The sequence below is a fragment of the Lissotriton vulgaris genome, chromosome 7 (genome assembly GCF_964263255.1).
Source record: "Lissotriton vulgaris chromosome 7, aLisVul1.2, whole genome shotgun sequence".
Classification (NCBI taxonomy): domain Eukaryota; kingdom Metazoa; phylum Chordata; class Amphibia; order Caudata; family Salamandridae; genus Lissotriton; species Lissotriton vulgaris.
The window spans coordinates 248,064,284-248,352,641 of record NC_141695.1 but is presented as its reverse complement, the minus strand read 5'-3'; the positions used below and the strand labels follow the sequence as shown (position 1 = coordinate 248,352,641).

Here is a 288,358-nt window from a genome sequence, read left to right as displayed (position 1 = left end):
GAACGACCGTACCATCCAGGAATTAGCTCCAATAAAAACAGAGTCTGTCTGGGTAGAGTACCTCTCCGCCCATTTTAGCAACAAGGAAGGGAATCTAAATAACGGTGTATGCACCGCGGTACCTGACACTGAACCTCCCAACAAGGGAAATGCGATACAAAACCGTACCACCAAAGCTCACTTGGTCAGCAGCAATAGCATCCATGCACAACAGGGGTCCATGTCGGCTGGTGACTTAGACTCTACAGACTCCGCTGACGAGGAAGGATATGCTCCTACAGAAAAACAGATAAAAGGCTTAATAGCCAAGGGTAGAGACACGGGAGCGACCAGTCCAAAAGGGATTCCACTAACACTGTATAAACACGACACCGTCTTTTGGAGCAAGGCACTATTACCAGTTTTCAAAGGCTTAAACACCATAGCCACCATTCCGGAATCATGGAAAGGATTAATTATTAGCCCAATTTATAAACAAGGCAAAAGAAATGACCCGAATAACTACCGACTAATTGCCCTTCTTGATATAGATGCCAAATACTATGCCGGAACACTCTTGGAGGAGCTATCATCCTGGGCTTCAGATAACTTCATTATCCCCACTAATCAAACTGGGTTATATAGTGGCCAAGAAACTACAACTAATATACTGGCTCTCACGTTATTAATGGATGCAGTCAAAGTATCAAAAATGCCTCTCTTCCTGTGTTTCATTGACTACACAGCCGCGTTCGACCACGTTGATCGTTCCAAACTTTGGGAAAACTGGAAAAGTGGGGTATACCAAACACACTTTTGGAACGGCTAAAACAGCTGCACTCAGACACATGGATCAGGGTCAAACTAGGTGCACGGCCGCACATCTCCAAACTAATCATGACCTCGAAAGGCCTCAAGCAGGGGTGTGTCCTTGCCACGATCCTTTTCAATCTCTTCTTAGCCGATCTATCTGGAGAGCTGGACTGTTGTGCATCCCACGCACCAAAACTGGGAAACAAGTTAATGTCAAACTTGTTATACGCTGATGACTTGGTTCTAATTAGATAGACACCAATTGGTCTTCAGCACCTACTAAACACAACAAGCAGTTTTTCTAACCAGAACTTTCTTAAAATAAACCTCAAGAAGACCAAAATTATGGCAGTAAATTACCATAAAAGAAGACCAATTGCTGGTTCCTTGACGGCCAACGTCTGGATCAAGTACAAAGCTATAAATACCTGGGAATATTAATGGATGACAAATGCTCCTTCAAACCTCAGTTAGGGGCCATGTGAAGAAAAGGGACCACAACATGCTTATTATTAAAGTAACTTAAGAGACTGCTACCCGACCTTACGCTTGATCCCTTCTTACAGGTCTTGAGGGCTAAATTGCTGCCGACATTGACATACGGGAGTGAGGCCCTAAAAGGTAAAGATGCATGAGTTTTAGTTGTCATAATAGCCAACTCATATAGAGCTATTTTTCATCTCCCTAAATATGTCTCCCCGGCTAGAATTCAGGACTCAAAGACAAGTGGTGGAAAGAAGGAGCCCTTACGTTAAATGTTGGCATACAATCCGAAATGCTGAGGCAGGATCTTTAAATTCCCATCTTTGGAAAGCCCTGCACAATCAAGAAAAATGTCCAGCAAGGGATTATTTGTTTGAATTGATTGAGCTACTGGGCCTGTAAAAACTCTGGGCCGTTCCAACGGATCATCTAACCTTTAAAACAGCAATGAGAAAAACAACATCTATGCTATCAGTTCTAGAAGACAAAGCAAGTCTTACTAAAAAGGCACCCAACTGGTTAGTGCTCAGTGACTATGTAAGCCCAAAACCCCAAGCCTACTTGAGTGCTGGAATTAAGATAAGTAGAAAGGAAAACTTTCTAAGGATGCGCTTGGGGGTATTGCAATCAAACCCCATCTTCCACCATCGAACAGGAAAGGAGGCACTCAGACTTGTTGGCTGTGTGGAGGTGGGAAGGAAGACAACATCCATGTCATCTGCAACTGCCCCAACTTAAAGGACATAAGATGACCTTGTTACGTTCTTTCTTTAAGTATTACGGTATCCGGACATGTAGGCAGGCAGTGAAGCTTTGCTCTAACCCCACTTGACGTCCAGCTCAACTGTCGGCTAACAACATTTTTTGAGATGGCAACAGAGAGACTTAAAACCCTGTTGTTACCCGAAACACGCTAATATGCTTTTTAAATGTAATATTAACTCTCCATCTTGTTTTAGTTGTACCTGCACTCTAATCATGAAACCTCTAACTTGGACAATGGATTTGGTTAAGCTGTGCCGTTTGCCCTGAGAAGTTGTGGCAGTTATTGTCAGTATTATTTAAGATGTAAGAGTCTACGAGAATCTTCTTTAAAAGCAGCTAAATTGTATAAATTAGGAGTATGCATTTGACAACCTTCTTTTATATTATGTGGTTTTTATTTGCTTTTAACTGTATTTACCTGTGGACAATTTGGAATTTTTTTGTTATGTATCAGCAAAGATTTCAATTAATCAAGCAAAATAAAATTTCTATCTATCTTCTGCTCTCTGAAAAGTCCACATATGCCCCCAATACGTGTTTCTAAAATGGAAACACAAGTCTCTCTCACTTCTTCCTTTGTTAAGCTAGCTCAGTTCATGTAACATTAACCTTGCAAAACACATCTGAGCTAGGTCTCACATTCCAAACAGCAACTCCTCCCCTGTGTGGCAAATAAGAGCATGGGTGCGACACAGGATCCCTAGCATCTGCACAGTAGATGGGCCCACTACACTTCTGTGCACTCATTGTCTACTCGGCTTACCACACGTAGCAGAGGGCAATACAATAGAGATAACAGCACTCCTAGTTCAGCTTTGTATGATCTGGGACACCATCAAGCATAGCTCAAAAGTACTCCATTGTCATTCATGCACAAATGACAACATACTTAAAATCATATGCTCAACTACAAATGATGTGTAGTTTAAAATGTAAAATCCAAGCTTGGACAGACATAACAATTGTCTGATGAAGATAGTGCAAAATACATAATCACAAATCTTCACACTCTGCACTCACCTCTGTTGAGCATTGCCCAAATTGCTACAATTACATTATGCATTCCAGACTTTAGTTATGGGGGCGTAACATGGGATTTACTGATGTCCTTCCAGGCAGGGGTAGGTTGCAGTCACATCCATAGCACTCACAAGTGTTGCTGTGTGTCAAGTGTGGCATGAAAGTGAAACACAGTTTCAAAAATACAACATTCCAGGCCATTAACGGAAGGTGTGTTTGTGCCAAACACATGGACATCTCAGCACATTCCTAAGTGTATCTAAGTGAGGGCTGTCATGTGTCGATTCTGCATCACCCTGATTTGCTATGAATGCAAAACCAAGGGAGGGGTCTGGCCACCTGTAGCTCATAACATTGACTGCACACTAAAGGCAGTGCTCTGTTGCTGGGCTCTGTAGTCATTAGCATTTATGAGACCCTGTGCAGCTGACCAAAGGCAGCGTCAGCTAGGACTGGCACACAGCATCCACCCTCAACTAACCCCTCTACACCACTCCTGTTAGCAACAACTGAGGTTAAGACTACTTGTATGAACTGAGCCAAGAAGGAGATTGTTGCTGTGCATTGTCATGCTAAATTGGTATACCTACAGCTGTGTCACATAAGGGGGCTAGAGGGGACATTGGATGACCAAGCACAGACAAATTGTGTTCATGCAGAATGTACTGACAGGACTGTGACATAGCCTATCATCACCAAAAGGTGAATTTGATGTGCAAAAATAATCCCCTTTGAAATGAATAGAGTTTGCCTAAATGTCTGAAACATTAATGACATACAAAGACCAGGCAGTACCCAGCATTGTCCCTGAACAAGTAGACAAAATATCTTGGACACAACAAGCACAATCCACTTCTGACAGTATTGTGACAACTCCTAATCCATATGTAGCTAGGTCACATGTGTGTCACCTAACTGATATTAGTATCACAGAATTTGGAAAATACAAACTGTCTGCCATCATAGGTACAATGTTAGGTGTGTCATATCCCATCTCTGAATCATTTGCCTAAAACAACAACATTTCAACTTGTGCACATACATGAAATGCAAAGGCAAGTTGCTCAGTTAGGTGGACACATAAACAAACCCTTGACAAACCAGGATACACAGTAGGTTTCATTGAATCAACAACATAGTGTAGCCTAATGCAAAAACAAAGTTGAACAAACAACAAAACCACAAGCCTAAAGTACATACATGTTGTCTTGGTTAGAGTTTGTCTGTCACGCATCCTCTCTGGCCATGTAGACACACTCAAAGTCACTTATCACACAGATACTCATTGTAAATCTTGGGCAACACATTGCAACTAACATCAGCCTGGGATAGACAATACATCCCCATCCTGCTGCTTACAATACTCTGGTCTGGTACATCATTTTCTGGTTGCAAACGCACAGCCATGTGTACAGCAAAACAGAATCAAATTGAATATCACATGAGCATGATGTGGCCTATGTCCAATTACAGAATTATAAAATTCGAAGACTCTCACACTATAACTGTGGCATACTGCCAGAATGAGCTGTACATTACAAGGCAAGCTACTGGACAACTTTGCAACCACAGCATGTCATCACTATAATTCCAATTGTGTGACAAATATTCATATACCATACTCTGTCTACACATTCAACTAACACATACAACAACTATGTCCCTGTAAAGACAGTAAAACACTAACTTTTTTCCAGAACACACACACTGTCCACATGATGTACCCAAATAAAATCAGGATGTAATGACTGACATCTAAATTTAAAGAGACTGGACAATAAAGACCACCTACACCTTGCCTAACAAGAATATCTGCTGAAAGTGGCGTCCTTGGAGGCAATAGGGTTGGAACACTGTCAGAATAATGCTAACCTCACACTCACCATGGGCACAGGAAATGTATCAGATAAGTACACTATCTTGAAGGATAATGGCCTACAGGTGCATATCATCTGTGGCAAGGTTGTCATTGACACTAGTCTGCCAGATCAATAGAAGACACAGATATTGGTCCACCACTATCAAGTCACATAAAAGATGTGTACCAATACTTTTTGTACATGGGTGAGTCCAAAGTCACTACAATGTAGTCAGACTCCATACCTATAGAGGTGTATTGATGAGACGGTGGTCTTCCTACACATTACAAACATATCTAGTATGCTTCACCTAAACTGTTATACTTTGAGACACTTGCAGTATGTTGACATATGAAAGCATGAGCTATGTGGAAGTGTGATTTAAAAATGAAAAGGTTTGTGACAATGTCACACACAAAGCCAAATCTAATGTTGACATTGACACCCAGTAAATGTAGACACCAAAATCTTGACTACATCACTTTTCCTCCCTTTATAAGGTTGTGGAACTAACCCCTGACACAGGCCAGGACGCAGTGTTGCTAAATTTAGATACATCTAGAACCCTGGTTGTAACCCTTCCTGAAGTTATTGCGAGCTTGAAGGCGACTAAGGGGGGTAAGGCGGCTGGACCAGACGGCACACCAGCTGACCTCTATAAGGCTAACATCGAACTATGGGGGCCACTGCTAGTTCAGCTCTTCAATGCCGCCTTGGCAAATAGTCCAATTCCTACTTGGTTCACATCGGTAATAGTCCCAATTTTTAAGAAAGGGGATAGGCTAAGTTGTACTTGCTATAGGCCAATTTCCTTATTGGACTCTTCCATAAAAATTTTGGGGAGAGTGATTTTAGCTAAATTGCAAAGCTGGGCTGAGGATAATGGGGTGTTAAGCGATTTTCAATTTGGGTTCCAAAAGGGTCTAGGGACCATAGAGCAAGGATTGAATCTTTTCACCTTGCAACAGAAGTATATAAAGGTCAAAAAACAACGTCTATACCTCACATTTGTTGATTTATCATCAGCTATTGACTGTGTGTCACACATTAAATTATGGTCAATCATGGCCGAATTGGGGGTAGACAATGCCATTATATGCTTTCTGAGAGATCTATATTCCAGGGCCACCGCAAGTGTCAGATATGGGAAAAATGGTGAATGTAGCAGACAATTCGGGATTGGTCGGGGCGTGCGCCAAGGGTGCGTTCTAGCCCCCTTTTTATTTTTGTTATATATAAATGGAATGGAGAAGCACCTCGTGCAGGAGGGCAGGGACATGCCTATGGTGGGAGGTAGGCCTGTCCCTGCCCTGATGTACGCTGATGATGCTGTTTTGATGGCACGCACCCCAATGGCTTTACAAACTTTGGTCACATCCTTTAACAGTTTCATGCTTGGTTTAGATCTGAAAATCAATTGTTTTAAAACTTTGTCCATGTACTGTGGGTCAAGAACAAGCAAGCATCTGAAGCCAATTTTTATAAATTCCAATCCCTTAGAAAGGACCCCCACCTTCCCATATCTGGGGATATTGTTTCATGAAAGTGGCTCATGGACTACTGCAATCCATGCTAGATCTTTGTTATTTTCTAAAACTATTATGGCCCTAAAATGCTTTATGAAAAAACTAGGGAAAAAACCCATAAAGGAGATTTTAACTGTTTATAATGCGACTTGTATATCTGTAGTCACCTACGGTGCAGGATTATGGGGTTACTCAAATATTAGCTCAATTCAAACCATGGAAAATAAGTTTTTATGCGACATTCTGTCCGTGCCCGAAAGTACTGCAACGATGATATGCCATGCTGAATTGGGAATACCTTACGTTACTGATACTATTAAAATTCAGCCAATCCTCCTTTGGCATAGGGTTTGGACAAATGATGAATGTGTTGTTAACCGGGCTATTTTAAAGGATATTTTAGCATTGGACAATATCAATGACTTTAAATGGATATGCTACGTCAGAAACTTTCTTGAAAAATTAAGTTGCCCCCAATACTTTGAGGACCCACAATCAATGGAATACATATCTAGAAGAGATCTGAAAAATCTGTGTATGGCGTACCTCAGGGAAAAAAGACATATAGAGGAGGCGAGAAAAAAGACTGTTTCTGCCCACCAGGACATTTTATGTGGAGAGAAATTGCAGCCATATTTATCATTGTACATGTCCAATCATGAACGCTTCCTTTTGACCCAATTTAGATTTAATATTGTTTTTAGGACATTATCGTTCCCCGTGATGAACTGTTGGTTGAAGGATTTATGTCTTTGTCCATGTGATGATGTATCCCAACAATCCGATATACATATATTATTTTTCTGTAAATGTTATACTTTCTTCCGAAGGAAACTTATCATCCCTATTCTCAAAGATTTAAATGTATATAGATGTCGCCTAGCGTTTTTAGAGTGCCGGAAAATGGAAACTGTTTTTATGGTAGCCTCAATTGCTGAATTTTTAAAATCAGTTTTTAAGTGTCGTAAATCAATTCAAATGGATTAATTTTCTATATTGTACACATGAATTTAATTTTGTTGTTTTCTTTTTTTTTGTGATTTTTAAAAATGTTTACTTGACCCCTTGTAAATTGTACCTTTTCATGCTACTTTTATGGTTATTTTGCTTTTATAACCGAATAAAGTACTTTTGAATCTTGACTACATACTGTCAAAGTACTCATACTCCATTGACCATATGCAATCCATGCAATACTAACATCAATGTATACTTACACTACTAATTGTGCTTCATTTAAAGTTAACTAAAAAACTATTTTTGGGATCAGAAATCTGAAAACGAACATTTGAACATGCTTTATTCAGCATATTAAGTAAGTTAAATAAATAGCAACAGGGCAATCGACAGTCCAACAATGTTCAAAGGGTTAATGGGTCAAAACATCATGTCCATCTACTCACTCCTGCTAAATTTCCGCTAAGGGCTTCTAGGAGGCATGCCAGGCATCAAAGGTACAAAACTAGGGATAACTGTGGTGAGGTTGGGGAGGGATATAACCAGGAAGGGGTGGGTCCTACTGCAGTGGTATGTTATAATTGAGAGGGGAGTTGGGTTACCGCAGTAGTAGGGTCAAATTAAGTTGGCTGTTGGTCAACTGCAGTTTTAGATACTAATTGATGGGGGTGAGACAACTGCAGTGGGATGGGCTGGGCTTGACAATTTGGGGAAGGGTATCATTTTAAATGGTGTGAACAGGAATAGGGAGGGTATGTGGCTTTTTGGGATGGGTTGTTGTGGATATGAAGGTACTGGGCTCGGATCGACAAGTTTGGGTTCCTAGAGGGGCTTTTGACTTTGGAGACCGGGGGAACTTTCTTCAGGGGTGATTCAGGACTTTTTTTGTCAAAGTGGGCGGTGTGGCGGAGCAGATGGAGATGGCTGGGCCAGGGGGGGTGGATATTTTCTTATTCTTGGGAAGGGGTTGGTAAGTTTGGATATGGAGTCTAAGAGGAATGAGTTTGAGTGCCTGGGCTGAGGGGGGCACAGGAGAGGCAAGGGTAGGTGTTGTGGAGGCAGAGGATACTGAGGTGTGCGGTGTGTCAGTGGATGGATATGGTGGTATGTCTGTGGGGGTGGGGGTGCCGTCTGTCTTCTGGGTTTACCTGCAGATTTTTCCTTGTGTCTTTGTTTTTGTGTGCTGCTTATGGATGTTGGGGTGGGTGCATGCCTTACTTTGCAAGTACTTGGGTCAGGGAGGGTAATTGGGACTGTGAATGGGGAAGAGGTAGGAGTGGGTGGGACAGCTGGAGCATGGACACTGCTGCCATCAGTGTGGATGCCAGAGCCATATTGGATCTCTGTAGGGCATATATGTCAGAGTTAATGGTCTCCAGGAATTATACCATTTGAGTTAGATGCACCTGGAGGACATTCAGCACTGCTACCTGCCCCACAGAGGTCTGCCTCAGGATATCAATGGCTTCCACACTCAGGGCAGCAGGGGAGACAAGGGAGGGGGTGAGGTGCCTAGCCCGAGGGAGGTGGGTCCCCTTCTAGGGGAACAGCCACAGACAGTGGGATGGGGAGCAGCTGGGAGGGTGGAAATGTTAGTGGATGTAGATGATTCTGTTCCTGGCTCATCCCCGACCATGGGGTCCTCACTGGGGCTTGAGATGTTTGCTGATGTAACGTCAGACATGTCCTCAGTGAGGCTGAACTCACCCTCCGTGCCACTGGTTCACTCCTGCTCTGACTCGCTGTGAACAAGAAGGAAAAATAATCGCTTGAGTCACCCAAATGTACTTGACACATAGATATCATCACAAATCTTCACAGATCAACCAAATGCATTGTTTTGTCTTGTGATAATACATTAGTCCCTCACACATGATATTATCTGCAACATTTGGGTGTATCAATATCAAGAATCACAACAACGTCAACTACTTCACTATGTAGCAGGTGATGTATTATCTTTTGCTCCAGACGGTCTTTGTGTCATGACATGCCTGTCTCATCTAATGCAAGGGAGTTTAGACCTCACAATGAAAAAAAGGATTCACACAATTGAATTGAGACATGGTATTCATTCTGCCTTCCCTAGGCATCAAAATGGGAAGCATTGGCTCTAATGTTACAGGTCATATAACTTTCTTGTCATACATCAAGCTGGCATAGACATTGCATAAGTCGTATCACATTGATAACAGTGATTGTGCTCATTTGTCCTGTAACTTAAGTTCTTTCCTTTCAGGTCACACATCTAACTCTTATTTTGGAGACACTGTTGTAGTTGCCATAGCTAGGGTGAGAGCCATGTGGCCCACAGTCTTGTGTCATCTATGCACAGTGTTAGGAAGATGACTCAGAATGTTGTGCGCATTGGAAACATCTCACCAGTTTCAGATGTGAACAATGCTGAACAGACTTCCAAGTCCAATGACTGCACCTTCACAATGCCTCAAGTGCACCACAATGCCACTTGGCCGTCTGGGTGCATTGTCTGTACAGACTATTAGCAATGAACTTCTATTCTTTAAGAGTTAATCAAAACTGTGTACCAATCCTGTCTAGACTGCTGAAGTTCCTATTTGTAGAAGCCAAGTCTGAATGTCCCTCACTTCCTTTAGACATAGTGCACACTTTGTACAGCTTAAGTTGCTCTTGTTCACCATCTCATTATGTTAACGTACTCCAAAATGATGCACATTTGACATCTCTGAATCTGACAGTGATGCACTGAAAACATGGTTGAAAAAGGCATCAAGTATGAATAGTCAAGAGCATTTACATGTGAACCATTGTGAATGTGTATCTAACATCATACCTTGCAATTGCAGCCATATTTCCACCAGTTACCACATATGTTTGGCACTGGATGGCATGTGTTGTTACCGTTACAGTGTCAGACATATGGATTCGCTCTTTTCAATGGAGAGAATGGAATCTTACAGCCAATCATGTGAAAGGCCAGTGTGACAGCTGACCTGAGTTAGGAAACCTGTAATTAGCCCATGGGATACATTGGAATACACTGAGCACCAGGGCTGGGACCTAACATTGGCACACTGACCAATCAATACTCACCAATGCCTCAACATACACATCACGTGCTACCGGGATGTATAGTATGGGCTTTTTAGACTAGAGTGCTCCAACAACAATATACTTCACAGATTTGGTGCGACCACACTGAGAACAGGTCAGACATTAGTCAACTCCCTGACACATTTCGAGCAATCGCATTACTGCTGAAGGTTATTTCTATGCGCATGTTGTTGTATTTTGTGCAGATCACATGAGTATGGCACTACTGTCTTCACCCTGAACATATTTTCCTCACATGTTCCAGATGAAAGGGGCATAACCAGGCATCTAATAATCCATGTGCATATGCATCTTTTAACACTGAAGAGTGGTTTTGGGTGTCTTAAATTCTGAAAAAGGGCCAGATGTAAGACCCTTACATTTTACGACAAATTGAGTTGGTTTGCAACTCGCAACTTGCAAAATGCAATTTACAACAGTGTCTCAGACACTGTTAGCAATTCCTAACGGGGTCGCAAATTGCCTGCCTCATTATTATTTATCAGGCAAGTGCTATTTGCAACCTCATTAGGAATGGCCAGCACTCACAGGGATGGTGGCCTGCTGGGGTCAGCTAACCACCATGTCTGTGATTGCTTTTTTAATGAAGCAGTTTTTTTGAGATGCCGCCCGTTTCCCTAAAGGCAAACGGTATGCATTAAAGAAACAAAAATGGAACGTTTCTGTTTCCCTATGTCGAGCCTGAGTCAGCGCCCATGCACTGCTCTGGTGATCTGCTGGAGTAGAGTATGGAAAAGAAGCCTCGCCCACATTTTTCATTGGCTTCTGTGTTTGTTCTTCATTAATGCAGGCTTCTGATTCAGTAATCGGTTTGTTAATCCCTCCTTTTCTTAATTTGTCACCTCCCATGGCTACTGGCCCTTTTACTTCGCTTGTTACACAGTAGGTGTTATTTAGCTTGAAAGCACTATTTTCTTTAATGAGATTCTGGCTGCAGGCCAGACATGTGTTGCTACATCTGGTTTCACATTGTGCTAGATGACCCCATTGTTACGCCTCCTGTCCTGGTGCTGATACAGCCCGGTGCATCGGTTGGGTGACAAGAACTATAGGATGGTTTGGAGGGGGCCGGCGCCCACTTTCCTCATTATTTTGACATTTCTGCAGGGGCAACATGCTCTGTATTAGGACAGCGCCCACTTTTCTACTTTTTTTTCACATTGGAAACATATTTTGTCACTTCATTTGTGCCGACATACACGTGTTTAATATGCACGGCGCCTGCAAATGAAAAGAAACTTAGAGGGTGTGACAGGAGGAGGTGTTTCTAACGTCTACTGCCAATGGCCTTGTTGGAGAATGACGACAGAGAGTGAGTTTTAAGCCAGTAGAGTGATCCGCTGGGTGGGGCATTACAGTAGCAGTGGTAACTGTAAAAATGAAAATGACATAGAGCTTTGTATAATGGCGTGGTATTTGTTGTGCTCTCCTTGCCTCCCCTGTTAAGTACTAACCTTGTCCTGTTCTTATACAGCCCTGCTATAATGGGCAAGGACTGATGGAATACACTTTTTTTTAACGTGTATTAAATTAATAATTAACTGTTACTGTAGACATCTCTAAATGAGTCGGACAGCGCCACCTTGTGGCAGATTGTCACAAGCACTGCAGTTCACAATTTTTTTTTTAAGTTTGAGTTTATTGAAGTATAATGAGTCAAAGACAGAAAATGAACAATTAATCAAAAGTTAAACACAAGAATCATCTCTTTTAAAAAAATATGCATAGTACATAATAATAATATTAAGCAGCTAGGGTAAAATACAAGGTAATGTCAGATAGTTAAGTAATAAAGAGTAAACCATATAACCAGCACCAAAAGTAATAAAAAACATTGGGAAGACTTATGGTGGTTTTTGAACTTCATCAGTTCGAACTTGGAAAACGGGTGGTAGGGAAGCAACCAATGACAGATAATTGGTAAGGGGGAGCCATAAAAGATCTCGTTTGATTGCTAGGGAAATGGGGGAGACAAAATTGGTATCAAGACGGTGGTTAAAACAGACCGCATTCCACCATGCACGGAAAGAGACTTCGGTTGCTTGTTTCCAATTAGAGGTAATGTGATGGAGAGCAATAGCTATTAAAAGGTCAATCAGTTTATATTGTTGTGGCGAATTGGCAAAAATAGGGGAGAGAGAGCCTAGAAAAATATTGTCAATGGAAAAAGGAGCCTGAAATTTGAAAATCTTCTGGAATTGGGACCAAGCCAGTTGCCAAAACTGGGAAATGGGCGGGCAATCAAACAGCATATGTTTTAAGTCAGCAGAAGGGCATGGACAGGACAAACAAGTAGGAGGAGTGTCTGAGGAGAAGGATGATAAAACTAGTGGAGTAAATAAGATACGATCATAAATGAAACATAAGGTTTGAGTGGTCTTAGCAGCTCTAGAGGTACTGTGGATTTTTGACCAAATTTTATCCCATAAAGGGATTGACCAATTCTTAGATAGATCCCTCTCCCAGGCCAACTCAACTTTGGATTTAACTCTGTCTATTGTGAATTGAATAGATTTATAGAGAAAAGAGGCTGAGTGTGAGTGTTCTAGCGCATTAGATATAAGATGAAGCGGATTAGGGATATTATTGGTATTAGGAAGTGAATGTAGATATTGATTAAGAATAGGGTGAAGTGAGTTATATTGTGTACGAGAAGAGGAAGGAAGGGAGAATTGCAAATGAAGGTCTTTGAAGGAGAGAGGTTGATTACATGAAACAAGTTGAGAAATCCACTTTAGGCAATGAGAGTGCCAGGATTTCCAAAATAAGGAACGATTACGAATTTTAAGGTGCTTATTATGCCAAATAGGTTGTAAGTGAATGGAAGAAATAGAAGGGTAGGAAGAGGACAAATATGGGATAAGAAGATTATGAGAATGAGAAATGATGGGAGTACGAAGGGAAGCCACGTTAGAAGTAAAAGAGAGTATCTCATGAAAATCAAATGGAGTGAGGAAGGAAGTTTCTAATTTAAGCCTGAGGGGAGGGTAAAAGGGGAGATCAGATGAAAGCCAGCGCATAGCTTGTTTCAGTGAAAACGCTTTGTGGTAAGTCTTGAATTCAGGGAATTGAATCCCTCCGTTTGATTTATCCTTCTTCAAAACAGCAATAGCGATCCGGGATCTTTTACACTTCCACAAAAATTTGAGTAAAATATAGTCTATTGTTTTGAAATAATAAACGGGGATGTGAATAAGGATCATGGAGATGGTGTATAGCACAAGGGGAGCCAACATCATTTTAATAGAGTCAAGGCGCCACCACCAAGAAAGAAAAAGAGGGTTCCAACGGACATTTTTTAGAAATATAATCGAAATTAAGTTTAAGAGTATCCGATAAACGAGGAGCAAACCAAACCCCCAAGTACTTAGGAGGTCATTAGGATTGCGGACGGACTTGAGTCCATCCACGACCCCAGAGTATGAGGGAACGTCCGCATGGGCAGCGGCGTTCCCTCTGTGCTGATTAGGATGTGACCACCAGGGTGGCGGTCACATCCTATATCTTTAACATTGCGGCGGGTGCAGTTTCAAGCTGCACCCGCCGCAATGTTAAAAATGCATACAATGCATTTGTATGCAGAAAGCGGCAGGCACCGCGCGGTGCCTGCCGATTTCTGTACACAAATGCAGGAGGGTACCATAGGTACCCCCCATGTGCACCCCCCACCCCATCTTCACCTAGGGGGCCCGCAACGGGCCCCCGCAGTGAAGATCCACATACTTTTCCACGGCGGAAAACCCGCCGCAGAAAAGCATCTTTGGCAGCCCTTCCTAATATGGCCGACGGTGTCTGAGAGACACCGTCACCATATTAGAGCTTTTCAGCTGCGGTTGTAAGCCAACCGCGGCGGAAAAGCTGCGGACGGAAACCAGGACCCACCAGCCATCCTAATGTGGCGGTGGGTCTTTGGTGGGTCCACTGCGGTTTTTCCGCATCCTCTGGGCCGGCGGTGGCTTCCGCCGGCCCGGAGGATGCGGAAATTCCGCAATCATAATAGGCACCTTAATCTTTAATGGTTGCCAAGAGAAACCGGAACACTCAAAGAGATCTTTCTGACAAAGAGGATTCAAGGGCAAAATTTTACATTTATCAATAGTAACACGATAACCAGAGACTTTAGAAAAGGAGGAGACTTGGTTCAAAAAAGAAAGGAAGAGAAGATTGTGGGTCAGAACAGTACAATAGAATGTCATCAGCATAGACTGATAATTTAACTTGTTGAGAGTCAAAATGAAAACCAGAAATATTATCATCAAGTCTAATTTTTGTCATAAAGGGTTCTAAAGCTAAAACAAATATTAAAGGGGATAAAGGGCAACCCTTGTAATGGGAAATAATCTGACACCATACCGTTTGTGAAAATTGATGCATGAGGACTCGAGTAAAGTAAAGAGATAAGTGAAATAAATTTAGAGGAAAAGCCCACCCATCTAAGAGCTTGAAACATAAAATCCCATCCTATCCTGTCAAAAGCTTTCTCAGCGTCAAGGGAAATGGCGGCCAAAGGATAAGAAAGTGAGTGAGCCCTACTTAAAATATTAAAAAAGACACGAGAATTATCCGCTGAAAGTCGACCTTTAACGAAACCTGACTGTTCTGGACCAATTAAATCAGGTAAAAGAGCTAAAATGTTGGCGAATATTTTATAGTCCGTATTTACTAATGAAATAGGGCGATAATTCTTTCACAAAGTGTGATCTTTATCTTCCTTAGGAATTAAGCAAATTAAAGCTTTCTGAAAGGTCCCACAAGAAGAGCCGGAATCAGAAAACGATTGGAACAACAGAAGTAGCTTTGGTAGGAGAAGTGAAGAAAAATGATTGTAAAACTCAATAGTGAAACTGTCCGGGCCAGGCGCCTTGCCATGACGTAAAACTGAGACGGCATGTGAAATTTCTGTAATGGAAACATCTGAATCAAGTGAGTGAAAATCTACATGAGAAGAGGAAGGAGGTGGAATATTTTGGAAATAAGAGAGAAGATCAGCCGAGTCAGGACAAGTTTCAGGAGTGTACAAAGTTTTATAAAAATAGACAAATTCATTTAGTATATCTTTATCTTTAAACAAGGACACACCAGCAGGGCCTTGAATAGAGTCAATGTTTGTCCTTTCCTTCCGTATCTTGAGATAATTAGAGAATAACTTTCCCATTTTATTTTGACCACCATAATAACGAGAATTACATTTCAGTAAAGAGTCCGAGGCAGCTGTTGTGGTGAATTTATTAAAAGTAAACTTAGCGTGAATAAGTTCTCGAAGAGAGGATTCAGAACCAGAATTATAGTAAGTGTATTCGAGTTTTTTAATTTTACTTAAAAGTTGAGTTGATTGGGTTATTAATTGTTTTTTCTTTTGGGAAACAAAATCAATGATAAAGCCTCTAGCAGCTGGTTTAAAAGAATCCCACACCATCACAAAGGGAGAATCTGGAGTCTGATTAAGTGCAAAAAATTCAGCAGCAAAAACATTACATTTAGTGCAAAAAACAGGGTCAAGGAGTAAGGAATTATTAAATCTCCAACGTCCAGGATGAGGGGAGAAGGGAATGAGGTCAATGTCAACAAAAACAGGTGCGTGATCTGAAATTAAAATGGACCCGATGTCCGAATTAAGGGCAAGTTGAGCTAAGGGTTTACTAGGGAAAAAGTAGTCAATGCGGGACTGGGAGTGATGAGATGGGGAGTAGAAAGTATATTCTCTGAGATCGGGATTGCAGAGTCTCCAAATATCAACTAATACATTATTATGAATAGAAGCAGTAAACTCGGAATGCATTTGGGAAGTGGTAAATTTGACTTTAGAATTTCTGTATAGGATAGGGTCAAAAACTTGATTGCTATCACCACCAAAAATAACATTTTCCTCATCAAGTGTAACCAACCTATCTGAGATAGTAGGCCAAAACAATTTGTCAACACCAGTAGGAGCATAAACATTAAAAATAACTACAGGTATTTTGTCTATATTCAATTTAAAAAGAACCCAACGCCCCTCAACATCACATTCTTGAGATACAATAGAAACATTTAACTTTTTGTGGCATAATATAACAGCCCCATTTTTCTTACCCATAGCAGGGGAATGGAAAACATGAACCACCCAGCAACGTTTTAGCTTCAAGGCCTCAGCGTCTTAAAGGTGAGATTCTTGGAGAAGGGCTACATCAGTTTTGAGCCTAGCAAGATGCGTTAAAACTTGTTGCCTTTTAACAGGATTGTTTAAACCCTTAACGTTCCAAGTAACAACCTGGAATTTAAACTAAGAAAGTAATGATAAGAAAAATTAGTGCAGGTAGAAAGAAAAGAAAGTGAAAAGAAATAGGAACGAGAAAGATAAAAGTACATATGCAAAAAAAGGGATGAAATTCAGAGAATAAGATAAAGTCCAAAGAAGAGATAAAAAGAAGAAGAGGAAAAGTGGTAGAAGAGAAGTAGAAGAGTAAGAGATAGTGGACAGATTAGATCAAAAGAAGACGACCAAAAAACCTACCAACAGATGCAGAACGGAGAACGGGGGTGAAGACGCAAGAAGATGACGACATCAACAACGAAACAGACGTCACTGAACATCCGAAAAATCCAGCTGGTAACAAAATGTATGGATAACACCGGGATGAAAAGGGGGAAGAGCATATCTGTAGAGAAAATGAGAAAAAACAAAGGATTAATAGAGAAACAAAACATAATAATGCAGAACAATATCAGAGAGTAAAAAGAATACAAAAAGGTGACATGATGGGAATGGCAAGAGACAAAAGAATGAACAAAAGTTCAAATTAGGCACTTAAACAGCTCTTGCAATGTCCATGACATCAGCTCCCTGTTGACGAAGAAATTCTTGTAGAGCAAGTGGATCTTCAAATGCTGTGGTTTTGTCCTTGTAGGTCACCTTGAAGAGGCACGGGTGAAGTAAACCAAACATGGCATTCAGAGCCCGCAACTGCGTTCGCATATCTAAAAGCTGTTTCCAACGGTCTGCTGTTGCTTTAGCCACATCTTGGGAAAGGTATAGGTGATGTCCTTCCCAAACAATATGCTTCTTAGACTTGGTGGCCGATAGTACCTGGAGAAGGTCGGTATATTGCAGGAACCGCATGATGACGCCGCAAGGTTTGGCAGAAACATTTGGACCCAGTCTATGCACTCGTTGAATGTTGAAGGTAGAGGAAGGAGGAAGAATGCAGTAGGATTGGATACCTCATTATGTTCAGGAAGTCCATAAATTCTGAGATTATTTCTGCGATTTCGGTTTTCCAAATCCTCCGTCTGTCTCCTCAGAAGTGATATGTTCTTTTCGAGAACGGAGATCTGAGAGCATGAAGTCTGAAGGGATTCCGTTGACTGCTCTACCAGAAGAACACGAGATTCCAAAGAGAACCACTTATCATGAAGGAATTGTAAAGTCTTTGTGGTTTCAGCCATGAAGGGTTTCAGCGCACGGATTTCTTCAAGGATAAGATCCATTGAGGCAGAATGTGAGGAAGTACCTGTGGAGGGGGGATCTTTCTTTAGGCGTTTTGTTGACGCAGATTGTGGAAGCTTGCTTGAGGAAATCGTTTTCGGAATCTCCCCAGGAGTCAAGTCAGATTTTTGAGAAGCATGTTCCTCCATGTCTGAAAGTACAGAATCGGAGTCTGAGGAAGTACGTGGTTTGACAGAGGTTGAAAGCTTAAGGTTACGCAATTTCCCCATATAGAAAGCGTAAAGCCAGTGACAAAGCTACAGACCTCTCAAGAAGTCCTGAAAAGAAGCGACCAAATAAACACTTAGGAAGTCCAAAAATTATTGTAGACGTAGAAATGTGGCCAAAAATCCAAAATTGAGTCAAATAGTCATTCAAAAATGTAGGAATTCCTTTCCTCACAAACGACAAAATGGCGGCCATTAGAAAACATGAAGCGAGGAAAAAATCAAAATGTTGACTGGAAATTCACCATGTAGGAACCTTGTCATGATAGAAGAAGAAGGCAGATCCCATGCGGCATTAGCGCAAATTGAGGAGAAAAAACAAAAAACAAAATGGCGGTTGTGATGAAAACGGCCCGTTTCGAGGTAAAATTCACAGCATAGCCGCGATTTAAAAGGGCTAAGAGCAGAGCGTCTGGCTCCCCTCATGCTCCCCCAAATGGTGCTGGGCTCAAAATCAGGTTATCACCGGTGTTAACGGGTGAAAATTGCCAGTTCCTGTGCTTGGAAAACGGAGCTCCGCCGCTAAGCCGCCATCTTGTGCGGCGTTTAAGCCACGCCCCTGCAGTTCACAATTAACTGCTTGTGTAGGCACAGGAAACAATCATCTCGACTTAAGGATAACTGTCCACACATTTCAACTGAGTAGTCCCAGCCTCATGTTTCAAGCTTTCGTGGCGCATCTGTAGATCTAACGCTTTGAAACTGGGAGTGGCAGAGAATGTGTAGGCTTAGGCTGACGGGTCATTTGAGAGAGTCCCCTCTCTCACCCAGCTAGCCTGGACATCTGAAGGTCCTCTAGGGTTTATAGGCCAGGGAGTAAATAGGGGAGCAACATATATTGTTCAGAAAGGTTGTAGTGACTTCAGTCTCATGGTTGTTGAAAGTCAGTCCTACGCTACAAGACCCCCTTCTCACAATAATTCAATGAAGGTACCCTTTCCTCTCCTGCACATGGACAGGTTGTGTGAGTAGCTGAAGAGCTTGTGTAAAGAGGGAGTGTTAGATTTGGGGGTCTTCGTTAGCATAGGTAGGTACCTGTGACAAATAGGGACCCTTGCTTCTAGTCAGGGTAAGGAGGTACACTCCTATAATAACCCCTGCTCACCCACTTGGTAGCTTGGCACAAGAAGACAGGCTTATCTCAGAGGCAGTTTGTAAAGCATTTGTGAACACTTACAGTAACCAAGTGACAACACTACAGATGGACACCACACAAGTTGTATATTATATAGATTTAACACAAGACCACAAACAACAAAAATCCACAATACTGTACATAAAATGGTAGAATTAGCTAAGTTCTCTCTTGGATGTAAAATGCGACACTTTGAGTCAATGTACCTGAAAATGCGGAACGCAATACAACTAAAGTGTTGCAGTGAAGGTGAGGAATCGGTTTCTTACATGCATGAAAGGTGATGCGCTGGTCCCTACAGCTGCGTAGGGGATGGTGATGCGTCGGTTCTTCTCTGCGAGGGGAGGTGATGCGTCGGATTCTTACTGCGCTTCCATGGCGATGCAGCGAGCCACGCCGTGATGCGATGAAGATTTGGTGCAAAGAAATAAAAACGTTGTCTTCTCCTTGGTGTGATACGATGTGTACCACGACAGGCCGTGCAACATGCTTCCCGGTGATGCGGCACCGTCTGCTGAGACATCGATCATCTTCTCCGGCGATGCGTGGTACTTCTACAAAGATGCAAGTTGCAACAGGCTCTGCGACGTGCTTCCCGGTGATGGGGCGTCGTCTGCTGCAACGTTGATCCTCTTCTCCGGCGATGTGAAGCTCTTCAGGGACCCTGCGATGACTCAGCGGTTCTTGGGGGCTCCGACAGGCCCTGCGACGCGCTTCCCATTGATGAGGCGGCATCTGCTGCGACGCCGATCCTCTTATCTGGCGATGCGAGGTGCTCTTGTGTTGTGAAGCGAAGGCGGCAGTTCAGTGTCACGCTTCTTGCTCATGAGTTGCGCTTCCAGCTCCTTGTGATACGCAGTTTCTCAGAAAGTCCAACACAACAGCAGGCACTTCTGAAGAACTCTCGGGAAGCTGGTGGGTGAAGTTTGTTGTCCCTGAGACTTCAGCAGGAGGCAAGCTCTTTTCTCAAGCCCTTGGAGATCCGTACATATTACTTATGGTTACTTTATTATTATTTTTCACGTTATAGCAGAGTGACAAATTGTTGGTCCTGACGAATGCCACAAACTTTTTAGTCATCAAGGCAGAAACATGTTGACCTGACATATAGGGAACATCCATACCCCTATTTTTCACACTGTTTTTAGTTTTTTGGGTCTATCTGCCTAGGACAACCATTAAAGTTGTGTGTCCTTGATGGAGATAGTTTTAATTCACTGTTTTCTTTGCATTTTTGCACTCTGCCCCTCACTCATCATAACATTGGAGTTAATTAAAACACCTCACTCTCCTCTCCGGAGGGAGAGTTGTAGCCCTCACTGTGTACCTTTCGTTCACAGTGTGCAAGAGGGAACCCAATGATGAAGCATGTCACCTTCGGGTGAGTGAGGGTTCTCGTCTTTAAGACAATAATTGTCCTTTTAGACATGATTTTCCTCATTCCTTGTCCATATTATTACGTTTTTAGTAACCATCCAGGTATTTTTGATAGTCTTTAATTACCAGTTGATAGCATGCCAAATTGCGTCACCTATATTCACTCGCAGTAACACTGGTTGGTTTGCAGATTTCTACTGAGCAACTGAACATACAAGGACACAAATTGTCTAATGATCTTATAACTCTTTAAACTGTAGACATGCAGGGGCTTATTTACAAGCCCCTATCAACACCAGAACGTCACTTATTTGGCGTTGTATTCGCAATATGGGCTTCACCTTATTTACAGGGAAGCGTTAAGCCACTTAGCGTGGCTGAACGCTGCCTTGTAATTAAAGCACCTATTCATATTATACCGAGCATGAAAGTGGTGGACAATGGGTGTTGCAGTGGGTTTTCTGCCGCAACACCCATTTAATTTGACACTACCCTATATTTCCAAGAGTGGCATAAACATGGAGCAGAGCCAAAATTAAGAACAGGGAAAACCTGGTCTTAACAGAATGCAAAGAGGAGAAAAGCTTTTTTTCTCCTTGTTTTTGCTGTTTTTATGTGTGTTGCATTGCGCAGCACACGAAAAACCTGCAAAACGCCATGCATGATTGTTACTGTACAGGAAGGTGTCCCTTCCTGGACATAAATGACGTGTTGCAACTTCTATGTAAGCTGCACAAAGCAGCACACATAGAAGTTACAAATTGCCCTTTAAGATTGTTTATGTGCAGGAAGGGACACCTACCTGCACATAAACAATCATTGCCCCCAATGCATGCATCGTTGCACTATGGTGCACGGGTGCCCACAGATGTGCTAGGCAGCTGAAATTAGCGCCAGCGCAAGGGGAAATGCAGGGCTACACCATATTTTTGTAAATATGGTGCAGCCCTGCATTTCAGTAGTGGAGGAGTGTGGCGATATGCCCAGAAGTCCAATGCTGCGCTCCGCCACTTCTTTGTAAATATGCCCCACAGTTTTTTTCTTTCATAGTAAAGTTCTTTATGAAAAATGTTTATAAACTTACAAGGTTCACAGAACCACAGTTTTGTTGGAAAGTTGTGCACTGTTTATGTGCATACTGCATAGCATCACATATCTCTTTATATTCAGACAGCATATGTCCAACAATATTTTCAGCACTGTGTTCATGTATGAGAAAATCAAGTGCCTGCAGGGATTAAAATAATAATGTGACAAGAAGGGTGTGATACTTCTGCGTTCCATTTTAACCAAATGGGACAAGTCATCCAGTAAAAGCAGCAACTTGAAAATCACCGGCTCTCTGCACTGTGCGTTCAGGCTATAATAGTATAGTTTGCAAAATATTCAGAAATTATTCTGTGGTTGCGTACGTTCTTTTTTGGAGAAGGGACCTTACTTAGTACTTCAGGATGGACCGTTTTAATGAGAGATAGTGTCACTAGGGATTTTCAAAAGGAGTGACTATCTAGAGACACGCAGCTTGTGGAAACCAATGGATTGGAATGCTACCCAGAAGAATTGCCAGTAGTTAGACTATTTGAAAGCATTCCTCCCATCAGTTTTTAGGTGATGGATATAAGGCTGTAGATGGCCACAGGTATGGACAGTCGTACGTACCTTTCTCACAACCACATGATCAAAGCTATACCTCACTGATGAGGCCTAATAGAACCAGAACTGGTGTTTGGTTGTTTATGTTCCCTTCTGGTGGAACCTTCACCTAGTAGTTCTGGATGGACTGTTTTCATGAGGAGCAGAGTCAATTATTAAGCAAGGCAAGCTTAGTCTAGAGTGGCATAGTGGGTGTAATAAATGGGTTGGAATGATTTCCACTAGTTGGACTATTTCCAAGCATTCCTCCAGTCAGCTTTGGTATGTTTGATGGATAAGGGAATGTCCAGACGTTAGATAAGGGTATGCCCAGACGTAGGTATCTTGCTTGATATCCCACTGGATCCAAGCTGCATCTTGCTGATAAGGCCTTATAATGCAGAAACTGCACTGTGATTTCTTATGTTCCCGTCTGGTGATAACCTCAACGAGCAGTTTTGAATAGATTGTTTTGATGAGGAGCAGGACCAGTACTGATATGCATAAGAAGGACCTCCAACACAGTGGGCGAAAGATTGTGAATTGGAATGCTACCCAGAACCACTGCCTGTGGTTAACCTATTTGTAAGCATTACCTTTTCTGTGTTTGATTGTAGATTGTGTGATGCCAAAATCCCTCTGAAAGGGAAATCTTCTATTTTTTAAGGGTAAGGGTTTTGCTGCTATCAGGCTGGTGTTGTGTTTACAGGGAGTGCCTTTAAGGCAATTACGAGCAGTCTTTTTTACTTGCTTGAGACTTCTAGACATTCCATTTTGGGTTCTGGCTGTGCTCTAGTCATTCGACATGAGGCTGCAGATGGGAAGCCTGACACCTGAGGCCGAGCATGGAGGGCGAGCTACTGGCACACTGAAGGTGCTCCTATAGCAAGTCCGTCTACACCCTCCCTTCGGCTAGCATCAGCCATGCCGCCAACACTTCCTCTGACTATTTCGGACACATCTGCTATTTCAGCAGAGAGATGAGAGCTTTATGCCCACGGTCTAGTTGCCCTAAGCTGTTGAGCCTAAAGCACTTCCCTGGACATGTATCCTGTCAAGATGTTCTTTTGTTCCCTCCGTAGACTCCCCAACACCTGCCTCCCCTTAAGGATAAGGAAGGGTTTCAGAACATTATTGTGCAAGGGGACGATTTTGTTGATAAATTATCGGCCCTTCTTATTAATGTTCATTCCATGCATAAAATACCCACCTCATTTTAAACCTACTACGTAGTGGCAGGCTAGACGTACGCTTAATGATGGAAAAATAGATGAATGAGTCCTCTGCGCCTAACATTTCTTATGCTATCCCATATGGCTACTCTCTGGTCTACTGCCATAGAAGTCTTAGATAGAGGATGGGGGGTGTATCGATGAATATAAAGAGTCTCTGTCCTGCACCACTTTTAAGTGGCTAATCTCTAAGCTACAACGAGCCTGGGTTCCCACCTTGTGTTGTCAGCTCATACCTCTTTTTTAGCTTTTCTAATTTATCGCCCCATGGTCCTGCCAGGGACTTCATTGGATCCATGGAAGCTACTTTGGCTCCCGCACCTTCTGCAATGGGCCAATTTCAGTGTGCTAGGGGATTTTCACTTGCATGCCAATGATCCGCAGGACCTATTGGCACCTATACTTTTCAAACATATGCTCTTCCTGAACCTGCCTCAGCTGGTTCTGGCCCCCATCCACTCAGCAGGTCACACTCTTGATTTGATATTTTCTATTTTTTTGTCTTCAAGCTGTACCCCCTGCCGTTAACATTGCCCACCTATTTCCTGATTCCTTTTATTTGAAATGTGGTCATACAATGCTTGCTAGACAAGAGGCCAGACTATGTAGGTTTTCTTCAAATTGTTTTTTAATCAATTTTTTTCATCAAAAAAGAGCCAATGCGTTTCGTTCCAAAATCACAGTTTGTGGAACTTCATCAGGGCTTTTAGGACAAATATAGTGAGGACTGGATCCACCTATCAAGGTGGCAAGTCTTTACCTTGGTGTCCCTTTGGGATTTCATTGGTTATCCTCTACTCATCCTTAATGGCTCATCACAATATTTGTCCTAAAAGCCCTGATGAAGTTCCACAAACAGTGATTTGGGAATGAAACGAATTGGCTGTTTTTTAATTAAAAAAAATTGAATAAAAAAAGAATTTGATGAAAACATAAAAAGACTGAATTGTTTTTTTCGGTGCACCTTCATATGTTTAAAATTGCTGTATAAACTGTAAAACAGTGACACCGAAGGGTGACAGGTGTCAAAGTGTGCAAAATAATCAACAAACAAAAAATATAGGGGCAATGATACAGTGAGGTGCTATTCTCAGGGTCCGTCATCCTGTTTGCTTCGGTTTCCTGATAAGAGGGCAGACTATGTCCTTTGGGCATGGACGAAGGATAGTACATAGCGGGTACACGTTCTCAACAGTACCGGCTCCTACCTGACCAAAGAGGTTGAGTCTGATGTGGGGGCGGTCAACTCATGGGGGAAGATTTACAAGAAACGGACTCATCTCTGCGTAAGAGCAGAGATTAATCAGTTTCCTTGCACCTGGCAAATAAACCCTTGCCCCACCATGGATGAGTGGTATTTACAATACTACTCAACATGGCACAAGAAGTGACAGATGCGTCAGAAATTCTGACCCATCTGTTGGCGCAAAAGTGACTCATTCTTGGAGTTGAGTCGCAAGCACAACGCAACCCAAGCAATGCATGGGGAGGCCTATACCTAATACACTGCATCACTTCTACGAGGCTTTCCTGCGTGGGAACGCCCACCCTGCATACAGTACACCTGACGCAGGTATAATGTGGTGCAGGACTTTAAAATGAGACAATTCTCCCAGCGATAGCTTGACTTTAGTGGCATAGAGACCACGAGTCCCAGATCTGGGCATACCTGTCCCACTCTGGGTGACAAATGCACAAAGAACAATAGATGGGCAGAATGCAGAACAATGGCATACATTCACCCCAGTACCGAGATCTGGGCCTAAATGCATATTTTGTTTGCTCACCATGCCATTCCAGTTTTGACCGAGCCATATGCAAATTAGTCTTGACCCTGCGCCCCTTAGGAATAGTCCAGCCGGAACTGCCAGGCGCTGGTCCTCCCTGGACTGTAAACAAGCATGCTAGGACCGGTTTTGGTCTTTCAGCCATCATCAGCTAGGATAGCTTGACTCCAGTGGCATGGAGAGCATGGGACTCACGACTGGGCATACCCGTCCCACTCGTGGTGAAAATGCAAAAAGAACAATTGATGGACAGAATGCAGAACAATGTCATACATTCACCCCAGTATGGAGATCTGGTCCTAAATCTACCGTTGTTTTGCTCACCATGCCATTCCAGTTTGGACCGAGCCATATGGAAATCAGTCTTGATTCTGCACCCAATGGGAACAGTCCAGCCCAAATTGCCAGGCAAGGTCCTCCTGGACTGGAAACAAGCATCCTAGGACCAGTTTCAGGCTTTCAGCCCTCATCCGCCAGGATAGCTTGACTCCAGTGGCATAGAATGCACGGGACCAACATCTGGGCATACCCTTGCCACTGGGGTGACAAATACAAAAAGAACAATTGATGGACAGAATGCAGAACAATGTCTTACATTCACTCCGGTTCAGAGATCTGGGCCTAAATCCATTGTTTTTTGCTCACCATGCCATTCACTTTGGACTGAGCCATATGCAAATCAGTTTTGACCCAGCGCCCAATGGGAACAGTCCGGCCCAAACTGCCAGGCCAGGTCCTCCCTGGACTGGAGACAGGCATCCTAGGACAGGTTTCGGAGTTTTCAGCCCTCATCAGCCAGGATAGCTTGACTGCAGTGGAATAGAGAGCACAGGACCCACATCTGGGCATACCCTTCCCACTCGGGGTGACATATGCAAATCAGTCTTGACCCTGCGCCCAGTGGGAACAGTCCAACTGGGGGTGAATATATGATTTACTCAGCATTCCATCCATCATTTGTTTGCGTAGCACTTTTTACCCTATGTGGGATGGGTATGCCCAGACGTGGGTCCCTTGCTCACTGTGCCACTGGATTCAAGCTAGCCTGGCTAATGAGGGGTAATACCCAGAAACCGGTCCCAGGATTATGTTACTGGTCCAGGTAGGACCTGGCTTGGCAGTTCGGTCTGGACTGTTCCCATAAGGCACAAGTTCCTGACTGATGTGCATATGGCTGGGTCTAAACTGGGGTGGCATGGTGAGCAAAAGAACAATGGATTTAACTAATATTTATTGACTGGGGGTGAATTTATTATTCACTCAGCATTTGGTCCATCATTTGTTTGCGTAGTACCATGGTTAGTAGGGGCAGCAGATGGGCTGGCCCCTCTACAAGGGTGGAAGAAGAAACAGGGTAGGCTGTTGGCCACTTGGTTTATGACTCTTTGGCCAAGGAACGCAAATTCGAAAACACTCAAACACACATGGTGGTGTGGTATTGGGTTCTCCAGACCTACATACTCCGCAGAATACCCTCTACACCATAAAAGATGTTGGCACGGAAACTAGAAAATGCAAAAGACAAGTTTATTAAGACCCCATGGGGTGGTGGTACATTCCTACAGCACTCTTCGGTAATGCAAGAAGTATCACACCGAACATCGGTGCAAATCCTTCTTTTATACAGTTTTACAGTAATAAAATGTAGGCGGAATACAATTACAGAGTTTTAGGTACATATATGGTCATTTTTGGAACACAGCCAACTCATGGGAGGAGCTATAACACCACTGGTCAGTTCTGGCGAAACATTCCTGAGTGATGACTGTTCAGACTAAACTGCGCATGTGTGAGCTTGACCAATACTAAAAATAGCCTGTTGCTGGGCAAACTCGAGTGGTCAGTGGTACAGAGGAAGGACAAAAGGGCATGCTAAGCACGAGGCAACCCATTCAACTAAAATGGCCGCCGATACATACAAAATGGCTTCCGACAACCATAGTCAAGATAAGGGAAATGTGTGTAGCAAAGCTTAACGCTAACCTGATCACCGTCAAATTACCACAGACGACCCTTTTAGCGTTTAGCTGAAGCTACCTCATAGTGAACGTAATCAGGGTACTCATCTTCAATATCGATAGACATAATTTGTGCTACTTCTTTATGAATCATCTGTTCATTTTTAGCAAATGCTCGTTGGGATGGAATACAAGCAGAAAGACACATAGAACATAGTACAGGGCCACACTGAATACAAAGGCATAAAAAGAATAATATCCCAATTATTACACATAGAATCGTCAGCAACGTCCAACCCCAAGTACTAAGTAATGACCAAAACCACCTCAAAAATGTCCATGTACCATTATCAGGATGTATCTCAGCAGCAATTTTATGTAATTTAGATATTGCATCATACACAGAAGGTGAATTATCTGGCACGTATACACAACAACTACTTCTGATAATGCGGCATGCTCCTCCACGATCAGCTAATACTACGTCTAATACCATACGGTTTTGGAGCGTTACAATTCTGGTAATCTGGAGTTCCTCTGTTAAGTTTCCTAAAGCAAAAGCTGTCTCATTAGCAACAGCTTCTACAACACGTGTCAACCGTCTTATTTTCCGACTGTTCAAAGCAGCTCCAACAAATGAAAAGAGGCCTAAATTAAAATCAACATATTGTTGTAACGCAGTGTCAGTCTGATCAATATCTTCAAGAACTAATCCTCTCTTCGCCCTATTCAATATAAAATCATGATACAGAATATAGTTATTATGATACATAGGTGGGGCAATAAACACTGGGGGTAATACAAAAGATATATAACATGTTCCTAACCATCCTATAGGAAGACGGTGATAGCCTTTATTTCCACATATGAAATACGTATTTCGGGAGGCCACGAATGTAATGTCATTTGGAGTGTCAAAGGTAAGAGTGGTGTTGCATTCACTTCTTCCCACTGGGATTGTACCTTTATTATGAATACAAAGATCCGCTTTTGTATCGATGACAGTAATCACATGTGAGCTGGACATATTTACATTCCTTTGATTACTATAAATTCGTGGTGCTGACACGTTGTCGGGGCGGTACTCCTCCCATTCAAACTTAGTTCCTTCAGCTTGTGGATAGCCATCTCGATCATTGAAGCAGATTTTGTTGAGTCGAAAAAGCAGCCCACCTTTCGTTGGCCATCGTAGAGTCAATAAAAGTGTGTACCAGGCATTACAAGAGCCATTATGGGAGAAAGGGAGTGGGATAAGTGGTGTGCCCCCTTTCTTTTGATGTCCAGGCAACATCCCACATACCCAACAGTTCGAAGTATTAGTCATATTGTGGGTGTGATGCAGAATCTGAATAAAGCTATTGTTCAAATAAGTCTGTCTGTGTCGTTCTTCATGATAAGGCAGAGTAAAATGGAAATGTTCAGATGGAATCGGGGTAGTTGGCAATAAATGTTCTCTTACTGGCACCAAAAGTTCTACTACCCAAGCTATCACAGCTATCACAACAATTGTCAAAACAAATAGTACTGCACCAAAAATTCTCTTGTTTCGCACTGCAGAAGATACCATAGTTCAAAGTTCAAAATGTCTCAAAAAACACTAAAAAACAAAAATATGAGTGCTGAGCTCCGAGGTAGCCGTTGTTTTCTTCTCCGAGATTCAAGACGGGTGTCGCTACACTTGGCAGAACAGATTCCCCCCCCCTTGATATTCCCGGCTTCCGTTTCACAAACCCCAGAGCGGTAACTGAACCAGTCTCGCACAAAAAAAAAACAACTGCTTATCGTGGTCGTAGATTATATCTCTCTCTTCCAGAAACACTGTAGTCCGGGAAGGCTCCCTCCGATTCAGTAGACGTTACATCTGGGCTCTTCTCCTCGTCCAAGATGTCTCGATAATCAGACAGCACAGTTGGGTTCACCAGATCCGGAGAGACACGGCGGCAGTGAGTGGAGTGCACCCACCGCTTCCTGTTGGTGACTCGCACAGCCGTACGAGTTGCAAGAAGCACTTGCTCGGGGCCACGCCACCTCGGCTCCAAGCTGCTTGTTCTCTCGAAGGACCTGACCATCATGTGGTCACCAGGACGAAGATTGTGAGCCTCTCCAATGGAGATGTCGGGGAGCGCTTCTCGAACCTGTTGATGAATAGAAAGTAAATCATTTGTTAATCGTGCCAAATAATCGTTCATCATTGTACAAGGCACATCGTGTAACAATCAAGGCTTAGGAACTCCCCATATATTCATAGGCCTTCCAAACACCACTTCATAGGGTGTGAGGCCAGTTCGGGAATGGGGCACTGATCTAATAGATAGTAATGCCAGAGGCAGAGCATCCGGCCATTTCAAAGACGTAGATGCCACAATCTTTGCTAGCTTTAATTTCAGAGTAGCGTTGTATCTTTCAACAAGACCTGCTGACTGTGGATGAAATACAGCATGACATTTCTGCTGAATTCCCAATCCCTTCATCACATATTCTACAATTTTCCCAACAAAATGAGGACCATATCGCTCCACAAAAATTTACAAACACCGTAGCGAGGGAAGTACTCTTTGAGCAAAACCTTAGCTGTTGTCAATGCTGTATTATCCTTCGTGGGGAAGGCCTCAATCCATTTACTGAAAGCGCACACCACCACTAAGACATACTTAAGGTTATTGCAACGCTCAAGCTGGATGTAATCCATTTGCAGTACTTCAAATGGTGCAGTAGGTGGAACAAACCCTCCTTTCAGAGTATGCGTCCCTTTCGCAGGATTGTGCTGTAAACATATCAAACAGGTCTGTACTACTCTTTTGGCCGTATTGGCAATCTCAGGATGCTCCCAAACTCGCGTTAGCAATCGAGTAATTGCAAGAGCTCCAACATGTGCCAATCCATGTGTCATTTGAACCATTGCTGGCAAGTAAGCTGCAGGCAATTTCCATCTTTCCATATCTTTGCTTCGCCAGCAACCCTCATCATCCAGCACTCCCTCTGCTGCCCAGATTGCAAGTTCTGCCTCAGACGCTGATTTCTGAATGTCTAGTATCTCCTCTCTAGCATCGTGCCATCGCTCAGCCTGTGATTTCACTACATACATTGGCGAGGCATTTCTTGACATAGCCGATTCTCTTGGTATGCTATCTGCAAAAGCGTTACCTTGTCCCACTTTGTCAGTGACCTTTTTATGTGCACTGCATTTTATTATCGCCACTTTCTTTGGACAAAGTAACGCATTCAAAAGATCACGCACTAGTTCTCCGTTCATGATGTGTACTCCATGCGAAGTCAAAAACCCACGCTCTCTCCAGAGTAGTCCAAAATCATGCGCTACTCCGAAGGCGTACCGGCTGTCTCTGTAGATATTCACACATAAGCCAGCACTCAATTTGCAGGCTCTCGTCAGAGCTATTAGTTCCGCTACTTGGGCCTATTTCTGTGGTATTCGTGCTGCTTCTACCACTGTCTTAAGTGTTGTGATCGCATATGCTGCAGAAGTTGTGCCATCTGGCAGCCTTAAACACGATCCATCAACCCACAGTTCCCCATCCACATCTGGAAGTGGCGTATCCTGTAAGTCAACACGACCCTTTGTTTGTTCTTCGGTCAGGAAAGCACAATCATGGTGTTCTTCCTCCTGACCCTCAGCAACTGGATACGGCAATAAAGTAGCAGGGTTCAGAGTAGCACATCTCTTTAGCGTGATGTGGGGCACCAACAGTGTGAGCTCATATCCTGTTAAACGTGCGCTCGTGAGATACTGAGTCTTTGTTTGGTTTAGTAGAGCATCTACCGCATGGGGAACTAACACCAGCAATTTGTGTGACAAAACTATTCCCTCACTCTGACGTATGGCCACTGCTGTTGCTGCAACTGCTCTGAAACACCCAGGTAATCCTCGCGCTACGGGTTCAAGTATTGCGGAAAAATATGCACAAGGCCTCTGCTTATCTCCGTGAGTCTGCACCAAAACTGACAATGCACACCCATCTTTCTCGTGTACGTACAACGTGAAAATCTTTGTGTAGTCTGGTGTGCCTAACACTGGTGTAGAGCAAAGAGCTTGTCTCAATTGTTCAAAAGCATTCTGGCATTCATCTGTCCATTCAAGGGGCATTGGTGTAGTTTTGGACAATAACACTAACAAAGGTTTTATAATATGCGAAAACCCCATTATCCACTGTCTACAAAAGGACGTTAAACCTATGAAGGCACGCACATCTACGGGGGACTGGTGTATCTAAAATTGCTTGAATTCGATCAGATGTTAATGCACGTCCCTCCTTAGACAAAAGATGACCGAGGTAGGTCACCTTTGGTCTACAGTATTGTAGTTTTTTTCTAGACACTTTGTGGTTATTCTGAGCAAGAAAAGAAAGCAAAGCAAGAGTACTCTCCTCACACTGTGCATACAACATACTGGATGAGAGCTACTCCGGACTGCAAACCAGAAGAATCAAGCAGTCTTTTTAAAACCTGGCTATAAATGCTAGGACTTTCCGTATAGCCCTGAGGAACTCGACAAAATCTTTAAGATTTATTATTTAATGTGAAGCCAAATAGATATCTGCTATCAGGATGGATGGGAATGGAAAAGAAGGTGTTCTTGAGATCTATTACAGAAAACGTGGTAGCAGTGGGTGGAATCAAAGTAAGCAAGGTGGTGATATCAGACACCACCGGGTACTGGGGCACTACAATTTTATTAATTTCCCTCAAATCAATAATAAATCGATAGACTTTGTCATCAGTATCTTTCTTTAAGATCGGAAGAATCGGACTGTTACAGACATTGTAGGGAACCTCCTCCACTACTCCTGCAATAATCAAATCCTGAACAATGTGCGTCAAGGCAGTTTCACCTTCCCTAGAGATTTTGTATTGTGGTACACGTGGCTGAGACACACCCTCCTTAACAGTTATTCGAATAGGTGGAATGAGCATCTGTCCCACATCCGTGTCCGAAGTAGCCCATAACGTTTGTGGGAGAGAGGCTAACGCTCAATTTCTTGCATTGTACACAGTCTCTCTACATCTGAGTAATTATCGTTCAAGATAACCCGCACTCCTTCAGGGGCACAACGTATCGTTGCTCAGAAGTATTTAAGCAAATCTATACCCATAATATTGTCTGGAGTATTCGGTGACAATAAAAACGGGCATGGACCAAAGAATCTGTCAATATAAAATGTAAGGGGTTGTGACAATGGGCTAAGAGAGGGTGTTCCATCAAACCCTATAGATGTAATCGTTTCGCCAGACAGGGGATCCCTTGGAACCAGGTTTTTAGACATAGCACTACGAGTAGCTCCTGTATCCACTAGGAACTGATCGGTAGAACCCAAAACGCCCGCTGATACATATGGACCTCTTTGATCTACTGGTATTTCAACCGATTCCACACCCCATCCTACGCACTCCTATGCATGAACATAATCCTGAGATTCCACATTCTCACCCTCAGATATCTGGTACTGATTACGTCGGTCAAAAGTATTACGATCATCCTGACCACGACCCCTCTCCTCAAACCTACCACGATCACTTGCTCCACCCCTCGCTCCCGAAAACCTATTCCGTGTCCTTCCACCTCCTCGACCACGCTGATTACTTTGCTCACGAAGCACCGGACAATCTTCAGCCCAATGCCCAAACTCTTTACAGTATGCACATTGATCCTCAGCAATGTCGGTACGACCATAAGACGTACCATACCCTCCTCGCCTGCCTCTATCGTTCCCTCTCGGCTGTGTCGCACGAACCTGAGCCAACATCACTTTCGTCTTTAACTCCTTCGCCTTCTTATCAGTACTTTCTTTAGCCTCTAATTCCTGTCGCTCGTAATACTGAGCCATAATCAACAAGGAGGCAGGGGTCGCCGTGGTCCAGGAACTTTCACTAGTTTTCAAACGTTTTGCAATCTCCGGCAGGAGATTAGCCACATACTTATCAACAAACAAATGCCTACCCGTATCATCCGTTAATAATTGCCCACTGTAATCATGAAATGCTTCCTCGAAACGTGAAAAGAAGTCAGACACCGACTCATCCTGTTTCTGTTTGCAAGATGCTAACATAGTCCAATCAATATTTTTAGGAGGAACAAGCGTTTTTAATTTATTCAAAATAGCTGTCGGAAGATCTAGAATTAATTGGCAAGGCTTACATGCAGGCTCCCTGTCTAAATCAGCTTGGGCTATAACTTTCCAATCCGCTCCCAAAATCGCTTGGTCATCAAACTTACGGATCGCTCTCCACATATCAGGGGGCAATATTAACCCAAAGAGAAGATCAATATCAACTAGTGTCATAACACATGAAGAAATAGCCCCCTCCACTCCTTCATAGAAAGCTGCCGGATTTTTACGGGGATCGGGTAAAGCATTTTTCAATGCCATAACATCTGCTCTATTCCAAGGCGTACATACCCAATAATATACAAAATAACCCTTTGCATCCCCAGACAATTTATCATCACTTGTACCTTGCCCTTTGGGGGGAACATACAAAGGTGCGGCTTCACACATAGGCATAACATGAACTGTAGAATGCTTATCTGTTCCAAACATAGAACACTGTTTGGATTGCTCCGTCGAGTCCGGCGCAGGCACGTCTGATGCTTTTCGTGCTTCCCGCAATCTGAACGCCTCATCCCGTAGCTGGACCAACCGTCGGAATAATTCATCCGCATCTGCAATAACAAATAAACCTTTACTCATATTCTCATGATGAACTGATATATCCTTAGGCTCTAGATCAGGCGAATATTTCCTAAATCGTTCTACAACTTCATCTCCGAACTGGCTCAAAAAATACAATCGTTCTCGTTCGGACCACTTACTCATTTCATCATTGATCTCTGACATAGTTATTTTGCTCAAAGTCAACTTGCGAGCGAAACTGCGCAACTCCGCAGTTACACTGGCACTTAACCTCATAATCTTACTCCAGTGATCATCATTGTCCGAGTCCTCGTCCGGGGCCGTAGGTGAAACGTACGGAGACGGGCACCGATCTAGTAATGAAAAATCATCAACTTCATTAGTAAGGACAGGATAAAGCGGACGCCGAATAGGAAATTGACAACTCATTTGCAAATTACGTTCCCGTGCCTCCCTCTCTTTCTTCTCCTGCAACTCCTTCTCCTCCAGCTGTAAAGCCTTATCTCGAGCAGCCTTACGCTGCTCTTTTTCCACCAAGGCTATTTCACGCTTCATTCGTTCACGCACTGCTTTCTCCCACATTCGTACACAATCAAACATATCCTGTCTAGCCCTGCGCTGAAACAAACATTGCTCCACAAACTGAACCTTTCGTAAATCAAACGACCCATGTAGTGGCCATTGCAACTCGGGATCAGATCTGGTGTACTTATTCCATAATTTACTGTATAATATAGGGGGAAGGCCGAATTTCACATACATCTCCCAATTGGGAGTCCCCTCTGGGGGAACCGGCTGAGATTCATTTAATCGATAAGTGGTACCATTTCCAAGACAGCACATTCCTCGAAGTGTGCTTAAAACAGGCATGTTCAAAAAGTATCACGGAAACGTGATACCACAAATATGGCACTTAATATACTTCACACAAACGTGCCGTTCGAACACCAACAAATTTGAGAGAAATATCTCTACATGCCCGCCTATGTGAAGTGCACTGCACATATAGTTCAAATCATAGGATCAAATGTTAGCTAACTCAAAACATATTCAAAGAGCCACAGTAAGCGTCCGTAGACTACCTTACCAATCACAAGCTTACCAAATTCTCAGATATCCAGGTTCCAACTGCCAAGGTCTTTGATCAAATCAGCCAAACCCGCACTGCACGACAACTCGAACGAACAGGATCTCAGTCGAGGACCGGCGCCACCTGGAAGGTCAGATCAGAAGGAAAGGAAGAAAACACCGTGGGTGCCAAGACTCGGGTCACTCAATGGCAGCGTACGCGTCCATGGCGAGTTTCCAATCCTTCGTCACAACCTCTCCTTCGGGCATCCGAGTCGCCGATGAGTCCCTTCGTGGTCGCCAATTTGTGGTATTGGGTTCTCCAGTCCTACATACTCCGCAGAATACCCTCTACACCATAAAAGATGTTGGCACGGAAACTAGAAAATGCAAAAGACAAGTTTATTAAGACCCCATGGGGTGGTGGTACATTCCTACAGCACCCTTCAGTAATGCAAGAAGTATCACACCGAACATCGGTGCAAATCCTTCTTTTATACAGTTTTACAGTAATAAAATGTAGGCGGAATACAATTACAGAGTTTTAGGTACATATATGGTCATTTTTGGAACACAGCCAACTCATGGGAGGAGCTATAACACCACTGGTCAGTTCTGGTGAAACATTCCTGAGTGATGACTGTTCAGACTAAACTGCGCATGTGTGAGCTTGACCAATACTAAAAATAGCCTGTTGCTGGGCAAACTCGAGTAGTCAGTGGTACAGAGGAAGGACAAAAGGGCATGCTAAGCACGAGGCAACCCATTCAACTAAAATGGCCGCCGATACATACAAAATGGCTTCCGACAACCATAGTCAAGATAAGGGAAATGTGTGTAGCAAAGCTTAACGCTAACCCGATCACCGTCAAATTACGACAGTGGAAGAGGTATTGCTCTAAGAGAAAAGGGAATTATAAATCCATTCTTAGAGCTTACAACGTGTCCCTTAAACAAGTTCAAAGTGTGACAAAATTAACATTTCCCAGAGCAATTTTAAAGATCATGAAACCCTTTCTCTCCCCACAGCCCTGTTACAGGGCAACTGTCCCATCTCAAGAGTTGTGTAATGTCGAGCTAACTTCTTCGACATAGCTCTTTGCCTGCTCTCCAGGAGAACTGTCCTCCTGTTGGTGTCTTTGCCCTGACAGCCATAAGAGCAGGCTTACCCAGTTTAAGTCCATCTCCTTAGAAAAGTTGAGAGAAGCAATTCTAAAATGTAAATTGTGCTCCCCATTGGATTCTTGCCATTCTTCAATGCTAGCCGTAGTGGTAGATGTCATCCACCACTGATCAACTGTCTGCTACTCAGTGGCGTATCAACAATTTCCCCCCCCCAGGGCAGACCCTCAGTTTGCCGCCTAGTGACAGCCAGTGCAGGTAAGAGAGGGGGGAGAGTTGACGGACGAATAACAAATTACCTTCCGCTCGCCGCCACCAACAACAGTGCTGCCTGGGACAGGCTGCCCCCCCACACCCAAGCTAACCGACTGCTACTGCTTGGAAACTGGCCAAAGTGGTCCCACTGCTTAAAAAGCTATTCTTAGATCCTAACATCTTCTGTAACTACAAGCAAATATCATTTCTCTAAGCCTTCACTAAAATGTTGGAAACAGTGGTCTACTTGTAGCTCTAGGTATGTAAGCTGCTTCATCCTAGTCAATCTGGCTTCCCTTCATGTCATAGTACGGTGTCGGCTGTTCTGGAGATATCTGACCATATTAAAAGGTAAATGGATGGGGAAAAAATGGGGTTCTTATCCTTTTTGTTTGGTCTGCTGCCTTTGACACCATTCCACACTCTATCCTCCTGTACCGATTGTCTGCAATAGGTGTGAGGGGCAATGTATGGGACTGGTTTAAGTCCTTTTTGGACTCAAGAGGCCAGTCAGTTTGGCTTGCTAATTTTTCTTCTGAAGGTAAGGCAGTCAAGGAAGGGGTCTTTGCACAGCCCCACACTTTTTAATATCTTCATGTCCTCTTGACCACTACAGTAAAGCGGTTTGGAAGTCAAATCATCTCATATGCTGATGATACCCAATTGCTTTTTGCATTTGATGGCTCACACGCATTGAGTGCAACCTCCTTAAATGCAACTCAGAGAAGACAGAAATTATTCCATTTTGCTCTCATCTGTCAAACTGGTGAGAAGATCTTTGGCCCACCCACACTGCTGGACTCTTCCTCAAACTGCTGTGGTTTAAAAAAAATGAGAGGTGAAGTTTGACACTGCTCTTGCTATCAGGCCGCAGATCTCTGCAGTGGTGGGTCAATGCCTTGGCATGCTCCGCTCTCTGAAAAGATTGCTTTCCCTCCTCCCTTTGGAAGCAAGGAGAATGGTGGTTTATGCGTTGATCACTTCACGTCTTGATTAGCACAACCTACTCTGTTTAGGAACAATGGAGGCATCGGTGAACAGGTTGTCCAAAATGACGTGGCCTAGGATTTGTCCATCTCATCAGTTCTAAGGGTTGTTTGCTGGCTGCCTATCAGGAAATGGATATTATTCAATCCCCTGATCCTGGTGCATAGGGAGAGGTATCTGGCTAGTTCGGATAATCTGGTGAGAACATTTCCTGCCAGAATGCTGTGCTCTTCTTCTGTCTCTCTTCTATTGATTTCTTGTTTTCCATTGCGTAGAAAACTGAAATCCTGACTTTTCTCACTGAGGAAATTAGGTGTGTGTTAGTAGCTATGTACGCAAGGGATGTTCCGTCCTCTCTAGCAGCTCAGCGCTCCTCTGAGTAGTTGAGACCTATACATTCCTTCATTCATTCATTTGATTGTATTACACTGCAGAGTAAGTCAGATTTTGCAATGTCAATGGTCAACATGTGTACAATATTGTATTGAGTTTGAAGGCTTAGCAAGTTCTGAGAATACGTTAGCTCAGTACAGGTGCATCAAATGCAGTAAGTCAAGCCTCATAGTGGCTAAGCTATACTACAGCCCCTTGAACATGCAATGATCAACATCATGGAAGGTCTTGCCCAGGTACACAAACAATATGAACCCAAAAACCAGACCATTCATTAGCATTGGGTTTATGTATTTAAATAGCCTTCAGGGCATGCAGAAAAAGAAACAGAGCTCCCAACAGTGGCCTATCTATTTATCTCTGGTGAGTTGTTGTTGGGAGGCGGTAAGAGAGTAAATTGTAAATTGATACTTGTATAGCGCACTACTCACCCGCAAGGGTCTCAAGGTGCTTGTACGAATACTGCTGTGGAACCCATCCTGGCTTTCCCTGTGAGGCATCCACTCCTGGGCACGGCCAGGCATCCTTAGCGTTGTGGGGGCCGTTGTGGAGATTAAGCAAGCTATTGCCCAGAGTTGCAGAGTGGGACTCCATGATTGGAATAGGCACCGAGGCGAGAATTATCAGGTCCATGGAATTTTGAGCCCAAGACCCGCCGAGGTGGGGAATTGAACCCTGGTCCCGGGCTAGACCTCTGCATCAGGGTCTGCCGCTCTAACCATTGGGCCACACTTCAGAGACAGGGTCACTTTAAAGTTTTTACCACAACACCAACTCTTACATCTTTTTGTGAAAACCAAGATGACCACTAGCTTTCATGAGAGAGCACCACAGAAATGCATGTTCCACCAACAATGGTAGGCAAAAATTGTATGGGAGCAGGAGGAACCAGGGTGGGAGCGGGAGTAACCAACAATGAGGAAACTAGATGCCAGCTGTAACATATGATTAAGACAATTCATATTATTGTATTCTTCAGCATCAAGAGGGTTTATATACGTCTGTTTTGTCATTAAAATTATTTTACAGACACGTACATGACTGTAGTAAGCTATGCATCTATTGTGAATTGATGGCACTTGACACAAATCTTACATTTTCTAATCAGATCAACAAACTTTCATCCTCTTGTTTTTGCATCTTAAGAATGTTGAGAAAGATTCTTATTTTTATCTCTTTTGACCTTCAGAAAACAGTGAACATGGTACTGGTACTTTCCAGGGTCGATAATTCTCATGCTCTCGATCTGGGCATTCATCAATGCTCCATGAACAAACTTCAAATATTACAGAATCCTGCTGCTGGTCTTCTTAAGAGAATACCTACATTTAAATCAGTTTTTTGCACGTTAGTGGAGCTCCACTAGCTTCAGATCAAAAAGCGAGTTGCTTAAAAGGTACTCTATATGGCCCACACATTTTTCCACAATACAAGCCCCGAGTATATGTGGAAGACCTCATGCAACACACCTAGGATAGCTGTTCGATCTGCTGCATCCAAAACTGTGACTATCCCCAAATGTACAAAGTTTTCTGGGGGGCAAATGTTTTTCTTTCACAATATGCAAACTCTGGAATAAATTGCCTATCCAGTTACAAAAATCTGTCCAATCGGACTTGTTTTAGGAGAGAACTAAAATCCCTATTAGTTTTACTAATCACTTACATTTCTGGTTTTCAGATTTTCTTTGTCGGTTTTCCTTTGTCGCTAACCTTGCATACCCTAGCACCAAGGCACCCTTGGGCATTTACATCCTCTATAAATAATATCAATATTATTATCAGGAGTGAATGAAGAGGTGGATGGACAGATGTGGATATCCTGTCCTTGGTAGTACAAGTGAATAAACAACAAATATGGCCAGATCACTTAATTCATTGAATCAATCTATTGACACCACACCTAGTTAATTATCCGAAGCGGGCAACATTTTCATTGTGATCATTTTACTTATTTGCGTGTATTTTTTACAATTCAACATGTGCGAAAACAAGACACTGTCATCAAAAATACTTTTTTTACACCATTAATACATACACATATTACAACCAAATGAAAATGAAAAAACATTTATAAAGACACCATATAAACAAAGGGAATGGGGGATGCCTCCAAGTATTGGATTCATGGGGCACCAGTCCTAATATTTCATATATACAAAAACAGGAGGCCAAACAATACTGTCTTAAAGCCTGCCTATCGAATACACTGGAAACTATCCTTTTTTGGGGGTCTAGATGCAGGGAAAATTTATTTTAACTGTATTCCTGCAATGCCCATTATAATTCTGGTTCCAGCGTAGAGTCAATGCGTTTCGAACCCTTCGATTATTTAGGGGTTCTCCTCAGGACATGGACTGGAGGTGGCATACAAAAATAAAAGATTGGTGTAAGAAGGGATCTCTTTTTATTAAACTCTCAATGGGTCAGACTACACCTGTAACACCTAGTAATACCTGTGTGTCTTTTTCTTCTCTGTGCACTGCATATAAAATTTAAAAGAACATCAGTCTCAGTGAATTTGGACATTACTATGTGTGCCTCTATTTAGAAATAAAAGCAGGTGTGTACCTTGAACCTTTCTTTCTGGAACATGGTCCCTTGTTCTATCAGCGAGTCGCGTTGAGGTAGACTCCTAATGGCACTGCGCTGTAAATGGTAATAGCATGCTTGGAAGTTCAGCTTCACTCTATATTGGAAATTCTTCACACGTAGTTAGCCAAATGCTATACCTCTGAACTTCCTGTGCTTACGAGTTCAAATGCAACGTGGCTGCCTCATTGTATGGTGTGCAGGTCGTGCTCTTGATTTAATCTGTAAATACAGACAGAACGGACTCTAAGTTTTTTGAAGTTTTTATTGTATTACAAGTTTTAGGACTTCACGGGTGAATAATTGTACCTCTAAACTTTGTGTCGCTTGGAGTTCAGATGCGGCGTGGCTGCCTTGGGTTTTAGCTGGTGGATCGTGTGCTTAATTCGTTCTGTCAAAGCAAATGGAACGGGCTGTAAATTTACGGAGATTATTCACTTGATTGAAACATAAATCAACCACAACGGGATCTTACTGCAGACCGGCAATCTGAGCTCCGACTTCAGGGTCCGCTGCTCGATTCAGACGTTGGCGCGCGAGTCACATGATTACAACTTGTGCGTAATTCAATCAACAAGAGAGTAAGGGTTATAAGAAGAACACTCTCATCCCCCTATGTATCCATAACTCAAACAACAAGAGAGTGTTAGTATCCACAACAGACAAACTCTACTAGCCAGAATTAGTTCTGTATACCACTAAGTTAATAGACAAGGCTGTTATTGTCAGTTGGAGAAAATAGAGTGCACGTGTTCAAAGAACTAGCTAAAAGGACCCTCAGGCCCCAGTGGAACACTGGTAGCCAGTTGTCTTCATTGGGTCCCTTTTGTCGCTAGAAAGGTGAAAGTGAATCTAAAAAGAGTATGCGCTACTCCTCAAAATTATTTACTAAGAGGGTAGCTCTAACTCTATTAAAAACAGTGATCGAAAAACATAGTTGGTTTTTCTGGACTACTCAGGGTTGTGCAAATTTGAACCAGATAGTCCCATTAGTGAAGTGAAAAGGAAATATTTAAAACACGGTCAACATGTTTCTGCCATTTGAGTTCAATTTGCTCGGCATTCGTCAGGACCAGGAAGAAGAATAGACTCACTGTTCTGGGCACCCTAAAATGCGCAGATACAGGGAGTAGTGACATTTAATGATACGACCTGCAATTTATCGGATAATACGGGCGGCGGATGTGCGGATTGCAAATTTTATATTTTCGCGTGTGCGAGATTGTTGCTGCTCGCCGCATCTCAAAGCTCGCAATTGCGAAGTACCGCGATACGTGATCACGGCGTATTTGCGTCGTTGGCAAGCCGCGATTACGTAATCAAGCTTGCCAAATTCCCGCGGGATCCTGCAGCAAGATCCAAAATGGCGCAGCACTCGCAAAATATCAAGAAAAGTAACTCGGCAAACGATGATAAACGCCGCGCGCTGCAAAATTGTATCACCAAGAAAAAAAAACATATGGCAGTGAGGTGCTCAACAGGAAAGATGCAGAGATCATTAACACCTCAGTCGCTAAAACATATAGAATTTTATTTTCTCTCCCAAATAATGCCTCTCAAGCCCAAGTGAGATTGGAATTTGGGCTAAACAGCCAATGTTATGCAAGGAAAGGGCACACAATGAAAGTGTGGAAAAGAATAAAAAATGACCAGGACAACAAAATAGCTTGTCTGCTGAGGCTCAAAATAAAAAATAACAGGAAGCTAACTGCCAGCCCCTACTTAAATCTAGCAATTGAGGAGTTTGGTATAACACCTATCTGGAACACCACTATTGTGCAGGAGAGTTTAAAAAAAAAAGTAAACAAACTTACTGATTATCTCTCCTTGATAAAGGATAAAGATATTTTTGTTAAACGAAAGCATGCGTGGCCAATTGTGAATGGTTTCAAGATTCAAACCTACCTGGAAACTTCATGGTCGAAAAAAACAAAGAAAAACATTTTTATGAACGCTAGGTTTGGCCATTTTCCAGGCTCATGCCACTTGGCACCATGGAAAAAATCAGATGATAACGGCCTATGTAGACTATGTAAATCAGGACAAGAAGCCATTTTAACCTATTGTGGCTTTGTCCAGATTTGGAAGTGGAAAAAGTACACTTAAGAAATTGTTTAATGAACGTGGTGTAAGGTCTTGTAGGCAGGCATTAGTGGCAAGCTTAAATCCAGAAGACCTCCCAATTAATTCAGCTTTCGTTAAATTCCTTCATATGGTACTAAAAAAGTTGGAATCCTGTGCTTGATTAAATTACGAGTTGTGGGAATACAAACCTACTGAATCAACCAAAAAATCTAATTTTAAACGATTGACTTTTATATAAGACTGATGAAAATTATTTGAACATATGGATAGTTTTAGTATTTTATATTTGTAAATGTTTTTAGCTGATTTTTGTAAGATTTTAAGTAATCAGACAAATAAAATAAATTTGAAATTTGAACACCTAACACAATCCAAAGTTCAACCCATGGTGAAACCAGATATGTATTTGTGAGCTCTTGACCAAGTTACTCTACTTTTTCCTTGAAAGATTTGTTTGCTGGCGTAGGTTCAGGTTCACTGGGATCCTCAGAAAAGTTACCCAAGTTGATCAAGTAGCCAGAGGCAGTTCTGTCAATTGTTGGCATCGCATCCGGATTATTGGAAATCGCTGGAGCTGCTTGTTCCCTTGACATGTTTGTATAGTCAGATGCTACATCTTTGTAGACAGGAGTTTCTTGACAAACTGTTATTTGGGTTTCTAGATCCACAAGTTCCATGGCTTTATTGCATAGTCCTTTTCTCACTTTAGAATCTTCAAAGGTGATGAGTCTTTCAGTTTGAACCTCTTGGATAGTAGCAAGATTTGGTCGTCTGCTACATCTTGGGAGTCCAGTGGGCCTACTACTTATTATCAGCCACTGGATGTGGTTTTACCAGGTCAATTGACACAGACCGGTTCTCCTTTTTTCCAGCAATGGGCGCCAGTAGTAGTGTTCTTGATCCCTGGATTGCTAGTACAGGTACTGGTTTTCTGTAAGAAGGCCCAAATTCCTTCTTGTCTGCTATTTTCTCCCTGACCAGATCCCCAATCTTTGGAATGCAGACAGGTCTTGCTGGGAAAGGTGTTTTTTCTTCAGTGGTCGTTTTTCGCTGGTATTGCTTAGACTTCTTCTTGTTTCATTTAAGTCCTGTAAAGCAGCCAAACGATCTTGGATATCAAAGGGTTTTTGTTCCACCACTGAAGTGTGACGATCGAGGTCTTCAACCAACATTCTAGTACCAAAAAGCATTTCATATGGAGTGATTCCACTCTGAGAACTTCTTGGCAGGTTATTAAGACTATGTTGGACATTTATTAGATGGTTGACCCACCCATCACCCAAACCTAATACCCTAGCTGTTATAGATTGCTTTATGTCACGGTTTTTTCTTTCCACAACCGAATTTCCCTCAGGATGGAATGGACTCGAAAATCGCAATGCAACGCAACGCCCAAGCTGGCCATGGCCTCCTTGTAAGCCCTAGAGCTAAACGCGGGACCCTGGTCAGAATGTAGCTTGCCGATTGCGTATGTGCCGATAAAGACTTGCAAATCTTTTATAACAGTTTGAGCGTCAGCTGAGCGCTGAGGCCACATCAAAATGAATCTCGAGCATGAATCCACTGCGACCATGATATATTTATAGTTGGCATCCCTTTGTAAGGGACCACAGTGGTCCAGGTAAACACACGCTAGTGGTTTATCTGAATTTAGAAGGAGCGTCTGCGCCGGGCGTTTCACTGTTGAAACTTTCATTTTCTGGCATATTTCACATTCCAAAACAAAACACAGTTTCTGGTTTGTTTTCTCATCTGTGGCCACCAGTATCACTGTTTTAATAATGAAACTGTGGCGGAAACAATTGCATGTGCAGAGGCAAGCCCTTCATATGCTTCTAAGATTAGTCCTAACCTGTGTTCCACGTTTGGGATTACTCTATGCCCCATTCCAGGGATTTGAGCAAAAAGAACATTATTCGCATCAGTTATATATGAGTACTTGAGTAGAAAGCCCTTCGGTAGTGTTTTACCGCTGACTTTTATTGAAGCAGTGACTGGTTGCATTATTTCGCTGACTATTTTCATTTTTGAACGAGTAATAGCAGTTACGGAAGCCGTTTGCACAGCTGCCTTTGCGGCGTCATCAGCCAATGAATTTCCTTCAACATGAACACCATCATGCTGATGACTCAGTGTATGGATCACGTGAGTCTTTTGTAGTTCTTTCTGTAAAAGAACTACTTGTTCCCAAAGCATTTTATGCTTGATTGTGCCACCTTTTGTATCTTTAAAACCATTTTGAACCCAGGTCTGCAGATATTCATTGTAAAACTGGATGCAGTAATACGAATCGCACACTATGAGTGTGTGGAATTCGCAATCAGTATTTTCAAGCGCCATCTTAAAAGCCTGTAGTTCAGCTCGCTGAGCTGTACAATATCCCAGAGATTGAGTTTTTGTGACCATAGGTCTGAATTTACCATCGTGCCACCGACATTTAACAATCACGCACGCAGCACTATAAGCTTGTTTGCCCCCAATCGCGGGTGTGCTGATCTGTCTGTATAAATTATACATTTGTACTTTTCCAGAGGCAGAATTTCAGTGGGCAGAGGACATTCTTGTTCATATTGTAAAAATTCTTGTTTTCAAGTAGGGGTCAAAAACGTATTCAACGTCTGTTGCAGCAAGAGAATTAACCCATTGTATCCATCTAGGATGTAGAGCTTTTGCATTTGGAATTCTTGCCTTTGTCACTGCCTCTAAGGCAGGTACAGGTGTAACTATTTTTATGCATTCACCCTGTGCGAGGGCTCTCTCCTTGGCTACAGCAGTCTGAACCGCTGTCAGAATTTTTCTGTTGAAGTGAATTTCATTTCAGCTTGTGTGTATAAGTGTGACTTGTAAGCTATTGGTACCTTTTCACCTTCGTTAAAGGTTAGGTATGTGAATCCGCATCTCCCTGGGATGATTCGGATTACAAGGTTGCGTACATTGTCGCGTGTTTGTAAGTGTTTTGTTGCTAACATGTCTGTTAGTACTGAACGCAAAATTTCTGTGTGTTTTTGAGTCCAATTAGTAGGTTTGAAATTGGGTTTTATTAGTTCGTAGAGAGGTTTAACCCTTTCTGCGTCATTCAGAATATAAGTTCTTACGAAGTTTAGGAATCCTAGAATTGACTGTAGGTTTTTCAGCGTTTTTGGATTTCGGAGCAGCACACATTTTTCTAAAAAGTTTGCTGCTAGGTGGGCAATTCTTGATTTCTTAAAATTTAATTTATACCCTTCAGAGGCGAATCAAAGTATTATGGTGTTTACCCTGTTGAAGTGCCTATCCAAATCATCATCTGTAAGATAGATGTCATCAACATAAGATAATGCCTCATCATCATACGTTTGTAGTAACTCTGTTACTCTGGCTGAAAATAATCCAGGACTGTTCTTGAATCCGTGGGGGAGATGACAGAATTATCGCTATGTCCCCATTATTGAGAAAGCGGTCAAATACCTGCTTTCAGGGGCAATGTTTTGACAGAAGAAACTGTTTGAAATATGTAATGAAGTTTTATATTTCTTGCGAACAATGTTATTCATCAGTTCTGCACTGTGTGAATTTTGTACTGCAAAAGTTTTGCAACAAGAGTTTAAATGCCTGTAATCCAAAACTAGACGATATGTATTGTCTGGTTTGGAGACAGGAAACAAAGGATTGTTCATTGACGAGGTGCAGTTTCAATCACCTCTTGGTATTCAAGTTGATCTAAGATCTCCCTGACTTGCTTTTTAGCTTCCTGTTTTACTGGATACTGCCTGTGAGCAGTAGGTTGATTTTTTTAACTGAATTTTATTTCTAAGGTTATATCTCTTTTCAGAGTGCTTCTTTTGAGGTGATCTACCCCTGGACTGAGAACGCCTTTCTTTAGGAAGTGACTGTCTACTATTTTCCCATTTCTTTTTAGGAGTAGTTAATTGTTTTTGATAACATCTTTTTTAGGATTTTCTGTTAGTTCGGGCTTGACAGGTTTCCCTCCCAAACAATCTCTTCCTAGTTCTTCAAAGGATTTTTCAATAATTCTGGCAAGCTCATACGGTTGCTCAGTAATATCTAGTTCTTTTAATTTTTGGCGGATTGTCACTGATGCTGCTTTACTTTTAATGTTAGCTAATAAGGTAGCTGTAACCTGTTTGAAATCTTTCAGTAATTTCATACCGAGATTCAAGGCTGGTTCAGGTCCGAATACATTTTGAATCTGTCTTAGAACGTCTGGTGTCATCACCATAGACGGGACGCCATGTGTTTTTGTGTACATTGAAGCAAAGACTGTACCCAAAGTGTCACTGTTCTCCACGTGTGGTGCAATCCCCATTGGTAAACAGATTGTTAGAATCCTGTGTTTTTCATGAGGTGTACTATCGGGAAAAACTGCCTCTATTAGAGTAATGTTCTGGGCTAACCATAATGGAATTTGTTCTCTTTTTGCGGGCAACTTACAGATTACTGACTGTATAGTCTTTGGTGTGATTTTGTTTGTGTTTCCCTGATGAGGGGTGTGCTGTGGAATTCTTACAGCAGGTTAGACTGTTAAGGTCCGCATGACCTATTGTACCAATTGTCTATGTATTTTAATTAATTGTTTTAGCTGAGCTAACAATTCTACATCCGTCATTCTTTCGATGTTAGGATGTGGTGTATAGCTGGCTAGTACCGGCCATGTAGCTTCTGGTCTACCTAGTGGACCGAGCCTGGTAATGTTATTTTGGTGTTGTAGGGCGCCATTAAACCAGAGCTGATGCTCTTGGTAAGTTAGTGAAATGTTAACGTCCTCAAAAGGAACGTATTCCGCTGGATGTTCCTCCCTTTTATAGAAATGGAACTCATGTGTTACTGGATTTGCTTGTGGAAAGACAATCCATGAATAGAATACCTCTGTCTGCCGATATTCATGTGCCTCTATTACAAAAATTACTTTACCACCTCTCGATGATACTCCATTATTTACGAGTTTGAAAGTAAAAAAATGTCTTACATTTGCCGGGATGTGTATAACATCCGGGTCATTTTCATTAAAACCTGTAGTATCTAGATTCGGTTGGGTTGCAGTTCTTGCAGCTCCACCGTTCTCGCTGTCACTATCAAACATTTCTTTATGAAGGTTTGCAGAACAAGTTTCAAGGAAATAAAGATAAGTTGCACAATATTTTGGAACACTGTATCCTTCAACGCTGAACAAAACCAAAAACGAATACATAGTATTTTTCGTTCTACTCAGTTTAAGGCAGATATTTTATCCTTTAACCCACTCCAGACATCTATTGGAGTTTTTACGGGAAAAAGGGGTCTCTGTGAAAACCACGACTGAGGTACTCTAATATCCAGCGTTAAATTAGTGCATAACCAAATGTTGGGCGCCATGTAGTGTAGTTCCTATATTCCCAATAGGTTCTGCACATTGGAATGATATATCCTGTAGATTAGACGTAGGACTGAGGTCGACTAGGTCTCTACCAAATATACTAAACTTAATTGTGTGTGCCAGCTAGCTCAGAGGTCACTTTCTCAAATTCACAAGAAGTGATTAGTCTCTGACAACCACATACACATGACAACTTTGTTTCCCCAAGATAAAACGTGTCTTCAGAGTCATGGAAACAATAGATAGATATTTCACTCAGTCAATTGTGCATGCTTAGTTTCACCAGAGATGCAGAGAAAGGAGAAAGACAGGCATTTTCAATAAAAGGATTTATTGAACAGTCTTCTTTCTCAACATTAAGAAATGAACTGCTGCAATCGTAAAACTGGTTGTAAAATATAATGCATACAGTAGAAATTGTATAATAAAATAATACTGTAAGAGCATTGTATGGTTCCTACACCATAGATTAATACATACATACATAACAGAGGCTAAAAGTACTCAACTGGTGCTTCTAAAATATGCCTACCCCAATGTACCTAACCTAAGCTTAGTACAAGGGAAGAAGTAAGTGAGGTGTAGCATAAATGTAGTATTCTTTTTGCCAAGAATCTGTCCAAGATTTCTCTAAGGGTCAGCTCCGTACCTTAGTTTAGAATGAAGAAGGCTGGTCTCGGGACTTGATTTCCCAGCAACCCGCAAGGGTAGCTTGGAAACACTGGAGCTGGATTTCTCGGCAGGAGACAAAAAAGCGTCTCTCTCAGTGCGTCTGCTGGAGGGTCGGCTTCCTTCAGCACTTGCTGTAGCAGGGCGCGTCGGGCAAGTAGATAGTTGAACTGCTCCAAACCACCGTGTGTTGCTTTGGCAAATGTGGGCATATTTATACCTTGAAGGTGCCAGGTTTGACGTATGGTTGGACATAACGTCATCAAAGAGTCTCAGTTCTTTGAAAACTCCATGAGTTCTTGGATAAATCAATATTCAAGCAAGGGGAAGTCCCTGACTGCTGAAGGTGGGTTTTTCCAAGAAATCGTTGTGGATTTTCGGAACTAGTGGAAGTAGCCCAGCCGTATTTGGACTGCATGAGCTATGCCTAAATATGGTTATGATTTCTATGCCTATATAAGGATGTGGTGATTTATACCTAAATAATAAATAACAACACAGTCTGTAGTACAATCCCAGGTGCTATCACGTCTTGAATATTGTTTGTTTTGTGACTCTTGGGGGGCTTCCTAAAGGGAGCTTGGCCCCTCTCAGAGCCACTCTCAACGCATCGGCCAGGCTCATTACATGCTCCAAAAAACACTATCACATTACACCTGACCTTTTGCAGCTTAACTGGTTGTCTATTGAAGTGAGGATTAGTTTTAAAATAGCTTGCCTCACGCATAAAGCCGTGCATTACAACACGCCGGCCTATCTGGCCACAAACTTGTTCTTTCTGGCTCGTGTTGGAACTTCAGAAGGACGTCCACACTACTATTGAAACCTCCCAAATTCAAAAAGAAAAGTATGTATCAACGTGCTTTCTCTGGCCTTGCTCCAAGAATTTGGAACGCTTTTCCTACTGAGATTACAGCCAATCCTTCCACTGCCTATTTCAAGAAACAGGCCAAATGGGTTTTCGTGAATGATCATTAATGGCATCATCGTGTTCTATTTTGCATGTACCTATGTTGACAGATTTGATGTTTATCCCGCACATATCATTCTCCATTTATTTTATGATTTGTTGATAATTGTTATTTTACCCTAGGGCCCTCACCCTACAGTTTTGTCATTTATTTCATAATGTTATGTCGAGTTCGTTTCTGATTGTCTTGCTGAATGTTACAGAAAATATTTGCACTCTAGGAGAAATTGATCTAGTGTAGCCCACTACCAGGTTCACTGATCTTGATTGTGTACTCCCCTATATTGTATGGAGTTTATTCATGCTTTTGCCTTGTGTAGAGCGCTCGGATACTCGCAAGGGTCATGGTCGCACTTTATAAAACTTTCCAAATGAATAAATTATTATCTCCACCTCTCCCCCCTGACCTGCTTTCTCACATACCGTCCTCCTCAATCCCCCCTACAGTTTCTCCCTGACTTCTTGGAAGTCTTGGCCACTATTACAGTCAATAACTCCTCCATTCTGCTCCTTGGCGACTTTAATTTCTGGCCCTCCGACCCCGCCGAATGTCCGTCCTCTAAGGAATTCTCCGAAACCCTTCAATCCCTCAACTTCACATCCCATGTTCACTCCCCCACCCATATCAAAGGTCATACGCTTGACCAGATCTGGTCCCTGAACTGCCCTGTGGAATCTCTCTCCATTTCGCCTTGCTCTTGGTCTGACCACCACCTGATTTCATTTTTCCTTCCTATCCACCCCCCAGCTAAGCCCCCCCGCCCCAAAAACACCTGGGTTCGCTCATGGGGCCGAGTTAACCTGGAAAATCTTTCCTCCCTTCTTACCTCCTCCCTCCCCTCCCTACAGGGCCTTTCCACCTTCTCCCAGGTTGATGCCATAGACCAGTGGCTCTCCTCTGGCCGCGACTCCGTTGCCCCGCTCAAGCGCATCACTTCTAAACGTGACAAGGACGCCAATCGGTGGTTCAACGAAGAGCTTAAGGCCACCAAACTAAAAGTACGCCGCGTGACGCGGGCATGGAGGAGAAACTATTGCCCCACTCTAAAACTGGAGTATACCAACACCCTTACCCAGTATAAAAAAGACATCTTGGAGGCCAAAACATCATATTTCTCCTCTAAAATTCTAGCCGCGGAAAACCAGTCTAAGGAGATATTCACCATCGTCCACAACCTGGCGTTCTCGGACAGAACAACCCTTAAGCCCGCCCCATCCGAAGAACTCTGCCTCTCCCTCAACAATTACTTTATTCATAAAATTGCTACCATCAAGGCCAACATCCCTCCCCCCTCTCCCTCCTTTGTTGACCCCCAATGTCCCCCTCCCAAGGGTGAACTCATCACCCTCCCCCCCATCACTAGGGAATGTTTGACCTCCTTGGTGCCCCTGGTCAAGTCTGGTTTTCCGCTTGACCCCTGTCCGGCTCACATTCTCCGCCATATCTTTGTCTCTTGCCCAGACCCCCCTACACCTCCTTAACAGCTCTCTTGCTCAAGGCGTAGTTCTCAACCCCTTGAAGTCCGCGGTAATTGTGCCTATTCTGAAAAAACCCGGGGCAGACCCTTCTGTCCCTGCCAATTTCCGCCCCATCTCCCTCTTGCCATTTTTGGCCAAGGTGCTCGAGCGCCATGTCACCTGCGCTCTGAGCTCCTTTGTGGAGAAGCATGGAGCCCTTGCCCCTCGCCAAGCCGGCTTCCGCCCCGCACACTCTACGGAGTCCGTTGTCATTTCGGTCCTGGACAACCTCAGGGAGGGTATGGATACCAATCAGCACCAGGCCCTTGTGCTCCTCGATCTCTCAGCCGCCTTTGATACGGTGGATCACACCATCTTACTTTCCCGTATCAAGGCGGCGGGGATCGGGGGGACCGCCCTGGTCTGGTTATCCTCCTTCCTGAGCGACCGCACCCAGGCCGTTCGCCTGGGTGACTTCACAGCGGACATCCGGAAAGTCCAGTGCGGGGTTCCCCAAGGTTCTTCCCTCTCCCCCCTCCTGTTTAATCTGTATATCGCCCCTCTGATTTTCTCTCTCCAACAGATGGAGGTCGCCGTATTTAATTATGCGGATGACCTCCAGCTTGTTTTCAATCTATCCTCTTCCCCCTCTTCTGTTCTAAACTTTCAATCTGTCATGCTCCATATCAGGGACTGGATGAACCACAATCACCTCAAACTCAACCCCGACAAGACCGAGTTGGTGTTGACGGGTGGTTCATCCAGCCCCTGGTCCTCTCTTTTCTGGCCTCCCTCTCTTAGCCCCTCTCCTGCACCCTCCTCCTCTGTCAAAACCCTAGGCATAAAACTCAATTCTCAACTCACCCTTCACTCCCAGGTTAGCTCTGTGGTATCTTCTTCTTTCCTTTCACTGCGCACTATACGCAGGGTGTCTCGTTTCTTCACTTTCTCTGCTCTCAAACTTATCATCCTGGCCATGGTGGTGTCCAGCCTGGATTACGGCAACGCCCTGTATGCCGGCATTCCTGCATATAGCTTGCGGCGCCTACAGCAGATACAAAACCAGGCCTGGCCTTCAAACTTCCAAAATTTCACCACTCTACTCCTCTTCTGAAATCTCTACACTGGCTCCCCGTGCGAGCCAGAATTCAATTCAAGCTCGCCTCCATCACCTTCCTGGCCCGACTTGGCCTGGCACCAGCGTTCATCTCCTCCGAGATCGTTCCATATGTTCCCACCAGGGAACTTCGTTTGTCTTCCCAGTCCCTCCTCACCATCCCACTCTACCGGAGAAAGAAGTGGGGAGGCTCTAAATTTGCCACCCTTGCCCCAACCCTCTGGAACTCCCTTCTCCTTGAACTTCGTACCATCACTCTCTACTCACAATTCCATAAACACCTCAAGAACCATTAGTTCACAAAGTCTTTTGAATAACATTCCTTTAGTTCTCCCAGCCTTTTAGCCCCGGATCCTGTTAGCTATAGCGCCAAGAAACCGCTGGTATACGTGCGCTCTAAAAGTAATTTTAAACTCAAACTCAAACTATCTTCTTTCTCTCAATTTCCACTGAGGAGATGGAATTATCACGCTCACTTTGTGTTAAGAGTTCTGCTGATTTATCATGACAGGACATCAGGCCATTTGTGAATGACTTCTAGCTTTGATTAAAGCAAGAAAAAAAGAAATCACATTTTGTAACAGCCACAGTTCATGGAATATCCACGCGACATACAAAATGAATTATCTCTCACTCAACAGTTTCTTGGTAAAAGGGTTTGTACATCTAGAAAAGAAGTGTATTTTCAGTAGTAAAGTAAACAGATTATATATAGCTTTATTTTGTAGTACAATGGAGATTATTGGAAAAGACATCTGATGAGATCTTATATCATGTGTTATTCATCCATTTATCAGGCCGGCTTTCGTGCCAACACGCAGAAGTAGTCGGTGACCATCTCTAGTTCTGTGTTGGTAGATGACACTCCAAGGGTTTTTAAAATCCTGTAATAGAAAATGTACAGAATAAATTGAGTATATGGATCAGTACAGGTCATGTGGCAGAGGAATATGAAGGTGGGGCGACCACAATAAGCATAGGTAATATGGTACACCTTCTTAACAACATGATATTTCTACACTGTCACATAATTAGGTAATGCTTCATTTTATTGCGTGAAAGAGAAAAGACTTGCACATTGTTCAAATACAGGTTAATTTTTTGATCAGATATATATATTTATTAACTGTAATTGCACTCTCTCTTTGTTCTACAAGCAATGCTCTCAAGATCCCCAACGCTTCCTTGTATCATGTGTCTTCAACCATTTCAGCTGGAACTTTACAACTCACATATTTACTATCTATACGTAATTGTGTATTTTAATGATATTTTGTTCTTTAGAAATAGAGCACTATCACTGAGATCTGCCTACTCTAAACAACATTAACTGGCACAAAAGGCATTTGGAGTCAAAGAGAGCATCATTATGTTTTGCAAAATTGCCCTAAATGGCAGATTGGGGCAAGTCAAACCATAAATGAGATTACATAAACTGGCCTAAGTAATCATTGTTTACAACTAAATCTAAAAGTGTAAGATTCTGTATGACTACCTAATAGTGATAATTCTGTAAAGACTATGTTGTGCTTTTTGTTGTAGTTAACATGACTGCCCTGAAACATAGGGGCTTATTTATAAGCTCATTCTGTCACTGGTGCATCACTTTTTTAGGCACACCAGCGGCTCAGTGTTCCAGGTCATATTTTGAAGGCCACATAAAACCACCCACCACTTTTCATGGGTTTGTAAATATGGCCCCCCTTCACGCAAAAGTGAGAGTACTCTGAAGGAAGCTTGCGTTTAACTGGAGATTTAGCATGAATATGTCCTGTATCAGGAATGGATATTATTCTTCTTTTGTTTGGGATCCGGTTTGGGATTAACAATGTCCAAATTAGAGTAAGAAGTTTCAAAACTGCTATCATTTGATTTGGACACTGAAGGTTTCAATGCCGGAATAGACTTGCTTTTAGGAGCGGAAAATTTTGGCTCCGAAACATGCTTTTCTTTCGGCGTAGAGGATTTGGGCTTCAAACTGCAAGATTTTGGATCCGAAGAGTTTTTCAGTGAACTCTGTCCTGAGCTGAGAGGCTTGAATAACTATTTTGGTGCAGAGCCAGAAGGCGGGGTGTCAGAAACATCGTTATGGTGCCAACCTTGATCAGAAAGCAGAGGTGGTGCCAAAGCCCTAGGAGTTTTGGGTGTGGGCTTAAGGGGAAAGGGGTAATTGCTACTAATGGCACACTGTCCAAGAGGCACGTCTTCAGACTTCATGCCTATCTCGAGTTCTAAATCCAACTCTTGAACCGAGATGGCCTCTTCTTCTGCTGCTGATGCTTCGATGTCTTCAGGGTCGGATTCTCCACCAAAAATATCCAGAGTGTATTGTATATCCTGGTGATACATTTCACGACATCCATATCGTCCTCATCTTAGGTACATCCCCCTCTGCTTGGGACGACTCCTGGTGGCCGGAAGCCCTCGGAAAAGCACCCATCCCGACAGACCACGCACGGAACCTAGGCGTCATCCTGGATTCTTCACTCTCAATGAACAGACAAGTCAGCGCCGTATCCTCTTCCTGCTTTAACATTCTTCGCATGCTCAGAAAAACATTTCGCTGGATCCCCTCCGAAACAAGGAAAACAGTCACCCACGCTCTGGTCACGAGCCGACTGGACTACGGAAACACCCTCTACGCAGGTACCACCGCTAAACTCCAGAAGAAACTCCAACGAATCCAAAACGCCTCAGCCAGGCTCATATTAGATATCCCACGCAACGAACACATCTCTAGTCACCTTAAGGACCTCCACTGGCTACCCGTCAATAAGAGGATCACTTTCCGACTGCTTACCCACGCACACAAATCACTCTACGACATCGGACCAGATTGCCTCAACTCTCGACTGTCCTTCTACACCCCCTCCCGCCAACTTCGCTCTTCCAGCCAAGCCTTCGCCACTGTACCTCGCATCAACAAGACCACCATGGGAGGCAGATCCTTTTCATACCTGGCTGCTAAAACATGGAACTCACTCCCCGCTCACCTTCGCCTCACCCAGAACCACCTAGCGTTCAGAAAGCAGCTTAAAACGTGGATATTTGACAAATAATCCTCCTCCCCTTCCTAAGCGCCTTGAAACCCTCTGGGTATGTAGTGCGCTATACAAATTTTATGACTTGACTTGACTTGACTATCCGTCCCAAAGAGTCTTTTTGGAATGAAGTGATTTACAAGTGTTGCAGTCATCTTCTTTGTGCTCTGGAGATTAGCACAAGTTATACACTTTATGTGATTCGGTGTGAGGGTCCTTTGCGTGGCACCCAGGCAGAATTCAAACGGAGTTCGTTCCATTTGCAGAAGACCAGCCCGACGCGGTTAGGCCCGAAGGCCGCCCGCTAAGTTTTCGATCGAAAATGAAGGATTCACTGACGAAAGCAATATGCGGAGAAGTAGGAACCGCTTACAAAACAATACCGTTAAGAGTAGAGTGGATTGCGCACCGAGGGCAACCCGAAGAACGGTTTCGAACCAGAGCGCAACAATACACGTCCAAACCAGATGGTGGAAAAAACTATCTAACAATGGAGTCGATGCCCATATGCACTATCTCCAAAAGGAGGAGTCATCTTACCTCGTGACTCTAAAGACTTCTTCGAAGAAAAACAACTTGCAAACATCCGGACCCAACACTAGATGGTACGAGTATGCAAAGCCTGTGTATCTACAGCACACACGACTCAAGCATACCTTTATTTTGCCAAATTTTTCCATTTTCTATGTTTGCTGCAATCTGCAGCACACATTGTTTTTTGTCTCCTTTCCTGTACAAAAACAATCACTCCTACAACACAGACACTTTTGCACAATGGTGCAAGGGTGCCTGTTTTTTTTTTTAAGTTTTATTTATTTAGGTCAGCAGAAATACGACATTACACATGTGCGTAATATTGATGTCAGTAATCTACAGTTTATAGCGTACATGGCATTTCACTGGGAGACAAACATTAACATTGTAAGCATGTTTCCAAAAATGTTATGCTGCTAAGAGATAAAACTTAGTGGCTACATCCATCAATTCACTTGAGTCGAGGGCCACCATCTGTCACGCCTCATTTTCCCCAATCTGTGCGTTACCCTCCACCACATCTGATACAGGGAGATCCCACATTAAAGTTTTACTAAAACACTGCATTATACCATCAGTCATCATTTTGTGTAGAGCGAATATATTGCACAAAAGGTTCCCAAACATCCTTAGGTCTAGACGCCTGTGTCAATTCTTCTGCATATGTCTTGAGCGTCTCTTTGCAATACGTCATTTCTGTTACCCAATTTTGATACTTCGGTGGGGTCCTACTCCCCCAGCGTAGGACTGTGCATCTTTTGGCTAATAGTAATGCCACAGCCACGAACTTATGTCTCCGGGCCAGCCGGAGCTTGTACATCCCCAGCAGGCAAACTAGTGACTGATTCTGTATTTGCTCAGACAGCATAAGAGTCGCACCTCCATCCAGTTTAGTTGAAGCTGGGGGCATGCCCACGCCATATGTAAGAAATCAGCACCATAGGAGCTTCACCTGTGACATTTATCATCTAGCCTCAGTCCATATTTGTGCAGTTTCGCCGGTGTGTATTATACTTAATGTATACATTTTAAAATGTTCTATATGAAGATTACAATTTGATGTTAGCAGGTGCATCTGCACACAGCTGTAATCCCAGTCCTCTTTGTCTAATAGAGTTACCAGTTTCCTCCTCCCATCTCCATAGTGGTTTATTTGGAATGTTGGCCTGTTCTCTCTGAGCCGCAGTGTATAGGCGTGTAACTAAGCACTGGCGTGTGGGCGAAGTTGACAGTATCTGCAGTGTGTTGAGTATCTACGGTTCATCTGGGAATGAGGAGTGCAGCTCCTTTATTGTCGTTCGCAGTCGCAAGTACGCATATATTTTCAGAGGTGTGCAATGCGCGCTGAGGGAGATATCAGTCTGCAGTATAAATTGACTGTGGGGGAATGTATCACTCATCGTCCATATGCCCATTTCTCCTAACAAGGACATAATTTTCTGTTCCTGCATTACCGTTATGTGCGGGTGATGGGACAGTGGCAGCACCGGCGCATATACTGGGAGCTTCTGTGCACGTTTGGCTAGCATATGCCAAGCCATTGATGTGCAATGCTCTGGGCGGATTCCAGTTCTCAGAAGCGACTGACACAGGTCTGATATATGGAGGTGGCTTCACACTGTTCTGTTCCACCGCTATATGTGTTATATGGCCATGTGGGTGTAGCAATAATGTGCGTGTTGGTTCTGCGCACATTAAATACGAATATGGCTACATAAGTTGCTTCCATCAGTAGATATCGTTTAAATTAGACATTCATATTATTTTTGATCTACATAGGCTATCACACCCATCAATTTTACTTGCAATATAGCCGTTGGGATACCGCTCTTCTAAACGTCACAATTCTTGAAATGATATCACGTTTGAGGCATCACCATCTTATCTAAGGTATATGTCAATTTACCATTGGTAATAAATGATATTATTATGGATATATTAGTTTTCTACCAAGAGTAAGTTTGGCTAAAGTCATACTTCCATACTATTCTGGATATATAGGATATTACATCTACCATTTCGATCAGTAGAAATGCTGCTTGGATGCCATTTTTCTATAGCGCATAGCCTTTGAATTGATATCACGTTTAAAGTTGTACGAGACAATATGGGTATATCACATTTTGTGATTGTAGGAAAAGCTATGATGAAATATCACTGCAAATAACCTATCTCAAACAATCTGCCATTTATTCCCACATACCCTTTTCTGGTGATCCTTTAAAAACTTAGAAGACAGACAAGTTGTCTAAGAGGAAAAAATATATATATCACAGAAACGTTCTATTCACCTTGTGAATTTGAAAGTAAGTGATTGAACAAATGTAACTTTTTGCTTTGTACTTAGGCAGTATACAAATAATAGTAAGTTAAAGCGAAAATCAGATAGCCACCATCCAAACTATTTTTAAACCTAGACTCTTATAGTTGGACATTGAACTTACATCTTTACCACACTATAGTGATATCTATATCATTTCATGCTTAGATTTTTTCTCTTCTTTTATTTAAAAAAATCTCACTTTTATCCTATAGCTTAGGCAAATAGGATGTTTTCCATACATACTTATGAAAAATCGTTATTTCTCTGCCATTGTGTCAAAAGTGTGATATATGGTCTAATATTTCACAATTCAAAGTCCTAAGAATCCTTCAAAAATAGGAAAAATGTATCAAATGTATAAATATACAAAAGTTATTAACTTCTAGTTGTAAATACAAACATCAATTGTATAATATTATAGAAAATGTCTGGCTGCGTTTTTGGTAAAAGAAGAATCAAATCTATTGTTATGCGACCTGAAATAAGGACCATGCCTAGGGGTACTATGTAAAATCTATCTGTAAATAGTTTATAAAAAGAATGTACATATTTGCTTTTTTTTGACAAATATTTTTGTATATCTTTTTCAGTGTTGTCTATAAATGTATTATTGCAAATGACGGTCTCCTGATGAAGCAGTAGCCGAAACGCGCTTAGTGTTCGAACCCACCGCTTTGCCTACTTCCCAAGTCCCCAATATCCATCTTGTCATTTGATAGTAATTTGTGTCCTTTTGGTGTTTGTTTTTTTCTGTGAATATAGCTCATTATATGTATATAAAGTGTTAACAATATTCTGAATCAATTATAACCGTAAAAAATATATATGATACAAACAAACAAGAGAAAAATAAAAATAAAACTGACTATATTTTTATACAAATGATATTCTTTGATATTTATTATTGCCTCTTTATGGTATGATGTACATTATATTGATTTAAAGTTTTACCACATATTAAAAACCAGTATGTCACCCTTCAAATTCTTATCAAAGTAGCCACATTAAATGTAATTACCCTCTAACAGCTTTTTTCAGTCATACCAGCTGTCGAGTAAAACTGGGCCAGGACGTAGTACTCCCGCAGTGAGTTTTTCTTAAAATGCTATCATTGGCCCATACGATTGTGACCAGCAATCTGAAATACACATGTAAACATACAAAACACCACACAAACACAGATTTTAGCAGTCCTCGTTGTGAAGTTATACATTTATTAAAAACCAATTGATAAAATTGCTGCGCCCACAAAGGATGGACTCAAGTAAGAGGATTAGGCAGCGTATTCATTTGTTACAAGTTTTTCTTTGCTTCGGGTGGGTAAAAGCTCAAAGGGCATAGAGAATAATTAGTCGTTTAAACACTCATTGTGAAAAACAGGGGAAATAGTCTCCCAAACAAAATTGTCATGCAAACTCAAAGCAAAGTCGCCAAACTCAATGGCAGCTGCTATCTCTCTGCCCCTGTATTACTCGGGCCGAATAAGTAGTGTTGTCACGGCGCAGTCCCCAGTTTGTGGCAAGCGAGGGTCGGTGCAAGGAGTTGAACAAAACTATATTCTCGCGCCGGGGACACCTCTGGCAGTCACGAACCCAGTCCTCCACTTGGTATGCGCGCTGGGGCTCAGCTATTCCTCAGGTGCAGACAGCCATCCATAGCCCTGGAGGCGTCATCGGGCGTGCGGGCAGCTTCTAGCAGGCCAGTAAAGCCACCCCGGGCTGCCTGCATCTGCCACAGCAGGTGCACCGCCCTCGAGAAATCGCGCATGTGCCAGGTGTACAACTCCGACTGGGGCGGTGCCGATGAGTTGTCGCCGTGTCCGGCAAGTTGCAGCTCTCTCACCCCGCACATCGCTCCTCCAGGCATCAGCAGCCTGATTCATGTACAGGCCGTTTTGCGTGGCCCTAATAGCGAATCATAGCGACTCGCTATTGAGGACACGCAAAACGGCATTCATGTAGGAATTGCTAATAAAATAGCGATTCCTACATGTTCTTTATTTGCGAGTAGCAAATTGCTACTCGCAAAAACTCCCCATTCATTCCTATGGGCCAAGAGGCCCATAGGAATGAATGGGGAGTATCCCTTATTTGCGAGTAGCAATTTGCTACTCGCAAATAAGATAGCGATTTTAAGGGTGCCAGGGGTGTCCAAAGGACGCCCTGTAGCACCCCTAAAATGCACATTTGAACAGGTGTTGCGCACACACATGTCCAAAGGACATGTGTGTGTGCAACATGCAACTTAGAAAAATGCTTTTAAAAGCATTTTTCTGAGGTTTTGCTATTTACCGACAGGTCTGACCTCTCGGTAAATAGCGGCTCCAAAAGTGCAAAATCGCAATTTCTTGATGTGTCATGAATAGCATTTGAGGAATCTCTATTAGAGATTCCTTAAATGCCATTCCTCGCAAATATGCGATTTCTTAAATAGCGATTTTTGCATTTGGGATTGTGAATACCAAATGCAAAAATCGCACTCGCAAAGGGCCAGATTCTCAGAATCTGGCCCTTTTGCGAGCGCTATTGCCTACATGAATCAGGCTGCAGGTTCTCGGTCTTTGCGCTGCACTGTAGTCTTTACCGCCTGCGTGCTCAGCGTCTCGGTCAGTCAAAACGCAATACTGTGGCTGCAGTACATGTCTTCACCACACAGGCCTCCCTGACTTCGCTCATCTCCACTGCATCCCCAGCGTGTCCACTCAGTTTGTAGTCGTAAAGAGTGGTCTTTTGGGATGGACACAGCTCTCCCATGCAGGTTAAATGTAGGTGCAGGCCATTTGCAGATCTCTGGATGCAGGATCGTTTAAGGATAGTACAGCGACCGAAGGAGCACGCTCAAGAAGCGGCCATCTTCGGGGTTGGCTAGCTCTGCATCCCCAAGGGTGCCTGTAGTGCGCCCGCGGAGGGAACAAGGACCTTTTCTTTTGACGCAGGGCAACGCAGCAAGATTCCTTGCTGCGTGTACTGCGCCATAAATACTAAAATGAGGCCCATAGTCTTCTTTAGCAGCTTCAATTCTCTTTTACTTTGTTTAGGATAAAAAAAGTCAAATTTATTTTCTTTTTTTTGTAAATAAAGTTAACACCACAACAACTAAATATGGTTTGATTTTTTTTAACAGCATAATTGTAATCATAAACTACAATACGACAAAAATGCCACTTCAGAATTCCCTCCTGCAATCTTGTAATTTCTCGTATTTAGAGGGACATTTAAACATTCACTGATGGAAGGCCTACATTCCTGGGACAGCGAAGGCTCAAAGTTCAACAGCCCTGCAGTTGTCCAGCCACCAAATGTAGTCTTCAATATCGTTGGGGCACTTGAAGTTCAATGCAAGTGCTTATGCACTAATGGCAAAAAAGAGATATCCGTGGGGCGCATGGTACGACCTCTTTCTTGGCATGTTTTACTTTCAAAGAATCAAATTCATAGAAAAGGCTGTTTATTTCTGTGAAACAAAAACAAAATCTATGCCCTTGATGTGCTGGGAATGTTCTTCCAGCATGAAAAATGAACAAAGGAAGACCTGCCCTAACCAGGGTGGGATTTTTGCTGTTCAGAAACCACGGGCCATCTGTTGGATGAATTACCATCCAATATGTTCCCATAGTGGAGATAGCTGAGGCTCTGATTTGCCATATTCTTCCATACTCTAAATGAGCGCCCTAAATGATTTTTAACACGTTTTAAAACTTATAAGATATTTATAAATAATATTGTGTTGTCAGTGATTATTATTATAAGATTATGTTAATTCGGGATGATAAAATTAATATGCACACAAAAATATATAAAGTGCTAGATTTTGAGAACATGTGCCCAGATGCATCAAACTACTTTTTTGCGAGTCCTAATTTGCGAAAATTACCGAATCGCAAATTAGGATTCGCAAAATGATATGCATCATTGTTTTCGCTTTTTTTTTGCAATTCGGTAAAAATCGCAATTTTTACCGAATCGCATAAAAAATGCGATTTTGAAATTGCGAATTCGCAATTCCCATTCATTCCTATGGGCTGAAATGCCCATAGGAATGAATGGGAATTGCGAATTCGCAATTTCAAAATCGCAATTCAACAAAGCATTTCAAGGGTGGAGAGGGGGGTCCAAATGACCCCCCCCTGCACCCATGAAATGCACTTTTATCTATAAGTTACAGACACACATGTCCTAAGGACATGTGTGTCTGTGACTTAACAGTTTAAAAAATGCATTTTGTGCATTTTTAAACAATTTTGCAAATTACCACGAGGTTCAAACTCGTGGTAATTTGCAATTGCAATTTTAAAATTCGCAAATTTTTAAAAAATGATGCATTGCATTTAAGGAATTGCAAAATTGCGATTCCTTAAATGCAATCGCATTTAAGAAATTCGCAAAATTAGCGATTTTCTACAAAAACTAATGATGCATATCAAAAAGCATTTTTGGAGTCGCAAACGGCCGATTTTAAGGAATCGCACCGTTTGCGACTCCAAAAATGCTTGATGCATCTGGGCAATAGTGCCCTATAAGGAAATGGTTTTCCTACTGCCGTCTATTACCAGATTGTTAATGCTGCAGAGGTGCTATACATGGAAATGCAGGCCTAAATTGTGATGCAACGCAGCAAAGCAAGGTAATCTACTGAGTTGCTTCAAAGCATGCTGTGACCCAGAGAGGAAATCTTAGTAATCTGAACCACAATGTTTTCAGTTGGAGATGATATACCTACCCAATACCCTAATTATTGTTTTTCCAATTATGTCGGCTCAGAAGGGCTGAGCTGGGCCAACTTGTGTGGATAACTTTCTCAAAAATAACCACCACAGAAAAACCCCAAATCCTCCAATCAGACGTCATGAGAAGTCCAATCCAAACCCAAATGTTATCACTAAAACGGGTCAGTTCACAAATGTGTTGATGACCTGTCAACAAAATATCCAGGGGATGCTAGGATTTTACTCAGGTTTGAAGAACACTAACATCTGAGCAAATTTTCGTAAGACCAGCTGGGTCTACAGTCACACAAACGGATTGGTTTCTGGAATGGAGGTATCAAAAACAATATGTACGGTAAATGAGTGGAGCCATGTATCTGCTATGGCTAACAAATAAGCATTTTGCATGTTGAGCTGAAACTTCACAGACTATTAAAAGTTGCTCATCATTGCAATGTAGCACTTTTCACCTCCCTTCCTTCAAGCTCTCACACCTAGCCTCATAAAAGCTGGATTTAAGACACTTCTTTGTTTTATTAGTAGAGCCAGGCTGAGGCAAAATAAAATATTATATTGATTTACTGCTGCACAACATACAAAAGATTCTGCCTCATATTTCAATCTCTGGTCAGCCTCTCGTACAGCCCAAATTGGAGTCTCAGATAATCAATTATGAAAGGCTTTCTTATCGTAAAAGTTAAGTATTATTGGTTCCCTGCTTTCGTGTAAGAGTCACCCAGTCAACTAAATACATTTTGGCTCTTAAAAGTTAAAAAATTTGGTTAAAAGAATGTGTTTAATTTTTCTTCTAATGGAGCGGTCTTGCATATAATCTACCTCACGTCCAGAGACTCGCTCACTCCCGCTACAGCTCCGCTGCTGTGCTGTGCCGCTGCCCTGTGTAGGGCTTAGTGCAGGTAGGGGTTCGAGCTTCTGTCCATACTCTATTGTGCCCATTCTGTTGCCTCTTTTGTGTCCCTCTGAATTAAGTTCTGCTTCTGTACTGAGCCTTTATTTTTTGACTGTTGCCTTATTGTGGCTTCTGTTTGCATTATTGTGTCTTTTTCTGTTTGTTCTGTTGCGCTCTCTGCCCGTTCTACCGCCGCTGCTGCCCCGCGGCCCCTCCCCTCCCCTCTACCGATTACCACTCCTGCCTCCCAGCAGCAAGCCTATCTGCGCCCATCCGTGACCCGACAGCGACCAGCGCCAGAGACCATGGCTCACCGACCATCCACCACTATGACTCACCTGCCTTCCCTGCATTAAACCCCAGAAGAAGCAACAACTGCTAGCTGTCCATGCCAAGCACCACCCACGGACAGTCCTCCTGCCATCACTGCCACCAGACCTTCATCACCACCCGCACCCCCACAGCCATCGTCCCCACACCAATCACCAACACCCCCGAAACCTTGCGGTGCATCGTCCTCAAAGTACGCTCCCTGCACCGGCATGCCGTAGAGATCTGGGAACTTCTCAACACCCTCTCACTAGACGTCGCCTTCCTTACAGAAACCTGGACCAAAACCTCCTTTGCCCCTGATATTGCCACTGCCATCTCTGACGGATACAAGATCCAGAGGAAGGACTGCCCCAACCACCCAGGAGGAGGACTCACCATCACACGCAAGAGCTCCCTCCAACTCACCTCCATCACAAGTGAATCCTTTACCAGGGAACACCTACACTTCCAGATCCAGTCATCCCTAGACCACACTACTTGACACTCTCTCCTACAGACCCCCTGGGCCCTGCGTTTTGTTCGCCACTACCATCCCCGACCTAGTTGCCCCCCCACGCCATTTCCTCAATGGACGACATACTCATTGGAGACCTGAACTTCCACCTCGACATCCCCAGCAAGCCCAACTCCACCACCCTCTTGGACAACCTCGCCTACATCGGACTGAAACAGCTTACCATGATGCCTACCCACAAGGCAGTACTCACCCTTGACCCCATCTTTGCAGGAGGTAACAACATTCACTTCATCCACGCCAGGCAACCCCCATGGGCGGACAACCACTGCGTACACTTCCACGTCAATAAACCCACACCGCCAAAACCTGCACCACTTCCTCCATGAAGGAAGTGGTGCAAAGTCACTGAGAAGCAGCTCAACCCCACCCTCAAACGCGATGCTTCCCCACCTCAACAGACATCAACCTCTCTGCCAAATAACTCCAGAGATGGATCTCCAACTGCGCAGACAAGCTCACACCCCCACATAATCCCAACAGACAGCGCCCCAGGAAGGCCACCTGATTGACCGCCAACCTCCAAGAAGCCAAACGCACCTGCAGATGTTGCAAGAAGAACTAGAAAAACAGCAAAACATCAGAAGATCGCACCACCTACAAGGCCGCATGACTGATTACCACCAACGCATCAGATTCACCAAAATGATTTAATCCAAAACAAGATCCTCGCCAACTCCTGAAACTCCAAGGAACTCTTCAGCATCATCCAGTACTTCAGCAAACCCCCAGCAAAACCACAGACATCACCCCTTCTCAAGACTTCTGCAACAAGCTCGGATCCTACTTCCTCTACGACAACTTCAGTGACTAGACACCGACTCCAAAACCCCTTCATACTCCAGCAATGCCAGCCAGCCTACCATCTCCTCCTGGACCCCAGTAACCACTGAAGACACCACTTCGAACATGAATGGCATCCACTCTGGAGCCCCCACAGAAGTGTGCCCACCGCACATCTTCCAAAGAGCCACCACCTCCATCACTTCAGAACTGCACAGCACTATCAACACCACCTTCAAGACCTGCATCTTTCTCATTGACTGGAAAGGCACATAGGTCAGACCCCTGCTCAAGAAACCCTCAGGGGGCCCCACGGACCCAAAGAACTACTGAACCATCTCCCTCATCCCCTCTGCATCCAAAGTCACAGAAAACACTGTCAATGCACAACTAGCAAAATTCATCGATGAATACTCCATCCTCGATCCCTCCCAAACCGGATTTTGAAGTGACCACAGCACCGAGACTGCTCTATTTGCTGCCACAGAGGACATACACAACCTCCTCGATCAAGGACACCACGGCCCAGATCCTACTGGACCTTTCTGCAGCGTTCAACAGTGTTTTCCACCGCACACACACCGCCAGACTCCACAATGTCGGCATACAAGTAACCACCCTCAACAGGGTTTGCTCGTGGGAAGCACCCAAAGAATCAGACTGCCACCATTCCTCTACGAACCCACAGAAATCAAATCCGGAGTACACCAAGGATCCTCGTTCAACCCTACGCTCTTCTTCATCTCCATGACCTCCCTCACCACCATCGTCAGACAGCACGGACTCAGCAGAGTATCCTTTGCCAACAACAACGAGCTCATCCTCTTCCATCACCAAGGACACAATCACCACCGGACTCAATTTCCAGGAAGAAATAAAGGACATTGCATCCTGGATGAGCAGCAGCTGCCTGAAGCTCAACTCAGAGAAGACAGAGGTCCATGACCTCAGACCCTCCCCCTCTGCATGGGACAACACCTGGTGTTCCACTGCCCTCTGCAGCCCTCCAACCCCAAGGGACCATGCCCAAAACCTCAGCATAGGCGCAGCTGTAGAAAATCTAAGCCCCACCAACCAGCCAGAGTTTTTGGGACTTGTGTCCAGGAAACAAAGGCTATCCAGATTACATGGCCGTAGCATGGTATAGATAACTTGTGCATAACACACCATTTTGTGCAGACACACACATGTTCATATTTCACCTGCCAAGAAATCCCTTTTGGCTCACATACCAACTACTCCAGTATTACAACACAGAACACTCCCAACACCCTGAATCAAGCAGCCCAGTTAGGAGTCACTATAGAGAGGTTCTTCCACAGCCTCCCCCTAGAGGTACAGTAAAAGACTATCTTGAAACATTGAAAGAGCACTCAGTTGCCACCACCTGGTATTCACACCAGATAAAACCGGATTATGAATGTAAAATACGGAGTATTTTTGTGGAGTGATCATGAACTGGTATTTGGTAGTAGCACGTTATGCATGTGGTACTGACATTTGAATCGCTGAGTGTTTGATTATTTTGTATTGTTGATAACATGTCTATTGTAGGTTCTGTTGAGACCTCATTTTAAGCTACACCTGATGAAGGGATTTCTCTCTAATTGCATTTGGTTTAGGTCAACATGGGTATTTATGATGCATTGTGAATTGCTATATGCTGCAATAATAAGCCTGAAGTGGGATTTCATATGAACTTGAACACTGAAATTACCATGCCATCAACAAATTGATTAAATTGGTTAACAACATTTTATAAACTGGACTAAGATTGTATATTATATTGGCCTATGCCTTTCGGTTGTGCATCTTGTGTCTGGTGCACTTTTTTGTCACCAGCGAGTGGAAGAACATACGTTTGCCAGACTCAAACCTTACTTTTTAATACAAATGTCACCCCAAGGTTAAGCACTGAACAGCCAAAAGAGCTAGGTGCAGTGTATTTAAAAAGTTAGAAATGTACTGTTAAGATTTACGTGTCCTGGCATTAAAGAAATAAAATCCTACATTTGTTTTTCACTACAGTAAAGCTTATCTCTCTCTTACACTGGATTACCTTATTGCCTCTAATAAGTGATAACTTTCAATTAGGAGCATATGGACAGGCTCAGTTTGGGGTCTAAAGAATTGTACTTCAAAGCCATTTTTGAAATTGCCACTTTAAAAACGTTGGAATTTTTTTGTCCTATCCATTTGGTGCCTGCAACCTAATCCACTGTCACATGACTATATGAAGTAGGCAGTTCTTCCTTGTGTGTTGCTCCCAGACAGTAAGACAAAGGGAAGCTAGGTTTTGGCAGGACAGGCCACTAAGTTAACGAGGGGGAGAGGCTGTTACCTACCACACTTGCACTTCACAAAGGCCAATGCCTAAGACTCTCACAAAAGGTTTTGATGCGTCTGGGGGGGATGGAAACCTCTAGTAGTTTCTCCTAATTATAAGTGGACACCAGGTATAAATATTGGACCTTGAACGCCAAATCTTCAGATCACTTCTGGACCTGTAGACTCTGCCAGGAAGAATTACTGCTCAGCTGGAAAGTTTGCCCTGCTGACCTGCTGTGCTGCCCAAGGACTGCTCTGCTGTACTTGCTGCACCAGAACTCTTCAGTGGTTAGCTGCCCTGCTGAAACCAGACTGCCTGCATATCCAAGGACTCCAATATCTCCAAGAATCCCTCCTGTTCACAAGACACTGGGGCACAACAGGCTTCTCTGGCGATGCTTCACCGGTGAAGAACGTACATGGCATCAATAGCTCTGCAAGCCTGATCCAGTGTGATACATCTTGATGCAGACAACTGGCCCAGCACCCTACTGCTCCTCTCGGCTCCAACGCAGGACTGTGCATTGCCTTAGCGGTTCTCACCAGCCAACCCTAGAACAATGCATCATGACGCTAACAACCGGCCCAGCTCGATGCATCACGCCACAACTCTATGCAAGTCCTCGCAAGCATCATTGGCTTCTCCAACACAGCACAAAACACCTCGAACTCAGCACTGGTGCATTGCTAAGCAAGTCTTGGCAAGCCCTAGTGGCTTCCCCAATGATGGCATTGGACCTCGCAATGCAAGCTCCTATCGACGATCAGACTTTGCTGCATAGCACATTTTGAGACAGGACCTCTCATTGCAAGCTCCAAGTCGACGGGTTCTTGACATTGGCAAGCGCAACTCAGCACAAGGACTTTGTATCACTCTGCAACCAGGATATAAGGTACTCTTGTTCTGCAAGTCCAACTGATTTCCTGTATCCAGCTGGTTTTCCATCACAGTCAGCCCGACCTTGTGACTTTCTCTCGGTCCAGCACCACCAGATAACCACAGTTGGTGCTTTATGCTTTTTCACACTTGCAGCAAAAAGTGAAAATGATGGACGGAATGCTGAACAAATCAAGCATTCAGCCCCAGTCACAGATCTGGGTTTAATCCATCGTCTTTTTGCTCACCACACCACCCTTGTTTGGACCCAACCACATGGAAATCAGTCTTGACCCTGCTCCCCATGGGAACAGTCCAGCCTGAACTGCCAGGCCAGGTCCTCCTTGGACCGGAAACCATCTTCCTGGGGTTGGTTTTAGGGTATCAACCCTCATTAGCCAGGCTAGCTTGAATCCAGTGGCATGGCGAGAATGGGACCCACGTGTGGGCATAGCCTTCTGACTTAGAGTACCAAAATCAAAAAGAACAAATAATGGACGGAATGATGAACAAAACATTCACTCCCGTCACATATCTGGGTTTAATCCATAGTTGTTTCTACGTTTGTATTCACTGAAACGTTTAAAATTGCATATCTCTGGTTCAACTGATTGGATTTTTTTAGTTTTGGTCTTTTCAGTCTATTTTTCTAATTTGGTGTGAGATTGTTCTTTTGTTGTGTTTTCACGTTATTACTGTTTGAAGTGCTGCATAAATGCTTTACTCCGCTTTTAAGTCAAGACTGATTGTTCTGTGCCAAGCTACCAGAGAGTTGAGTGCAGGATAATTTGGGGTTGCTTGTGACTTCACCTTGACAAGGATTATGGTTGTTGCTTGAGTAGGGTTTCACCCCCTTTGAGAAACCAGGGCCTGTTGCAGTGTTCTCCCACCTCTTGCCCCCAAATTGACTACCATATGCTGGTTTTATGATTGTGCCCTGGCCTCTGCTAACCAAAGCAAGGGCTTGTGCTGTGATTAAAAGTATATGGTAATTAGGTATAATTACAATTGGTCATGACAACCTACCAGTAAGTTCCTAGTATATGGTGGGGCATGTAGGATTAGAGGTACAGTAGATTCGATACACTTAAGTGTGCACTGCTGGGTTGCTCGCTATCATTTTAAAGGCAGCCCTGCTTTGCAGGCTGCTTTTAAAAGTAAATTATATTCAAATTTGACTTTGAAAATAAAGGTACTTTTAAGGGCTCAAACTACCCTATTTTTATATAAAAGTCACCCCTAAGGTCTTCCCTAAGTGCACATGTGGTAGGGGTAGGGTGCCTTGTAGCTATCAGCAGGGACATTATAAAAGATGTTCTATATGCCCTGGTGAGGGAAAAACAGCCAATGTTATTATTCACCATTGTTGATCAATGACTCTATAGGTTATTATGGTAATACTTTAAAAAAAGGATAACTATTGATAGAATTGAGCTCAAAATATACTTAAAATTATGTAAATGATAGAATCAATCTTACCACTTGCCTAGGTTAGATTTATTCTAACTATCATAGAAAAGAAGTTATAAAACTTGCTTTTCTGATTAACAAATATCCAGCCTTTCAGCAGCCTCTCCTGATTGGCCAGCCTCTGGCTGGCCGATCCAAACTGCTCTGATGAGGTGTGAAGTGGCCTGTAAGGAGACCGAGCAAGCATCTGATGGGATGAGAACTGTAGCTGCAGGGCAAAAGGCAGGATGGGCGTGAGTAGCAATATTGGTCTTCAAAGAGGGAACGACTGTTCAGACAGGACTCAGGCTCACCTCAACATCCAGCATTTCCACCCAATTTGGAGCCCTAGTAATTGAATTAGCAAAGGGACTGGAAATTGATTTTTAGGGAAACTTAGCCATTCTACTAGGTTGGCTTATTCAGATCCTAACCTCCAGGAGAGTTTCATCATTTTGCATTTTAAAGGAATAGTACATTCTAGGAAAGGAATATACCACACTTTGGAGGAAGTTGTCATGTTTCTGGATGTCATCCTGCACCACATTGGTCAGGCGTGTTCCCCTGCTTTTTTACCTGGAACACTGGATAAATATGGGAGAGCAGCTTAACCAGCCATGGCCCATGCAGGTAAGAGCGGTGGGGCTGGGTGGGGGTTAAATTTTAACAGACAAGGGAACTTTAAATAATACATTTTCCTAGCTTGTCATTCGTCAAAATGAAACCCCCCACCCAGTCCTGCTCTCACCTGCACAGGCAAGGGCTGAGCCCAACAACTCCAACCCCTGCCTGAAACTACAAGGAGGAAAAGGACTGCCCGGCTAGAACACCGGCCTGCACCCCAAAGTATTGCACTCTGAGTGACGGCACCTGCTGCACACTGTGGAACTATAGCCCTAAGGACTTTGCCTTGCTTCAAGAAGTGAAGGAGTGGACTCCGTGAAAGCAACAGGTCAAAAGAGCTTCACCTGAATTATCTCCACAAAGAAAATCCCAGCTTGACAGAGCCCAAGCGACTTTAAGGATTTTTCAAGGTGCAATCTGAAAAACGTAGTCCCAACATCCCAAGGACCATATCAGAACATCTAAACCCTGAGATTGCTGTTGAGGACACTTTGAAAATCCAGAAAGGACCCCCTGGAACAAGATCCAGAAGTTTGGGGATTTTTTGTCAAAAAGCTCCATAAGGCGACTGACTAATCACAGAAAGACAATGAGCAGACGTTGAACCGCCACCTGGCCTGGATTTCCAGCTGAAAGCTCTGGAGCTCAAGACTTCTATGATTTCACTGAGGCCTTGCGCTGAGCCAAGACCCCATCTTTGACTTTAAACCCGACCTGACAAGGAGCCTCGCTGGACATTGAGAGAAAAAGTTCTAAAAAGTGACTAAGAGCCTAATTCCCACTTTAGCGACTGCCAACCCTGTAGTGGTGTGGTGGTTACCTCCACACCGGCAGTCGGACTGCCGTATTACAACTTCAGTGGTCGGACTGCCATGAAACCTCCGCAACCGGCATGGATCTCCAATCCGTTGGCATGGGTGCTTCGGGCTGCGGCAGCAATATGCTGCTGGTTCTGCTGCAACACAGCCAAACAGCCCTTAACTGACATCCACAATTTTCATGGTGGTGATCCACTCATGAAAAGTGTGGCTGTCCGGTAAGTAAGGTGCCCCTGTGCATATGGGGGGCACATGCTGTGCATCGGGGTGAATACAGGAGGGCACATGGTGTGCCCCAGTGTGCATGCACCCCAGTTCCTGCACCGCATGGACTGTAAAGTCCATACAGTGCAGGAATTTGCTTTGCCACTCCTTCAGCACTACAGTTCGAATGAACTGCACTGCCGCGGGATAGCTGCTTCTGCCCGCCCACCAGCCAAATCACGAAATGACTCGTAAACTGGCAAGCGGCTCACTCCAAAACAAGGCCAAACTCATTATCCCAGAGTCAGAAAGTAAAAACTTGATCAGTCCCTCCGCTAAGATGTCACAAAGTGATGCTTTTGACTTTTAGGCACTAGAAAGTGTTTATTGTTTAGAAATTCATATCTATGGTTCCCTACATTGGATTTTAGATTTTTGGTGTCATTTTAATCATACAAATATTTCCTATGTTCATAAATTGTTGTTGTAGTTTGTAGTGTCTTACTTATTCATGTATTGGTGTTTTTAAATGCTTTGCACACCTGTCTCCCAAGTTACGCCTGTCTGCTTTTTGGCAGCTACCAAGGGTTGAGCAAAATTATAATTTATTGAGACCGTGACTGGACCTTATCTTGTGATTGTGCCCTTATTACTAGTGGCAAGTCCCTACTTACGCCTACTAGAAAATCACCTTATAACACCTCGCTCAACGAGTAACCCAATTTCTTATACCTGGCAATTCCGCACTGAAATGCTGGGTTAACCTGCTTAGTTCAGAGCACCATCCTCTCTTAAGGGCACAACATTAAGCCACTCATAAGAAGGCCATAGATTGAAGGCAACCATAGACAGGAAAAAGCCTTTGCTAAACAAATCTGCATGAGCAGGCTCTTCCAGCCCATACAACAATTCCTTTAAGGACAGACTCCACATCTCCATCTTGCTCAGACTGTGAGGAGGAAGTATTCAGATTGAGAGGGCGACATCGGCAGATCTCTCAAGTTGGCTCAATCAGCATGAGTTAATCATCAATTACTGGTTTCTAGTACTTGAAGTTGTGTTATCCTGATTATAAATTCATTACTATGACCGTGATGATGCAAAGAAAAAAACAAACTGGATAAGCTTTCAACAGTTGGAATGTGAATATTTGCATATTTTTAATTACAGAAATGTATAAACAGTTTAATATGTTAGTACATATAGTTTGTTTTCCTGACCATTAATGTATCAACCCAAGCATCAAGATCCAAAGAGAACACCTGAACTGGAGGACCTTCTCTTATTCAGCACTGGACTTCAAGGTAGCTTTAAATCTGTTTATTTCTTCAGTAAAGCCACAGGGAGTTAGCTAGCATAGGTGAAGAAGATGCAGTGCAACGGGGCACAGGGTTGTGATGGACTCAATGCACCCTAATTATGGTTGTCCTTTACAATTAAATAGGGCGCCTTCATAGCATCCTTACTACAACACAGAAAGTATTAACACACACTGCCGAGGAGTCCTAACTGGTCAATCCTAATTGAAGGCCACAGACTAATTTCTCTTGATTTAGAAGCACATGGAAACAGAAAATACCAGAATATCAAGGTTATAGGGAACGCTTCCAAGTATTCATAGATAGCCATTTCCCAGGTCCCTAGTTTCCTTGTGATCTACTGCAAGTTGTTATCAGAATACCATGTACTCGGATGCATGCTCACAAGGCCTGCCAGATGTCTTAAAAGACTTTCACCTTGTGATATTATAGCAAGTGCATTTCCTTACCTGTCTTGCAGTTTTTGCAGGAACTCTTTTGCAGCTTCTGATTCCTTCAAGAGGAAGTTTTGATACAAGCAAGATGACTCAATCAGCCTCATCAGTGCTTCAACAGACATGGTGAGCTTCTGCAAAATCTTAGTAACTCTGTAAAAATGCAAGAAAGAGGTTATGAGCAGTAGAACTCCACTTTCATAATAAACAGACAAACTCATTCTCATTATGAAAACTTGATTGCGATTGTCATGATATGAGATACTGGCTTAGAAACATAAGGTCTAAATTATGTAAACTACAAACTTGACTGGAATCCATAACTAACATTGCATTAGTTAGAGGTAGTAAGAAATGGAAGAAACTAATTTTGCTGAAAATCTATTTTACATTAAGGACTTGATTTATAATGATTGAACTGATATGGGTGGCGCACTGGAACATAGTATCCATGATAAGTTAAATATAAATGATCAATGCAGTGCTCCAAAGAGAAGGGATGTCAACCCACATCATCAAGTAAACATCAATTAGAACAAGAACTGAGCACAGCACGGTGTGTGGAACCACGTAATTTGAATGAAGTAATCATTCAAATTACACAGTTCCACACGCCGTGCTGTGGTAATCGTAGACGCTGGCCCACACTCATGTACGAGCCAGATTTTATTGAAACTGATAATGCCTAGAAAGGACACCTGATAGTAAGAAGTTCATTACAAATATAAATAGCAACAATATAGTACATATGATTCAGATATAAACTTTGTGAAGAGTGAAGAATTTTGAGTTTACAGCCCTGAGGAAGTCATAAGGTGACTTACCCAAAGATGATACAAGTGTTGGCTAGTGCGAAAGGTGCTAATCGATTAAAGACCAGATTTGATGAACCGGAGGACTGCTGAAGCTTTCATTTGGACTAAGATCGCATGTGCTCAGAGCTCTTGTTCGGATTGATTTATAATGAATGGCAAGTGAATCTGGTAGTAGGGAAGTAGCGGTGGAGAAGTTGTCAACATTCTACCTATAGGGTCCTCTGTTGGCTCATCCCATAGGTGCCCGCTGCAGTGAATGCCGAAGTAAGAGGGTATCCCTCAAAGCAGCCCGAGCATTTATGGGAGGGCCAATGTTGGAGAAGTTTAACGTGTCTTAATGTTCCTCCATTCCTTGCAGCCGGTGAGCTAGGCAGGCTCTCCGCACACCTGGCAGACTGCGTTGAGGAGGAAGGATTTACAGGTGTATGTGCATTTTTGCACCCACAACCCTTGAATGTGCCACAATGAGCCAGGAAGCAGTGGATGCGTTCAAACTAGAGTTGTCATTTAATTTATTTGGGATGTCTTTTTTTTTTATTTGGCAGGGAATGCAGCTTGCAAGCAATAGCTGCTGTTGCTGCTTGCCCAATCGGTTGCACTGCCATTCCGTCAGCTCCATGGTCCAGCTGGGTTCTGCACCATCTACTGGTTAATGAATGGTGGGGCACAGACCATATTGCACATCTGGTTATCTAATCTGTTTTACCCACCTATGCCAGTGTACCCACCTTTGGGCACTCATCACTGTTGACCTGTTCCTTTACTGCACAACAGTGGCTCGAAGGGAGGGGCCCCCGGGGTACAAGAAATTTACATGTTGTATACTTCGTTTCAGTTGGTCAAGTAGTTCACAGGCTGTATTTTTTCCTCCCTCCCTTGTCTTTCAAAAGTTGTTGCTCTGTTGCAGACCGTTTTTATTGATTTATGGCGTGTAAAATTGAGTTATTTATAACAATATTGGGTTTGTTTTTAAATGTGATCCATATTTATGAGAATCTTTTGTTACATCATGCAGTTCCGGTCAGTTTATTTATGGTGTTCCTGATTCTTAATAAAGTTTTTTATATTAAAAAAAAAAATGAATGGCAAGTGAAATCCTCCAATTTCAGGAAAAAATCTTATCTGGAGATCGCCATTGGAGTGGAATGAATGAGACAATATCCGTTGCCTCCTCCCAAATCTACATCTGGTCCCGAGTTTTGATGTAATCCTTTTGTTGGAAGGTGAGTTAGTAGTAAGGGTAAGTCAGCACCTACTTCTAGCAAGAAGGCCACCAATGCAATAGAAAGTCCAGATAAGGTCTCAATAAATTATTCCCTTGCTCAACCCTTGGTAGCTGGCAAATAGGAGACAGGTATGTAAAGCATTTAATAACATCAATACATTAAATAAGTAAGACAAGCCACACAATAAAAATCCCACACAAAGTTATAAGAATATGAAGCATTCTTATCTGTTGTCCCTTACTGGGGAAGACCTAGCATTCCCTGGTATACATGGATGAATGCATGGGAATGCCCATGCTCCACCCATGGAACACCTTCCCAACACAAGGTAAAACAAGACAGCCCTATGCACTGCCTTGAGTTACTTCATATTTAGTGAACCACGGAAAAGTCATGGAAAGTGGCTTTGCATGGCTTAGTACATACAAAAAATGTTGTTGAGTCGGGGTAGCACCACAAAAGTGACAACCCTGAAGCAAAACCTTTGTAAGTCTGCCCTTTATTTGTACTGCTGATGCACGCTAGGTCACGCAACATGGCAGCTATATTGGAAATATAGAAAACTTAGTTTTCATAGTTTTTCAAGCATTTAACATGACTGGGTGCCGCTATTAGCTTTCAGCTTTGCACATGATGGTGAAGTTAAAAGCATTTACTTCTGGGGCTACCACGAGGGATCACATGGGGTATCATCAACATTTTAAAGTGGCACATAGCATATTTTAGTGGAGCATTGGAGGAAGGGAGAAACATGACATCTAAGGCATCATGAGGGCTGCCATTTGGAATATAATGAAGGAATGTTAGGCAGTAGGGAGGAGTGGGAAAGATGAGAAATCCATAGGATTAAAGCACACACTGACAAACATTTTTTCAAGAAGTGCTAAACAAGTAATGAAACCTGAAAAAACACACAAAATTAGTTCCATGATGTCATCAGATGAAAGCTACCCCTTAGCCAACCAATCAACAAGAAGGCTAAAGGAGCTATGCACCAGGTGAGGGAAAAACAAAGGCTAAGGAGGAAAACCACTAATGCAAAGAAGGTAATTAAAATTTAACAGAAAGTAATTTAATCATGAGCAAAGGTTGTTGCTATGCAATATTGTATACAATGTTGGCTGTGGCAGCTCAGCGAGACCACATATTAGGTTGAGGGCAAGAAGGCAAAAATATGAGCTGGACATTGCAAAATGAAGGCAATTCAGAAAAAAAATATTTGAAGCTCATATTAAGGTGGCAAGATACATTTTTAGTAGGCACTGGAGTGTAAGGTAACACATCTTTAAGGTGTCATGGTAAAGATGTGATTCAATAAAATATGAAATTAAATACGTTGAAGTCCAGTATAGTCTAATTATTGGTGATGAGGGTTAGATCTAACTGGATGTGAATACTGAACCAAACAAGTTTATTATACTAGCATGCTGTGTTAATTTAATGCTTTAAATACATTTAAGCGTATCTCATTGGTTGTGTTATTACACAAGCCAAAACCATGTTGTTGTCTCACATATTTCCTTTAGAAATGAATGAGCTTCAGCTTCTACTGGAATAGTGAGCAAAATACATTGAGCCCCATTAACAGTTTCTTGTTATGTGCAGAAGGAGATAGCAGGGCCAGAAATAACAATTCTTGCTGGTGTTTCCCCAAGAGATAATGGGCATTATTTATGGATGGCAGTGACATCCATTTTGTGCACCCATTGCCCGGCTCAGCACAAAATGAAGGATGTTGATTGTGCTCCCAGCCAGTGGACGTGGAGGGAAGAAATTCAGACACTGGAGTGAAAAGGATGATGACAGGACTATCTTTTAAAAGTCCATGAGGCCTTTTGCTGGGCAGGAACGTCTGATTAGTTGTCCTGTGTGTTATATTCTAAGGTTTGCATTCATATGTAAATCAGCCTAGGTCCTCCTAGCTGCTCAGCCGGAGTGAGGGATGGTGACGGAATGTTGGTGTGCCTGTGAGGAATGGAATGCCTGGGTGACTATGTGGATGAGTGGGTGACAGTTGGAGATGGGCTGAGCAGCTAGGCAGGCTGCTCCTGGTGAGGCTGGCATAGGAGTTACTAGAGCTGGGTTAAGAGTTGTTACATGGCTGATTCTACAAGACCTGGATTAATAAAGAAGACTTTAGAAATTTACAACCTGGCTACCAGTGTCTACAAAGTACAACATATTTTTGGTGACTAGGATGGGATTAAACTGAAACCCAGAGACCTCAAAGAAACTATTGTAACCAGTAACTACAAAGAAAAAAGAAAGAAAACAGAATGGAGTAAAAGGCAAGCCAGCCCCACCAGTGTCCTGTCATCAGACGGCCCCAACATGTGTCCTGCCTGATCTTACTCCATGGACAAGACCACAGGTATGGTCTGTATGTTAGGGTATGCCTAATGTAAGAATCACCCTACCACTTCCTTTAGTATCTGCTGTATGGATGTATCTACAGCGTGAAGGAATTATGGCTGCTCAAATGAGACTTAAAGACAAAACTCAGTGAACGTAATACACAGGTACCACACAGAGATGATGTGGTTCTACGTGTTGGGAAACGATCTTAGTGAAGTGTTTTTCTCTGTTCTCACTTTGGTGTGAGGATTTAGTAGGGTATACACAGCTCAACATTTTAAAAATCTATCATCTGGATTGCAGCAGTTGTGCACATTTAGATGTTTGGTACGTGCTTTGGCACTGCGATGACAATCTGCACTGAAGGATAAAGTATTGATGTAAGGCTATACATTGTGGCAGTTGGTCTTTCTACAAGCATTGTGTGTTTTGACTTGTGCACAGTATTGTGATGAGTTCACACGACGTTGGAAAGGATGTACTTTTGTGTACACTGGATCAACTTGGTTGTGGCAGCTTTACCGTGAATTTTGTTTCTTCTGAGACATCAGACTGTGAGTGTTTTCAATCTCACCTGCACATGAAGAGCTTTACAAAGAAACTAGTTGTGGAGTCTGAGGAGAGTGCAAGCTAAGTGGTTTTCATGCTCTCACAATCAGGCACATGAACTGCCTCTCCCAGAAGCAAGTTGTGGTGATGGTGGAGGATGTGAGCAAAACAGCTACATGCTACGCGCTGGAATTAGTGAGACATTTCTTTTTGTCTGTGATTCTTTAACCGCCATTGAGACATATTCATATCAAAGTACTGCGATTTGACCTATGTCAATTGGCCTACTCCAGGTGAAACATACACCGTACGTCTTACAACATTCTTCTTAGGTGGTATTTTCTAAGTTTATTTTCATTTGTGGCAACAATGACTGTTTATCTGCATCTCTGCGGTTTGAAAATGTTGCACGTGTCTTACTCAGCACGTGCGAGCTACCTGCGTATCCTCTGGAATCGTCTCTGCACTTACGCTAATTAGGGCTGCTTGTGGACGCCTGCATGCATGGACGCACTTTGAGCCATCCAGTTCAGCGCTGAGTGCGTACAGCCATCTTGTGTTTGGTGGCTGTAGTCTATCGTCCATTGAAGAATTGCAGTCACGTTGTTTTCAGATCGCATGTTGTCAACCACGTTTTCTTTTGTTTCAATAAAGTTTGAACAAGCGGAGTTTGGATGATCGTAACCTGATCGAGTCCGGAGTCAATGCAGTGGTATAGTTGCTTGTGGACAGTTCTTTCTGGGCTTCAGGAGTTCTGGTTCAAATCAAAACAAAAGCAGGGGGAATTTCCCGGGCTGCTGGAGGCTTGGTTTGTTTAAAGAACGCGTTGTGCTTTCTAGGAGTCGATGGGAGTAGCAGTGCTGTGCTTTGGACTGCATGGGCTATTACTGAATATGGATCTGATTCTTATGCCTTTATCAGGATATTATTGATTATAACCTCACAAGGGCATAAATCGGGAATATCGAATTAGGGTCCTAGATATAAACACGACACCCACTCCACGGATTAATGTCCATCATTACTAAAAAACTAAGCAATAGTAAACATTCAACGATGCATGTGTGTTTTCCGACCCAAAATACATATTTCGCATTTGAAATGGTATAAGGTAAATACACGAAGATTAGTGTTGGTACTGTACGCTTTTCAAACAGTGTCATCATTCAGATAAATGCATACATATATCAGCTGAATGAATTGCGAAAATTACACATTAAATGGCTCTAAATACAGAAAAGAAGGTCGAGACCATTTCATTACATATTTATACAAATTGCCGTATATGTGCTAGAGGCTGAGGTAAAATATTGTCTCTAGTATCCAAAAATAGAAGCTCTGTTCTCTTAGAATAGTTCTACTTTAAGCAGAGTACCATGTGCCAAAAAAAAGTACACATTTTGAAAAATGGGCAAACATAATTTCGCTTTCAGGGGAAAATGAGTTCCAAATATTTTCTGTAGCTTTATCAAAACTGAAGGCTGAATTCAGAGTTCAGGGAACGCTGTGTGCTCATTGTTTTTATTAAGAGTTATTCTCGTTGATTGGAGAGAACATTATTTCAGACAGACCCGCAAAAATATGGTCTACCACATCAGGTGAAAGTTCGACCAAGTTCGAAAATACTGCAACTGTGCAGTTCTCTGCGTGATTGCTATCATCGATGGTTGGATCAGCAATGCTCACAGAAGGCTGTACCTGTTTGGTGCTGCTTTCTTCTTGTACTTTACCGACACCTATTCGTAGTGGTGAAGTCTCAACGAATGCCGTCATCAGAATCGGTAGCCGCTGGGGACAACATGATGCATGAGTCGTTACAGGACCTAGCAAAGTATCGATATCCGTTGGTACTGCTGATTGTAGTGTAAGACCGAAGTCCAACATGCATTCTTCTCCGCATAGCAGACATCGAAGCACAGGTATGATGCAATCTTGCCAGATCGGTGTGAATGAAAGAAACCAGGTTGTTCTCTGATCTCTTAGCCGGGCCAATCCGAGGACCTGAGTGATACTGTCTCGGTATCGTATTGCTAGGATCGTTTCTTCCATTGTTGCTAGAGTCTTGTCTGTGGATTGGCTTGCCATATCGGTGCAGAAGGAGCAAAAATAAAATTCCTGCCACGAGTCCCAGGATTAAGGGTAGGCCGCCAAAGACAAAATGGACAAAATTCAGGAAGATGCCCAGAACTGTTTCAAAGGGTGCTAACAGTCCCGAAAAAATTGTCTTAAATACATGTGCGATGCAACTGGTATCAGACATGTTTAAGATTTGCCTTAGTATTTCTACGAAATGCACAGGGCAATTTGTCGATAAAAGGGAATGCATCTCTGCCGATGTCCTTGCCACTTGCAGATCATACATTTCTTTTGAGGACGTTAAAGGCACAGTTGTCTGTAAAAGAATAGACTTCATTCTGCTTTAAGTATCAATTCGAATAGAAGAGATATTCAACCGAGGCCATAACGCAGCCTCCATATCTGCATTGCTGTGTGGATACAATACTTGCATACTGCAAACAGCCCTGAAAGTTACAGTTGTCGGATAGGCTTTTCCTGGCAGCATGCCACAACAGCTGTGGTCACTTATTAAAACGTAACTGCGGTTAGAAAGTGGTCTAAAAAATGGCTCTATCCGTTTTGCAGGCGTGCCATGCAGGTGACATGAAAGGTTATTTGAAGACCCTTCGCAGGCTCCATGCAAATTAATACCTTGTCACAGGAGTGTACCGCTTAGTGATTTTTTACAATTTTAACCACTAAGAAATACCTCCTTTTTCCCTTCACTATAACATCTGTGTGTATAGGGTAAATCCCAGGTTGATTTGGTGTATTCTTTACCCAACCTTTCATACTGACCTACAGGTATATACTCTTGGCAGTATTTAAACTGAAAACTTGTTATCGGAATTATAATCGTTCCATGTATTATCCATTCAATGACAGGTCTCTCTGACATTGTCAATGGTAATCTCTCGAGTTTTTCAATGCTCAGAATCGTATAGTCTGCTCCATTTTGTGCCAAACTGATTTGTTTATCAGTAAGGTTAAAGATACCGAATAATGACGTTGTGTTGATTAAACGCCATGGTACGTAGCCTGAACGCAGATTTTGCAACGTCCAACCAAGCTGTACAATAGAGCGTAATTGAGACTGACCATGTTGTAACATTAGTAAGTCCTGCTCTATTATATCAAAAGCAGATGATACAATGCTGTCCAGTGAATATATTCTGGAGGACAGAGTCGTTAACCCATTGACCACAAGAGAAAGTGATTTTTCCAAATTTATGCGATCAATTTCTCGTATTTTTTCTTCTGTCTCAATTTGCATTACTTTCCATGCTTCGTTATACGTAGCGTATACACCGGCCGCTATGAAACATTTTTGACGCTGTTTGCGTGGTCCCATTATGAAATCACGCAAGTCAGCCCCATCTTTAAGTAAAGTCAAGTGTTGCTTAATTTCAGCCAGTGTGGATTTCTCTAGCCACTCAAGGCATAGTTTCCCTACACTGTATGTTGTAACTATCCCTGGATGTCTTGTCTGGGAGTATCTAGGGTCTGGTCTGGTCACTTTTTAACCCCTGTGTTTTGTTCAGGAATCTATCTTGACAGTTATTCGTGTCTGTTGGCCAAATCAACCACTTTTTCCAATCAGGATGTGTTCTGTTTTGGTGTAAATATGGGATACGTCTATCTCCACATCTATAGTGCTATCAGTTATGGGTTTCAGAATAGACGGTGTATTTAAATCTTTTATCTTAGCTAGGCCAAGACAAGTAGTTTGTTGAATTGTGTCATTCAAGAATATCATTTGTTCTGGGATCATGCAGGCCCTAAATAATGCTTCCAGGCCTTGTACTTGCCAATCTTTGGAACACCAGATCGTTTTTTGTTTCAGTGGTATTTTTCCAAGATTTGAAACCAAATGTGGACATTTTGTCATAAAATGTTCAGAATAAATCAGTTTAGTATTTGTCAACATTGTTTTTATTCCTGTCCTACTTAACATTTTGAAATAAAACGTTTCTGGATCACTGTTATTAAACCCTGAGAAGTATTGGAATTTCGCATAAAACGCTTTCAAACTGCCTTTTGGTGGAGTTGGACAGTGTTTCCACTGGTTATAAGATAAAACATTTCTAGGCTGAGCAGTTTTATGCAAATAGTGATCACCATAATGGTTGTAACAGTATAACTCTTCATAATTCGATGAACCCTGTAAGTAATCATGTTCTGTAAATTTTGCTGGCATTACTAAATCTGACATCATATTATTAATGTTTTCAAAGTCCCAATCATCTGAGAATGTACTTGGTGTCACAAAGTCACTTAATGAAACCTTGAACTGATGTGGATATTTCAAGAGCTCAACCGGGCCAAATATGTCATAATGAGTTCTGTCCCATGCTACCCCACCGGCTATTGGATTGGCTGAGATGTTCACAGATGACAGTTCTCTTTTCTCGACTTGAGAGGATGTGTGAGGCTTTAGGACCAAGTTGATGTTCTGACTTGCTGTGTCCATTGTACTATATTTTCCATCAATGAAGTTTCCCAAACTGAGAACCATGATGAGCCAAAGCAGGAGAGTAAGTACACCTAACACAATTCAAAATTCAATCCATGGTGAAATCAGATATGTTTCTTTTAGTTGGTGAAAAAGTTCAATTACTTTGTCTTTGAAAGTTTCTGTTAGAGGCATTCCTCCATGCTCGCTTGGATCTTCAGAAAAGTTGTCGAAATTGATGAAGTAGCCAGATGCAGTTCTGTCAATTGTTGGAATTTTTTCTGGATTTCATTTGCTTTTGCATTTTTTCTTTGTTTTTCGATTAGCATAGTCAGAAGCTACATCATTGTAGACTGGTGTTTCTTGACGAACTGTTGTTATTTGGGTTTCAAGAGGCACTGGTTCCATGGCATTATTGCATAGTCCTTTGATATTCACTGCAGGTTTATAAAATGTGATTAGTCTCTCGGTATGAGCCTCTTGGATTGTAGCAAATTTGGGTATTATGCTATATCTTAGGAGTCCACTTAGCCTACTACTTATTATTGGCCACATGATTTTAGTTTTACCAGGTCGATGGATACAACTCTGTTCTCCCTTTTACCAGCAAGGGGCGGTAGTACAACTGATCTTGTTCCTCTGATAGCTAAGACAGGTACTGCTTTTCTGTAAGAAGGCCCAAATTCCTCCTTTACCGCAATCTTTTCTCTGACCAGATCCCCAATCTTTGGACTCCAGACAGGTCTTGCTCGGACAGGTGGTTTTTCTTCAGTGGCTGTCGGCTGTTGTTTCAACTTTATATTACTCAGGTTTTTTCTTGTTTCATTTAAACCCTTTAAAACAGCCAAACGATCTTTGATATCAAAGGATTTTTCTACTACCACTGAAGGGTGACTATCAAGATCCTGAATAAGCATTCTAGTTCAAAACAATAGTTCGTATGCAGTGAGACCTTTTAGAGAATTTCTTGGCAGATTATCAAGACTACGTTGGACACTTGTTAAATATTTGACCCACCCATCTCCCGAACCCAATACCCTCGCTCTTATAGATTGCTTTATGTCCTGGTTTTTTCTTTCCACAACCACATTTCCCTCAGGATGGAAGGGGCCACATTTTTAAGTGAATTAAGTGTTTATTAATTATGGGACGCATTTCTCCGACTGGATTTCTGCGCTATAGATAGCCTGATGCTATCTAATAGTGGTATCTGGGCTACAGGCCGGTCCGGTTCACAACTGCGATCTCTGTTGCATTCCTTGCAATTTTTTGCAAAATAGTAGAGGCGATGTCGGGAGCAAACAGGCGATGAGGTGCAGCTTGTCTCCTCAGACACGTGGACACGAAGAGGTCGAGGACGTCCAGGAGTCGATCATAAGCTGTCCCACAAATGCTCTAGCTGATGGCGGTGTCGGCAACTTGATTGGAGCAAACAGGCCTTGGCTACTGCAAGCCACGCAGGAAGCGGAAAAAGCTTATCACTAGGACCAGCAAGGTCAGAGCGGGTGCTCTTTTTTACAGGAGCGAGGGCAAGTCTGCAGCAACCAGACCGGCAGTGTAAATTGTAGGTTTCATTGCCAAGATGGCCCCTGACCACGTGGCAAGAGGCCGGGATGGCGCATCGAGTGGCACAATGCAAAAGAGCCCCAAGAAGATCGTGGAGATGCTGAGGGGCTGATCTTCGATGCAAGGGCTGCTCGGTGGTAAGGCTTCTCAAACCCCAAAGCACAGCATCGAGGGTGCCTCGGTTGCTGCGCAGTCAGCTTCTTGGGGGTCTTTCGAGATGTCCGGTCCCACGTCTCTCGGTGCCTCCATGCATCCATTCTTTGCAGGGACTGTGGATCGGGCTTTGAGAAGTCTGGGAGTTGGGGTCTCGTTGGGCTCTGGGCTCGGGCTCCAGCAGGCGGCGGCGGCAAAGCAGACGTCAAGTTGCTGGATGATGCCTTTGTTCACAGGGTGGCCACTCCTAGGCCACAAGGGAGATGCTCTTCAGTCTTCTGTGCAGCAGAATGTTGAAGTCCAGTTGTCTTCTTAGTTTCAAGTTGATTCAGGATGATCTGAGGTGCTATGGCACTGCTCCCACTCTTATTCCCAATCTGAGGGGTGGACCCCTGCTAGGTGCCTCATCTGGGTGGGACCAGGAAGGGGGGCGGTTACACCCCCTTTCCTTTGTCCGGCTCCTCGCCAGGACTGGGGATGGATAGCCCCAGGACCGGTTTGGACTGGCTTATGCACTAGGACACCTTGTGTGCCCCGGGCATGTCTGATTCTATTCAGCCCTGTCCTACCCAATACACAAAATCCTATCTGGGCTGGTGCTCGCACCTCCCAAGGCAGGAAACCCTTTGTCCAAGCCTCCCTCGCTGGAAGGACTCCCAGCAGCAGGAGGTCAGACTTGTGTCTGTGGTGGCAGCATCCATTTTGTGATGCTGAGGCTCTGGTTAACTTTAACCGGGGCTCAGGTTATGTACATGTTGTGGCCCTCTTGAACGGTGGATTGCTATTTCCGTCGACGGAACTGTCAAAGGGATAGTATTCCAAATCGTATGACACCTTACTCGACATGTTTTGATAAAGCCAAACCAAAGTTAGCATATAACCGCGAAAATTATAATGCCCTTAAGAGTATATGGTATGGCAATATCCCCGAACAGCTAAGGGAGTTGTTCCCGACAGCTGCAGACAGGCTCAGCTCATGCTAGAGCACCATCTCACATGAAACCAGGCACCCTGCCTCTAGGATTGCAGAGGCCTTCCATAGGAGTGGCTTATAGTTTAACATGTGTCCAGTTAAGGTTAGATATAGGGATACTACATCTTAGTAAGAGGTGATTACACCAACTTACCCCAGCTGAGTGATCAGCCAGTTGTGTCAAATATGGAGGCCAAGCCAGGGGTGGCACAATACATGCTGCAGCCCCTAGTAGGCCTTGGATTCACCTATGCCCTGGGTACCTGGAGTACACTGTTACAGGGGCCTATAAGGTGAACCAGTTCCAATTCGTAATGCACCTAGAGTGCATTGGCATTAATTTAGAGTGAGAACAGCAGGCTGTGGGTGTGATTAGCAGGCCCACAGCCACATTAAGTCATAAACCAGTGAAGCAAAAGCATTCCCGGCCACCAGTACTCTGATTGCAGTTCCATCAGAGATTTCAGGATCTCTTGGTGCCTCAGACCCCATCCCATGTGTGCATCTTCAATCAAGAAAACTCTCCGGTTCGTGTTTGGAATTACTCTATCCCCCACTCCAGGGATTCGAGCAAACGGAACGGAGTTTGCATCAATTATGTATGTATTACTGAGTGGATAGTTGAGAGGTAATGCTGCATAATCGCCTTTTGATGAGGCTTTTACTGCCAGCATGGTTTCCCTATCTATGTATTTTTCTGAACGCTTTTCAGTTGCTACGGAAGCCGGTTGAACCGCTTCCGCTGTGGCTGTGTTAGCCAATGAATTCCCTGCAACGTGAACACCATCACGTCGATGACTCAGTGCGTGTATCACGTGAGTCTTTCATACTTCTTTCTTTACAAGAACTACTTGTTCCCAAAGCATTTTATGCTTTATTGTAGCACCTGTGTCATCTTTGTAACCGTTTTTGATCCATGTCTGCATGTCACTGTTATATGCTTTGACGCAGAAATACGAATCGCACACTATTAGTGTGGGGAATTCCCGATTGGCATTTTCAAGCGCCATCTTTAAAGTTCCTATTTCAGCTCGCTGAGCTGAACATTTCCTGAGTGATTCAGTTTTTGTAATCATTGGTTTGAATTTACCAGAGCGCCAGCGACCTTTAACAATCGCGCACGCTGCATCGTAGGATTTATTTTCTACATCGTAGTGTTGTGCGAATCTGTCCATATAGATTACGCAGGTATATTGTTCTAGAGGCAGAATTTCAGCTGGCAGAGGATATTCTCGTTCATATACTAGATCATCTAGTTTTTTCAGTTTTAGGTCGAAATAGTATTTCACGTCTTCTGTAGCAAAACAATTTTCCCATTCTATCCATTTTGGATCTAAGGCCACTTTAATCAGATTACGTCAAGTCAAGTCAAGTCATAGAATTTATATAGCGCACTACATACCCGGAGGGTTTCAAGGCGCTTAGGAAGGGGAGGAGGATTACTTGTCAAATATCCACGTTTTAAGTTGCTTTCTGAATGCTAGGTGGTTCTGGGTAAGGCGAAGGTGGACTTGTTAACCCATCAAGGGCTGGTTCTGATGAGAAAACAGCTATTCTTCTTCCTTGGGCTAAGACGCTTTCTTTTGCTACAGCAGTTTGAACCGCAGTTATAACTTTTTTCTGTAGAGCTGAATTTCATTTCAGCTTCGAGGTACAAATGAGATTTGTAAGCTATAGGTACCGTTTCTCCCTCATTAGAGGTCAGGTATGTGAATCCGTATATTCCTGGGATGACTCTGATTACAAGATTGCGTATGTTTTCGCAAGGTTGTAATTTTGTTTTAGTTAACATGTCTGTTTGCAATGATCTCAAAATCTCTGTGTGTTTCTGAGTCCAATTTGTTTGTTTGAAATCTGGTCCTAATAACTCATAGAGGGATTTTACCCTCTCAGTATAATTTAGAATGTATGTTCTTCCGAAATTCAGGAAACATAGTATTGATTGTAAATTCTTCAGCGTTTTTGGTGCTTGGAGTACAGCACATTTCTCTTAGAAATTGTCTGCCAGGCTTTTGCCTTCACTTGATAATTCATATCCTAAAAATAGGACAGTTAGATGGGCAATTTGTGACTTTTTAAAGTTGAATTTGTAACCCTCTGACTCGAACCCAAGTATTATGGTGTTCACCCTTTTTAAGTGAGTCTCCAGGTCATCATCAGTGAGATAGATGTCATCGACATATGATAATCCTTCATCATCATATATTTGTAGTAACTGTTACCCTTGCTGGGAATCCTGGGATATTCTTGAATCCCTGGGGGAGTCTGCAAATTTTTTTTTGCGATCCAATTATTGAGAAAGCGGTCAAATACCTGCTTTCAGGTGCAATGTTTTGACAGAAGAATCCATTGAAGATATTTTTTATTTATTTTTATTTTTGGGGAACATTTATTGATCTGAAAAGCAGGTACAAGCAGAGGCCTACAACCGTCTTGGCCGGCCACTAAACACGACACGATTAACACATGGCAAGCTTAGGTAAAACAAACGCAGCAGACCAAGCTCAGGGAGTCCACCTAAGGTTCAGGATATAACATGCGTCAGCGTAGGCAATCAGGATTAAAGAGGTTCATTTTTCATATGTAGGTCACAGAGTCAAAGCCACACGATCGAATCAGGTCTCGCAGTTGAAAGCACATAGCAAAAGGTCAATAAGCAACACAATTACAGTAGGAGTGGTGGAGGGGAATTACGCTAAGCAGGATAGGCATCAGTGCAAACATGTTACATAGCAAACCGCTACCCCACCCCTCCGGACTGATATTCTGCAGGGACCTCAGGAGACAGTGACGCAATAAAAGAAAAGGGAAAAAAAAGGGGCCATAGAAAGAGGAACAGAAAAGTAAAAAGAGAAAAGAGAAAGTACCCCTCCCCTATCCCCCCACCCCGCACGCCTGCAGAAGGCTACGGCCTACCCCCCCAGCAGTGTGCCCGTTTCCCTAAATAGGAGACCCAAAATGTATAAGAAAAGAAGAAAGAAAGCGGAGGAGGAGAAAAGGATAAATATACGGGCTCCCGGCCGCCCACTCTTCGAGCCCAGACCCACAAAGCAGCATAGAATAAAGATTCGAGTCAGTCAATATATCGCCCGTCCCACGTAGTCACCAGCCGTCCATGCACCAATGCTCAAGAAAACATTCTCCACCTTGTCCCTTACGGTCAGTTGTAACAAAGGAATCCATCCGGCCAGCCGCCATTTTAGATGGAGTGGGTGATCGAAGTGGCCATGATAGTACGTTAGGCTGCCCACCGAAGCCAGCCAAGGACAATGGTGAATGAACCACAATGATGTGCGAGAGTTCGACGTGCAGCAATAATCCCCCAGAGCCCATGGACCAGTCCGGTGGCAACAGTTTCAGGAGGGGGGGGAGTCGCCCCCTCAGTCCACAGTTGAATGGCCGGGCGCGGTGTCCAGAACCTATCCTCAAGCCGTGGTGCTCGTCCACCATCACCTGATCCACTTCCACAGAAAATGATCAGCTCCATGGCTGGCTCTAGGTCATGGTCCCCTGCTATTCCCACATCCACCGGGATGACCAGTTCTTTATATTCGGGTACAGGGTGTGGCACAGCGGCCCGCTGTCGGGATTCACCACGTGTAGCGAGGCGCACAATGGGAGCAATGGCATCCAACCGGCTCCCCAGGTCTCGGGCACTACAATCCAGGGCAGTGCGCAAAGTACCTAGGGCAACCAGTACTTCAGGAATCCCTGGCGTTGCCACAAAAGTACAGTCTCCGGCATTCCTCCTCACTTGAGGCTCCCCATACTCCAACCGGTTGTCAAAGTGCCACTCGCCGGAGTAAAGTCAGGTCGGGAGCACGGGGATAGCGGTCTGCATTATGCTGCGGTCGGTGACGTGGACGCGGCCCCAGCGGTCGCCTGGTCACGCAATCGGGGTCAAGAGCCCCCAGTGCCAGGCGCAGATTCTGTGATGCTCAAGATGTCGCCCACAATGTCTCGAGGAAGATAAGGAAAGTGCCCGGGCGGTTCATAAGCGGAGAAACAGATACATTGTATTCTCCCAGGGCCACAATGTTCCACAGGCGAACAACTACGCTGGGTGGTTTGGCTAGCTACAGCAAGGGAGGGACAGTTCAGCAGATTCCCTCCAGCCGGCCGACTCCTACCTGTCTCGAGTGGCCATTGTTATTGCATTTGGGGCTGGCCAACACCAACACTCAAAGCCCCGGTCTCGCGGGTTATAAGGCCGTAGATTAGGCGAGGATGTTCCACCGCTGTTACATACAGCAAAGATCCCGGGGACACGCCAACGAAGGCAGCAGCAGTTCTCCCGCATGAAAACACGACTCGAAATCAGAATGATGTACAGGAGGGTTGTGCAAAGCAAGAAGGTCGGCGGAGCCAAGAGCCTAAGCGGCCATCATGGTTGCAGGCTAGGCTCCTCCCCCCCATTAGAGATATTTAATGTCGTTTTATATTTTTTCGCACAATGTTATTCATTAGTGCTGCACTATGTGAGTTTTGTACTGCAAATGGTTTACAACAGGAGTTAAGGTGTCTGTAGTCCAAAACTAGACGATATGAATCGTCTGGCTTGGAGACAGGAAACAAAGGATGGTTCATTTGAGAGGTATATAACAATACGAAGGAGTACCACCAAAGATAAGGCTGAAACAGCCAATATTGGTGGGATGAGACACTAGTGTAAAAGAAGAAGTCCTCCTTTGTTTTTAAAGAACCTTGTGCATGTTTCGATCACCCTTTGATATTCAAGTTGATCTAAGATCTCCCTGACTTGCTTTTTAGCTTCTTGTTTAACTGGGTACTGCCTTTGTGCTGTGGGCTGATTTTTTTTTACTGGATTTTGTGGTGAAGTGAATCCTCATCCCATCTTACATGATTTTTATATAAGGCAGGAGCTTGGGCCACTGCTCATTTTCTTGCCAATGTGTATTTTTGATGAATCGGGATATGATTCGAGAAGGCAGGCATAATCATTTCTTCACCATGAGGGCACTCCCTGACAAACTCTGGTGGCCAGTCTTTCTCAGCTAACAGAATGTCATAGCCTTTTGAAAGTTTTTCCCAAAAGAGACCTTTTATCTTCCTAGTTTTATCTCCCTCTATACGTAATGTTATTTCATATAGTTTATAGGGCACAGTAACTCGTGTGTCTGCAGTTTCCACCTGAATGTACTTCATCGTGTCCACTGTCTCCAGAAGATTCCTCTGGATCTTGCGAGCTATGGTCACTTCTGCTGCGCTGTCTAGCATTGTCTGTGCCCACTCTCCATTTTTCAGTCGTGTCCTCAGAATTCTCGCCATGTTTAATCTTAATACTTGCTACCATCTTTTCGAGAAATTGTAATTTTTTACTTTGATGAGCAGGTTCCTTGTCTTTAGACTTGACGTGCTCTTCTCTGTGTTCTGACCGTCCTCTTCTTTCCGATTTCTGTGAGGAAGGTTCAAGAAAGATTGAATGAGAAGGATCAAGAGGGACGTGTATCAACATCTTGATATCTGTCTGGTTTCCTTATTTTGTCCCTATCTCTAAGGTTGTATCTTTTTTCAGAGGGCTCCCTTTGGGGAGACTTGTCTTCTCGGCCTGGAGATCTCTCTCTACGCTGAGGAGACCTTCCTCTGGACTGGAAATGCTATTCCCTGGGAGTGGATTGTCTATTACCATCCCAACTCTTTTTTGGAGTTTTGAAATTATTTTTAATAAATGTTTTTTCAGGATTTTCAGTTAGTTGGGGTTTTACCGGTTTCCCACCCAAACTATCTCTTCCTAGCTACTGGCAAGTTCAAATGGTTGTTCTGCTATATCTGTTTCCTTCAATTTCTGGCGGATCGCCACAGATGCTGCTTCACCTTTTATGTTGGCTAATAATATAGCCGAGACCAGCTAGAAGTCTTTCAGTAATTTCATACCCAGAGTTAAAGCAGGTTCTGGACCATATTCATTTTGAATCTGTCTTAGTACATCTGGTATCACCGCCATAGACGGGACACCATGTGTTTTTGTGTAGATGGAAGCAAGGACTGTGCCCTAAGTGTCACAGTCCTCCACATGTGGTGCGGTCCCCATTGGAAGACAGATAGTCAGAATTCTGTGTTTCTCAGTAGGAGTAGTATCTGGAAATGCTGCCTCTATATGAGGAATTTTTTGTGCTAACCAGAATGGAATGTGTTCCCGTTTTATGGGTACTTTACCAAGACATGATTGTATGTTCTGTGGTGTGATTTTGTTTGTGTTCCCCTGGTGAGGGGTTGCTGTGGAATATTAATTGTCGGTTGGACTATTGAAGTCCGCATAACATATTGGACCAATTGTCTATGTATTTTGATTAAGAGTTTTAGCTGAGCTAAAAGTTCAGGAACTGACATTTTATCAATGTCTGGGTGTGGTGTGTAGCTGGCCACGTTGCTCCTGGTCTACCTAATGGACCGAGCCTGGTGATGTGATCATTATGTTTTAGGGCGCCATTAAACCAGAGCAGGTGCTCTTGGTAATTTAATGGGATTTCAACGTCCTCGAAAGGAGTGTATTCATCCGGAGGATCCTCTATTTTGTAATAGTGGAAATCTTTTGTCACAGCGTGTGCTACTGGAAAATGTATCCATGAATAGAATACCTCTGTCTGCCGATATTCATGTGCCTCTACCACGAATATGACTGTACCACCTCTTGGTGTCACTCCATTTTCTATAAGTTTAAGAGTTATAGTTCTCCTTATATTGACCGGAATGAGTATAGCACTCGGGTCAGTTTCTTGGAGACTTGTGTCTTCCTCTAAGAGTCGAGCTGCTAAGGCTTCTCTTTCGTCGTCACTTTCTGACATTTTACTGACTGAAAGTTTTTTTTTTGGGGGGTTGCAGATCGAGTCTCAAGGAAAGAAAGATTAGGTGCACAATATTTTGAAACACTGTATCCTTCAACGTTGATCAAACCAAAAACTAATACATAGGATTCTCATCCTACTAAGTTCCGGCAGATATTAACCTTTCACCCACTCCAGACGTATTTTGGAGTTTTTACGGGAAAAAGGGGTTCTGTGTGAAAAACCACGTCTGAGTTACTCTAGTGTCTTGCGTAAGATTATCGCCGTACCAAACGTTGGGTGCCATGTAGTGTAGATCCTATTTTCCCAAAAGGCTCTGCGCATTGGAATAACATAAACAGCAGTGTAGACATAGGACTGAGGTCATCTAGGTCTCTACTGACTATGTTAAACTTAATTTGGTTTGCGCCAGCTAGCTCAGAGGTCACTAGAAACTTTCTTGAATGAATAAGGAGGGATGAACTTCCCTGATTCAGACGAGAAGGGATACAGTTTCTGACAACCGCATAAACATGACAACTTTGCTCCCTCAGAATAAGAGTGTATCTCTAGAGTCGTGTGAAAAGAATAGGCAGCTATTTCACTCAGTCAACCGTGCATACTTAGTTTCACCAGAGTGTAGAGAAATAGGGAGACGGGCGTTTTCAAAAACAGGTGTTATTTATTGAGCATGCCACAATTGCAATACTTATCATAAAGTAAAGTGCGTACAGGAAAAGTAGTATTATGAAATAATACTGTAAAAGCATTTATATGGTTTCTTAGCCATATGATACTTTAAAATGGATGAAATATATACATACATAAAAACATTGACTATTGTACTCAACTGGTGCTTCTAACTACGCCTACCCCGGTGTACCTGACCTAAGCCTAATACTTGGGAAGGAGTGAGTAAGTAGCAGTTTAAGTTAAGTTGGTTAAGATTGTTTTTCCAAGAATCTGCATCAAGAATTCTCTTAAGGGTTTAGTCAGCTCCGTACCTTGGTAATAGAATGTGGGAGGTCTGGTTTCTCTTTCCTCAGGACTCGATCTCCTAGCAACCCGCAAGGGTAGGCTGGAAAAACCAGAGCTGGATTTTCTCGGCTGGAGAAAAAGACAGCGTCTCTCTCTCAGTGCGTCAAAACGGGAGGGGCGGCTTCCGTGGGCTCTCCCATGAACTGGGCTCTTGGGCAAGTAGATAGCCGCTCTGCTCCAAACAACCGTGTGTTTGCTTAAGGAAACTGTATATTTATACCTGAAAGGTGCCAAGTTTGACGTTAGGTTGGACAGAAGACGTCACTAAGAACTAACAGTTCTTTCTGGGCTTCAGGAGTTCTTGTTCAAATCAAAACAAAAGCAGGGGGGATTTCCCAGACTGCTGGAGGCTTGGTTTGTTTAAAGAACGCGTTGTGCTTTCTAGGAGTCGATGGGAGTAGCCGTGCTGTGCTTTGGACTCTATGGGCTATTACTGAATATGGATATGATTCTTATGCCTTTATCAGGATAATATTGATTATAACCACATAAGGGCATGAATCGGGAATATCGAATTAGGGTTCTAGATAGAAACACAACAACCCAACATTGAATATACACCCATGAGATGGGATCCCGAGGAAGAATAAAAATTAATAGGAGGTGATCATTTATTTTACCGTAAAATTAGGAGTCTGTAATGGGCATATTTACAAGGACATCGTTAAAATGTTCTGGTGTAAACCTGGGCTTCTATTGGAATTCTCACAAATTCTAATTAATTAAGCCCATTATGGCAGCTTTAACAGCACTTTCCTAACCCTAAAGCGATGATCATTTTAATGCTATCCTTGTCAATATGCCCCCAATATCGCGAGAAACACAGTGATAATTCATGTTCGCAAGTGAAAGCTTGTTAATTTAAGACTGTGAACTTAACATATCAATCCACCTCGCATCTTAAACATGCTTAAGTCTACTTCAGAACAGATGTTAGGATCCAACATAAACCGCAATTACCAAGAGTATTGCTATCGGTCCTCAAATCCAAAGCCGCTTTGTAAATACAACGCTGTTGTCATACCTCCTTCTTCCATGTTATATTGTCATAGGAACACCTACCTTGCCACTAGGAACGCCTACATTTCAACTTATTGGAGATACTAGACGAGCTGTTAGCAAACCAGCTGTTAACATCCGTTAATGCATCTTAGAGTCACCTAGTAAATAGGGCGATCTAATTTTCACCGCATTTTTGGCTTTGTTTTAAAATTGCGGTGAAATGGCACTTGTTAATATGCCCTCAAGTTTGCTAGGACAGAACGGGAACCCAGACTCCTGCCCTGCCATAGCAAACAGCAGTGTCCCGGGGGGCGGCAACCCAAGACACATCAGGAGCCACTCCTGGGGTTGGTTTTCCCCAAGGCTTTCGACTGCTCCAGAATGGAGACCACGCAGCCCCCCTCCCAAAAAATAAAAAGACCCGGAGGGTGGTAATTCCCACAGCTTAGACAGTCCTTTGAGCTCCCTCACCCATTTATTTTGTAGCACTGAAAAATGGCGGTTCCCGGGCTACAGGGCCCCTCTGAATCCCCATTAAATGTAATATTTTAGACCCCGGGAATCGGCCCTCCCAAGTAGGTAATTTTTAAACAAGCATAGAATCCAGCGCTTCATTTTTTTATAGATATATCGTCTATAGATATATCTATGATTTTACTTTTGATTTTCTCAGAACAGATATACACCATTCAACAAAAAGCGTAATTTGCGAACCAAACTACCTTTTTGCCAAATGTGGTGTAATTACGTTCAGCAGTTCGGACTGTAGCTCGTCTTAAAGGTCCTATGGAAAATTGCATCGGGAAAAACACGTTTTGGGACCCCCTTTTTTTCTCGGCCCCCACTTCTTGAATGACCCCCAAACTGGATGGATGGATGGATGGATGGATGGATGGATGGATGGATGGATGGATGGGAAGATAGATAGATGGGAAGATAGATGGATAGATAGATGGGAAGATAGATGGATAGATAGATGGGAAGATAGATGGATAGATAGATGGGAAGATAGATAGATGGGAAGATAGATGATAGATAGATGGGAAGATAGATAGATGGGAAGATAGATAGATGGGAAGATAGATAGATAGATAGATGGAAAGATAGATGGAAAGATAGATAGATGGGAAGATAGATGGATAGATAGCTAGATGGGAAGATAGATGGATAGGAAGATAGATAGATAGATAGATAGATAGATAGATAGATAGATAGATAGATAGATAGATAGATAGATAGATAGATAGATAGATAGACAGACAGACAGACAGACAGACAGACAGACAGACAGACAGACAGACAGAAAGACAGACAGATAGATAGATAGATAGATAGATAGATAAATAGATAGATAGATAGATAGATAGATAGATAGATAGATAGATAGATAGATAGATAGATAGATAGATAGATAGATAGATAGATAGATAGATAGATAGATAGATAGATAGATAGATAGATAGATAGTTTTTGTGTATATGTATTTCACTACAATGACTTTACAAATTATGTTGCTCAATGACACTAATGCATGTTACCATTTTCAGTGCTACAGTGCTTCAGGATTGTGAATGGAAAAGCAGAAGAGCTAATTAAATAGAACACAGATCTTGCTTTAAATTAATTTAGGAAACAGTCACTGTTGGACCTGGCCCGTTTTGGCAGGTTTACCCCGAAACTTTTTGATTTTTCCAAGCCTGTTTTTGTGACCTGGTGTTGGTGATTTTATGCCTCTCCACACTTTTTCACTGTGGTACAGTGTAAAGTGCGTGAGCTCTCTGTGTGTGTGGTGAGAGTGCCCTGCCCTCCCATAGGAATGCATGGGGAATATGTGTGACCATGGTAGTTCCTGATGTGTGGGGAGTGCAGGGTCGAGTTTGGTATGTGCGAACTCGTGAGATTGAATGCTGCGCAATGATGTATGCGGCATGAATGTGTCTGGTGTGGAAGTGCCACTTCTAGATATGGGTGTGCGTTTGTAGTGAGTGTGCTGGCACGTGATTGGCTGGAGCTGGCTGGTGAGCCTGGCTCCAAGAGTCTGGATGGGTCTGCCCGGTGGTGAGTGGAGAGATTAGCATGCTGATGTAAGGGGAGGAGTGCGCCTGGGACCTGAATAGGGCTGGGCTTTCCCCACACAATGCTGACTCCTCCCCCTGTGGTGCGACTGATGACCCTAGCCTGCCTGGTGAATGGAAAGGGTGGCTGAGGAAAACAAACTACTCCAAAACCAGCTGCGACTGGTTTTTCCCCCACCCTACACCTTTAGACTAAGGAATTCACTGTATAAAAAGGGGCTGTGTCTCCTTACAAAATGTTCTTGTTTCTGACTGGAATCTACCAGGGGCGTGCTGCTGCTTGGGCCCAGGGGAAGGCTTGCCTCCCTGGGCCCTGCCCAGCCCCTGGACTGCTGGTGTCCTGGACTCCTGAAGGACCTGTTGCTGGACGTTTGTGCCCCTAGTGCTTGAGAAGCGCTTTATTGGGTTTCTAGCGCTTGAGGGCGCTGTATCTTCTTTCCCTAGCGTTTTGGAGCACTTTATTCTGGGACCTTGCCCCTAAAGCGCCTGGGAGCGCTTTCGCATCTATTTTTGTTTATGCGCTTTTTGGGGCCCCAGGGGAACGCTGTGTTACGGGCCCCTTGGTCGTTGTAGGAGCAGGTGGCCACCCTGCATGTGACCCGCGATTTGGCAGTAGGTTTGAGCCGGTATCTAACGGGAGCCCACCCCGTGCTTTGGCAAAGAGATTGCCGCATTGGTCTCCACAGCGCAACCGGAGCCAGGAGGCTCGTCAGTAGGGCTACGCTGCCATTGGCTGCCCAAAGAAGAATTGCCGCGGCCGCCATTGGCTCACCTGTGGGAGGCTCGACAGAAGGGCTGTGCTGCCATTGGTGGCCTGCAGGGAAGCAACCCGGAAGTGCTTGAACCCGCCAGGCGCCTGAGGAGCAGGGCCGAGGATTGCCACGGTCCGGTGACACGCAGCGGAGATGCCGCAGAGAGGAGATGCGCTACTCCCCCGCAACAAAGTTCCTGCCGAAAGAAGCCCCAGTGAAGACGCCGCCTCACAGCAGGCAACTGGTGAGTGCGGGCGTCGCGAGCGGGGGTCTCTAAGGGAAGTGCAGAGCTGCCCCGGCTGGCAGGGGGCCACTCCCCAGTGCAGGGGCGCATTTTGATTTATAGCCCACAAGGGCTCTCTGGGCATTTCATTATTCGAGTCTCCCGAGCGGGGCTCCAAAGTTGGGACACTTTTTTTGTTTAGGAGCACCAGTGGGAGTCCCCACGGCCAGTGGTGTCGATGCCTGGTTGATGAGGGGCATGATTGTTTAAGGAGCCAGTGTGCTCCCCGCGGCATATGTCGGATGTCTAGAGCCCAGGTGGCTCCATTGGGTACATTTATTCTCTAGAGCCATATGGCTCCAACGTTTGTCTCAGTGCTTCAGGAGCCAGTGTGCTCCCTGGGGACAATGTTATTTGTAGTGCCTGTGGGCTCCAACGATGGGCATGTTTTGTGTCAGAGCCTGTGTGGCTCCAGCAGCTGGCTCAGTTTTGTCCTAGGGGCTAGTGAAAGCCCCGGTCGCAATTTTGTCTCCAGCTGCCCAGCAAGTAGTGGGCAGCTGCACCGTTTAGGCGCAATGCGAAAGAGAGAGTCCTTGTGAGGGACAGAGATGGCACAGAGGTGCCAGGCCTTCTACATCTGCGCAGCACTTCGTGCCAGCTGCAACGTTTAGGCCCTGTTACTGTTCTCAGCTGCCCAGCAAGTAGTGGGCAGCTGCAACGTTTAGGTTTGCGCCAGGGGCGCACCCCTGACTGGCGCTGCAGCGCGCCCTGACATTCTGGACACAGGGCATTTGAGCCCCTCCTGGAGATGGCCAGTTGGCCAGGGTGTTGATATGTGATTTCTGCGCAATGTGATGTTACTATGATTATGAGGTTATTTTACCTATGTAGGTTTATGTTAGTGAGAGTTTACTTCACTGTGAGTTACTCCCCTAAATGTGAGTTATGCTTAGGGGGAGAGTCTAATGTGTTTAGACTAGTGAGAGATTGCCTACTGTAGTTATACTGTTTAGGCCTAAATGTGATTATGCGTAATGTGCTTTGCCTTTATGCTTATGTTAGACTTCTAAGGGTGCTCATGCTTAGAAGTTTGCTTTGCCTAGTATGTTATACTAGAGAAGTTATGTGTCCATGCGTGATCTAGGCCTATGGTGTTTAGTATTGCGTAGTGTGTACCTACCTGTTACCAGTGGTTACTGGTTGTGACCGATAATTGTTATTTGGTGCTACCCTTTTCTAAGTTCTGGAAGTGCTATTTCTGCTAAGTGTTGATTCTGACAGTGGCCCATGTGGCCCTGTCCTGGTGTAGATAATCATGTGTGAATATTGCCCGTGCCAGTTGGCACAATGTACATTGTGTGATTACTATCTGATGTTTTTTTACAATACAAAAGTTATTTTTATATAACCTTGTGTGGAGTTCCTTTTGTGGTGTGCCTAGGATGTTGTTTCTGTTGTGTGCGTGCGCAAATGCTTTACACATTGCCTCCGGGATAAGCCTGTCTGCTTGTGCCAAGCTACCAAGGGGGTGAGCAGGGGTTATCTTGGCATGTGACTCCCTTTCCCTGACTAGAATGGTGGTTTCTGCCTGGCTTTGGCATACGCCTTAGCCAACCAGAAATCCCAGTTCTAACAGTCACTGTACGGAACCTCTATTCAGGAAAAACACCAACCTTTAACTACCAAAGCTCGATGTTAGCACATCTCAGTATGTAGTACGTTCAGGTAACAAAACTTGAGCCCCTTCCCTGAAAGGACATACAAGGGTGCTCCTGCTCCCTGATTATTACCTCCTGACCTACCGCTTTGCACTAACGCCAAAAAAATCAAGTGTATCAAACTGACTGTAACTGGTACCAGAATCTGTCAGCGTGCTGTGCTGAGGGGGCTCCATGGAGCTCAGACCGAGCCACCCCCCAGCACCAAAAGGGCTAATGTTACGTCACTGATGAGAATTCTACACCCCTCAACTTGTAGTCCTGGCTAATGAAGGTTGCAGGCTTCATCCGTACGTTTGTTCCAGTTTGCGGACTTTGGTTCGAATCCGGCTTTGTGCTATTGGTCTGGTTGTCTCTTTTATTGTCCAGTGTAAATGTGTGATACTAGACCAAACAACTGGACAGTGTGAAGTTTAGTCCAATTTCGTGTTTACAGCCCTAAGTCTCCCTCATTTCAGGGCTTGAATCAGTGATAGGGTCTGAGTGGAGCATGCTAACTACGCCTATGACGGGAAAAATATTTTTATAGGTTTTCAAGAGAATACTCGTATTGTGTTCAAGGTGCTCCTTCCACGATACAAGTATTCACTTGAAAACGTATTTCTCGTCATAGGTGTATACGTTCACAATATCAATGAAAAAGTTCTTACCATCATGGGTCAAGTGCCTGCTGACGAGACCCTGGACACTTTTTGGTAACGGTTTTTAACCCTCTTATCGAGTTCTTTCCTTCCGATTAGGGTGCTCCATAACAGAGGGAAGTGACCGGGAACTGCAAGGCTGGTTGCAGACAGACTAAGGCCTTGAGTCACCGAAGTCCATAGCAATTCCAGTTTGCCACCTGGCCCGGCCGCTCAGCTGTCCTGACTCCTGCGGGGACGTCCTGTGACAGACTGAATTCTAAAGGCTCCTAAAGCAGGGTATGGCCCAGGTCGGTGAAAGCTGCAGCAGGCAGTGCTTAGAGCACTGGCGCCTGTGCCATGATTATTTGCAGCGCTTTTCTGCAGCACTGCATCAAACTAGCCTCCCTAAGGCTCCCAAAACAAACTCAGCGCGCAGACCGCACTCCAACAGCAGGATATGACGTCCCCAGCAATGACGTCAGGCTGATAGTCAAGGGCTGCGCACAGATGGAAAAGCACAATAAAAATACATTGTAGCAAGCAGTTGTGTGAGGCTGCCAGTAGACTGATGCAAGCCCCAAGCTTGTTGGAGCAGCACGCTTAAGTCATGGGCGGCACCACATCTAAGTGTAAGTCAGTGTACACTGCTCTTAGGGGGCCCCTTGACCTCAGGGGACTCCGCACTGTGGGGGATACGGGGGCCTTTGTTACACCCCTGACATTGCCCCAGCCAGGTTGCTCTATCTAACCATAGAATCATAACCTCTTTCCCGCCTCCACATTCTCTGGAATGAACTTTTTCACATCCAAAAAGTCCCAAATAAGACGCATACCTTTTGTTTTGTGACACCACATCAAAAGGTGTATATGATGTTCAGAAAGCAAATGACATTTGTGTTCTTGGGGGCACCTATATGTGTCTCAAGCTATCACTTCTAGGAAGGAGCATAGCCCTTGTGTTCAAGTACTAGTGCATAGTTTGGATCCAGTCCGGTGCCTGGGGATATTCTACTGTTGAAGAATTTGGTGTTAGTTAGAGTATCCACCAGAAAGAATGTTACAGATGGTAACAAGTTCTTCAGCTATTTAGTGGCCTTACATTATCACATTACTCTTTATTTTCCACAAGACAATAGCTTGACTGGGGGTGTCAGCCACAGTTTTAATGTGTGTCTAAAGTGGTCTTTGGTTAGGAACATCCCATTCCATTGTTGGTTGTCATACATGCCCTGTTGTGGACTAAAAGGACCATGTAAAAAAATATATGGGGAAATCTTTCTCTGCTGGAGTGTTGTCCAGTCTCTCTACGACTATGATGAAAATGTGAAAGTTACTCACTAGTGTGAGATATTTATTTGAAGAAGAAGATGATGGATTCAAGACAGTCATAATCAAAAATATTTGATGAAGAGAAGATGCTAAAGCAGTGCACATGAAGGTGGGCGTCTGAAAAACAGGATGCTTGGAAATGTCAGGAATGGTGCATGAAATTGTGTTTGGCTGTGGTGGTCAGTGTGGTTAGCAAAGGCCTATCACAGCCAGAGAATGCTGGAATCCTAATCACATTGTAAGAAAAAGTGATCCAGGCATGCAAGGAGGGAGTACAAATAAGGTCTGTTCATGCCCTTTTCACCATTTTTGGACTGGAGCATGTGGTTGGAAGTTTGAAGGGTTGAGTGAACTTAACAAAAGTAAAGCTGATCTATCTGTGAATGCAAGGTAGGATATAGAAAGTGCACATAGAATGAACAAGGTAGTTGCCCGAAATGCTGTGGTTCTCTTGTGATCACTTTGTCCTCTTGTGTTAGGAACTTTCATACACAGATTTGGGTTGATCAGGTTCTGTATGTTTTGTTTAACATGTAATGCAGAGAGATTTTAGTTCTTGTTTTGCTACTTAATTTTATACTTGAACTGTGCTCGGCAGACCTTCCCTTGCATTGGAGTTTTGTCTTTATTTTAATGCTACAGTGATTCCCAGCTTGACAGGTAGCAGGACTGTCACTTGATGGTTGGCAAACATTTGTGACATGGTTTGGTGTGTGTGTATGAGAGCCTCGGGGAATAGCTTCACATCTGAAATCAATTACATTTTTCTGCCTTTTCTACTGCCATAAAGGGTCTTACCTTATCGGGGATATCTTAAAAAAATGTAGGTGCCCTGGGCCAAATTTTGGGGGTCCCTGTCCAGAACAGGGGTCCCTAAATGTATGATCCAATTTCAGCTCTTTCATGCCCTCTTTGGCCAGGTCAGTGACAGTGAACAGGCTCACTCGTCCAAATTGTAAATGTGTTTTTATTTAATACTCAGGAATAGTGATATGTGTTTTTTCAAAATTAGGGCAAGACTCTCCTCTTAACAAAGCTTGCTCTATAGGTGGGGGGCCCTGAAAGGTTGACTTTGCCCATGCATTAAAACGTCTCTATATTGCTGCCTCTGCCTACGCAAGGAGTGTGAGGAGGGTTACAGCTTCGAATAATGGCTTACAGAATTTACAGCTGTGACAAAGAAAGAAGCTTTTCGAATAGGAAGACAGGAAGGGTCTTAACACACTTTTGTTTTATATCGTGACTGGAAGATGCCATAAAGCAATATAGTTAAAAACTGTGACAAAATATTAAGTGCAGTCCTTTACGTACAGGCAGGAACCTTGCAAGACCCGTCTCTCATCAGATTGTTTGAGTTCAGACTCATTCATAGTAGCAGATAGTGCAGTGCTCTTGGGGGGCCCCTGGAGCTTAGGGCCCCACACTGTGGGCGGGCCTTTTTTACGCCCCTGTATGCTGCAGGTACGATTGTACAGAAAGGGGGCTTCATTGGGCAACTCGGTAACCAACGGCGGTGTAGAAAGGGTGCCATGGGCCCTATAACAAATAACTGAGGATAGGGAGGGGGCTCCTTTTTTAGTAAGTAAGTTTTATTGTATATAGTTAATTAAAACCTTTACAATATTGTTCATATAAAAAGAAGCAACTTGTACTTTAAAATTAAAGTATACCAACTAAAGATACATTGAAGTAGAAAAACTTTCTAAAATGCCTGTGTACATAATGTTTTTGCAGTTTTGCTTGCACTTCACACAGTCGGATTCGGACCTTTGCAGTCCTTTACCTCAGTGTTCATGATTAGCTGAAGTGCCTTTTGGCAAAATCTAGCGGCCCTACAAGCTGTCTGCAGTTGGTAGCTGTTCAGGGCCAGCATGACGGCCGGGCGACATGATCTAATTTGAAAAAGTCGAAAAACATGCAGTAGAAAATAACGTCTCAAATTTGTTAAAAATGGGCAAATACACAATATGTGCATCAAGGATTCTTCCATTTCCCCGCATAGTCTACAAACGGGAATCAGCCATGTTTGCTTCCATGCAGCTGTATGATTTTTTAATAAGGTGGTTCCCAGCCGTAATTTTAAAAGTATTTTTTTGGCAGCTGGGGATATATGGTTGACTAAATATGGTTGTGGCTCCAGCTTCCCATACGTGGCCAACACAGTCCATCCATGTTTTTTGTTTGCTATGGCAGCTTTGTCTGCTGTCCATGATATTTGCTTTGCTGCTGCGTTAGTCTCTTTTTTGAACGCCACAAATGATTGATTTGTGTTCCATGCCTTTTCCATTTTAAGGCTCGAGACGGCGTTCTCCCATACCCTTTTCCATGAATTTTGTGTCTTTCTCTGGTTGTTTATCTCAGTCCAGCAATGGCCCATAAGGGTGTCCTCTTCAGCAGCTCTTAATTTCCAGCATGTTTTTAATATGGCTGCTTGTCTGATTTGGTGCTGGTTTAGTAGACCGAATTCCAATCGGATCTGGGATTGAGATATAAACCTCTGGATCTGAAAAATGTATTTGAACAATTCTGATTGTTGTGTGTTCAAAAAATTAGCATCTTTTCCCTTGTACAACTCCGATCCATACGTAAGAGATGGGAGAAATTTTGCAGATATTATCTTCAACAAGTGCGAATTGGATGGACAATTCATTTTTCTTTTTAGCAAATTTAGGGCGAAGCGTAGTTTGATAGCTTGTGCCTTTCTGTAACACTGATGATCTTTCAGCGACCACCTAGCATCGACTACAACTCCCAAGTATTTATACGTGGGAGTCTGCTCTAATGTGTTGCCTGCAATGTGCCATTTAAAGGATTTCCTCCCTGGCCGAGAGGCAAAACAGACAATCTTCGTTTTTTTATAATTAATTTGGAGCCCTTGTGCACAGATGTAATCGTTGAGCTTTGTGATGGAACGTTGTAGACCCAACGGGGTCTGGGCTCCTTTTTTAGTTAGGTAGGGAAATGCAGCCCCAATGGGGTGATGAGGGTCTCTCATACTCCTAGACTCCAGAGCCACTCCACATGCTGTATACCCCTAAGCGCTGGTGCGACTCCACTTGCTGCACTACAGATATCTAACCCTCTGCGCAAAAGTGCTGTACACTTCGTGGCATTAAAAAAAGGTAGCTTAATCATCTAAATGTAAAGGAAATCTTTCCGCAATTTTCGTTTTCACGTTTAGCTCTCGCGTTCTTTACCATTCCACCTCTTTTTATTAGAACTCTTTGAACCACTTCCCATTGTCCTTCTCCTGCTCCAACCCCTCGCCCTCATCCTGCCGTGACCTTTAGTCCCGGAAACTGCTGTGTGCTTTAAAAGGCAGCTGTAGCGAGCCCCCGGGATTAACCACTGTACGTGGAAATAAAGAAATACAGGGTTGTATTGTAATGGAGGGGGAAGCAGTGAATAAAGACAAACAAATAATAGCAAATCTGACGCAAAGCGTGTTGTTCATAAACAGGGGTCCTGCTGTGTACATAGCATTGTGATGGGGGCATCTTACCCAGTGCGCTCCCCAACCGACCATGCCACCACCAGAGATCACCACATCATACAGGGGAGAGGAGGTTTTGGAACAGTTGCCTCTGCGGGGAGCCCCAGGGGCGAGGAGCCGGCTCAGAAACTGCATTCACGGTGGGAGAGGCATTTTCAGGTGTGGAGTTCAGCAGCCTGGAGAGGTAGGGTAATGATGAATGCAGCGCGTTGGTCGGGAGCACGGCCTGGGGACCGGGTACCTGTCCAGGGCCCTTTGGGCTGGGAAGAGCTGAGCCATGGAGACGGAGGGTCGTTCCCTGGGAGAGCCCAAGATGCAGTAACATTGGAGGCCATCTTGAGGACCATCGCTGTGGCAGGTGGTGATACTTGAGGGACTGTGCCCGAGAAGGGCTGGCTGGTGTGTATAGGCGATAGTAAGTCAGACAGAGTGGATCACGAAACCAAAACTACGCAAAAAACACCAGTGAGAATTTCATGCAAGCTAGTGACTGCAGGCCTAGTCAAGGCTCAAGAGCAAATGGAGAATAGTTCCCACAGTGTGGCTTCTGATGGGAACTATTCTCCATTTGCTCTTGAGCCTTGACTAGGCCTGCAGTCACTAGCTTGCATGAAATTCTCACTGGTGTTTTTTGCGTAGTTTTGGTTTCGTGATCCACTCTGTCTAACTTACTATCACTTTTTTGACCCCCAGGTATTATTTGTTGTTATAATATTGTGTTTGGGGCGCATACCTGGTTGGTCGGTAAACCCGCCCTTAGACCCTTCCCCAACTGTTTGTTGTGAGTGGTGTGTATAGGCGCCAGGGGAGACTAAAGGAATGCTAGTGGAAGATACAGACTCGAGCTGCCTGGAAGAGGGCCACCCTCATTCGGACATCAACACGGGTGCTGAGGAGAGGTGAGCAGGACCCAGGAGATCAGTGGTGGGAGCGTCTGACGGCCATGAGCAGCTACTGTTGTGCGAGGGCCCCTTTCTCCCTGGCTGCTGGAGGGCCGCAGCTGCGGCCGATGAGGTGAGGGAGGTGCTGCGGGATCAGACGGCAATTGAGTGCGTGGAGAGGCAAGAAATATGGGGAAACCACGAGTCCGACAGGGGGACCCAACCGGAGCAAGAAGACAAGCCTGCAGAACAACGTAAGCACGAGTTGGCCTAATCGCTGCCAGAGGGGCCGAAGCAGTAAAAAATTTACCAAATACTCAAGTCCATTGCGGACACAAGAGATGCAATTCAGCAGGATATTGCCCAGGTGTCGCTGGGTTTGGGCCTCCTACAGGCGGATCATGCTAAGTTGGCCGATAGAGTGAAACACACTTAGACAATGTTAGAGATCATTGAACCCTCACAGAAAGTCATGGAGACCCAGTTGGCGGATGTCACTAGCAGGTTGCAAGTGCTGGAACGGAGAGCCAAAGATGCTGAAGGATGCAAAAGACGGAACATACGAGTGGTGGGCCTTCCGGAAGGAGTGGAAGGGGGCAATATGGTGGACTATCTAGAGCAGTGGCTGCGGACTGAGGTGGGCACAGAGGGATTGACACCATTCTACAGCTGGGAAGAGCGCACAGGGTGCCGGCCAGACCGCTGGCGCCTGGAAGACCACCCAGGCCAGTGGTGGCTCAGCTACTAAAATTACAAAGATAGGGAACTGCTCCTGAATAAGGCTCGCACGCTGACACATATAGAGTGGACAATAACGATGGTTTGCTGTACCTGGGTTATACATTTGACGCGCTGCCTGGCAGTTAAGAAGGCCCTCTGGGACGAAGGCATCCAATACTCGCTAATGTTTCCAGCGCGCTTAAAAGTGATAATGGACAGTAAAATATATTTTCACATTGTTACCGAGGAGGCATGGATCTGGCTGTAATCCTACCATGCAGGAAGAGGCTAAGCAAGAAGCGTACAGGGGCAGCAGATGGAAGCGCTGCACCCACCCCTCACGAGACGCACCAGGCGGACCTGCACTAGTACGCGGAAACCCACTGACACAGACAGAGCAGGAGAGATCAGCCGCACTGCAGGCAGTGACGGAGATATGCCAGGCGAAAGGAGCAGGGTCGATGGGGGCGACTGAATCGGAAAAGAGGTTGAATGGCACAGAGTCTGAAGGGACAGATACAGGTAGTGTCCCCCTGACACATATCACGCTTGTGACAGCAGATGAGATAGTCTATGCCTGAACTTAAGCACTTGGATCCTGGGACTTGGGAGAGGGATGGAATGATGCTGGGCCCCCTTTCCTCTAAGGGGTCAATTGGGAGGAGTGGCATCTGAGATAACTGGGCAGGGAGGGCATTAGAATCTTGTGGCTGCCTCTACCTGGGGCCCTTTCGGAAGGGCAGAAGCTTTTTTTATAGTGGGATATGGTGCTAGGACTCACAGGGGTTGTGGATCAGATCTTCTCCGCACTAGGGCACCTCCCCTTGGTTCCGATTTTTGAGTGGATCCCTGGTAGAGACCAGAGGGATAGTAAGGTACTAGTTTGGATGGGTAATAGCTGTTTAGCGCCTGTTCTGGGTAGGGGTGGTTGGGTATTTGCGGGGGGGTTTTTGTGGGGTGTTAGAACCACTGGTGTGCCGACTGAGGGTGTGCAGCTCAGGATGAGGAATGATCGACATAAAGGGGGCATAACCTGAATTGGAGTGTATTACATGGAATGTACGGGGTATGCATACCATGTTACGGCGCCACAAGGTGCATGCTTACTTAGTGCGTAGAGGAGTGCAGATTGCTCTCCTCCAGGAAACACATGTAGATCGCAATGAAGGGCAGTCATTGCAACGCAGGTGGAGGAGCAGCTTTTTTTATACGACTCATTCAGCCTTTGCTAGGGGTACACTGATATGGTCAGGGCGGGGGTTCCTTTTCAGCGGCTACAGCAGTGAGTGGACCTGGAGGGGAGATTTGTGGCTGTCATGGGGTGATTGGATGGGAGGGATGTGGCGTTATGTAGTGCATATTCCCCTAATGTGGAACAGGTGGCCTTTTTTGCTCGACTGTCGGGGAAGCGGGCACCCTATCTGACTGATATTGGGTGGGGACTTTAACTCTATTACAGATACGGTGATGGATAGGTCTCACCCTCTGTTGCTGGAAGCACCTATACACCGGATCTCGAAGGTTCTACAAGACTGGCAAGATAAATGGGGGCTTATAGACGCATGGTGCGCGCAGCACTTAGAGGAGCGGGACAATTCTTATTTTTCTGCACTACATGATTCATATGTATGGCTGGACACCATCCTATGCACTCCAGATGTTCACACGTTGGTCAGACACAGTGAATATTTAGCAAGGACGATATCGGACCCTAACCCATTGCTGTTGGTGATACAATGGGCACGGGAGAGGCCTGTAGTTCCTTCATGCCGATTATGCCCAGAAGCACTGGAAGACTCAGTATTTCATTCAGAGGTACAGGAGGATATAGGACCATATTTCCTCGAAGATGAGGGTACAGCTTCAACCTTAGCACTGGAGTGGGATGCATTTAAGGTAGTGGTACGGGGTTTATGCATTACCAAGTTGGTGTGAGTGCGGAAAACGATACTGCAGGATATTGAGAGGGAGAAATTGAGGCTGTGGCAGGCAGAGAGAGCCCGGCCCGAGAACCCGTGGATACATGAGGTTTTGGCCGCAAGGGAGGGAGTGGCGACACAGGTAGAGAGATTGCGCTGCTTTGACTATAAAGCATACTTGGCCCGGGCGCATGCAGAGTGAGATAGAGCTGGCCCTCTGCTGGGCTGATTAGCCAACACAGCCCAAGGGCTACGCCTATATTGGCTTTGGCTCCCACTACAGGAACACTGGAGGATTCCCAGAAGGGGATCAATTGGATGTTCCTGGAACATTATGCAGACTTGTATAGGAGTAAGCTACAGGACACGGGCGCAAGGCTGGAGGACTTTTTAGCATATGTACCTCTGCCACGTTTCCTGGAGGACCAGGCGGACTCACTGGGACAGGAGATTACTGTAGGGGAAATACGCGGCGCAGTAAAATATATGCCACGTAATAAAACTCTAGGTACCGATGGGCTACCGTTTGAATTCTAGTCGGTGTACGTTGATATACTGGCCCCTAAACTGCTTGCAGGAAAGGGACCTGGGGAGGCTGCCTGCATCCTTTCGAGAGGCTATAATTATTCCCTTATTGAAACCCTAGAAAGACCCCCTGAATAAGACGGCTTATCGCCCACTGTCAATGTTAACATCCGACTATAAAATACTCAGCAGGATCCTCGAGACTCGCCTCCTCCCGTATATGGGGCAGTTGGTCCATAGTGACCAAGCGGGTTTTATCCCGAAGCGCACCATGGCAATTAATGTGTGGTGTCTTCTCCACATCCTGGGAGAAGATTATAGTGCAGTCCCCACTACAGCTGCTCTCTCAGTATATATAGAGAAAACATTTGACAGCCTAGAGTGGCCCTATTTGTTTTGGGGTCATGCGATCATTTGGTGTAGGGGAGTCCTTTGTTTGGTGGACGGAGATTCTTTACAGATCGGTGACGGCTCGGGTAAGGACAGGCGGGACGATCTCCAGTTCTTGTTTGGTGGGGCGGGGGACATGGCAGGGGTGCCCGCTTCCCCCGTTGCTGTTTGGGGACTTCAACAAACATTCTCGCCCTTTCCCTCCTGTCTGATGCCGCCAAAAAAATGAACAAACCGCTATTCGTCTGCTTTATTGATTATAAGGTAGCTTTCGATAGCATCGACAGGGCGCTACTTTGGGCCAATCTGGTGAGGTGGGGAATCCCTACAAATCTTCTAAACCAGCTAATCCTGCTCCACTCTGAAACTTGGGTCCAGATTAAAATTGGAGCAGGAGACACGCTGTCTAGAAAAATTCCTACTACCAAAGGGCTGAAGCAGGGTTGTGTACTGGCTCCAACTTGTTCAATCTCTTTGTCTTGGATCTTTCCACCAACTTGGACAACTGTAACAATCATGCACCAAACCTAGGGGGCTTAACACTCTCGAACCTCTTGTACGCCTATGACCTCCTACTAATTAGCCGTACTCCAATCGGTCTCCAGCATCTGATAAACATCACAAGTACCTTCGCAGATAAAAATGGGCTGACCATAAATCTGGAAAAATCCAAAGTAATGGTACTAAACCAAGGTCCAAATAAACCCTACCTACGATGGTCAATGAACAATCGGCTGCTGGTCCCGGTAGAGGAGTACAAGTATTTGAGAATCATATTCAAAAGAAACTGCTCATTTTCTAAACGGAAAGCCTCTATTAAAGGCAGAGGAACTGTATTGGCAGTTGCTTTAAAAAACATCAAGCAAAAAATAACTGGCCCTAGCCTTCTCCCCTTGCTAGAAGTGCTTCGAGCGCACCTCCTTTCCTCCATCACCTACGGAAGCGAAGCAATGAGAGGTAGAGATGAAGTCATCCTGGACATTGTGGTTGCTAAGGCCCTAAGAATAATATTCAATCTTCTGCAATTTACCTCACCAGCGCAAATAGGATTAGAATTTGGACTGCTAAAGCAGGAAATCTCGCGGAAAGGGGCCTACGTCAATTGCTGGTTCAAAAAAAAGAGGGGCACGCCAGGCACATTGAACTCATACCTGTGGTTGGAAATCTCCAAGAGAAATGAAAGCCCAGCGAAGACCTACCTCCAATCAGCAATCAAGCTGTTAGCTTTACAGGACCTATGGGACTTATGCCCATCCCAGAAAAGTTTTAAGGTCCTGGTAAATAAATCAGTAAAGATCGCATCTCTCGCAGAAGACAAAGCTGCCCTTAGTAGGAGATCCCATGGCTGGTTCGTAATTCAGAGCTATGTGTCAACAAAGCCCCAACCATACTTAGGAACAGGTTTCGCAAGATCAACAAAAGAACGTTTCCTTCATCTGAGGTTGGGAATCCTACCAGCAAAGCCCCACCTTCCTGCATGGAAACGCACAACCTCTACCAACTGCTGCAGACTGTGTGGAAATTTAAACGAAGATATAATACATCTACTATGCATATGCAACGGCTTGAGAGCGGAAAGGAGACAGTTTCTCAAACAGCTCCTGATTGCAAGTCAGGTTCGATCCTGTAGGGAAGTGGTAAAGGCCTGTTTTGAGGACAGCAACATCCGTCTTTCCTGCAGCCTTGTTCGCTTTATGAGGGAAGCGAACGCTAAGCTAAGTCAGGAAGACCCCCAAGTCATTGGCCTTTGTCCTATGGCTATCGTACCTTTGTGCCAAGGTCAACAACAGTCTCTACTAGCGCTTTGACTAAGTCCTATGAATACCTCCCTGGCTGCTAAGCTCCTAGCAGTTAGTATGGCCTGGGTGTGAGCTCACTGTCTCGTTCTCTCCACAAATATCATTTCTTGGTGTGGATCCGCCAATGAGAACAAGCCCTATGCTGACTTATCTTTTTTACTAAGAAGAACTATTTTACCTATACATTTTTACTCCTTTGCAATTTTAACGAACTACAACATATTTGTAATCTTTTAACATTTTTTTAAGGAGAAGCTGTATCTTGCGAATTAATATTTCACTTGTTTGCAAAGGTTTTAATTAATCATGCAATAAAGTTATACCTAATACCCGTTGCTGTTTGCTGTTTGCTTTAGCCATTAATACTCTGGCAGCCTATGCCAGACCGGGGAGGCATTACCCTGGGCTGGATCTCCGTGGAGAAGTGCAGTTAATCTCCCTGTATGCCGATGATTTACTTTTTGGGCATACGCGGAATCGGTGGTAGAAGGAGCGAAGCAATTGCTCCACACTTTTGGTAGGGTCTCTGGGCTGGGTGTGAATTGGTAGGGTCTCGGGGCTGGGTGTGAATTGGGCAAATACTTGCTTGCGGTTAGAAGACCTGATGTAGTTGGTTTAAGCCTTGTTAGGGCACACCGGTGGTTGGGGGTATGGGAGGGAGACCCGGGAATACTGGCTTTAATTCAAATTTAACAGGTTATTTCTGTACTAGACATGGTGCTAATTATTGATTGCTAGCCAATGCCACCTTCTAGGAAGTCTAAGGAAATCACTTCTGGGCAAGGGCAGTAGGGATCATATGGTCATATCAAGCTGCTCCTGAAGTTATGAGCCGCTGGATCTAAGGGGAGGGGCAAGAAGGGCGGCAGGTACATGTAAAGGAAATGTATAATGATGTTAAACTACCAGATGTTATTTGGAAAATAATAGTAAAAAAAAAATTAAGTGGTACAGAAGAGGAACTAGAAAGATTCCATGATTCCATGGGTGGTTAAATTGTAGACATCCAGACATACAATTTAGTTTAAATAGGAGCAGAACAAGTTTAACATTCTTAGATGTGGAAGTCAACCCCATTGAAAGCGAATTGACCATGACCGTACACAGGAAACCTACGGATAAGAACATCATACTTCATTATAAGTGCTATCACCTGAGATACTCAAGGGATAATTTGCTCTATGGGCAACTACTATGAATCATGTGAATTTGCTTCCAAAAGGAAGACTATGAAATACATGCTGGGGTGTTATGTGACCAATTAGAAGATCAAGGGTACCCAAGGAGACGTATCTAGCACGCGATGAAGGGACCTTGGTACATATCAAGAGTACATCCTGACAAAAAAGTAAAACCACGAACGGACAGACTAGTGTGTGTATCTACTTATGGTCCACACACATATAAATTATGACAAATTATTCTCAAAAATTGGCATCTTATAAGGAATCTGCAATATCCATTACAGCCGCCTCTGTTCACCATGAAGAAGATTAGTAGCATTGGTCAACAAATTGTGCGGGCAGAGATTAGCCCTCCCAAAGCAGAATCATAGTGAGAAACAACTGGATTTGACAGTATGCGTGATAAAACTGCATCACAGAGGAGGAGACACTGAGGCAGTATTGCAATGAAAAGAAGCAAAAAAATACTGATAATCCTTTCAATGGCCTCAAAGGTAATGTCGGAGATAGGGAGAATATAATACCCAATGACTGATCATTAAAAACATGCATCAGGTATGATGAACTACAATACCCACAATGCACTTCCAGTAACATCGAGACCTTTGACCATAAATCAGTAGGAAACCAAAAATCCCTGATCCAGTTGATTTGTGGATTTGCTTGGAAAGCGCTGAATACTGAAACAATCCAGTGAGTAAGTGGTATGTTCATCTTTTTCAGGATAAATAGGATGCTGTTCTGTACAATTATAGATGGTCACAAGCACCTTGGCGAAGGAGATTCAAATGAATTTAGTGCAGAATCCTAGTCATCCCTTCAGTAAAGACGAAGATGTTCAGTTAGCAGACCCAGCAGGTACCAAGAATTTAGTCAAAAACATGAACATTTTTAATTAGAATTGAAATAATATGGTAGAAATTAAAAACGTTCTATTTTTTTATTTCAGATCACACCCAATCAATGCGCTGAAGAGAACTCCAAGAATAACACTGGGGATCGAAACGCATTGGAACTACCTCCACTACCTCCACGTGGGAACATGTAAATTCATTAAATTCCAATCTAGGGGAATGGGTAGGCAATATACAGCCTCTGGAGTTAAAACATGGGTTCCCAGTGGGCAGCAGGGTTGATAAAGAATCCACTAATTGCAAAATGTATTGCTTGTATTACTGCTGCTTTCATTTGAAATCGTTGACTGATTTTACTAAATTAGAAATGTAATGATGTTTCATGTATCTGCACTATCCTTTTATGTATTTCACATATGCTTTAAAAAAGTGTTTTTCCCTGATTTTTGATATCACAAATAATATTGGTAAATGAACGATAAAAAATATAAAGGACTATAAAATAAAATACTGTAGACCAATATATTTAATGTTTTGTCTTAGTCTGTTTAAATAAAAAACGGTGTACATGGACAGCTAGATAGAATGTGGTTTTAACCACATTCTAAAAGTGGCAATTTAAAATCTGGCTTCACCATTAAAGAGGATTTTGAATTACAATTTCATAGATACCAAACATGGAAGGCTATCTGATCCCAATCAGAAGTTTAACTTATTAAATGTAATAAGGCAACCCAATGTTATCTCCTACATAGTGAAAAGTGAACTTAAGAGCTTTCTACTACCAGAACATGTAAAAATTAAAACATGTCCAACTTATTTAAAATGCACAATGTCCAATGGGCTACTGAGGGCCTACGTTAGGCGTTAGGGTTGATAAAGAATCCACTAATTGCAAAATGTATTGCTTGTATTACTGCTGCTTTCATTTGAAATCGTTGACTGATTTTACTAAATTAGAAATGTAATGATGTTTCATGTATCTGCACTATCCTTTTATGTATTTCACATATGCTTTAAAAAAGTGTTTTTCCCTGATTTTTGATATCACAAATAATATTGGTAAATGAACGATAAAAAATATAAAGGACTATAAAATAAAATACTGTAGACCAATATATTTAATGTTTTGTCTTAGTCTGTTTAAATAAAAAACTGTGTACATGGACAGCTAGATAGAATGTGGTTTTAACCACATTCTAAAAGTGGCAATTTAAAATCTGGCTTTACCATTAAAGAGGATTTTGAATTACAATTTCATAGATACCAAACATGGAAGGCTATCTGATCCCAATTAGAAGTTTAACTTATTAAATGTAATAAGGCAACCCAATGTTATCTCCTACATAGTGAAAAGTGAACTTAAGAGCTTTCTACTACCAGAACATGTAAAAATTAAAACATGTCCAACTTATTTAAAATGCACAATGTCCAATGGGCTACTGAGGGCCTACGTTAGGGGCGAATATGCAATTAATGGAGAGTTTAAAGCTTGGCAAGGGGGTTACATTGTCAAGTCAAATTAGCAGTTCAGAAATGTATTCATCCTGCAATGGCAAGTCTGGTGCATGTTATAAGAGGCCACTTCAGTGGGTGACAAAATAAGTGCTGCAATCCCACTAGTAGCAATTAAGTTACAGGTTCCGGTTATATGGTATACCAATCTACAAGGGACTCATTAGTAAATTAAATAAACCAATTAGGTTTATAGACATTTTATAGTGTTTAGGGAGTGTGTACAAGCACACAAGCAATGGTTAGCAGGGATAAAGTGCACATAATCTTAAGGCCAGCAGAAATGAAGGAAAAAAGTTAAAAGATTTGAGGGAAGACCACCCTGAGGTGACTGTTCTCACAAGGCCATACATCCAATTGTAAAATCTACAACCGAGTTGAAACTGGTTGAAGGATCCGACCTAAGCTCTAATGCTGTCCGCCCTTAACCATGCCTCGGTCCTGATGTACTATGATCATTAGACCAGCAATATCACTGAGTTTTTTGCATAAATCTTCCAAAATTCAAATCTGAGATACCTCCAATTTCTTTGGTGGTATTTAATTTAGAACTTGGCGGGACTCCCATCATCCCCTGTGGTGGGAGTTACAAGTAGTCCATGGAGCTGATGGAGTCCACCTGTCATATTTAAATGTGTGCTGGCTGAACAACCGTCCATATCAACTGAATGTTTACCGCGATGTAAGAGGCACACCTCCATTGAAGCAGCGGACTCCATTGATGTGTAACAGTTCTCCATTGTCATCAAGCTAGCTGGTTTGTCCCATGCCAATTTTGATTTCCTCGTTGTGCAGGCTTTGTCCTAGCGGCAGTGGCGGGTGGTGACATTTGAAAGTAGTGGGGGGTAAGTACTGCATTGTGGCAAGCATGCGCAGAGTGCAAGCCCGAACCACCTATAGGGATTTGGGGGAGTTCAACCCCTCACCCCACCCCGAGAACATTTTGCTTGCACTGCACTCAAAGATGCACATTGTTTCGCTCTCCCTACACTCATAAATGTAGACTCCTCTCCATGCACTGAGAAGGGCAAACCACTCATCCAGTGTATTCACACCACTCAACTCAACTCAACCCTCACTCATGAAGGCATACAGCTCATCCAGCGTTGTACTCAGTCACAGCCACACAACATAACAGTCTCATTTTTAATACACATTTAAGAAAAATTATTATTATAAAGGACTGGGGGTGATCTAAAACAAATCACTGCAGTTACTTTTTCCACTCACGATTTTTGAATGTATTGTACTTCTGATCTCTTTCCAACGCCGTCCCTTACTATGGGGAACACTCCCAGCACCGAACAGACACCTAAAGTAGGGCTCCTGTGGAGGTGCGCACGAGCTTTCATACAAATGGTACAGAATAAATTAGCAGCTGGAGTTTTCGTATCAAGCAGTGCGTTTGCCTGTACAGCAGCAATCATAAACACAGGTTAAAAAAAAAAACAACAATACATTGCATTGCAATTGCAAACATCTATTTTCATCCCAACTTATATCTTTCTTTTTCAGCTTCTGTCGTTTTCCCTTTGCATGTTCTCCGATATATTTCTCAAAACTTCACCTCTCTCCTTTTTATGTCTCGCTCAGAGACAGATTTAGCTGTCTTACCGTATCTTGTAATCAAAGCAATTCATAAATACACAAACTTTGTCAAAGCAACAGACCTGACCATGACAAAAATAAAAAATAAAGAAAAGAAAATAAACATCTGCCTAGATTTAGAGGCCGTATGCTTGCAAGAACATGTAGCCGTAAGTTAACCATTGAATATACAGTTAATAGAACTATATTTGTACTTCCTTACAAGTAGGTATACTTCGAATATGTCCAAACCCCATTTCTTATAAACAGAGGCCATACAAACCCTAGGGCCCCTTACAACTCATTCCCTTACAACCAAACTAAGCCCCTGTAAAGCCCCCTTACAGTCATCTATAAGCTCCCTTAAAAATGTCAGCCCCCTTTTCAACCTAGAGGGTCTCAAATAACCTTCAGCTACTTACCTCCTTGATTCCCTTTACAACAGTCAGCTCCCTACAATCGCCACGGCTACACACAAACTTCACTGCTTTACAACATGCACAATCTAAACATCAAAAACATAGAAGGGTGAAGGGTCGTCTAAGGAAAAAGTGCGTCACCAGTGGCACAGCCTGACATCCGAGGGCAAAAGCGTTTCCAGTGCGAAGAAAAACAGATTAACATTTTCTCACGGAAACTGTGCCATGGTTTTACCACTCGATGCTTGGTGTTATTACACAAATGCTTACATAAAGATAGATGCACAATACTGTCGTTTAACAGCATACGTATGTCGGTGATCAGAGTGCAAAACATGTCCAGTGATGGGGATGTCTGACACATATGAAGGGTGTAAAACAGGGGGGGAGTCGAGAAGACTTAGGGATGTATGCATGGTATTAGCATACATATTTCATTACAAGACCGGAGGCTACCATTATCCATACAACTTTTAATGCAGACCATTATAAAATGTTAGAAAATAAATAAATGGCATGAGCACTAGGCAATCAACCTCTTTTAAATGTGGCTCCAAGCAGATAAGTTAATCTTTTATTCCTCTCACTGATTGTTATTGATGGCTTTTATAATATATCTATTCATACTATTTCTTTTTACTGATACTATGTCCTTATTTATTGTACACATTTAATTCTCTTGACAGCATTTAATACTGCTTCCTTTCATGCTCAGTGATTTTAATACCTTGATATCTCTTGCAGGATTTTATTTTGTAGTTAATCACTTTCTAACATTGTTTTAGTAATGATCTATTTTAATCAGGATGTTATGATACCTCTTTTGCTGTGATCGTATATTACCTGATTTCATGCCTTCTCTTATTTAGACTTGAATAATGTCACTGTTTACTGCTGGGCTTGGATCCCCTCCCACCCCCCTCTTCGCTCGGTCTTCCGACATCCAATTTATGGAGGCCAGCTCCCACCCTCTCTTCCCACGTCCCTCGATCTTTATTTTGTTTTAAACTCGGGTCTCACTGGGGTTTGGACTTACTTGCTTATGCTCGTTCTCTCCTTCATGCACGCACTAAGAGTGCTTTGTTCCTCTGCTCTGGACTAGAACTCGCTTTCCCTCAGAGGAGTAGGCCCTACGAACTTTCCTTCGGTGTATGAAATTAGAAGAGGGAGCCTCGGCAACACACACTCAACATTGTGTGGTTGCTAGTGGTCTTTCCTCTTTATACCCACTTAGCAATGCCGTCTCCTAACAGCTGATCACGCTCGAGATATCGGGCAGTTTGCAATGCGTACAGCTGTTTTTCACTACGCGACCGCTTCCCCCTTACAGGATTACCATTTTATCGATTTATAAGCCCTTATTGTAGCTAGGCTGGGCGGATTTCTGTTTTTACTATCCCCATTTATCCCTTAATCCTTGTATAATCTTCTCCCTACCCAAAAATAGGAGGGGTTATTATTAATTGCCATAAAAAAATATTTAATAAAAAAAAAAAAGGAGGAAAAAGGAAAATTATATTTGAAGACACCAACGAACCCACTTAGACCAAGCAGATTTGTAGCGCTTCGACGTACTGACTACCCAGGCCTTGGACAAAAGTCCTTCAACCGATCTCGAAAGGCCTGGGAGCGACCAACGTCTCCTGAAAACTTCCATGCCATTAGGCGGAGAGAGCCCTGAACAATGAGATGATGCCGCTCCCGATCCGGGTTGAGAAGCAGGTGAGGAAACCGGGGGAGCAGGATTGGAGAATCCCAGGAAAGTTCCAGAAGAACTGGAACCCAGACTTGTTACCTCCATAGCGGCGTCACCAGAACCAGCTCCACCACCTGCCGGCGAACCTGAGCCGCCGTCCGCATCACCATGGAAAAGGGGGGAAACACAAAGGGCCTCTCCTGGCTACAGTCCTGGAGGAAAGCGTCCGTGGCCTCAGCCAGCGGGTCCGGCCTCCAACTGAAGAACCTCGGAAGTTGATGGTCCAAGCGGGACATGAACAGGTCCACTGAGAAAAGACCCCAAAGCTCGTTCAGCCAGTGAAAAACCTGAACATCCACAGACTGGAGTCCCGAAGATATCTGGAGTGCCAGTCCGCAATCTGATTGGCCTGGCCCGGCAGGTACTCCACCGTCACTGAAACGTGACGGTCCAGACAGTAATCCCAGAACTGTTTCGCCAAATTCCCCAGTGCCCGGGACTTTGAGCCCCCTAGGTGGTTCATGTATCGAACTGCTGACACATTGTTCATCTTCAACAGCACACACGACTTCACTGAGTCTCCGGCCCAGCAGCGTACTGCGAACGAACCTGCCAGAAATTCTAGACAGTTGATATGCAACTTCTGTTCTTCCAACGACAAGGTGCCGCCTGTAGAAAAATCTCCACAGCGCAGCCTCCAACCAACCCTGCTGGCATCGGACTCGATAATGAGGTCCGGGGTAGACCCGAAGATCGCTCGGCCATTCCAGGCTTCCATGTGGGATGACATCTGGTCTTTCACCTCCTCCGAGAGGGGAACCATCTGGTCGTAAGACATGTCCCTGCGCAGATGGTAAGCCTTGAGACGCTGAAAGGCCCTGTAGTGAAGAGGGCCCGGGAAGATGGCCTGGATCGAAGACGATAGAAGGCCTACCACTCTGGCAACTTGCCGTAAAGACGTGTGGGACTTTGCTATTGTCTGCCGCAAGATATGCTTGATTTTGGACAACTTCCGCGATGGAAGGCTGAGGGAAGCGTCAACGGAATCTATGACGAACCCCAAGAATTCTACCTTCTGAGAGGGTACTAAAACGGATTTGGTGCCATTGATGATAAAACCGAGCTCCTGCAGGAGGTCCACAGTCTGGCGCAGCTGGGAAATCAAACTGTGCGGACACTGCGCCATCAGCAAGATGTCGTCCAAACAGACGATCAGGCGTATCCCCTGCCCCCGCAGGAACTCCACCACGGGATGTAACACTTTCATGAAACACCACGGGGCCGAGGACAGACCGAACAGAAGGGCGGTGAACTCGAACACCCGTTCCCTCCAGAGGAAATGCAGGAAGCGACAGAGTGGTGGATAGATTGGAACAACAAGATAAGCATCCTTGAGGTCCAACCACACCATCCAATCTCGCGGGAGGAGGACATCCTGAAGAAGATGAATCCCCTCCATTTCGAAATGACGGTAAACCAACCATCCATTGAATTCCTTGAGGTTGATTACCGGACGACGGCCACCGCCGGGCTTGTCTACCAAGAAAAGATTGCTGACGAACCCTGAAGGGTGCCGAGTTGACTGACGAATGGCCCCTTTGTGGAGGAGCTCCGCGACCTCTTCGTCTATCAACTGAGCATCGGACACCGAGAAGGTTAAAGGCCATGTGGTACCCACCTGATAGGGTTGGTCGAAGAATTCGATATGAAATCCGTGGATGGTTTGCAACACCAACGCATCCGCTGTAAGGTTCTCCCACGCCCCCTGAAAGGCCGCTAACCCACCGCCAAAAGATGGGGAACATGGAGAAGGGACTGCCTATCTATGGTTTATGGACATAATGGAAGGACTCTGTGGAGACTGTTAATGTTGGAATGATGGGAGTTGTAGTCCCAGAGACTTTTTTCTTGGATTGTGTTTATGGATAATGCTTTACTTTTGTTGAGGTATAAGCTTTTTTTCGTTGTAAGCTTTTCTGAGGCTGCTGTGTTTTTTCTGTTGTAATAAATTGCAGAGAAAGAAAAGCATATTCTGAGCCTCCGGTCCTGCCATAGAATCTACACTCTGGAGTCTCCAACAGAGATGTACTGAAGGAAAGTACAAGTAGTTTTGAAAGCTACTAAAAGCGACTCATTTTGGTTAGTCCTTTACCCTACATAGTAACACCAATCACCAGTATTTAACATTCTTAGTACATTCATGTATTAATTCAAGAGAAAAAGATGCAGAGTAAATAGAACACCTTCTGCAGTTGCCGGAACCCACCACACATTCTGGAGTGATGCTTATTGTTGGATTGATCATTTAACTTAGAAGAAAAGACAAATGGAGCAAATAAAGAATGGTGGCCATGGTGTGAATGGTAAGGGCTTGGTCTGAGTATACATTATCACACTTCTTTAAAATGAAAAGGTACAAGCATAAGAGAAAATTGTCTACACATATGGAATGTATGGAGTGCCAATGTTTAGTCATTTTCCCAGGTTGTTTGTTATTTACACTTTGTTTGCATTGTGGACAGTTGTGGCCACTGCAAGGTGACTTCCTGACTGTCCAACATTTCCAATATTTGACGTACCTTGTTTTATCTGGAAAATGCACTTCATCAAATATTTCTTTGTATTCAGATTGCCATAGATCATATTTTCCAGCACCATGTTCAGTAGAAAGAAATTTCAAAGCCTGCAGAGATAAATACAGTAATATGACTAGAATGGAATGCCCAATCTCCTCTTCATATCAATCAAAATATACAAGATGCAGTAAAGGCTGCAGCGTCCTTGCTATTTCACCATATTAGTAATCCATCTCCCAAGCATATGATCTGTTCAGATCAAAGCCTGTCCTCTACTTCGCTCTTATACCTTTTCTGGGCTGAAGATCTGTTATCCCCTCACTGCACAAATATGCTTTAAGCCATGTAGAGGCTCACCAATCAGTTTTTAGTTTTCCGCCATGTCCGCAGGGAACTTTCCCTTAATATCCGATGATATGTCATCTTGAAGCAAAAAATGAATGCCTGTGGTGCACCTGGAGTTTCTTGGCGCATTTGGAGGTTATTTCTTAATTTCCTATTAGGAACTATTATGCCATTCATGATGGTTGCAGATAAGAGTGAGCATTCTGCCTGGTTAGCTAATTCTTTTTGGAGAATGGGACAATAGGATGCGATGTTACAAACCCAAGGCCAGCTGAATCTTCTCAGCCAGAATCCAAGAGGTGACCCATCCATGCTTAGGGTAAGGGTATTACAGATTGGGGAAGAGCAATTACTAGTTTTGAGCAGATTCCCTTCTTCGAGCTATTTCTAAATGACTCATTTAGTCATTTCTTCATCAGTGAGTGAGGGATTGTATGGCATATTGTATATTGCAAAATGGATTGCATTAGGAAGTTGGTGAAAGTTACTGGTCGTGTTGATCTGCTTTACACAGATAACAATGCTGTTTAATTTGCTTAACATAGCTCTGATGGGTATCACAGATGGTGCTCAAGATTTTTGTTCCAATGGAAGGTGATCCTAGAGAGGTTCATTCTTTAACCTTCCACAGAACTGTTTTAGTGTTGTGTCTGTGTTATGATCCTTGGGATGACTAAGGTATGATAATCCACTCATGCTGTGAGGACTCAATTGCACTGTGGGGACCTGAACACAAGTCCCCACAATGTTAAAAATATGTGTGTGTGTAGCATGTGCATTCAAAGTGTAGTCTCATTATCTTTATTGTGTTGGTTGTCAAGTAACTGTGCAATGGTTATCCCAGCTGGTTTCTTAGTAAGGTGGTGTCTTGCAAACTTCATCGAAACCATGCAGTTGTGAAATGTGGACCAGGGGCCAGATGTACGACCCGTCAATTAGGGAGTCGCAAATTGCGTCACATTTACGACTGGCTAATTGGGATGCATAACAGTGTGAGACACTGTTTGCGATTCCCAATGGGGTCACAAATTGCATGCCTCATGCATATTTATAAGGCTGTTTGAATTTGCGACCCCATTGGGAATGGCTAGCAGTCCCAGCAATGGTGGCTTGCTGGGGTCAGCAGACCTCCATGTCTGGGACAGCTTTTAAATAAAAGGTTTTTTTTTTTAAATGCAGCCCGTTTTTCTTAAAGGAAAACAGGATGCATTTAAAAAATACAAATTAAAGATACAGTTTTATTTTTTAAGAGCAGGCAGTGGTCCCTATATTTGTGCATGCATTCACAAAGGGGAAGGGGTCCCGTGGGGACCCCTTCTGGTTTGTGAGTGCTCTACCACCCTACTGAGAAGAGTGGTAAACTGCAAGTGTTTTGCAACCGCAATTGCAGTGGCAAAACCTTCTGAGATAGGTGTTTGAGTCGCTATTAGAAAGGGATACCCTTGCCATGCCCCCTCCTTATAGCGAGTTGCTAACCCTATTTTGCGAGTTGCTAATTGATTAGCGACTCGCAAAATAGGTTTAGTACATTGGCCTGACATGTTTTGCAGTACTGGAAGCGCTGAAATCCCCTTTACAACCACACAATTTGGTTGTGCATCTGGCCCCATGTCTGTAAAATATGCTGCTTGTACTGTTATGAGCACTCTCACAGTGCTAACTCCATTAGCCTGTTTTTCTTCCATGCTTGCTCTCATCTTTTCATTATCTTTATTAGAAAGTGTGAAGTTCTAATAGCTCCCTCAAAAATACTGGTATCATCAATGCCAAAAAACCTGTAAGTCACATGTGATGTTAATGGGCACAGCCATTACAAGATTGATACTTAATGTGAACATGTGGATCAATCTGTAATATTTTGCATTATATTAATTTAGCCTGTTCATTTTGTATATATGAGATAAAATGAGTGGTCCAATGGGATAAATATTCCAGGATTTGATGATTGATTTGGAGAGATTTTTTGTCAGAATTATTGTGGGAGAAATGCGCCAGATTGCCAAGCCCCCTACTCTCAGATAAAGAGTTGATTCCAGAAGCCATACCGAAGGTGTCCTTCATTTAGAACACATATCCTGCTTTTACAGCAGAGCACAGGTAAGGAATAGCAGCAACCATTTCTTTAAATGTGTGCTCTGTAAAACAACTAGTCACAAGGCAGGTTTTGCTATTCAAATCTATAGCTAAGGTTTAGCATTGTTTTGGGTGTTAGGCTGTCAGAAACTCGCTAACAATGTTCGAAATGTGTATCTTGTTTTCACATACTTATCTAGTTTTATTGTTACATTCTCTGGGATTACCAGACTTTTTATGCACTAGACTGACGATTTAAAAATCTACATTTTAAACTAAGTGTCCATATTTCTTAGTGCTATTTTTGAGTGTGTTATTCATAAATTAATAATTATTTAGATTGCCACTGTATCCCTAAACTCATCTAGAAGAACGGATAGTAATCTGAAAACACTGTCTGTGCAGAATTGCTCAGGGGATTTGTGCGAGGGCTGCTGTTAACCAATTCAATGTTAATGTATTGAACTAATTTCTTCAATCATGGGGCCAAATATCCGACCCATGACCCCGATTTCATACAGTACTAGTGGCCTCTGATATTATGTCCTGAATAGTGTGAATCTCTGTCTTGCTCAAGCACTCCGCATGCTTAGCTTGTGGTTTGTCCATTAGTGAAAATGTACTGATGAAGGGAAGGAGCAGGTAGGATTGACGAGGAAGTGGGAGATTTGGAGGGGATTATATTTGCAGGTAAAGCATTTGGAATGGCAAGAGTGTTGGGACAGCAGTTAAGTGCATTATTATTGGTCAGTCAGGTGATGAGATAGTGAGTACATTGTCATGGTGTCTGTATCTCAAAAGAGAAACTATGGACATCTTGCATGGATGATAGTGTTTTACAGTGTACCGTCAATCCATGTTTTCACAGTGACGTGTTTAACTATCATTCTCTACTCGTCTAATGCTATGTCATTTCCTACTCCAAACTTGATGCAATACCTGTGTGTTCGTTATTCCATTGTAGGTAGGTAGTGCTTTATTCGATAACAAATTTCATCATAAATGTGTACAATTTATACAGTACATAAAAAGCTAAAAGTCAGGAACCCACCAATCCTTATGTACATACAGTATTTCATCATAAACAGTTTATACAATACATTAAAAGGGTAAAAGCCAGGAACCCACCGATCCTTATGCACATACAGCATTGCATACTACCCAAATTCTAAAATTACAAAAAATATACCCATAAAACAATGGATAAAAACCAAGGTAATCATCCTGCCATGGGGCCATCTGTCAATTAGGTTGGATCGGGGGTGGGTTAGCCCTCCTTGTACGTGTCTGCCATGCACTACCCAAGTATTTGGCTGTCCCGCACACCATAGCGGTAGAGGATGTGTCAGTGCAGAGGACCCGTAAAGCCATTTTGTGACACCTAAGGCCCAGCCCCTTGCATAGTGGTTTTAGCCATACCTTCCTAGCGACCCTGTATGTCGGACAGCCAAAGAGAAAATGCGCCACCGTCTCATTGGGGGCTGTACATCCAGGACAGGCTTTTGATAGATCACCTCGGCTATTCCACCCAGAGGTGAAATCGTTCACTGGTAAAGTCCCGAGCCTGAGTTTTAAGTAAAGTGATCTGTCCAGAGGTTTCTCTATGTGGTCAAAGAAGGGTTCAAGTTTTCTTGTCCATTTGAACTCAAGGAACCACTCCGAAAGAGGACCCCCTGCACCTCTGCATGTGGCCGTCTCCTGGACCCAGTACCAATAGAGCTTCTTAATCACTGGCTTGGGAGGCGGTGTTTGGCTCGTCCAAGATTCACTTAAACCCAATTGCACAACCAACTGCCTCAGGTTGCACAGCCACTTGATCTTGTTGCTCGTATTAAATAAAATAAGTTCGTCTAGGACTGCTGCATAGTTGTGGAGCTCTTGGGTCCTTCTCAGCTGGACCCAAAAGAGTAGTGGGCGAAAGACGCACTATGTCTTTGAGGGGACGCCTCCCCAAGTCTAGCCAAAGGGGGGTTAGCGGAGTGGAAACTGGGAGGGCCACCAAATCTCTCATGAACTTATTTTCGGATGTGGCTCACTCCGTTATGTTCTCGAACCCCCATAGCTCGGATCCATATAGGGCTGCCGGTAATACTTGGCCTTCATAGATTGCGAGAGTCGGTGCCACAGGTTTACTCGTCGACTCCCGTTGTTCCCTTAAAACTACCTCTGAGACTCTTTTGTGATTTAATAGCATTTTGGCCAAGTGATCTTTCTATTTCATCCGGCTAATTACCCTAACACCCAAATAGTTGAACGAATCAACCAACTCAAAGGGGACACCATTGAGCGAGACATTATTCCTAAATCTCTTGGAAGGTGAAATGGCCATGAGCTTTGTTTTAGAGGTATTGATGGTGAGGCCTCTGTCAGTGCAAAACCAACTAAACGGTCCAAGAGCTTTTGGAGGCATGTGGGGGTTTTAGAGATCAAGATGGTGTCGTCCGCGAAGAGTAGGGTAGGTGTTTTTTCCCCCGCCAGGGATGGCGCATCAGCCGCTTCCTCCCTCAGATGGTCCACCACTCCATTCACAAAGAGGGAGAACAGGGTCGGAGTCATCACACATCTCTGGCGGACTCCAGTCCTCACGGGCACCCTCTCTGTCAATTGGCCCTGGGTATCCCATCTAATCCTCGCATAATTCCCCTCATGGTGCTTTATAATGAATCCCAGAAGTGGCCCTGGGAAGCCCATCCTCTCCAGAATGTCCCACAACCTATCACGAGGGACTAGGTCGAATGCCGTTTTGAGATCTATGAATGCCAGGTAGAGACTACCCTTGTTGATCGTCACAGCCTTCCAATAGATCGCAAAAAAGCGGAAGACCTGGTCCATCGTGCCCACCTTTTGGCGGAACCCTGCCTGGAAATGAGAAAGAACGCGCCCCTGTTCCATCCAGATACCCACCCTGGAGATGATGACCCTGCCAACCACCTTCTGGATCACGTCAATCAGAATGATCGGTCTGTAATTGGCAGGGTCATCTCTGGCGCCCTTTTTATGCACAGTCACTACCTCTGCTCCCTTCCATGAGTCTGGCACAGGGTAACCCCTGGAGATCAAATTCATTATTAAAGAGATGAGTCTGGCCCAGGCTACAGGTTCGTTCAAAAGGAGGTCCCCTGGTATCCCATCTGGGCCAGCTGCTTTCCTAGGGGTCAGGTGTCTAATGGCCATTAGTACCTCGGACTGCAGAAATGGTTCTTCGTGCACCAGTGAGGGGTTTGTCCTGCTATCAGGGTCTAAGGGGGGGTGAACATAACACTTCTATCCCGCCGTACAGTGCAGAGAAGTGGGAATACCATTGCTGTTCTGTTATGTGGTTAGCAATAGGTGGTGTATTTTGCTGCCTAGAATTCCAAGAACAGCATGGCATTCTTCTTAATGGCAGCAGCTTTGAGATCCTGCCAGTGTTGTTCCTCCCACTTTCTTTAGCTAACACTAACACGGTCGCATAATCCTTCCTAGCCGCTCTAACTAGTGAGGGATTCTTGTTAAGTAGGGCGACTGTTAACTCCTTTCGTTTTGCCTTGCACTGATCTGAATACCACGGGTTGCTAGTTTTAACCAGTTTATTTTCCCCTCTTCCACTTTTACCCTGAATTACAAAGTATTGTCCCACTTCCTCTATTGCATTTTTATAAGCCAGGGAGAAGGATGGCCCCTGGGCACTATCTTTATCCAGTTCGAAAGCCTCCAGCTCTACTGTCAAATCTACTACTTGCACCCTGATCCTCTCAAGATTCCCTTCCTGGAATTGAACCTTGTCCCATTTCAGCCTGCGATTACCATTGGAGGGGACGACCTTTTTGGTCGTCCTCAGAGGGACTTTATTCCCATTTCCCTTTAATGTACCCCACCTTAGCTTCATACATAAGGGGTTGTGATCGCTATCCTGTGAGGGAATGATCTCCATGTCTATTAGGTCGCACCACAGTGTAACATCCAGTAGGATGTAATCAATTCTCTACGGGCCATTGAGCCTATTAAAGGTCATCGCTCCCTCATGGTCAGAAGTTGTCCTGCCATTTAGTGCTCTTAAATTAAATTCCATGGACAGGGCATTGATCTGGATTGCCCTTGCTGACCATTTTCTAATTGGAGCTAATGACAGGGCTGGGATAGACCATCTAGAGTCTTCCTCCTCTATACCCAGGGGACCGTCTCTAGATAGGGGTTCGAATTTACAATTAAAATCCCCTCCCACTATGATTTTTGAGGTTGGGGGCATTTGGCTAATACCTCTTCTAGGGACATCAATGTACATGAAACTGTGTTCCCTGGAGTTCCTCTAGAGTAGATATTAAACTGATTTATCCTACTTCCCTAATGTGTCCTGCGAAAGAGAGACGTAAGATATCACTAGTCGCTGACTCATGGATAGTAATATCCCAGTTCAATCCAATTTTTACCCAGATGTGCAGTCCTCCAACAGGTCTACCCTTGCCACAACTTGATGCGGGCATGTAGAAAGTTACATATCCGGATTTGAACACTGGGAGCAGGCTCCAGGTTTCTTGGAACATGCATACATCGAATTTCTCGATGAACGCGTTCCATTCTGGCAGGACCATCTTTTTTTGCAACCAAGCAACATTCCAGAATAGCATATGTATAACCCTATGATCTGTAACAGGCATGTCAGGGGTGACTCCATTATTCCCACCCTGCGCACAGACATTATACTCACCAGTCGCGATAAAAGAGCTAGCCTGTTTCGGAGGTGAATTATTGTAACCATTGCCACCTTTTTTTGGATGGTAGCTATAGTCCTGCTGCTATCAGAGTTAAAGGCATCTATGGGGCTCGCTTTCCTAATATCAAGGTTGTTCACAGCTGTGGGAACCACTTTCCCCTTGTTTAAGAGACTTGGTGATTTTGCATGTCAATCCACTATATCCAGGCAGCTGAACCTGTTTGTGATCAGGAAGCCACTCCAGTTATCCATACGTACTGGCTCCATGGTTGGCTGCTCCCCCCAGGGTCCCCATTTCCGACCCCAGTCTCGGTGCCCTAATCATTGTGAATAGGGGAGTGTCTGTGGTTTAATGTCCCGGTCCAGTTTTTAACACTTACCATATTGGTATCCCCAGCATAGGGGAGAAATTATGAGATTATGTGTGTGTGTTGCAAAGATACATTTGTGGCCAATGCGTGAATGTGTTTGTGGTAGTAGCCTGCTTATATAGAGTGCATTTGTGTTTGAAACTTTCACATATATGACTTTACTCCAACTGCATTTAGGTATTTATCCTTCTCAAGATGTAGCAGTATGAAGTGACAATCACTGAAACCTTTGTGAACTCATAGATTGGGTTTTTATATTCTTAATTAGTAGTAGTAACATTTCTACAGAAATATTTTGCATTATAACAATATTGGTGCATAAATAAAACGTGGTAAAAAGTGGCAGGCCTTTGGCAATTTTGTGAATTATTTATGCCATTTATGGAACTCCATTCTTCAAAGAGACAGTACTAGGTGCTGTAAAGGCCTAGTTATATATAGTTATACTAAAGGGATAATTATCTAATGGAATTTACAGCACGCCTGAGTGAAAATACTTACTTTTTCCTCACAAAACTGTGCAAAATTCCCAGAACCTTGTGAAAGTATGCTTTGGTAGCAAAATATAATTTTCTAGCAGCTTGCAGTACTTTTTTTTAACCTACCTGTGTTAAACTTCTTGCTAGATGCTGGTAGAAGAGTGTCTCAAGTAGAAAATGTGCCACGTCAAGACACTTTCTAATGACTAGTCTCTGACTGGTATTTCATGATACTTGTTAACACAACATGCAGGCCTGAATAAAAGAAAGTATGCAAAATGGTGTAATGCATATTTTCACGAAATTTAACTTAGGGGTCGATTATGATGGCTGACGGCCGCACACAGAGGTGAAGGGACCGTCGGCAGAGGCAGCGGCATTCCCTCCATTGCAATTAGGATGTGACCGCCACCCTGGCGGTCACATCCTGTATATTTAACATTGCGGCTGGTGCTGCTTTAATCAGCACCAGTCGCAAAGTTAAAAGTGCATGCTGTGCATTTGCATGCACCACTCTTGGACCTGCGGCATTGTGCATGCAACTGCAGAGGGGTACCATAGGTACCCCCCATGTGCACCCCCCACCACCCCTTCACCCTGGGGGCCCGCAACGGGCCCCCAATGCAAGGACCGTATGCCTTTTCATGGCGGCATTGCCGCCACCGAAAGGCATAGCCCCCAGCACATTCTAATATGGTGGCGGTGTCTGATAAGACACCGCCACCATATCAGAGCTTTTCAGCCGCGGTCGCAAGGCGACCGCGGCGGAAAAGCGGCAGACGGTCTTCCCGTCTGCTGGGGGGAAATAGGTGGCGGGTGGGCAAGCGATCCGTCCGCCATCCTAATTGACCCCTCATTTTGCGTAATAGGACATTTTTTAAATGTATGAACTTTGCAGTTAAGGGCCAGTGTGCAGCATGTAGCAAGAGATTTATTGGTCCCTCAAATAGCATCGCCAATGGAAAATATGTTTTATCTGTATATATTAACAGATGGCTTGCAACTTCTTCTTTGAATGAACGTTTACAAATGAAATTACAAACACTGGATCATCTCTGGATAGTGGTGGTTTTTACAGCATTTCCTAATACTGAAAAGCAAATCTATTCCAATATTCAGAAAGGATGGACTATCAGTGCATTTATGGACTTATAATAAATTTCACTCCGCTGAGAGTTGAGCCTTCAATAATTTCAGTAATGCATGAAAGGATGATGCAGTGCTTATATGAAGTAGCACTTCAATCAGAGGTGCAGAAGCAAAAAATCGACTTGCTGCACAGACAGATCTATTCATAGTTGACAGTGCAGAAATATTTGGGTGAAACTATAATCCAAGACAATTGTTTTTTAATTAAGCTTAGCATGTGGTTGGAATGCAATAGTAGAAATTACATATTTCACCTGTGGAGAGTTGACGTGTAGTAGTGGTTATTTTTAAAGATGTTGAGGTTTGAGGAGGTTCCGTTATGTTGGAGGTTGGGAGTATGTCATTGGGGACAAGGGATTTGTGGGCCCTGGGCAAAACATATTTTGGGGGTCTCCATTTCAAAGAAATCTGAATTTCTGATTCATTTTCAGCTAATTTGTGGCCATTGAACTATACATTCAAATTTCAAATACAATTAAAGAAAGAAAACAAAAGGCAATTGTGTATATAAAATGTGCATGGGCTCACTGATAGTCTGTAATACTCTTCCTTTTCTTGATCCAACCTTGACCGGTCTTGAAGTATCTATAGCAGAGCACAAGACACTATGATGCATCCCCCTATGAGGTTTTAGTGTATTTGGCAACAAACAATGATCAAAAGAGGCAGGATTTTATAGATTTCAAACATTAAAATTTGCATTACAATGACATCAGAAGGGGGCGTGGCCAAAGAGCAAACATGGCAGACACGAGCTAGAGGAGCTCTGTAGCCGGAGCCGCTCTGCCCAGTATCAGACCATCATCTGCCATCAATCAACAGGGGAAATGAGTCCCCTGGCTTTCCCTACCTGATCAGCTACCGCGGTCCAAGTCTGGAGACTATTGGGACGGTTAGTGAAGAGCTGAGGTGATTTGGAGTGGGGAGGAGACGTCGGATCGTTCACCTCCCGAGGCAGTAGGAGAGGCCTGAGAGATGTGAGACCGGGTGGCTGAATATCGAGGGACGAGAAACGAGGGACATCACCACACCGGGGTGGAGATCGCAGTTCTGCCGCAAAGATCGGGAAAGGACCCTGCACCTTCGCAACACCCGGCAGCCTGGCTGGGACACTCTGGTCGGAGGGTGGGCGGAGACTGGGACAGAGTGCACAGCGACCTGAGGCTGCAAGATGTGTGGCCTCCGGCCCAACTGAGCAGCATATTTGAAGCGCTGAGACACGCCTGTCAGTGAATGCAGAAACTGAAGGCCGCGCAGATAGAGGTGAGGAGGTTGTTGGGTGGAGACACTGTGGTTCAATTGCCCAGGCCTTGACCCCCCCCCGTCGCTCCTGTATGCCTCTGAAACATCAGGACATGTCCAGTGGGCCGTCCAGATACATAGTTTGGAGTAACCTCCAGTGGGTTCCTCTGGGGCTTGGGATTCAAGCAACGCAATGCACCAGTGAGGTCCTACAGAGGAGCGAGCCTCCGTGCCTGCACCCGCACTTGATAGTACATTCACCCTCCAGGGCGAACTGTTAAAAAGACACTCCCTGGTAAGCTTTTGAAAGTAATTTATTACGTACCTAACAACCACCAACTCCTGCTCCCACCTCTCCACTCTCCTGGTTACAACTGTCTTTCTCAAGACGCTACCATGGAGATGGGATGGAGCATGCACATGCACCTTAATTGAAATCATTACAACACATCCCCTTTACAGGGAAAACAGAAGTAAAGGTGAAGAAGATTGAAAAGAAGAAAATTAGCAAGAAGAGAAGAAAACAATTGATACAAAGCATTCTAGAAGATAAGAACACATCAAAAATGTTCATGAAATCATGACAAAACTCAATACTTTCACCGTTGAAAACAAATCATGAACTATCAATACATTTCATAGTCCTCATACCTCTCTGGAGCATAGCGAGACCTTGGAGGAAAAGATGTAAGACCAGATTTGGTGGATGCACTTGAATTAAATGAACTGTTGGACAAGAGGGAAACTTGGACTTATCACCTTGAAACTTGACCAAACGAGACATGCTCCACTTACCACCATTATGAACAGTAACCACATTTTTACTTACAGAAGTAATAACAAAAAGTCCCATGAACTCAGTGACAACTTTGTGGTCTTTTGTCGAGTCCCAAATCACACACTTTCCATGTCTTGACCTCAGTGGTTTATTAAAGGTCAAACCTTTCCTTGTACTTTTTTTGGCAAGACTTGATTTTACTACTCACCTCCTCTTCATTTAAACCGGACTTTCTATGAGAAGTAACCATCCAGGATTGAGTTTGGACAATGCAACCCTCCCACGCACAACTGGATAGGGAGTTTTTTGCAGGCAGTATTAACAACCGTGCGATGAGCCCACCAAGTATCCCTTAAAACATCTTTGAGGGAAATGCTCATCTACATAGCTCTTTGCACATATGCTTTAACTACCCGCTCGCAGCTACTACCTGGGAAACGTGACTTTGTTCCAGCATTCCCAGGGTTCCGCGCATACCAACTCAGCGCACCTGGTGTCTCTTCCCGCCCCCTGCTCCTCCCTCCCTCACCGGCTACAACAGCTCGGTGCCCCCGCTTCGCGGGTGCCGCTCGCAGCTACTACCTGGGAAACGTGACTTTGTTCCAGCATTCCTGACGCTTTGGGAGCCAGCTGCCTTTTGGGGAAATAATCGGCTTAGATTGACTGCCGTTTTCAGTACAGGGGCCGGGACTGCGAAACCCAGGGTTCCACGCACCTGGTGTCTCTTCCCGCCCCCTACTCCTCCTATATAGCAACGCCCCCAACGCTTAGCGGGACGCGAGCGGGATGCCCGGACGAAGCCCGGACAAAGGGTGGGACAGTCTGCGACAGTCCGAGACTGGCAGAGACCGGACTGGGCCAGGAACGCTGCCCATTTAACTTCGTGAGTGACTCCAACTCTTTGTGATAACTACGACGTACCATAGCCCTTACTAACAGACATAAGGGGAGGTCTCATAGTACTTGTAAGTTGTGGTTTTTGGACTATAGGCTTGTTATTTATTTTGGACCACTGTGGTTGTTGAGTGTTGTCACAGGTATGTCCAATTAAAAGCAATGTACTGCTCCTCCTAACACCATGGATAACTATCTATTTCAAGTGGTCGCTAAGATAAACAATGATAGAAGGGCTTTCCTGGGGTTGAGTCCAACATCCACTAATATCTCAACCGAATCACCCCGAGTTAATTTACAGGAATTAGAAGACTAGAGAAACAGGGGTGCTTTCCCAGATCAGTACTGAGAGCCCCGCTCAAAATGTATCTTCACTTGCTACATTGAGTAAAGTAGATGAGGTTGATCATGATGTCGCAGACTTGGATTTAGAAATAGTGGAGGATAACTCCCCTAAACCTGCGCCTGTTCCCGCGCCTAGGGTGACTAGAGGGGCCACAAAGGGACAACCTAAGCGTGCCGGGTTACGCTCTAGCAGAAAAAGACCAGCAACTCCACCTAGGAAAAATGGTACAGAGAATGTAGTGGTTGAGGATGAGGGCAGTATGTTATGGGATGAGGCCAACATTAAGAAATTCATGGAAATGCTTGATCAAAAATTGAGGGGTATAATTAAGCCATTGTTATCTAAGATTGACCAACTTACTGACAAAGTTAACAAGCTTGAGGGTCTTCTGTTGAACGCAAATGAAAACATGGTGGAAATACCAAACCAGGTGGTGGATAAAATTGAGCAAAACATAGGGAAGGAGGAACTGGAGAAGGTAGGGAGTCGGTGGTTCCGACTCATTCTCTTATCCCCCCCATGCTTAGCAGCAAATATCCATCGCCCAGCAGATCCGTTGATAATGAACGGGTCCAGGGAAGATTCTTTTCTGGAATCAGGTCCAATGGAGTTGATTGTAGAAGCATCCCCACTGATCCTGGTCCTAGCTAATGTACCAACCCTGAAGCTTGGCCAGACAGAGTCCCCCCAATCACTCTTAAGTAAAGCTCTATACTGGCTGATTAATAACATGCGCATCACCCACTGGGGTACACATAAACTCTCAGAGGAATTATTAACTGCCAGAAGAGTGAAATGGATAGGCAGTAGCCCTAAAAGATTTGAAGGCAACTGTGTGGTACTTAACTTTAAAGGACCAGAAGTATTACCCGATATTCTACCCAGTCTTCTACCACCTCAACGCAGAACAGCAGAAATCATCCCTCTAACACTTGACTTCTTTTACATTAGAAGAGGCTTCATTGCTAAACCAAGTGTTTTGAGGACCAAATGGACCACAGTGGCTAATAGAAGGGGTGGGGGTGGGGGTGTCCAAAGTTGTGACTGGGGTGTAAACTTAGAAAATAGATTTGCAGCATTGTCTAACCTAAACGAGTGCGATTGACTCGTATATCAAAATAATATGATAGGATACTCTCATGTTGTGAAAACAGATAATGACAGTGCTAATAAGGAGGGCTCTTTAGCCCCGACCCAGGTAGCCAACCGCATGGTAGCTCCCATTAGTAATAAAAGGGAGGGGGGGCCCGATACCTTGGAGTGCTATAGCACTCTAGCCCGGTGTAATAGTAGCGAGCCATTACTCCGATGATGCCCCTGGCATCCCTTCAGAATTTTTAGTAACAGAACCTACACAGCAGAATATAAACACAAGTAACCTTGCAAGACTTGGCCAGTCAGAGCCCACTACAGCTAAATCAACATTGACCTTAATTTCTTGGAATCTTGCTGGGATAGCGAATAAAGTAACATCCCCTAAATGGTGTGCTTTTATCGATCTACATGATATTATATTATTCCAAGAAACATGGTCACAACGCCCTGTATATGGGTGGGGTACCTCAATTTCTTTATTTCTGCAGTGACAAATGGCAAAGGCCGCCCATCAGGAGGTATGCTGATTTGGGTTCGTCAGTCGCTGAATTGTACAACCCAGCAAAGATCCCTTCTTTCCGGGGATATATTATCAGTTAATATTAGATGGGACAATGGTGAAGTACTAGCCCTTTTTAATATATATGCTAGGGGGGTCAGAGGGGGAAAGACCTCAGACGTAATAACGGTCCTCGAACAGGAGCTAGAATCTTTGCCCCTAGAACAATCTATTATTGGTAGAGGTGGATTTAAATACTACTTTTGAACCCCTGGGTCAAGAGGATAAATTCTTAGCGGAGGAAGAGGATAGCAAATGGGGAATCCCCCAGCTTGAGATAGCTGCAGTTAAAAGATGGAGTACGGTGGCCATTCAAGTGAAGAGCCTCTGTCTAGCTAGAGGCCTTAGAGCTGCAAATGGCCGCACATCCTCTGACCATGCTGGGAACAGCACATTCGACAACGGTCGGGCATCCAGTAGAATAGACTATTTTCTGGTAGATACCAGGGTCTGGAGCAAACTCATTGATATGACTGTAGTAAAAAGAATGGAAAGCGATCATAACCCGCTGTGTATGGCCTTCAAGTCCTATTTAGAGGAAAGGGGGGTAAGCTCAGAGGAAGAGAGGGTGACCCTGGACTTAGTATGTACAAAAAACCAGCGGCATCTAAAATGGGGGAAGCTAGTAGAGGATGAGGGGAAGCTAGATGAGCTCAAGAGAGTAGTAGGTGAGGAAGTAAATAACATAAAACTACTCACAAGTAACTCTAACTTTCTAGATATTTTGATGGAGGCTCACAAAAAACTCTTTTTCAGACTGCAAACATTCTTCTTAAAACCAGTAGGCCACAATAAGGGCAAAAAACACCAAAAGCAGGCAGGGATGGTACGGTAAAAGCTGTAGACTCGCACGCCAGAACCTTAGTAGAGAGCTTCAATCGGGGAACGCTGAAGCCGTCAGGAAAGCCAGAGACACTTATAGACGCACACAAAAGCAGGCGAAGAGGCAATGGGATGAGTAACAATGGGGTGAGCTTAAAACTGCATGCGCGGCCAAAGATTCGAAGTTATTCTGGTCAACGGTAAAGTGGGATAGGGGAGGGTTGGCTGCCCCCCCTCAAAACCATGTTGCTATCAATAGCTGGATAGAATTCTTCAAACCTCAATATGCTCGCAATCAGTCACAAGCCTGTGTTACTCTGCCTCCAACTGTCTATTACAAGCATAATGTGTTTAATGAAAAAGATGTAAGTGTTGCCCTTGACTGTGTAATGAGGGGAAGAGCGCCAGGCATGGACGGTATACCAGCAGACGTCTACCTAAGTGATAGGAATACATGGTGTATATATTTTGCTTGGCTTGCCAATGCAGTGGCGATGGGTGGTGAAGTACCTTTGTCCTGGCTTTGTCCTGGAAAGGAGCGGAAATTATCCCAGTGTTCAAAAAAGGTGACAAATCACTCCCTAGCAATTATAGACCCATCAGTCTCATAGATTCAGCTCAGAAACTAATGGGTCGTATGGTGCAGAACAAGCTCCAAGCATGGATAGAGGAAAATAACATCTTGTCACCATACCAAGCGGGGTTCCGTCCACTGACAAGTTCCATCGACCAGGTCTTTTACTTCATTGCCCTGTATTGGAGGAACGTCACCTTAAATACCGGCCCTCTATATGCTGTCTTTGTAGACCTAAAGTCAGCTTTTGACTTGGTCCCCAGGGACAAGCTTTGGAAGGTCCTAGCTGATGCAGGGATAAGCCAAGAACTTCTTACTCTCCTTGTACGACTGCATGAAAATAATTATGCCAAAATTAGATGGGGGTCACAGGGAGAAGTAACCAAGCCATTCTCCGTAGAGCGTGGGGTGAGGCAAGGTTGCGTGCTAGCGCCAACATTGTTCTCGATATATATAAATGGTATAGTAGAATTTCTGAAGGGGTCCCCTTCTGATGCCTCATAATAGCTGGTTCACATGTTCGCGTCCTAATGTCTGCGGACGACACGCTTATATAATCACATACACCAAGCGGTCTACAAAAGGCGGTCAACGCATTTGGTGAGTTCTGTGATTCTCGAGGTTTAGAACTGAACACCAGTAAAACAAAGTTTATGTGTATGAACTGCCGCTCGTCGTTTAAAGGCGTTATTACCTTTAAAGGTACTCCTCTCAAGCAGGTAGATGCTTTCACCTACCTTGGAATAACACTACAGGGGAACTTGAAATGGAAAACACACATAGATACTGCTGTACTAAAGTTTAGCCAACTAGCAGGAGCATTATCATTAAAACATAAAACTTCTCTTACTAAACCAGTAAAGTGTGTTCTTGAGATCTATCACATGAAAGTCATTAGTGCTAGCTTATACGGTTCAGAGCTATGGGGTTTTTGTAATCTAACAAACCTGACTATAGCAGAAAACAAGTTTCTTCGGGGGCTGGTAGGGGTGCCGCAAAGTACGCCTACTGTTCCTTTGAAATTAGACCTTGGTAGGAAAAACATTGCGGACTTAGCGAAGCTGCGACCACTGTTGTATTGGAGACGTCTAATGGTGACCCCAGAGTTAGCCCACTATGCTTCAGCATTGACAGACATTGTTCTACTTGACCGCTTTCATAAAATTGTTTGGTTGAAAGAATTACGGGGGGTACTGTCACAGTTAAAACTAGACCACCTATGGGGTAATACTGATGTGTCCTGCTTCCCCTCAAAGATCAGGCTGAAACAAATTTACTGGGAGATGGTGAATCTTAGAACTTTTGCAAATGGGACTAACTCTTCTCTGACGAGACGCTTCCTGGACCTAAAAATGTCCCCTTCGTGTGAAGCGTATTGGGACTTGATTGAGAAGCGGCACAACAGGAAGTTGTATTTTCAATTTAGAGTCGGATCGCTCCCAGTAAATGTGTTTAAAAAGAAATGGTCTACAACCTGGGCTGAGAATTGTTATCACTGTAAAGACCAAGTTGAGCATGTCTCCCATGTTATGTTATGTTATGTTATATTAATTTATTATGCGCACAGATACTCCAGCCAAGGAGCGTCCCGGCGCAGAGACAAGGAGGAACATAACACAACAGGAAAATGAAGGAGTAGAAAGAGGCAGCTAAAACAAGAATGTTTTTATTGCCCTCCGGAAGGACAGGAGGTCCTCCAGCAGCCGGATTTCAACAGGGAGGGAGTTCCAAGCTGAAGCAGCTTTTACGCTGAAAGAACGACCCCCCATACGGCTGAGTCTGAATCTGGGGACTACAGCGAGGGCCAGGCCCTGGGAACGGAGGGTACGGGTGGGGACATAGAAGGAGAGACAACTGGACAGGATTTCAGGGCCTAAACCTCTCAAGATCTTGAAGGTAAGGCAAAGGACCTTAAAGAGAAAACGCTTTCTCACTGGGAGCCAGTGTAGAGAGCGAAGGACGTTTGCCACCGAACAGAATCTGGGCAGGCCAACAATGGCTCTAGCCGCAGCGTTCTGGACCCACTGCAGGCGAGTTAACTCAGCCTGGTTGGCCCCAGCCAGGAGAGAGCTAGCGTAATCCAGGCGAGAGATGATGGTTGCCTGGATCACCAACTGCCTGGTCGGAGCGTCAAAAAATGTAAGAACAGGTCTCAAACCTCTTAACAAACCAAAGCAACAGGCAGCTGTTTTTTTGGTGTGCCCTACAAAAGAGAGGCCCGCGTCCAACCAGACCCCCAGATTTTTCACCTCCGACACCGGGGTCGGAGTGGGTCCCAGCTCAGAAGGCCACCATTGGTCACCCCACAGCTCCACTCCCCTACCGACAACCATCACCTCTGTTTTAGTGGCATTGAGCTGGAGACAGTTTCCTGTCAACCAGCTGGCCACCGCCTTCAGTCCAGACTGAAACCTAGGGGCCTCTTGCTCCGCGTCCCCGCTGAGAGTAACCGCCAGCTGTGTGTCGTCGGCATATGAGACCAAGGTTAGGCCCCACTGCCTAGCGACATCAGCCAGCGGTCTCACGTAAAGATTGAACAACGTGGGACTCAGCGAGGACCCCTGCGGAACCCCCATGGCCAGAGGTTGGAACTCGGACTTGAAGGGAGGGATGGCAACACAGAATGAAAGATCATCGAGGAAGGAGCGGAACCATTGCAACGCCTGGCCACCAATGCCATTCTCCTCAAGCCGATGCAGGAGGATGCTGTGAGATACTGTGTCAAAGGCGGTGCTAAGGTCTAACAATATCAGCGCCGCCGTTTGACCAGCATCCAGCCTCGCACGGAGATGTGGCCAGCACAGAAGCCATTTTGTGTGGGGTCGAGGGCGTTGGTCCGGGCAAGATGTTCTGACAGGGCCAGATTGACATGACCTCTGTGATCTTTGCCGGCCAGGGTAGCAACGAGATGGGACGGTAACTTTCAGGCTCGGGTCCAAGGAGGGCTTTTTGATGATTGGGGACACCACAGCCTGCTTCCACTTAGCTGGAACTACTCCCGATTCCAAGGAAAGGTTGACAAGGGAACGCACAGCTGAGCGTCCCATAAAAGTCTGATCTCGAAAGAGAGCAGGTCTTACTGGGTCAGATGGGGATCCAGATTTCACTTGCAACGCAAGTTTGTCAAACCCGTCCGAGGAAAGAGGGGGGAAGGAGAGCAGGGTAGTCTGATGAGGTGTCCCGCTGGAACTTTCCCGACCGAACCCAATGCTAGGGAATGCCCGATAAATTGCTTGGACTTTCCCCAAGAAGTAAGAGGCAAGGGATTCGCAGTGGGAATTGGAACTTACGGTCGTAGAGGTAGTCCGCTTTGCCATAAGATCTTTTACGGCCTTGAAAATGGCCTTCGACGGATTGGTGCTGTTCCGGAATTCTGCGGCATAAAAAGCAGCTCGGGCTCGACAGAAAGCCCGGTGGTAGAGCTTGACGGACCTGGCGTATTCAGCTTTTAGATCAGCCCCATAGGTTTTCCGCCACGCCCTCTCCGCCCATCTACAGGCGCCCTTCAGGGCACGTAGGGCGCCATCATACCAGGGTCTCGACTCTCTAGAGTTGATTTTAGTCGATACAATAGGTATCAGAGAGTCCAGAGCCCTAGTGATCCAGGAACAGAAGAGGTCATACCCATTTTCCACATCCGTCAAAGGACCCAACGGTTCATCTAATAAAAGATGATGGAAGTCTTCTAGCCTAAGTTTCTTCCAGGCCCTCCTAGGTACCTGTCTGACTGAAGAGATAGAAGGGGCGGCTGAAATAGGACAAAGAATGGACACCAAAAAGTGGTCTGTCCATTCTACCGGTAAGATAGAGGTGATTTTAATCTCAGGCAGATTGGTGAAGAAGGGATCCAGAATATGCCCCCCCCGTATGGGTAGGCTGGGAGACCAGCTGGGAAAGCTGAAAGGCCTCTAGGTCGGAGGAAATAGAATGTACTGTTTTGTTGCCCTTTATATGCCAACCCACGGCACAAATGGATAAGACCCGTTTGCCTCAACTTGGGGACGTGTAGTCAAGCTACAGCACTCAGAATTCTGGAAACTGATTGTTCTCCACTGTTTGTAATTGCTGTTGCAAAGTTTTTGGCCTGGGCTTGGGTGATTCGAACACGCACTTTATTAGGAAAAATGCTGTGAGGTATTTCGGTTACCATGTTTCTAATGCTTTGACGTGTGAGTAAGTGTCAAGGTTGTTCTTAATAATGTTTTAATAGCTTATTGTATTCGATGGATCTTCGTTTAATACTTATCTTAAATTCTGTGTATTTTAGACTTAGTATTTTTTGTATAGTGTTAGGATGGAAATGCTTTTATGACTGATGTCGAATAAAGCTTTGAAAATTGAATTGTTGCGGTGCATAAAAAGCAGTCTTCCGATGTGTAATTCCATAATCTGTCAAAAATTCATGCATCTCCTGAGAAACAAATTGTACCCCATTATCCGTGATAAAAAATTTGGGGATGCCTTCACTTGCAAATTCATCTTTAAGGAAATCAATAACCACTCTGGTATTGACAGAACTTACACATTTGGTAGAGACCCATTTAGATGAATGATCCACTAACAAAATGACAAACCTCTCTGCAGGATTCAATAGATTGAAAGGACCCATAACGTCTAACCCCAGCTTTATCCATGGTTCCTGTGGAACCTCAACAGGTGAGTATTGATAACTTAGGACTTTTCACAAGAAGCACTTGGCCACCAATACCTCTCACGGAGACGTGACTTGGTCAGATTTCTTCACAAGTGCCCTTCATGAGCCAAGTTTATAAGCTTGGACTTTAAGGCATCAGGTGGAATTATTCTTCCCCATGCATAAGTTGAATCCTCACAAATGGTAAGCTCATTTCTAATGGACCAAAAAGGCAACAAATCAGTGTCCATCATCTTGCTATAACGCCATCCCTCAAAGACAAAATGTGTTACAACAGGAATCAACAGATCCTCTCTCATGGCCTGAATCTATTTGCTCTCTTGGATGGCAGGCTCCCTGACCCAGCACACATTTATGGTATCACAGTCAGGTGTGCCAGTACAACCTTCAATTGGTAATCTTGATAAGCTATCTGCTGCCTTGTTGGCAGAACCAGGGAGATAATCAACATGAAAGTTCAACTCCTCCAAACCTTCACTCCATCGCTTGAGCCTAGGCATAAGTCTTTCACTCTCCGCACAGGAAAATACATGAACTAAAGGACGAACTAGAAAAGGAATGCCCCACAAATAAAACTTAAAAGGTTTTACTGCCCATTCAATGACCATGGATTCCCTCTCAACAAATGAGTACTGCTGTTCAGCTTTTTTAGCTCTCTAGAAGCAAAAGCCACCACACCTTCTTCACCATGGTCCACTTGAGAAAGCACGGCTCAAAGACTACACAGATTGGCAACAGTAGTTAGGAGCGTTTCTTTCCTAGAATCAAAGTGGCCAAGAGTTGGCATTTTACCAATAGCTTGCTTAATAGCACAGAACGCTGTAGCACACTCAGGTGACCAGATGAAATGTATTTCCATCCTAAGGAGAGCTCAGATGGGTTCAACTGTGGAGGCAAAATCTTAAATGAACTTGGCATAAAACTCAGCAAGGCAGAGAAATGACGTCACTTGCTCTTTGTCTGTTGGGGCAGGAGCAACAACAATACTCTTTGTGAGGTCTAATTTTGGTCGGATGCCCTCTCCAGATAGAACGTGACCCAAATAGGTAACAGAACACACTCCTATTTTGCATTTCAAAAGATTTACAGTCAAATCTTTTACAGCTAATCTGTGTAATGTGAGTCTCAAAACACTGTCATGCTCATAATCATCTTTGCCATACACTAGGATATCATCCTGGAAAAACATTATGTGGGAAATATCACCCAAGATCATTTTCATAACACATTGAAAACAGGCAGCTGCCGAGGCTTACCCGAATGGCATCCTAATGAATCAAAAGGTGGTGTCACAAAGGATTTGAGATTGTTGAAGTCTGGATGGAGGGGGTGTGGGGGGGAACATAATGGTAGGCCAAAGATAAATTGAACACGCTGAAGATCTTGGCACTGCCTAGCAGGTTAATGGACTCTGAAATATTGGGTAGTGGTTGGTGATCTACCCAAATCCACCTGTTTAAACTTCTCAAGTCCACACACATCCTAATACACTTTTCCATCATTAGGGGACAAAACCACTGCGGCCAGCCATTCGGATGATTCAATTTCTTCAAATTACACCCAGAGTAATCAACCTTTTGAGTTCAGACCTCAAAGGTTCTAACATCATGTTAGGGACTTGCCTAACTTTGTGCACCACAGGTACAGCATTGTGCTTTAATAGGATGCACTGTTCAAAGTCTTTAAGTAGTCCTAGGTTATCAGAAAAAACTTTAGGGAACTCAAAGAACATGTTAGAGATGGCATTGTGATCAATCAACATAACTTGTTCAGAGGGATGACGGGCATTGGGGGTTGAGAATAACTCCCAAGTCTCTTTGATGTCTCCAGCTAAGTAGGTTGTCACCTCACTTGGCGACACATTTTCCAGATGGTCTCTCTTCCTTTGAAATTAATTTTCATAATGGCAAATCCTGTTACATCAATATGTGAATCACCGTAGCTCACCGGGTTGATGTCAGGTGGAGAAATTGTACTTCAGGAAAGGTTTTGTCCCAAAGTTCGTTGTCTAGCATAGTAAAAGGGGAACCAGAATCTGTTAGTACCACAAACAACTTTTCTCCAATCACAACATCACATTCTGCCATGGTGATGGTGTCTGCATCAACTACGCCATCACCCCTTACACTCAACATTGTAGTTTACTGGGTGACCGACTCCGCATTCTCACACACATTCTCTACTGTGCGTACCCTGCCACCAGATCTACATACTCTGGCATAGTGACCTTTTATTTCACACTTGTGGCAAGTATTATTCCTCGCATAGCATTGAGGGTAGTTACAAGAGTGATTGCTACTACCACACCTATAACATTTTATCTTTGAGGAATCAAAAGAAATTTTTGGTTTAGCTCCCTGTACAACTTTAGAAACATTGTCAACAGAGGAGTCTATTTCAGTCACTTCAAGAATACTACTAGGTGTAGGAACTTCATCAGTTGTTGTCTTGTGAGTCTTCATCTCTTTAACCCAACCAGATGTGTTTTCCATCCCTTCTACAATGGCTACAGCTTCTTTTAGTGATGAGTTTTTAGATAAGAGTTTTTCCTGTACTCTGGTGCTGTTCATACATCTGACCACCCCCTTTTCAGAATCAGTTGATCAACGAGTCAGTGATATCACCAAACTCACAAGTGCGTGCAAGTGTTTTAAGGGATGCCATGTAGTTGCCACCTTTTTGATGAGGTTCTGGTACTCTCATTAAAAATGTGTGTCTCTCCAAAACGACATTAATACGCAGTCCAAAAGACAATTCTAGCATTATTAGCGACAATGAAAATACATCAGATGGTTCTCCACCCCCTTCCCCAAGAGGGATTGTGTCAATGCTCTCAAATATGGAGACCCTCAATTCCAAGGTTATGAAGCAAAATTGCTTGTTTCCTGTGAGCAGAGAATTTTTCACCACCAATAGCTACTAAGTAGGATTCAAAAAGTAATTTCCATCTCTTCCAGGGTAACAAAGGTTCACCTTTTTCGCATAGGAATGCTGATAGTGGACTCATATTGAAGGCGGTCATGGTGTGTTGAGGGGGCGCGTCCCCAAGTCTAGCCAAAGGGGGGTTAGCGGGGTGGAAACTGGGAGGGCCACCAAATCTCTCATGAACTTATTTTCGGATGTGGCTAACTCCGTTATGTTCTCGAACCCCCATAGCTCGGATCCATATAGGGCTGCCGGTAATACTTGGCCTTCATAGATTGCGAGAGTCGGTGCCACAGGTTTACTTGTCGACTCTCGTTGTTCACTTAAAACCACCTCTGAGACTCTTTTGTGATTTAATAGCATTTTGGCCAAGTGATCTTTCCATTTCATCCGGCTATTTACCCTAACACCCAAATAGTTGAACGAATCAACCAACTCAAAGGGGACACCATTGAGCGAGACATTATTCCTAAATCTCTTGGAAGGTGAAATGGCCATGAGCTTTGTTTTAGAGGTATTGATGGTGAGGCCTCTGACAGTGCAAAACCAACTAAAACGGTCCAAGAGCTTTTGGAGGCATATGGGGGTTTTAGAGATCAAGATGGTGTCGTCCGCGAAGAGTAGGGTAGGTGTTTTTCCCCCGCCAGGGATGGCGCATCAGCCGCTTCTTCCCTCAGATGGTCCACCACTCCATTCACAAAGAAGGAGAACAGGGTCGGAGTCATCACACATCCCTGGCGGACTCCACTCCTCACGGGCACCCTCTCTGTCAATTGGCCCTGGGTACCCCATCTAATCCTCGCCAAATTCCTTTCGTTTTGCCTTGCACTGATCTAAATACCACGGGTTGCTAGTTTTGACTAGTTTATTTTCCCCTCTTCCACTTTTACCCTGAATTACAAAGTATTGTCCCACTTCCTCTATTGCGTTGTTATAAGCCAGGGAGAAGGACAGCCCCTGGGCACTATCTTTATCCAGTTCGAAAGCCTCCAGCTCTACTGTCAAATCTACTACTTGCACCCTGATCCTCTCAAGATTCCCTTCCTGGAATTGAACCTTATCCCATTTCAGCCTGCGATTACCATTGGAGGGGACGACCTCTTTGGTCGTCCTCAGAGGGACTTTATTTCCATTTCCCTTTAATGTACCCCACCTTAGCTTCATACATAAGGGGTTGTGGTCGCTATCCTGTGAGAGAATGATCTCCATGTCTATTAGGTCGCACCACAGTGTAACTTCCAGTAGGATGTAATCAATTCTCGGCGGGTCATTGAGCCTATTAAAGGTCATCGCTCCCTCACGGTCAGAAGTTGTCCTGCCATTTAGTGCTCTTAAATTAAATTCCATAGACAGGGCATTGATCTGGATTGCCCTTGCTGACCATTTGCTAATTGGAGGGCTGGGATAGACCATCTAGAGTCTTCCTCCTCTATACCCAGGGGATCGTCTCTAGATAGGGGTTCGAATGTACAATTAAAATCCCCTCCCACTATGATTTTTGAGGTTGGGGGGCATTTGGCTAATACCTCTTCTAGGGACATCAATGTACATGAAACTGTGTCCCCCGGAGTTCCTCTAGAGTAGATATTAAATAGATTTATCCTACTTCCCTTAATGTGTCCTGCGAAAGAGAGATGTAAGATATCCCTAGTCGCTGACTCATGGATAGTAATATCCCAGTTCAATCCAATTTTTACCCAGATGTGCAGTCCTCCCACAGGTCTACCCTTGCCACAACTTGATGCGGGCGTGTAGAAAGTTACATATCCGGAATTGTACACTGGGAGTAGGCTCCAGGTTTCTTGGAACATGCATACATCGAATTTCTCGATGAAAGCGTTCCATTCTGGCAGGACCATCTTTTTTTGCAACCCAGCCACATTCCAGAATAGCATATGTATAACCCTATGATCTGTAACAGGCATGTCAGGGGTGACTCCATTATTCCCACCCTGCGCACAGACATTATACTCACCAGTCGCGATAAAAGAGCTAGCCAGTTTCGGAGGTGAATTATTGTAACCATTGCCACCTTTTTTTGGATGGTAGCTATAGTCCTGCTGCTATCAGAGTTAAAGGCAGCTATGGGGCTCGCTTTCCTAATATCAAGGTTGTTCACAGCTGTGGGAACCACTTTCCCCTTGTTTAAGGGACTTGGTGATTTTGCATGTCAATCCACCATATCCAGGCAGCTGAACCTGTTTGTGATCGGGAAGCCACCCCAGTTATCCATACGTACTGGCTCCATGGTTGGCTGCTCCCCCCAGGGTCCCCATTTCCGACCCCGGTGTCGGTGTCCTAATCATTGTGAATAGGGGAGTGTCTGTGGTTTAATGTCCCGGTCCAGTTTTTAACACTTACCATATTGGTATCCCCAGCATAGGGGAGAAATTATGAGATTATGTGTGTGTGTTGCAAAGATACATTTGTGGCCAATGTGTGAATGTGTTTGTGGTAGTAGCCTGCTTATATAGAGTGCATTTGTGTTTGAAACTTTCCCATATATGACTTTTATCCCACTGCATTTAGGTATTTATCCTTCTCAAGATGTAGCAGTATGAAGTGACAATCACTGAAACCTTTGTGAACTCATAGATTGGGTTTTTATATTCTTAATTAGTAGTAGTAACATTTCTACAGAAATATTTTGCATTATAACAATATTGGTGCATAAATAAAACGTGGTAAAAGTGGCAGGCCATTGGCAATTTTGTGAATTATTTATGCCATTTATGGAACTCCATTCTTCAAAGAGACAGTACTAGGGGCTGTAAAGGCCTAGTTATATATAGTTATACTAAAGGGATAATTATCTAATGGAATTTACAGCACGCCTGAGTGAAAATACTTACTTTTTCCTCACAAAACTGTGCAAAATTCCCAGAAACTTGTGAAAGTATGCTTTGGTAGCAAAATATAATTTGCTAGCAGCTTGCAGCACTCTTTTTTAAACCTATCTGTGTTAAACCTCTTGCTAGATGCTGGTAGAAGAGTGACTCAAGTAGAAAATGTGCCACGTCAAGACACTTTTTTAATGACTAGTCTCTGACTGATATTTCATGATACTTGTTAACACAACATGCAGGCCTGAATAAAAGAAAGTATGCAAAATGGTGTAATGCATATTTTCACGAAATGTAACTTAGAGGTCGATTATGATGGCGGACGGCCGCACACCGAGGTGAAGGGACCGTCGGCAGGGGCAGCGGCATTCCCTCCATTGCAATTAGGATGTGACCGCCACCCTGGCGGCCACATCCCGTATATTTAACATTGCGGCGGGTGCTGCTTTAATCAGCACCAGTCGCAAAGTTAAAAGTGCATGCTGTGCATTTGCATGCACCACTCTGGTGCCTGCGGCATTGTGCATGCAACTGCAGAGGGGTACCATAGGTACCCCCCATTTGCACCCCCACCACCCCTTCACCCTGGGGGCCCCCAACGGGCCCCCAATGCAAGGACTGTATGCCTTTTCGTGGCGGCATTGCCGCCACGGAAAGGCATAGCCCCCAGCACATTCTAATATGGCTGGCGGTGTCTGATAAGACACCGCCATCATATTAGAGCTTTTCCGCCGCGGTCGCAAGGCGACCGCCGCGGAAAAGCGGCAGACGGTCTTCCCGTCTGCTGGGGGGAAATAGGTGGCGGGTGGGCAAGGATGGCGGAAGGATCGCCACCGTCTGCATGGCGGCGGCGATCCGCCTGCCATCCTAATTGACCCCTTATTTTGCGTAATAGGACATTTTTTAAATGTATGAACTTTGCAGTTAAGGGCCAGTGTGCAGCATGTAACAAGAGATTTATTGGTCCCTCAAATAGCATTGCCAATGGAAAATATGTTTTATCTGTATATATTAACAGATGGCTTGCAACTTCTTCTTTGAATGAACGTTTACAAATGAAATTACAAACACTGGATCATCTCTGGATAGTGGTGGTTTTTACAGCATTTCCTAATACTGAAAAGCAAATCTATTCCAATATTCAGAAAGGATGGACTATCAGTGCATTTATGGACTTATAATAAATTTCACTCCCCTGAGAGTTGAGCTTTCAATAATTTCAGTAATGCATGAAAGGATGATGCAGTGCTTATATGAAGTAGCACTTCAATCAGAGGTGCAGAAGCAAAAAATCGACTTGCTGCACAGACGGATCTATTCATAGTTGACAGTGCAGAAATATTTGGGTGAAACTATAATCCAAGACAATTGTTTTTTAATTAAGCTTAGCATGTGGTTGGAATGCAATAGTAGAAATTACATATTTCACCTGTGGAGAGTTGACGTGTAGTAGTGGTTATTTTTAAAGATGTTGAGGTTTGAGGAGGTTCCGTTATGTTGGAGGTTGGGAGTATGTCATTGGGGACAAGGGATTTGTGGGCCCTGGGCAAAACATATTTTGGGGGTCTCCATTTCAAAGAAATCTGAATTTCTGATTCATTTTCAGCTGATTTGTGGCCATTGAACTATACATTCAAATTTCAAATACAATTAAAGAAAGAAAACAAAAGGCAATTGTGTATATAAAATGTGCATGGGCTCACTGATAGTCTGTAACACTCTTCCTTTTCTTTATCCAACCTTGACCGGTCTTGAAGCATCTATAGCAGAGCACAAGACACTATGATGCATCCCCCTATGAGGTTATAGTGTATTTGGCAACAAACAATGATCAAAAGAGGAAGGATTTTATAGATTTCAAAAATTCAAATTTGCATTACAATGACATCAGAAGGGGGCGTGGCCAAAGAGCAAACATGGCAGACACGAGCTAGAGCAGCTCTGTAGCCGGAGCCGCTCTGCCCAGCATCAGACCATCATCTGCCATCAATCAACATGGGAAATGAGTCCCCTGGCTTTCTCTACCTGATCAGCTACCGTGGTCCAAGTCTGGAGACTATTGGGACGGTTAGTGAAGAGCTGAGGTGATTTGGAGTGGGGAGGAGACGTCGGATCGTTCAACTCCCGAGGCAGTAGGAGAGGCCTGAGAGATGTGAGACCGGGCGGCAGAATATCGAGGGACGAGAAACGAGGTATTTCATCACGCCGGGGTGGAGATCGCAGTTCTGCCACAAAGATCGAGAAAGGACCCTGCACCTTCGCAACACCCGGCAGCCTAGCTGGGACACTCTGGTCGGAGGGTGGGCGGAGACTGGGACAGAGTGCACAGCGACCTGAGGCTGCAAGACGTGTGGCCTCCGGCCCAACTGAGCAGCATATTTGAAGCGCTGAGACACGCCTGTCAGTGAATGCAGAAACTGAAGGCCGCGCAAATAGAGGTGAGGAGGTTGTTGGGTGGAGACACTGGGGTTCAATTGCCCAGGCCTTGACCCCCCCGTCTCTCCTGCATGCCTCTGAAACATCAGGACATGTCCAGTGGGCCGTCCAGATACATAGTTTGGAGTAACCTCCAGTAGGTTCCTCTGGGGCTTGGGATTCAAGCAACGCAATGCACCAGTGAGGTCCTACAGAGGAGCGACTGTCCGTGCCTGCAACCTCACCTGATAGTACATTCACCCTCCAGGGCGTACTGTTAAAAAGACACTCCCTGGTAAACTTTTGAGAGTAATTTATTACGTAGCTAACAACCACCAACTCCTGCTCCAACCTCTCCACTCTCCTGGTTACAACTGTCTTTCTCAAGACGCTACCATGGAGATGGAATGGAGCATGCACATGCACCTTAATTTAAATCATTACAACACATCCCCTTTACAGGGAAAACAGAAGTAAAGGGGAAGAAGAGTGAAAAGAAGAAAATTAGCAATAAGAGAAGAAAACAATTGATACAAAGCATTCTAGAAGATAAGAACACATCAAAAATGTTCATGAAATCATGACAAAATCCAATACTTTCACCGTTGAAAACAAATAATGAACTATCAATACATTTCATAGTCCTCATACCTCTCTGGAGCATAGCGAGCCCTTGGAGGAAAAGATGTAAGACCAGATTTGGTGGATGCACTTGAATTAAATGAACTGTTGGACAAGAAGGAAACTTGGACTTATCACCTTGAAACTTGACCAAACGAGACATGCTCCACTTACCACCATTATGAACAGTAACCACATTTTTACTTACAGAAGTAATAACAAAAAGTCTCATGAACTCAGTGACAACTTTATTGTGCCATTGTGGTCTTTTGTCGAGTCCCAAATCACACACTTTCCAGTGTAGTGTGGCTCACTGGTTAGAGGCGGCAGACCCGAGAGTAGAGGACGGCCCGGGACCAGGGTTCGATTCCCGGCGCGGCAGGTTTCTGGACCAGTGTCAGCGGACTCGATAATTCTCTCGCCTCGGTGCCCACTCTGATCAGCATTCACACTCGGCAACTCTGGGCATTAGCTTGCCTCATCTTCACTAACGGCCCCACCAGACCGCCGGGGATGCCTGGTCTCACCCTGGAGATACCCATTAAGGGACCATCTCTCAGGGAAGCCAGGAAGGGTTTCGCAGCGGTCGAAGCGCCTTGGGACCCTCCGGGTAAGTAGTGCGCTATATAAATGCCTATACATTTACATTTACATGTCATGACCTCAGTGGATTTCTTAAGGTCAAACCTTTCCTTGTACTTTTTTGGGCAAGACTTGATTTTACTACTCACCTCCTCTTCATTTAAAACAGGACCTTCTATGAGAAGTAACCATCCAGGATTGAGTTTGGACAATGCAACCCTCCCACGCAAAACTGGATAGGGAGTTTTTTGCAGGCAGTATTAACAACCGTGGAATGAGCCCACCAAGTATCCCTTAAAACATCTTTGAGGGAAATGTTCATCTACATAGCTCTTTGCACATATGCTTTAACTACCCGCTCGCAGCTCCTACCTGGGAAACGTGACTTTGTTCCAGCATTCCTGACTCTTTGGGGGCCAGCTGCCTTTTGGGGAAATAATCGGCTTGGATTGACTGCCGTTTTCAGTACAGGGGCCGGGACTGCGAGACCCAGGGTTCCGCGCATACCAACTCAGCGCACCTGGTGTCTCTTCCCCCCCCCACTCCTCCTATATAGCAACGCCCCCAACGCTTAGCGGGACGCGAGCGGGACGCCCGATGAAGCCCGGACAAAGGGCGGGACAGTCTGCGACAGTCCGAGACTGGCAGAGACTGGACTGGGCCAGGAACGCTGCCCATTTATCTTCGTGAGTGACTCCAACTCTTTGTGATAACTACGACGTACCATAGCCCTTACTAACAGACATAAGGGGAGGTCTCATAGTACTTGTAAGTAGTGGTTTTTGGACTATAGGCTTGTTATTTATTTTGGACCACTGTGGTTGTTGAGTGTTGTCACAGGTATGTCCAAACAAAAGCAATGTACTGCTCCTCCTAACACCATGGATAACTATCTATTTCAAGTGGTCGCTAAGATAAACAATGATAGAAGGGCTTCCCTGGCGTCGAGTCCAACATCCACTAATATCTCAACCGAATCACCCCGAGTTAATTTACAGGAATTAGAAGACTCTAGAGAAACAGGGGTGCTTTCCCAGATCAGTACTGAGAGCCCCGCTCATAATGTATCTTCACTTGCTAGTAGATGAGGTTGATCATGATGTCGCAGACTTGGATTTAGAAATAGTGGAGGATAACTCCCCTAAACCTGCGCCTGTTCCAGCGCCTAGGGTGGCTAGAGGGGCCACAAAGGGACAACCTAAGCGTGCCGGGTTACGCTCTAGCAGAAAAAGACCAGCAACTCCACCTAGGAAAAATGGTACAGAGAATGTAGTGGTTGTGGATGAGGGCAGTATGTTATGGGATGAGGCCAACATTAAGAAATTCATGGGAATGCTTGATCAAAAATTAAGGGGTATAATTAAGCCATTGTTATCTAAGATTGACCAACTTACTGACAAAGTTAACAAGCTTGAGGGTCTTCTGTTGAACGCAAATGAAAACATGGTGGAAATACCAAACCAGGTGGTGGATGAAATTGAGCAAACAAAACATAGGGAAGGAAGAACTGGAGAAGGTAGGTAGTCGGTGGTCCAGACTCATCCTCTTATCCCCCCCCCATGCTTAGCAGCAAATATCCATCGCCCAGCAGATCCGTTGATAATAAACGGGTCCAGGGAAGATTCTTTTCAGGAATCAGGTCCAATGGAGTTTATTGTAGAAGCATCCCCACTGATCCTGGTCCTAGCTAATGTACCAACCCTGAAGCTTGGCCAGACAGAGTCCCCCCAATCACTCTTAAGTAAAGCTCTATACTGGCTGACTAATAACATGCGCATCACCCACTGGGGTAAACATAAACTCTCAGAGGAATTATTAACTGCCAGAAGAGTGAAATGGATAGGCAGTAGCCCTAAAACAGCACATTCGACAACGGTCGGGCATCCAGTAGTATAGACTATTTTCTGGTAGATACCAGGGTCTGGAGCAAACTCATTGATATGACCGTAGTAAAAAGAATGGAAAGCGATCATAACCCGCTGTGTATGGCCTTCAAGTCCTATTTAGAGGAAAGGGGGGTAAGCTCAGAGGAAGAGAGGGTGACTCTGGACTTAGTATGTACAAACAACCCGCGGCATCTAAAATGAGGGAAGCTAGTAGAGGATGAGGGGAAGCTAGATGAGCTCAAGAGAGTAGTAGGTGAGGAAGGAAATAACATAAAACTACTCACAAATAACTCTAACTTTCCAGATATTTTGATGGAGGCTCACAAAAAACTCTTTTGCAGACTGCAAACATTCTTCCTAAAACCAGTAAGCCACAATAAGGGCAAACAACACCAAAGCAGGCAGGGATGGTACGGTAAAATCTGTAGACTGGCACGCCAGAACCTTCTGGGCTTGCCCCGAGCCGGTCGCTCCTCCACTCTCCCTGACTCCTCGCAGCGCCTGGTATCGTAGCTCTGCCCTGCTCTGTGCTATTGTGCTAATTTGCGCTGCATTATCGAGGCAGCTGACGCTTGTTATTTATATTGGCTGGTTATTCATATTGGCGCTGCTACATCAGAATCAGTGGAAAGTACACTCTGCATTCAGCTTGTTAATCATATTAGCGCTGCATCGTCAGAATCATTAGATAGCATTATTTGGCATACAGTGTCTGGCTATTAATTTCCTGTCTGCATCGCCTGCTTTTAGCTTGGTGTAACGCTATCAGTGGCCAGATCTCTGCTTGCTTCGGCTGTGACCCGCCTTGGCTCCATTTTTGCATCCATTTTGTTTGTTGTGTCCTCTCCCGTAGCTCCACCCCGCTACCGCCTCCCAGCTGACCCCCCTTCACCCCTCCCCTCCCACTATCCACATATGACTGATGCATTTGCGTGCAGCGTTCACGCGCAGCGGTCGCGCCCTATTCGCGCCGATGGTGCGCCAAAGGTAAGCCCGTCTACGCCCGTCCGCGCCAAGGCCGTGCCCAGCGCCAGACCCCCTAGCCCCCGCACTCCTCCCGCATTACGTACGATGCCGCCACCCTTCTAGCCCTTAACCCTGGACGACTCCCCTCCTGCGCCCAAGCCGCCCCTAGACACACTCATGGACCCTTCACATGCAACTCCTGCAAGTTTGACGGCACCAAGACCAACTCCTCATCCACTAACACCAAACAGAGACCAGACACCAACCACCTAACATGCATCCTGCTCAACACTCGATCGGTCCACAGACACTCCATCGACCTCTGGAATCTACTAGACACCATCTCTCCGGACGTCGCCTTCCTAACAGAAACATGGATGAACGCCTCCTCAGCCCCAGACATCACCATTGCCATCCCGGAAGGCTACAAGATCATCCGAAAAAACCGCACCCATCATACAGGAGGAGGCATCGCTATCGTCCACAAGAATTCCATCCGCATCTCAACCAGCTCAGACGTCAACCTCGGTAGCGCCGAACACCTTCACTTCCAGATCCACACCGACCCCAAGACCACTCTCAGAGGCACCCTCCTCTACAGGCCACCAGGACCCCGAGCACAATTCAGTGAAGACATCACAGACTTTATCACCCCACACGCCCTCCCCTCCGAAGACTACATTCTATTGGGAGACCTCAATTTTCACCTGGAAAAAAGCAACAACAGCATCACCACCGCCCTTCTGGACAATCTCGCCAACCTCGGACTGAAACAACTTGTTAATACCCCCACTCACTACGCAGGTCACACACTTGACCCTATCTTCACCTCCAGCAAACATATCTCCTTCAGTCACACCACAACTCTCCACTGGACGGACCACAGCTGCGTTCACTTCACCTACAATAAGACCACAACCCACAACCATCCTCAACCTATTCTGCCTATTCTGCGAAGAAACTGGAACAAAATCACCATCGACCAGATCTCCTCATCACTTCTTCAAAACCCCCCTGCCCACTCCTCGAACCCCAACTAAGCAGCCATTAACCTCACTCAATGGCTAACGAACAGCGCCGACAACCTAGCACCCCTGAAAAAACGTCAAATCAAACTAGGCAACAAAAACGCCCCCTGGTTCAACGATGATCTTAAGAAATCTAAGAAACTCTGCTGCTCCCTTGAGAAGACCTGGAAAAAAGACCCAAACACCAGCACCAAGGATGCCTTCAAAAACGCCAACCGCATACACCACCAACTGATCCGGACGGCCAAGAAAGCCACATTCGTAGACCGACTTGACAGCAATGCCCACAACAGCTTGGAATTATTCAACATCGTCAAAGAGTTTACCAACCCCACCGCCAACTCCAACAACATCACTCCCTCTCAAACCCTTTGCGACTCCCTAGCTTTGTTTTTCCACGACAAAATCGCAGACATCCACAACAGCTTCAACAACCAACCCGAAGACCAACCCACCCAACCCTCTGCCGTACCTTCACCCCCCTTGAACATCCTCAATGAATGGAACCCAATCTCCACTGAGGACACCATCCGCCTGATGAACTCCATCCACTCAGGATCCCCCACAGACCCATGCCCTCACCACATCTTCAACAAAGCAGATTCCATCATAGCACCACACCTCCGAGACGTCATCAACTGCTCCCTCAACTCCGCCACCTTCCCGGAAAGCTGGAAACACGCCGAACTCAGCGCCCTTCTGAAAAAACCCACAGCTGACCCCACCGAACTCAAAAACTACCGCCCCATCTCGCTCCTTCCATTCCCGGCCAAAGTCATCGAGAAAGCTGTCAACAACCAGCTTGCCGCCTTCCTCGAAACCAACAAATCCCTCGACTCCTCACAGTCCGGCTTCCGAGCCAAACACAGCACTGAGACCGCACTCATCGCAGCAACAGACGACATTCGAACTCTACTGGACAATGGAGACACAGTCGCCCTCATCCTCCTCGACCTCTCCGCAGCCTTCGACACAGTCTGTCATAGCACCCTATTACAACGCCTCAGAAACATCGAAATCCAAGGAAAAGCACTGGAATGGATCACCTCGTTCCTTGCCGGAAGAACACAGAGAGTCCGCCTCCCACCATTCAAGTCAGAGGCAACTGAAGTCATTTGCGGCGTGCCACAAGGATCCTCACTCAGTCCCACCCTCTTCAACGTATACATGAGCCCACTCGCGGCCATCGCACGCCAACACAACCTCAACATCATCTCCTACGCTGATGACACTCAACTTATCCTCTCACTCACCAAAGACCCTAACACCGCCAAAACCAACCTACATGAAGGAATGAAAGAAGTAGCCAAGTGGATGAAGCACAGCCGTCTGAAACTGAATTCCGACAAAACAGAAGTCCTTATCTTAGGTACCTCCCCCTCTGCCTGGGACGACTCTTGGTGGCCAGAGTCCCTTGGAAAAGCACCCATCCCGACAGACCACGCACGGAACCTGGGCGTCATTCTAGACTCCTCACTCTCGGTGACTAGACAAGTCAACGCAGTTTCATCATCTTGCTTCAACATTCTTCGCATGCTCAAAAAAACATTTCGCTGGATCCCCACCGAAACTAGAAAAACGGTCACCCACGCACTAGTTACTAGCCGCCTGGACTACGGAAACACCCTATACGCCGGCACCACCACAAAACTTCTGAAAAAACTCCAACGCATCCAGAACGCATCAGCCAAACTCATACTAGACATCCCGCGTAACGACCACATTTCTGGTCACTTGAAAAACCTCCACTGGCTCCCCGTCAATAAGAGGATAACATTCCGCCTCCTAACCCACGCACACAAAGCACTCTACGAACTTGGACCCGAATGCCTCAACACACGACTTTCCTTCTACACCCCCTCCCGCCAGCTACGCTCCTCCAACCAAGCCCTTGCTGCTGTACCTCGCATCAACAAAACCACCATGGGAGGAAGATCCTTCTCCTACCTGGCGGCTAAAACCTAGAACTCACTTCCCTTTCACCTTCGCCTCACTCAGAACCACCTAGCATTCAGAAAGCAACTTAAAACCTGGATATTCGACCAGTAACTCCCCACCCTCTTCAAGCGCCTTGAGACCCTCTTGGTATGTAGCGCGCTATATAAATTAATTGAATTGAATTTAATTGAATTAGTAGAGAGCTTCAATCAGGGTGAAGCAGTCAGGAAAGCCAGGGACACTTATAGACGCACACAAAAGCAGGCGAAGAGGCAATGGGATGAGGAACTATGGGGTGAGCTTAAAACTGCATGCGCTGCCAAAGATTCGAAGTAATTCTGGTCCACGGTAAAGTGGGATAGGGGAGGGTTGGCTGCCCCCCTCAAAACCATGTTCCTATCAATAGCTGGATAGAATTCTTCAAACCTCAATATGCTCGCAATCAGTCGCAAGCCTGTGTTACTCTACCTCCAACTGTCTATTACAAGCATAATGTGTTTAATGAAAAAGATGTAAGTGTTGCCCTTGACTGTGTAACGAGGGGAAGAGCGCCAGGCATGGACGGTATACCAGCAGACGTCTACCTAAGTGATCGGAATACATGGTGTATATATTTTGCTTGGCTTGCCAATGCAGTGGCCATGGGTGGTGAAGTACCTTTGTCCTGGAAAGGAGCGGAAATTATCCCAGTGTTCAAAAAAGGTGACAAATCACTCCCTAGCAATTATAGACCCATCAGTCTCATAGATTCAGCTCAGAAACTAATGGGTCGCATGGTGCAGAACAAGCTACAAGCATGGATAGAGGAAAATAACATCTTGTCACCATACCAAGCGGGGTTCCGTCCCCTGACAAGTTCCATCGACCAGGTCTTTTACTTCATTGCCCTTTATTGGAGGAACGTCACCTTAAATAACGGCCCTCTATATGCTGTCTTTGTAGACCTAAAGTCAGCTTTTGACTTGGTCCCCAGGGGCAAGTTTTGGAAGGTCCTAGCTGATGCAGGGATAAGCCAAGAACTTCTTAATCTCCTTGTACGACTGCATGAAAATAATTATGCCAAAATTAGATGGGGGTCACAGGGAGAAGTAACCAAGCCATTCCCCGTAGATCGTGGGGTGAGGCAAGGTTGCGTGCTAGCGCCAACATTGTTCTCGATATATATAAATGGTATAGTAGAATTTCTGAAGAGGTCCCCTTCTGATGCCCCCATAATAGCTGGTTCACATGTTCCCGTCCTAATGTCTGCGGACAACACGCTTATATTATCACGTAGACCAAGCGGTCTCCAAAAGGCGGTCAACGCATTTGGTGAGTTCTGTGATTCTCGAGGTTTAGAACTGAACACCAGTAAGACAAAGTTTATGTGTATGAACCGCCGCTCGTCATTTAAAGGCGTTATTACCTTTAAAGGTACTCCTCTCGAGCAGGTAGATGCTTTCACCTACCTTGGAATAACACTACAGGGGAACTTGAAATGGAACACACACATAGATACTGCTGTACTAAAGTTTAGCCAACTAGCAGGAGCATTATCATTAAAACATAGAGCTTCTCTTACTAAACCAGTAAAGTGTGTTCTTGAGATCTATCACATGAAAGTCATTAGTGCTAACTTATACGGTTCAGAGCTATGGGGTTTTTGTAATCTAACAAACCTGACTATAGCAGAAAACAAGTTTCTTCGGGGGCTGGTAGGGGTGCCGCAAAGTACGCCTACTGTTCCTTTGAAATTAGACCTTGATAGGAAAAACATTGCGGACTTAGCGAAGCTGCGACCACTGTTGTATTGGAGACGTCTAATGGTGACCCCAGAGTTAGCCCACTATGCTTCAGCATTGACAGACATTGTTGTACTTGACCGCTTTCATAAAATTGTTTGGTTGAAAGAATTACTGGGGGTACTGTCACAGTTAAAACTAGACCACCTATGGGGTAATACTGATGTGTCCTGCTTCCCCTCAAATATCAGGCTGAAACAAATTTACTGGGAGATGGTGAATCTTAGAACTTTTGCAAATGGGACTAACTCTTCTCTGACGAGACGCTTCCTGTACCTAAAAATATCCCCTTCGTGTGAAGCGTATTGGGACTTGATTGAGAAGACGCACAACAGGAAGTTGTATTTTCAATTTAGAGTAGGATCGCTCCCAGTAAATGTGTTTAAAAAGAAATGGTCTACAACCTGGGATGAGAATTGTTATCACTGTAAAGACCAAGTTGAGCATGTCTCCCATGTACTGTTTTGTTGCCCTTTATATGCCAACCCACGGCACTAATGGATAAGACCCGTTTGCCTCAACTTGGGGACGCGTAGTCAAGCTACAGCACTCAGAATTCTGGAAACTGATTGTTCTCCACTGTTTGTAATTGCTGTTGCAAAGTTTTTGGCCTGGGCTTAGGTGATTCGAACACGCACTTTATTAGGAAAAATGCCGTGAGGTATTTCGGTTACCATGTTTCTAATGCTTTGACGTGTGAGTAAGTGTCAAGGTTGTTCTTAATAATGTTTTAATAGCTTATTGTATTCGATGGATCTTCGTTTAATATTTATCTTAAATTCTGTGTATTTTAGACTTAGTATTTTTTGTATAGTGTTAGGATGGAAATGCTTTTATGACTGATGTTGAATAAAGCTTTGAAAATTGAATTGCTTTAACTACCCTGTTCATGCGCTCCGCAAGCCCATTAGCTGCGGTGCATAAAAAGCAGTCTTCTGATGTGTAATTCCATAATCAAAAATTCATGCATCTCCTGAGAAACAAATTGTACCCCATTATCCGTGATAAAAAATTTGGGGATGCCTTCACTTGCAAATTCATCTTTAAGGAAATCAATAACCACTCTGGTATTGACAGAACTTACACATTTGGTAGAGACCCATGTAGATGAATGATCCACTAACAAAATGACAAACCTCTCTGCAGGATTCAATAGAATGAAAGGACCCATAACGTGTAACCCCAGCTTTATCCATGGTTCCTGTGGAACCTCAACAGGTGAGTATTGATAACTTTGGACTTTTCACAAGAAGCACTTGGCCACCAATACCTCTCACGGAGATGTGACTTGGTCAGATTTCTTCGCAAGTGCCCTTCATGAGCCAAGTGTATAAGCTTGAACTTTAAGGCATCAGGTGGAATTATTCTTTCCCCATGCATAAGTTGAATCCTCACAAATGGTAAGCTCATTTCTAATGGACCAAAAAGGCAACAAATCAGTGTCCATCATCTTGCTATAAGGCCATCCCTCAAAGACAAAATGTGTTACAACAGGAATCAACAGCCTGAATCCATTTGCTCTCTTGGATGGCAGGCTCCCTGACCCAGCACACATTTATGGTATCACAGTCAGGTGTGCCAGTACAACCTTCAATTGGTAATCTTGATAAGCTATCTGCTGCCTTGTTGGCAGAACCAGGGAGATAATCAACATGAAAGTTCAACTCCTCCAAACCTTCACTCAATCGTTTGAGCCTAGGCATAAGTCTTTCACTCTCCGCACAGGAAAATACATGAACTAAAGGACGAACTAGAAAAGGAATGCCCCACAAATAAAACTTAAAATGTTTTACTGCCCATTCAATGACCAAGGATTCCCTCTCAACAAATGAGTACTGCTGTTCAGCTTTTTTAGCTCTCTAGAAGCAAAAGCCACCACACCTTCTTCATCATGGTCAACTTGAGAAAGCACGGCTCCAAGACTACACAGACTGGCAACAGTAGTTAGGAACGTTTCTTTCCTAGAATCAAAGTGGCCAAGAGTTGGCATTTAACCAATAGCTTGCTTAATAGCACAGAACGTTGTAGCACACTCAGGTGACCAGATGAAATGTATTCCCTTCCTAAGGAGAAATCGGATGGGTTCAACTGTGGAGGCAAAATCTTAAATGAACTTGGCATAAAACTTAGCAAGGCAGAGAAATGACGTCACTTGCTCTTTGTCTGTTGGGGCAGGAGCAACAACAATATTCTTTGTGAGGTCTAATTTTGGTCGGATGCCCTCTCCAGATAGAACGTGACCCAAATAGGTAACAGAACACACTTCTATTTTGCATTTCAAAAGATTTACAGTCAAATCTTTTACAGCTAATCTGTGTAATGTGAGTCTCAAAACACTGTCATGCTCATAATCATCTTTGCCATACACTAGGATATCATCCTGGAAAATATTATGTTGGAAATATCACCCAAGATCATTTTCATAACACATTGAAAACAGGCAGCTGCCGAGGCTTACCCGAATGGCATCCTAATGAATCGAAAGGTGGTGTCACAAAGGATTTGAGATTGTTGAAGTCTGGATGGAGGGGGGTTGGGGGGGGAACATAATGGTAGGCCAAAGATAAATTGAACACGCTGAAGATCTTGGCACTGCCTAGCAGGTTAATGGACTCTGAAATATTGGGTAGTGGTTGGTGATCTACCCAAATCCACCTGTTTAAACTTCTCAAGTGCACACACATCCTAATACTCTTTTCCATCATTAGGGGCTAAAACCACTGCGGCCAGCCATTCGGATGATTCAATTTCTTCAAATTACACCCAGAGTAATCAACCTTTTGAGTTCAGACCTCAAAGGTTCTAACATCATGTTAGGGACTTGCCTAACTTTGTGCACCACGGGTACAGCATTGTGCTTTAATACGATGCACTGTTCAAAGTCTTTAAGTAGTCCTAGGTTATCAGAAAAAACTTGAGGGAACTCAAAGAACATGTTAGAGATGGCATTGTGATCAATCAACATAACTTGTTCAGAGGGATGACGGGCATTGGGGGTTGAGAATAATTCCCAAGTCTCTCTGATGTCTCCAGCTAAGTAGGTTGTCACCTCGCTTGGCGACACATTTTCCAGATGGTCTCTCTTCCTTTGAAATTAATTTTCATAATGGCAAATCCTGTTACATCAATATGTGGATCACCGTAGCTCACCAGGTTGATGTCAGGTGGAGAAATTGTACTTCATGAAAGGTTTTGTCCCAAAGTTCGTTGTCTAGCATAGTAAAAGGGGAACCAGAATCTGTTAGTACCACAAACAACTTTTCTCCAATCACAACATCACATTCTGGCATGGTGATGGTGTCTGCATCAACTACGCCATCACCCCTTACACTCAACATTGTAGTTTACTGGGTGACCGACTCCGCATTCTCACACAGATTCTCTACTGTGCATACCCTGCGACCAGATCTACATACTCTGGCATAGTGACCTTTTATTTCACACTTGTGGCAAGTATTATTCCTCGCATAGCATTGAGGGTAGTTACAAGAGTGATTGCTACTACCACACCTATAACATTTTATCTTTGAGGAATCAAAAGAAATTTTTGGTTTAGCTCCCTGTACAACTTTAGAAACATTGTCAACAGAGGAGTCTCTTTCAGTCACTTCAAGAATACTACTAGGTGTAGGAACTTCATCAGTTGTTGTCGTGTGAGTCTTCATCTCTTTAACCCAACCAGATGTGTTTTCCATCCCTTCTACAATGGCTACAGCTTCTTTGAGTGATGAGTTTTTAGATAAGAGTTTTTCCTGTACTCTGGTGCTGTTCATACATCTGACCAGTTGATCAACGTGTCAGTGATATCACCAAACTCACAAGTGCGTGCAAGTGTTTTAAGGGATGCCATGTAGTTGCCAACTTTTTGATGAGGTTCTGGTACTCTCATGAAAAATGTGTGTCTCTCCAAAACGACATTAATACGCAGTCCAAAAGACAATTCTAGCATTATTAGCGACATTGAAAAAACATCAGATGGTTCGCCACCCCCTTCCCCAAGAGGGATTGTGTCAATGCTCTCAAAGATGGAGACCCTCAATTCCAAGGTTATGAAGAAAAATTGCTTGTTTCCTGTGAGCAGAGAATTTTTCACCACCAATAGCTACTAAGTAGGAATAAAAAAGTAATTTCCATCTCTTCCAGGGTAACAAAGGTTCACCTTTTTCGCATAGGAATGCTGGTAGTGGACTCATATTGGTAGCGGTCATGGTGTGTTAATGTATCTGGTACTCTTTGTTATGCAGGAAAATGAGCTTATAGTAATGTATATAGTACTCTTTGTTTTGTAAAGTTATTTTGAAGGATTTCTATTAAGGAATGTCAAACATCAATTGAGCCTAAGATCCAACAGTAAAGTAGTTATACACTCAAAAGCAGTATAAACTCACTTGAAAGGAGAAAATATGAGGCATACAGTCATTAAATTAGAGTCAAAGTCTGTAGAAATTGTACCTGGAAATAGTGCTGCATTAATAGATGAGCTCGCATTGAAAAACGGGCTCGGAAAAGCTCTGTGTAGTCGTTGTCATGGAAACTGACAGCATGCAAGATGGCGGCACGTTGCATGATGATGTAGGGATGTCAAAACATGATGATGGGCATGGCGCATGACCAACGCACATATGAAATGTGAGGAAGAAAACGTCGCGTGCAGCTTCTCGAGCAATCAAAAGCGGGGAAAAGTTCAAAAATGCCTCAAAATCGCTAGTAGGCTCACCGGAAGGCGGGAACTACGGCAGAAGGTGTCCAGACGACGACAGCAAGTCTCGAAAGTGCTTCTATACAGGTCAAACAATTTGAAGCAGCCGCCTCAGGAAAACAGCTTTTGTGGCTTCAGGAAAAGGAAAAGTTGGTGGCAAACCTGTCCCTTGCAGTTGTCCCTCGTCACCAGGTTTAAGAAGCCACTCACTGGTAAGCTTTTGAGAGTAATTTATTAAGTGGCTAACCACCACCAACTCTTGCTGCCGCCTCTCCACTCTCCTGGTTACAACTGTCTTTCTCAAGATGCTACCATGGAGATGGAATGGAGCATGCACATGCACCTTTATTTAAATCATTACAACATGTACCTCATGGAGGACCTAACAGCTTGCCGTGGGGCCCCCATTGCACTGTACTAGAGGGGCCTGCTCTCTTGCTTCTCCTGGGGGCCTTTGAGGACATCGATGGTACTTTAATGAGGAGCACACAGGAAAACTCCTCCCAGCAACTAACTCCCCCAACCTCCACAGGGGTGGGAAAAACACAGGACAGCTTGCCAGTGTGGAAATCGCTGAAATTGATCTTAGCATAAGCTGAAGCCATTTTAGTTGTGGTACCCATTTTGTTAGCCATGTGTTTCTTCATTCTTCACTGTTGCTTGCCTTTCTACTCTGCTTGAGTCATCAACTGTAGTTAACTCCTTCAGTACTGAGCCAGAGCACTGTGTAAGCTCAGAAAGGCTTGTCTTTGAATGTAACGGTCAGGCTGTTCTGTCTCACTTCCCACTCTGCTGACAAAGTGGTTTCTATCTGTCCATGTTAGTCAGTATCTATTCCTGTATAGGCCTGTACCTGCTATTTGTAACTACATGCTTACTGTGCAACAAACTGAGTATATAAGACCCTTGGTTTCTGTATTCCTTGTACTACCGCATACAGTGCCTGAGTGTTGTAATGATGTAGTCCCACTCATGAGTGATAAACTTGTTATTTGATATTCCAGCTTCTGTGCCAATCTCTATTTTGTTGGTTTAAGGACCAGTGGTCAGATAAGGGTGAACACCTACACTGGTGGATCCCTAAAAAGGCTAATTTCCACAAACTGGCGCCCAACTCGTGGGGCTCATCGGAGACGTGGCCATCCAAAGGAGCAGTCTTGACGGAGGAATGGAATATTGCTGAAGAGGTACCCTGCATGAGGTGACTTGTCTTTGCAGACCGAAGTGACTTTTCTGGTTTTCCTGATCTGACCCACCAGGTGGAGGCCGGTTCAGACTGAGAACTCCTTTGGCGTAAGTATTGTAGTGACCATTAGGTCAACCCAGAGCTGGTCAGGTGGTGGTTGGAGACTTTTGTCATTTAGTAAAATTTGTAAGTGGAGATAAAGAGCTCTCGAATGTTCCGCCAGGCCACTTGGTAATTCGGTCTCTTCTTACAAAGGCTTGGGGGTTTTACCCTATCTTGTTTTGGGTTGTCTACAAACCCCTGTAATAGGCATGCCTTATGATTTGGTAAAGACAACGGGTGTTTGCGAACAGTCTGCCAGACCAACTGGTAATTTGGCGTATTATGGAAAAGGTTTGGGGCTAGAGCCTATCTTCTTTGGTAAGGTCGCTTAAGCTGCACTCTTTGGATTTGCTTGGCCAAGATTCTGGTTTTGTTTGTTTGTTTGTTGTAATAAACAAAGGCAGGTAATGAGAAGATTTGTGTCTCTACTTTTTATACATGGGGTATATACTATTTGATTATAATATATTTTCTTATAATATTTTTGGCATGCCTGCTCCTAGCACACTTCGTAGAATGTGTTGGCGTCTTGGAGGTACCAATATGGATTTAGAAAGCAGTCAGCTGACTCCCCTAGAGGGGAAACCTAATAGGTTAGGTATAATAAACATGGTATTTCTTCCATAAATGTATTGTACACTGTGGAACAAATATACAAAAAAGGATCCTGATCTTCGATGGCCAGTAAATTGGTCATTTGATTTTAAAAAGATTATATATTTGATTGTGTACGAATGCGGGGATTTTTCTCCTTATGATAATTGTAACATGGAACAGTCTTTGGGCTGTTTACTTGTATTGGTGCAGTCTCTGGACTGCTTTTTAGAGCTTTTTTGTTTGTAAATATGATTTACAGTTGGTTTGAGAACAGTCTGTGGGCTGCCTCTTGTTTTTGTCCTCGTGTTGATTTGTGGGTTGTGTGTATTTGAGTGTCTATGAGGTTTGTGGACTGACACCCGTGGTAATGCTTGTGAAGTACTTGTTTGAGTGAGTAGCGACTGTGGTCTTTGTGTAAGGATGGCTTGCCTCAGCAAGCTGTGTTGTGTGTTATGAGTGTGTGGCCCCTTCATGAAAATGTTTGGAATTAACTCAATTTGATTTGTTGTCGTCATTGAAATGTAAAGTGTAATTCTTCCAATGACATCTGCAGAACACAAAGAATTATTTATATCAAATATAATGCCTGCCCCCACCACATAAGGGCTGAAATCACATAATGAAACCGATAACAAAGACAACTTTCTTTACAAATGTAAAAGACACTTCGATATTTAGATGAAGTTGTCAACAATAGGGAAGTTATCTTCCCTAATTAAAATAACTGAAACAACTAAACATTGATGAGGTACAAGGGATAGAATAAATAAAACTTGGGGGGGATTAAAAATCATAATGTGACTGGTACATGAACTGTCTGTATTTTCCTCTTTTCTTGCATATTACTGTTTATAACAATAAGTCACATCTTTAAAGTGGTACCTAACATGCTAGAATGATCTATGGTAGGATAGAGAGCTTCCCTCTTTTCAACACGGTCACTGATTTTCCTGCCCTCCCTAAACCATCAGAGTGTCCTTGCGGCAAGGTCAGTGAGCAGAGTTGACATCTGTACAAAGTTCCTGAGCTGGTTTCATCACCTCTTCCTCCCACTCTGAGATTTTAAAGGTTAGTTGACCTCCAGCCACTCAAGCACTCCTGGTATCATTTGCAGAACTTGCTCCAGCAGTAGAAAGAATATGGGGTCTCAAACCAATGCCACACAGGGTGGTGGGCGAAGGAAAAAGCTGTGTGCAACAAAGCGGAGTATATTCAAGCATCACTCCGATTTATTTGAGTGTCTAAACTCATGTCTCAGCTCTGAAAAGGCTCTAGACCTTGACACTGCCATAGTGATAGAATAATGGCTAAACACAGCAACATTTGCCTACTGTGAAAAACTTGTTATGTTATGTTGTGAGCACAGGTAAGTGCAAGGCCCTTTACAGTGCTTTGCCCCAATTGGAGGACAGCACTGTGAATATATGTGAAAGCTCTCCAGGATGTTGGTTTTGAAGTGGACCTCTGCTATCATGATAGTCTTGATGGTTCCTGGTTTGAGGATGGAGGTGGTAGACTGACCTTCCAAATGTAACAAAACATAGCACCTCTCTGCAATGGGTATATTTGCTTCTATATAGTCCAAACTCAATATATTCTTCCATAGTTCAGCACTCAAAGGCTGCCATGCACCTTATTGGCATTTAAACACTTCTGGCCTATTGGGATAACTAGTTTCTTTGCTGAGTAGAAGTGTGGGTATCAAGAGTTTGAGGTCATTGGACGGATTCTTACTGTTTCATCCAGACCTCTGAAAAAGCCATAGCCTGTTCCTTAGAGAAAAAGGGTTGGGATGTGGTCAATGGACACTAAATAATAGTTGTTATGGCTAATGCTAACGTTATATGCTTAGAGTCTATTCTCTGAGCTCTAACCAATATCTTCCTACAATGTTGGAACCATTAACTATACAAATAACCTGTGTTATCATAAGGGGAAGACTATCACGGCTATCTGCAATTCAGATTGCACTGTCAACTGTAACAAAAAAAGCACTAGATCACTCATTTATTCACTCACCCATCCCTTGTATCTGCCCCCATACTCACTAACTCAGGCACAAGCTGCATGCACTCACAGCATTCTTGCTGTTGCTTACTTGTATGCATACATGTTTCTTCAGTAAACACTCTCACTCACAGCATGCACTTACAATGGTATTTCAAATGTGCAAAGTGTTGCTACAACTTTTTCGACCCTCATAACAAAATATGCATGTTTGCACAGAGGTCGGGATAATTGCTCCGATTACAGTTTGTTCAGAATTTTTTAAAGCCTGAGTAAACCCCTTCTTTACGCAGGGACTGGAATTCCAGGTTGGGTGGTATTTACTTACGGTATCTGGTAATTACCAGGTGCCTTAAAAATTATACGCTTCATCAAATTTCAGTAAGACAAACCTGCCAGAAATTAACAGCGAGATAGTTTTTTACTGTACTATGTGAAATTTGGTGTGATAAACACCAAAAGCTGCATGCTAACCTCCAAGTACTTGTGATGAGTGTTATTTATTGCACCCAATAAATACGACTCCATGATATCATTATTTATCAGGCACAACAAATGGCACCTTCATTTGGACAAACTCAGAATCAGGGCACATGAATTTGGTGATAATTAGGACACAATCAACGAATTCCCCTGATAAACTCTAGCAAGAACTTGCTGAAATGTTTTTGACTCTCCATACATCTATCAAACTAAATTCTTTCATGATAGTTTTAAGCTCTCTCTTCGATTTAGGTAGAGAAAAAGAAACGGCCCTAGAAGTACGATAAAGTTTTGAATCAAAAACTAAATTAAAATCCCCTCCTAAAATAATAGGTGTATTTTGCTCCAATAGACTGGTTTTTAAGCTAATTAATACATTTGGACAGTCCTGGTTCGGACCATAGTAGACTCCACATGTCAACCTTATGTTATTTAGAGTTATAAAGGCGGTCAACCATCTTCCCGTGTCATCCGTATCGTACTTTTCCACCCTTACCCCACCTTTCACTCTAACAATAATTGCCACACCCCTTATTTTGCTGCTTTGATTAGAGCAGAGGAGATCTTGTATCCATCTTTGATTTTTAAAAGCAATTTTACATTCCTTCTGGTCTAAATGTGTTTCTTCTAGCATAATGATATGAGCATCTGATTTTCTCAGAAACTCACAGATTCTTTTCAGCTTTTTATCCTCTCTAAGCCCGTTCACATTCCAGCTTATGTACTTTAAATTATCCCCCGCCATTGATCATAAAGAGAAAACAAGAAAAAAGATGGCCATCACTGTCATCATTATTTGATATAACTATAATTTCCAAAGCTATTTTAGATACCATTGATATATGAGGAACATTTTCTTTTATATTTTTTAACCCCTCCCCCCCCTCCCTTCCCTTGAGGAACCCCCCCTCTTGAACCTTGGCGATCTTATCGCCGTTGAGAGCCTTGTCCCTGGCCTAGTCTCTGCCTCACCTTAGTGTATTTACATATTCTGTGTCAATGCCTCTATCTCCACCTCATATCTGTGTATTTTTAGTGCAAAGGAAAAAGAAAATATTGATAAATAAAGTTTTTTTTATTTATTTTTTTTTTTTCCTTCTTCTCTTCTCTTCTTTCCTTCCCCTTTCTTCCTTTCTACCTTTTTCCCTCTAACCCTTTTCCTTTCCTTTTTGTTCTATTTTTTGTTAATTTAACTCCCAGACCCTTCTTCATGTATTCCTTTTCTTTGTTATATTATTTTACAATGTTTTTTTTTTTTTTTTTTTTTTTACATATATTTAGTTTCGGGCCTCTCTTTGCGCTTGCTGAACTTCTTGATGATCCTTCATTGCTTCCAGAAAACGGTCTACTTCCTGTGGGGAAATAAAGTTGTAAGTCTTGTTGTTCCAAACAACTCGTAATGATGCTGGGAATTTCATCATGACTTGAGCACCGAAACTTCTTAGTTCCTGCATACGTGATCCTAACTCCCACTGTCGCTGGGCTGTTACCTTGCCTACATCTGAACGGATTGAATATTTTACTGAATTGATCTGCAATGATGTATCTGTGAGCGCCCTACTCAAAATCAGCTCCTTCACCGAGAATGTTAGGAAATTTACTAAGATTTTCCTTGGTGCATTCCGCCCAGGATGTTGCCGAAATGGATCTCTGTGCGCTCTTTGGATTTCCTTTTCCAATTCGATGTCTGGTCTATCCTTCAATACACCTTCTCGCAGTAGTTTGCATACTAGAGTCTTCACATCCCCATTCTCTATTCCTTCCGGAACCTTTAGAAACTTCAAATTATTTCTCCTGGAATGGATTTCCAATCTCTCCAAATCTAGTTGCAGAGACCTGTTCTGCTCTTTCAATTCAGTTATGGCCTTAGAGTGCGCCTCATACACTTTTGTGAGAGTAGCGACCTCTCCCTCTAAAGCCTCCGTTCTAGTACCTATCTCATCCATTTTATTCTCCAGACTTGTGCATTTTCGAGTGATCTCGCTCTGGTTAGCTTCCGATGTTGCAAATTTAGGGAGCAAGCTTGCCAGGAGGTCTTCCCTCAGAGTAAGTAAGAGGGTCTCTAAGCTTTGATTCTCCTTCCGCGGTTCATCTGATGATGATGCTGATGCTGACATTGACATGGACAAGGAAGCCGATATAGGTATAGGTATAGAAGAAGATATAGCTATGGGTGTTGTCTCAAGCTCAAGTTCTTCTGGAGTCTCCCCTAGATCTCCCAGGTCAGTCTCAGGGTCCAACATCAGAGGGGCATATTTGTTCTGGAGCGTGACATTTAGTTGTAAAGAGTCTCCCAATGCATTAGCCGGGGGGGCCAGAGGGGCCTGTCCTGTACCTGCATCAGTACTTGCTTGCTCTACTTGCTTTGTTTGCCCACCACTTCCTTTTGGACCTGATCCAATGTTTAGTATAGGGCTGGAGACTGTCTTCTCCATTATCTTAAAGTAGGATACCAAAGAGGGAGGAGGTTTAGTTGATTTGGCAATAATACAGCCTCTCTTCAGCTTTCTACAGTCCCCTAGTTTACTTTTTTCTTTTTTCTTCTGTTTTGGGGTTAAAGGGGTTAATGTAGCTGGGCAGCCTGGTCCATTACCTCCTGAGAGTAGCAGCTCTTTGTCGTGTAAGGAGCGCAGGAGGTATCTATTCCTAGCTGCTGGGGGGACAACAACCCCTGGAGTCTGCTTCAATATTATGCCTGCCCCTCCGTTTTTTTGGCTCTCCTGGCCCTCCTGGCCCTTTTTACCCTGACCCCCCGGCAATAAACACACCCTCTCCTCAATATTCGTTGTGGTTGATGCTGTCCCAATGTCCATTCCTTCGGGGCTCCTATACTCTGCTGGAGCCTGACCCTTTGTCCCCACCACTGACGCCGCACTAATCCGCTCCCAGTGCTCCACACTCTCCTTAAATACTGATATATCATTCAGTAGCCCCCCTCTTTGTCTTTCATACGGGGAACTAATTACTCTCACCGTGTTCACCGCTAGCCTTCCTCTGCAGCTGCCATTCAGGTAAATCCTCGCCGCCGCCGCTCGTGTCCTGCACCAGGCTTTTGCCAAACACCAGACGCCGCGCTGCTCTGCAGCCGCCCGTAGCGTCGCGACTTCTGTGTAACTCTCCCGGGGACGTCCCATGCGTGCGCAAGGTCCTAGCGCCCCTGGGTTCCCACTCGGCGACAGCTCGAGGAAAAATCAAATATATCCGTCAAAATCCCGAGCCATTATTTTCATAACAAAAAACCCCGCATACTCTCACCGCTTAGGTCGCCGAATCTCGCTGCTGCTGCAGGCACTGACACCACTGTCTCACTCGGCAGTCTCTCCCAGGTCCAGGACGTGCTCTCGCAGCCGGCGTTAGCCTGCCGCCATCTTCCTCCCCCTGCTCTCGCATGAAAGAATTTAGTTTGATAGATGTATGGAGAGTCAAAAACCAGGAAAATAGAGATTACTGATTTTACAGCCACAGGCATAAACATCATTCACGTATAGATTTTTTCTTAATCGATCAAGAGCTTTTATCCAAAGTCATGACCACTTCTTATGTTCCAGCAATATTATCTGACCACTCAGTAGTAACCCTGTCTATAAAGATTCCACAGGGAGGGCAGGCTAGAAGGTGGACATTAGACAGATCGTTATTACAACAGGAGGAAATAAGGGGAGATCTGAGGAGACAAATGGAGGAATTTTTTATGTTTAACAAGGCAACTGCTCCAGAACAAATAGTGTGGGAAGCTTTCAAGACCTACTTAAGGGGTTTCTTTACAACTATAATGATTAAGAGATGTAAGAATAGGAAGGAAACAGAGAGGAATTCATTACAGGAGATTAAGCTAAAGGAGCAACAACTGCAGAAGGCTTCACTCGAACAACATGCCAACATACACATCTTACAACAAGAATTAGAAAATTTGAAAGCGAAATATCAGGCGCATCTTGATAAGATCATTAAAGAGAAATGGGATTCAAGTAAACTTAGCAACTTCTCATATGGGGAAAAATGTGGCCGCCTTCTTGCATGGAAGGTTAGGTCTGATAGAGCAAGAAATCAAATCAACGGCCTTAAAGTCCAAAGCTCTGGTGATGTCTCCTATGCTAATGAGGTAATATCGGAAGAGGCAAGAAGATACATGCAGACCCTATATTCTGAAACCAAGGATAAATCTAATCTGGTTGTTGATGGATGGTTGAAGGGGGTCAGACTTCCGCAGTGTCAGGAGGACGACTTTGATTTTGTAAAATCTGAGATAAAAGAGGGGGAAGTTCATAATCAGATGAAGAAGATGGCAAAAGGGAAAGCTGCGGGCCTGGATGGACTCCCTGTGGAGGTATATCAAATTGGTGCGGAGATAATTGTTCCAGTTCTCACTTCTTTATTTAATAAAATATATTTGGCTGGTGAACCTATTCCAAAGACCTGGTTGGAGGCCTCAGTTGCTTTAATCTTGAAGCCGAATAAGGACCCCCTGACTATTGAATCATATAGGCCGATCTCCCTGCTGAACACCGACTACAAAATTTTTGCAGGAGTATTGGCGGCGAGGTTGGCCAAAGTGATTAAAACCATTATACATGAGGATCAGAGGGGTTTCATGCCAGGTAGGCAGATCAACGAGCTGACTTTTCAGGCCATCACAGCAATAGACTATGCTACTGATAAGAAACTTCCGTTGACCATTGTAGCAATAGATGCCGCAAAGGCATTCGATCAGGTAAATTGGGATTATCTCTGGGATGTACTGTCCGCATTCGGATTACCTACTAACTTTATCACCTCTATAAAAGCACTGTATTTTACAAAAAGGTCAGGCTAAAGGTTTTAGTCACGGCTCTGAAGAATTGGGTTTTCTTCAGGAAAAAATTACAAATTCCATACTACGCCTCTCAGGCCCCAATATGGGACTCTCCAGGGACCCCAGAATGCCTTAGAGACCAACTGTCAACCCCTCTCAAATTAGCAGGGTTAATGCAGTGGAGAGATTTACAAAATGATCAACAGCTATTGGGGTGGGATTCCCTCTCTCTGTTGACGGGAGGAACCCTTACAAGATTTAAATATTACCAGTTGTCAAGCTGGTGGTCTACGGAAATATGGGATTGTACATCTAACCCGAAATTTGATTTTGTAAATAGAAAGGGGCGTTGGGATAAAGAACTCGCTTTTTGGTATGAGACTATGATGGAAAAAGAGGGAGTTACTGATTTGGAACTTCAGAATCTCTAGGGAAATGTTGTGGGGCTGGATAGTAACAAACTGGTAGACATGTGGGGGGATTCTTTTAGTCTGGTGAACGGAATAGTAAAATCAGCTCCTCTTAAACGAAACCATTTGTTCACACTGTACAGGGTGTATTTCTCCCCAAAAAGACTGACAAAGATCACAAACCTACAATATAGCTGTCCAAGGTGCAAATCTTTAGAGGCAGATGATTTGCATATGTTTGTAGAATGCCCCAGCCTTAACTTGTTTTGGAAAAAAATTGAGAGTTTTTTGATGGATGTACTAGGAACACGGATTGTGGTTTCACCGGCAATGATTCTGTTCGGTCTGGAGACGGATTACCAGCTTGCGAATCAGCAGACTAAATATATTTTCGATGTGATGTTATTGGCAAGACGAGAAATATGTAAAGTATGGAAATCTGGAGATGCTCCCATCTTTTCTGATTGTTTAAGGTATATTATTTATATTAGCGAGTCTGATATAGCATGTGATAATTCCTCAGATTCTAAGATCTGGGAGCTCCTTGTGGCATGGCGGAACAGATGAGAGTATTCCGATGATTTCACCTGGGTACTGTCGGTGCTTAGTCCTCAACCAATCCAAGGGTCGCCAAGTCATAGAGGCAGAGGTGGATAAAGCAAACAGTAAACACTGGCGTCGAATTCTGTGGGCGTAACATCGTGATGCCAGGGGGAGGGGAGAGGATCTCCGTCTAGAGCACCCAAATTGGTATATGAGGAATAAAAAAAAAAAAAAAAAAAAGGAACTTGATGAAATGTACCCAGGAGAAGTTACACCAAAAAAGATTAAACATGCGTAATTGTTTGTGTTAAACATGATATGTGCAATTTTGTTTGTAAAAACTCAGAATAGGAGATATTTACCACACCTGGTAGATATCTCTATGTAGTAATTTTATTCATCAAGTGTCGTAAAAACCCCACCATATTACGACAAATTCGTAATGAGACCCATAGTATTTTCATAATGTACTAAGGCAACAGACTGTCCATCTGTTGTTCTGCAGCGATTGCCATTGAGCTAGTTCTCTAAAATTTAGGAATCCTAAGGCACCCAAATCATTAAACTTATCTGCATGTGCTTAAAATAGCTTATTCATACCAGACTGAATTGCAGCACAACCTGTTCTGCGCACACATGTCAGGAACAGAATTTGTTGTGGACCCATGTGCTGCTGTGACATTTGCTATGTTGACATGATTCACTTGCATGTGAATACACCAGTTTAATAATGATTGATCAAATGTCACAATATAACGTTTGTTCCGGAGTTCTTAGTCATTGCTTCTTTATAGAAAGCATAGACTATATGTAATAGTCCAGAGCCTGATGTGAATGTTCAAACAATTCTTGGATGTAATTTTTTTACAGGTTAGTGAACATGCAAGAACAAGAACTGCATGGCAACTTGAATCATCCATTTGTAGACTAATGTGGGTTTTCCGCTCACCTCATTCCATGCATCAGAGGCACTTTGAGAGAAGTCTTTGTAGTGCAGTTCAAAATGCGGATGTAAGCTGTAAAAGGCCAGGCAGCCGTTGGGTTTGAGGACACGATCTACTTCTGTCATGAACTCCTTCATATTGAACCAGTGAGCGGCAGTTGAGGCAGTGATCAGATCCACCAAGTTATCTTCAAATGGCATCTTTTCTGCAGCAGCAACCCTAGAAATGTAAATACAGAGAGGAGTTTAAATAATGAACTTGAATATAAAAATTATTTTAATTAAATATAACTCCATGATCTCCAGAAACCCTGATATTTCGATAGGTTCTGATGTTTACCTGTACAAATCTTTAAGAGGCAGATTCATCATTCTTTAACGCAGCGCAACATAGCAAACCACCTTGCTGCTCTGCGTGAAAAGAAAGGAATGTGTCATATTTACCATTACACAGCACTTTCCTGTCCTTTCCTAGCACTGGTACACTTTTGTCTGTCTGGCTCAAACCAAGCATCCTTGAGTCATATAGCGAGGGCTCCTGCTTTGAAGGCAGGATTGTTAATAAGCAGGAAGGGACACCTTCTTGCACAAAAGCAATCCTGGGAGGTATTTTCATCTTTCTATGTGTGCCGGAATGCAGCACACATAGAAAGAGGGAAAAGAAGGAGAACTAAAGATATTTCTTCTTGTAGCACCTCACCTGTGGAGGTGTAGCATTTCAACACATTTCCAAGTCTACCACTAATGGCAAATTTGGGTATGCGACAAAATCCATGGGTTGATACGTGGGAACACCAATGCTCTACCCATGGAACACCTACCAGTAGCAGAGTAAACTAAGCCAGCGTTTTGAGCGGCCTTGCATAGCTCTATATTTGTCAAGCCATGGAAGGTGACCATTCGAGGCTTGATAAATTGCCCTTTGGTTTTGTATCACCCTTGTGCCCCCTTCCATGGTGCAACAGCAACACAAACCCTTGATAAATGTGGGCCAAAATCGTCACTGCCTTTGTTACCTAGAAGTTATGATCACTCAGGATTAATGATATAACTAATTTCATACTCCAGAAATCAACATTACAGATGGAATGTTATACGTTATTGGTCGTAGTTCAAGCCTTCAAGTCCTCAGAGAACATCATTTCCTTCCATAAACTGAATACTGGTTAGGTTTAGTTGCAGTAAACTTTGTATCCATGAAATAACATTCATGCTTGTCCATTATCCGGATATGGAGCTATAATGTTGGTTTATTAGGTGACATCTGCATCTAGGATGGTAGTGGAAAATTAAGACTATGTCAATAACTGTACTACAATCAATATACTTGTATCAACAATACATTTTCATTATCCAGAAATTGTCTCTTTCTTTTGGGCTCCTAACTTTAGAACTCCTAAATTGAGAAAAATACTAACTTTAAGACTTTTGTAATTCACAGAAGACATTTAGGAGTACTAAAGTTAGGACTCCTAACTTCCGTGAATACCGAAATGAGTAAGTGCCTTCTGTAAATACCAAAATGGTAGGAAGTTTAGGATTTTGTCTTTAGATAGTTCTGTGAATCAGGCCCAATAATATCCCTTGTAGTCATCGAGGTCGTATATATAAAAGGAAAATATTCAAAGGGTAATGTGTTATTTCTTCAGTAGCGTTAGAGTCAATAGTTAGCAAGTCAAGGCGGTCCCAGCTTATAAAAGGCAGTAAGTCACAAGAGTCAGAGTATGGTCCCTCTGTGCTTCTCTTCGTGACATGACTCCTTGTTGTTCAGTGTTTTGTACCTGATCATGGGTTTTTTCTGACACACTCAGGAGGAGATGGGACCTTCTCCACCCATGCCTTCTGCTTGCATACAAAGAGGTGCCACAAAAAGGAGTTGGCTTAAGCCCATTTGAACTGTTGTTTGGGCACCCTGGAAGAGGGTCATTATGTCTGGATGAGATAGTCTTAGGAAAATCATTTCAAGAAAGCAGAGGACAATGTACTGGACTATGTGCCAAGCCTGAGATCTTGCATGACAGAGTTCATGCACAAAGCAAGCAGAAAGCTGGAGGCCAGACAGGAGCTCTAGAAGCTCTAGTATGATCAAAAGACTATACTCTAGGACAAATGGTGTGGGTGTTGGCGTCTGTGGATCCGAGGGAACACAAGGAGATTAGTTCTGGGCCCACATCTAAAAACTTTTTAAAACTTAGTTACACAATTAAAATAATCAATTGTCAATTAAATAATCATTGATTTTTACCAACCAATTATTCATTAATAAAACGTAACTTGCTTATCACCCTTTACCCCTATAACCCCACAACCCACACCTAAAAAAAGTAAATTACACAACATAAATAAATATTAAATAAAAAATCATTAATTTATTATAATTAAATACTTCCCACCCTATATCCACAGCCCGCTACAGAACTAAACACAAAACAAAATCAAATAACGACTAAAAATAAAATATATTAAAAACAAACAAATATACAAAAAATGTCATGATATACATTTAAAATATAAACCAAAATACATAATTACTACTAGAATTTTGCAAGCAATATTTATGACTTCAATATTTAAAAAATGTATATTACTTACCGTAAAATCAATATTCTTGACATCCATATTCTTGCTAACGATTTTTTCATATCACAATATTTTGGACTCAATATTTTTTTATATTGGCAATATTTTTCTATATATTGTACATGAATACCGTATTAAAAGGAGCTCTTCCCTCAGACCCTAGTGGACATCCGTCCAATCCTAGTGGCAGACACCAGGGAGGCTGGTCTCAGCCAGGTTTTGTGGATGTCACTTTTTTCATAGACCAGGTCACAGGGTCAATTGATATCACCTGAAAGCATACCACGAACAAAAAGGCATAATCCCAGAACCCACAAAGAGCTCCCATCTACAAAAATAGAGCCCATGGCAATGCCATTGCAGCTTCCAACCGGCCCCAAGGGAATCAGGGAACCAGTGCCCCACCACAGCAGGGACCAATTGGTTGGCCGAGCACAGAGCAACAGTCACCGCAGACAGGGAGCCCAGCCCAGCAAAGGCTGGGGTCACAGCCGTGGCAGGGAAAGGTAACTGTCTGGGAAGGCAACACCTTAACACAATCCCAAAATAGGAACACACAGTAGCATAAGATCAACCCCAACAGGATGTATCCCCCTCATACCATCGTGCAGATATATTTCCATAGGGCTCTAGGCCTTCCTCCGCTGTTAGTTCCCCAGGGCGGGGCTAGCTGACCACACCCCACGGGAGGACTGTTTTACAAGGTAGGAAAGTGACCCCCCAGCTGGTGCATAAAAGCAGGCATCCAGTACCGCTCTCAAGTCCAACTTTGGGCGGGCTACATATGTTGAACCAACTTAAGGGTTTACCACCAAATGGAGAACCTCCTTTAGTTTCCTCACATACATAGGGCAAAGATGTCCTCAAAACTCCAAAGAAACACAATCACGTGACCCCAGCCTGCAGTAGAAAATCTATTAAGACTATTAAAATCACCCACAAGGGGCCGAGCAGGACGAGTCTCAGTGGCACGCCAGACTCATCGGAGAACACAGCAAACAAACCTGATCCAAGTCTTTCCCTGCAGGGCCCTACGGGCGTCCAGGAGTGACCCTTGCCCACCTAAGGTTTTCCTTGGTAAAAGCAGCAACTCCCAGACCACAGAAATGTCACGGGAACCTACAGCATAAAAACAGGCCAAAATTCTCAAAGCTTTCAGAAAGATGGTGTAACCCAATAACCAAACCCCGTTTAGATAGAATCTCATTGCGCACCATGTGCAAAGACCAGAGAAACGCTCATGTATCAACAGACAGACCAGCAAATAATTAAGACTCCTCTGTTCTCAAAATTACATTCTGCCAATGCAGGTCAAAAGGACTCTCCCCACACAGATTTTAAAATAAACACACCTTTTTATGGAGCATCCCAAAGAGGAAGATACTGTCCCCACCAAAGCAAGTAGAGGGAGGGAAGGGCAAAAGTACAAATAAAACTAACAAGCTTAAAACTCACAATCTGCTAGAAGTGGTGGCACCATTCTTCAGCACTCTGCCAGGTAGCTTAACACTCCAGTAAAGCCATAGACTATAGCCATAAAAATAAAACCAGAAATGTTTCTAAAAACTGTCTAATAGTGTGTGTTTTCCAAGCTAACAAACACACAGGTCGGCATCCTAACCACATTTGCACCATCATTGCAACAGCTGCCACTCCTTCTGCTGAAGTCTCTGAAAGAAATTTCGATCACAGTCTCCAAAAGGACTTCCACAAGCCAAATGCTCAAGAACACAGACTACAAATTGACTTCACAGCCATTCTTTGATAACAAACTAAGTTATGTAACCCTGTAGTTTTAGACACACTCTGCTATTCCAGGGTGCCCACGCGCCCTGCAATATGCCTAGTCCCATGAAACCTGCTTAGACATTCTTGCAATGCATGCACAGACACCTCTCGCACTTGAGGTACACATGCACTGAACCCAGCACTAGCATCCCAAATGCAATACTCAGTGCACTCCTATACAAAATATGGTATCAACACATGATCACTGTGGGCTATCAAACCATGAACTGGTCACGTTATATTGTGGAAACTTGGCAGAGATATCACTGTTAGCATGAGCTGAGGCCATTTTGTTTGTGGCATCCATTTTAGTTAGCTATGTGATTGCCATGTGCTTCCCCGTCTTCGCTGTTGCCTGCTTCTCTATTTCACCGGAGTCATCATCTATAGTTAACTCCTTCCGCACTGAGCCGGAGCACTGTGCATGCTCAGAAAGACCTGTAGCTGCATGCACCTGTTACAGACTAAACTGTCAGGCTATTTTAACTGAGGTCAGCAGCTCTGTAACTCCTCCCACTCTGTTGACTAAGTGATTCTCATGTATCCTTATATGTGACTAACTATTTGTGTGTACACTTGTACTGTCTCTATTTGAACCTCCATGCTTCCACTGCAACTATCACAGAATATAAGCACCATGGTTTCTGTTCTCCATGTACTGTCTCATACATTGCCTGTGGGTTATGTATCGATGCAGTTCCACTCATGAGTGTTAATAAATTATCTCTTTAATATTACAGCTTCCATGCCAATCTCTATTTTGTCAGTCTAAAGGACCAGTGCACAAAGAAGGACGAACTTCAGCACCAGTGAGCCTCTGAAAAGGCTCACCCCCACAATATAAGATTACTGATACACCACACAGTAGGTGCATACAGACTTTACTTACCCCAAGAGATAGCCACGAAGAAAGCCAAATGACTTTTCCACCTGTATCTCTACAGGATTAGGGCAAAGATACAACCTAGTAGAGTAGAACCACATAAAGCAGTAGTAAACATCACCTGATACGAGGCCAATCACACAGCACTGTACCTTTTTACTGAACCTAGCAACATTCATACATAATTAGACAGGATGCTCAGAAGGGGCACTGTAGGGGAGGACACGGTTTGTCCACAATAATTTGGGCCCACCCTACTGGACAGGTTTTTGGGGGCTACCTGGGACTCCTGACTTACCTTTAATGGGTTCACTGTCTTCTGGGGAGGTTTGATTACCCCTTTCTTTTGGTCACCCCAGTGGATGTCCTAGTCACCCATGTCTTGCAGTGGTCTGCCTTCTTTCCCAATTCTTGGGGAGAAATTGGACCTAGGTCTACCAGATACTGATGCAGCGCTTCATCAACGCATTTACTTAATATGTGTTCTTTCATTAAACAAATTATAAAGACCATCATAATGTTACACTTTCATTCATTCATTCATATTCTTTATTCGGCATTTTATCAATGCCATAAATAAATAATACATCATATCTATTAAAAGTAAAAGGAAATACTCAATATACAACATCAGACTTAATTCATCAGTTAAAAGCAAGAACAACCAGGCATTATCTCCATATGTAACAGAATCAGCTTTCATATTCCAATAGTGGTTCTTAATCTTACTGAGGTTCTTAAAAAATTGATCACACAGCATAAAATCAAGGCATCTCTAGACATTTTTTAAAAGACAAGAGCATCTCCTACTCTTCTAAGGTTGGCCTTTTTTTAAAAGTTCTTTTAAAAATCGGTTCCTAGGCATTTGATAAAAACGGGCATAGTAGTACAAAATGAAGGGCGGAGATCGATGATCGCAGCCGCAGGCTCCCTTTGACTCAATTTAATTAGTAAAACCTTCTGGTACGGATAAAAGGTAATGATACAAGTTGAGGCTAAAATGTCTTAATAAAAATCTATCATGTGCGTTGTGTATCAGGGCCAGATAGGGCTCCATCCCGCTGCAAAACGTCACCAACAGGTACTCCTGAACAGTCTGCTTATGGCTTACATCAGTTTTTCGTGCCATAGCTGTAAGTCTAATAAGCTTCTCGTTCACTCTGGTTTGATCCTGTTTAGTAATGCTTTGGGGATTTGAGAACAAGTTTACACAGCCAATGCTCTCAAAGCCTTTTTTCACATATGTCAGCCAGGGAATAGACATACTTTTATCCCTGCCCACACAGTCCATTATAATCTGCTGGGTCAGGTTAGCTTCCTGGTTGACCCATATCTTTAGCCAGGCGACAAGGGGCCTATTCCTCACCCTGTCCTCCAAATGCTTACAGCCTAATTCCTCATGTACAGTGTACGATGGAACGCTTTGGAGGACCTTAAGGAGCCTCCTTAGGTATTTATTTTCCTGTGTCTGTAAATTTATGTACATTCACCATCCCCCAGAGTTCTGCCCCGTACACCACTTTATCCACCGTAATCGGGTTATACATAGTCATCATTTGCTCAGGAGTCCAACGGCCCAACCTGCGTCCAAAATTAGTAATCGCACCTGAGCTAGATGCTAACTTATTTCCATGCATCTCGATTAATGGTTTAAAACACAGATTCCTGTCAAACAAAATGCCGAAATATAAAAAAAGTCTGTACTTCTGTCAGACTTCTAGAGCTTATTCCATAATTGAAATTAAAGTTTTTCCCTGTGTCTTTCGGGCCCACCTCCATAACATAAGATTTTGTCAAATTGGCGGATAGGTCTAGACCATTCATAAACCGGACAAACCCGTCAATCAGACGCTGCAGTCCCCTTGGCGTACGAGCCAGCAGGACTGCGTCGTCTGCATAGAGCAGAACTGGTACTGGTCTGCTTCCTATTCTAGGGGTGTCTACTTTTAACTCAGTTAAAAAAATGTCAAGGCCATTAGTATAAATGGAGAACAGGACGGGTGCAAGTATGTACCCTTGCCTTACCCCACTTGTGCATTTGAAAGACTCAGTCTGACCTCCCTCTAAGTTATATCTTACTTTTGCGGATGTATTACGGTGAAGGGTACTCAATATATGGATTAAACCAGCGTCAGCACCGAGACCAGACAATATGGCCCACAGCTCCGAGCGATTTACACAAACGAAAGCTGCTGCCAGATCCATAAAGGCTAGGCAAGGCAAGCATCTGCTTGATGTTTTCCCTCTGAGGCGGAAGCTGGAGGTCTGCTTTTCTCCCTTGCACTTTTGTGGTACAAAAACGATTTAACTGCTAATTTGTTTTTAAAACTGTAAAATATTTTAACCAGGTGCTATTTTATATATCCGCCCCCCACCCCAAGGCGAGATTAATTTGCCGAGGCTTTAGCACTTCTCTTCCCACAGCGCCGCTGTACTCAGGCGCTGGGAAGCTTTCAGCATTACTTTGGGCGCCATCTTCAATTGGGAAGGATGGCCGGATAGCTCTGCGCCCCTCCCGCCCTCCCAGGGTATTTAAGGGCGTTACTTCTCACTCCCAGTATCTGCTTGATGTTTTCCCTCTGAGGCGGAAGCCGGGGGTCTGCTTTGCTCCCTTGCACTTTTGTGGTACAAAAACGATTTAACTGCTAATTTGTTTTTAAAACTGTAAAATATTTTAACCAGGTGCTATTTTATATTTCCGCCCCTACCCCAAGGCGAGATTAATTCGCAGAGGCTTTAGCACTTCTCTTCCCACAGCGCCGCTGTACTCAGGCGCTGGGAAGCTTTCAGCATTACTTTGGGCGCCATCTTCAATTGGGAAGGATGGCCGGATAGCTCTGCGCCCCTCCCACCCTCCTCCCGCCCCGCCCAACTATGTATATCAACAACAGATTCGCCCGACCGCGCAGCAGTCGGGCGCAGCGGCGGCGCGCCGATGGCGCGCCAAAGGCAAGCCCGTCTGCGCCCATCTGCGCCTGGCCCGGGCCTAGGGCCACCCCCCCTGGTTCGCCCCCTCTGCCTCCACGTATCCATTACTCTGCCGCCCAGCTCCAGCTTCTTCGCCCTACGATCAGTCAGACATGTCTCATATCCCACCCGATTTCTATGCTCACAAGCCCAGTCACATACTGCCCAGGCTGTCAAGCTATGATACCTTCCATCCGCGAAGCACCCCCTGGTGGTAAGCATTACTCTACGAAAACCCACACCATCGCGCTTACGAACGTCCGCTCACTTGGCAAACACAGCCAAGACATTCACGAGCTGATCAAGGATCATGAAATAGACCTTCTGTTTATGACAGAAACATGGATGGGCCAAGCGTCCGACCCTGATCTAGTTATAGCCGTCCCTGCGGGGTTTACCACCCATAGACTGGATAGGCAAACAAAGAAAAAAGGCAGTGGTATTGCCATCATTGCTCGTGACACTTACACTGTAAGGTTCACAATGATTTCACAAACCTCCTGTGAAGCCTTAGAATTTGCGACCAAACTGTCCCCTTCTTATACCTTTAAAGGGATTCTCCTCTATCGACCTCCGGGGCCCAGGAACGATTTCATTGGTGTTCTCAGGTCCTTTTTGGAAGCATCCGCGCTTGACAACTCCCTCACTATTCTAGGTGATTTTAATTTTAATTTTGACATCCCAGACAATCCTGATACTGCCACGCTCTTAGCCGACATGTCCACCTTTGGCCTGCTTACCCTGGTTCACTCCCCTACGCACGAAGGAGGTCACACGTTAGATGGCATTTTTACTAATGCCACAGGCCTCCAAGTCACCCAAATACTCCCCTTAACTTGGTCTGATCACCATCTTATCCTGGCATCGCTACAAGTACACGACTCCTTGGCCGACAAATTCAACCCCAATCCCCGCCAACCCTATCTGGCATGGGATGACATTGACGAATGGGGGCTGGAAACCCTGCTTAAAGACACCTCCCCCACTCTATCTCTTGACCCTAACATCGCTACTTCCCCACTCTACAACTGGGTGAGCTCAGCAGCCAAAGACCTGGTTCAAGTCAAACAACGGTCACGCAACAGATCTACCCCGTCGGCCCCATGGTACACTGAGGAATTACGCACACAAAAACAACTGTGTCGAAACAGAGAGAGACACTGGCGGAAGGATTACACTCTTGAAGCCAAATCTCTGTACAAAGAGTCAGTAGCAAAATACAAAAAACTCATTTTGTGGCTAAGAAAAAGTATTATTGTGACAAAATAGAAACTGCACAAAACTCGAACAAATCTCTATACGAGACAACCAAACAATTAGCAGATCTCTCTGTTGATTTCACACCTCCCCCGTCCCAAGCTCTATGTGATGCGCTGTCTAAGTTTTTTTTCAGCAAAGTTGATGATATCTATCGGGTCTTCGCCAACAACGCAACCCCTCGCCATAGGCCCTCAACTCACCTTGACGGTCCAATCTTCCATCAGTTTAGAGAGGTCACCTGTTCTCAGGTACAGAACATCGTATCCTCCATTAAATCGGGCTCGGCCCTAGACCTTTGTCCCCTGAAGGTTCTGCGGCCAATCATGGATGTAGTTCTCCCGGCCATAACTGATATCTGCAATTCCATGTTTAGCACAGGTACTTACCCAGATACATTAAAGAAAACCCTTATAAAACCGCTCCTCAAAAAACCCACCCTTGACAAGGAAGAACTCAAAAGTTACCGCCCCATTGCCAGTCTCCCACTACTAGCAAAAATAGTGGAAAAAATCATGAATGCCCAACTCTCTCTCTTTATTGAGGAAAACAAATGTCTGGATGAATTGCAGTTTGGCTTCCGCCGATTCCATGGAACTGAGACCGCCTTGGTTAAAGCGGCTGATGATATTAGATCCATTCGGGATGCGGGAGGCACAGCTGTCCTGATCCTGTTGGATCTATTGGCGGCCTTCGACACGGTCGACCATGCCATCTTGGTCGACCGTGTCGAGAGCATAGGCATCCGGGGCAACGCTAAAAACCTTCTTGCCTCCTTCCTGGCTAACAGGACCCAGGTTGTCACTGTTGGACCTTTTGAATCCTCCCCCCTGTCACTGCCATGTGGAGTTCCCCAAGGCTCATCCCTAAGTCCGACACTATTCAACATTTATGTGTCGGACCTCGCCAAAGTCATCAGGGCACATGGGATGAGCCTCACGTCCTACGCAGATGACACTCAACTGGTCCTCGCCGTCAAGAATGAAGGGCTTCAAATAGCCAACATGTTCAATCAGGGCATGCTGGCAATTGGGAGCTGGATGGCCCACAACTGCCTGAAATTAAACTCCGATAAATCGGAAGTTGTAATTCTTGGCAATCTTTCCCCGGAGTGGTCCCCCCTCTGGTGGCCATCACCTATGGGCCAGCCCCCAGACCCGGTCAACAAGTAGAGGAACCTGGGAGTCTTGTTTGACAATCGTCTGAACTTCTTACCACATGCTAACCAGATTTCCTCCTCAGCCTTTCATAAATTAGGCTCATTAAGAAAATTCTGCCCTTTCTACCCGAAAATGCCGCCAAAACACTTATGAGTTCCCTGGTACTCTCCACCCTAGACTACTGTAACGCTTTGTTTCTAGGTGCCCAGGAGAGAGTGCTATCGAAAATGCAGGCTATTCAGAACGCAGCTGCCAGGCTCCTAGGGCGAATTCCCAAATACCACCCGGTGTCACCCACCATAAGACAGCTTCACTGGCTACCGGTGAAGATGAGGATTAAGTTCAAGTCTCTGTGCCTGGTATACAAGGCTCTACATAATGCCGGACCTGTGTTCTTCACTCAGATCCTAGTCCCCTACTGCCCTTCCAGAACACTTCGCTCTTCCAGTTCCTTTGAACTGGTGGTCCCCCGAACCAAATCTGTCAACTGGGGCGACAGAAGATTTCTCGTAGCCGCACCGAAACTGTGGAACACACTGCCTCACTCAATCAAGACCAGTACCTCGCTCTGGTCTTTCCGCAAAAATCTCAAAACCTGGCTTTTTAATCAATGAACATCAGCTCCCCTTGTTGGCAAAACATTGCAGTTACCTAGCGCCGAGATGCCCGCGGGCCTTCGTTCGCGCTTTACAAATGTTGTTATAAATAAAAATAAATAGGTACACTTTCTCGTTACTAGCTACCGTGTACTTTGTGACCAGCAGATATAGGTTTAAACACTGGTCAACCGTGGATCTACCAGCCCGGAAACCATACTGAACCTCTGTCAGAATGCTGTTTTCTTCTTCCCATGAGTCGATTTAGGATGGCCCTGCCCATTACTTTAGCTGAGACATCTATTAACCCCTTCCGTGCGGGGCGTATTTTCCGCCTGTGCTGACTCCGCCTTGCGCGGGCGGAGTCATGACGGAACGGTTCCGTCATCAGCACAGCTCAACCGATGCTGATGACGGAACCGTTCTGTCATCAGCATGGAAGGGGTTAAGGAAATGGTCCTATAACACTGTGGGCTATCCAGACTACCCTTCTTAAAAATTGGGACAATTGTAGCCGTCGACCATGACCTGGGTAGAGCTGTAGCTATAGCTGCATTTATAACTCTGGTCAACACCGGGCCCCATAGTTTAATATTAAAAAGGTCCGGCGGTATCCCATCTGGGCCTGGGGCTTTGTTTCAAGTAAGTCCCTTTATACCCCCCTCAATCTCTTTTAAGGTAAAAACTATCACCTCTTTGCTAGTCTCCCTGCCATTACCTTCTTTTTCATGCATTGGAGTTTCTTTATTATATAAACCACCAAAATGTTCCACCCATTGTTCAGGGAGTACATTTGACGACATACTGGGGTTATTTCCATCCTGGAAACAGGGTCTGTTAATTATTGATCAGAACCTAATCAGATCCCTATTTTCAGCAGCCTCGCGTAGGTCTTCCCACGTTTCCGTTTGTAAGACTTTTTTCCGCCGTCTAACTTCTTGTTTATATTTCAGCCTACAACGGACAACCCTTAAACTGTCTCTAGGTTTAAGTCTTAGGGCAGGTCTTAAATTTCTTTGCGCTAGGAAGCATCCTCTATCAAACCATCTTGGGGTGGTTGGCGCCTTTCCTGTCCCTGTCGAGAGCATCAGGCTATCTACTAGCCGTCCTATTTCCACGTAAGCCTCAACTACTAGAGACCCATTTAGCTCTGGGCCTAGACACACATCCAGGTACTGTTTCCCTTTTGACACTAACGATTTTTAGAAGCTTGCCCCGTCCAATTTTGCCCACTTTAGACGTCTGCCCTAGTCTGTAACTGTTTCTATTACATCAATTGCTCTTATTCTATTTTCGCTGTTTACCTGAGACACAACCAGTATCAGTGTGAGGGGGTTGTTGTCACTAAAGCCACTACAATCAATATTAAATTCTAGTGTTCTATCTTTTAATAACTGCAACATTATTACAAAGTCAATATAAGATCTACACCCTCTTCCTTTGAAGGTGGGATTAACCCCATAATTGTGGTTAAGGGATATAAGGTCCATAGAATGCTCCAAACCTAAATTTGTCATCATTTTGTTAAGTTTAGCCCCCTCCGTTGAATGGTCAAAATGGGCTCCTTCCTCCAGGTTACAAGCAGACCAGTCTTTCGTAAAAGGTATCAACTCAGGACATAGATGACAATTAAAATCCCCCGCAATTGAAATTAGTGGAGCTAGCATATCCTTCATCTTCTCTGTTTGTATTCCAAGTTGTTCTACCAGCTCATCCACTCGACATCCCCCAGCATTGTAAAAATTAACTATGACTAGATTAAGATCCCTGGTTTTAAACTGTACTGCTAACATACAGTCTGACTTCCAGTTTACGGCCTTCCAGGTCCCATCTAGAGTCAGACTAGCCAATAAAAGAAGACCCCCTTTTGCTCTACCTGCCCTTGATCTGGCTGCCGGGGTTCCAAACAGTTAGTACCCTTCCAAATTAAAATTGGTTGGGTTAACTTCCCAAGTTTCTTGGACAAAAATGACATTATATTTTTTTATGTACTCCAACCATTCGTTAATTTGAAATTTGTCTGAAAGTCCCGCCACATTCCAAGATAGTAGTTCTAGGGTGTTCCACCTACCCACCTGTCTTGAACCTTTCACTATAGAGCATCCCTGTAATAAGTTTCCTTTCATTTTTGATGTTTCAGTTGTAATACCCACAGTAATACAGCCTTTCTTTATTTGCTGTCAATCACAGTCCTCCAAACCTCAGAGTACCCCAAACCTATTTTGTAGCCTCATATTCTGTTGGGCAAAGTGATTTATTCCCTGTTGCCCCACGGGATTACCCCATGGTGGAAACTGTGCTGGTGCGTAGAAAAACATAAGCGATAGCGATTGTATTCGGGATGAGATATCTCTTTTTGGCCAGTTACAAATGTATTCGATGCATCTCTTGTCCCTGAAATTAATAATAATACAGTCCCCCCGATGGTCTTCTCCCCACTCCCCACCCAATTGACTCTCCAAGCGAACAGTATCTCAGCACTTATATACATTGGTAAAGGGCGGTTGGCATTAAGCCAATAGATACACTTATTTTTTAAATACATGTATGACTCCTCCTTCCCGTGTTCTAACGGGGGAACCCCTGCCAATACAACCACATAAGGGGCAGACTCAGGGGGGAGATCGATTATTTGCATGTTAGGTACAGTAAGAGTTTTCAGGGTTTTAGTTAACGGATGGGGTAGCACTACAGGATTACCTTCTTTTGCAGAGCTATTACTACTTGTCTGGGCTTTTTGCTGGGCCCCTACCAAATCGGATATAGGTCTAGTGACACGCGGTGCCATTTGCGTATGTCCTGCTAAATTATTGGAGCTTTTCCGGGGGGCTTGAGAGTGTGACGAATCCGTTAGACTACTTCCATGGCTAATTGCCCTGACACACTGGGCTGTGCACCTTTTGCATTAAGTCCCTGATTCCCCACCCTTGGTTGTGCTGAAGCAAGTGAGAGGTCCATACACACCAGTCTTGTTTCAATACGATCCAATCTATCATGTATTGGGTGTATTATTTTTTTAACAGTACTTTCCATTTTTTCCAGAAAGAGGAATCCAGTTCTCTCAGTGCTTCGCCTTCTTCTCTTCGCACTGGGATCGCCCCTTCATTTGATGTTAACAGTATTTTAGAGCAAACTGAAGGGTTTGGTGGCAAAGCTTCCTCGGGCGCACCCTCCCTTGGTTTTTTAGCATTTCCTTCTAGTCCTTGCGATTGCGCCCCTGTACGTTTCCTTTTTACTGCGGCTGGGGCCTGTGGCTGCTTAACAACTCCTGCTTTTACGCTTCTGGCTGACCTTGTCCTTATGTTGGGTGAGAGCGGCATCCTGGATGAATTTTTCTTGTGGCGCTTAGTCTTAAAGATAGTCCGTTGTGCTTCATCTAATACCACAACAGGCCCTACTGACTGTGAGATATCGATGAACTCCTCCCCTTCTATAGAGGGCAACGTGTCTTGGAGATCAATCTCTTGTGGGATAGGTAACCTTACCCTTGCCAGATTTCCCATAGATGATCGCCTGTCTAGGAGGGTCTCAAGGGATAGTCTTTTCTCTGTAAATTCAATGTCTTTAGCCAGTGCACTTGACACTCTAATCAAGAAATTGTCTAGTGTGCCTATTAGCGTTCCGCCTGTACTTTTTCTTGGGTTGCCTCCTGCTTCAGGCCATGTAGCCATATTATTTCTCTGTTTACTGTCAATTAATCCAAGGTATGTAATTATATTTCTTAGCTCGATCACTCCAACAAGCTGATTTTAATCAGAAGTATATAAACATAAGCCCACTGACCTTGTTGATGTTAGAGGGGTAGCCCGTCCCGTTCTTGAACAGGCTTAAACGGGCCCGCCCTTGGCCTGGGCTTCGCCCGGCACGTCCCGCGAGCGTCAGCGTCCCTCAATGCGCGAGGAAGGTGCTGTCTTTATGCACCTGGTGTGGGCGTTGCGGGAGGGTTTTGCTGTGCCCCGGTACCTTCTGGGCAGTGTAGTCTCCGGGTAAAGTCCCACACCTGACCCCCAGCTGCGTGCATTTCCCGCGAAGTGGGAAACGCGAGAAGTGATGGTAGTGCTTGTTAGGGGGGTGCGTGGTTCACCTCCTGAACGTGGCCCGCTGCTGCTGCTGCCAAACTACGGCTCCAGACTTCAAAATCAGCAAAAGGTATTTCCTGCAATGCGCCGGGAAGGTGCTGGGTTTATGCACCTGGTGTGGTCGTTGCGGGAGGGTTTTGCTGTGCCCCGGTGCCTTCTGGGCAGTGTAGTCTCCTGGTACAGTCCCACACCTGACCTCCAGCTGCAAGCATTTCCCGCGAAGCGGGAAACGCAAGCTGTGATGGTAGTGCTCAATAGGGGAGTGCGTGGTTCACCTCCTGAACGTGGCCCCACTGCTGCTGCTGCCAAACTATGGCTCCAGACTTCAAAATCAGCAAAAGGTATTTCCCATGATGCGCGGGGAAGGTGCTGGCTTTATGCACCTGGTGTGGGCGTTGCGGGAGGGTTTTGCTGTGCCCCGGTGACTTCTGGGCAATGTAGTCTCCTGGTACAGTCCCACACCTGAACCCCAGCTGCGAGCATTTCCCGCAAAGCGGGAAACGTGAGAAGTGATGGTAGTGCTTGTTAAGGGGATGCGTTGTTCACCTCCTGGACGTGACCCCACTGCTGCTGCTGCCAAACTACGGCTCCAGACTTCAAAATCAGCAAAAGGTATTTCATGCGATGCGCGGGGAAGGTGCTGGCTTTATGCACCTGGTGTGGGCATTGCGGTAGGGTTTTGCTGTGCCCCAGTGCCTTCTGGGCAGTGTAGTCTCCTGGTACAGTCCCACACCTGACCCCCAGTGGAGAGCGTTTCCCATGAAGCGGGAAACGCGCAAAGTGATGGTAGTGCTCATTAGGGGGGTGCGTGGTTCACCTCCTGGACGTCGCCCCACTGCTGCTGCGCCAAACTACAGCTCCAGACTTCAAAATCGGCAAAAGGTATTTCCCGAAATGCGCGGGGAAGGTGCTGGCTTTATGCACCTGGTGTGGGCGTTGCGGGAGGGTTTTGCTGTGCCCCGGTGCCTTCAGGGCAGTGTAGTCTCTTGGCACAGTCCCACACCTGACCCCCATCTGCGAGCGTTTCCCGCGCAGTGGGAAAAGCGAGAAGTGATGGTAGTGCTCATTAAGGGGGTGCGTGGTTCACCTCCTGGACATTGCCCCGCTGCTGCTGCTGCCAAACTACGGCTCCAGACTTCAAAGTCGGCAAAAGGTATTTCCTACACTTTACTTCCAGTCAACCAGCCACCTAGTGTTTTAACTGAGTAGTCAACAAAGTCAATCCAGGATTGGATTGGAGCTTTGTGAGCCCCCCTAAATCTAATTCTGTATTTCTCAGTTGTGAGTCCAAATCTCACAATCAGAGTTTTCTTCATGAGGTCATAAGACCCAGCATCTGCCCCTGTAAAGGTTGGGAGTCTGTCTCTGCACTTACCAGAGAACAGTTCCCAAAGGAGTGCTTCCTCAGTTAGGTTTCACTTCTGACTTCACAAGGCCTCTCAAAGGATGTGAATCACTTGGTGATGATATCAACATCCTCAAATTTAGGGACAATCCCTTTGGGGATTTTGGGATCAAATGGTCCTTTTTCTATATATTTTTTTTATTGTTTATTGAATTTGAGTCCGCAGAATTCTGAGCATGTCTAACTTTAAGGACTTGCTAATTTCTTTGTTTTAAATTGAGGTTTTGATTTTGGATGGCATTGTTTCTTGGAAGTATAGTCAGAAGCGTGTTGCGTGTCTCTGGACTTTGTACGCTCTTTTTGTCTGTTTTCTGACCTTCCTTTTCTCTCTCAGAGTTTCTTGGTGAACCCTGAAAGGAAGGAGAGGAACGTGTATCAGTATCCTGATACCTGTCAGTTTTTATACTGTTATCTCTATTCCCAAGGTTCTATCTCCTTTCAGAATGCTCATATTGAGGAGACCCACTTTTGGATTGAGTTCCATTCTCTCTTTTCTTTCGTTTTTATTGTTATTATCCCATTTCTTCTTGGAAGAATCAGGTGCTTGCTTGGTGTCCTCCTTTTCAGGACCACCCATGAGTTGAGGTTTTGATGCTCTATCTCTTAAAACATCTCTACCTACTTCAGCATAGGTGTCTATGATGATTTTAGGTAATTTGCGTTCCTGTTGTTAAGCAGTGAAGTCCCTCAGGCATTGGCATATTGCCACTGCTGCTGCAACCCCTTTAATGTTATCTAATATAATAGCTGGTACCTGGGCAAAATTTCCTAACATTTTCATCCCTAAGTTCAGAGCAGGCTCAATACTCATTCTGTATTTGGCCTTTAAACAAGTTTATGTGCTCCTGGTAGGTGAGCGGAATTTTAATGTCCTCATATGGACAATATTCATTTGGTGGTTCATCTTCAGTGTAAAAATGAAATGTATGTTATTGTGCACCTGCTTTTGGGAATTTAAGCCATGAATGTCATGGGTATCACTCAATGCACAATATTACAGCTTTGGATTGGCTTGGATGGTATTTTACCAATCCAAAGCTGTAATATTGTGCCTGGAGTTATACATGCCTTTTGTCATTGTAAAGCTCGGTGTGGATAGCACTGTGCTAATCCAATATATATAAACAAACCACCCTTCCCGGCTGTTCCTGGTCTCTGAAGTTACGGCGAGCCTGCGTGGATGCCAGACACCCTTAATTATATGAAACAAAATTCTTCCTTCAAGAAGAAAAACGCAGGCAGCTTCTGGATGCTTCAGTGTTCTTTTATTAGAGGCACAAAATCAGGTATCTGCCTACCGACGCGTTTCGCCACTGGGGCTTGGTCACGGTAAAGTTGATTAGTGCTAGGTGCTATTTACATAACAAATTAATTTACATAGAAAGAGGACTGCTGCTGGTCACTCCTCACAGAGTTGTGTCAGCCATCTTGGAGTGGTACAAGTTCGTAATATACAAGTATTGTCACATCATACATGCTTTATACACCGATCATAATCCCGCCCAAGTGGGCTAATTCATAATTATTTACACAGTATCAATAGCGATGTCTCGCCAAAAACGTATCATACTAGTCTCGCCCAAGTGGGCTAGAATAAACTGTCATTGAGTGACAACACTTAATCAATATACTATTGCCATGATGTCCTCTGATGTTGCACTCAGTCCTACATTCCTATGCAAAAGAAAGAAAAGTAGCAAAAAGTGTGCTTTGAAACCAAGTATGACAAATTACATCATTATTTACACAATGAAACAAAAATCGAGGTATTCAGACATGTTCTTATTTACAATAGGACTATTTTCATAAATGGACTGCTAGTTCTTCACTACAATTCATCCCTATGGGATGTAGTGTCTCGAAATCGATAATGAATTTGGATTCCAAAGTTCTCAATTGATGCAGTCTATCACCCCCTCTTACAGTTTGCTTGACTGCATCCAACACAACATACTTCAAAGTTGTCATTTTGATTGTGATATGTCTTAAAATGACCAGCAACAGGATACTGTTCGTTGTTATTTCTAATTGCTCGTTTGTGCTCCAATATTCTGATCTTAGCCCTATGTTTGGTACTACCAATATAAAATTTTCCACAGGGGCAAATTAGACAATATACACAGTATTCAGTATTGCAATCACAGGGACCTTTGATGGTGAACAATCTAGAGCTGTTTGTACTTTAACTTTTGTACAGTTGTTACTACCTTTGCAGGCCTTACATTTCATGCAGCATTCAAATCCTCCTGGGCTCACATTTTTAACTTCTTTCCTGGATGTGTCTGTGTTTTTACTCAAGTCATCTTTCAGAGATTTCCCTTTTCTGAAAGTTATCTGGGGGGATTCTTTTGCATATTGACTCAGAAAGGTGTCCGTTGTTAGGATTGGCAAGTTCTTAGTCAATATTTGGCGAACCCTAAATGCTTGACCTGAGTATGTGGTGATGAACCTCACTGTCTCATCCTCCTCCTCCAATGCTCTCTGCTTGGGGACTAACAAGTCAGTTCTTGCTACCTTGTTGACTCTTTCAACTGCTTGCGTGATAGTTTTATCAGAATATTCTCTTTCTCGAAAACGATCAATCATTACAGATTTCTCCAATTCGAATTCAGTCATGCTACTACTGTTTCTTTTAGCTCTTAACAGTTCCCCATAAGGGATACTTTGAATAAGGCTGTAGGGGTGTGCACTGGAAGCAAACAGGAGGCTATTACCCGCAGTCTCCTTTCTATGGAGCCTGGTGGCAGCTTATTGTTCTTAACCTTCGTCTGCGTGTCTAGGAATATGACCTTATCTTTACTGATGTAAGATGTTAATTTGATGTTCCATTCATTGTAATTAAGGTCTGAAATGTATTTCCTAGCACTCACTTCATCTCCCTTCCAAATACAAAATATATCATCAATAAAGAGGGTCCAAAATATGACCCTCTCTCCCTGGTCACCTTGGCTACCGGACACCTGCTCCTCCCACCAGCCCTTGAACAAGTTTGCGTAGCTGGGGGCGAAGCAGGTGCCCATCGCCGTCCCTTGTGTCTGCCTATATAGTTGGCCGTTGAAATAGAAAAAATTGTTAGTCAGGCAGTAGTGTGTCATATCAACCAACATTTCAGTGTGCTTTAGGGTATTGATTGATCTTGCTCTCAGAAAATGTCTTATTGCCAGGATGCCAGTGTCATGTTTAATGGATGTATATAAACTAGTCACATCCAAGGTGATCAACAGGTAATCAGGTTCCCATGCTAAGTCATTGATCAAATTCAGGAAGTGCATGGTATCCCTAAGATATGCAGGTAAGGAAATCACAAATGGTCTCAGGAAGAAGTCTATGTATTTCGATGTTATTTCCAATTGTGACCCTATGGAGGACACAATGGGTCTGCCTGGTGGAACTAGCGGGTCTTTGTGCAGTTTGGGTAGGAGGTACAGGATAGGTGTTTTGGGGTGTCTACAACTCAATCCCAGATATTCCCCCTTCTCCAAAATACCACTTTCATGCCAGTTCAAAAGCATTTCATCATATTTATCATAAGAGATTTGTAGCTCTTCAACAGTCGCTTTTTGATAACATTGTATGTCTCCCAACTGTTTAAGACCTTCAGATATATATTCAGTTTTTCCCTAAACCACAACATTCCCTCCCTTATCCGACTGACGGATTACTATGGAGTCATCATTTTTGAGGGAATCGAGTGCCTCACTCTGCTCACGAGTTAAGTTCTGCTTGGCTAAGCCTTTGGTACAATAGCGTATTTTTTTCAGGTCTCGTGACACTCCTTTCAAAAACATCTATAGCATCACTATGGATCACCGGTACAAATGTTGATTTGGGTTTAAAGCCACTCTTACAAGGTTTGTCTATTGTCAATTCCACATTTTCCAAATTAAGATTAGAGTTGTCATGCTGGTCAATTGCCTCATCTAACTCAGTCACATTTTGTATGGTCTCAACATCAGATAAAATCAAAGTTCCCGTAGGATCTACTCTTGATTCTGTTGTAAAGTTAGGTGCATGGAATTGAAACCATTTTTTTAATTTCAATTTGCGGATAAAACAAAATGGATCTATGCAGGTTTGTACATAGTCCATTTTGTGCATAGTGCAAAAAGACAATCCTAGAGCCAGTAAGTCAATTTCAACATTGTTTAACTCACGTTTGGAGAGGTTGACTACAGTCATTTTGTCCCTTTTCTTTCTCTTGTCTGCATGGGTGCGGGTGTATTGGAATCGTCTCTTCTTTCTTCTCCTTGCTTTTTGGTTCCTCTGAATCCTCCGGCTTTGCCTCGAAAGTTTCGTCCTCGGCCCCTGCGAAAATCCTGGTCCTCTTGCCCTCCTTGTTGGTTTTGCTTGGTCTTGTTCAACATTTGGAATTGCATGAGGAAATTGATCCGACCTCTGCCCACTCCATGCATTGGTGTCCCCATTGTACTTCCTGGTGCGTCAGAAAGGTTGCCATCTGATGCATAACTCTCTTCAGGAGCAGTGCTGTCACCTTCCACTGTGATATTGGCTTGAGTGTTTTCATTTGGATTAACATTCGCTTTTTGAAATAAGTAGTCATATTTTTTGTGGAATGTCAAGGTCCTGCCCGTTTGATAGTCTTTGAAGTCTCTAATAAACTTGCGTTGTTCTTTGGCTGTGATGTCATCTTCAAGTTTCTTGAGAAGCCCTTCAAGCTTAGTCATGAATTCTTGAATTTTCTCCTGTGTAGTTATTTCACCAGATCCGCCATCTCTGCATCAATCTGTTCCAATAACTTTGCTCTATCCTTAATTGCGGATTTAATAAGGATTCGCATCATTGTTGCTGAGCAGTCCTTTGAGTTGCATGACCATTCTTCCAGCATCTCTGGGTCAGGGTTTTCAAAGGTGGGGATAGTGTAAGTTCTTAAGCCTCTCGGCACTCGTTGCACATCGAGGTATTTCTGTAATGATTCAGCTTCCCACCATTTAGCTACCTCTTTGCGATGTAGTTTATCTAATTTGTCAAATAGCTGCTGTACCTTTACTTTGTTACTTAGTAAGGCATGTTCCCCCTGCAGTTGCCCTTCGGTGTTGGTTCCAGTATTGGGGTCAGTAATTGGAGAAATCTGTAATGATGGATCGTTTTCGAGAAAGAGGATATTCTGATAAAACTATTGGAGGAGGAGAATGAGACAGTGAGGTTCATCACCACATACTCAGGTCAAGCATATAGGGTTCGCCAAATATTGACTAAGAACTGGCCAATCCTAACTACGGACACCTTTCTGAGTAAATATGTGAAAGAATCCCCCAGATAACTTTCAGAAAAGGGAAATCTCTGAAAGATGACTTGAGTAAAAACACAGTCACATCCAGAAAAGAAGTTAAAAATGTGAGCCCAGGAGGATTTGAATACTGCATGAAATGTAAGGCCTGCAAAGGTAGTAACAACTGTACAAAAGTTAAAGTACCAAACAGCTCTAGATTGTTCACCATCAAAGGTCCCTTTGATTGCAATACGGAATACTGTGTATATTGTCTAATTTGCCCCTGTGGAAAATTTTATATTGGTAGTACCAAACACAGGGCTAAGATCAGGATATTGGAGCACAAACGAGCAATTAGAAATAACAACGAACAATATCCTGTTGCTCGTCATTTTAAGACCTATCACAATCAAAATGACAACTTATTGAAGTATGTTGTGTTGGATGCAGTCAAGCAAACTGTAAGAGGGGGTGATAGACTGCATCAATTGAGAACTTTGGAATCCAAATTCATTATTGATTTCGAGACACTACATCCCATAGGGATGAATTGTAGTGAAGAACTAGCAGTCCATTTATGAAAATAGTCCTATTGTAAATAAGAACATGTCTGAATACCTCGATTTTTGTTTCATTGTGTAAATAATGATGTAATTTGTCATACTTGTTTTCAAAGCACACTTTTTGCTACTTTTCTTTCTTTTGCATAGGAATGTAGGACTGAGTGCAACATCAGAGGACATCATGGCAATAGTATATTGATTAAGTGTTGTCACTCAATGACAGTTTATTCTAGCCCACTTGGGCGAGACTAGTATGATACGTTTTTGGCGAGACATCGCTATTGATACTGTGTAAATAATTATGAATTATCCCACTTGGGCGGGATTATGATCGGTGTATAAAGCATGTATGATGTGACAATACTTGTATATTACGAACTTGTACCACTCCAAGATGGCTGACACAACTCTGTGAGGAGTGACCAGCAGCAGTCCTCTTTCTATGTAAATTAATTTGTTATGTAAATAGCACCTAGCACTAATCAACTTTACCGTGACCAAGCCCCGGTGGCGAAACGCGTCGGTAGGCAGATACCTGATTTTGTGCCTCTAATAAAAGAACACTGAAGCATCCAGAAGCTGCCTGCGTTTTTCTTCTTGAAGGAAGAATTTTTGTTTCATATATATATATGAGCACTTTTTGGGTTTCCAATACTATCACGGCGGCTCCGGCCGTGGAAGCAACGCACCGCCTGTAAAACAAGTGAAGGTCTGGCAGAGAGGCGACATCCCCTCGGTATCGGCGCAGCAGGTATTCAAATTAAGACGACATGCAAAGTTTCATCTGGGGCCCACTGGAGGGCTGTTAAACTTATCTCGAAATGAGCATAGAAGAAAGAAACTCACTGGAGGGTAAAACATTTTCCTAAATTAACTACATACCCCAGCATGCATTGGGACAAACAAACTTGAAACACAGGGGCACACCAGTGTCCTATTTAAGTAATTCAAGTCATGCTGAGAGTATTGTGGTGGAAAGAAACCCTTTCTGAATGCTGGCCTCTGATAAGAAGCAAGAAGGCTTTGAAACGCGTAAGGCCGAGAGAATTCTTCACGAGATGGAAAGCTGCATGTCCTTGAAAATAAAGGTGTTGTACATCTACCTGACAGCAGAGTGCGGCTTTACTTCTGAGCACTTTTTGGGTTTCCAATACTATCACGGCGGCTCCGGCCGTGGAAGCAACGCACCGCCTGTAAAACAAGTGAAGGTCTGGCAGAGAGGCGACATCCCCTCGGTATTGGCGCAGCAGGTATTCAAATTAAGAAGACATGCAAAGTTTCATCTGGGGCCCACTGGAGGGCTGTTAAACTTATCTCGAATTGAGCATAGAAGAAAGAAACCCACTGGAGGGTAAAACATTTTCCTAAATTAACTACATACCCCAGCATGCATTGGGACAAACAGACTTGAAACACAGGGGCACACCGGAGGCCTATTTAAGTAATTCAAGTCATGCTGAGAGTATTGTGGTGGAAAGAAACCCTTTCTGAATGCTGGCCTCTGATGAGAAGCAAGAAGGCTTTGAAACGCGTAAGGCCGAGAGAATTCTTTACGAGATGGAAAGCTGCATGTCTTTGAAAATAAAGGTGTTGTACATCTACCTGACAGCGGAGTGCGGCTTTACTTCTGAGCACTTTTTGGGTTTCCAATACTATCACGGCGGCTCCGGCCGTGGAAGCAATGCACCGCCTGTAAAACAAGTGAAGGTCTGGCAGAGAGGCGACATCCCCTCGGTATCGGCGCAGCAGATATTCAAATTAGGAAGACATGCAAAGTTTCATCTGGGGCCCACTGGAGGGCTGTTAAACTTATCTCGAATTGAGCAGAGAAGAAAGAAACCCACTGGAGGGTAAAACATTTTCCTAAATTAACTACATACCCCAGCATGCATTGGGACAAACGAACTTGAAACACAGGGGCACACCGTAGGCCTATTCAAGTAATTCAAGTCATGCTGACAGTATTGTGGTGGAAATAAACCCTTTCTGAATGCCTGCCTCTGATGAGAAGCAAGAAGGCTTTGAAACGCGTAAGGCTGAGAGAATTCTTTACGAGATGGAAAGCTGCATGTCTTTGAAAATTAAGGTGTTGTACATCTACCTGACAGCGGAGTGCGGCTTTACTTCTGAGCACTTTTTGGATTTCCAATACTATCACGGCGGCTCCGGCCGTGGAAGCAACGCACCACCTGTAAAACAAGTGAAGGTCTGGCAGAGAGGCGACATCCCCTCGGTATCGGCGCAGCAGGTATTCAAATTAAGAAGACATGCAAAGTTTCATCTGGGGCCCACTGGAGGGCTGTTAAACTTATCTCGAATTGAGCATAGAAGAAAGAAACCCACTGGAGGGTAAAACATTTTCCTAAATTAACTACATACCCCAGCATGCATTGGGACAAACGAACTTGAAACACAGGGGCACACCGGAGGCCTATTTAAGTAATTCAAGTCATGCTGAGAGTATTGTGGCGGAAAGAAACCCTTTCTTAATGCTGGCCTCTGATGAGAAGCAAGAAGGCTTTGAAACGCGTAAGGCCGAGAGAATTCTTTACGAGATGGAAAGCTGCATGTCTTTGAAAATAAAGGTGTTGTACATCTCCTGACAGCGGAGAGCGGCTTTACTTCTGAGCACTTTTTGGGTTTCCAATACTATCACGGAGGCTCCGGCCACGGAAGCAACGCACCACCTGTAAAACAAGTGAAGGTCTGGCAGAGAGGCGACATCCCCTCGGTATCGGCGCAGCAGGTATTCAAATTAAGAAGACATGCAAAGTTTCATCTGGGGCCCACTGGAGGGCTGTTAAACTTATCCCGAATTGAGCATAGAAGAAAGAAACCCACTGGAGGGTAAAACATTTTCCTAAATTAACTACATACCCCAGCATGCATTGGGACAAACGAACTTAAAACACAGGGGCACACCGGAGGCCTATTTAAGTAATTCAAGTCATGCTGAGAGTATTGTGGTGGAAAGAAACCCTTTCTGAATGCTGGCCTCTGATGAGAAGCAAGAAGGCTTTGAAACGTGTAAGGCCGAGAGAATTCTTTACGAGATGGAAAGCTGCATGTCTTTGAAAATAAAGGTGTTGTACATCTACCTGACAGCGGAGTGCGGCTTTACTTCTGAGCACTTTTTGGGTTTCCAATATATATATATATATATATATATATATATATATATATATATATATATATATATATATATATATATATATATATATATATATATATATATATATATATATATATTCACTGAAAAAAAACATAGGTTTCACACCTGTTATAGTTACCTGGAAATTTTACTGACATAAAACCATTGAAATTCCACGTTATAGTTAGTTGGACTCACTATAACTTGCGCGTGTAATGCACTGCTGATGACGTCACATATTACATCACTCATGACATGGTCAGTGACACCCGGAAGCATTTGATGCGCTTACGCGACGAGCCCCTGGGCGCGTAGCGTAAGCACGTCGGGTCTTGTGAAATGAAAATAACACTTTTGATTGGTTCACAACAGTTTTGTTTTCGAAATGATGAAAGACCCCACCTTTTTTCCTCATTTTCACTTTGTTGTTTGAGTGAAGAAGACCTGCATTCTGTAAGAAATGGCTTCACTGGTAGCAGCTGCAGGTGCATCTGCACCACCACCACCTCCACCACCACCACAAGGACCACCACAAGACCACATTGGTGGTCATGAAGAAGAGGAGGACGAAGAGGAGCAGGAGGAGAGGCAATATCTGCCCGAGGACAATCCCCCATACAAACCCAAAGAACATTTTATTTGGGAGTTTTTAAAAATGCCAAGGGGTGCCCAAAAAGTAAATGCAGCAAAGGTGACTTGACTCATCTGTGACCAAGAACTGTCAAGTGGGAACCCAAACAGGAAATATTCGTTTGGGAACCACACGATGATAAGGCATATGCAGAGGAAACACCCAAACAATTATTCAAGAGCAGAAGTCAGGCAAATGACCAAGAACCCTCCCCATCCTTCAACTTCAGGCACCTCCAACCAACCCACTCCATCGGGTGCAGAGGTTAGGGAGATGGTCCCTAATGTCCAAACCAAATTTTCAAAATGTACATTTGTTTGCATATATTGCAACAAAACTATATCCTATGGTGAGCAGAGCATCACTTTATGAGTGAATGTGTATATAAATGGTGGAATTACTGAATTGGTTGTTGTAACTGGTATGGGTATCTCCATTTTTTTGAAAATGTTAGTTTCTATTTTGGAATATGTGTTTCAAGGGTTACATTACACTGAAAGGAGGTCTGTCACTCTGTCACAAGGATGGTGTCATCAGTGATGTCATGAGTGATGTCACAGACCATGTGATGAGTGATGTAATATGTGACGGCATCAGCAGTGCATTGCAGGCGCGCAAGTTATAGTGATTCCAACTAACTATAACGTGGGAATTTCAATGGCTTTATGTCAGTAAAATTTACAGCTAACTATAACTGGTGTGAAACCTATGGTTTTTTCAGTGAATATATATATATATATATATATATATATATATATATATATATATATATATATGATGGCGGCATACTGATGCAGGGCGGAAAAAACTTTAAATAAATAAGAAACGCACGAAGAAAATGGGTCCGCGTTGTCTATCTGAGTCCGTGGTTTGGTGACTGGATTCTGCAAGGATAGAGTACTGGAAGATATATATATATATATATATATATATATATATATATATATATATATATATATATATATATATATATATATATATATATATATATATATATATATATATATATATATATATATATATATTACCTACTGGCGATAGCCAGTAGGTATATATAGTTAGGATTTTTTTCCTATGGGACTTTTGAAAATTCTATGTCTAATAACTTTGGCGTTTGTGGACGGAATCGGCTGGAATTTTCAGGAAAATGGCACATTTTGTTTCTGAGCAGCCCTTATAAATTTTGGTGGGTTTCGTCAAGGGGGGCCGAGAAAAAAGGGGGGTCCCAAAACGCGTTTTTCCCATGTTAATTTCCATAGGGCGTTTGGCCTCACTTTTAGCTCGAACGGCTGAATGGATTTGCACGAAACTTGGCAAAATTGTAGGGACTGTTAGCCCAATGTGCCTTTGCTGGGTCTCAATATATGTGCTCCAGTGGATTTTGAGAAATTAACATTTTAAAAAATGTATATATCTATGACAGCGTCCTGGATAGCGCACCAGATCGCGTATTTTTCGCGTAACGTAGCTTTGCGTAGCGAAGCTGATTGGCTCTCCGGTGTCTGTCAACATTCTAAACAGTCCGTAGCGGCCGCCATCTTGTCTCTCGGTAGGATCAAGAGACAAGAGGAGGAGAAAAACGAAGGGGGATTTTAAGAAAGGGGGCTAGGTAGACCCCTCTTGACCCCCTAGGAATGATGTTGGGGTTATTAAAGGGTCCCGTGGGGCAAATAATAAAAATGTGATTTTTCGCGGTAGAAGCGCATCTCGGTTCGCGAACCGGGTCGCAAACTAACGGCTGAATGGATTTGCACGAAACTTGGCAAAATTATAGGGACTGTTAGCCCGATGTGCCTTTGCTGGGTCTCAATATATGTGCTCCAGTGGATTTTGAGAAATTAACGTTTAAAAAACAGATATATCTGTGACAGCATCCCAGATAGCGCTCCAGATCGCATACTTTTCGCGTAATTGAGCTTTGCGTAGCGAAGCTGATTGGCTCTCCGGTGTCTGTCAACATTCTAAACAGTCCGGTGCGGCCGCCATCTTGTCTCTCGGTAGGATCGAGAGACAAGAGGAGGAGAAAAACGAAGGGGAATTTAATGAAAAGGGGCTAGGTAGACCCCTCTTGACCCCCTAGGAATGATGTTGGGGTTATTAAAGGGTCCGTGGGGCAAATAATAAAAATTTGATTTTTCGCGGTAGAAGCGCTTCTCGGTTCGCGAACCGGGTCGCAAACTGGTAGCGAAACGTGAATTCGCCATTTTGTGTTTCGATTTAATTAAATTACTAGGTATAAGGGGGTACGGGAGACATATCCTGACCCCTTATGTTTTCTGAGGGTGGCTGAGGAGGCTCATATATGTTGATACATGTCTTCCAGCGGCTGTGCGTGAGCATTTTTATTTTTTTGCTGCGTGACGTCTGTTAACGTTCAATTCGATGGAAATCAGGAACTGTTGACCGCTGTTGGACAGGCCACATGACGGGCCGCTCTCCCCCGGCTCGACCAGGCCCGAGCCCAGTCACGCAAGCACCACACACCACCACTGCACGTCCCACGTCCCCTCAGGGACACCTGCCCTCGAACATGTCGACCTCGTGGGCCCAATCCACTACCGGCCCACGCGCCCAGCCCGGGCCGCCATCTTGGGGGCTTCACCACGTGGCCGCCTGGCCCCCGGCCGACCTCAACCCTGGGCCTGGCCAGGCCTCCGACATCCCGGCACCACTATCCACCCAGGAGGTGAGCGGGCTACTTGGCAAGTCAATGGGAGAAGGAGGTGTCGATGGCTCTCCCCCACCAAGTGCCGCTCGCCCATCGCCTCCCCGAGCGCCGGCTCCACCCCCCTGCTGGGTGTCTGGACTCCCTCATCCCGGACCCCCCGACCTCCAAGTGCGAGGGTCCGGACATCAAAGCACACCAGCCCTATAACTGGGGCAGCTCCAGACCAGGAAGGCAGTTGTATCTTGGAGTCGAGAGACGAAAGAAGAACTCATCCTGGACGGACTACTGGCGCTGCCGTAGCTCTGTCCTGTGCACCATCGTCCTGCCTGTTGGCGCTGCCACAGCCGTCGTAACCTTCTTCCATTCACCGTCGTCCGGATCTGCTGGCGAGGCCGCGGACCGTTGTAACCGTCATCTTTCACCGGGACCTGCTTGGCTTCTCCCCGGCCCGTCGACCATCCTTCATCCATCTCGGGACCTGCTTGGCTCCTCCACGGCCCGATCAGCAACCACGCCGAGCTCGAGGATTGAGAGCTATTGAACTCATTGGTAACTAAGACTGTCCCGCTACCCTTTTCCTCAACCAGAGATCAGAACCGAGGGGACCCCTGAGTCCAGACCTCCTTGTATTATATCAACGTAACCTAAGAATTGCATATAAAGTCTCGTTAACCTTCAATCTTGTGTGGTGTCCGTCTGTGGGGGGGAAGTTACTTATCTGTACAGTCGTTGGAGACGGCTCTCCCTGGAGACCTCTCCCCGTAATCTCGGCCGACCCTCCCGGTCCGTCTAACATTGGTGGCCAGCGGCGCGATCCGAATCACCGCATAACGTACAGAGAGTAGCTCACCCCACAACGAACAACAATGTCGACTAAAGAGAGCGGATCAACTGAGAAGTTCCAAATGGAAAAACTAGAGGAATACAGCCATCGTGAACTAAAGCAGTTCTGCATCGAACTAGGTATCGCTACCACCGGACTAAGCACCAAAGATGATTTCAAGCATGCCCTAGAATCTTGGGCAGAGACCGGGGATGTCGAAGCCCCTGAGCAAAGCACCGCGAAAAATACCAACACGGCCCCTGAGGGCCAAAGAACCAGTCTTTCGCAAGACGAGATCCAAGAAAGAGAAAAAGCCCGACTACACGAACTCGAAATGGCCCGACTCAAGATGGACATAGAACTCAAATTGGCCGAGCAAAAAATAAACTTAGAGCACCTTCGCCTCCGAGAAGAAAGAGAGGAGAAACAGAGGCAAAGGGAGCTCGAGGAAAAAAGACTAACGTACGAGCACGAACGGAACCTAGCCGAGATCAACCTGCGCAAACAAAATAAAGAGTTAGGGGTGCCCGACAGACCGTCCACCCCAGGGACCACGGAGAAAAAAGTGCACATCCCCAAGGATGTGGTCCGAGAATATTTTCGAGAAGACGACATCCAGCAATGGTTTAAGGCCTATGAAATCGCGATGACTGCGCACCGGATCGATAGAGCCGACTGGGGAGCCGGCTTATGGGGCAAATTCCTCAATGAGGGCCGCGATACTCTGTTACAGCTCCCAGACCACCAGATGACCTCCTACGACCATATGAAAGCGGCCCTCCTCACCCGCTATGGCCTCACGCCCGAGATGTACCGCCAGAGGTTCCGAGACTGCACACGCATTCCAGGTACAACTTGGGTGGACTATGTAACGTACTTTAGCCGAGCCTTCGAAGGCTGGATCAGAGGGAACAACGTCACGACCTACGAGCAGCTGTTCAATCTGATGGTATGGGAGCATCTGTCCAACAATTGCTTCATTGAACTACGCCAACACCTCCTCGACAGCAAGTTAACCGATCCCCGGCAGCTCGCAGCCGAAGCTGACCGGTGGGAGATCACCAGAGTGGGCCGGAATGGGTCCTACGAGCAGAACAGGAACAACAATGGTCACCACCGATCCAGAGGAGGAGGAGGGGGCCAAGGACGAGGAAGAGACAACACTCCGGCCGCCCCCACTACCAGCACCACCCCCCCGGCCAACCGGGGCAGCACCCCGGCGCGACCGGGATACAGAGCCAATGTTACATGTCACCGATGCCAACGAGTCGGCCACTATGCAAGCGACCCAAGCTGCCGCAGTATCAGAGTCCAAGACCCCGCCAGGTGGCCGCCGCGGCACTAGGGGAAGAACAGATCTCCGAGGAACAAGAAACAGACGAGCAAGAGTATCAAGAGTGGGAGCCAGCCGCCATGACTCTCGCGTGCTTAGGGGGAAGAGACATGGTCCCGCGGGTCCCCCTACCCGCTAACACCCAGAAGTACAGCCAATGGGTGAGCATTAATGGACAACGGGCCGAAGCCCTTCGAGACACCGGGGCCAGTGTGACAGCCGTCCGCTGTCATCTGGTGACCCCAGAACAATATCTTCCGAACATTCTCTGCCCTGTGCGATCAGCCGACAACTCGGAGAGTCTGTGCCGGATGGCCTGCGTCCCCTTTGAGTGGGGAGGGGTCTCCGGCATGTTGAAAGTAACGGTCCGAGACGACGCCCCCGTGGACTGCCTCCTCGGAAATGACCTGGAAAGCTCCCCGTGGGCAGCCGTGGAGCGAAAAGAACACTTGGGGATGTGGGCGTCCCAGACTGGGCGTGCGTCACCACCCGGTCCATGGCCGCCCGTGCCAGCCATCACCCGGAAGAACCAGAATGGCCGGCGCCTCCGCCTCCGGTCGCCCCCGCCGAGACCCCCGACCATGGCATCCCCCTCGAACTTGCTCAACCTTCCGACCTTGCTAATCTTGACCAGTGGGCTCAAGAAGGGGGACCCACACAAGAACAATTTCGTCAGGAGCAGAAGACCTGTCCCTCCCTTGAGGGACTCCGACAACAAGCGCTCGCCCAAAGCGCAGGGGATACCTCCGGAACTCATTGGGTCTACTGGGACAATGACCTATTGTACAGCGAGCAACGAATCGCCGAGCTGGGGGCCAACCGAGTACTAGTGGTGCCCCTCCGCTTCAGAGACTTCCTGCTAAATTTGGCCCACGATGTCCCCCTGGCCGGGCACCTGGGACAAGATAAAACTTACAGCCGCCTAGTGACCCACTTCTTCTGGCCAAAAATGAGAAACGATGTGCACCAGCATTGCCGATCTTGCCCCACGTGCCAAGCCAGTGGGAAGAGCGGCCGCAAATTAAAGGCCCCCCTGCAACCCTTTCCAGTAGTCACTACCCCATTTGAGAGGGTCGGAATAGACATTGTGGGACCCCTAGACCCGCGTACAAGACAAGGCCATCGCTTCATCCTGGTACTAGTGGACCACGCCACCCGCTACCCTGAGGCTGTTCCTCTCCGGACCGTGACAGCCCCAGTGGTCGGCCGGGCCCTGATGGGGATCTTCTCCCGTGTGGGGTTCCCCCGAGAAGTCGTCAGTGACAGAGGCACGAACTTTATTTCCAAATATATGAAGTCCCTCTGGCAACAGTGTGGGGTCACCTACCGCTTCACGACCCCCTATCACCCCCAAGGAAACGGACTTGTTGAGCGGTTCAATCGCACACTAAAAGGGATGATCGGGGGATTGGAAGAACCCCTCCGTCGCCAGTGGGACGTGCTGCTGCCGTGCCTCCTCTTCGCCTACCGGGAGGTCCCACAGAAGTCCCTAGGCTTCAGCCCATTCGAGCTACTCTATGGACACCCAGTACGGGGGCCACTCAGCCTGATCAAAGAAGGCTGGGAGATGCCTCCAGCCAAAAGTCCTCCAGATGTCTTCCGGTACCTCCTCACCCTCCGCAACCAGTCCCGGCGGTTCAGAGACCTAGCAAAAGCCAACCTCGAGGCCAGTCAAGAGGACATGAAGAAATGGTATGACCAGAACGCCTCATCTATTGAATTCGAGCCGGGGCAACAGGTCTGGGTAATGTCCCCCACAGAACCGTGCGCTCTCCAAGACAAATGGACGGGACCCTTCAAGGTAATCGAGCGCAAGGGTCCTGCCACCTATCTGATCGATATGGAGTCCGCCCGGAACCCGCTCCGAGTCCTCCACACCAACAGACTGAAACCCCACTTTGCACGAACAGAACTCAGCCTCTTGATGGCCACAGACAATGGGGTTGAAGACGACTCCGAGCCTCTCCCTGATCTCTTGCGGACCCAGGAGCAAGACGGCTCCGTGGATGGGGTCCGACTCTCGGAGACCCTCACCCAAGAACAACGCCAAGAGTGCCAAGCTCTCCTATCACGATTTGCCAGTCTGTTCTCCCTCACCCCAGGTGTCACTTCCTGGTGTGTGCACGATGTGGACACCGGAGACAGCCCTCCTATCCGCTACCGGGCCTATCGCGTACCTGATCGGGTACGGGCCTGCATCCAGGCGGAAGTGGCTAAGATGCTCACGCTCGGGGTCATCGAGCCTTCAGACAGTCCATGGGCCAGCCCGGTCGTACTGGTCCCCAAAGCAGCCGCCCCCGGAACCACACCCGAACTCCGGTTCTGTGTCGACTACCGGGGCCTGAATGAAGTCACCAGAACGGACGCACACCCAATCCCCCGGGCAGATGAACTGGTCGACCGGATGGGCGCTGCCCGCTACCTCAGCATCTTCGACCTGACGGCAGGCTATTGGCAGATCGGCCTCACACCCCGAGCACAAGAACGTTCTGCCTTCTCCACCCCCGATGGCCACTATCATTTTACGGTCATGCCCTTCGGCATGAAAAATGCCCCAGCGACTTTCCAACGGCTCGTCAATCAGGTCCTGGCGGGGCTCGAAGAGTTCAGCGCCGCCTACCTGGACGACATCGCTGTGTACAGCCACCATTGGACCGAGCACCTCCACCACCTCCAAGCAGTGCTACAAGCCCTTCAGCGAGCTGGCCTCACGATCAAGGCCAGCAAATGTCAAATTGGACAAGGGTCGGTGACCTACCTCGGACACCAGGTGGGCAGCGGCCTAGTGGCCCCCCTACAGCTAAAAATTGCCGCCATCCAGAACTGGCAACCCCCGATCACTCAAACTGAGGTGCGAGCCTTCCTGGGCCTCACGGGCTACTACCGAAGGTTCGTGAAAGACTATGGTACCATCGTGGGGCCTCTCACCGAACTCACGTCAAAAAATCAGCCCAAGAAGGTGAACTGGACCCCAGAGTGTCAAGCGGCATTCGAACAGTTAAAGGCCGCCATGTGTTCCGCTCCTGTGCTCCAGGCCCCCGACTACAGCCGGGAGTTCGTCGTCCAGACGGACGCCTCCGACCAGGGCATTGGGGCGGTCCTGTCCCAAGTAAACACCGAAGGCCGTGATCAACCGGTGGCCTTCATCAGCCGGAGACTCCTACCACGGGAACAACGCTGGAGCACCATAGAGAGGGAAGCCTTCGCTGTGGTATGGGCCCTCAAGAAGCTCCGACCCTACCTTTTTGGCACCCACTTTCGGGTGCAGACTGACCACCGACCCCTGCAGTGGTTGATGCATATGCGGGGGGAAAACCCAAAACTGCTACGCTGGTCCATCTCCTTGCAAGGTATGGACTTCACCGTTGAACACCGGCCTGGGTCCGACCACGCCAACGCGGATGGCCTGTCCCGGTTTTTCCGCCTCGACGAAGAGAGTCCCCAAGAGGATGGGTAACTCTCCCCGCCTTCAGCTGGGGGGGACGCATGTTGGACAGGCCACATGACGGGCCGCTCTCCCCCGGCTCGACCAGGCCCGAGCCCAGTCACGCAAGCACCACACACCACCACTGCACGTCCCACGTCCCCTCAGGGACACCTGCCCTCGAACATGTCGACCTCGTGGGCCCAATCCACTACCGGCCCACGCGCCCAGCCCGGGCCGCCATCTTGGGGGCTTCACCACGTGGCCGCCTGGCCCCCGGCCGACCTCAACCCTGGGCCTGGCCAGGCCTCCGACATCCCGGCACCACTATCCACCCAGGAGGTGAGCGGGCTACTTGGCAAGTCAATGGGAGAAGGAGGTGTCGATGGCTCTCCCCCACCAAGTGCCGCTCGCCCATCGCCTCCCCGAGCGCCGGCTCCACCCCCCTGCTGGGTGTCTGGACTCCCTCATCCCGGACCCCCCGACCTCCAAGTGCGAGGGTCCGGACATCAAAGCACACCAGCCCTATAACTGGGGCAGCTCCAGACCAGGAAGGCAGTTGTATCTTGGAGTCGAGAGACGAAAGAAGAACTCATCCTGGACGGACTACTGGCGCTGCCGTAGCTCTGTCCTGTGCACCATCGTCCTGCCTGTTGGCGCTGCCACAGCCGTCGTAACCTTCTTCCATTCACCGTCGTCCGGATCTGCTGGCGAGGCCGCGGACCGTTGTAACCGTCATCTTTCACCGGGACCTGCTTGGCTTCTCCCCGGCCCGTCGACCATCCTTCATCCATCTCGGGACCTGCTTGGCTCCTCCACGGCCCGATCAGCAACCACGCCGAGCTCGAGGATTGAGAGCTATTGAACTCATTGGTAACTAAGACTGTCCCGCTACCCTTTTCCTCAACCAGAGATCAGAACCGAGGGGACCCCTGAGTCCAGACCTCCTTGTATTATATCAACGTAACCTAAGAATTGCATATAAAGTCTCGTTAACCTTCAATCTTGTGTGGTGTCCGTCTGTGGGGGGGAAGTTACTTATCTGTACAGTCGTTGGAGACGGCTCTCCCTGGAGACCTCTCCCCGTAATCTCGGCCGACCCTCCCGGTCCGTCTAACAACCGCCATTTTGTGACTGCGAGTAAATATTTTGTTAAAAATAATTGTTATAAATGAATCCTTATTGGTAAACATTGTCTGCGCCATCTTGTCTTTTTTGCAATGCCACACTTTTGTTGAGCACGGCAGCCATTTTAGATGCCTTGACCAGACCCACTCTCTGCACGCCGCCAATCCTCAGCATGGCTCCCCACCCTCGCAAGCATCTCCCCCACGCACTGGTCACCCCCGCTCTCTCTCTCATGCATGGGCCAGAAACCTCCTCCCATGTGCGCTGCTCTTCCCTGAGAATCACACCCTGTGCCCGCCCGACACCACCCTTTCACCCTATTCACTACCGCACCCTCTGACACTCCTCTTCCTCTGTGTCCGATTGTCCAGGCCAGTCCTAGGCTATCACCTAGCCCTGCAGATGTAGTTTATGGCCCCAGCTGTAAAGAATCACCCCTCTTCAAAGGAGTTACAGTAGATCAAGGCCCCCACCCGATGAGATCCGTCACACCACACGCGTTCCTACTATCTGATAACCATCCTGTATTGTGCTTGGGGAGGGGATTCTCACTGTGAGGGTGTGTGGGACCGAGCCTGAAGCGAAAGATTGCAGGGATGCCTCTTTGTACATCAAAGTTTTTACAATTATGTGTCACATAAAAAATATATAGCACTCCAACAAAGTAGTAGGATTATAACACTTTAATAACTTATAAATATATAGAACGCAACAAAAACAGTAAATACATTTAAACATTTTTTTGAAAAAAGAAGCAACAATGGTCAGTAGCTGTGTTTTGTGCGAATAGTCCCAAGGCAGCACAAAGTGCTGAGTTCTGGACGGCACCCAGGTGATGTTACCTGGGTGCCGCACTGGTTTTTGGTATCCTACAATGCAGCTCCGAAAAACGGCGTGGGGCGTCCCGGGAGGTGCGCGGGGAGGCCTCGTCAGTAGCGGTCTGTTGTGCGAATAGTCCCAAGGCAGCAGAACGCGCTGAGATGTGGATGGCACCCAGGTGATGTCCAGTAAGTTGTCGCACTGGTTTTGGCATCCTACAATGCTGCTCCGAAAAACGGCATGGGGCGCCCCGGGGGGTGGGAGGGGGGTAGGCGGCGTGAACGGGCCTCCCCAGGTGGAGGCTCGTTTGCTGTACTGGGGCGACCCTTTACCGTTTCAGTTGCCATTCCGCCCGCTTTTGCTACACTGTGCCTTATCCTCCATTCAGCTGTTTATCGCCCGCTCTTACGGCTGCAGCGTCTCGCTCACCATGTAGTTGAGTTGCGCCCACTCTTGCGGTGCAGTGATAGGCGGCTGCCACAGGACGGCTCTTCGGATTTGGGCCTGGTCCACTAAAATGGCCCTGGGACACCTTGGAACTCGTACGTCCCCTGAGCCTTGAAGATTTTACAAAAGTCTTGGGGGCTCCCGACTCCTGCAGGCTTCCGGTGGGGAGCGGCTGCCATGATTGCTCGCGGAATGACCAAGACGGAGCCACGAGATGGTGGTGCTCTCAGGCTGACGCCAGCTTCAGTCTGAAACACCTAGAAACAAGGTGGGGCTTTCATCGTTTGGGAAAAAAAAATGTTTTAATCCAATGAAAAGTGTTATTTTTAGGTCATATGATCAAGCCTTCCATCATTAGGAAACCAAAAGTGAAATGAACCAATGAAAAGTTTTATAAAGAATTCACATGACCTGTTATGCTTACGTTACGCGCTGCTATAAAAAGCGTAGAAAATCCGTTGGCACGTGAGGCGGCGTCAGTAGCGGACCGATTTGCGAATAGGCCGAAGGCAACACAACGCGCCAAGATCCGGCACCGAGGTGGTGTCCAGCAAGTTGCCGCACTGGTGTGGCCATCCTACAATGCTGCGCCGAAAGTCGGCGTGGGGCGCCCCGTTGGCCTGTGAGGTCGCGTCAGTCAGTGGGGGCTGTTTGAGGATCTGACTGCATTGGAAAGCAATGTGATGCTGTGCGTCGCCCCCAAGATGGAGGCTCCTCGGCTGCAGTGGGGCGCCCCTTGGTGTTTCACTCGCTATCCAGCTGAGTTGCGTCCGCACTTGCGGCTACAGTAGGCCGAAGGAAGCATAACGCACCGAGATCTGGATGGCACCGAGGTGGTGTCTAGCAAGTTGCCGCACTGGTGTGGCCATCCTACAATGCTGTGCCGAAAGTCAGCGTGGGGTGTCCCGTTGGCCTATGAGTTGGTGTCAGTAGCGGACCGATGTGTGAATAGGTCGGAACCAGCACAAGGCACCAAGATCCGGATGGCACGGAGGTGGTTTAATAGTTGAGAGTTCTGAGCAGCGCTTGTAACACTGTCTGAAGCTTATTTGCACCTGCTGCAGCTTCACTATTGCCCTGGTGTGGCCAAAGATCGCCCATGACATAGGCGGCAGGCTCCCGGGGTCCGGCGGAACTTTTTTCCTTTTCCTTTTTGCATCTTGTCCCACAATCCGTTTGACCTGAAGACACGACCATGTCCCTGAATGTGTGCAGGGGGACGCTATTGATTGAATCAAAATGGCGGCTTCACACAAAGCTGACTCAAGCGTTGCTGCTGATGCTATACAGACAAAAACTGGTTTTCAGTTTGTACATTCTTCAGGATTTTTCCATCCAAGGCTGGTTGAGAGTTTGTAGAACAATGGCTTCAGATCTTGCCCTCCTCTCTTTTGACTGTTGGTTCTTGTTGCCTATCTCTTCTGTTGTCATTTAACTGAACCTTTTTTGACTGCCGAAAGGGGTTCTGGTCCGACCGCTGGTTGGTGGAGACATTTTGACTATATCCTGGACCTGCCCGGCCTCGCTCAAAATGGCGCCGGTATAAATGGGACTCGTAACTCCTTGTTGTGTACTGGTTGCACAACCTTGATATCACGAGATACGTATGCAGTTTTGAAGCACATGGCGGGCGGGAACAAGAATTGATTGAATATTTCGACATCCCTATTGATATTAAGTTCTGATGTGTTATTGATTACTGTACTATTGAAAGTTCGAATTAAAGTCACCCATGGTACTTGCCCGCAAATGTATATCTAGATAATTTTATTGTAAGTGGCCCTGTCGTATTTTAATTACAAAATGTACGTCCACCGATTCCGCAACTGTTAGACACCTTAGTTCTTGCAATCTAATGGCCCGCTCGTTGCGTTCCTCTACAGTGTAAATGTCTCCTCATCATATACGATTCCAGTTTGCTCCGTGGCCCGCCCACGTGGTTATAGGCCCGTATTTGTATACTGACATTTTCACAATAAAGGTTTTTAAAACAAAACATGGTAGTAGTATTTACATTGGTAAAGTTTTTAATTTTAGTCACTGTTTTCGAATCAGTAAAAGGCAAGTGAAATAAAGCAGTCCAATTACATGACGGATAAAAGGTATAATACGCAGGAACGCAGTAAAGATAAATGGTCAAGGGCTGTTGCGTTTTTTACTCCTGCAACATAAAGTGATCGATAAGAATCTGATATTCAGGCGTATCGGCCACTAAGACAGCAGGCCGAGCATCTTTTGCTCAAGGGCTCCGTCATGGGACGAAGAAACGCCCTTTTTCTAGAAAAAGGAATATATTTTACTTGCAGGACAGTTGTAAATTTTCCGGGAAAATACATTAGCCTGGAACATTATAACATATATGTTTAAGAAAAAATAATGTTCGAAAGCAATAAAAAGCGTAATTTTTAGGTCATATGACCAAGCCTTTCATCATTAGAATAACAAAAGTAAAATGAACCAATGAAAAGTTTTATTAACAAGTCAGATGACCTGTTATGCTTACATTACGCGCTGCGCGCCGTGCCCCGGATCCCTTCCGGGAAGCTGCGCTTCGCGCACTGGAGTACTTCCGGGTGCGCTAACGCGGCATGTCATATAACGCATTACGCGACAACGTAGGTCCAGAATATATTCAAAATGTCTCCACCAACCAGCGGTCGGAACACAACCCCTTTCAGCAGTCTAAAAAGTTCTGTTAAATGACAACAGAAGGGACAGGCAACAAGAACCATCAGTCAAAGAGGGGAGGGCAAGTTCTTCCCTAACGGGTCACGTTGGGGCGCTACCGGAACTGATCGAATAGGTAGTCTAGAGTGTTTCTGGATGTTTCAGACTGAAGCTGGCGTTAGCATGAGAGCACCACCATCTCGTATCTCAGTCGTGGCCATTCCACGAGCAATCATGGCAGCCGCTCCCCACCAGAAGCCTGCGGGAGTCGGGGGCCCCCAAGACTTTTGTAGAATCTTCAAGGCTCAGTGGACGCTTTCAAGAATGGGGCCCAAGCCCTAGCAGACAAGCGTCCAAGTTCCAAGGTGTCCCATGGCCATTTTAGTGGACCACGCCCAAATCTGAAGAGGCGGCCGCCATTTTGAGAGTCCTGTGGCAGCCGCCTATAGCTGCATCGCAAGAGCGGGAGCAACTCAACTACATGGTGAGCAAGACGCTGTAGTCGCAAGAGCGGGCGGTAAACAGCTGAATGGCGGAAGAGGCACAGTGTAGCAAAAGCGGGCGGAATGGCAACTGAAACGGTAAAGGGGCGCCCCACTACAGCGTGTCTTCAGGTCAAACGGATTGTGGGATAAGGTCCAGAATGGAAGAGTCATCAAAAGGCAAAAAGTTCCGCCGGACCCCGGGAGCCGGCCGCCTATGTCGGGGGCGATCTTAGGCCACGCCAGGGCAACACGACTTGGGGAGGGGGCAGGAGTCAAGCGCACCCTCCCAGTCCGTGCCACCACACCGTATGTTGAAAATCTGAAGCCATCGTTCTACAAACTCTCAACCAGCCTTGGATGAAAAATCTTGAAGAATGTACAAACTGAAAAACAGTTTTTGTTTGCATAGCATCAGCAGCAACGCTTGCTATCAGAGTGCATGAGTTTCATGCTCGATCGATTGAGCTAGCCGGATCAGGCAACAAAAAGTATAAAATAGTTATGTATATAGTTATTTAATAAAATGTTTTACCCTGTTACTTTGCTGGTGTGTTGTATATATTTATAATATTTGCATAGAGTTTATCGTTATTTTGGGTGGGGTGGGTGGCGGAGCCGAGCTGTCTTGCAGCCATCATGGTGTGGAGCTCAGTTCATCTCACTAGTTTCGTATTTCTCATGAAGGGTTGTTCCTAATGTTTCTATTTTAGCGAGGTCAAAAAGAGATCCCATTAGTGGCCTACTGATTTTGCTTGATTAATTTTTTTTTTTACACGATTTTTCACTATCTGCAAAGACTAAACAGAGTATTGCGGCTTTGTGCTTGTTAGTAAATAGAGAATGAACCAAAGAGAATAAATTCTAAAATAGTAAATGCTTGGATAACAATCAATCAAATGGAGAGACAAGCAGGCACAACGGATTACAACGGGGGCAAAGGCCTGCGTTAACTACCCTTCACTATCTGCAAAGAGAGAGTACTTCTAAGAGAAAAGAGGGGGGGGCAGCGTTCAAAGCACATCAGCGTGCATAAATACGAAAATGTTTTTACCTATCACGTACTTGACATTTGACATCTTTTGATATTTGCTATTAAAAAACCATTGAAATTCACTGAAAAAACCATAGGTTTTAGCCCATATATAGTTAGGGATTAGCATTTACAAAACCTTAATTTACTTGCACAAAACCATAGAAATTCGCATATATAGTTAGATGCAATAACTATATATCGCGCACCCGCAATCCACTGCTAATCATGTCACATATTACATCATTCATGACATGGTCAGTGACATCACTGATGACATCACTGATGACATCTCAAATGACATCACTGATGACATCACTGATGACATCTCAAATGACATCACTGATGACATCACTGATGACATCACATTTGACATTACTGATCACATCACTGATGACATCATTCATGTGATAATACGATGAACCTCTTCAGACTCTAATATAACCTTAGATACACTCAGTGTAAACAGAAACTCACAGACTGTCACTCATCCATGGAGTTACTCACACATCTAGTCAGTCATGCAAAGAATCAATCACACCTCCATTTCTTCAACTATACAGTTATACACACCTTACTTATTCAAACATATACTAACACATATTTACTCTCTTATACAATCCCTGATACAAATTCACAATGATCCATACAGCCACTCACACATTCACTGGCTCTTTTGCACAGTTATTTATATATGTCAACTCTCACATGTACTGTGTTTTACATATGTACTTACTTTGACATGTAGCACTGAGATATCCATTTACTCACCAATACACTCATGCACACAGTCAACCGCCCATACAGCTGTTTCCACATGCACTTTTGAACCCATACATCTAGTGAATCAACTGCTCACACATCTATGCACAGAGTCATACATCTCCCCGCCACCCACACACACACTCAGTCTCCCATACAAATACTTGGGCAACCAATCAATAACCCATATAGTTACTCATATAGCTACTGATCAACACATGCAGCAGTTTACAGAACAACAGACATAATGATGCACAAATTAAGACAGTTTAGTCACTAACCCATGCCCTCAGTGAGACACATTTAATCACTCACTCATACAGTCAGTCATGCACCTACTAAATCCTTCATCCAGACACTTAAACATCCACTCATTCTTCAATATGTAAGACATATTTTAACTTTACAGAAACATACAGTCACTGGATGTTGTCATCAGTGATGTAATCAGTGATGTCATTTGAGATGTCATCAGTGATGTCATCAGTGATGTCACTGACCATGTCATGAATGATGTAATATGTGACATGATCAGCAGTGGATTGCGGGTGCGCGATATATAGTTGTTGCATCTAACTATATATGCGAAATTCTATGGTTTTGTGCGAGTAAATTAAGGTTTTGTAAATGCTAATCCCTAACTATATATGGGCTAAAACCTATGGTTTTTTCAGTGAATATATATATATATATATATATATATATATATATATATATATATATATATATATATATATTGCCACAGCCAGTTTCCCTCTCAAAGAAAGTAAATCTAGGGCGCACTCCGAATACAAAACCAAACAGCTTTATTTGCGGGGGATCAGCATGACGCGTTTCAGCATTTTACCTTCATCAGATGCACTCCCCTGCCAAGTGCCACTGCCACTGCGGTCTCATTTTCAAAGGTGATTTGGCTCTCTAAAGTAGAAAAGTGCACACCTGTATTTCGTTGGGGGAGGAATCGCTTCCATAGTCCAGCACGTGAAACTGCAACTCCCAGAGTGCAGTAGTAGTCCTCAATGTGCTGCAAGCGGCGTTCCTGTTTACCAGATTTTTTCGAACCCCACAATTGAGGCTGGTCGACAAAGAATTCAGGTGAGGGGGTCACAGTGTTTATTCTGGGCGTGCAACCAGTTTTGATCCGTACTTCCCACCTTTTACACCGCCGTAGAACACAGTCCGGGACATCACTCAAGTAGCGGTGTCTCTCCATGTGGTCATGGACTTCCTTTGAAAGTGGGGGTAATGTTTTTCAGCGATGTTAGCCTGTCCCAGTATATATATGTATGTATGGCTATATATATATATATATATATATATATATATATATATATATATATATATATAGATTATCCCGCAGAGATAGCACAGCACTCCTTATGGCTTCACAACGATGTTTATTACAGATACAAACTCCTACGCGTTTCGAACTTTGCTCTTGTTCATGGTAGTTAAAAAAAGATTACTTTTCTTACACAGTGCAGTATACCTGGATACTGCACTGGAACATTTCCTGTTAATAGGTAAGTAAAAGAGTTTTAGTTATTTGAATACAATTTTACAGATTTCCATAGATTTTCCAACTCCACACTTTTGATAGAACACAGTCAATGTTATCCTATGGGAGCAAAAAAGTGATATTGGTTCAAAGGTAAGTACTTTGTTATGGGAGTTGGGTTTCTGGGGTTAGACTCAGGGGTCACCCTGGGTCGAGGATGCATTCTCAAAGCACCCTCAGCGGCCCTAGGGCGGCCGGGTGCTGAGGCCCAATGTTATGCAATGGAGGATATGGGGCCTCCGGTTAATGGCTGCTTACGAGCAGGCCACAAAGTTGTGGGAGCAAAACTCCTGGACTTAAGCTCAGGGCAAATGGCGGTTCAAGTGAGCACCAAAGGTACAACCTAAGCGGCACTAGGGTGGCCGGGTGCAGGATGCTGTTTTGTCGTTGGGTGCCCAGTTACTTTCAAAGGGAATTCTCTGGTTTGCAAACATACTGCAGGCTCAGGGACGAAGGTCATCTGGGAGTGACCATCACTTGGAGAGGCAAGTTAGGATGCTGGGTGTTGGCTAGACACCATTGGTTGGGCCAACCAAGGCTTAGGGCATCTGGTACAGGGGTGTCTTTTAGGGTGGGATCTTCTTACCAGCTCCTGGTCACGTTTGGGTGGACCTTCTGGATTGAGGCTGCAGGCATCAGCTGGAAGTTTGAGGCAGGTCAGGGATCGCTGGATCATGGGTAAGGAGCGCCGGGGAGACCTCCTTGTGGTGTTGGACTAATTGAACTCGTGCGTGTGGGTGAACAGATACTGTGTTCACGGGAGACAAAGTCTTTTCTTTGAAAGGGTTCTTGAGGTTGCTGGCTGCAGGACACACCAGAGTTTCACTTCTGCAGGCTCGAGGTGGGACATGCAGGTAGGGCTAGGGCAAAGTCAGTGGGCTTCTTCCTCATCTTAGCTTCGGCATGGCTGTTCAGTGCTTCTTGTAGTAGTTTGTCTGAGGAGAGAAGGTTCAGGGGTGCCCCTAAATACTAGATTTAGGGGTGTTACATGTAAGTAAAGGTTGGCACAAATGGGTCCCTTCCTTGGGGTGGGTACACCCCTTATTATGCCACCCTCCATTGGGAGGGGGGCATATGCCTCACTCTGGTTGGCTGGGTTCCCCATTTGAAAGATGGCAGGGACTGAGTTGCGCTTCCCCTCACCTCAACCACCTGACGGGAGGGATTGGCAAAAGTGGGCACCCCCCCCTTCCTCACTTGTTTTTCCCAACGGTTCTCCCACCCAAAGTGGGGGCCAGAACCAGTGGGGACCAGTTGCTGGAAGAAGCAACAGGCCTGACGAAGCTCACAAATGTGACAAGCCTTGGACTCTTCCCATTCATGGACCCTGCCCATCCTAGGGGCGGAGGCTTGGCACCTTATACCAGGATGTGCATTGTTTCAGACCACCGAGAGCGGCAGGCTCTCTTCCCAGGGGTCCAGAAACATGTCTGGTGGTGGCAGCCGGGGAGCAGCCACTCAGCCTGCACACCTGTGTTGGGAAATTCTTTTAGGGGCATATCTAAGATTCTCTCTAGGTGCATTTTGCATTAAATCCCACACTGGCATCAGTGTGGGTTTTATGTGCTGAGAGGTTTGATACCAAACTTCTCAGTTTTCAGTGAAGCCATTATGGTACTGTGGTGTTCGTAATGACAAACTCACAGCACCATATACTCTTAGTGGCAACACTGCACTTACAATGTTTAAGAATTGGCTTAGACACTGTAGGGGGTACAGGGCTCATGTACCTGTACCCTTGCCATTGGTATAGTGCACCCAGCTAGAGGGGTGGCTGGTCTATGCCAGGGCAGTCGGTGGTAGGCATGGCACACAGGGACGTGTGCCATGTCGACTCTTCACTTTGTTCTGCACTAAAACATGGAGCCTCCAAAGGCAGTGTGTGAGTGTAAAGGTACAGGGCCTCTAGGGGTTGCACAATATGTGCTGTGGCCCTTAGAGGCCTTCCCTGGTCACAGTGCCCTCCCAACTCCGGCAAAAGAGGGTAGATCAGCCGGCCTTTTGCAGACTTTGCAAAAGCACACAAGGAAATTCCTTGAGAGATACCTGTTGGGTATTGATGAAGTAGATATAGAAACCCAACTAGGTTTGGTCATATGCTATCAGGTACTACACATAGCATGTGTTAGGTTGGTAGTTCACAAAATACAACCACCCACGTGTAGATAGATTTGATTTTTTTAGGTCCTGAAGAATTGCCACTAGATTGTTTAACTTCCAGGCGATAAGCATGTTGACCGTACAATAGAGCGTCCTAACTGAGATATAATCTCAAACATGCACCTGTGTTTCTTTGAATCAGGATGGGAGACTCATTGATTAAAATATTCTTTGCTGGTACTCCATTACCGGTTTTAGAAATTGCTTTCAGATTATACACTTCCACACTTTCATCTACACAAATTAGGCCTCTCACCCCCAGGGCACCAAACGGCATTTGGAATAAAAGATCTCCGCCAATCAATCAATCAATCAATCACAGGCATTTATAGAGCGCTCTACTTACCCGGAGGGTCTCAAGGCGCTATGGGGGGGGGGTGATCTGCTGCTACCCGAACAGCCAGGTCTTGAGCTTCTTCCTGAAGGCGAGGTGGTCTTGGGTCAGGCGCAGGTCGGTCGGGAGGGAGTTCCAGGTCTTGGCGGCCAGGTAGGAGAAGGACCTTCCTCCTGTTGTCGTTCTTCGGATGCGGGGGACGGCGGCGAGGGCGTGACTGGCTGATCGGAGGTGTCGTTTGGGAGCGTAGAAGTTGATGCAGTTGTTGAGGTAGCTCGGGCCTTGGTCGTGAAGAGCTTTGTGTGCGTGGGTAAGGAGACGGAAGGTGATTCTCTTGTTGACCGGGAGCCAGTGCAGGTCTTTTAGGTGTCCGGAGATGTGGCTGTGTCGTGGGATGTCGAGGATGAGTCTGGCTGAGGCGTTCTGGATCCGTTGGAGTCTCTTCTGGAGCTTGGCGGTGGTTCCGGCGTAGAGGGCGTTGCCGTAGTCCAGACGGCTGGTGACGAGTGCCTGGGTGACCGTCTTCCTGGTCTCGGTGGGGATCCACCGGAACATCTTCCGTAGCATGCGCAGGGTGTTGAAGCATGACGAGGAGACGGCGTTGACCTGCTTGGTCATGGAGAGGGAGGAGTCCAGGATGAAGCCCAGGTTGCGTGCGTGGTCTGTCGGTTTGGGTGCGGTGCCCAGGGCGGGGGGCCACCAGGAGTCGTCCCAGGCGGAGGGCGAGGATCCCAGGATGAGGACTTCCGTCTTGTCCGAGTTCAGCTTCAGGCGGCTGGTCGACATCCACTCGGCTACCTCTTTCATCCCTTCGTGCAGGTTGGCTCTGGCGGCGGCGGGGTCGTTGGTCAGGGAGAGGATCAGCTGGGTGTCGTCGGCGTAGGAGATTATGTTGAGGTTGTGTTGGTGTGCGATGGCCGTGAGGGGGCTCATGTAGACGTTGAAGAGGGTTGGGCTCAGCGAGGATCCTTGAGGGACGCCGCAGATGACTTTGGTGGCCTCTGACTTGTACGGTGGTAGACGGACTCTCTGTGTTCTTCCGTCGAGGAAGGAGATGATCCATTCCAGTGCCTTCTCCTGGATTCCGACGTTGCTGAGGCGCTGCACTAGGGTGCGGTGGCAGACGGTGTCGAAGGCCGCGGAGAGGTCTAGTAGGATGAGGGCCGCTGTTTCTCCGTTGTCCATCAGGGTTCGGATGTCATCGGTGGCATCGATGAGGGCGGTCTCGGTGCTGTGGTTGGCTCGGAAGCCAGACTGTGAAGGGTCGAGGGATCCGTCCGCCAAAGAGCCCATCAGGTATTGCATTGGCCTGGTTACTGAAGTGGGATCAACCTCCTCTATACCAAAAATAAGTTTGACTGGAGCAGATGGTATGATGGATAAACTGAAAATAATTTAGCAGAGCAGTACTGCCTGGAGTTAGCAGAAGCACGGTGGAATTAAGATTTTATTATTTTTAAAAAAAAGGAGTGTAAAAAAAAGAAAAAAAACGGAGAATTAATGAATTTTTTGGCGGTGAATCCGGACACTCGATGGTGCACTGAATATGCGAAAGAAGATGGTGAATTTGTATTCTCTCCATGCGGTAAAAAAAAAGGACTAAACTTATTTGTAAAAAAAAAATAAAAAGGACGGAGCGTGGGAAAAATGATGTTGAGAGGCTGAAGAATATTACAGATGGTAAAGCCGTTAACAAGGTAAACATAGGGTATTTAAGAAAAAACTAGTCTCTTTATCTTTATTAATATTTGTGAAGAAAGTGGTAATTCAATTTAACAATAGCTTTACTTTGCAGAGGGACTTCTATGGAAACAGATGCAGGAAAGATCTGCGGTAAGGTAAGTTAGAATTTATTAACAGTATTAGATTAAGAAAGAACGAATGATTATGAGGATGGATAGAAAAAAATGTGCCCATGCCAGTAGGTAGGTGACAAAATTGAAAAAAGCATTTCTTTGACTTTCATTTTCGTTGTGAAAGGAAACATTGTTAAGTAATGCATGATAAAATTTAGTTTTACATGTTTAGATAATTTTTTCGTTGTCAATCCTTCGTTATAAAAAATTGCGGAATCATGATATCGGCGGGCAAAAAAATGTGTGGTGATGGTATGCAGAGTGTTTTAATGCGGAGAAATTTCATATATTCGTGAGGGCCCTATATTTCAAAAGGAGGACTCCTCATCCTCCTACACTTCATGACCACATAAAACCAGTTTTCCCTTGTCTCGATACTAGGAACAGCATACCTTTTGTATCTAAACAGGGATGTGTGCCATGTTGACTCTTCACTTTGTTCTGCACCACAACATGCAGCCTGCAGAGGCAGTGTGCGAGTGTAAAAGTACAGGGCCTTCAAGGGTAGCACAATGGGTGCTGCAGCCCTAGAGGTCTTTCCTGTTTACAGTGCCCTGGGTACCTGTGGTACCATTCATCAGAGGCTGACGTGTGGCCAGAGAGTACCAATTGGGTTTCATCTTCAATGCAGATTTAGGGAAAGAACATAGGCCCTGGATACCTGATTGGCAGGAGCTCAGGGCACACTTAGTCAATGTTCCTCAGCTGTTCAGCAAAAAGCGAAGGCAACAATGCTGAAAGAGGGCACTTTCTCATACCTTCCCACTCCAGAAGTCTCTGGGAAAATGCGAGTAGGGGTCTCTGAGAACAGCACGACTGAACTACTCAGATTTTACAGTTAAAAAAGTACCAAACCAACATTGGCAGTGCAAATCAAGTAGTTCCTATAAACCTATATAGGATCTGCACGTTTAGACAACATACACTGTCGGATTGGTGTCCAGACTGATTCTAGACAACTCCAATGGGTATGTTAGCCTGTATACCAGCTTGCTCACATACCCACTAGAAACCTCTCATACCAAAGAGAGAATAGTTCTTGGTAACTATCTATGACAACCCTGATTCCTCAGTATCGTGGAAACAGTGCAATACTTTTTGTTCAGTCACTCGTGCTCTCTTTGTCTCAGAGAGAAACAGAGAATAAATGGTGGGAACATTTTTCATTAATTATTTATTGAACCAGTGTCATTCTAATGTAAAATAGGTATGCTGAGATAACCATTAGACAGAAAAAGATATAAACAATATTAAGCACCAACAGAGTAAAAGGATGGTAGATTCCTACCATAGTGCTAAAACAATGACTTCAGGCAAGTATAAGAATACATGACCGTAATAAAAGCACACTCCTACGATGCGACTAACTCGATGTACCTAACTGCACCTAGCATGTATGTAGGTGTATAGCCAAATATCCCTCTAGGATAAAATCAACCCCATTACCTTAAGTGAGAAATGGTGGGACTCCGTCTTGGTCTTGACCTTGAGATGGAAACCCCACAAGGGATGACTGACCCCTGCATGCTGGAGTGTCTACGTGCCGGAACCTCAGCATCTCTTGTCCGTGTGTCAGTATTGAAATCCTTTTCTCCTGTCCCGCCTTAGCAGATCTATGGTGTTTATATACCCAATGTGGGTATACTTTGCTGTGTCATGTCGGACTAGGATGACGGAAGGAATGACCCTTATACATAGTTATTATGCACGAGATGGTGTCCAGCTGTGATTCCAAAAATCCTCATGCATAATGAATGAGGCTAGTTTTCAGAGAAAACCCCATGTCATTTTAGGCATTACCTTAACTAGGTAAAAGGTCAGTACCAAGAACAGTTATGTAGAGTAATGGCAGAGGAAATATAGTTGAAAGGTTGGGTCGCTACCTGAGCCTATATTGGTCACCTCTATGAAACATATCAGGATTATTTAAAATAAAACAAGCAAAAATAAAAATAAAATAAAAATACAACCACAAAGACCACATAAAATCCAGGAAAGAGTTGCAAAACCCCAAAAAGATTATAAATACTCAAAATAAGCTGGAAAACTGTAAAAAAAAAAGAAAAAAATATATAGGGCCTCAATCTTTGTCGGAATAATTTTTGATCAACTTGGCTCGGGGGAGTCCAACCGACCGATTAAGATATTTCCGAACACCGTTTGGTCAAACTCCCATTGACTTCAATAAGAGCCTTTGTTCGGACCGACAACACAGGCTCCCATTGAAAAAAGGGAGTGGTTGCAGGAAACCTTGCACCCTGTGGCCGGCACTCCATGGTGCCTGCCACATGTGCATTGCTAGAAAGGAGGGTCCCTTGCGTACCCCCATGGGCCCCAACCCTGAGGCCCTTGGGTAAAGGGGGCGGCTGCTACTGGCCTACAAAGTTGGCTTCTGACAGCCGATCCTTGGCGAACAGACCAATTCAGAAATCGGTCGGTGGAAACGTGATCCAAAGAGCTCTACGATTCGTTCCAGACAGACTGAGACTCTCCGAATGCCGGTGGGAACAAATTCAGAATGGGCGACCGGTTACCTTGTATCATATTCAATTGGTAAAGTTTCTGAGTCAGTCGAAAACATGGCTTCCGACACAGGTTCGTACAACCCGAATGCCGTTCGGAGCCTTTTCAACTGACATCGTAATGAGGCCAGTGTTATTTGAAACATCCCATCTAATGTTACTTGTAAAAGAAAGATCATTCACCATCCAAAAAATGTTGAGGCCAATGAAATCCTCTGTAAAATAAAATGAGAAACATTCCAAAGGTAAAAATTAACACACCTATAAACAGTTAAATATAAATCTGAGTTTTGAATATTAGATATATAATAAAACAGAAATTGGTTGTCTGCAGCAACTGTGACCTTAGTTCCATACTGAATGTTCATGAAAGTAAATGGAAGGACTGTTTTAACTCTGCACAATGGCCTTAATGAATTGGATGCAACTTAAGCCCAACTCTCTATACTGAATGGTGACTAGAAGACACGTAACACCCAGGACATCAATAGAACTGTTTAGCCATACTCCTTTTCAAAATACACCTCCACACTTGTCCAGAATGTACGCCAGTATTCTGTACTGGTTAGTACATTGTTCTATATCTGGAATGCCAATCCCCTGGGGTTATGACAATACCTGTTAACTACTTATTTCACATGCAGCACAATGACTTTTTCAAGATAATTTTATATGCAGATTAAACTCAATATTTGGTTATGTATTCTAACTTTGGTAAATGTGCACCACAATGCTGGATGAATTATCAATATATCTTAGCAGTGTCTAATTCAGGGTTTTTTGCAAAGTTATTTCACAATAATGTGCGCTGCGCTATCCAGACAGAAAAGTATTTATTTACAAATGTAGCACAATTGCCTGAATATGACACACGATCTTTCGTCTATTTTGGTCTAATTCGTTGAGTTTAAACCCAAATCTTGAGTTATGCATTCGACCTTTGAAAAATGTCCAAATAACCATTGGAGGAATTGTTAACATGCCCCTACAGTGCAGTATGTATATTTAAATAATCCACACCAACACATTTCATGGTGTTAAAAGGTTAATCACAATAGTGTGCGCTTCGTGCTGCTGACAGGAAATATTTACGTCTTTGGGAGGATTTTTTATTTTTTATTTCTTTTGTTCAATTATTTTATTAGTTTACAAAAAGGCAGATAAATATTTGAATACAATAAGAAAGTGATACAGTTGATCAAAAAAGAAATACAAGAAAACAGATGTGAATATGTCACATACAGTTCCTCCAACCAATTTCATAAGCGTATTACAAAAAGGAAAGAATAACAACGAGGAACCGTAATCGAAGTCAAATGTATCACTGTGATAAAAAACTTGATTAATGGAAAGAAAAAAGGAGAGAAAGAGAAAGAGGAAATGAAGAAAGGAAGAAAAGAAGAAAGGAAGGATCTCCTGCAGCACTACAAAAAGAAAGAAAGTAATCAGAGAGAGGCCACAAAGGGATATAGTGCCACCGACCCTTTTGATGCCAAATCCATATATTCATCTAAAGCTCTCCAACCCCCACTAGAAATAGAAGGGGAGAGATGAGGCTCATCTACATAACTATGCGCCCCTCGTAAAAAAGATACCCACGTCCTTGGGAGGATTTAGGAGTTTCAGCATAACTCCTCGTTGTCATGGACCCCCAGACGGAAAGTCGTAAAATCTATCAGCTTTCCTCTGCTGAATAAACCTGCCTGGCGTGCACTCTGCCGCCCGTGTATTTAACTGGTGAATTTGACAGGGACACGTTGTTCGCTGCCAAACCGGTTTCTGCCAGCAGCCCCCAGGTATGTTCCCACGGTTAATGATCGCCCTTCACTCAGCATCGAGATTCTGTAAAGAATGGAGCTTCTGAGTTGATCGTGCATTTCCGAGCTGTGGCTTTAGTTTTCTTTGGTTTAAATACAATTTAAGCGCTCAGATTTTGTGAAGCATGGAGCTTCTTAGTGTATCACGCATTTTCTATGGTTTGCTTTATGGTAATTTTAAAATCAATCATTTTTATAGCGTGGTAGCATGGTAATAAGTAGACAGCTTAGCTGCCTACATCAGGGTGCCAGTAGAGCAAAACTGCTTAGGAATGCACAGCAATCAGGTCTCCATTCAGAGGCCTGACAGCGCAAAGAATCAAGCCTGAGGTAAGTATTATTGCACCCAGCGAAGGTACCACTTTTGTAAGAAACAATAAAACAAAAGAACAACCCCACCTCCCCATCCCACCCTCCACCCTCTCTCTGCATCAGTTCGAGCCCTGCCTAATCAACCTCACCACAGTCGCCAGGAAAAAAGGTCTATCACCTAGCAATTGGATCTGTAGCTGCCCCGGGCGGTCCTAATGGTATAAGCTGTAAGATTTTCAGCTATTTTGGGCACTTTACTTATCTCATATCTTTGATAAGAATCTGTAAATAAGGGGCCCATAATTTCGCGAAGTCTTTGCCTTTCCCTTCAATGCTAAGGGATAAGAGCTCCATAGCTAAAGGTTGCCAGAGTCCTTGGATCCAATCTCAAGGATCAGGAACTATAGACGATCCCCACTGCGCTAAGAGTACCTGACGCTCTGCAAGCAGTGCCATAGCGATCTGCCTACCCCTCAGTGACTTCAGCGGAAAGAACCTGGGATGGGGAAGACACAGTAGTGTATGTTTAGGCACATGCAGCAATGTAATCTGAAAGGCTGCATCAACGTCAGATTTTTGCCCAATATCATACCAGCTTCGGACAATGCCAAAGCAAATGTGCCAGGATACCAGTAAGACCACACCCCCGCCAGCAGGGGTCTGACTTGGACCTATCCAAACAATGAACACGCGCTGGAGTATAACACCAGAAAGCAATCACGTATATGCAGACTCCGCTCCTGCTGTGTTGGAAGCAGTGTGATGTGCTCGATAAAAAATCTGTTTCCACTCTATGTGAAAAGGGCCTCCCCAGTTCACTCTCCCATTTTTGGTCATTTTAAAGTGGTTTTCCCCGTTTTATGTAACACGCTACATATTTCAACGTTTAAACTATGTGAAGCATGGTAGCTTCTTAGTGTATCATGCATTTCCATAGTTCTGCATTTTGGTCTTTCTAAAGTGGTTTGCCTTTGTTTAAATGCGTTATATTTTTCAGCGTTTTAGACTTTGTGAAGCATGGAGTTTCTTTGGTGTATAACTCAAATCCAAGGTTCTGCATTTGGTCATCTAAAAGCAGTTTAAACACGCTACGTATTGCAGCTTTAGATTGTGTGATGCATGTTGTATCACGCATTTGCAAGCTTTTACATGTTAGTCAATTAAAGAGTAATTTACCTCTGTTTAAAGGTGCTCTATGTTTCTAGCTCTCTCAATTCCATATTGTCATATGGCTGAGATACCCGCCACCCCCTCTCAACACAATCCCCAAGAATTGGGAAGACGGAAACGGTTCTGAACTTTTGGAAGGCGGGAGGGAGTTACCCTCCTGGCCGTATTTATTAAAATATGAAACAAAATTAAAACATTAAAATAACAGTTTCATATCATGTACAATTTCATTTACACATTACGATGTTCTTGGCTGACCTTAACACATCTCTAATACAAAGGTTCTCCTAGCCGATACTAAACATCCTGTAAATGCATTTCTCAACATTGAAATTGTACATCCTAACATTACGGGCCAACGGCAAGGTCGTAACCGGTGTCAGATCCCTAATACCAGAACTCCCCCCTCACTTGTGAGGGGCGGGCGCACAGAGGACTGTACCTCTGTGCCTACTTCCAATTTCCCTTGTCTTAGCGGGGGCCCCTGTTAACTCGACGCCATCTTAGTGGTCATCCGAGGACTCGTGTGAGGTGTCTAGAAGGTAACGTAGACCCCCCTCCCACCCCACACAACTTACCACATCTGCCGTCGCAGATGTCCTGGCCCCGGGAAATTCCCAGGAGGGGCCCGTAGCCCCTCCTCCCCAGGGAGGGGCCTATGACCGCCTTCCCTTTCGGCGTCCCCCTCCTTAGAGGGGACCGCCTCCCCGTTTGAGGGGCCAATGGCCGCCTCCCCCCGGGCGCTCCCATCCATAATGGGTGATGCCCCACCTCTAGGGATCTTCCAATTACTGCTCACCGATCATGACCTTACCGCCCGACCAAAATAAATACGACAATCTAAGACTAAAGAGGAAAAAAGACAATTATACTTAAGCAATTCAAAGTATAACCTCTACTGATCATCACTGTTCAACTCTTGGTGCAACTACTTTGCCTGAAAAAACCATGCTGAAAATTATCAACTTTATTACATACCAAATTATCAACTTTTATTCACAACAACCTGTAAAAGAAACAATATCACGTCACTCGACTTTATTCAAACAAATCGCTGTCATCAGGGGCTGGTGGGTGGGTCAAAATTGGCTCTTCGTTCCGTCTCGAGCTCACGTGCAACGGGGAGGTGCAGCTTCAGAGCACAGGAACAAGAGGATGCTTCCTTGGCTTGTCGCTCCTTTTATCCTTCTTCGGGCGGGCGTGGACCCACCTCCAATCCGCCTCCGGGGCGTGGCTAGCGGTGTCGGTGTCTAGGACAACCCTCTCTTGGGCGGGAAAAGGCGTGCCCCGGCTACGCCGCTTCGGGCATACCAGCCGAGACTCGCCTCCCGCCCAAAATGGCTTCCCAGGGGGATCGGGGTACTCCACCATACGTTCGGGGGGACCGAGTGGTCGCCCCTTTCCATATGGCTGAGATACCCGCCACCCCCTCTCAACACAATCCCCAAGAATTGGGAAGACGGAAACGGTTCTGAACTTTTGGAAGGCGGGAGGGAGTTACCCTCCCGGCCGTATTTATTAAAATAGGAAACAAAATTAAAACATTAAAATAACAGTTTCATATCATGTACAATTTCATTTACACATTACGATGTTCTTGGCTGACCTTAACACATCTCTAATACAAAGGTTCTCCTAGCCGATACGAAACATCCTGTAAATGCATTTCTCAACATTGAAATTGTACATCCTAACATTACGGGCCAACGGCAAGGTCGTAACCGGTGTCAGATCCCTAATACCAGAACTCCCCCCTCACTTGTGAGGGGCAGGCGCACAGAGGACTGTACCTCTGTGCCTACTTCCAATTTCCCTTGTCTTAGCGGGGGCCCCTGTTAACTCGACGCCATCTTAGTGGTCGTCCGAGGACTCGTGTGAGGTGTCTAGAAGGTAGCGTAGACCCCCCTCCCACCCCACACAACTTACCACATCTGCCGTCGCAGATGTCCTGGCCCCGGGAAATTCACAGGAGGGGCCCATAGCCCCTCCTCCCCAGGGAGGGGCCTATGACCGCCTTCCCTTTCGGCGTCCCCCTCCTTAGAGGGGACTGCCTCCCCGTTTGAGGGGCCAATGGCCGCCTCCCCCCGGGCGCTCCCATCCATAATGGGTGACGCCCCACCTCTAGGGATCTTCCAATTACTGCTCACCGATCATGACCTTACCGCCACAGGCCGGATAGTTGACCGGCTATCCGGACCCCCCACAAAAACTCCTACTTAAAGGTCATGGCTGCACAAACTCTTTAACCAAGCTACGAAGTCTCCTATGAGTAAGGTATTCCCCACCCGGGACAAATGGACCCCATCCTCTAGATACATATGGTCCCCCCTGATACATCCATGAGGAATAGAATGCAATGTACTTGTACGGAACAACCTACCAAGTTTGTTATTCACTTTCTTCACCGAAGGATTTAAAGCTGACACAGAATTAGCCCCCCGCCACACCTTCCGTGGAATCATATGGGACCATGCAATCGTGCACCCCGGAACCCTTCTCGCCAACCAACTTACTGTGGATAGTATCAACTCGAGAAGTACTCGTCGACCAGTGGTCACCAAATCATTGCCCCCAAGATGCACTATGATTACAGATGGCGGTGACCTTGTCCGCCCTAACAAACCCTCCATAAAAGTTTGGAACTGGTCAATACAGAGCCCGCCCCTTCCGTGGAAGGTCACCCTGTACCCGTATTCCCCAGCCATGTGAATCATGTCACCTGCTTTGAATACGTCTGCGGCACGCCTCACGTATGAGTGGCCCATGACCCACACCACTCTTTCCTCAGCCGGTGATCTTTGACCGCTGGTTCCCAGGTGTCGGGTCGACTGCACAGTCCGCCCCGCCTCGCAAGCTCGCGAAACTGTAAACCAAACAAAACAAGAAGCGTGAGTGCATGACATTAGCTTCACAACATGTGCAACCGCACATACCTTTTATAACAATTCGAGGACCAACGCCCCAACCGTTTCACTTTTTCCACACTCAGACCCCTGGCTGTAGCCTCTTTAGCAGCCCCTATCTGGAAGGAATGGGTCCCAAACTCGCATGGGTTCAAGCGGGTGGCGTCGGCGTGCCTCAGCAAGCTTCCCCCCCATGATGCCGCCCTCTGCGCCAAATACTCCTCAACGCATGTTACCGGGCACATGGGAGATCCCGGAATCCGCTGGACTACTATGCTGTCCCCGATCGCTCCCTGATCGGTCTTGGACCTGGCAAATGAGACTATCATTGTCTCCCCCTTAATTTGAATGTGCTCTCGGCACAAACCTTCCCCCGTATCCTGCTTGTTCCTTGCTACCAGTTCGCTTACCCGCATAGCCCCATGGAATGCTAATGCAAAAGCGGCCCGGAATAGCACTGTCTCTGATTGAGATGAACATGTCGCAGGGAGTACGGACAGTAACAGGCCCAACCTTTCCAGACCTATCGGGTGCCTCTCATCCACTCTGCGACCCTCAAGGCGTTGCCACCCACGCAGCGCCTTTTGTACCAGAAAAGACGCTGTGGGGTCCTGGATGCCATGAGCCCGTGCCATGAAAGAAATGGCGGCCCGGTGCCTATTGGCCGTAGCCACTGATTTACCTGCCTGGTGTAATGATAACAGAAATTTCAGGACATACTCCTCTTGGCCCCAAAGCTCCCCCCTAGCTGAACCCAAAAAGGACCAATAGGAACGGAACGCCCCTTCATATGCCTTCCTTGTCCTGGGTGCTAGACTCTCTCCCACGAGGTCTTGTAGTCCGGGGCACCGAGAGACCAGAGAGCTTCGGGAAATGGTGCCGCCACCGGGTCCGCTGAGGGCAGAAAACCCCAGAAGGCCTGCATACGGGAATGAGAAAGCGCATCAGCTGCCTGATTTAACACCCCTGGCACATGTCTTGCCCTAAAGTGGACGTTTAGTCTCATACACAGCAGGACAATTTCCTTCAGCAATCTCAAGATCCATTTGCAGCGGGCTGCCTGACTATTGATACACTCAACCATGGTCATATTATCAGACCAGAACACCACAGAGCGATCACAAAAACCCTCAGGCCATGTTTTTAAGGCCACCAAAATAGGGAACAGTTCCAGAAACCCAATGTTACCTGTGAGCCCACTCTCTTGCCACCATGCCGGCCATGTTCGTGCTGACCAATGATTACCAAAGATGGCGCCAAAGCCCACACTCCCTGCCGAGTCTGTCCACAACCCCAGCTCCTCGGAGGAAACCGCTGGTTTGTTCCACACGACACGACCGTTGAAATCCGCCAGGAATGCCAACCATATGCGCATGTCCTGGCGAACCTCTGCCGAGAGCCTTGTGCGGTGGTGCCCTTCCTTAAGGCCAACCATGGCTTGAGCAATAGAGCGGGAAAAGGGGCGAGCCATTGGTGTCACTCTGAGGGCAAAATTCAGCTGACCCACGGCCTGCTGCAACTGATGCAAATTTACTTTCGTCTCGCTAATACATGTTTCAAGCGAGGCCTTAAATTTCATTACCTTTTCCTTGGGCAAACGGAAGCACCCCTCTTCGGAATCGAGCTCTATTCCAAGAAACTCGAGCGAAGTAGACGGCCCCACTGTCTTACCTGGTGCCAATGGCACGCCAAAGCATCTCATGAGATCACAAAATTCATTCAAAGCCTGTGCACATTCTGTGTCCCCGGCTGCCCCCAGGAACAGAAAATCGTCAAGATAATGCATAACATGTGTAAACCCCGTTGTTCTTGTGAACGCCCATTGCAAAAAACTACTGAAAGTCTCAAAATACGCACAAGAGATGGAGCAACCCATTGGCATACATTTATCCATGTAATAGCGTCCCTGAAACATAAAACCAAGGAGACGCTGATCATCTGGGTGTACCGGGAGCAACCGGAACGCCGACTCGATGTCTGATTTAGCCATCAGCGCTCCGGGCCCCAGGCGATTCAAAATGGTGACGGCCTCATCAAAAGATGCGTACCGCACCGAACAAACTCCCGGGTCAATCGCATCGTTCACCGAAAGACCCCTTGGAGCTGACAAATTATGTATCAACCTGAATTCCCCTGGATCCTTTTTGGGGACCACTCCCAGAGGCGAACAAAAAAAATTAGCAACTGGCGGCATGTCATATGGTCCAGCAACCCGACCTCGGGCCACCTCTTTCCCAATCTTTGCTTGTACCACCGCCGTATTCTGCTGAACCGATAGTTGGTTCCTACATTGTGCTTTCCCCTGAAAATCCCCCGCCGGGATGCGGAAACCATACGAAAAACCATCTTGCAACACCCCAGCGGAGATATGATCAGGGTATTCGTTCAGCCAAGGGATCAGTGCCATGATATCAACCGGAGTAGGTAGAGGCGCCCCTCGGACTATTTCAGACCTGTTTGGCGCCTCCTCTACTTCCCGTATCACCAGTCTTGGCTCTGCACGTACTCTCGGGGTGCGAGGACTGCCCGTACCCTGCACATTCATGCCTGAACCTGCAAGACCCCTGTGGCCTAGAACATTTGCCTCTGTTAAAGCTCCAGCAGACCCCTTTTTTACCTGAGTTGCCATTATTCCTTGTGTTCTGATCATTGCTCGTTCCCGCCCGAAAGGGCGCCCCCGGCGAATGGCGGGAAGACTCAACCCCGTTTCCCCCTAAAGATGGCGACTTCGCTGTGCTCGACTTCTCAATTTTTTGCCAGGAAATTGAGTCGAAACAATCCCACGTCAGGGATGAGTCGTGCTCCTTGGACTTACGAAATATGCTATCATAACAAAACCATTGATTACCCCCATACGTTTCATAAAATTCCATGATACGCGTCTGGTACACGGCTAATTCCACCAATAATTCGGGCCTACGTTCCCCCATAATTGCAGTGAACATTCCAAACGCTCTTGCCCAATTGGCTATCGATTCATCTACTCTGAAACCGGCCATCTTTGCGCGCCATACACTAGGATGCAAAAACTCTTTCTGGTTTTTTACATGCTCAATCTCATAGTGATCGGTCAACAAGGAAAACATGTTCACATATTTATCCGCCCATATCCTTTCTTTTACCTCAATCGGGATATGCTGAACAACTTTTTCTCTCCTTGAAGGTACCGATCCCTCCCCCGCCATCGGCAATGGCTGCTTACCTGAACCGGTAGCTGTGACCGTTGTCGCTGCCGAACCAACGCCCGATACTGGTTGTTCCACGGGAGCCTGCGGGGAAACAAGAGGACACGGTGCCTTCGCAGCATCTTTCGATTGCCGCAACTGATTCATTATCGACCTGGCTTCTTCAGCCGTGGCCCCCTCATTCTCTCTGCCCAACCATGCCGCCAACTGGGCAGCCAGCTCAGGAGGCATATCCTCCCCGTTCACAGGGGTGACCACCACAGGGATCGGTTGCCCCGCGTTCGGGACCGGAGTCGGGGCCTCAATCGGGGTGACCGGGTGCGTTGGAGGTGATTCGGGAACCGGGGCCTCCCCACCCGACGCTCCCCTCTTGGCCCTTCTACCTCTCCCGTTAGGGACCACTCCCGGCAATGCTGGTCCGATGACTCTCTTTGGTCCCCCCGCACCATCTGCTTCTTCATGTCCGCCATGTCCTTCATCAGCATACGAAGCATCTGATCAGTCCCGACCCTCTTTCCGACCTTCTTGCCAGGCATCGTCCACGGATAATCCTCAAGGTCCTAGGTCAGGAAGCTCCGAACACGCTGAAAGAAGAAACACAAAATTAAATTCTCAAAATTGGCTCTTCGTTCCGTCTCGAGCTCACGTGCAACGGGGAGGTGCAGCTTCAGAGCACAGGAACAAGAGGATGCTTCCTTGGCTTGTCGCTCCTTTTATCCTTCTTCGGGCGGGCGTGGACCCACCTCCAATCCGCCTCCGGGGCGTGGCTAGCGGTGTCGGTGTCTAGGACAACCCTCTCTTGGGCGGGAAAAGGCGCGCCCCGGCTACGCCGCTTCGGGCATACCAGCCGAGACTCGCCTCCCGCCCAAAATGGCTTCCCGGGGGGATCGGGGTACTCCACCATACATTCGGGGGGACCGAGTGGTCGCCCCTTTCCATAAGTGTTGCTTTTTGAGCATTTCGTGTCGGATTTGTTTTAAGTGTAGGACACATACCTGACTAATTTAGAATATTAAGGGCCCGATGTAGGTAATTCCGATTTACCTACTCTTAAATACTGAATCATACCGATTCGGTTTTTAAGAGTAGGTAAATTGGAAGGAGGCAGATGTAGGTAATTTTTATTTAATTTTTATTTAACAATTATACAGATTCGGTATTTTCCGATTCGGTAAATACCGAATCGGTATTTCTCATTGATTCCTATGGGCCTTGAAGCCCATAGGAATTAATGGGATATACCGATTCGGTATTTCCCGAATCGGTAAATACCGATTCCTGCGAGGGGGAACGGGGTGTCACTTTGACACATTGTAGTATCCCAATTCCAGGCTTGTGTGCCATGTGGCACACATACATGCCCCAAGGGTATGTCTTTGTGTCACATGGCACAGGTGTACATGCACAGATGTGCATGTACACCTGGATTCGATATTTTACCACCCAATAGGATTGGGCGGTAAATTAAGAATTCCTAAGGGCCTGTGGCACTGCAAACTGTACCACCTACATATGGATTTACAGAATCAGTATATTTACAGATTCGGAAAAATACAGAAGCGGTAAATTTACCGAAACGGTAAATATACCGATTCTGTAAATTCCGAGCCACCTACATGTCAAAAGCCAAATGGCCGTTACCGACCGGTTTTGGGCGACCTACATCGGGCCCAAAGTCTTTTCATTTGGTAATTCTAATAGCATTTGCTGCAGACGCAAGGACCATTCTACTTAATTGAACTTTGTTTAGACATTGGTAAGCACATCCCTTTTGCTAGAACCTCATTACTCCAATACTACCCTAGGCATGCTTGGAGTATGTGGCCAAATGTAAGATAATTATCTGTAGGTATGCAGAGTTATACAGTTTTCTGACGTAGGCGCTTTTCTTTTTAGCCACAGGTTACTAATCAACCTTGGCCCCCCTTTTGCAATCTAACTCAAGAACACAGGTTAATATTCTGAGTAAGTCCTTCTGAGTGTTTGCTGGGTCTCTATACTCCTCCTGCCACTAGTATGCAATTCATATCCTAGTGGTTGTGTCTTTGTCTCTTTTTCCTCCTGTAGGAGCTCATGAGGCCTACTTCCGCATCTTCAGCCTGAAGTGATCTTGCTGACTTTTATTGGTAAATAATACTAATAAAAGATACTTTTATTGTGAATACATCACCCCACTAACCTCATTCTATTGTCCATAGGTACCTCCCATTTACTGACGAAGACCCCACTCTCAAGGAGCAAAGTTTCCTGTTTTCTATAGGGGTTGAACCATTGACATTTTTCTGTTGTATTGTCAAACAGGGATGACAGAGATTCGATATCTGCAACAATTCAGGTTATGATTTGTCATATATGTGCTGGCCAGTCGTCTGGCTGGATAGGTTGTAAATATTAATTGCTGATGTATATATGAGCACTACCTTCCCTTTTCACATCACTATCACAAATCCCTCCCATGCACCTGCCACCCCACCCTTTGTGCGCCTGTTTTTTCAAAAAATTGTTTACATGTGAAATAGTTTGTACCTTATAACTTGATTTACTCCGGTTTTGTTATGAAATAAAATCCCAACCATTTTTGGTACAATTTAATGGTGATGTCTGATCTTTGATTAGATAAAAAGGATCCTTTCCTTATTTATATGTGGTTTGACTGTTCTACACTGGGACACTTACTTTTGTGTACTCTCATATAAGGCATTAGTGAGGGAAATATATAGTGCGCCATCTCATCCAGAGAATCCCAATAAGCCCACTCCCTGGTTAATTACAAAAAAGTTGATGTGTTTCACACCCACCTCCAATTCAGGGTTCTTTTAAAGACATGGAACAGGAGGACAGTTCTCCTCAGTTGCTTATATTTCTTTTTATTCCTCGATTTCTTTTCTTTCTGAAATATAACCGGTTGTTTGATGGAATCTGGCCACATATCACTGGGTCCGTTCTCAGTACATTATCCTCTGGGATATTGGATGTAGTCTTCCAAATGTATTTGCACGTCGTGGTCATCTCTAGATTTGTTTTTTGATTATTTGCAGTCAAACACTCGTAATGCTCTCAGTCTCTTTATAAAAGTGGCATTGTCAGAATTGAGACTTAATGGTAATTCGACTTTACCATGAAGGAGGATTTGAAATTTCAATTCATTTGTGCAAAACATGATATTCTTCTCTGCTCATAATCTAAAGTTACCTATTATTAAATAGAATGAGGGAAAATTATTTTACCCAATGGGAGAGATAGGCCTTACAGTAGTGAAAACATATGTAGGAATTTTTCACTACCAGGAAATCTAAAACAAACCCAGAAGTGCTTGATTTCAAATACAATGCATCCTACCCTATGAGCCTTTTGGACCTCCCTTAGGGGTGACATGTTTATTGAAAACATCTGACAGATCCAGGACCTGCTGACCTTCAGGAGACTTTTCAAGACCTGGCTGTTCGAGCAGTAACTGCACCCCCAACCGCCGCTCAATGCCTTGAGACCCGCATGGGTTATTAGCGCACTCTACAAATAAGGAATTCATTGATTGAAAAGGCTTTTTTGTGCCTGGCAAAGGATTGATTTGCCAGGTCGATTTGGCAGTTTCACACTGCACTTCAGGCTGCAATGGCAGGCCTGAGAAAATCTTGAAGGACTACTTTAGTGGGAGGTACAATGAGTGTTGCAGGCCCATTATTAGCATTTAATTTACAGGCCTCGGGTACATGTATTACTACTTTGCTAAGGACGTACAAGTAAATGAAATGTGGCAATCAGGTGTAGGATTATTTTGCTGTGTTTAAAGGAGACAACACAAGCATTTTAGCACTGGCTATCGGTGGTAAAATTCTAATGCCAGCAATCTTCTTACACCTTTCAATTAATAGTAGCATTTTGAAAAGCAGCTTCAGATGTGCTTTTCTTTACATTTTCATATGACGGACCTACTTCTAGTTTAATATTATGTATCTCTACCCTTTACCTCTGCTTGCAATAAGAGGAATGCAAGATGCGAAAGACTCATATTGCGGCCATAAAAAGATTCCAAACTTCTGCAATGTCTGTAGTATTGGCATTATGAAACAAAAAACTGTATCTCTGTTTCCAAGGTAAGATTACTAGTTTTGTATAGCAATAGAATCTTATCCATCACCCATCTCGTCACTGTTCGAGGGCAGTCAATTAAGAAGCAGAGTTATCAGAAAAGGTAATAATTAACACCATGAGGCACACGGAATATGTATCAAGCTAATTCAGTGCAGTGCACAGTTTAAAGAACAGAGCAGGCTTCTTTTCTTGACTCATGAGTTTATTTCTCAATAAGTATGGCCTTTTCTTGTGTGATCTCCTCGGAGCATAAGGCAACATGTGTTTAGTCATTGGAATTGGGGCGGGGGGAAGGCGGGGGGAGTAGCCCTACTTTTTTATGAAGGATATACAATTTCAAAGATCCTGTGGAAGCAGTCCTCTCTTGTAATCCTAAGCAGCTACATGAACCTAGAAAAATTATTTGTTACTTTTCATGTTGACAGCACTAGGATTTACAAGAATTCAAACCTGGAGACAGTAAAAAATGTAAAATCTCCACCTATTACCATAATGCCTGGTAGATTGCACCGTTCCTGCTCTATAGTTTGAAGTGGCTCAACAATATAAAATCTAAGACCATAGTTTAAAAAACTAATTGGCACAATCAATTAAAAGAGGACTTTGTCAGTAAGGGGCGTAATGTATGTTATGTCAAAATTCATAGCTTGCCCACTAGGAGCGGTAGCTGATAAAAAAATAAAACTGGGAGGGCCTTCTTAGAGTTTTGCTGATGTATAGCTCTGTCGCAAATGTGTCAGGGTCACGTACTCAGCATTATAAGCGTATTATAGCCAATGGCACTTTTGTTATAGTGGATGGACTATTCCCCAAATTTTGATGTGGTATCCGGTCCCTTAAACATTAAATAGGGCCAAAAGTTTCTTCAGACAATATTAGAGCCAATAGGGAAAACTACGCAGGGGTTGTGGTGTCTATGATTTATAGGAAAAGCATGCAGTGAAATATCATAGACCCCCGAAAGTTCATTTCTTTAGAAATTCTAAAAGTCCTCTAAAGATCTGCAACTGATTCCATCACCTACCTATGTGCATGGTGTATGTCTTCTGCCTAAATCACAGAATCATTGAAGAGATCAGTGAATAATTAACAGATCAACATCTGTCAAACTTAAATAACCTATGCTTTGAGGATTTTAAGTTGAATTTGAACAATTTCCGCCCCAAATTACTAAACTGCTTCCACTTAAATCAAGCCATTAAATCTCCTTCACAAACAAGAAGAAAGATTTTGGCCTTACGGCTTGAGTTAGAGAGTGGTGGACATGGTACTCTGTCACAAATGTGAAGGATTACCCTGTCTGCCAAACCCTTAATTCACATGACTTATTTACAGATGGGCGGACTCCAAACTTCCCGTTGGCGGAACACTCATTGACCATTTGAGGAGGCTTTCTGTTGATAAAGGACATAACACCATCTACCCTCTTTGGGACGAATGATGACATTTTTTCCATTTGGTCAGGGCCGCAATCCATTCGCCCACCATGCCACATCAATTATTTGGACGCAGCCATATGTAAATCAGCCTGGACTATGCTCCAATCGGAACAGTCCAGCCAGAACTGCCAGGCCAGGTACTCCCTTAAATGGGGCACAAAAGACCTGCTTTGTCCTGATTAGGGCTTATTAGTTGTGTATGGCTTGGTTCCAGTGGCACAATTAGCACATTACCCTTGTCTGGGCCTACCTGTCACACTTAAGGTGTCGAATGAAGCAACAACAAGGTGGCTGCATGGTGGTCCATTATTTTTGCCCACTGTGCCATGCCATCGGAGTTTGGTCACAACCATATGGTAAACAGAATGACTCTGCTCCACTAAAAACAGGCCAGCCCAAACTGCAAGGCCAGGTCCTCCCTGAACCAGAACAAAAGCAATCCAAGACCGGGTTAGCACTGATTAGGGTTAATTAGTCTGATACAGCTCGGTTCCAGTGGCACAATAAGCACAGGAACCACATATGTGCATAATGTTGCACTCAACATGACAACAGCAATGTATTGCTGCAGCAAAAATTACTATCTACCCACTTCAATCAAATGTACATATATATATCTTCAAGTCCTTGGTCTCACAATGGAAATTATAATCGAGTTATCGGTATTCTGGCAAAAATATACATGGTTCAATTATAGACCATTACAACAAATATAGGTAGAATGCTGTTGTATCATAGAGCTCTGCTTGATATTGTTTTTTTAGTGTCAAACAATTTGACCTTGTATACTAAATTCCTAAACAGAAATGTAGAGCTTACTTTAAAATACTAAAAAATGGCATTCTGAAAAGACAGAAAATTGAATGTGAAATATTTTTTATTTTATTTTTCCAGACTTGTTTAAATCGGTCTGGCTACTTCACACTTAAATTCATTCTTGGCAGGCCTGTTGTGGGTATCATCAGACGGATGTTGCCCACCTCTGGCATACTCATGGTCCACAGTCAATAATGACAATTATTGGTACAATGTACCTTTTCTCAGCATGATGGTGTTCACCATGGAAGAATATTGGCTTTGGTATACAGTTAGAAGTAATCTTTAGCATATTATGGGCACCCTGGCATTAATGGAGTCCTTTCATTGTAGGTGGTCGTGGTGCAATTGTGCAAATCACCAACATATTTTGGTAATTATTGACATTAGTCATTTTTTACATCGTAAATAAAAATAACACAGCATAAGATTGGTGGGCTACACTGTATACTCACCTGTCCTGGCCCTTTAGTCCCTCCCCCCCATTCAATCTGTGAATTTTTCCCTCATCATTGGAAATCTAGCTATTTTGTTCGACGTCCGATGGAGCTACCTGGTTTAGCTATAGGGGAGACGGGAAGCATTGTTTACAACGCGGTGTTCACACCGCAGTGCCTTTACAACGTTGCCATTGCAACGCAAGTCGTTACTATGACTTGCACTGGATGGCGCTGTTGGACAAGGAATGTTGTAATTTTATATTCCAACACCTGCCCTACTGTTACGTGGACTGGTGTTGGAATAGAAAATTATAATATTCCAAAATCCGCGCCCTCCAACGCAAGTCGTTGTAACGACTTGCGTTGTAATGCCCGCAATGTCAAGTACCGTGATCTAAAAGATTGCGTTGTACTGACATACATCCGGGCGAAAGGCCGGGGATTCACTCCCTGGACGTCACCTACCCAGTCGGTCTTTTGACAAACTTCCTTTCATCTCTCTTGTCGTCTCCTCTTGCTTCCTCCCTCTTTTTATTTCTCTCATTCTCTCCTCTCTCAATGCATTGAGACTGCCCTATTCTGTCTGATGCCCAATGGAGCTACCTGGCTTAACTATAGGGGAAATGGGCCGTGGATTACTTACATTGGTCGTCACCTACCCAGTTGGTCTTTAGACAGACTTCCTTTCGTCTCTACTGTTGTCTCTTCCATTATCCTCACTTTATCAACTCCCCTACTATCCACTACTTCTCTCTCTCCTTTCTCTCCTCTCCTATTGTTTTGCTGATTGTTTGATATAATGTGTAATTGTTGATCTTTTTCTGTTATATTGTTGAACCACATTGTTGCACTTCCTTTCGTCTCTCCTGTCGTCTCCTCCCGCATCCTCCCTCTCTCACTTCCCTCTATTTATGTCTCTCCTCTTTTCTCTCAATGTATTGAGACTGAACTATTCGGTCTGATGCCCGATGGAGCTATCTGGTTTAGCTATAGGGGAGATGGGCCGTGGATTCTCTCCTTGGCCGTCACCTACCCAGTCGGGCTTTAGACAGACTTCCTTTCGTCTCTCCTTGTTGTCGCTTCCCTTATCCTCCCTCTCACACCTCCCCTGCCCCTCCACCACTTTTATCTCTCCTTTCCCACCTCTCCTAATTGTATTGCCTATTTTTTGATGTATTGTGTAATTGCTGATCTTTTTCTGTTACGTTGTTGATTCTCTTGTAAAGCGCTCTGATACCTTCGGGTCTAGCCAGCGCTATATAAAACTCTTTAAATAAAATAAAAATAAAATAGGTGATGTTTAGGGATTCATGTGCATGTAAACGAATGGGAGTTTATAGCTCTACAATAGCAATGCTTGAATATGCTAGAAATTGATTTTATTTTCCTGCCATGTAGAGAGTATTGTAATGGCATTTCTAACTTCTAGATTAAACTCAAATTTGAGAGCTAATTCAAACTGAATTAGAGAAATGTATTGCTGATATTGTTTTACTGGAGCCAGAGTGCACTGACTGATGCTGTTGTGACGTTTACTGTAATATGTAACCTATATGGATGCATTTCATCATCTATATATAAATGCGACATGCTATGTTCACTCAGGCTATCTGATGCCTACCCTTGTAAAAAAACCAAAACATGTATACTGTGTAGTAAGTTTAATAACTATGTATAACTATATGGTTTCTGTAGCATGCATGGTAAAAGTCTACTATCTTGCTCGTCTCTTATACCTTACGAGTACATTTGCAGATACATGACTGACAAACTACTTAAAAGTTGAAGATAGAGAAATGAAAGGAAGTGAAATGTAGAAGTGATGAAAGAGGTTAAATTGAGCACATGTGACATAGTAACCACACCTTTTTACTTTAGAACCAGGGCCAACATTCTGTGGTTCTAGACCAACAACGTAATCTACCTGAGTCTAAATATGTGAAATGTATTTGTGTTATACTTACTTGATGCGCACATTCTTGTAGCTTGGCTCCCTTCCCTCCCCCCATGTAATGTACAGTGCCCCATTGCTTCTTTAGCTAGGTTTGCACTATGTGGACGGCAACACATATATGCATATTGTTTTATTGTTATTTTTTATATGTGATAGGCCATGTGAAACTGCAAACTCAGGTATTTTGATCTGCCTATAATAACTATGTCAGCCTGTAGGAAACAAATACTGACAAAGTTACCCATTTTGACAACGCTATTGAAGATTAATGCAACAAGTGAATCGCCCCCTCGAAGATGACTTTAAAACCTTCGACCTTTTAGACAGCCTATACAACATCGTGTCCTATATTGCACCATTTGTCTCCACTTTAAAAATCATTTCTTGAAGCAGAGAGTAGCTGCCAACACTGTCTTTACTCACCTTGCTAGCCTGCTCAGTGCAGCCCAGGGTAGATATTTATGGTGCACCAATTTCAAAGCTCACAAGCTACCACAGGATATTAATGTCACAGCAGTTTGAAAGATCTCCACCTACCACTGACCATGACATATATTAAGGATTCTGTTAACCTCAGCCAGACTCATAGAAATACCTTCCCAAATGTTTTACCGATGATAGTAAATGTTTCTAATGGAAATATTTATGGTTCTGATCATTTTGTAAGAAATATATTTTGATGACATATACAATTCCACTTCTAGAGGTGTCACTTGATGTTTTCATTTTAGGCGGTCTGACTCTAAATTTCATAAGGGTGCAGCATGGATGAAAATGTGTGCTTCACATAGAATTTAGACTCTCGCAGGTATACATCTTAACTTACAGATAGGACACATTGGAAGGTGAACCAACACGCTTGGCCTCCTCTATCTGAGCTTCGCTGATATCAATCCCAATCACCTTCTGAAAATGAGCAGCTAAGACATTTGTGGCCTGTCCACTGCCACAACCGACGTCCACTGCCAGTTCAAAGGGTCTTCCCTTCTGCAAAAGGTAGAGTCTGGGGTGAAATATCAGACAAAATGCTTCCGTGGACAGTATATACATTGCTGTGTCACGGTATCTCAGTTTTCTGGTGACAGGCAGTGACAACAAATGTGTATTCGATCTCAATTCAGCTATGTAACCTCAAATGTTTTACTGTGTAGGATGTGTACACAAGTATTTTTATAAAATCAAGCAACTCCTTTAGTACTCTTCAATAAATCTTTAATCAACAAACCCAACTTAGTTTATTCTAAACAATGTCATCAAGTAATGCTATACTACATTAGTTGCTTTTTGACCTATTGGAACTGAGCTTTCAACTAGAAAATACTGTGCAAAATGCAATTATTTTGCGTTTTCAAAATTTTTAATAATATTACTCTTCATCCTCAGCTCTAATTTGCCTCTTACCTTCTCTTCCAGGTAGGACAGGATCACATCATGTACCTTCTTAGGTGCAAGGATCATGTGTTTCTGGTAGATTGATGCATGTTCCTTAGTTTCAAAGAATCGGAATGCCATCTGGAGTGGCAAAGAAAAAAGAATAAACAATAAGAATATAAATCCGAGCCAGTGGACTAGAGAGGTAATTGAGAAAATGACAAAGAGGGAAATGAGTCACTAACAATGAATCCCTTAGATGACCCCATCTGCCATTGCCTGACATCCAGGAGGGCTTTATAAGAATCTCTGATGCTTGCACCAGAGGTTGTCTTTCAGAGCGATCAAGGGAGGGGGCCAAAGTGGAATCTTGCCTGCTTCAGCCCTAACCCCTTGCCACGCGCATTTGTAACATCAGCAAGCTGATTTAACAAACCCCCACTGGAGCAGAAGGGCAGCAGGTTACTTTTTTTGAGGGGTTGGGTTTATAGGGTGCAAACTTGACCTGAAAGTATCAGATCGCTTTACACGAGAACCAGTTGCGTTACAGGAGGACACATTCATTAGTAAACTGCTCATTCATCTGTGGGATTTTCTTTGGCCAGGAAGCCTCCCCATGTCTAAATGATAAACTACAATCCATGAGAAGGAAGACCAGAAGACAGCATAGGGTTGCATAGATATCTTTTGCACTGGGCACCCCCTATTTTTTTGTTGACTGGTACTGGTGGTAACTGACTGATTGTCCCTGGCCTCTACCTAGCCAGGCCCATGGCCAGTGTTATGGTGCAAACTCCTAGAATACAGTAAAACCACCTTCACACACTGAGGTACAATAGGAGTTCGGATACCCCTATTATTGGCATGACCTCCCCTATAAGGCCCTAGTACATAATAGCAAAAAAAATAATTGATGAACAGAATACAGAACAATGTCATACATTCACCCCAGTACAGAAATCTAGGCCTAAAAGCATTGCTGTCTTTGCTCCCCATGCCATTATAGTTTGAGCCGAGCCTTATGCAAATCAGTCTTGACCCTGCACCCAATGGGAACAGTCCAGTTTGAACTGCCATGCCAGGTCCTCCCTGGATTAGAAACAAGCATCCTAGGATCGGTGTTGGGGTTTCACCACTAATTAGCCAGGAAGCTTGGCTCCAGTGGCATGGAGAGCACAGGACCCACATCTGGGCATACCCGTCCCACTTTGGGTGACGGATGCAAAAAAGAATAGATGGACAGAATGCAGAACAATATCATACATTCACCCCAGTACAGAGATCTAGGCCTAATTCAATTGTTTTTTTGCTCCGCATGCCGTTCCAGTTTGAACCCAGCCATATGCAAATCAGTCTTGACCCTGTGCCCAATAAGAACAGTCCAGCCTGAAGTGCCAAGCCAGGTTCTCCCTGGAATGGAAACAAGCATCCTCGGACTGGTTTCACCACTCATCAGCCTTGATAGCTTGACTACAGTGCTCACTTTGCCACTGGATTCAAGCTAGTCTGCCTGATGAAAGGTGTTACCCCGAAACCGGTCCGTGGACGGTTGTTTCCAGTCATGGGAAAACCTGGCTTGGCAGTTCTGGCTGGACTGTGGCCATAAGGAGCAGAGTCAAGACTGATATGCATATGGCTGGGTCTGAATTGGGGTGGCGAAATGAGCTAAGGAACGATGAGGGGTTCAACCCAGATCTGTGACTGGGGGAAGAGTGTCTGAAAAGTTTCAGCTCTCCATCCATCATCTCTTTGTGTTTGCTTTGTTCGCCCTAAGTTGGCAGGGTATGTCCAGACGAGGGTCCCTTGCTCACTTTGCCACTAGATTCAAGCTAGCCTGGCTGATATGGGATGTTACTCCGAAACCGGTCCCAGGATGCTTGTTTCTGGGCAAAGGAAGACATGGCTTTGCAGTTCGGGCTGGACTGTTAACAAAAGGAACAGAGTCAAGACTGATTTGCATATGTCTGGGTCTGAACTGAACCATCACCGCCACGCGCCTGCCCCTAGTACAACGGCCGGAAGTGGGTGAGGACTTGGAAGCACGGGAGAGAGGACTAGCAGCGCTACCGTCCAGATAGTGAGAGGCCAGTGCGTTGCGCTGCTGCATGTGCGACAGGACACGTGAGACATTGTTCATATAGTGTGGCAACATCAAGGAGGTCCTGGGATAAACGGATGACAGAGGCATCTTTCCAAGACCAAAGACTTGCTGAGCACACTGGGCAGTAGGAGCGGCGTGAGGGCACTGCCATAAATGTACCGTCATCCCAGGACAGAGAACCATCGATTAGAAGACCGAGCATACTTTGGAGACTGGTTTTTCTGCACCGAAGGGAGGACCAAAACATCTGCGGAAACATACCTGCAAGGTAAACCTGTGCTAGTGCGCTGCAGCGGAAATGAGGAAACCGGATACCCGATAACCCAAGCTGAACTTTGAAGCGGGGAAAAAGGCAAACAAACCCACGCAAGATGATCAAGACTCTGAGTCTGTGGCGCACACAAGTGGGGGAGCTACTTCTCAAGCATCGGAAATTAACAATATCTTACAGGAGATGCGGCAGGGTTTTGCGACAGTGGTGGACAAGGTGGACCGTATGTCATCCAGGATGGATGCTATTGCACATAAGCTCGAAGTTCACGATGAGTGCATCAAGGAGGCGGAGAGATGCATATCTGATGCTGACGATGTCACCGCAGGTCATACTGTGCAGCTATCGAGGATGGAGAAGATCTTGCGAACAATAGCGGCCAAGAATGGGGACTTGGAAGCCCGCAGTAGACGTAATAATATCCGTGTCGTACGAGTACCAGAGTCAACTAATACAGGCAGAATGGAGGACTTCTTCGAGAAGATGCTAATTGGGCCCATCGGGAAAGAGGCACTCTCCTGGCAGTTTATAGTAGAACAGGCACATGGGACACTTGGACCGTGCTCGACAACCCCCTCCCCCTCACCCCCCAAGGAAGAGAGGCGCAAATTCATAGAGGTCAAGACAAAGCTTAGAGCAGCACAAATAGACTACGCATTACTATACCCGGTGAAACTCAGGGTCACGCACCAGGGAAAACAGATTCTTCGCGAACCCGCAACAAGCGTAGGACTATCTCTGATCATTAAAATGCGCGGCTCGGGGTGAAGTAGGCCCGGGTGCAGCGCAGCAGCATGAACACGATGCCAACAACAAGGATATGTAATGATTAATTCCTAGTACCAATTACGTTACCTATCAGTTAAGTGGCAAGAGAACTATGGAGTATCAGCACACAGAACGGCCGAAGTGAGGTGAGAAGGTTCCAATTGTATCATTTGCTGTTATGTTATTCAAGGTCCAGGCTCTGCATCCCCCTCCCTGTGGAACAAGACAACACCAGGGGGAGGCTTGTACAGAGCGGGGAGACTGCGTGGTTATATTAATATTATCACGTGGAATGTGAGGGGTATGGGCGACCCTAGGAAGAGAAGACATATTATCCTACTTAGATAGACAGAAAGTGCATATTGCTATGCTACAGGAAACACATCTGGCATGCCAGAAACAAGATACTTTCGCTGCTAGATGGGAGGAGCACAGAATATTCTCCTCATACTGATATGGATTAAAAAAACAGGTCCCCTTCCGACTGGAAGGCGCTACATGGGACTCGGAGGGACTTTACTGTCTTGCGTGGGGCCGGATGGGCAACACGTCAGTTACGCTTGCATGCTGCTATGGACCGAACACAGATGACCCTGGGTTCTTCAACACAATATGGGCTAAGATTTTCGAGATAGACTCCACTCATTTTTTACAGGGAGGGAACTTTAATGTGACATATTGCCCCAGGCTGGACAGATCACACCCTGCTCCACATCACTTCACTAAAGCGCAGGCAGTGCTTCAAGACATAGTGGCTGCCTACCAGTTGGTGGTCGCCTGTAGACATACTCATCCAAGTGGGAAGGAAAGCATGCATTTTACTGTGCATGCGCAAACATGGGCTCGCTTAGACTTTTTTTGTGTCCAGGGGACTGGCTCCTGCGATAGTTAAAGTACAACACTTAGCTAGAACCTACTCTGATCACGTGCCAATAGTACTGGAAACTCTCCCCAGCTGACTTAACACACCACGCAGTCCTTGGAGACTACATGCCCCTATCCTGCTCTATACGGTATTCCAGGAGGAGCTGCGAGAGGAGATAGAGGTCTTCTTTGCCTGCAATAAAGACACAGTCGATAGTGTGGAAATGGTCTGGGAAGCGTTTAAGATCACAATCAGAGGTTATTGTATAGCCAAGGGGGCCAGAGTACTTAGGGATATATTGAACACCCTGTGGACATTAGAAATAGACCTTAAAAAGCTGGAAATGGAACTGGCGGAGAGCCCAAGGGGCACAACACAAGCAGCTTTCAGACAGAAACTCACAGACTATATGGAGTAGGCTCGGAGGGAGGTGCAGTTTCGGGGGCAAACATTGGATAGCTCGGCAATTTGGTGAAGGGGAGAGGCCTGACAAGGGGCTGGCACAAAAGATAAGGCAACCCAGTTGCAATAATTATATAACGGAATTGGCAGGTTCAGACGGGGAGCACTGCAGAGAGACACCTACTATAGTTAATACCTTCTCGAAGCATTATAAAGCACTCTACACCACAACTAGAATGAATATACTTGAGTGCCTGCCGAGTGCCAGCAGGCTGGCTAGGCGACCGGCAGAGAGCATTTCTATGTGCAACGTTTGAAACAGATAAGGTACGGAAGGCTATAATGGTCTGGGATACTTTATTGTGTATGGTTATTTAAAACCTTTACAGTATAAAAGAGAGGAAAATCGGTTAATAAAACATGAGTCAAGTTTGTGCGTGTTAAGACGATGATTCCATTCTTAAAAAAAATTTTTTTTTAAACATGGTGAGGTATCCTGAAAAAGCCCACCTTGGACCCTAGGATACTAAAAAACTTCCATCCTATTTCCCTTCTTCCTGCACCCGCTAAGCTGCTCGAGGCCCATCTTAATCACCATCTGAGTGCCTTCCTTGATAACTCGTGCCTGCTAGATCCTTCTCAGCATGGTTTCCGGAAGGCACACAGCACAGAATCAGAGCTTACAGTGGCAGTCAATAACATCCGCGCCAAGGTCGACAGTGGTCAGACGACTCTTCTGATCCTGCTCGACCTTACAGCCACCTTTGACACACTGTCTCCCACGATTCTGACCACCCGTCTCAGTGAGATGGGAGTGGATGGACCCACCCTGAGCCTTTTAACATCTTTTCTTAGTCAGCATGAACAAAGGGTTAAACTGGGGGACTTCCTCTCCTCAGTCAAGCATTTGCAATGTGGGGTCCATCAGGGCTCATCTTTGAGCCCTACCCTTTTCAATATTTATGTGGCCCCACTTGTTAGGCTTGTAAGATCCTTTGGTTTGGAAGTCCTGTCGTACGCTGACGACACTCTGGATAGCTTGATTCCAGTGGACAGAATGCAGAACAATGTCTTACATTCACCCCAGTACACAGATCTGGGGTCTGCACATCACTGGAGTCAAGCTATCCAGGCTGAAGAAGGCTGATAGCCAGAAACCGGTCCTTGGATGCTTGATTCCGGTCTAGGAAAGACATGGGGCAGATGTATCAAGATTCCGATTAGCGAATTCTAAATAGCGATTTTTTGCGAATCGCTATTTAAAATTCGCAAAATGGAATGTATGTACAAAATCGCTATTTTTTAGTGATTTCTTTATATTCTTTTTTTGCGAATTCGCATTTTGCGAAAACGCAAATAAGGAATAATTTCCAATGCATTCCTATGGGCCAGGAGGCCCATAGGAATGATAGTGCAATAATTCTCAAATTGTGAATTCGCAATTTGCTAATCGCAATTTGAGAATTATTTCAAGGGTGCAGGGGTGTCTCAAAGACACCCTGCTGCACCCCTGAAATTTACATGTGTGTGCATGTGGCGCACATAATGCCCTATGGGCATGTATGTGCCTTACATGCCACCCTTACAAATGCCAAATAGGGCATTCTTTAAAGAAATCGCAAATTACCACCAACTACAAGTTGGTGGTAATTTGCGATTTCTTAACACAAAATCGCAATTTAAAAAAGTTACATACATATCATTTAAGGAATCGCAAAATTTGCGATTCCTTAAATGCTATGGCAAAATTAGGAATCGCAAATTATTGCGATTCCTTAAATTGCGTTTTTTTCTTACGTATGAAAAAATGCTAAAAGGCCGTTTGCGAGTCGCAAAAGCCTTGATACATCTGGCCCATGGCTTGGTAGTTTGGGCTGGACTGTTCCCATGAGGCACAGGGTCAAGGCTGATTTGCATATAGCCATTGTCTGACCTCGTGTGGTGTGGAGTGCAAAAAAAAGATGGATTTAGGCCCAGATCTTTGTACTGGGGTGAATGTAAGCCATTGTTCTAATTCTGTCTATCAACTGTGTTTTTTGCAATTTTCACCCCGAGTGGGCTGGGTATGCTCAGACATGAGTCCCAGGCTCTCCACATCACTGGAGTCAAGCTATCCAGGCTGAAGAAGGCTGCTAGCCAGAAACCGGTCCTTGGATGCTTGATTCCGGTCTAGGAAAGACATGGCTTGGTAGTCCGGGCTGGACTGTTCCCATGAGGCACAGGGTCAAGGCTGATTTGCACATAGCCATTGTCTGACCTAGGGTGGTGTGGAGTGCAAAAAAACGATGGATTTAGGTCCAGATCTTTGTACTGGGGTGAATGTAAGACATTGTTCTGCATTCTGTCCATCAACTGTGTTTTTTGCAATTTTTACCCACACAAGTGAGGCACCATTTTTATCGAGAGGTGGGGTAATGATAGGTGGTAGGGAATTTGCCGCTCCTCAGAGTCCAGAACTTCCATCACAGAAATGTGAGAAAAATGTATTTTTTATTCAAAGCATGATGCTTGCAAGGGCATATGCGTAAGAAAAGAAGGTCAGAGACAAACAAGTCACCACATCCTGGATTTCTCCAGGTATCTAGTATTACAAAATATGCAGGTTTGCAAGATTATTGTAGATGTTGGTTGATCAAGGGACTAAAATCTACAGCTAGCAGCATTGCAAAAAGAGGGTCAGTTTTGATGGAAAAATGTGATGTGCCATGTTGTGTTCCCTCCTTTTCTGTCACAGGCACTAGGGTTAACCAATTGGAAAAATACTAGGTGGTAGGAAATTTGTGAGTCCTCACAGATGCTAGAATTTTGCAACACAGAAATGTGAGGAAAGAATGTTTTTATTCAAACTGTGAGGTTTGCAAGGGCTTCCATGTATGAAAAGCTAGTGAGAGCCACACAACTCACCACACCCTGAATTTTCCATGTGGTCTAGTTTTCAAAACCGTGCCCCAGGGGTGGGTGTCATTTACTTAAAAGAAGCGTCCTTATAAGTAACTGAATGTATTACCAACTGTAAAGCCTATGTAGAGCCCTCAGGACTCCCACCGTCCTCTATATGTTTGCAGATTATATCAGAATAAATAGGATTGTAGTTTAAACAAGGTGAACCAGCATATATCTTTATACAATGCTGCCTTTGTACGCGAGGGGTCCCATGTGCTGCTTTCTCTAGCATTTAGAAGTCCGCACAGATTGGAAAGGGGCGACCATTCGGTCCCCCCGAACGTATGGTGGAGTACCTCGATCCCCCCGTGAGGCCATCTTGGGCGGGAGGCGAGTCTCGGCTGGTATGCCCGAAGCGGCGTAGCCGGGGCGCGCCTTTTTCCCGCCCTGGAGTGGGTTGTCCTAGACACTGACGCGGCCGGCCACGCCCAGGGAGGCAGGCGGAGGCGGGTTTACGCCCGCCCGAAGACGGATAAAAGGAGCAACAAGCCAAGAAAGCATCCTCTTGTTCCTGTGCTCTGAAGCTGCACCTCCCCGCTGCACGTGAGCTCGAGACGGAACGAAGAGCCAATTTTGAGCGTTGTAATTTTTGTCTTTGTTTTACAGATATCTTCGTTCAAGAATGCCGGGCAAGAAGGTCGGAAAGCGGGTCGGGACCGATCAGATGCTCCGCATGCTCATAAAGGAAGTAGCCGATTTGAAGAAGCAGATGGCGGTAAAGAATGGGGAGGGAGGACCGAAGCGAATCGTCGGACCAGCATTGCCGGGAGTAGTCCCTAGCGGGAGAGGCAAGAGGTCCAGGAGGGGGGCACCTGGGGGGGAGGCCCCGGTTCCCGATACACCGATAGAGGAGCCTACCCCGGTTCCGAAGGAGGGGCATCCAATCCCCGTGGTAGTCACCCCCGTGAACGGAGAGGAAATGCCTCCCGAGTTGGCGGCACAACTGGCAGCGTGGTTGGGAAAAGATAGTGAGGGCACCACGGCTGACGACGCCAGGGCAGTAATGAGACAACTGCGGGAATCTAGAGAGGCTGCGAAGGCACCATCGTCTGTTCCCCCACAGGTTCCGGTGGCTGAGATTGCAGCAGGCGCGAGTTCGGCAGCAAGTACAGCACCTAGTGCAGGTAAGCGGCTACTGCCGATTGCGGGGGAGGGGTCTGTACCCTCACGAAGGGAGAAAGTGGCCCAGCATGTTCCACTTGAAATTAAGGAAAAGATTTGGGCCGATAAGTATGTGAACATGTTTTCTTTGCTTACTGACCATTACGAGATGGAGCATGTGAAGGGCCAAAAAGAGCTTATGCATCCGAGTGTTTGGCGCGCAAAAATGGCCGCCTTTAAGGTCGACGAAAACATAGGTACTTGGGGCAGAGCGTTTGGCATTTTTACCTCCATTACGGGTGAGCGAAGGCCTGAATTGTTGACGGAGTTGCCTATTTACCAGACACGTATCATGGAGTATTCTCTAGCATACGAGGGCAATCAGTGGTTTTGTTATGACAATCTTTTTAGGAAGGCTAAGGAGCACGACCCAGCTCTAACATGGGATTGTTATGACTCCATTTCTTGGCAAAAAATGGAGAATTCAGGCATGTTAAAAGTACCATTGTCGGGGAGTAACGGGGGTGAGTCTTCCCGCCAATCCTCTGGGACACCCTTTCGGACGGGTGCAGGTAACGAGCACCACTCGAAGTCGAGTGGCAACGCAGGTAAAAAGGGGATTTGTTGGAATTTTAACAGGGGAAAATGTACAAGGCCCCAAGGGTCATGCAAGTTTAGACATGAATGTGGGGGGTGTGGACAATCCTCCCATCCTGAGACCATGTGCAGAGCCAAAACGGGTGATAACGGTGGTAGGGGAAGCGCCAAACAGGTCTGAAATAGTCCGAGGGGCGCCTTTACCTACCCCGATTGATACCATGGCAATGATTCCTTGGCTCAACGAATACCCGGACCATGTCTCCGCTGTGGTGTTGCGAGACGGTTTTTCATATGGTTTCCGCATTCCAGTGGGGGATTTTCGGGGTGAAGCAAGTTGTAAGAACCAACTGTTGGTCCTGCAGCATACGGCAGTGGTACGGGTAAAGATTGGGAAAGAGGTGACTCGAGGGCGGGTTGCCGGTCCATTCGATTTTCCACCAGTTCCTAACTTTGTTTGTTCCCCATTAGGGGTGGTCCCCAAGAAGGACCCGGGTGAGTTTAGGCTAATACATAACTTGTCAGCCCCACGAGGTCTTTCCGTGAATGATGCGATAGACCCGGAAGTGTGTTCGGTGCGGTACGCATCTTTCGATGAGGCCGTCGCCATGTTGAATCGCCTGGGGCCCGGGGCGCTGATGGCAAAATCAGACATCGAGTCAGCGTTCCGGTTGCTCCCGGTACACCCAGACGATCAGCGTCTTCTTGGTTTCATGTTTCAGGGCCGCTATTATATGAATAGATGTATGCCAATGGGATGCTCTATATCTTGTGCTTATTTTGAAAAGTTCAGTTGTTTTCTACAATGGGTATTCACAAGAAGGACGGGTTTTCAGCATGTTATGCATTATCTCGATGACTTTCTGTTCCTGGGGGCAGCCGGGGACCCGGAATGTGGACAGGCTTTAAACGAATTTTGTGCCTTAATGAAGCATTTTGGTGTGCCATTGGCACCAGGTAAGACTGTTGGCCCCTCGACTTCACTCGAGTTTCTGGGGATCGAGCTCGACTCGGAGGAAGGTTGTTTTCGGTTACCCAAAGAAAAAGTGTTAAAATTCAGGGCATCCCTTGAAACATGTATTCAAGAGTCTAAGGTAAACCTGCATCAATTGCAACAAACAGTGGGCCAGTTGAATTTTGCCCTCAGAGTAATGCCAATGGCCCGCCCCTTTTCCCGCTCGATTGCACAAGCCATGGTCGGCCTGAAGGACACCACCGCACGAGGCTCTCGGCAGAGATTCGCCAGGACATGCGCATTTGGCTGGCATTCTTGGCGGATTTCAATGGTCGAATTGTCTGGAACAAACCGGCGGTGTCCTCCGAGGAGCTGGGGCTGTGGACAGACTCGGCGGGGAGTATAGGTTTTGGGGCCATATTCGGTACGCAATGGTCGGCTCAAAAATGGCCGTCATGGTGGCACGAGTGCGGGCTGACGAGTAACATTGCTTTTCTCGAACTCTTCCCAATTTTGGTGGCCCTGAAAACATGGCCTGAGGGGTTCCGGGATCACTCTGTGGTGTTCTGGTCTGATAACATGACCGTGGTTGAGTGTATCAATAGTCAGGCAGCACGTTGCAAATGGATTCTGAGACTGCTCAAGGAAATTGTGTTATTGTGTATGCAGTTGAATGTGCTCTTTAGGGCGCGACATGTCCCGGGGGTGTTGAATCAAGCGGCTGATGCACTTTCTCGTTTCCGTATGCAGGCCTTCTGGGGTTTTCTGCCCACAGCGGACCGGGTGGCGGCACCCTTTCCCGAAGCTCTCTGGTCTCTCGGTGCCCCGAACTACAAAACCTCGTGGGAGAGAGTTTAGCACCCAGGACAAGGAAGGCATATGAAGGGGCGTTTCGTTCCTATTGGTCCTTTTTGGGTTCTGCTAGGGGGGAGCTTTGGGGCCAGGAAGAGCTTGTCGTAAAATTTTTGCTGTCTCTACATCGGGCAGGCAAATCAGTAGCTACGGCCCAGAGGCATCGGGACGCCATTTCCTTTATGGCAAGGGCTCATGGGATCCGGGACCCGACAGCGTCTTTCGTGGTGCAGAAAGCGCTACGTGGGTGGCAACGTCTGGAGGGTCGCAGAGTAGATCGGAGACACCCGATAGGCCTGGATAGGTTGGCCCTGTTGTTTTCTGTACTCCCTGCGACATGTTCATCCCGGTATGAAACAGTGTTATTCCGAGCCGCTTTTGCGCTAGCATTCCATGGGGCTATGCGGGTAAGCGAACTGGTGGCAAGGAACAAGCAGGATACGGTGGGGGGACTGTGCCGAGAGCACATTCAGGTTAAGGGGGAGACGATGACTGTCTCGTTTGTCAGGTCCAAGACCGATCAGGGTGCGATTGGGGACTGCATAATCATACATAGGATTCCCGGGTCTCCCATGTGCCCTGTTGTTTGCGTAGAAGAATTTTTGGCGCAGAGGGTGGCATCATGGGGGGGAACCTTGTTGAGACACGCTGACGCCACCCCACTGACGAGGTTTCAGTTCCAGCGGGTGCTTGCGATGTCAATTTCGGCCGCGGGCTTGAACCCCGGCGAGTTCGGGACCCATTCCTTTCGGATAGGGGCTGCTACTGAGGCTACAGCCAGGGGTCTGAGTGTGGAAAAAGTGAAACGTCTGGGGCGTTGGTCCTCGAATTGTTACAAAAAGTATGTGCGGTTGCACATGTTGTAAAGCTGTAATGATTAACTCATGCTTCTTGTTTTTGTTTGGTTTACAGTTTCGCAAGCTCACGAGGCGGGGCGGACTGTGCAGTCGACCCGACACCTGGGAACCAGCGGTCAGACATCACCGGCTGCGGGCAAAGTGGTGTGGGTCGTGGGCCACTCATACGTGAGGCGTGCCGCGGACGTATTCAAAGCAGGTGACATGATTCACATGGCTGGGGAATACGGGTACAGGGTGACCTTCTACGGAAGGGGCGGGCTCTGTATTGACCAATTTCAATCCTTTTTCGAGGGTTTGTTAGGGCGGACAAGGTCACCGCCGTCTATAATCATAGTCCATCTTGGGGGCAACGATTTGGTGGCCACTGGTAGACGACTTCTTCTCGAGGCAATGCTCTCCACTGTAAGTTGGTTGGCGAGAAGAGTTCCAGGGTGCACAATTGCATGGTCCCATATGATTCCACGGAAAGTGTGGCGGGGGGCGAATTCGGTTTCTGCTCTGAATCACTCAGTGAAGAAAGTAAATAATAAATTGGGTAGATTGTTTCGTTCAAGTACACTGCATTCTATCCCGCATGGTTGTATTAAGGGGGACAGTATGTACCTGGGTGATGGGGTCCATTTGTCCCGGGTGGGGAATGAGTTACTCATAGGAGACCTCATAGCTTGGCTAAAGAGTTTAAAACATGACCTTTAGGCAGGAGTTGTTGTGCGGGGTCCGGATAGCCGGTCAACTATCCGGCCTGTGGCGGTAAGGTCATGATCGGTGAGCAGTAATTGGAAGATCCCTATGGGGGGGGCGTCACCCATTACGGATGGGAGCGCTCGGGGGAGGTGGCCATTGGCCCCTCAACGGGGAGGCGGTCCCTTCTAAGGATGGGCCGCCGGAAGGAAAGTAAAGGCGGTCAAGGCCCCTTCCTGGATAGGAGGGGCTACGGGCCCCTCCTGGGGAATTTCCCGGGGCCAGGACACCTGCGACGGCAGATGTGGTAAGTTGTGTGGGGTGGGGAGGGGGTTTACGCTACCTTCTAGACACCTCACACGAGTCCTCGGACGACCTTTAAATGGCGTCGAGTTCATTGGGGCCCCCGTCAAGTCAAGGGAAATTGGTAGATGCACTTGAGGTACGCCTCTGTGTGGTCGCCCCTCACAAGTGGGGGAGATATTTCTGGTTTAGGGATCTGACACCGGTTGCGACCTTGCCGTTGGCCCTTAAAAGTTAGGATGTACAATTTCAAGTTAAATGTTTTGTAGGATGTTAGTTCGGCTAGGAGAACCTTTGTATTAGAAATATGTTAAGGTTAGCCAAACATCGTGATGTGGAAATGAAATTGTACATAATATGAAACTGTTATTTTAATGTTTTGATTTTGTTTCATATTTTAATAAATACGGCCGGGAGGGTCACTCCCTCCCGTCTTCCAAAAGTTCAGAACCGTTTCCGGTTTCCCATCCTTGGGGATTGTGTCGAGAGGGGGTGGCGGGTATCTTAGCCATATGGAAAGGGGCGACCATTCGGTCCCCCCGAACGTATGGTGGAGTACCTCGATCCCCCCGGGAGGCCATCTTGGGCGGGAGGCGAGTCTCGGCTGGTATGCCCGAAGCGGCGTAGCCGGGGCGCGCCTTTTTCCCGCCCTGGAGTGGGTTGTCCTAGACACTGACGCGGCCGGCCACGCCCAGGGAGGCAGGCGGAGGCGGGTTTACGCCCGCCCGAAGACGGATAAAAGGAGCAACAAGCCAAGAAAGCATCCTCTTGTTCCTGTGCTCTGAAGCTGCACCTCCCCGCTGCACGTGAGCTCGAGACGGAACGAAGAGCCAATTTTGACCCACCCACCAGCCCCTGAGGACAGCCAGTTGTTTTAAATAAAGTTTTGATGTGGTAACTCTATTTCTTACAGGTTGTGATGATTGTCGTGTTATTTTGAGTATGCAATAAAGAATGGTCATTTACAGTATGTTTTTTCCAATAAAGTGATTTTGCACTAGTGTTGATCGGTAATCATACGTGAAATAGTTAGGGTTGTTTTGTAATTAGTAGTTTTAGTTAAATTGTCGTATTTATTTTGGTCGGGCGGTAAGGTCATGATCGGTGAGCAGTAATTGGAAGATCCCTATGGGGGGGCGTCACCCATTATGGATGGGAGCGCTCGGGGGAGGTGGCCATTGGCCCCTCAACGGGGAGGCGGTCCCTTCTAAGGATGGGCCGCCGGAAGGAAAGGAAAGGCGGTCAAGGCCCCTTCCTGGATAGGAGGGGCTACGGGCCCCTCCTGGGGAATTTCCCGGGGCCAGGACACCTGCGACGGCAGATGTGGTAAGTTGTGTGGGGTGGGGAGGGGGTTTACGCTACCTTCTAGACACCTCACACGAGTCCTCGGATGACCTTTAAATGGCGTCGAGTTCATTGGGGCCCCCGTCAAGTCAAGGGAAATTGGTAGATGCACTTGAGGTACGCCTCTGTGCGGTCGCCCCTCACAAGTGGGGGAGGTATTTCTGGTTTAGGGATCTGACACCGGTTGCGACCTTGCCGTTGGCCCTTAAAAGTTAGGATGTACAATTTCAAGTTAAATGTTTTGTAGGATGTTAGTTCGGCTAGGAGAACCTTTGTATTAGAAATATGTTAAGGTTAGCCAAACATCGTGATGTGGAAATGAAATTGTACATAATATGAAACTGTTATTTTAATGTTTTGATTTTGTTTCATATTTTAATAAATACGGCCGGGAGGGTCACTCCCTCCCGTCTTCCAAAAGTTCAGAACCGTTTCCGGTTTCCCATCCTTGGGGATTGTGTCGAGAGGGGGTGGCGGGTATCTCAGCCATATGTACCGATAGTATTAGATTAAGTACAGAGTGGATGAATATTGAGGGAAAGTTATCTGGTAAAGGGTGACAATAGCTCTACACTGAGATCAGCACACTGCTGAAATCAAAGTATCCTGTGGAAAGCAACAATGTTGCACTTGCAGTCTCAAGTGAGGGAGGGTCAAAATAGATTATTTAATAACATGTTGCGTTGCGAAGCACAACTCAATCTCTCTGACCTCTTATTAAAGTGTGAAGTTGTTGCTTCTCCTGGCAAATAACGACTGCCACCTCCAGGGCATAAAGACAGGCCCAATTCCATCCCATGGAGTGATGCTCATCTGTGAGGGCTGAAGCCATGCTACAAATGTACATGGTGAGTAGTTCACTGTGCAAACTCTTGGGGTTCCTTAAAACCTTGGACTGCAAACAGGTGACTTGCCCAGGAGTAAAACATCAGGCCCAGCAGAAATAGCAATCATCAGAGCTGGCCATGGAAGTGTATACCTCTCCATTTATAAAAGAGTAAAGTTTGAGAGAAAGGGCCATATGTATCAAGCAAATTTGCATTCGCAAACGCCGAAATTCACAGAATTTCGGCGTTTGCGAATGCAAATTTGCTAAATGGTATTACTTAAGGAAAATCTGGTGCAAAATAAGGAATCGCAAAATTTGCCATTCCTTATTTTGCAATTGCATTTAAGGAATCGCAAATTTTGCAATTCCTTAAATGCATTGTATAAAGCAAAAAAAAATTGCAAATTGTACTTAAGGAATCGCCAATTACCACCAACTTCAAGTTGGTGGTAAGTTGCGAATTCCTTAAAAAAGATGCACATTTTTGCATTTTTCAAAGTGCCATGTGACGCACATACATGCCCTTAGGGCATGTATTCGCGCCACATGTGCACCCATGCTTATTTCAGGGGTGCAACAGGGTGTCCTTTGGACACCCCTGCACCCTTGAAATTATTCTCAATTTGCGATTCTCAAATTGCGAATCGCAAATTGAGAATAACTTCCCATTCATTCCTATGGGTCTTCTGGCCCATAGAAATGAATGGGAAAGTATTCCTTAATTGCGATTCACAATTTGCGAATCGCAATTATAGAATACTAAGAATTCGCGAATAAATTGCAAATTTGTACATACAGCCCAATTTGCGATTCTGAAATAGCGATTTCTAAAAAAAATTGCTATTACTGAATCGCAAATCAGGTTGATGATACATACGGCCCTTAAAATGTAAATATGTAGCTGGAGAATGTATTTTGCTGTTAACTCCTATTGAAGTAGTGAGCTGGTCACCGTGAGCTAGGCTCAAAATAATATATTTTTTACATTTCAACATAGCTCCTATCTTTATCACCTAGCTCACCAACCTCTTCTCGCAAGCGAGTCCTCCCACCATTCAGTTACTGCCATGCATTGTAGTCGAAGGATCAAACCACCATTCTAACCCAAAGTATATGACCTTCTTGATGGGTTGCAGAGTGCAAGCCCATGCCCCAGAAAGTCGAAAGAAGATTCAAATGATGGTTGCTGGCCTCCCTGTTCAAACGAAATCAAGGATGGCTGCTGGCTTCATTGTCCAAACTAAATCCCGATGAGGAAAATCCCATTTACGATGGTCGCCTACAGCATCCCAATGTGCCCAACGGGCAAGAATTAAGCTGCCCAGAGCAGCTTATGCTGATACAGCACCAAAATTAAAATTACACAGCTGTGACTGGGCAACTCTGGCTACCCTAAACAAGCATTTGCAATGCAATAGGTCTCGCATTCACATGAGTTTGAGCTATTTGCATTGTCATGACAATGCATTTTATGTTTTAGGTTTTAAAACATAAATAAAAGGCATTGTCATTTACAATACTAATAGCTGAAACTCTTGCAAATGCGAGACCTATTGCATTGCATTAAAGGGCCTTCTCGACAGCTTGTTATGTAAATATCTGAGGAAGAGACCGGCCTGCGACGTCTTCAATGTAGTGGTAAATAGTGCAGTGAAGAAGATGGGTAAGTGTTATAAATTATACAGACCACGAAGTGTGATTTACATATGATATGAGCTATGAAACACTTACAAAGCGCTCCAACACCCTTCGCTCTGTGATTACACTGTCACAGCTCAGGAAGAAGAGCAAGAGAGGGGGGCTATTTCCTACCCTGTCTGTGATTGGAGTGTGCAGTGCGGCATTGAATAATGTCATTATGTCCGGTGATACACCTGTACTACCAAACAATTTGCCACACAGGCAGATCGATTCAGCTCTGCACAAAACAATGAAGTGTAATCACAATAAAAGGTCACAGTGTGTCAAACATCCTGGCCACGTGAATCGTACCCTCGCATGAAACAGTTCAATTTTAAAAAGAATAAATAGCATCAACTATCCTCGTTCAGCCTCGAGTTTGGTAAAATCAGTGGTAGAAGTGGGCGGGAACGGAAGGGCACGGCGTGCCCCTACTTCTAGAAAATATTTCAGTCCGTTCCCCTACTTCTTTCTGTCAAAATATCGTCCCGGGACGGCAAACGAAAACTTTTCCTTTCAGATTCCAGGGGCTGCTCGCACTTCTCTGTTGAGCTCCAGAGGCTGCAGCAACCCCTCCCTGAGCTCCACAGACGGAGGGCGGCCCATTGTCATTCCGATTGCGGTCGATTATCTCCTTTCGAATGACAATGCGCCTGGGAGATGCCTTTCTAGGAAGCCCTTGGGCCAGCGGGGAGTGTGGTTAAAGCGTGGCAGAGCCCTGAAGCTACACTGTGCTTTGTTCTGTGCTTCTAAAGCAGTAACAGATACAGAGATATCTTTAGTGCACGGAGGGTTTACACATCAGCAGGGAGTTTACAGTGAAATGGCAAAGTCAGCTTTTCCACCATTAGCAGAGCCCTGGGGGTTTCCTTGTAAAATAAAACTACTCTGGTACAATATCCAAAGTTACCTGTTCAAGAACAGCTGGCTCCGAGAATGCTGCCGCCCTGACGAGGCACATTTGCGATGAATGCATTGAGTCACTGATCTGCTGACTGCCAACTAAATAACTGAGTGAAACATAAGTAAACAAGGTGGTACTTCCAGGAGCCTATGGGCAGCTCAGTAGGGCTGCGTGCTATTCTCTGGTCTACGTGCAATTATATCAGACACACAGTATGCAGGCCCGAAATCCTAATCTTCCAAAGAATCCCCAGATATAACATCCTCGCTACAGTGAGGCAAAATAAACAGACGGCTTTTAGGCTGCACAGCACTTGGGAACATGTGCTTCAGATGTGGGACAGGAGAGGTGACAGGAAAGGAGAGGCGATGGGACAGGAGAAGTGATGGGGCAGGGGAAGTGAAGGGGCAGGAGCGGTGATAAGGAATGGGCAGGAGCGGTACCGGCAAGAGCAGTGAACTGATAGGGGCAGTGAACGGATAAGAACAGTGAACAGGGCAGGAGAAGTGATGGGACAGGAGAAGTGATGGGGTAGGAAATGTGACAAGGCAGGAAAAGTGACGGGCCAGGAGCAGTGACAGAGCAGGAGAGGCAACATGAAAAAGAGATGACTGGGCAGGAGAGGTAACTGGGCAGGAGAGGTGACTGGGCAGGAGAGGTGACCGGGCAGGAGAAGTGGCGGGGCAGGAGAAGTGACGGAGCAGGAGAGATGACAGGGCAGGAGAGGTGATGGACAGGGGAGGTGACGGACAGGAGTAGTGATGGGGCAGGAGAGGTGACAGGGCATGAGATAGAGCTGTTACGGGGCAGGAGCGGTGAACGGGGCAGGAGCGGTGAACGGGGCAGGAGCGGTGAACGGGGCAGGAGCAGTGAACGGGGCAGGAGCAGTGAACGGGGCAGGAGCGGTGAACGGGGCAGGAGCGGTGAACGGGGCAGGAGCGGTGAACAGGGCAGGAGCGGTGAACGGGGCAGGAGCAGTGAACGGGGCAGGAGCGGTGAACGGGGCAGGAGCAGTGAACGGGGCAGGAGCAGTGAACGGGGCAGGAGCAGTGAACAGGGCAGGAGCAGTGAACAGGGCAGGAGCAGTGAACAGGGCAGGAGAGGCGACGGGGCAGGAGAGGTGACTTGGAAGGAGAGGCAACAGGACAGGAGAGGTGACCGGGCACAAGACGTGACGGGCAGGTGACATGACAGGTAGGTGAAGTGATGGGCAGGAGAGGTGATGGGCAGGAGAGGTGACGGGGCAGGAGGGGTGACAGGGCAGGAGGGGTGACGAAGCAGTAGAAGTAATGGGGCAGGAGCGGTGATTAGGCATGAGCAGGAGTTGTGAACAGGGCAGGAGCAGTGAACGGGGCAGGAGCAGTCAACGGGGCAGGAGCAGTGAACGGGGCAGGAGCAGTCAATGGGACAGGAGCAGTCAACGGGGCAGGAGCAGTCAACGGGGCAGGAGCAGTCAACGGGGCAGGAGCAGTCAACGGGGCAGGAGCAGTCAACGGGGCAGGAGCAGTCAACGGGGCAGGAGCAGTGAACAGGGCAGGAGCAGTGAACGGGGCAGGAGCAGAGAACAGGGCGGGAGCAGTGAACAGGGTGGGAGCAGTGAATGTTGGTGATCAATGTACCTGCTGGAGAGAGATGGGAGCATGTTTTGTCTAGTGGCTGTTTTACTCATCTAAGGTAGCGCAATGGGGTAATATGCCTGCTGCAAAGAACATGTACCATGCATATCAAAGAGCAATATGTTATGTGCATAGTTCAGTGGGTACTGCTTTGTGTTCACTTCCCGAATGAAAGGACTCTTAAATACATATGGCCTGGCAGTTTGGGCTGGACTGTTCCCATTGGGCGCAGCATCAAGACTGATTTGCATATGGCTGGGTCCATTTCCATTTTCCATTTCATTTATATAGCGCATAACTCACCCGAAGGTCTCAGAGCGCTTGCAGAAGAAACTCCTATCAGATAACCATGCAGGCAGAGGCTGGTCTAAAAAAGCCATGTTTTTAACTGTCTGCGGAATCTCAGGTAGTCGGGTTCCGTCCTGATCTGGAGGGGCAGGGAGTTCCATGCTACAGGAGCTGTTTTACTGAAGGCTGTGTCATCGTTTCTGGCAGTACGTACCCTGGGGACATTTAGGAGAAACTTGGTGGAAGATCTTAATGTTCTCACCGGGTGGTAGACCTTAAGTTTTTGTTCTAGATATGCAGGGCCATGTCCATTGATGGATTTGTGGACGAGGCAGCATAATTTGAATTTAATACGTTTTTGTATTGGGAGCCAGTGCAAGGTTTTTAAGCAGGGTGATGAGGGGGTGCGGGAAGGAAGGTCAAGCACCAATCTAGCTGCAGTGTTTTGTAGAACCTGTAGGTGGGCAAGCAAGGTGGTATTTGATGAAGCCAGGAGTGCGTTCCCGTAGTCAATTCTACTAACAATAAGTCCCTGTACTAATGGCATACGAGCTGAGAGGGGGAGCCACTTAAAGATTTTTCTCAGACTACGCATGAGGCCATAGCTGGTGCCTACTACTTTGCTAATATGTTCGGACATGGGCAGTTTATTGTTGATTGTTACCCCGAGATTCCTCACTGAGGATTTGGGAGTGGGGCATGGGCCGAGGGAGGCAGGCCACCAGTCATCGGACCAAATTTTATCTGCCTTTCCGAACAGCAGAACCTCTATCTTTCCTGCGTTAATCATTAAAAAGTTTCTAGTCATCCAGTCATGAATATCTACCATGCAATTTTTAAATCTCAATTTGGTGACATCCGGGTTCTGATTGATAGTGATCAGTAATTGATTGTCATCCGCGTAGGACACGGTCCCAAAGCTGTGTGCTCGAATGACCTTAGCAAGAGGGGACACATACAAGTTAAAGAGCGTAGGGCTCAATATGGATCCCTGTGGGACGCCCTTATCGTTATCATAGAAGTTGGAGGAGTGGGCACCGACTTCGACCTTGGACCGTCTGTTTTTCAGATAACTTTTTATCCAGCATAGTGCGGAGCCTTCGACACCAACCTCAGCAAGGCGTTCTAAAAGAATGTGATGCGAGATGGTGTCGAAGGCCGCAGACAGGTCAAGCAAGACCAGTATGGCTGACTGGTTAGAGTCTAGTGCTGCCCACAACTTCAAGAAGGGCAGTCTTGGTGCTGTGGAACGCCCTGAAGCCTGATAGTGAAGGGTCCAGGAGCTTGTTTATCTCCAGATGTGATTTAAGGTGTTTATTTATTAAGGATTCCATAATCTTACCAAATAGGGGAAGGAGTGAGATTGGCCAATAATTAGGGAGTGATTTAGGATCGGCAGAAGTTTTTTTTAAGATTGGTCTAATAACTGCTTCCTTCCAATGTAGTGGAACAGAAGAGTGAAGTAGGGACTGATTTAGCGTTTTTGTTAAAGCCGGGATCAGAGCAGGAGCAAATTTTGATAGAATTTGAGGAGAGGCCGGGTCTCCGGGGGCCCCAGACTTCATTTGGAGTAGGATTGTCTCAACCTGTGTTTCAGTGAATGAAGGAAATTCCCCTAGTGTGGAAATAGAATTGTTGGGGTCTCTGCAATTGCTGATGGACGAGACTACTGTCTGACCGGTGGAAGGTGACTGAGGAAAACGTTTATGAATTTCGTTAATTTTATCGTGGAAATATACTGCCACAGCATCTACCCATTCTTTAGATTCGTCAAGTGACTGCTGGCTAGCAGGGGGGTTGGTGAAATCTTTCACTATGTTATATAACTCTCTATGTGAGTTAGATGCCAGAGATATCCTATTACCAAGATATGCCTTATTCGCCTCAGCGATTCCTTTCATGTATTGTCTGTGGGCGATTTTATATTGAACCCTGTCATTTGAATCTTTAGTTTTCCGCCATTTCCTTTCAGCTACTCTGACTGCATGTTTAGTTCGGTCCAGATCTGGCGTAAACCAAGGTGAATTTTTCTTAGGAGGTTTTGATACTCGGGCTGGGGCACTGCGATCTAATGCCAAGACTATTGCAGATTCCAGTTCTCTGGCAGCTATGTTAGGATCACTCTTGTCGGTGATGACTGGAGGTGAGATATGCTCAGCAGAAGAATCTGAGGTAATTTTGTTCTATGGTCTACTCAGTTTAACTTGGGTAGTTTTTTGGGGTTCGAACTGAGGGCACGCAATGGTAAATTTAATAACATAATGGATGGTCCACAGGACTGGGTCAATCTGTCTAATTTTAACTTTGGGGGAATTTGTGCATATAAGGTCTAATGCATGTCCCGCTATATGAGTTGGGCCTGTCGGGAGTATATTAAGCTGTAGGGTATCAAGGTTTGTAGTCAGGTCAGCAGTATGGGGGTCAAGAGTTTGGTCCAGATGATAATTTATGTCTCCTAATAGAAGAAAATTCTCTGTAGCTATAGCATAAGGTGCAATAGCTTCGACGAGCTTCTCCACAAAATGAGTTTTGGCGCTTGGGGACTGTAAATGAGGGCCACTTTCATAACTCTTGGTTACCTATAACCAAGGAGACAATACACATTTCACCCCAAACTGGGTCCAAACTGGAATGGCACGGTGAGCAAAAAAACTATGGATTTAGACCTGGATCTCTGTACTGAGGTGAATGTGTGACATTGTTCTGCATTCTGTCCATCAATTGTTCTTTTTGCATTTGTCACCCCGAGTGGGACGGGTATGCTCAGACATGAGTCCTGTGCTCTCCATGCTACTGGAATCAAGCTATCCTGGCTGATGAGGGCTGAAAGCCCGAAAGCGGTCTAGGATGCTTGTTTCTAGTCCAGGGAGGACCTGGCCTGGCAGTTCAGGATCAAAACTGATTTGCATATGGCTGCCTCCAACTTTGGACTGTAAATGAGGGCCACTTTCCACGAATCTTGGTTACCTATAACCAAGGAGACAATACACATTTCACCCCAAACTGCCTCCAAACTGGAATGGCATGGTGAGCAAAATAACAATGGATTTAGGCCCAGATCTCTGTACTGGGGTGAATGTATGACATTGTTCTGCATTCTGTCCACCAGTTGTTCTTTTTGCTATATTATGATTGAGCAGCTAGCTGGCTGACATGAATATGAGGGAGCCTTTGTGGGTTTCCGTGAGTCTAGATTCTCCTGAAGAGTCCCTACAAGACAAAAAATAATCATGGATGTCTGAACAATGAGAGTAAAAGCATTAAGGTAACATGTTGTTCCTGCTTACATTTCACACACTTTACATAAACCTGTATTCCCTATGAGTGTTTGCTTTTCCTGAATTAAACCTCAAATAAACATGTTTATCCATTGTTTTTAATTAAATAACGTTATAAGCTGTAACTGGTCAGTGAAATGCTAAACGTGCAAAAATTGGTATGTTTTGCTATTTCTAGCCACGCCCCTGACTCCGCCCACTGATTCAATCTTCGGTTATTTCCGCCCCCTGATTCTCCACCCACAGTTCCCCTACTTTTTCTTTCCCACTTCGACCACTGGGTAAAATTGAATAGTGAAGCAGTGCCACCCTGTGGACTAAACGCCTTATGGAACCGTTGCAGTACAAGAACGGTTTATGTGAACGATTTTATTGAAAATAAAACGCTGTTATGGCTAATGCATTGTGCCAATTAACAGAAGGCATTTCACAAAGATTACTTAAATATACCCGACGTGTTCCTATATTTTTTCCCGGTTGCGCTGTAAAAAATATGTTTGTGCGGGTTGCCACATTTTGGTCTATTTCATACATTATTTCGTACTATTTTTAACTTATTGGGCTAGAAATTGGTTTGTAAAAGGATCAGTCTTTCGTCTGTTTTAATCTGGCAAAGCAAGAAATGGCTGAGCATATGGGAGAAATTCGCGCTGGACGCTTTCCCTGTGCGAAAGATTCCGACAAGCCAAATGTTGTAATAACCAATCTGCCCAATATCATTATTTAAGTCGGGGAGAGCGAGAGAGCTGGTTCCAACAGCACGCACCCACCTCATATCAGCCGAGCGAATAGGCCGTGCCGTGCTGGAAACCAATGATCTCAGCACGGGCCGAGCCAGACCCCTGCCCGCTAATACTCGCCATATTGCGCTAAATCACGCAACCAATACGGCCGGAGCAACCGACCTAAAAGACATCGAGGCCTCAGATAAAGGGGGAGGGGGGCTGGACTCACCTTAAGATTTCACCGACGCACGACGAAGGCTCCAGGTGCACAACTGCGGCACGACAGCTGGGAAAGAAAGAGGGCGACAACTCTGTGGGACACGCCCCACCTTCCCATACCATACCCAAATGACCGCAGGTGTGCGTGCAGGCCCCAACCCGCCAGACGGGTTAGACCAGAAACAGGTACCTACTCCCCTCTCGCCCTGCAGACTAGGCCAGAATGCGGCAGCAAGGGGACGTATGTTATCGAGCTAACCAGATGAACATACAACAATGATTTGTAGGTCACGTAGCACTGAATTTATAAATTAAAAGCACAGGACTGGGAAAAGTGTGTCGGGATGACCTGAAGTGAAGAGGTCACCCATTCCTAAGGTGCTGTTAATTGATTACAGAGGGCTGAAAAGCAGGTAGAACCCAATCATTTGGCGAATGAACACGAGGCACATCACCCGAATCACTCAGGGAGGCCTTTTGAAATTAAACCTGCTGGATGATTGGTAACTATTGGAAGAAGCATAAGGGCTGAGGTTCAATAATCATATCACTGTAAGTAAAGAGCCGCATTCTGCAGCCCCAGTAAGATATTTGGAAGATGTAGGAGTAATCCCACATATCCAACATTTGTTTAGAACTGAGAAGCACGAGGACCTCCAGCTCCTTTTAAACAATTGCTGGTCCGGCCTGGATCTATCTATGCTGCTGCTAGTGAAAAACCTTCAGTGATCAATGCCAGATCTTGAGGCGCTTTGCAGAGACCTTTGCTGAGTAGAGAGGGACAACATGTGTTTGAAAATGGCAATAAAGTCAAGGGAAAATGTCAACAAGCCAGCCTTTGACGTTGAATAACCATGTTAGCACCAGTTAGGCACCTGGCTATACCTTGTAAAACAGCAACAGATCTAATAATGTGCAGAAACCCAAATCAGATGGGCTTAGTTACTAATGTCTTCATTTAAAGTGTAGGGAAGAAGTGTCCCTATTTGCATGGTTACCCCTAACTTTTTTTGCTAGATACCTGATGCCAACTTGACCGAGTGTGTGCTAGGACCTTGCTATCTAGGCCCAAGCACCAGTGTTCATTACCAAAACTGTACCTTTGTTTCACAATTGACACACTTTTGGGCCACATGTATGTCCCTTGTAAAAGGTACCTCTGGTACCAAGGGCCTTATGACCATAGCAGGCCTTCCGAGGGCTTCAGCATTTATTATGCCACCCTCAGAGACCCCTTACCTTATCACCCACACACTGCCATTGCAGCCTACGTGTTTTGGTGCAGTTTAAACTAAAGAGTCGACATGGCACACATCACCGCGTTAAAAATGTCCTGGTGCTCCGTCGCGCACCACCCCGAGATGCACAGCCTGCACAATGATCAATAATCATGTGTAATCCATAGTAATCACAATCTTCTTTTTTATTTTCAATCTTCTTTCAGAGGTATAGTGATACAGATTTTCAAAATGCAAGTGAAACGCCCATCCAGGCTTCTCTGCACATCATGTCAAAATTCACATTCTTATCCAAGTAGCCATGCTAGTAATGCATTTTGGTATTATATTAACTATATTGGGGCGACCCAGTGTCCCTCAGAACCTGGGTATTGATATCAGAAAAAACAGGTGGTTCTGTCGGGCTGTATGCAATTACTTAGGGTACTGTTGTAATACTAAAGAAAATTACTTTTTTTTTTAAATGCACACATCAATGATTTCCAAAAAGAAGCTAATTCACAGGCCGAAAAAGCAAACACACACACACCAGGATATAATACTCAATAATATATTCTGACTGAGCATTGAATGCTATAGGCTGTCACAATTACACATACAATTGTGTCAAGAAGCAATGAGTGACTGTGGTGAACAAAGTGACATATAGTCATTGAGTGATATAGAATGTACACTATATACAAGACAAAATACATGTGGAATAAATGCATGTGTTGAGGGGAAGTTTGACAAACGTTTTTGTCCTGTCTCTTTTTCGCACATGGGGCACTAGATCCAAAACGAAATTAGAAATTTTATAAAATGTTGTATTTATGGGCTCCCCTGAACCTTGTTCCTCAAGTTCGATGGACCAAAGAAGAAGACGGACCAGGACCAATGCTGGACCAGGAACAGAACCACTGCAGACTGAACCCGGCAAGAACTCCACCACCTGCACCTGGTTTGACCACTTGACCTGCTGTCCTTCCAGAAACCCTGGCCAGCCTCCACGAAATCCTGGATACGCCGCAACCTTCACCAAAAGTGTCAAGAACCTCCCTCTGGTCTAGAGGCTATAGTCCACTTAGTCCGCTGGTTCAAGACCTAGAGCAACCACCACACGGAGGACAGACACTTGTTTCGATGTGACTCCCTGCTACAAGAGAACTCCAAGAACTGCCGCAGTTGAGAGTGGACACCCAAGTTGATGCAACATACTGCTACCTGAGACCACCAAAGGCTACAGTGGTAGAGAACCAGCAGTTGTGCCGACGCAACTCTGCCCTGCCACAAGAAAGCTCTGCAGCCGAACGGCCTCTACAACCTTGAGGGATCCTCCCGACCCCACGATCGTAGCAGTTCTCTGTGCCATGCCCAAGAGCCCGTACCCTCCTGCAAGTGGCCCTGTCGGCCCTCTCCTGCATCGTGTGCCCAACCGCGACCGCCACAGGACAGTCTGATGATGGCGGAAACCCATCCGATCTACAGCAACCAACTGCCAGTGACGGTACTTGTGTTGGCCGCCTGCTGAAACCCATCCTGCTCATTGCCCCCACCAACCGCGAGAGTAAATACCATTGCCGGATAGATTGCCTCGACTCTGGTACTGAATTCTGCACCATTCGAGTGACACTGCAGATGTGGCTTTAGGATAAGAATTGGACTACTGAGAGGAAGGACCTTGATCTGAGATAGCCTAATCGACTAGACCAATGGATATGAAGATGATTCTGTTGCAGATTGTAAGTCAGTACATTTTTACTAGATGACAGCTAAAAGAGAAGCACAAAAAATAAATATTTTCTAATCTCAATATGAGATATTTAGGGAGCCGTTGGATGACAGCATTGTAGTCCTACCGAAACGTGATATTTGCTTGGCTACCTCTCACTGTCCGATGGATGAAGATAATAAACAACAAAAAGCTTTTAGAACCGGTTTGTTAAAGTATGAGGTATAATTTAAGGAAGTATCAAGTGTGGTTCCTAACCATGTCAGTAGAAATAAAAGTAGGGACCGCTGCAGAGGGCCATCTGGCAGAATGCCCAGTCAAAGTCTGGTTATCTAGTACTACAATAATGGTTGATGAATAGTAAGTTTTAGGATATGTTGTGCCATTCAGGAAGCCACATAAGTCATGTCGTTCTGGAACAGAGGAATTGCACATGTTACCACTAAGCTGATTTGTGTGTCATGATTGGAAGTAAAAACAAATTAAATAAAAATACCTTATGAGGGCAGCAAGGTGGTGCTTCATATTCCTAAAATAGTGGCGTTTAACAAAGACACGTGTTGAATGCAACAGTTCACTTGACTAAAGATGTGCTGGAAAGGGGGAACAGAGATTCCTGCTGCGTCTGTGAGGAAAGTGGTTTATTGTACGGTGGGGTTGTGCTACCTCACTCTGTAATAAAGGCATGAATATGTATTGCGTCCAGTCCGGGTTCTTTGAAAACCCTTAGCTCAACTATGTGTGGCTGTGATCAATCACTCCATCAAAGAAACAAGTGTAAAGCATTAAAAAATACCAATGCATTTCTCTTTCTAAAAAATACCAATGCATTTGAAAAACAAGAAAATGCTAAACAATAAAAATATGACAACAATTTATGAAAATAGGTTGTAATTGTATCTTAAAATAGACACCTCAATTCTAAAAATACAGTGGAGGTTTCCAAAGATCTGAATCTCTAAAGAAACAATAAATCACAGATTTTCAGTTGGTTAAATAATGCATTGTAATCTACTGCAACTCGCAGTTTAGTGTTATCCACGACTAGTAGCTTGAGGATGGCTATAAAGACACTCTTGTTGGTGTGGCTAACCGCCTAAGTGGCTGCTTCTTGATTTGGTTGATCTTGGACCCTAGCCCTGCAGATGGCGACCAAGGTCTGCATCATAGGCTGGTGGGGGTCACCGATCTGCTGCCTTACATTTTGTTGCTTTCATTGCAGGATTGATTTCACATATGGAATAATAACTGAGAAAAGTATATTCTTCTAAATAATAGCAATCTTTGTGTGTGGAAGTTTATGTCTAGGACCACCATTTCTGCAACGCCTTACATAGTGCAGCAAGCCATCTTAGGGTTCCGTGGCTGCCCGACATAAATTATGAGTGTATGGCTCCCTGTGCTGAACAGTCAGCTGATCCTTGCCTTAGGCCCTCGTTCTATGGGATCGTGTGACTGTTTGTCACTGCAGTGCTGGGGGAGGGCCACCACCTTGCTACAACTCAAAGTCGCGCTACAGAATTTAACCTGTGGTGATATGTGGCTCAGGTAGGTAAGGAGAGGCCTCATGAGTTGGCCTCGCCAAAGGAGGACCAGTAGTGGGTAGGCAGTCTCACTGCATGCAACTGTGCTGTGAAGCCCCACCAAGAGGCTGGGGGTGACGGGGGGAGGGGCACACTTCACACCGCAAGTTGTCCAGTCTCTACCTCTGCCCCCCATCAGCAAGGGAAATGTGCCCGATTCACAGGTGGTGGTCGGTCCTGCTGAAATCCTGGTCCACAAACGAAGTGCCAACAAGTGCCTAGGACTACAAGAAACAGAAGTGAAGAAGCAAAGAAGCAGGAGTATTGTGAAAGCATAGAAACCCTTGAGCAGAGCTCGGATTCCCATCAATTGTCAACGTGATCAATCTTATCATCTGGTCATCCACCCATACAAATGATATGTCTCTTGATCATAGAGACTATCTTCAGGGGAAAACTCACTCAATAAAGTCAAAGAGGGAGCGCCAGAAAGTGAAAAAAATGATTGTATGTTTATTGGATCAATGATCACATGGGAACTACGTGTCAATATGGTGATTATAGTTTACTTAGCTGTTGTACCTCTGTTAGGTTGTTAAATACTACTATGATCCCCCAGCTTTGGTCTCGTCCCCGGTCAAGACGGGTAAGAATTAATTTTTTATATACTAGATATGATAGTGAAGATTACTAGACACGAGGTTTTGGTAGTCTAATTTTGGATATTAAATAGAGACTATTTGCTCTTTTGAAAAGCCAATTAACTAGGAGTATTGTTGATGTTTATGTGTTTCTTTTAGATGCCATCCGCGTCCCTTGAAGCAGAGGATCAGTAAAATAAGGTTGTATTCATTCCAACCTTATTGAGGTGTTATTCACAATATTGTACATACATTTTTTTTTTACTTTTTTGCATTTTCAGTTGGTACACACATGCAGTAGCAAATTTTGACAACATAGGTCCTGAAGAAAGCCTTGTGCATTTTTACCGTATTGGCTGAAACATGTCGACCTTGATAAATAGCAGTTATTTTTTTTTCTCCTCACAACCCTAATTTAAACACTGCACTTACTTGTTTATGCACTGCACTTAGTTCCCATGTGATCATTGATCCAAAAAACATACAATCTGTTTTTTCACTTTCTGGCGCTCCCTCTATGGCTTTATTGAGTGAGCTTCCCCCTGAAGATAGTCTCTATGATCAAGAGACATATCATTCGTATGGGTGGATGACCAGATGATAAGATTGATCACGTTGACAATTGATGGGAATCCGAGCTCTGCTCAAGGGTTTCTGTGCTTTCACAATACTCCTGCTTCTTTGCTTCTTCACTTCTGTTTCTTGTAGTCCTAGTCACTTGTTGGCACTTTGTTTGTGAGACCCCCTGTTCAGTAGGTTATTGATATTGTGTATGTTGGGGAATAGAACTGTGGCAGCTCGTTAAAACTATACCTTTAACCCTAGCATTCTCTGAGGTTTGTTGATGTTCTAGAGGAGCTTCCGGCTGCGGGTCACTTTTTATAAGATAACTACACTGTGCAAGTAGTTTGGTCTCTCTAACCAGAGTCGCTGGTTTGGTTAATATTGATATAATCAGTAGTTTTGCTGAGCCTTCCTTTCCGCACCATTCTCTTGCTCCTTTTTTCATGTACATGGCTGAATTCAGTGGTTTAGCGTACGATGATGCAGTTTACCAATCAATTCTTGACAACACTCCTAGTATATTAGAGGGACCCCATACCTCATCTATAGGGGGAGGAGATGAGTGGGGCAAAATACTTATTCTCAAAAAATCTCATTCACGATCTTCTATACATGGTGATATTATAGCACAATATTTAAGGGCTAACTGTGCACCCCCAGGCTTAGTAGTATCTAATGCCCCTTGGCTGTTTTTACAAGACAAGATGTTTTTTTAAACACTGGTATCTAATAGCCTGGCGCTGTCGACGTGATTGTCTCATTTTGAATATTAACACGGCCAAAGAGTTGCTGATTCCATTTTAATAGAAATACAACTACTATAATCCCAAATTAAGACTACTATTACGGCAACACTCTTTAGAAAAAAAATATAGAGAAGTCGAATAAAAACAACAAAGAATTTAAGGATTCGATCTTACAAACTAAAATTGAGAAGTTTAAGAAAGACTTAGCTAGGTTTAAGCATGAGAGAGTATATCCATGAAAGAGCGAAAATTATTTTCCACCGGAGTTTAAGAACAATGGCAAGAGATATGGGTCTACTTGTTCAGGCTCAAGTTCAGAAGACAGTGCTAGTGACTCTGAGAATCCTGGCGCATATAAACAACAACAATACAGAGGGCGAGGCAGGTTCCATAGATCGAACAGCCATAGAGGGCACCCCATGCCACAATTTCAGCAATGGTGGCCACCGACATCTTGGGGATATCCATCACACCCATTCCAGCCCCCCATGGCACCATTCCAAGGATATCAATCTGAGTATTATAACCAGTATTTTTTAGGGTTTGGCTCACAGAGATCGAGGGGCAGAAGAAGAAATCTGCAGGCTCAGGTACATTGGGACCATTCTGCAGGTCCACATGCAGGGACTCTGAGTCACACCAGAAGGAATCCCCCGCAACCAGGGAGCAGCACAGACACAGTCTCGTAGTAAACATGAGCACAAGGACCTTGACTAAGGATGAAGAACTAGTTCTTAATCAGGTTTTGTTACTACCTTTGATGGAGATTCATTCCAAATTCAGTGCGAGTTAGCACAATTTTTCAGAAGTTAAGACTACACTACTTCTTTAAAGCTAAACAAGACTTGGAATCTGATCCCGGTGAAAGCAATACCGGCGTCAAAAAATGGTCCACGTTTAATCCTCCTGTACACACTATACCATCACAGGTACTGACCTTTGAAAAAGCTGTCCAAGAGGACATATCAAAGCTTTGTAAGAGCCAGCACAGCCCATATAAGAATTTGCCACGGTCTGAAAAACAAGCCCTACAAACCTTATCACAAGATCATGGAGTCACGATTAATCTTGTTGTGTGAAGTGTGCCCCCTTGCCTCCTCCAGTGGGCGAGGGGCAGGAGCCTGTCCCTTGTTGACTGAGTCCCCCATCTGCAAGATGGCATGGACTAAGAGTTGTGCTTCACCTCGCCTCCCCCACCTGAGGGGTGGAGGTGGTAGAGGTGGTCACTTTCTCACTTGTTTTTCCTGCCAGTTCTCTCTCCCAAAGTGGGGGTCGGAGCCAGTGGGGACCAGTTGCTGATAGCAGCAAGTGGCCTGGGGAAGCTCACAAAGGCGGCAAGCCTTTGAAGCTTCCCCTTTGTGAACCCTGCCCATCTGGGGGGAGGAGGCTTGGCACCACATGTCACCCTTGGTGTCATACTACACAAAAACTCAACCTACTCTCCCACATCAACTCCTTTGCAAAGTCTGCTCCATACCAACTGCGCCTTCTTTGGGGGATTTGTCGCTTCTTCCCAGAGCAAGACCTTAAAACCCTGGTCCAATCGCTGGTTCTCTCTAGATTGGACTACTGCAATTCTCTTCTTACTGGCCTTCCCACTCAATCAATCAATCAATCAAAGACATTTATAACACGCACTACTCACCTGGAGGGTCTCAAGGCGCTCGGGGGGGGGGTCCGCTACTGCTCGAACAGCCAGGTCTTGAGCTTCTTCCTGAAGGAGAGGTGGTCTTGGGTCAGGCATAGGGAGGGAGGGAGGGAGTTCCAGGTCTTGGCGGCCAGGTGGGAGAAGGACCTTCCTCCTGTTGTCGCTCTTCTGATGCGGGGGACGGCGGCGAGGGTGTGACTGGTTGATCGGAGATGGCGTTTGGGAACGTAGAAGTTGAGGCGGCTGTTGAGGTAACTCGGGCCTTGGTTGTGTAGGGCTTTGTGTGCGTGGGTGAGGAGCGGAAGGTAATTCTCTTGTTGACCGGGAGCCAGTGCAGGTCTCTCAGGTGTCTGGAGATGTGGCTGTGTCGAGGATGAGTCTCGCTGAGGCGTTCTGGGTCCGCTAGAGTCTCTTCTGGAGCTTGGCGGTGGTTCCGGCGTAGAGGGCGTTGCCGTAGTCCAGACGTCTGGTGACGAGGGCCTGGGTGACCGTCTTCCTGGTCTCGGTGGGGATCCACCGGAAGATCTTACGTAGCATGTGCAGGATGTTGAAACAAGACGAGGCGACAGCGTGGACTTGTCTGGTCATGGAGAGGGAGGAGTCCAGGATGAAGCCCAGGTTGCGTGCGTGGTCTGTTGGTTTGGGTGCGGTGCCCAGGGCGGGGGGCCACCAGGAGTCGTCCCAGGCGGAGGGCGAGGAGCCCAGGATGAGGACTTCTGTCTTGTCTGAGTTCAGTTTCAAGCGGCTGGTCGTCATCCACTCGGCTACGTCTTTCATCCCTTGGTGTAGGTTGGCTCTGGTGGTGGCGGGGTCGTTGGTGAGGGAGAGGATCAGCTGTGTGTCGTCGGCGTAGGAGATGGTTTTGAGGTTGTGTTGGTGTGCGATGGCCGCAAGGGGGCTCATGTAGACATTGAAGAGGGTTGGGCTGAGCGAGGAGCCTTGGGGAACGCCGCAGATGACTTCTGTTGCTGCAGATCTGAACGGGGGTAGGCGAACTCTCTGTGTCCTTCCAACGAGGAAGGAGATGATCCAATCCAGTGCCTTCTCCTGGATTCTGACGTTGTTGAGGCACTGCCCTAGGGTGCGGTGGCAGACAGTGTCGAATGGCGCGGAGAGGTCTAGGAGGATGAGGGCCGCTGTTTCTCTGTTGTCCAGCAGGGCTCGGATGTCATCGGTGGCAGCGATGAGGGCGGTTTCAGTGCTGTGGTTGGCCCAGAAGCCAGACTGTGAGGGGTCGAGGGATCCGTTCGTCTCGAGGAAGGCGGCCAGCTGCTTGTTGACTGTCTTCTCGATGACTTTGGCTGGAAACGGGAGGAGCGAGATGGGGCGGTAGTTCTTGAGTTCGGTGAGGTCCGCTGTTGGTTTCTTTAGTAGAGCGCTGAGTTCGGCGTGCTTCCAGCTCTCAGGGAAGGTGGCGGTGTTGAAGGAGGTGTTGATGATGTCCCGCAGGTGGGGTGCGATGACAGCGTCGGCCTTGTTGAAGACGTGGTGAGGGCAGGGGTCGGTTGGGGATCCAGAGTGGATGGAGTTCATCGTGCAGATGGTGTCTTCGGTGTTGATCGGTGTCCAGGCGCTGAAGGTGGTGGTGGGGGGCGTTGGTGCGGTCGTGGGGGGCGTTGTTTGTGTGCTGAAGCTGTTGTGTATGCAGCGATCTTGTTGTGGAAGTACGAGGTGAGGGAGTTGCAGAGGTCTTGCGATGGGGTGATGTCGTTGTTTCCGGCGTTGGGGTTGGAGAGCTCTTTCACGATGTTGAAGAGTTCCTTGCTATTGTGTGCGTTGTTGTCCAGGCGGTCCTTGAATGCTGTTTTCTTTGTGGCGTGGATCAGTTGATGGTGCTTTCGGGTGGCGAACTTGAGGGTAGTCATGTTGTCCGGTGTTGAGTCTCTTCTCCAGGCTTTCTCGAAGGCTCGGCAGTTCTTCTTGGAGCATTTGAGTTCGTCTGTGAACCAAGGGGCCTTCTTGCTGCCGGGTCTGCTGGGCGGGGTCCTCAGAGGGGCGAGTTCGTCCGCGCAGTTGCTGATCCACTTCGTGAGGTTGCCGGTGGCCTGGCTGGGGTTCGCTGAGCTGGCGGGAGGGTGCTGGCTCAGGGATGCGGCGAGTTGGTCGGCTGTGATCTTGTTCCAGCTTCTTCGTGCAACCTGTGGCTGGTGGTGGTGGATCGTGGTCCTTCTGAAGCTGAAGTGGATGCAGCTGTGGTCCGTCCAGTGGAGTCCGGTGGCGTGGCTGAAGACGATGTCCTTGCTGGATGAGAAGACGGCGTCGAGTGTGTGTCCGGCGTAGTGGGTGGGGGTGGTCACCAGCTGCTTGAGTCAGAGGTTGGCGAGGTTGTCAAGCAGGGTAGTGGTGTTGCGGTCGTTGTCGTTCTCCAGGTGGAAGTTGAGGTCCCCGAGGAGTCAAGTCAAGTCAAGTCAGAGAATTTATATAGCGCACTACATACCCAGAGGGTCTCAAGGCGCTTAGAAAGGGGAGGAGGATTATTTGTCAAATATCCATGTTTTAAGTTGCTTTCTGAATGCTAGGTGGTTCTGGGTAAGGCGAAGGTAAGCGGGGAGTGAGTTCCATGTTTTAGCAGCCAGGTATGAGAAGGATCTGCCTCCCATGGTGGTCTTGTTGATGCGAGGTACAGTGGCGAGGGCTTGGCTGGAAGAACGTAGTTGGCGGGAGGGGGTGTAGAAGGACAGTCGTGAGTTGAGGCATTCTGGTCCGATGTCGTAGAGTGATTTGTGTGAGTGGGTTAGCAGTCGGAAAGTGATCCTCTTATTGACGGGTAGCCAGTGGAGGTCTTTAAGGTGACCAGAGATGTGTTCGTTGCGTGGGATGTCTAATATGATCCTGGCTGAGGTGTTTTGGATTTGTTGGAGTTTCTTCTGGAGTTTAGCGGTAGTGCCTGCGTAGAGGGTGTTTCCGTAGTCCAGTCGGCTCGTGACCAGAGCATGGGTGACTGTTTTCCTTGTTTCGGTGGGGATCCAGCGAAATGTTTTTCTGAGCATGCGAAGAATGTTGAAGCAGGAAGAGGATACGGCGCTGACTTGTCTGTTCATTGAGAGTGAAGAATCCAGGATGACGCCTAGGTTCCGTGCGTGGTCTGTCGGGATGGGTGCTTTTCCGAGGGCTTCCGGCCACCAGGAGTCGTCCCATGCAGAGGGGGATGTACCTAAATTGAGGACTTCTGTTTTGTCTGAGTTCAGTTTCAGACGGCTTTGTTTCATCCATTCAGCAACTTCTTTCATTCCTTCATGTAGGTTAGTTTTGGCGGTGCTGGGGGCATTGGTGAGAGAAAGGATTAGTTGAGTGTCATCCGCGTAAGAGATGATGTTGAGGTTGTGTTGGCGGGCGATGGCCGCGAGGGGGCTCATGTATACGTTGAAGAGGGTGGGGCTGAGTGAGGATCCTTGTGGTACGCCACAGATGACTTCAGTGGCCTCGGACTTGAATGGTGGGAGGCGGACTCTCTGTGTTCTTCCGGTGAGGAACGAGGTGATCCATTCAAGTGCTTTTCCTTGGATTCCGATGTTATTGAGGTGTTGTAAAAGGGTGCTGTGGCAGACTGTGTCGAATGCTGCAGAGAGGTCGAGGAGGATGAGGGCGACTGTGTCTCCATTGTCCAGTAGAGTTCGAATGTCGTCTGTTGCTGCGATGAGGGCGGTCTCAGTGCTGTGTTTTGCTCGGAAGCCAGATTGTGAGGAGTCGAGGGATTTGTTGGCTTCGAGGAAGGCGGCAAGCTGGTTGTTGACAGCTTTCTTGATGACTTTGGCCGGGAATGGAAGGAGCGAGATGGGGCGGTAATTTTTGAGTTCGGTGGGGTCCGCTGTGGGTTTTTTCAGAAGGGCGGTGAGTTCAGCGTGTTTCCAGTCTTCCGGGAAGGTGGCGGAATTGAAGGAGCAGTTGATGACGTCTCGGAGGTGCGATGCTATGACGGAGTCTGCTTTGTTGAAGATGTGGTGAGGACATGGGTCTGTGGGGGATCCTGAGTGGATGGAATTCATCAGGCGGATTGTGTCCTCAGTGGAGATGGGGTTCCAGTCGTTAAGGGTGTTCACGGGGGGAGAATGTTCAGCAAATGGTAGGGTGGGTTGGTTTCCGGGTTGGTTGTCGAAGCTGTTGTGGATGTCTGCAATCTTGTTGTGGAAGAATGAGGCTAGGGAGTCGCAGAGGGCTTGAGAGGGGGTGATGTCGTTGGAGTTGGCCGAGGGATTGGAAAATTCCTTGACGATGTTGAAAAGTTCCTTGCTGTTGTGGGTGTTGTTGTCAAGTCGATCCTTGAATGCTGTTTTCTTGGCCTTTCGGATTAGTTGGTGGTGAGTGCGGGTGGCGTTTTTGAAGGCGTCCTTGGTGCTAGTGGTTGGGTCTTTTTTCCAGGCCTTTTCAAGGGAGCGGCAGAGTTTCTTGGACTTCTTAAGATCATCGTTGAACCATGAGGCCTTTTTGCTGCCAGGTTTGCTTTGACGTTTTTTCAGTGGTGCTAAGGTGTCGGCGGTGTTGGATATCCATAGGGTGAGGTTGGCGGCGGCTTCGTTTGCGTTAGAAGAGTGGGCTGGGGTGTTTAGAAGGAGCGATGCGGAGATCTGGTCCGTGGTGATTTTGTTCCAGTTTCTTTGCAGAGTTGGTTGGAGGTGGTTGGTGGGTTTTGGTTTGTTGTAGGTGAAGTGAACGCAGCTGTGGTCAGTCCAGAGGAGATCCGTAGTGTGGCGGAAGGAGACATGATTGCTGGAGGTGAAGATGGGGTCGAGTGTGTGACCTGCGATGTGGGTGGGGGAAGTGACTAGTTGTTTAAGTCCGAGGTTGGCGAGGTTGTCTAAGAGGGTGGCGGTGTTGCGGTCGTTGATCTTTTCAAGGTGAAAGTTGAGGTCTCCCAGAAGGATGTAGTCTTTGGAGGGGAGCGCGTGTGGGGTGATGAAGTCCGTGATGTCTTCACTGAATTTTGCGCGGGGTCCTGGTGGTCTGTAGAGGAGGGTGCCTCTGAATGTGGTCTTGGGGTCGATGTGGATCTGGAAGGGAAGGTGTTCGGAGTTAGCGAGGTTGGCGTCAGAGCTGGTTGAGATGCGGATTGATTTCTTATGGACGATAGCGATTCCTCCTCCTGTGTGGTCGGTGCGGTCCTTGCGTGTGATCTTATAGTCTTCAGGGATGGCAATGGTGATGTCTGGGGCGGAGGAAGCGTTCATCCAAGTTTCTGTTAGGAAGGCGACGTCTGGAGAGATGGTGTCTAGTAGATTCCATAGGTCAATGGCGTGTCTGTGGACCGATCGAGTGTTGAGAAGGATGCACTGTAGGTGGTTGGGGTCGGGAATCTGTGTTGTGGTCGTAGCGGAGATGTTGTCGGTGCCGATGAATTTGCAGGAGTAGCAAGAGAAAGGTCCATGGGTGTGTCCAGGGGCGGCTTGGACGCAGTTGGGGGCGCGACCGGGGTTAAGGGCTAGGAGGGTGGCGGCATCGTAGGTAATGCGGGGGGGCTGGGAGGATGTAGTCAGCGGAGGAGAGGGCGTGCGGGCTGATGAAGTCGGCAATGTCTTCGCTGAATGGTGTTCGGGGTCCCGGGGGTCGGAAGATCAGGGTGCCTCTGAGGGTGGTCTTGGGGTCGGTGTGGATCTGGAAGTGCAGGTGTTCAGCGGTTGTCAGGGTGTTGTCGGTGTTGGTCGTGATGCGGATGGTGTTCCTGTGGATGATGGCGATGCCTCCTCCGGTCTGGTTGCCGCGGTCCCTCAGGGTGATCTTGTAGCCCTCTGGGATGGCGATGGCGATGTCGGGCGCTGAGGAGGCGTTCATCCATGTTTACGTGAGGAAGGCGACGTCAGGAGCTGTGGTGTCGAGGAGGTTCCAGAGTTGGACGGCGTGTCTGTGGACGGAGCGGGTGTTGAGCAGGATGCATTTCAGGTGGTTGCTGCTGATGTTCGGCTTGGTGAGTGCTGGTGCAGAGCAGGTCCGGATGCAGGTGAACTTGCAGGAGTGGCAGCTGAAGGGTCCGTGGGTGCGTCTCGGGGTGGCTCGGTAGCATCCTGGGATTCGGCCGGTGTTGAGTGCATTGAGGGTGGTGGCGTTGTACGGCCAGCGGGTGGGCAGGGGTCTGCGGGGGCCAGGGGTCCTGGCGCTGGGCGCGGTCCAGGCGCGGACGGGCGTAGACGGGCTTACCTTTGGCACACCTTCGGTGCTCAATCGGTGCTCCCGCTGCGCGCGACCGCTGCGCGTTCGCTCTGGGGGCGTCATAAGAAGGGAGCCGGGAGGGAGGGTCCGCTGGGAGGCGGGGAGCGCGGGGGCCAATCGGCAGGCGGGGGGGCGGGGTCGCGGCAGGTAACAGCGGGAAAACCTATGCGGGCTTGGCGGGCGGCCCTGCGGCGGCTGGGGCGCCGGGGATCCGAGGTCGGGCGGCCCTGCGGCGGCTGGGGCTCCGGATCGGCGTCAGGCAGGCAGCAGGTAAGGAAGCAGGCAGAGCAGGCAGGAAGCGTGGGGGCGACCAGGCCGTGGAGGACGCAGCTGTCTCCCCTTAAATCTGTTCTCCATTCAGCAGCTCGTTTCATATATGGGGCCAAAAGAAGCAACCACATCACACCCATTTTATCCACCCTCCATTGGCTTCCCATTGAGGCAAGATCGATCTACAAGACTGCCTGTATCACCCACAAAGCCTTGCACTCCTCTTCTCCTCGCTACCTGGCGAATAAACTGAAACTCTCTGGAGGCTCTAGACCATCACGTAATGCGGAAAATATTTAGCTTGAACCTCCCACTTTCAAAAATGAAAGATTGATGGCCCACTCCTTTTCAGGCAATGCAGTGAGAATCTGGAATTCACTTCCCCCTCAGCTTCGGACCACCACCTCTTCCCGGTCCTTTAAAACTGACCTCAAAGTTCTCCTCCTTCAAAGACACTTCAAAATCTAACTCACGCCCTATCTATTACCTGATGGAAATTCTTCCACTATAGAAAATTCTGTACTCCATGCCTGTAGAAGTGCCTTCCCAGTGTGTTCTTGAGTTTTGAGTGTCTGCCATTTATTGCAGTTTTATACCTCTACTTGCATCTTGCACGCTTATTTAGTTTGAACACATGTCAATTCTTCCTCTTGTAACATATTGTTTGCTACCTCTTCTTGTATTTTGTTTGCTTTTGATACATGCACAATTTTCACCTTTGCCTCATGTAATGTAACGTTTGCTTTTGTAACATGCCACTTGTAATTTTCTTCTCATGTAACGCTACTGTTCCTATTTTGAAGCGCTCTGATACCTTTGGGTAAAGTCTGCGCTATAGAAAATCGCATAAAATAAATAAAAAATGATGTGCAATGTTTCAGGCCCCAGAGATCAGCAGGGTCTCTACCCAGGGGTCCAGAAATATGGCTGGTGGTGGCATCAGTGTGTGTTTAATGTGCTGAGAAGTTTGATACCAAACTTCTCAGTTTTCAGTGTAGCCATTATGGTGATGTTTATTCGTAATGACAAACTCCCAGCACCATATGCTCCTAATGGCAGCACTGCACATACAATGTCTAAGAATGGAGTTAGACACTGTAGGGCAGGGGTCTCCAAACCGGTCCTGGAGGGCCGGATCCATGCCAGATTTTTTGGATATCCCCATTGAGATATATGTAGTTATTTCAAAAATCTGGCGTGGATCTGGCCCTCCAGGACCGGTTTGGAGACCCCTGCTGTAGGGGTACAGGGCTCATGCACCTGTACCCTCACCATTGGTTTAGTGCACTAAGCTAGAGGGGTGACTGACCTATGCCAGGGCAGTGAGTTGTAGGCATGGCACACTGAGATGTGTGCCATGTCGACTCTTCACTTTGTTCTGCACAAAAACATGCAACCTGTAAAGGCAGTGTGTGAGTGTAATGGTACAGGACCTCTAAGGGTGGCCCAATAAGTGCTACAGCCCTTAGAGTCCTTGTCTGGTCACAGTGCCTTCGGTACCTGTGGTACCAGTTACCAGGAGCTGACGTGTGGCTAGAGATTCCAATTGGGTATAGGATTCAATGCTGTTTTAGGGAAGGAACATAGGCACTGGGTATTAGATTAGCTGGAGCCCAGGGTACACTCAGTCAAAGCACATCAGCAATTCAGCAAAACGTAGGGGAAATCATTCAGAAAGAGGGCACTTTCTCACACAACACCCTCTAACTGAAAGAGACAAACCTTTCCATAGAGAGTCTTCATTTTCTAAGTGGAAGAATCTGGAAAGTCCATCTGCTTTGGCATGGGCAGTCCCAGGTATGTATTCCACTACAAAGACCATTCCCTGTTGGGAGATGTAGTACCTCAACACTATAAGATGTTTACATTTCATTTTCATTAGCCATGTGAGATGTCTGAGATCAGTTTGAACTGGGAAGTGAGTACCAAACAAGTCTGGTCTCAGTTTATTCAGGGACCAAGCCACAGCAAAAGCCTCCCTCTCAATGTCACTCCAAAGCTGCTTAGAAAAGCCAAGGTTGGTCTTGGCCTTCAAATTAGCCTGGGATAGGACCGATCCTATCCCTAGCTCAGGGGCACCAGTCTGTACAATGAACTGCTTGGCTTAGTCTGAAGCTTTGAGAATTGGTGCTGAGCACATAGCCTCTCTCTTTTGACAACTAATTGTCCAGTTTACCTTTTGGGGCATCTTCTTCGAGGTGAGTTCTATGAAGGGAACCACAATAGACCCTTATCCCTTCACAAACGTCTAGTACCCAGTCAAGCCAAGGAATGCCCTGGCTTGGGTCTGGGTTGATGGAGCTGCACAGTTCAGGATGGTCTGGATCATGGGCTGTAACGGCTGTACCTGGCCTCTGCCAACAAGGTGGCCCAAGTACACCACAGTTCACTGCCCTATTTGGCATGTGGATGCCTTGATAGTTAGGCCTGCAGTTTACAGATTATTTAAAATGTTCCCAATGTGGATCAGGTGATCCTGCGAGATAGAGCTAAAGACAATATCATCTAGACAAGCTGCACTAAAGGACTTCAATCCAGCAAGGACTTGATTCACCAACCTCTGGAAGGTGGCAGGGACATTCATTAAACCACAGGGCATAACAGTAAACTGATTGTGCCCATCGGGTATGGAGAATGCTGTATTTTCTTTTGGTCCCGGAGCCATGCCAATTTGCCAGTACCCTGCAGTTAAGTCAAAAGTACTTAGAAATGCGGCTGCTCCCAATTTGTCCCTCAACTCATCTGCTCTTAGGATAAGGTGAGCATCTTTCTTGGTGACAGAGTTGAGCCCTCTATAGTCCACACAGAACCTCAATTCTCTCTTTGCACTCTGTGGAAGAGGTTTGGGGACTAAACCAATGGGCCGGCCCGGGGGCTCTCAGTGGGTTCAATAACCCCTAACTCTAGCATCTTGCTGACTTCAGCTCCGATGCTTTTCTTGACTTGATCAGACTGTCAATAGATTTTGTTTCTGACAGGTGACCTATTACAAATGTCCACATCATGGGTTCAGTAGTTTGTCTGAGCAGGTGGTCCTGTAAAAGAGCTTAGCATACTGCTGCAAGACCTGCTTGCAATTAGTCTCCTGTTGGGCAGAGAGGGTTTCAAAAAAGACAACTCCTTCCACTGACCCATCTTTTGAGCTGTATGAGAGTAGGTCAGTGAGTGGTTCACTCTGTCTCCTGATCCTCATCAGTCACCATCTGCATGGTGATGTCAGCCCTGTCATAGTAGAGATTCAGGTGGTTCATATAGATAACCCTTTTGGGTGTCCTACTTGTGCAAACAAAAATGGGGGGAGATGGAAGTAGCGGTTAGGTTCACCCTCCAAGGTACAATTAGTTCAAAAATAATCTGTAGGTGACAGATCCAAGAACTTAACCAAGGGAATGGGGGTCCCACTGGATGTGCGAAACAAAACCCCTGTTTTTTAAAAGAAACAATTCTTTTCTTGAGTCCCCTCACTCACCTAGCGCTGCCCCTAGGTGACATGCGTCATCATTGGGGCCATCCCAACCAATAGCTGCTGTTTCCGTGCTGCTGCCACTTGCGGAACTATGTAGGAGCACTTATTTTGTGAAAATATGTGTAGTGCAGTGTAAGGGGAGTGGTGGAAGTGATGTTAAAGATCCCTAGCTAGTGAGCTAATTTTTATTCTTGCTCCTAGTTGATATGGATAAGAAGGGGTAGGTAATAGGGAAAAATGTAACTATTATGTGCTAACAATCCCTAATATGCAGTCGCCACATTTCGAGGTATCCCCTAAGCCTCTTCTTCAGGACCGCATGGGGACAAGCCCCATGAGTACCACTCCTAGTGAAAACCTATAAATAAGGAAAACCTATGAATGAGGAACAAGATGCACACCTAATGTGTGAACACCAAATGGAAAATACATACAGTTAATATCTGACTTATAGTATCTGTTCAGGAAAATAAAGCAGAATGGAAAATGTATAGATATTGCCTGCCCACCTCTCACGTGGGCAGGTCCATGCCATATGCAGTATATGATCAATGTACTCCTCTATAGTTGGTGTAGGTGCCCTTAGAACATAAAATGAATGCTTCAATCCTAAGTGACATAATAAAATACTTTAGATATCTCTGTTGTGAGGAATGTGGTTAAATGCACAATTGAACTTTAAAAAACTTTCAAAAAACACTTGTGAAACACATCACATGACAAACAAAACATATAAAAACAAAAAATGTTCGCACATTTTTCGAACATACTTAAATATAGGTAGTACTACGCCTCATGGTCTGCCAGGGTGGAGGTGCCTGTATTCACACCCTAGAGGGATATACACAAAGGGTTGGTGTCAGAAAAGAAGGTAGAACGGAAAACAGAAAAAAAATACAATAACAATAAAAATGGAAGAAAAATAGAGGAGTGCTTTTGCCGTTTCTGCCCATAACGTGGATGGGAGAAAGAACCTCTAAAAGCAGGCATCCTGGTAAAGGATCTAGGGTTCTTGTTGCAAAGAAGCCACCTCCTTCAATTTACACCTAATGGTACCCGGGCGGACCACATCTTAGTATGTGTTTGGCCAGTCCTGTTTAAATAGTGAAGAAGAAGCACAGTCATGCTTGTGAGACTAGACCGTGACTGCTGTGAGTGGTTAAGATGGCCGTCGATTTTGGCCATACAAACGCGCCTTCTTGAGGGTATACCCGTAGCGCAAAATATTTGCCACGAGTAGTTAGAGATAAAAACGTGTTAGTAGTGCCAATACAATCACAGGTAACGTGAAAAACAGTGTTGCTCCTGTTAGTTGGGAAAAAACACATACGCGTTTATTCGTGATTCAGCTCGACTGCCACTTTATCACAGCAAGTAGGGGCCATATTGGAAAGAATATTCCCCATGTGTTTAAACACCTCATCTGGTAAAAGGGTCATGATGAAGTCAGTTATACTACCGGGGATGTACCAGAGAGATAATTTACAGATGTGGCAGAAAAGTGAACAAATAAAATAACAAAAATGTTAATCGTGATCATGGTAATACTCGAACCATGAGGCAAGGGGAACCTCAGAACAGCTCCTTAAGGTGTGGAGCCGTGATACTGAGATGCATATGGGTGCCTCTCACGGAGTATCTGAGGAAGATAAAGTAGCAGGACAGTTCCAAAAACAAATGATAAAGTCAAAACATAACATAAATAAAGTTTTACACTGGGAAGTGGTACCACGTGGGGGTCCTCATAAATGGGATTCAATAAGGGGTAACCTACCCTTTCGCCGGTCCCCAAAATTGAGTGGGAACAAAAGTCCATCTATGGAGGTTAAAGTTAAGAAACACGAGAGAGAAAGATAGGAAAAACTATCTAGAATGTTAGTGATGGTTATTTTGAGACTTTTCAGAATGATGTTGGGATTTTGTTCTTAGGTTTTAGTGTTGCATAAATGTTTTGAGGTTTATATTATGAACTGTCCCCATGGTATATTTTCAATAAGGCCTGCTGTGTCTGTGTGTAATTTATACACCCATCTTTGTTCTTTTCCAGTAACCTCTGCTCTAAATTGTGACAGTGTTTTATATGTTCCAACAGTACCCACCCATATCATTTGGGGTGTGTTTCATTTAATTGAAATGTGCTGTAATTTTTGTACTGGCCCTGTGGCATCGGATGTTGCTTAGATGCTCACATATCCTCGTTCTGACCTTCCTGGTGTCATACCCACATAGTGTAGGTCACAACAGCATGCAATCAAGTAGACAACCCCTGTGGTGTTGCAGGTAGTGAATTTTCGTAATTCCCATGTGGCTCCCGTGTTGAAGTTCACCTTTTTGTTGGTAGAGGTTAGGTGACGCACACTACAGTTGCCACATGGATGATGACCCCTTGGTAGCGTGCTAATCACCTGTTGGTTACTGTCATTCCTGTGGGGAGGATTTGGGGGTGTAAGCACTAAGATGTCTATATGATTTTTTCCCCTCTTGTGTGAAAACATGAGTGGTGGGATGTGATTTTATTATAGACCAAAGCCCCTGTAACTTAATATATTTTTAGACATATTTATACTGTATAACATTTACACTGACATAATTAAATCTTTGTCTATGTTGTTTTCTCTGTGTAATTATTTGTGGTATTGTACTATGTCTTTTTATGATATTTATTTATCGAATAAAGTATTTGGCTGACTGACTGATTAGATGAAACAATTAAAATAATGACAATATGACAAATAACATATAGTCAAGAAATTGAATACAATGCACAAATAATACATGCAAAACAATAATACATAAGAAACTATGCATAAATAGATATACGAAAGACCACACTCATACCCACAATGAATAATTACAAAAACGACTCACATCACAACCTGTCACACCATACCACATCCCATCACACTCACAATAAATAATTATAAGAAACGTCCTGTCACACCATATCACATCTCATCTCGCACTGAACTGAACTAGAGATTTCATACCACAATGCACTCTGAACAAAACATCATATTACAACTCTTCCTGATTTAAACCACCATCCCATCTCATAAACCATAACCCATATGCCACAGATCATACCAGTTGGCCAGAACAGCACGATGAGTGACACACAGGGAACAAACGTTAAAGTAATGTATCAGGAAACACATAACATAAATGCGCACCACAGATCAGCAAACAAACACCCTAATAACACTGATACACACACCTCAGAACAAAATATAATGGCACATCACAACCAACATAGCAATAAAACAATGCTACACTCACTTACCCACAAAAGAGGAACTCAAACTCGGAGATAATGGGTATCTTATTCACGCACCATCATTCAACAACAAATACCTTGTTATGAGTGACTTAACAAAGCACAGCCATCTCATACACAACTCAAACCAATAAGTGGCCTAACCCCTCAACGCCCACTCATACACAACAATCCTCTGCTTCTGGGACCCTTGTCCCAGTTGTGGATCAAGTTCTAGGACCTTTGTCCCCAACATGGACTTTTAAACCTGTTTTCTATAAAGGGACCTTTGTCCCATTTCAACTTCTCTGTCCAGGTACTGGGCTTACACTGAACCCTCTGACCCTCATCTGCACCCAATCTGGACTCTCTGACCCCACATGTGGGATCACTGTCTCAGTCCTGACTCGCTCCTGGGCTTGCTGTCCCAATATTATGCTCACTGTGGAATCTGGTTTATCTTCTGGACTGTTTGCTCCG

General features: G+C 45.1%; 1 protein-coding gene across 3 annotated transcripts; it reads right to left on the bottom strand.

Moving 5' to 3' along the window:
* Nucleotides 1–52,715: 52,715 nt before the first annotated feature.
* Nucleotides 52,716–266,794, bottom strand: LOC147701307 (putative methyltransferase DDB_G0268948). 3 transcript variants are annotated; one of them, XM_086928622.1, is made up of 8 exons: nt 266,688–266,794; nt 243,126–243,236; nt 242,551–242,711; nt 173,297–173,510; nt 120,473–120,576; nt 73,235–73,372; nt 58,940–59,059; nt 52,716–52,907 (listed from the first exon to the last, which is right to left on the bottom strand). In XM_086928622.1, exons 2-7 carry the CDS (start codon nt 243,234–243,236, stop codon nt 58,960–58,962), a joined length of 828 nt encoding a protein of 275 aa, XP_086784748.1. In that variant the 5' UTR covers nt 266,688–266,794; the 3' UTR covers nt 52,716–52,907; nt 58,940–58,959. The 3 variants fall into 3 exon arrangements, with proteins under 3 accessions (XP_086784748.1, XP_086784746.1, XP_086784747.1); XM_086928620.1 differs by lacking the exon at nt 266,688–266,794 and adding an exon at nt 260,558–260,623; XM_086928621.1 differs by lacking the exons at nt 58,940–59,059; nt 266,688–266,794 and adding an exon at nt 260,558–260,623.
* Between the last annotated feature and the right edge of the window lie 21,564 nt (nt 266,795–288,358).

Bases quoted from the DNA above. Each gene is read 5' to 3' on its own strand.
- LOC147701307 (XM_086928620.1), bottom strand. From the start codon at position 260,623: ATGCATTCATCGCAAATGTGCCTCGTCAGGGCGGCAGCATTCTCGGAG. The intron at 242,712-243,125 runs GTAAGAGGCAAA...TACCTTTTGCAG, and splicing joins TGTCCTACCTGGAAGAGAAG to AAGGGAAGACCCTTTGAACT. The intron at 120,577-173,296 runs GTGAGCGGAAAA...TTATCTCTGCAG, and splicing joins CCTCTGATGCATGGAATGAG to GCTTTGAAATTTCTTTCTAC.